The sequence below is a fragment of the Canis lupus genome, chromosome 5, assembly GCF_048164855.1.
Source record: "Canis lupus baileyi chromosome 5, mCanLup2.hap1, whole genome shotgun sequence".
Classification (NCBI taxonomy): Eukaryota; Metazoa; Chordata; class Mammalia; order Carnivora; family Canidae; genus Canis; species Canis lupus.
In genome coordinates this window covers 57,876,615-58,164,972 of record NC_132842.1, presented here as the reverse complement: position 1 = coordinate 58,164,972, position 288,358 = coordinate 57,876,615, and the positions used below count along the sequence as shown (strand labels likewise).

Below are 288,358 nucleotides of genomic sequence, written 5' to 3'. Positions count from 1 at the left end.
TGTTGCGCTTATAAAACCTGTCGATTGTGGAAAGTGCCACATTCAAGTCACCACGTATAAGTGTATTATTATCTAAGTATGTTTTAACTTTGGTGATTAAATGATTGATATACTTGGCAGCTCCCACATTCGGGACATAAAGATTGATGATTGTTAGGTCCTCTTGTTGGATAGATCCTTTAAGTATGATTGATATAGTGTCCCAATTCATCACTTACTGCAGTTTGTGAAGAAATGTAGTATATCTGATCTAAGGATGGCTACCCTGCTTTCTTTGGAGGACCATTGGAATGGTTCGTTTTTCTCCAACCTTTTATTTTCCAGCTGTAGGTTTCCTTATGTCTAAAGTGAGTCTCTTGTAGACAGCAAATAGATGGGTTTTGCTTTTTTATCCAGTCTGAAACCGCAGCTGCACATTTAATGGGGTCATTAAGCCCATTCACGTCCAGAGTTACTATTGAAAGATCTATATTTCGTGTCATCATGATCCCCATTCAGTCCCTGTTTTTGTGCATTGTTCCCTTGGACTTCCTCTATTACAGAATCCCCCTTAGTATTTCTTGCACAGCTGACTTCGTGGTCACATATTCTTTCGGTTTCTGCCTATCTTGGAAGCTCTGAATCTCTCCTTCTATTCTGAATCAGAGCCTTGCTGGATACAGTATTCTTGGCTGCATGTTCTTCTCATGTAGGACCCTGAATATATCCTGCCAGCCCTTTCTGACCTGCCAAGTCTCTGTGGAGGGGTCTGCTCTTATGCTAATACTTCTCCCCATAAAATTTAGAGATTACTTGTCTCTTGCTGCTTTAAGGAAATTCTCTTGATCTTTCGAATTTGCAAGTTTCACTATTAAATATCCAGGTGTAGAGCGGTTTTTATTGATATTGGGGTGGGATCTATCTATTTCCTGCATCTGAATGCCTGTTTCCTTCACCAATTTACGGAAGTTTTCAGCTATGATTTGTTCAATTACATATTCTAGACATCTGTCCCTTTTGGTACCCCCGGAAACACCAGATAAACATAGATTTTTGTTTCTAAGGCTGCTATTTTTTCCCCTTAACCTATCCTCATGATCTTTTAGTCGATTTCTCTTTTTTCCTCAGTTTCCCTCCTTGCCATCAACTTGACTTCTATGTCACTCACCCGTTTAGTTGATTTTTAATTTCGGCCTGATATGATCTAAATTCTGCAGTCATGAAGTCTCTTGAATCCTTCATGCTTTTTTCGAGAGCTACCAGTAGCCTTATAATTGTGCTTCAGAATTGGCTTTCTGACATTGAACTGTAATTCAAATTTTGTAACTCTGCGGGAGAGAGAGCTGTTTCTGATTCTTTTGTGAGGTGAGTTTTTCCTTCTAGTTATTTTACTCAGTGCAAAATGGCCAAAAACAAGTTTTATTGGGAAAATAAAAAAAAGACAGAAGAGAAAGAAGAAAAGAAAAATAAAGAAGAAAAAATAATAAAAAGAAAAAAAGAAAGGAAAGATAAAAGAGAATAGAATAAAAAAAGGGTGGGGGGAAGCAAATCGAAATCAAAAAACAGAAAACAAGGGGGAGTATCCTCTCATTTTCTATCCTGTAAATCCCTCTGCTTCCCCTGAAACTTTCCAGTGCTTCTTGGTCAATAATTTCTTTTTTCCCCTGTCCTTCTAGCTGGTCTTCTGTGGGAGAGGCCTGCTGTGCTGATTTTCGGGTTTTAGCACTTGGGGGAGCTGCTCAGCCCCCTCCCTGGTGAGGGAGGCTCAGTGAAAGATGTTTAACCTCTTTATCCGTTGAGGCCACTGTGAGGTTCAGTGGGGTTGTTTATCCTGTGAGGCCCCAGGAGGAACAACGACAGTAGAGGCGGCCAGCTCTGGAGTCCTGGACTAAGCTCCCGCAGTAGCTATGGAGCTTGCAGTCTGAAGAAGCCTGGATGCTCTGGGGGCACGGGCCGCTGATCTGCCCAGCTCGGGGCCACCCGGCGGCAAGAGTGTCCTTGCTGTCCTGAGGCTTCCTGGCTTCTGCCTGTCCCGGGGGAGGCGCCGGATCTTGGGCTGAGTCCCCGGCGCACTGTGCTCCCAGGCCTGAGCTGTTGGAATCGTGCTACAGGCCGCCCAGCCCCCTCCATGGGGAGCCTCTGCCCGAGCGCATTCTGAGCAGTTCCCAGGGCCACGCAGCCCCCTGCACGGAGCCTCTGCCTGAGCCGCTTCCGAGCTGCGCCCCGGGTCGCGCAGCTCCCTCCCAGCGGAGCCGCTGCCTGAGCCACCTCCAAGCTGTTGTGGGGGCCCCACGGGATGCACGCTGCAGCCCTTTCGGGAGCTCGGCTGCGGAGTGGGGCGCGCTCTCCCTGGGTCGCTGGTGCTCTGTTAGTGTCCCAGGGAGGCTGAGGCCATCCCCGCCCTCCTGGGATCCTGCTCCAACTCCCGGGAAGATTGGTTAAACCCCTGCTTCTCCAGGATGGGGCTTTCCTGTCCTGGGGACACTCGCTATGGCCTTAGCCCAGGTCCTCGCGGGCCCCTCCCACTTGGATGCCTTTTGTTTCTTTATTTCTTCCCCCACCCCGTCTTTCTACCCTGATAGAAGCGTGAACTCTTCTCACTGCAGTATTCCAGCTGTTCTCTCTTTAAATCTCAGGCCGAATTCATAGGTTTTCAGGAGGATTTGAAACTTAGGTAATTTTTGGAGACAGGTGACTTGGGGACCTTACTCTCTGCCATCTTGCCCCTCCTACTCTGTTTTCCGTTTAAAATTGTCTCTAGGCAACGGTATCAGGAGGCTCAATGAGAAAGCCATCTGACATTGGCCACCTGAGCTGCATGGTGATTGGCCACCTGAACCAGGCCCCTCTGAGAGCGTGTGTGATTGGCCAGGGCATGGCGGTGACATCACAGAGGGGCACCCTGATGCACCTGGGTTGATATAAAAGCATGACAACCGAGCAGGTGCCCGTGATGACAGAGATGGCACTTCAGCCACAGATCTCCCTGCTCTCCCTCAGGTTGTCTGCCCTGTTTTCTGCCCATGCCCATGGCAAGCCCCCGGACCACCCTCCTGCCCCAGTCCTCTCACCAAGACTTTGGGGTCCACCTGCATGTTTGCACATCCATTCATCCCCCTCTGTGGTCCTGAGAGTCCTCAAACCCACAGCAGGCGACTCTTGCTCCCATTTCCCACTAAGAGGTTGGCCTGGCTGCTCACGGACATATTCGCAGGTGGACTGTGGGAGCGGGACACCAGGAATCGCTACCATGGGTATTCAGGCAGAGGGCAAATGCCTCTCCGACACCCCTGGGGTCAACCCGGGGCTCAACACAGGAAAGCTGTGAGTCCCTGTCCTGAGGGAACCCAGGGCACTCACTGCTTCTCTGCAGCTCTCCAACCCAGCTCAGTACAGGGCACACGAATGCCCTTAACCTCCACTCCACCCCCATGTGTACAGTGTTTGCAGTGCCTCCAGGCACCCGGCAGAGAAGGGATTGTAGGAAACAAGTATGTCCTGGGACAAGGAGTCACCACATCACTGGACATGGTGGGGGTCATTGGAACACGGGCCCTCAGACCACAAGCTGCCTGCCCCAGCTCAGTAGTGGACAAATGGATGCTCCAGATCCCTGCTGACCAGGCGCCCATTCACCACAAACCCTCGAACACAGCAGGACATGGAGAAATTCAGTCCCCTGAACAGAGCACCTACCAGGATCCCTCAACTGGGAACCCTCTTAACCCTCGTGCCCCCGGGCATGTGAGTCACCCAGACACTGGATCTCTATCAAAATACCATGGACTTTCTTCAGAGAGTTGGAACTACTTATTTTAAGATTTGTGTGGAATCAGAAAAGACCCCGAATAGCCAGGGGAATATTAAAAAGAAATCCACAGCTGGGGGCATCACAATGCCAGATTTCAGGTTGTAATACAAAGCCGTGATCATCAAGACAGTGTGGTACCGGCCCAAAAACAGACACATAGATCAATGGAACAGAATAGAGAATCCAGAAGTGAACCCTCAACTTTTCGGTCAACTAATAACAAAGGAGGAAAAACTCTCCACTGGAAAAAACAGTCTCTTCCATAAATGGTGCTTGGAAAATTGGACATCCACATGCAGAAGAATGCAACTAGACGACTCCCTTGCACCATACACAAGAGAAACTCAAAACGGATGAAAGATCTCAATGTGAGACAAGAGTCCATCAAAATCCCAGTGAGAACACAGGCAACACCCTTTTTGAACTGGCCACATTAACTTCTTGAAGATTCACCGATGAAGGCAACACAAACAAAAGCAAAAATGAACTATTGGGACTTCATCAAGATAAGAAACTTTTGCACATCAAAAGAAACTGTCAACAAAACTAAAAGACAACCTACAGAATGGGAGAAGATATTTGCAAATGACCTATCAGATAAAGGGCTAGTGTCGAAGATCTCTAAAGAACTTGCTGAACTCAAGAGCAAAGAAACAAACAGTCCAATCGTGAAATGGGCAAAGACATGACCAGAAATTTCACAGGAGAAGACACAGTCATGCCCAAAAAGCACGTGAGAAAATCCGCTGCTTCACTTGCCATCAGGGATATACACATCTAAATCACAATTGGATACCACCTCACACCAGGGAGAAGGGTGAAAATGAACAAGACAGGAAACAACAAATGTTGGAATGAATGTGGAGAAAGGGGAATCCTCTTGCACTGTTGGGGGGAATGTGAACTGGTGCAGCCACTCTGGAACACTGAGTTGTGGTTTGTCAAAGAAAGTTAAAAATAGAACTTCCCTAAACCCAGCAATTGCACTGCTGGGGATTCACCCCAAAGATACAGATGCAATGAAAGACCGGAACACCTCCACCCCAATGTTTATTACAGCAATGTCCACAATTGCCAAATTGCGAAAGAAGCCTCGGTGTCCATCGAAAGATGAATGGATAAAGGAGCCGTGGTCTATGTATACAATGGAATATTACTCAGCCATTAGAAACGACGAGTAACCACTATTTGCTTCGATGTGGATGGGACTGGAGAGTGTTATACTGAGAGAAATAAGTCACTGGGAGACAGACAAATATTATACGGTCTCATTCATTTGGGGAATATAAAAAATAGTGAAAGGGAATAAAGGGGAAAGGAGAAAAAATGAGTGAGAAATAATAGAAAGGGAGACAGAATATGAGAGACTCCTAAGTCTGGGAAACGAACTAGGGATGGTAGAAAGAGAGGAGGGCAGGGGGTGGGGGGGAATGGGAGACATGCACTGAGGGGGGCATTTGATGGGATGAGCACTGAGTGTTATTCTATATGTTGGCAAATTGAACACCATTAAAAATAAATTTAAAAAAATAAAAAAAATAGAAGTTGCAGCCATAGTACCAGCTAGTTGGCAATTCCTTGCAGGCTATGACAACGTTCTCCAGCGGGCTCTATATATTCCAAATCAGCTTCTAATATCAATGCTCTTTATCTCATAGCTCACATTCATAGGTTCAGGACTCAAGGACTGGAACTGGAAGTGGTACTGCTCACTATAACTCTTCATGATCTCTTTGCAAAATGTTTACATTCTGTTACCACGATTTTATCTTCTGCTGACATAAAGGTCTCAGTTTCAAGAGAGACACAAAAAAAATCCCAGTGATCTGGAAATTGATACTGCTGCCTGGCCACTTTTCGCTCTTCATGCCTCTGAATCAATAGGCAAGGAAGGACGTTACTATGCTGGCTGCGTGATTAATCCCAAATACCTGGAAGAAATTGGATGAACTCCACAATGGAGGTTATGTAGAGCCTGTGTGAAAATCAGAGGATCACTTAAGACATCTTTTAATATTACCTTCATGTTTTCCTTTTCATTTCCTTCCATGTATTTTTTAATTTATACTTTAATTTCCTGGTCAACCAATTCATTCTTAGCAGGATGATATGGTTTAACCTCCATGTATTTGTGATCTTTCCAAATTTTTTCTTGTAGTTGACCTTAACTTACATATCATTTTGATTGGAAAATACGCATGGTGTACTCTTCATTTTTTGTACTTGTGAAGGTCTCATTTGTGACCTGGTATGTGATCTATTCTAGAGAATGTTTCATATGCACTCAAAAAGACTGTGTACTCTGCTGTTTTAGGATTAAATGTTCTGAATATATTGTTAAGTTCCAAAAACAAAAATAAAAAGAAAAGAAAAGAAAAGAAACGACAAATACCCACCATTTGCTTCGATGTGGATGGATTAGGAGGGTATTATGCTGAGAGAAATAAGTCAATTGCAGAAGGGCAATCATTTTATGGTCTCATTCATTTGGAGAATATAAAAAGTGAAAGGTAATTAATGGAAAACGGGGGAAAATGAGTGAAAATATCAATTGAGGATGACAGAATATGAGAAACTTCTTATTCTGAGAAACTAACGAAAGGGAGGTGCTGGGATCCCTGGGTGGCGCAGTGGTTTAGCGCCTGCCTTTGGCCCAGGGCGCGATCCTGGAGACCCGGGATCGAATCCCACATCGGGCTCCCGGTGCATGGAGCCTGCTACTCCCTCTGCCTGTGTCTCTGCCTCTCTCTCTCTCTCTCTCTCTGTGTAACTATCATAAATTAAAAAAAAAAAAGAAAGGGAGGTGCTTTGGGGGTTATGGTGACTGGAAGTTGGGAGCTGAGGGGGGTCTTTGAAGGGAGGAGCCCAGGGTTTTAAGCTGTATGTTGGCAAATTTAATTCTCATTTAGGAGCCTATGAGAACCTTTCCAACTGGGAAGACTTTTTAAAAGTTTTTTAATTTCTTTTTTATTGATGTTCAATTTGCCAATATATAGAATAAAACCCAGTGCTCACGCTGTCAAGTGCCCACCTCAGTGTCCGTCATCCAGTCACCCATACCCCCCCTCCCCGCCTACCTCCCCTTCCACCACCCGTAGTTCATTTCCCAGAGTTAGGTGTCTTTCATGTTCTGTCTCCCTTTCTGATATTTCACACTCATTTTTCTCCTTTCCCCTTTATTCCCTGTCACTATTTTTTACATTCCCCAAATGAACGAGACCATATAATGTTTGTCCTCCTTCGACTGACTTATGTCATTCAGCATAATACACTCCGGTTCCATCCACGCCTAAGCAAATGGTGGGTATTTGTCGTTTCTAATGGCTGAGTAATATTCCATTGTATACATAAACCACATCTTCGTTATCCATTCATCTTTCGATGGACACCGAGGCTCCTTCCACAGTTTGACTATTATGGACAGTGCTGCTATGAACATAGGGGTGCAGGTGTCCTGGCGTTTCATTGCATCTGTATCTTTGGGGTAAATCCGAGCAGTGCAATTACTGGGTCGTAGGGCAGATCTATTTTTAATTCTTTGAGGAACCTCCACACTGTTTTCCAGAGTGGCTGCACCAGTTCACATTCCCACCAACAGTGCTGGAGGGTTCCCCTTTCTCCACATCCTCTCCAATATTTGTGGCTTCCTGCTTTCTTTTTTCCAGTGCATAGTCTTTACAGCTTTACAGCATTCTCACTGATGTGAGGTGGTATATCATTGTGGTTTTGATTTGTATTTCCATGATGACAAGTGATGCGGAGCATTTGCTCATGTGCTTGTTTGCTTGTTGGCCATGTCTATGTCTTCCTCTGTGAGATTTCTGTTCATGTTTTTGCCTATTTCATGATTGAGTTGTTTGTTTCTTTGCTTTTGAGTTTAATAAGTTCTTTATGGATCTTGGAAACTAACCCTTTATCTGATACGTCATTTGCAAATATCTTCTCCCATTCTATAGGTTGTCTTTGAGTTTTGTTGATGGTATCTTTTGCTTTGCAAAAGCTCCTTATCTTGATGAAGTCCCAATAGTTCATTTTTGCTTTTGTTTCTCTTCCCTTCGTGGATGAATCTTGCAAGAAGTTACTGTGGCCAATTTTTAAAAAGGTGTTGCCTGTGTTCTCCTCTGGGATTTTGGTGGAATTTTGTCTCACATTTAGATCTTTCATCCATTTTGAGTTTTTCTTTGTGTATGGTGTAAGACAATGCTCTAGTTTCATTCTTCTGCATGTGGCTGTCCAATTTGCCCAGCACCATTTTTCGAAGACACTGTCTTTTTTCCAGTGCATAGTCTTTACGGCTTCGTCAAATATTAGTTGACCATAGAGTTGAGGTTCCATTTCTGGGTTCTCTATTCTGCTACATTGATCTATGTGTCTGCTTTCGTGCCAGTACCACACTGTCTTGATGACGACAGCTTTGTAGTACAATGTGATATCTGGCATTGTGATGCCCCCGGCTCTGGTTTTCTTTTTTAATAAATAGACTCCAGTGGGGGAGAGCCCCCAAGAGGAGCCAGGCTAACGCAGGGCAGCAGAGCCTCCAGGACAGGAAAGCCCAGGCCAGGAAAATCAGGAACTTTACCAATCTTCCCGGATGGAAAGGCGCTCACAGGGAACTCCGGCAGGATCCCAGGAGGGGCAGTGGAGCCCCCAGGTTCCCAGGGTGACTAACAGAGGAAGTGGGGAGACTGCGCCAAACACCATGGGCCGAGCTCCGAAAAGGGCTGGAGCGTGAGCCCAGCGGGCCCCAGGAGCAGCTCAGGTGGCGGCTGGGGTAGCGGCTCGGCGAGGAGGGGGATGCGCATCTCTGGGAGAATGATTCCAGTGGTGCAGGCCCCAGGCCAGGGTGCCAGGGGACACAGCCCCTGATCCAGCGATTCCCTTGGGACAGGTGGTGGCCGGGAGGACACAGGACAGCGAGGACGCTCCTGCCGCCGGGCACACCCGAGCTGTGCAGGTCAGTGCCCCCCACACTCGGAGCATCCAGGCTCCTGCGAACTGGGAGATGCAGGACTTACTGCGGGAGCTGACTCCAGGGCTGGAGAGCTGGCCGCCACCAGTGTGGTTGTTACTCCCTATGTCACCTTGTGCCTGAGATGGAACTGGACCCCCAGGGAACATGGGCCTCACAGGATGAAAAGGTCCCACAGAGCTGTGCACCCGGCAGGGAGCGGAGCAGCTCCCCCAGCAGCACACACCTGACAATCAGCAGAGTAGGCCGCTCCCCCAGAAGACCAGCTGGAAGGAAAGGGGAAGAGCAAGTTCTTGACCAAGCAGCGCTGGAAAGATCCAGGGAAAGTCGAGGGACTGACAACACATAGAATCAGAGGAAACCCCTCCTTGTTATTTTTTTAAATTTTGAAATGTTTCTTGTTTTTTGTTGTTTTGTTTGTTTTTGTTTTTGTTTTTTCTTTTCACTCTTCTTTTCTTTATTTCCTTTCTTTTTCCATTGCAACTTGTTTTTTAGGCACTCTGCACTGATCAAAATGACTAGAAGGAAGAACTCACCACAAATGAAACCATGAGATACAGTCCTCTTTCCCACAGAATTACAGAAATTGGGTTACATTTCGATATAAGATTGCCAATTCAGAAGCACTAATATAAAGCTACTGGTGGCTCTGGAAAAAAGCATGAAGGATTCAAGAGACTTCATGACTGCAGAAGTTAGATCTAAACAGGCCGAAATTAAAAATCAATTAAATGAGATGCAATCCAAACTGAAGGTCCTAATGATGAGGTTAATGAGATATAAAATGAGTGAGTGACATAGAAGACAAGTTGATGGCAAGGAGGGACGCTGAGGAAAAAGAGTAAACAAAAGTCCATGAGGAAAGGTTAAGGGAAATAACTGAAAGCCTCAGAAGAAAAAAATCTACGTTTACTGGGGATTCCAGAGGGTACCAAAAGGAACAGAGGACCAGAAAGTGTATTTGAACAAATCATAGCCAAGAACATCCCTAACTTGGGGAAGGAAACAGGCATGTAGAACCTGAAGATAGAGTGATCTGCCCCTAACATCAATAAAAGCCCTTCAACACCCCAATATTTCATGGTGGAACTTCCAAATTCTTAGGATAAAGAGAAGATCCTCAAAGCAGCAGGAGACAAGAGATCCCTAAACTTTATGGGGAGAAGTATTAGGTTAACAGGAGACCTCTCCACAGAGACCTGGAAGGCCAGAAAGGGCTGGCAGGATATAGTCAGGGTCCTAAATAAGAAGAGCTCAATTTGCCAACAAATAGCATATCACCCAGGGCTGATCCCTTCAAGTGCCCCCCTTAGTGACCGTCATCCAGTCACCCCAACCCCCCAAGAACCTCCCTATCCACTATCCCTTGTTCATTTCCCGGAGTTATGACTCTCTCATATGCTGTCATCCTCAATTGATATTTTCACCCATTTTCTCTCCTTTTCCCTTCATTCCCTTTCACTATTTTTCATATTCCCCAAATGAATGAGACCATATAATGATTGCCCTTCTCCCATTGACTTATTTCTTTCAGCATAATAAGCCAGTTCCATCCACATCGAAGCAAATGGGGGGTATTTGTCATTTCTCTTCTTTTCGTTTCTTTTTTTTTTTTTTTTTGAACGTAACAAATATATTCAGAATATTTCATCCTAAAACAGCAGAATACACAGTCCTTTTGAGTGCATATGAAACATTCTCCAGAATAGGTCACACCCAGGTCACAAATCAGCCCTTAACAACTACAAAAAGATTAAGATTATACAATGCATATTTTCCAACCACAATGCCATGAAACTTAAGGTCAACCACAAGAAAAAAATTGGAAATACCACAAATACATGGTGGTTACGGAATATCCTCCTGCTAACAATGAATGGGTTAACAGGGAAAATAAAGTATAAATTAAAAAATACATGGAAGAAATGAAAATGAAAACATGAGGATAATATTAAAGGATATCTTAAGTGAAACCGGTGGGAGGGGGGCAAGACAGCAGAAGAATAGGTTCCCCAAGTCACCTGTCCCCACCAAATTACCTAGATAGCCTTCAAATCATCCTGATAATCTAGGAATTCGGCCTGAGATTAAAAGAGACAACAGCTGGAATGCTACAGTGAGAAGATTTCATGCTTCTATCAAGGTAGGAAGACCGGGTGGGGGAAGAAATAAAGAAACGAAAGGCATCCAAGGGAGAGGGGCCCCGCGAGGACCTGTGCTAAGGAGGAGGAGAGTGCCCCAGGACAGGAGAGCCCCGCCTGGCGAAGCAGGAGTTTCACCAACCTTCCCGGACAGAAAGGGGCTCGCAGGGAGTTAGAGCAGGATACCAGGAGGGGCGGGGATGCCCTCAGGCTCCCTGGGACACTAACGGAGCACCTGTGCCCCAGGGAGAGCTCACCACACCCCCGCAGCCGAGCTCCCTAAAGGGCTGCAGCATGCCCAGTGGGTACCGGGAGCAGCTTAGAGTCGGCTCAGGCGGCGCAGGCGGCGGCTCAGTATGGAGGGGGCTGTGCAACCCTGGGAGCAGCTTGGAGGCGGCAGAGGCAGAAGCTCTGCGTGGAGGGGGCTGCCGGGCCACGGGAGCAGCTCAGAGGTGGCTCGGGCGGCGGCTCCCGTGGAGGGGGCTTCGCGGCATGGAGCGCGAATCCAACAGCGCAGGCCCTGGAGCAGAGGCCGCTCGGGACACAGTCCAGGATCCGGCGCTCCCCCGCGGACAGGCTGAAGCCAGGAGGGCACAGGACAGCAAGGACACTCCTGCCCCGAGCTGAGCAGATCAGCAGCCCCGACCCCGGAGCATCCAGGCCCCTGCAGACTGAGAGCTCCGCAGTTCCTGCAGGAGCTGAACCCGGGGCTCCAGAGCTGGCCACCGCCACTGTTGTTGTTCCTCCTGGGCCCTCACGGGGTAAACAACCCCCACTGAGCCTCACAGTGGCCTCACCGTATAAACAGCTTAACATCTTTCACTGAGCCCTTCACCGGGCAGGGGGCAGAGCAGCTCCCCCAAGTGCTAACACCTGAAAATCAGCACAGCAGCCCCCTCCCCCAGAAGATCAGCTAGAGGGACAGGGGCAAAACAAATTATTGACAAACCAGCACTGGAAAGTTCAAGGGGAAGTCAAGGGATTCACAGTATACAGAATCAGAGGATATAACCCCTTGGTCTTTTTTGTTTGTTTTTTGATTTTTATTTTCTGTTTGCTCCCTGCCCCTTTCTTTTTCTTTTCTTCTCTTTTTTCTTTATTCTCTTTTTTTTCTTCTTTTTTTCTTTTTCCATTTTTTCTTTTCTTTCCTTCTTTCTCTTCTCTCTTTTTCTCCTTTTCCTAATACAACATGTTTTTGGCCACTCTGCACTGAGCAAAATGACTAGAAGGAAAACCTCACCTCAAAAGAAAGGACCAGAAACAGTCCTGGCTCCCACTGAGTTACAAAATTTGGATTACAATTCAATGTCAGAAAGCCAATTCAGAAGCACTATTATAAAGCTACTGGTGGCCCTAGAAAAAAGCATAAAGGACTCAAGAGACTTCATGACTGCAGAATTTAGATCTAATCAGGCAGAAATTAAAAATCAGTTAAATGTGATGCAATAAAACCTAGACCTCCTAACGATGAGGGTTAATGAGGTGGAAGAACGAGTGAGTGATATAGAGGACAAGTTGATGGCAAAGAGGGAAACTGAAGAAAAAAGAGACAAAAAGTTAAAAGATCATGTGGATAGATTAAGAGAAATAAGTGACAGCCTGAGGAAGAAAATTCTACGTTTAATTGGGGTTCCCGAGGGCCCCAATAGGGACAGAGGTCCAGAATATGTATGAACAAATCATAGCTGAAAACTTCCCTAATCTGGGAAGGGAACCAGGCATTCAGATCCAGGAAATAGAGAGATCCCGCCCTAAAGTCAATAAAAACTGTTCAACACCTCGACATTTAATAGTGAAGCTTGCAAATTCTGACGATAAACAGAAGATCATTAAAGCAGCAAGAGACTAGACATCCCTAACTTATATGGGGAGAAATATCAGATTAACAGCAGACACGTCCAGAGAGACCTGGCAGGCCAGAAAGGGCTGGCAGGATATATTCAAGGTCCTAAATGAGAAAAACATGCAGCCAAGAATGCTTTATCCAGCAAGTCTCTCATTCAGAATAGAAGGAGAGAGAAAGAGCTTCCAAGACAGGCAGGAACTGAAAGAATATGTGACCATCTAAACAGCGCTGCAAGAAATTTTAAGGGGGACTTTTAAAATTCCCCTTTAAGAAGAAGTCCAATGGAACAATCCACAAAAACAGGGACTGAATAGGTATCATGATGACACGAAATACAGATCTTTCAATAGTAACTCTGGACGTGAATGGGCTTAATGACCCCATCAAAAGGTGCAGGGTTTCAGACTGGATAAAAAATCAGGACCCATCTAATTGCTGTCTACAAGAGACTCATTTTACCTAAGGACAGCTACAACCTGAAAATAAAAGGTTGGAGAACCATTTACCATTCCAGTGGTCCTCAAAAGAAAAGGAGGGGTAGCCATCCTTATATCGGATAAACTAAAATTTATCCCGAAGACTGTAGTGAGAGATGAAGAGGGACACTATATCATACTTAAAGGATCTATCCAACAAGAGGACTTAACGATCATCAATACATATGCTCCGAATGTGGGAGCTACCAAATATATCAATCAATTAATAACAAAAGTTAAGACATACTTAGATAATAATACACTTATACTTGCTGACTTCAATCTAGCACTTTCTACACTTGAAAGGTATTCTAAGCACAGCATCTCTAAAGAAACAAGAGCTTTAAATGATACACTGGACCAGATGGATTTCACAGATATCTACAAACTATGTCCAAACGCAACTGAATACACATTCTTCTCAAGGCCACATGGAACTTTCTCCAGAATAGACTACATACTGTGTCACAAATCAGGTTTGAACCGATACCGAAAGATTGGGATCGTCCCCTGCGTATTCTCAGACCATAATGCCTTGAAATTAGAACTAAATCACAAGAAGTTGGGAAGGACTTCAAACACATGGAGGTTAAGGACCATCCTGCTAAAAGATGAAAGGGTCAACCAGGAAATTAGGGAAGAATTAAAAAGATTCATGGAAACTAAGGAGAATGAAGATACAACCGTTCAAAATGTTTGGGATACAGCAAAAGCAGTCCTGAGTGGGAAATATATCACAATAGAAGCATCCATCCAAAAACTGAAAGAACTCAAATACAGAAGGTAACCTAACACCTAAAGGAGATAGAGAAAAAACAGCAAATAGATCTGACACCCAGCAGAAGAGAGTTAATAAAGATTCGAGCAGAACTCAATGAAATCGAGACCAGAAGGACTGTGGAACAGATCAACAAATCCAGGAGTTGGTTCTTTGAAAGAATTAATAAGATAGATAAACCATTAGCCAGCCTTATTCAGAAGAAGAGAGAGAAGGCTCAAATTAATAAAATCATGAATGAGAAAGGAGAGATCACTACCAACACCAAGGAAATACAAACAATATGAAAAACATATTATGAACAGCTATATGCCAATAAATTAGGCAATCTAGAAGAAATGGACGCATTTCTCAAAACCAGAAATTACCAAAACTGGAACTGGAAGAAATAGAAAACCTGAACAGGCCAATAACCAGGGAGGAAATTGAAGCAGTCATCAAAAACCCTCCAAGACACAAATTCCAGGGCCGGATGGCTTGCTGGGGAATTCTATCAAATGCTTAAAGAAGAAACCATACCTATTCTACTAAAGCTGTTTGGAAAGATAGAAAGAGATGGAGTACTTCCAAATTCGTTCTGTGAGGCCAGCATCACCTTAATACCAAAACCAGACAAAGACCCCACCATAAAGGAGAATTATAGACCAATATCCCTGATGAACATGGATGCAAAAATTCTCTACAAGGTACTAGCCAATAGGATACAACAATACATTGAGAAGATTATTCACCATGACCAACTAGGATTTATCCCCGGGATACAAGCTGGTTCAACTCTCGTAAAACAATCAATGTGTTTGTCCTTCTCCAATTGACTTATTTCACTCAGCACTTGCTCAGCACTTGCACTTGAGTGAAATAAGTCAATCGGAGAAGGACAAACATTATATGTTCTCATTCATTTGGGGAATATCAATAATAGTGAAAGGGAATAGAAGGGAAGAGAGAAGAAATGGGTAGGAAATATCAGAAAGGGAGACAGAACAAAAAGACTCCTAACTCTGGGAAACGAACTAGGGGGGTCGAAGGGGAGAAGGGCAGGGGGAGGGGGTGAATGGGTGACGGGCACTGAGGGGGGCACTTGATGGGATGAGCACTGGGTGTTATTCTGTATGTTGGCAAATTGAACACCAATAAAAAATAACTTTATTATTAAAAAAAACAATCAATATGATTCATCACATCAGCAAGAGAAAAAACAAGAACCATATGATCATTTCAATAGATGCAGAGAAAGCATTTGACAAAATACAGCATCCATTCCTGATCAAAACTCTTCAGAGTGTAGGGAGAGAGGGAACATTCCTCAACATCTTAAAGCCATCTACGAAAAGCCCACAGCTAATACCATTGTCAATGGGGAAGCACTGGGAGACTTTCCCTTAAGATCAGGAACAAGACAGGGATGTCCACTCTCCCCACTGCTATTCAACATAGTACTAGAAGTCCTAGCCTCAGCAATCAGACAACAAAAAAATGAAGGGCATTCAAATTGACAAGAAGAAGTCAAACTCTATCTATTCATTGATGACATGATACTCTCTAGTGAAAACCCAAAACACTCCACCGCAAGATTGCTAGAACTCATTCAGCAATTTGGCAGTGTGGCAGGATACAAAATCAATGCCCAGAAGTCAGTGGCATTTCTATACATTAACAATCTGAAGAAAGAGAAATTAAGGAGTCAATCCCATTTACAATTGCACCCAAAAGCATCAGGTAGATAGGAATAAACCTAACCAAAGACGTAAAGGATCTATACCCTAAAAACTACACGACACTTCTGTGTCACGGGCCCCGTGAGCAGCTCGAAAGGGCTCGGGCGGCGGCTCCGCGGAGGGGGCTGCACGGCCGGGAGCACGAATCCAACAGCGCTGGCCGGGAGCACAAGGCGCTGAGGACACAGCCCAGGATTCCGCCTACCCCCGGACAGGCAGAGGCCGAGAGGGCCCAGCACAGCAAAGACGCTCCTGCCCCGAGCTGAACAGATCAGCGGCGCCGCCCCTGGAGCATCCAGGCCCCTGAAGACAGAGAGCTCCGTAGTTCCTGCAGGAGCTGACTCCGGGGTTCCAGAGCTGGCCGCCGCCACTGCGGTTGTTCCTCCTGGGGCCTCCCGGGGTAAACAACCCCCACTGAGCCCTGCACCAGGCAGGGGGCAGAGCAGCTCCCCCAAGTGCTAACACCTGAAAATCACCACAACAGGCCCCTCCCCCAGAAGACCAGCTACATGGAAGTCAAGGGACTTAAAGTATACAAAATCAGAAGATACTCCCCGTGTTGTTGTTTTTGCTTTTTGATTTCTGTTTGCCTCCCCCACCCTTCTTTTTTGTTTCTTTCTTTTTCTTTTTTCTTTTTTTCTTTTCTTCCTTTTTTCTTTTTTCTTTTTCTCTTTTCTTTCCTTCTTTCTCTCTTTTTCCAAATACAACTTATTTTTCGCCACTCTGCACTGAGCAAAAGGACTAGAAGGAAAACCTCATCTCAAAAGAAAGAATCAGAAACAGTCCTCTCTCCCACAGAGTTACAAAATCTGGATTAAAATTCAATGTCAGAAAGCCAATTCAGAAGCACTATTATACAGCTACTGGTGGCTCTAGAAAAAAGCATAAAGGACTCAAGAGACTTTATGACTGCAGAATTTAGATCTAATCAGGCAGAAATTAAAAATCAATTGAATGAGATGCAATCCAAACTAGAAGTCCTAATAACGAGGGTTAACAAGGTGGAAGAACGAGTGAGTGACATAGAAGACAAGTTGATGGCAAAGAGGGAAACTGAGGAAAAAAGAGAAAAACAATTAAAAGACCATGAGGATAGATTAAGGGAAATAAGTGAGCCTGAGGAAGAAAAACCTACATTTAATTGGGTTTCCCGGGGGCGCCGAAAGGGACAGAGGGCCAGAATATGTATTTGAACAAATCATAGCTGAAAACTTTCCTAATCTGGGAAGGGAAACAGGCATTCAGATCCAGGAAATAGAGAGAACCACCCCCCCAAAATCAATAAAAACCGTTCAACACCCCGACATTTAATAGTTAAGCTTGCAAATTCGAAAGATAAAGAGAAGATCCTTAAAGCAGCAAGAGACAAGAAATCCCTGACATTTATGGGGAGGACTATTAGGGTAACAGCACACCTCTCCACAGAGACCTGGCAGGCCAGAAAGGGCTGGCAGGATATATTCAGGGTCCTAAATGAGAAGAACATGCAGCCAAGAATACTTTATCCAGCAAGGCTCTCATTCAAAATGGAAGGAGAGATAAAGAGCTTCCAAGACAGGCAGGAACTGAAAGAATATGTGACCTCCAAACCAGCTCTGCAAGAAATTTTAAGGGGGACTCTTAAAATTCCCCTTTAAGAAGAAGTTCAATGGAACAATCCACAAAAACAAGCACTGAATAGATATCATGATGACACTAAACTCATATCTGTCAATAGTAACTCTGAACGTGAATGGGTTTAATGACCCCATCAAAAGGCGCAGGGCTTCAGACTGGATAAAAAAACAGGACCCATCTATTAGCTGTCTACAAGAGACTCATTTTAGACAGAAGGACACCTACAGCCTGCAAATAAAAGGTTGGAGAACCATTTACCGTTCAAATGGTCCTCAAAAGAAAGCAGGAGTAGCCATCCTTACATCAGATAAACTAAAATTTACCCCGGAGACTGGAGTGAGAGATGAAGAGGGATAAAATCTCACACTTAAAGGATCTATCCAACAAGAGGACTTAACAATCCTCAATATATATGCCCCGAATGTGGGAGCTGCCAAATATTTAAACCAATTAATAACCAAAGTGAAGAAATACTTAGATAATAATGCACTTATACTTGGTGACTTCAATCTAGCTCGTTCTACCCTTGATAGGTCTTCTAAGCACAACATTCCAAAGAAACGAGAGCTTTAAATGATACACTGGACCAGATGGATTTCACAGATATCCACAGAACTTTACATCCAAACTCAACTGAATACACATTCTTCTCAAGTGCACATGGAACTTTCTCCAGAATAGACCACATACTGGGTCACAAATAGGGTCTGAACCGATACCAAAATTGGGATCGTCCCCTGCATATTCTCAGACCATAATGCCTTGAAATTAGAACTAAATCACAACAAGAAGTTTGGAAGGACCTCAAACACGTGGAGGTTAAGGACCATCCTGCTAAAAGATGAAAGGGTCAACCAGGAAATTAAGGAAAAATTAAAAAGATTCATGGAAACTAATGAGAATGAAGATACAACCTTTCAAAATCTTTGGGATGCAGCAAAAGCAGTCCTAAGGGGGAAATACATCACAATACAAGCATCCATTAAAAAATTGGAAAGAACTCAAATACAAAGGCTAACCTTACACCTAAAGGAGCTAGAGAAAAAACAGCAGATAAATCCTACACCCAGCAGAAGAAAAGAGTTAATTAAAATTCGAGCAGAACTCAACGAAATCGAGACCAGAAGAATTGGAACAGATCAACAGAACCAGGAGTTGGTTCTTTGAAAGAATTAATAAGGTAGATAAACCATTAGCTAACCTTATTAAAAAGAAGAGAGCGAAGACTCAAGATAATAAAATCATGAATGAGAAAGGAGAGATCACTACCAACACCAAGGAAATACAAACGATTTTAAAAACATATTATGAACAGCTATACGCCAATAAATTAGGCAATCTAGAAGAAATGGACGCATTCCTGGAAAGCCACAAACTACCAAAACTGTAACAGGAAGCAATAGAAAACCTGAACAGGCCAATAACCAGGGAGGAAATTGAAGTAGTCATCAAAAACCTCCCAAGACACAAGAGTCCAGGGCCAGATGCCTTCCCAGGGGAATTCTATCAAATGTTTAAAGAAGAAATCAGAGATACCTGGATGGCGCAGCAGTTTAGCACCTGCCTTTGGCCCAGGGCGCAATCTTGGAGACCCGGGATCGAATCCCACGTCGGGCTCCGGGGGCATGGAGCCTGCTTCTCCCTCTGCCTATGTCTCTGCCTCTCTCTCTGTGTGTGTGTGACTATCATAAATAAATAAAAATTTTTAAAAATCTAAAATCTTTTAAAAAAATAAATAAATAAATAAAATAAAGAAGAAATCATACCTATTCTACTAAAGCTGTTTGGAAAGATAGAAAGAGATAGGGTACTTCCAAATTCATTCTATGAGGCCAGCATCACCTTAATTCCAAAGCCAGACAAAGACCCCACCGAAAAGGAAAATTACAGACCAATATCCCTGATGAACATGGATGAAAAATTCTCAACAAGATACTAGCCAATCGGATCCAACAGTACATTAAGAAAATTATTCACCATGACCAAGTAAGATTCATCCCCGGGACACAAAGCTGGTTCAACACTCATAAAACAATCAATGTGATTCATCATATCAGCAAGAGAAAAAACAAGAACCATATAATCCTCTCATTAGATGCAGAGAAAGCATTTGACAAAATACAGCATCCATTCCTGATCAAAACTCTTCAGAGTGTAGGGATAGAGGGAACATTCCTCAACATCTTAAAAGCCATCTACGAAAAGCCTACAGCAAATATCATTCTCAATGGGGAAGCACTGGGAGCCTTCCTCTAAGATCAGGAACAAGACAGGGATGTCCACTCTCACCACTGCTATTCAACATAGTACTGGAAGTCTAGCCTCAGCAATCAGACAACAAAAAGACATTAAAGGCATTCAAATTGGCAAAGAAGAAGTCAAACTCTCCCTCTTGGCCGATGACATGATACTCTACATGGAAAACCCAAAAGCCTCCACCCCAAGATTGCTAGAACTCATACAGCAATTTGGCAGTGTGGCAGGATACAAAATCAATGCCCAGAAATCAGTCGCATTTCTATACACTAACAATGAGACTGAAGAAAGGGAAATTAAGGAGTCAATCCCATTTACAATTGCACCTAAAAGCATAAGATACCTAGGAATAAACCTAAGAGGTAAAGGATCTATACCCTAAAAACTATAGAAGACTTCTGAAAGAAATTGAGGAAGACACAAAGAGATGGAAAAATATTCCATGCTCATGGATCGGCAGAATTAATATTGTGAAAATGTCAATGTTACCCAGTGCAATTTACATGTTTAATGCAATCCCTATCAAAATACCATGGACTTTCTTCAGAGAGTTAGAACAAATTATTTTAAGATTTGTGTGGAATCAGAAAAGACCCCGAATAGGCAGGGGGATTTTAAAAAAGAAAACCATAGCTGGGGGCATCACAATGCCAGATTTCAGGTTCTACTACAAAGCTGTGGTCATCAAGACAGTGTGGTTCTGGCACAAAAACAGACACATAGATCAATGTATCACTATAGACAATCCAGAAGTGGACCCTGAATTTTATGGTCAACTAATATTCGATAAAGGAGGAAAGACTATCCATTGGAAGAAAGACAGTCTCTTCAATAAATGGTGCTGGGAAAATAGGACATCCACATGCAGAAGAATGAAACTAGACCACTCTCTTTCACCATACACCAAGATAAACTCAAAATGGATGAAAGATCTAAATGTGAGACAAGATTCCATCAAAATCCTAAAGGAGGGGATCCCTGGGTGGTGCAGTGGTTTGGCGCCTGCCTTTGGCCCAGGGCGCGATCCCGGAGACCCTGGATCGAATCCTACATCGGGCTCCCGGTGCATGGAGCCTGCTTCTCCCTCTGCCTATGTCTCTGACTCTCTCTCTCTCTTTCTCTCTCTCTCTCTGTTACTATCATAAATTAAAAAAAAAATTTAAAAATCCTAGAGGAGAACACAGGCAACACCCTTTTTGAACTCAGCCACAGTAACTTATTGCAAGATACATCCACGAAGGCAAAAGAAAGTAAAGCAAAAATGAACTATTGGGACTTCATCAAGATAAGAAGCTTTTGCACAGCAAAGGATACAGTCAACAAAACTAAAAGACAACCTACAAATGGGAGAAGATATTTGCAAATGACGTATCAGATAAACGGCTAGTTTCCAAGATCTATACTTATTAAACTCAACACCAAAGAAACAAACAATCCAATCATGAAATGGGCAAAAGACATGAAGAGAAATCTCACAGAGGAAGACATAGACATGGCCAACATGCACATGAGAAAATGCTCTGCATCACTTGCCATCAGGGAAATACAAATCAAAACCACAATGAGATACCACCTCACACCAGTGAGAATGGGGAAAATTAACAAGGCAGGAAACAATAAATGTTGGAGAGGATGCAGAGAAAGGGGAACCCTCTTACACTGTTGGTGAGAATGTGAACTGGTGCAGCCACTCTGGAAAACTGTGTGGAGGTTCCTCAAAGAGTTAAAAATAGACCTGCCCTACGACCCAGCAATTGCACTGTTGGGGATTTACCCCAAAGATACAGATGCAATGAAACGCCGGGACACCTGCACCCCGATGTTTCTAGCAGCAATGTCCACAATAGCCAAACTGTGGAAGTAGCCTCGGTGTCCATCGAAAGATGAATGGATAAGGAAGATGTGGTTTATGTATACAATGGAATATTACTCAGCCATTAGAAACGACAAATACCCACCATTTGCTTTAAGGTGGATGGAACTGGAGGGTATTATGCTGATTGAAGTAAGTCAGTCAGAGAAGGACAAACAGTGTATGTTCTCATTCATTTGGGGAATATAAATAATAGTGAAAGGGAATAGAAGGGAAGGGAGAAAAAAAAGACTCCTAACTCGGGGAAACGAACTAGGGGTGGTGGAAGGGGAGGAGGGCGGGGGGTGGGGGTGACTGGGTGACGGGCACTGAGGGGGGCACTTGACGGGATGAGCACTGGGTGTTATTCTGTATGTTCATAAATTGAACACCAATAAAAAATTAATTTATTTAAAAAATAATTAAAAATAAAGAAAAAATAATAATAATTTACTATTGGTTCCTGTGCATATTGTTTTCTCAATATTTTTACCCGAGCAGAAGCGTATCAATAGGTCAAGATTGAAAATCGTACAACTGTGACAGTATTTATATTAGCCAGATTGACGGAGGACACAAAACTGAAGATTGTGCTATTTGTCTTCCTGCTCCTCACCTACTTGCTAAGCATCTCAGGCAACTTAGTTATTATTACCCTCACTTTGCTGGACTCACATCTCAAGACCCCTATGTATTTCTTTCTTTGAAATTTTTCTTTCTTAGAAATTTCTTATACGACAGTCTGCATCCCCAAATTGCTTGTAAGCATGGCCACTGGTGATAAAACCATTTCCTTTAACTGTTGTGCAACTCAGTTGCTTTGCCTTCCTTCTTGGAGCATCTGAATGTTACCTCCTGGCTGTCATGTCCTACAATCGTTATGTAGCCATCTGCAAGCCCCTGCATTACACAACCATTATGAGCAGCAAAATCTGTATCCAGCTAGTTCTTAGCTCTTGGATCACTGGTTTCCTCATCATCTTTCCAGGACTCATTTTAGGCTTAAGCCTGGACTTCTGTGATTCCAATGTCATTGATCATTTCTACTGTGACACTGCTCCCCTCCTGCAGATCTCCTGCACAGACAGACACGTGTTGGAAATGATGAGTTTCATCTTAGCTTTGGTGACTCTGCTGGTCACTTTGGCATTAGTAATTCTATCATACACATATATTGCCCTAACAATTTTAAAAATTCCTTCTGCCAACCAGAGAAAAAAGCTTTCTCCACCTGTTCTTCTCACATGATTGTCATCTCCCTCTCATATGGCAGCTGCATCTTTATGTACCTTAAACCCTCAGTCAAACAGAGGATATCCTTGATGAAGGGAGTGGCAGTTCTCAATACTTCTGTTGCTCCACTTTTGAATCCCTTTATTTATACTCTAAGGAAACAGCAGGTGAAGCAAGCATTTTATTTTTCTGTTCCATTGTAAGCTTTCTCAATTTTTAAAAACATTTTTAGGGGATCCCTGGGTGGTGCAGCGGTTTGGCGCCTGCCTTTGGCCCAGGGCGCGATCCTGGAGACCCGGGATCGAATCCCACATTGGGCTCCCTGCATGGAGCCTGCTTCTCCCTCTGCCTATGTCTCTGCCTCTCTGCCTCTCTCTCTCTCTCATAAATTAAAAAATAAAATTAAATTAAAAAAAAAAAAAATGTTAAAAAAACATTTTAAAAAAATATTTTTCTTATTTATTCATGAGAGACACAGAGAGAGGGGCAGAAACACAGGAAGAGAGAGAAGCAGTCTCCCCTTTGGGAGTCTGATTTGAGACTAGATCCCAGGACCCCGGGATCACGCCCTGAGCTGAAAGCAGATGCCCAACCACTGAGACACCCAGGCATCCCAACATTCTCAAATTTGACTCATTTCTTCTCTGCTTCTTCCATTTAAATGTAGCAAATACTTGAAAGATTATTTTAGTCAACTCTATATATTAGTTCATGGAGACTTAATTATTTTTATATCTATGCGGTATATTTTGTTCTTATATTTGATTTTCTGCAAAATCTTGATAAGTTTGAAACAATTATATATCTTCCTTGGGATTTTACTTTTCCTTGGCTTTTATGTCCTGATACACATTCTCTATTGTTTTAAATAAATATATTTAAAAGTGGGAAGTTGAGATTAAAATATCAATATCATCCTTTGTCTTGAGAATTGAAAAAAAACCCACTATGCTAGTGTAATAAAATATTGTATATTATTTTTATTTTACATTTTATGCCATATAAGTAAATAAGTAAATAAATACTGACTCATGTATGTGTACTAAATCAAGTAACTTTGATTAAGAATAAAATGCATCCTGTAGAGAGAGATCACATTTGATGCTTTATCAGCTATTCTTTATTCATCTTGGAACTAACTGTGTTCCTTAAATTCTACATCTATAACATAGCAACAACAAGTTTTTTTTTTTATTTTGAGACATTTTAAGGCTAATTTGAAAGTATAAAATCAGTATTCTCCAGATTAAAAAACAAAATAAAATGAAAACTTGTAGAATAAATTATTCTGATTTTATCTTGTAAAAAAATGCACTTCGGAGAGGTACGATAAGTTACTCTCGTCACATAGCTAGTCAGAGAAACAGAATTCAAATTCATTTCTGCTTGATTCCAGAGGCTATGTCTATCCAGTACCAGCAATCCCCCATCAGTTTGTAGCAAAGACTCGTCTACGTGTATTCTGAAATGATGATGGATTCAGTTTTGGGGTTGAGTGTAGAGATGCAATTAGAGATTCTCATGCTGATTCCATTGCTTGCTAATGTAATTTATTGTAGTGCTTTGTCATTTTATATATGTGATATGCTATTTAAAAATCTGGAAAACTTTGTAATGTAGCAGTTAAGTACTTAGAGGACGCTTCCTACAGTTTTACCATATGGTCTGGTATAGAGTCAAATTGTTTTGAAGTAAATAATTGCTTTTGTATATCCTAAATAATCTCCCTCTCTCTCGCTGTCTCTTCTGACTTTTTCTTTCTCCCTCTCTCTCACATACACACATACACACATACACACCTTTCTCTATTTCAATAAATTTTTCTTTTTTCTTCCATTTCTTCTCTTTTCTTTTTTTCTTTTTTTTCATTATCTTCTTTTGGTAGAATGACTTCTGTAAGTCATATGCGGATCTATAAACCATAGTTAGCTAATCAAGGCTTTGGACTCCATGATTAGTTCAAGACTACACTTCTACTCTGGGCTTTACAAATGATCATATTCTCTCTACAAATAAGAACTCAATTAGTGTTGGGCATGAAACTAAAGTCAGTTCAGTAAAACTCGATGTGATAAAAATTTTGTAAATGTTAGAATATTCTTTTCTGTTATAATTACAGCTATAAAAATAAACCCAGAACTTTCAGGAGTTCATTAAATAGAGCATGTTTACCACTATGAATCTAGGGTAAAGAAAAGCAGAGCCAAGAAATAAACTGAAAGAATATGAATGCCAATAACTTAATTTGATTCTCCGTAACCAATAATAATGAAAGCTCATCCCTTGGAATTTCAGGTGGGACTCATAACTAAGGTGAATCTATCTAATTGTCCTATCTACTAAATGTTCTCTTTACCCCTTGGCCCTTGGTGGGTAGGGCTGTACCTCTTGGCCCTTGGTGGCTTTGTCATCAGGTAGAAAGCAAGAGAAAATGAAAACTAAGAAAACTTTTACTCCCTATTTTTTTGTCTACTACATTTTACTTAATGTTTATGCAAATACCATCAGGCCAGATAGTCCTAGAAATCTGTTTCAGAAAGGGACAATATTTAAGGTGCTAATTTTAGAGCACTTTTAGGTATAGAACAAAATTGAAAGGAAGGTACAGAGATTTCCTATATACCCATGGACCTCATACACACACATACATATGCCTTCCCTATTTACAACCTCCTTCAGCAGAGAGGTATGTTTGTTACAACTGATGAACCTATATTGATACATCATAATTACCCCAAATCCATATTTTGCATTATGGTTCACTCTCAGTGAGTGTTCATTCTATAGATTTGGAAAAAATGTATAATGATTGATAGACATATAAAGGTATAGCTAGGTAGATGATATAGGTTGTTGATAATAATACAGATATTGATGATATATAGACATAAATTCTCTGTGGCCTGCCTACTCATCACTCCCTATCGCTCAGCCACTGAAAACCATTGATTTTACTGTCTTCATTGTTTTTCCTTTTCCAGAATGCCATGTAGTTGGAATCATAAAATTTCAGATTGGTTTTTTCACTTAGTGACGTGCACTTAAGTTTCCTCTGTGTATTTTCATGACTTGATAGCTCATTTATTTTTAGCACTGAATAATATTCTATTTTCTAGAAGTATCATAGATTTGGGGGTCCCTGGGTGGCGCAGCGGTTTGGCGCCTGCCTTTGGCCCAGGGCACGATCCTGGAGACCCGGGATCGAATCCCACGTCGGGCTCCCGGTGCATGGAGCCTGCTTCTCCCTCTGCCTATGTCTCTGCCTCTCTCTCTCTCTCTCTCTCTGACTATCATGAATAAATTTAAAAAAATAAAAAAAAGAAGTATCATAGATTTTATCCATTTACCTACTAACAGGTATCTTAGCTGCTTCTAAGTTTGGGCAATTATGAATAAAGTTGCTATAAAGATCCGTGTGCAGGTTTTTGCATGGACATGTTTTCATCTCATTTGGGTAAATATCAAGATGAGTGATTGCTGGATCGTATGGTAAGAATGTGTTCAATTTTGCAAGAAACCGCCAAACTGTCTTCCAAAGTTGCTAGACCATCTCACATTCTACCAGCAACAGATGAGTGTTCGTTTTTCTCCACATTCTCATCAGCGTTGGGTGTTGTCATGTTCTAGGATTGTGTGTAGTGGTGGTATCTCCTTATTGTTTTAATTTACATTTTCCTGATTACACGTGATGTGGATCATCTTTTTGTGTGCTTATTTGCCATCTCTGTAGTATCTTGGGTGAGGTGTCTGTCAAGATCTTTGGCCCATTTTTTAATATTGTTCTTTTTCAGATTGTTGAATTCTAAGTTTTTGTGTATTTGAGTTGACAATCCTTTTTAGATGTGTTTTCTCAAATCTTGTCTCCCTGTATGTGCCTTGTCTTCTCATTTTCTTGACATTATCTTTTGCAGAGCAGAGGTTTTTAATTTTAATGAAGTCCAGCTTATCCATATTTCTTTCATGGATTATGGTGTTGTATCTAAAAGATCATTACTAAACCCAAAGTCATCTAGATTTTCTCTGTTACTTTTGGAGTTTTAAAGTTTTGCCGTGTACATATAGGTCCACTCTCAATTTTGAGTTCATTTATGTGATGAATGTAAAGCCAGTGTCTAACATAGCATGAGGAAGAATTGAAACCTGTGTTAGCTGTTGTCGCCTCTGAGCTCAGGTGTACTGGTGTCCTATAAAAGCTTGGACATTTTGCCACAGAGCTAAACATTGATAACCAGATTTGGAGTTGGAGAAGATGAAAAAAATCCAGGTGAAAATGGAACAATTACCGACAAAATAAACCCACCCGTCTCCTACCAACAAGGTAAACCAGCAGATAAACACAACCTGTGTGAGCTACCAAATGGCTTCTGCTTTATTCTATTCTCCAAATATCCCAATAATCTCTCTGGTGGTTCACCATAACAGGAAACAAACAGGGAAGGGACATCCTAGAGAAATAGTTCAGCCTAGCCAATTGAAACATTACAACGCCTCCAGGGATATATTGCCAGAGTGCCTAAGGAAACTTTTGAAGTTCACTATCTTGATTTTGGTAATGGTTTCACAGGTATATACAGGTATCAAATCTCAAGTTCTAAACTTTATTGGATACACTTTATTTTGCATAAATTGTTAACTCCATAAAATTGTAAAAATAACTAAACAAACAAGGGAAAATAGAACAGCAATAAAACCTGCAACTCAGCCTGAACTTAACTCAGATTCTATTTGAATAAATAATAAAAAATAAATTTATTATTAAAAAAAAAACAAAAAAAGAATTAAGAGACTCAGTTATTATTCCCTCTTATTATTCTCCTGGATGTCCTAGGGTTCCTCCATCCTGACTAACTTTTTTCCCCCATCTTCTGCAGATTTTCAACTACTTCAACATAATGTTCCTGGATTTTTGATTGGTTGGTTGGTTGATTGATTTACTTTTGTGTTTTAATCCAATCAGTGATTAACAGAATTTTGTCTGTTTGAAAAGCAGTCACCTCTGTCAATAGTGTTCAGCTACATATCATTATGTGATCTGTCTTCTGAAATTGAGCAGCCACCATAATGTGACATAATGTTTTGGATAACTATAATTGACATACACTGATGATGTAGAAAACATATAATCAAGTGAACTAATGAGTCAGTTACTTGTCAATCTAAATAACTAACACAATATCTAACTTACTCACCTGTTAACATCAGCCATGTGTCAGGTACTTAGGTGTTTTTTTCTGATGAAATTATGGCAGGTGTATATGAACTAACAAGTTCTACATTTTCAATCGTCTTTCCCCATGGCTTCCCAGAGCACTGTTTTAGTATTTCTGCTACTTAATAGAATCTGCATCTAATGATGGGTGAGTAAAGAATTCAAGAGTACAAATTTAACTATATGCTTTAATAAAAGTTTGTTAATATCTTTAGTATTCAATTTTCTTCATCTGTACATTGAAAGGATTAAAGTAGAAACATTTATAGCTTCTTTAATTCATTTTTTGGCTTCTTTAAATCTAAAAATTTAAAAATTATAGTATGAGTTTGGCCCATGCTTTCTGAGAAATTAATATGAACAAGCAATGTTCAGAAAATATCAGCTTGTGATGGACATTCTGCCTGAAGAGATCAGATTACAAAAATGTAAAGTTTAGCAAGAAATTTAGAAAGAATATGATTTAAGCTTACAAGATTATTAACACCACAGATACTGTTAATATAGTTTTGTTTTTTGTGTTTTTTTTTTTAATGGGGACATGACCCTTTTTTTTTTTAATTTTTATTTATTTATGATAGTCACAGAGAGAGAAAGAGAGGCAGAGACACAGGCAGAGGGAGAAGCAGGCTCCATGCACCAGGAGCCCGATGTGGGATTCGATCCCGGGTCTCCAGGATCACGCCCTGAGCCAAAGGCAGGCGCCAAACCGCTGCGCCACCCAGGGATCCCTATAGTTTTGTTTCATACGCTTGTTAAAGAGAACCAGAACAATGATTAGGCACATCACTAAATTGTAAGAATTTGCCATAATGATATGTCGCTAATTAACCTAAATTTGAATCATCCCTTTACCTCTTTTCTGGATTCACTCAGAGTTTAATGTGTGTATAAATCATTATTAACGAATTTCCTGTCAATTTGAAAACAAACATGTATTGATTTTCCCTTCATCAGAACTTTCTTTATCTCAAATATTTAGTAGACTAAGTTCTCAATAAGCGAAACACTAAATTTAAATCTGAATAATATAATTTGAAAATAACCAACTTTCTATTAATTCACTAATATATTATTTAAGCTATTATTAACAAACCAAAGTAGATTTCTTCTGGGTGTATATTTGACTATTCAGTTATCAACTGCAACATTTGAACACCATATGGCAGTGAATAAGATAAGCAAAACTCAGTAGCAAAAAGTAAACTATTGGAAGTCATATTCCCAATCTGCCTTTCTCCCAAATCCTTTCCTTAAAAGTGAGGTACAGATAAGGAAAAGTAGCATCAAAATGTTTGAGGATACACACACATATACACACAGGCCTGTAAAATTTTAAGAAATAAAGTGATGGCAAAATAAGCTTCATTAAATAAGCAGTTTTACTGTTTTTGTGTCCTGTTAGGAATATTGATGATAGATAATAGCAAACACTTCAATGTTATAATAATGTACATCTATAATTTTCCAAACATTTATTTGTTATTTATTATTACGAACCTCACTTTCATTTTCCTGAAAACTTCATTATCTTGCTGACCATGTCTTTGAAGGCTATTTTCACTTGCTTTTTCCTTAGGGTATAGATGAAAGGGTTCAACAGAGGGGCAACTGAGGTATTTAAAACAGCCACTCTCTTATTAAAAGTTTCTGCATCCTTAACAGAAGGATTTATGTACATAAAGATACAACTTCCGTAAGAAAGTGAGACCACAATCATGTGACAGGAGCATGTAGAAAAGGCTTTTTTTCTTTGTTGAACAGAAGGGATTCTCAGAATTGTCCTGATTATGTACGTGTAGGAAAGAATCACTAGCACCAAGGTGAAGATGAGGGTAACTGCTGCAAAGATAAACTCCATCACTTCTATGAACTGTGTGTCTGAACAGGACAGATGCAGCAGTATGGTATAGTCACAGCAACAGTGATTGATGACATTGTAGGCACAGAAAGGCAGTTGGAGAGTCATTGTATGTGGCACAATGACAACCAAAAAACCAGAGAACCAGGAACACAGAACAAGCTGAACGCAGTTTCCTGCTCATTACAGTTGTATAATGCAGGGGTTTACAAATGGCAACATAGCAATCATAGAACATGGCAGCTAAAAGATAAAATTCAGTTGCCCCCAGAAGGATGGCAAAAAAATACTTAGTGAAACAACCAGCGAAGGAGATAGTCTTGTCTCCAGTTGCAATATTGACTAGCATTTTGGGAACAAAGACAGAAGTAAAAGATATTTCCAAAACAAAAAAATTCCGGAGAAAGAAATACATAGGAGTCTGAAGGCGATAATCCAAAAGGGTCAGAATGATGATGGTAAAGTTTCCCATGATGTTTAAGACATAAGTTAGCAGCAGAAAAAGGAAAAGCACAGCTTGAAGTTCAGTGTCATTCATCAGTCCAAGAAGAATGAATTCTATCACTGATGTCTGGTTTCCCATCATTAGCGTCAGACAAATAAGACAGAAAATAATAACATGAAGTGATCAACATATTTTCTTATTTTTCTAAATTCAATTAGCCAACATATAGTACATACTCCGTTTCTGATGTAGTATTCAATAATTCATCAGTTGTGTATGACACCCAGTGCTCATCCCATCATGTGTCCTCCTTAATGCCCGTCACCCAGTTACCCTATTCCCCCCACCCTTCTTCCCTCCAGCAATGCTGTTTGTTTCCTATAGTTAAGAGTCTTGTGGTTTTCCTCCCTCTTTGATGACTTCCCATTCAGTTTTCCCTCCCTTACTCTATGGTCCTCTGTGATATTTCTTATATTCCACATATAAGGGATACCATATGGTGTCTTTCTCTGATTGACTTATTTTGTTCGGCATAATACCCTCTAGTTCCATCTGCATTTTATTATTTTACTTTATAATTATCAAAGGTCTTGCTTCTTAAGAACATTTTCAATTGGGCAGCCCCGGTGGCGCAGCGGTTTAGTGCTGCCTTGCAGCGTAGGGCGTGATCCTGGAGGCCTAGGATATACTCCCACGTCAGGCTCTCTGCATGGAGCCTGCTTCTCCCTCTGCCTGTGTCTCTGCCTCTCTCTCTCTCTCTCTGTGTGTCTCTATCAATCAATCAATAAATAATCTTAAAAAAGAGAACATTTTCAATTATTCTCACCATTTTTTTCATTCATTTATGTTTTCCTTCTTAATCTTTGTATTTTGATTTTTCTTTAAGTCATTGGATGTTGTCAGGCCGCCTGGGTGGCTCAGCGGTTAAGCGTCTGCCTTGGGCCCAGGGCGTGATTCTGAGTCCCCCATCGCGCTCCCCATGTGGAGCCTGCTTCTCCCTCTGCCTGTGTCTCTGCCTCTCTCTCTGTGTGTGTCTCTCATGAGTAAATAAAATCCTTTAAAAAAAGTCATTGGATGCTGTCATATGTATGTAGACAAACCTAAAACAACTTTAGAGAGTAGGTTTCATTTGATTAAATAGATTTCTTAAATCAACCTCTTAACTCTCAGTTTCTGGCCAATGGAGTAAAAAATCAAGGTATGAACTACAGGAATAAAACTGAACTTGCAAAAAAAAAAAAAAAAAACTGAACTTGGTTATTTTCTTCTTTTTGCTGTTTTGTATTTTTTATTTCAATGTTCTCATTTTAAATTATAATTCTGTGCACTTACTAAAGCTCTACATTTGGATCGATTTTTCCCTAATTCTTTTATTTAGGATCCTAAAATCTATTTTAGCAAATCTATACAGTTGCTATCTTATTGGACTACAGTATACGGTGTTTGTTTTTTTTTTGTTTTTTTTTTTATTTATGATAGTCACAGAGAGAGAAAGAGAGAGCGAGGCAGAGACACAGGCAGAGGGAGAAGCAGGATCCATGCACCGGGAGCCCGACGCAGGATTCGATCCCGGGTCTCCAGGATCGCGCCCTAGGCCAAAGGCAGGCGCCAAACTGCTGCGCCACCCAGGGATCACCAGTATACGGTTTTTAAAAGGACGCTGAGGAGGGCACCGTCTGATGTCCACTTCAACTGCAGCTCCTTTCCTCCTCCTCCTTTCCTCCTCCTGCGAGAGCCTTTGGGACGAGTTCTCCACCCTGGGGCTGGAAGGGCCCGGCCCCTCGGCCCCCATCCCTGCAGCCCTCCGCGGGGGGTGGGGGGGCAGGTGCTGCCATCTGTTCACCTGAGAGCGGCTGCACGGCTACCCCACACCCCGGCCCAGCTCGGAAGCCGGTCCCAAAGCCACTGCAGCTGCTGTACGGACACCCGGGGCGGGGGGGGGGGGGGGGGCAGCAGGTGTGCAGATGCAGGCAGCTCTCCGAGACAGGGGGGCAGCGCCAGCCAGGCCGAGGGCGAAAGCAGCCTCCTCACCCCTGAGCTCAGTGTGCAGACGGAAATGCACAAGGAAATGGCCACAGGCATCTCAAGTGACAAGGACATAGGCGCCCACACAGCATAAATACCAACTGCTCCCAGAGGATGAGGTTGAAAAATAGCAGCATGGTCGTGGAGGAGGTGGTGCGGGCTGCGGACTGCACCTGTGCCTGTGCCTGTGCCTCGGGCTGGGGGCTGCACCTGTGCCTGTGCCTCAGGCTGGGGGCTGCACCTGCGGCCGATCCTGGGCTGGGGACTAAACCTGCGGCCGGGCCCGGGGCTGGGGGCTGCACCTATACCTGGACCTGTGGCTGGGGGCTGCACCTGTGCCTGAGCCTTGGGGCTAGAGCCTGCACCTGTGGCCAGACCTCGGGGCTGGGGACTGCATGAGCTGTGGTGTTCACTAGAGCCCCCCAGCCCCCACCCGTCAGCCCCGAAATTGTTAATAAAATGTTAGGAATCATACTACTTACCTTTCCTGGCTCATGGCAAGGGCTCAATAAACACTATCACCATTTAATATAGATACATGGATTGATCAGTACTTGGCAAAATTCAAAATATAACTGATGGTACTTTCTGGCTGAACGCAGGTCCCATCAGCAAATTATAGTTCCTTAAATGTCAGCTCAAGCTCAGCTTTTCATAAATTTTATCTAATAATCACAATCACCAATAATTTTGTCTCCTCTTCTTTCTTAAACTTGACCACAGGGAGGAGGGGCAAGATGGCTGAAGAGTAGGGTCCCCAAATCACCTGTCCCCACCAAATTACCTAGATAACCTTCAAATCATCCTGAAAATCTATGAATTCGGCCTGAGATTTAAAGAGAGAACAGCTGGAATGCTACAGTGAGAAGAGTTTGCGCTTCTATCAAGGTAGGAAGACGGGGAAGAAAGAATTAAAGAAATGAAAGGCATCCAAGGGGGAGCGGCCTCGCGAGGAGCCGGGCTAAGGCCGGGGCGAGTGTCCCCAGGACAGGAGAGCCTCGTCCTGGAGAAGCAGGAGCTGCACCAACCTTCCCGGGTGGAAAGGCGCCCGCAGGGAGTTAGAGCAAGACCCCAGGAGGGCGGGGATGCCCTTGGCTCCCTGGGACACTAACGGACACCTGCGCGCCCAGGAGAGTGGGCCATAACCCGCGGCCGTGCTCCCTAAAAGACTGCAGCCCGCTCGGCAGGACCCAGAGCAGCTCGGAGGCGCTCGGGCGCGGCTCTGCGCGGAGGGGGCTGCCCGGCGGAGCTCGAATCCAACAGGGCAGACCCGGGACACAGGGCGCCGGGACAGAGCCCAGGATCCGGCCTCCCCCCGGACAGGCAGAGGCGAGGAGCGCCCAGGACCGCAAGGACGCTCCTGCCCCAAGCTGAGCAGATCAGCAGCCCTGCCCCGGAGCCTCCAGGACCTGCAGATGGACAGCTCCGAAGTTACTGTGGGAGCTGACTCCAGGGCTCCAGAGCTGACCACCGCCACTGGGGTTGTTCCTCCTGGGGCCTCACGGGGTAAACAACCCCCACTGAGCCCTGCACCAGGCAGGGGGCAGAGCAGCTCCCCCAAGTGCTAACACCTGAAAATCAGCAAAACAGGCCCCTCCCCCAGAAGACCAACTAGACGGACAAGTTCCAGGAGAAGTCAAGGGATTTAAGTGTACAGAATCAGAAGATACTCCCCCGTGGTTTGTTTTTGTTGTTGTTGTTGTTGTTTTTTTGTTTTTTGTTTTTTGTTTTGTTTTTGTTTATTTTTTTTTTTTGCTTTTTGATTTCTGTTTGCTTCCCCCACCCTTTTTCTTCCTTTCTTTCTTTTCTTTCTCTTTTTCTTCTCTTTTTACTTCTTTCTTCCTTTTTTCTTTTTTCTTTTTCTCTTTTCTTTCCTTCTTTCTCTCCTCTCTTTTTCTCTTTTTCCAAATACAACTTAATTTTCGCCATTCTGCACTGAGCAAAATGACTAGAAGGAAAACCTCACCTCAGAAGAAAGAATCAGAAACACTCCTCTCTCCCACAGAGTTACAAAATCTGGATTAAAATTCAATGTCAGAAAACCATTCAGAAGCACTATTATACAGCTACTGGTGGCTCTAGAAAAAAGCATAAAGGACTCAAGAGACTTCATGACTGCAGAAGTTAGATCCAATCAGGCAGAAATTAAAAATCAATTGAATGAGATGCAATCCAAACTAGAAGTCCTACCGACGAGGGTTAACGAGGTGGAAGAATAAGTGAGTGACATAGAAGACAAGTTGATGGCAAAGAGGGAAACTGAGGAAAAAAGAGACAAACAATTAAAAGACCATGAGGATAGATTAAGGGAAATAAACGAGAGCCTGAAGAAGAAAAAACTACATTTAATTGGGGTTCCCGAGGGCGCCGAAAGGGACAGAGGGCCAGAATATGTATTTGAACAAATCATAGCTGAAAACTTTCCTAATCTGGGAAGGGAAACAGGCATTCAGATCCAGGAAATAGAGAGATTCCCCCCCTAAAATCAATAAAAACCATTCAACACCTCGACATCTAATAGTTAAGCTTGCAAATTCCAAAGAAAAAGAGAAGATCCTTAAAGCAGCAAGAGACAAGAAATCCCTGACTTTTATGGGAGGACTATTAGGGTAACAGCAGATCTCTCCTCAGAGACCTGGCAGGCCACAAAAACGATGGCAGGATATATTCAGGGTCCTAAATGAGAAAAACATGCAACCAAAAATACTTTAGCCAGCAAGGCTCTCATTCAAAATGGAAGGAGAGATAAAGAGCTTGCAAGACAGGCAGGAACTTAAAGAGTATGTGACCTCCAACCAGCTCTGCAAGAAATTTTAAGGGGGACTCTTAAAATTCCCCTTTAAGAGGAAGTCCAGTGGAACAATCCACAAAAACAAGGACTGAATAGATATCATGATGACACTAAACTCATATCTTTCAATAGTAACTGTGAACGTGAATGGGCTTAATGACCCCATCAAAAGGCACAGGGTATCAGACTGGATAAAAAATCAGGACCCAGGGATCCCTGGGTGGCGCAATGGTTTGGCGCCTGCCTTTGGCCCAGGGCGCGATCCTGGAGACCCAGGATCGAATCCCACGTCGGGCTCCCAGTGCATGGAGCCTGCTTCTCCCTCTGCCTGCGTCTCTGCCTCTCTCTCTCTGTCTCTCTGTGACTATCATAAATAATAAATAAAAATTAAAAAAAAAATCAGGACCCATCTAATTGCTGTCTACAAGAGACTCATTTTAGACAGAAGGATACCTACAGCCTGAAAACAAAGGTTGGAGAACCATTTACCATTCAAATGGTCCTCAAAAGAAATCAGGGGTAGCCATCCTCATATCAGATCAACTAAAATTTACCCCGAAGACTGTAGTGAGAGATGAAGAGGGACACTATCTCATACTTAAAGGATCTACCAACAAGAGGACTTAACAATCCTCAATATACATGCCCCGAATGTGAGAGCTGCCAAATATTTAAGTCAATTAATAACCAAAGTGAAGAAATACTTAGATAATAAAACACTTATACTTGGTGACTTCAATGTAGCTGTTTCTATAAGCGATAGGTCTTCTAAGAACAACAGCTCCAAAGAAACGAGAGCTTTAAATGATACAAAGGACCAGATGGATTTCACAGATATCCACAGAACTTTACATCCAAACTCAACTGAATACACATTCTTCTCAAGTGCACATGGAACTTTCTCCAGAATAGACCACATACTGGGTCACAAATCGGGTCAGAACCGACACCTAAAGATTGGGATCGTCCCCTGCATATTCACAGACCATAATGACTTGAAATTAGAACTAAATCACAACAAGAAGTTTGGAAGGACCTCAAAAACGTGGAGGTTAAGGACCATCCTGCTAAAAGATGAAAGGGTCAACCAGGAACATAAGGAAGAATTAAAAAGATTCATGGAAACTAATGAGAATGAAGATACAACCGTTCAAAATCTTTGGGATGCAGCAAAAGCAGTCCTAAGGGGGAAATACATCGCAATACAAGCATCCATTCAAAAGCTGGAAAGAACTCAAATACAAAAGCTAACCTTACACATAAAGGAGCTAGAGAAAACACAGCAGATAGATGCCACATCCTGCAGAAGAAGAGAGTTAATAAAGATTCGAGCAGAACTCAATGAAATCGAGACCAGAAGAACTGTGGAACAGATCAACAAAACCAGGAGTTGGTTCTTTGAAAGAATTATTAAGATAGATACACCAATAGCCAGTCTTATTAAAAAGAATAGAGAGAAGACTCAAAATAATAAAATCATGAATGAGAAAGGAGAGATCACTACCAACACCAAGGAAATACAAACGATTTTAAAAACATATTATGAACAGCTATACGCCAAAAAATTAGGCAATCTAGAAGAAATGGACGCATTCCTGGAACGCCACAAACTACCAAAACTGGAACAGGAAGAAATAGAAAACCTGAAGAGGCCAATAACCAGGAAGGAAATTGAAACAGTCATCAAAAACCTCCCAAGACACAAACGTCCAGGGCCAGATGGCTTCCCAGGGGAATTCTATCAAACGTTTAAAGAAGAAACCATACCTATTCTACTAAAGCTGTTTGGAAAGATAGAAAGAGATGGAGTACTTCCATATTCGTTGTATGAGGCCAACATCACCTTAATTCCAAAACCAGACAATGACCCCACCAAAAAGGAGAATTACAGACCAATATCCCTGATGAACATGGATGTAAAAATTCTCAACAAGATACTAGCCAATCGGATCCAACAGTACATTAAGAAAATTATTCACCATGACGAAGTAGGATTTATCCCCGGGACACAAGCCTGGTTCAACACCCGTAAAACAATCAATGTGATTCATCATATCGGCAAGAGAAAAACCAAGAACCATATGATCCTCTCATTAGATGCAGAGAAAGCATTTGACAAAATATATCATCCATTCCTGATCAAAACTCTTCAGAGTATAGGGATAGAGGGAACATTCCTCGACATCTTAAAAGCCATCTACAAAAAGCCCACAGCAAATATCATTCTAAATGGGGAAGCACTGGGAGCCTTCCTCTAAGATCAGGAACAAGACAGGAATGTCCACTCTCACCACTGCTATTCAACATAGTACTGGAAGTCCTAGCCTCAGCAATCAGACAACAAAAAGACATTGAAGGCATTCAAATTGGCAAAGAAGAAGTCAAACTCTCCCTCTTCGCCAATGACATGATACTCTACATAGAAAAACCAAAACTCTCTACCCCAAGATCTAAATGTGAGAAAAGAGTCCATCAAAATCCTAGAGGAGAACACAGGCAACACCCTTTTTGAACTCAGCCACAGTAACTTCTTGCAAGATACATCCACGAAGGCAAATAAACAAAAGCAAAAATGAACTACTGGAACTTCATCATGATAAGAAGCTTTTGCACAGCAAAGGATACACTCAACAAAACTAAAAGACAACATACAGAATGGGAGAAGATATTTGCACATGACTTATCAGATAAACGGCTAGTTTCCAAAATCTATAAAGAATTTATTTAACTCAACACCAAAGAAACAAACAATCCAACCATGAAATGGGCAAAAGACATGTAGAGAAATAACATAGAGGAAGACATAGACATGGCCAACATGCGCATGAGAAAATGCTCCGCATCACTGGCCATCAGGGAAATACAAATCAAAACCACAATGAGATACCACCTCACACCAGTGAGAATGGGGAAAATTAACAAGGCAAGCAACCACAAATGTTGGAGAGGATGCGGAGAAAAGGGAACCCTCTTACACTGTTGGTGGGAATGTGAACTGGTGCAGCCACTCTGGAAAACTGTGTGGAGATCCTCAAAGAGTGAAAAATAGATCTGCCCTACGACCCAGCAATTGCACTTCTGGGGATTTACCCCAAAGATACAGATGCAATGAAACGCCAGGACACCTGCACCCCGGTGTTTCTAGCAGCAATGTCCACGATAGCCAAACTGTGGAAGGAGCCTCGGTGTCCATCAAAAGATGGATCGAAAGATGAATAGATAATGAAGATGTGGTCTATGTATACAATGGAATATTACTCAGCCATTAGAAACGACAAATGCCCACCATTTGCTTCAACGTGGATGGAACTGGAAGGTATTATACTGAGTGAAGTAAGTCAATCAGAGGACAAACATTGTATGTTCTCATTCATTTGGGGAATATAAATAATAGTGAAAGGGAATATAAGGGAAGGGAGAAGAAATGTGTGGGAAATATCAGAAAGAGAGACAGAACATAAAGACTCCTACCTCTGGGAAACGAACAAGGGTGGTGGAATGGGAGGAGGGTGGGTGGTAGAGGTGAATGGGTGAAGGGAACTGTGGGGGGCACTTGACGGGATGAGCACTGGGTGTTATTCTGTATGTTGGTAAATTGAACACGAATAAAAAATAAATTTATTATTTAAAAATAAATAAATAAAATTGACCACAGCATAAAACTTGATAATAAAGTCAAATTGTTTTCCAGTTACATCAAGTATGTACGTTTTATCTGTCCAATTTTAACATAAATGAGTTACCCCTTAGAATAAGGTCTCATTTCTCTATATATTTTATACAGAGGCTAGAAAATTGTACAGATTTGGTAAAAATTTAATGTGAAATATTTTTTGACATTTTTAGATTCATACCGCTATTTTAATAAATGCTGTGGTTTTTATGCAAATAAAATTTACAACTAAGCATATGCATAAGCCCCTTAAAATTTTCTTTTAATATTCTTCATCATCAGGCACAGAGATATTAAGGATATCTCTTTATCTTGCTTTTCTCTACTCAGAAAAACCATAAAATTATTTTCATTTTAACAACTGACATATTTTCATATTACACTATGTAATGTTAGTAATAGCTACATATAATATATTCTTTTTTTAATAAATTTGTTTTCTATTGGTGTTCAATTTGCCAACATACAGAATAACACCCAGTGCTCATCCCATCAAGTGCCCCCGTCAGGCCCATCACCAATTCACCCCCACCCCCCACCCTCCTCCCCTTCCACCACGCCTAGTTCGTTTCCCAGAGTTAGGAGTCTTCATGTTCTGTCTCCCTTTCTGATATTTCCCACACATTTCTTCTCCCTTCCTTTATATTCCCTTTCACTATTATTTATATTCCCCAAATGAATGAGAACACACACTGTTTGTCCTTCTCTGATTGACTTATTTCACTCACATAATACCATCCAGTTCCATCCACGTTGAAGCAAATGGTGAGTTTTTGTCGTTTCTAATGGCTGAGTAATATTCCATTGTATACATAAACCACATCTTCTTTATCCATTCATCTTTCGATGGACACCGAGGCTCCTTCCACAGTTTGGCTAATGTGGACATTGCTGCTAGATACATGGGGGTGCAGGTGTCCCGGCATTTCATTGCATGTGAATCTTTGGGGTAAATCCCCAACAGTGCAATTGCTGGGTCGTAGGGCAGGTCTATTTTTAACTCTTTGAGGAACCTCCACACAGTTTTCCAGAGTGGCTCCACCAGTTCACATTCCCACCAACAGTGTAAGAGGGTTCCGTTTTCTCCGCATCCTCTCAAACATTTGTGGCTTCCTGCCTTGTTAATTTTCCCCATTCTCACTGGTGGGAAGTGATATATCATTGTTCCAAATTCATTCTATGAGGCCAACATCACCTTATATCCAAAACCAGACAAAGACCCAAACAAAAAGGAGAATTTTAGACCAATATCCCTGATGAACATGGATGCAAAAATTCTCAACAAGATACTAGCCAATCGGATCCAATAGTATATTAAGAAAATTATTCACCATGACCTAGTAGGATTTATCCCCGGGACACAAGGCTGGTTCAACACTCGTAAAACAATCAATGTGATTCATCATATCGGCAAGAGAAAAACCAAGAACCATATGATCCTCTCATTAGATGCAGAGAAAGCATTTGACAAAATACAGCATCCATTCCTGATCAAAACTCTTCAGAGTGTAGGGATAGAGGGAACATTCCTCAACATCTTAAAAGCCATCTACGAAAAGCCCACAGCAAATATACTACTCAATGGGGAAGCACTGGGAGCCTTTCCCCTAAGATCAGGAACAAGACAGGGATGTCCACTCTCACCATTGCTATTCAACATAGTACTGGAAGTCCTAGCCTCAGCAATCAGACAACAAAAAGACATTAAAGGCATTCAAATTGGCAAAGAAGAAGTCAAACTCTCCCTCTTGGCCGATGACATGATACTCTACATGGAAAACCCAAAAGCCTCCACCCCAAGATTGCTAGAACTCATACAGCAATTTGGTAGCATGGCAGGATACAAAATCAATGCCCAGAAGTCAGTGGCATTTCTATACACTAACAATGAGACTGAAGAAAGAGAAATTAAGGAGTCAATCCCATTTACAATTGCACCCAAAAGCATAAGATACCTAGGAATAAACCTAACCAAAGAGGTAAAGGATCTATACCCTAAAAACTATAGAAGACTTCTGAAAGAAATTGAGGAAGACACAAAGAGATGGAATAATATTCCATGCTCACGGATTGGCAGAATTATACTGTGAAAATGACAATGTTACCCAGTGCAATTTACATGTTTAATGCAATCCCTATCAAAATACCATGGATTTTCTTCAAAGAGTTAGAACAAATTATTTTAAGATTTGTGTGGAATCAGAAAAGACACCGAATAGCCAGGGGAATTTTAAAAATGAAAACCGTATACGGGGGCATCACAATGCCAGATTTCAGGTTGTACTACAAAGCTGTGGTCGTCAAGACAGTGTGGTCCTGGCACAAAAACAGACACATAGATCAATGGAACAGAATCAATGGTCCTAGAAGTGGACCCTGAACTTTATGGTCAACTAATATTCGATAAAGGAGGAAAGACTATCCATTGGAAGAAAGACAGTCTCTTCAGTAAATGGTGCTGGGAAAATTGGACATCCACATGCAGAAGAATGAAACTAGACCACTCTCTTTCACCATACACAAAGATAAACTCAAAATGGATGAAAGATCTAAATGTGAGACAAGATTCCATCAAAATCCTAGAGGAGAACACAGGCAACACCCTTTTTGAACTCAGCCACAGTAACTTATTGCAAGATACACCCACGAAGGCAAAAGAAATAAAAGCAAAAATGAACTGTTGGGACTTCATCAAGATAAGAAGCTTTTGCACAGCAAAAGATGCACTCAACAAAACTAAAAGACAACCTACAGAATGGGAGAAGATATTTGCAAATGACGTATCAGATAAACGGCTAGTTTCCAAGATCTATACTTATTAAACTCAACACCAAAGAAAGAAACAATCCAATCATGAAATGGGCAAAAGACATGAAGAGAAATCTCACAGAGGAAGACATAGACATGGCCAACACACACATGAGAAAATGCTCTGCATCACTTGCCAATAGGGAAATACAAATCACATCTACACAAATCTTCAAATAATTTGTTCTAACTCTCTGAAGAAAGTCCATGGTATTTTGATAGGGATTGCATTAAACATGTAAATTGCACTGGGTAACATCGACATTTTCACAATATTAATTTTGCCAATCCATGAGCATGGAATATTATTCCATCTCTTTGTGTCTTCCTCAATTTCTTTCAGAAGTCTTCTATAGTTTTTAGGGTATAGACCCTTACCTCTTTGGTTAGGTTTATTCCTAGGTATCTTATGCTTTTGGGTGCAATTGTAAATGGGATTGACTCCTTAATTTCTCTTTCTTCAGTCTCATTGTTAGTGTATAGAAATGCCACTGACTTCTGGGCATTGATTTTGTATCCTGCCATGCTACCAAATTGCTGTATGAGTTCTAGCAATCTTGGGGTGGAGGCTTTTGGGTTTTCCATGTAGAGTATCATGTCATCGGCCAAGAGGGAGAGTTTGACTCCTTCTTTGCCAATTTGAATGCCTTTAATGTCTTTTTGTTGTCTGATTGCTGAGGCTAGGACTTCCAGTACTATGTTGAATAGCAATGGTGAGAGTGGACATCCCTGTCTTGTTCCTGATCTTAGGGGAAAGGCTCCCAGTGCTTCCCCATTGAGAATGATATTTGCTGTGGGCTTTTCGTAGATGGCTTTTAAGATGTTGAGGAATGTTCCCTCTATCCCTACACTCTGAAGAGTTTTGATCAGGAATGGATGCTATATTTTGTCAAATGCTTTCTCTGCATCTAATGAGAGGATCATATGGTTCTTGGTTTTTCTCTTGCTGATATGATGAATCACATTGATTGTTTTACGAGTGTTGAACCAGCCTTGTGTCCCGGGGATAAATCCTACTTGGTCATGTGAATAATTTTCTTAATGTACTATTGGATACGATTGGCTAGAATCTTTTTGAGAATTTTTGCATCCATGTTCATCAGGGATATTGGTCTGTAATTCTCCTTTTTGGTGGGGTCTTTGTCTGGTTTTGGAATTAAGGAGATGCTGGCCTCATAAAACGAATATGGAAGTACTCCATCTCTTTCTATCTTTCCAAACAGCTTTAGTAGAATAGGTATGGTTTCTTCTTTAAACGTTTGATAGAATTCCCCTGGGAAGCCATTGGCCCTGGACTTTTGTGTCTTGGGAGGTTTTTGATGACTGCTTCAATTTCCTCCCTGCTTATTGGTCTGTTCAGGTTTTCTATTTCTTCCTGTTCCAGTTTTGGTAGTTTGTGGCTTTCAAGGAATGCGTCCAGTTCTTCTAGATTGCCTAATTTATTGGCGCATAGCTGTTCATATGTTTTTAAAATCGTTTGTATTTCCTTGGTGTTGGCAGTGATCTCTCCTTTCTCATTCATGATTTTATTATTTTGAGTCTTCTCTCTCCTCTTTTTAATAAGGCTGGCTAATGGTGTATCTATCTTATTAATTCTTTCAAAGAACCAACTCCTGGTTTTGTTGATCTGTTCCACGGTTCTTCTGGTTTCGATTTCCTTGAGTTCTGCTTGAATCTTTATTAACTCTCTTCTTCTGCTGGGTGTAGGATCTATTTGCTGTTTTTTCTCTAGCTCCTTTAGGTGTAAGGTTAGCTTTCGTATTTGAGTTCTTTCAGTTTTTGAATGGATGCTTGTATTGCGATGTATTTCCCCCTTAGGACTGCTTTTGCTGCATCCCAAAGATTTCGAATGGTTGTATCTTCATTCTCATTAGTTTCCATGAATCTTTTTAATTCTTCCTTAATTTCCTGGTTGACCCTTTCATCTTTTAGCAGGATGGTCCTTAACCTCCACGTGTTTGAAGTCCTTCCAAACTTCTTGTTGTGATTTAGTTCTAATTTCAAGTCATTATGGTCTGAGAATATGCAGGGGACGATCCCTATCTTTTGGTATCAGTTCTGACCCGATTTGTGACCCAGTATGTGGTCTGTTCTGTAGAAAGCTCCATGTGCACTTGAGAAGAATGTGTATTCAGTTGAGTTTGGATGTAAAGTTCTGTAGATATCTGTGAAATCCATCTGGTCCAGTGTATCATTTAAAGCTCTCTTCTTTGGAGATGTTGTTCTTAGAAGACCTATCGAGGGTAGAAAGTGCTAGATTGAAGTCACCAAATATAAGTGTATTGTTATCTAAGTATATCTTAACTTTGGTTATTAATTCATTTTTATATTTGGCAGCTCCCACTTTGGGGCATATATATTGAGGATTGTTAAGTCCTCTTGTTGGATAGATCCTCTAAGTATAAGATAGTGTCCCTCTTCACCTCTCACTCCAGTCTTCAGGGTAAATTTTAGTTGATCTGATATAAGGATGGTTACCCCTGCTTTCTTTTGAGGACCATTTGAATGGTAAATGGTTCTCCAACCTTTTATTTGCAGGCTGTAGGTGTCCTTCTGCCTAAAATGTGTCTCTTGTAGACAGCAAATAGATGGGTCCTGATTTTTTATCCAATCTGACACCCTGCACCTTTTGACGGGGTCATTAAGCCCGTTCACGTTCAGAGTTACTATTGAAAGATATGAGTTTAGTGCCATCATGATATCTACTCAGTCCTTGTTTTTGTGGATTGTTCCACTGGACTTCTTCTTAAAGGGGAATTTTAAGAGTCCCCCTTAAAATTTCTTGCAGAGCTGGTTTGGAGGCCACATATTCTTTCAGTTCCTGCCTGTCTTGCAAGCTCTTTATCTCTCCTTCCATTTTGAATGAGAGCCTTGCTGGCTAAAGTATTCTTGGTTGCATGCTTTTCTCATTTAGGACCCTGAATATATCCTGCCATCGTTTTCTGGCCTGCCAGGTCTCTGTGGAGAAGTCTGCTGTTACCCTAATAGTCCTCCCCATAAAAGTCAGGGATTTCTTGTCTCTTGCTGCTTTAAGGATCTTCTCTTTATCTTTGGAATTTGCAAGCTTAACTATTAAATGTCGAGGTGTTGAATGGTTTTTATTGATTTTGGGGGGGAATCTCTCTATTTCCTGGATCTGAATGCCTGCTTCCCTTCCCAGATTAGAAAAGTTTTCAGCTATGATTTGTTCAAATAAATATTCTGGCCCTCTGTCCCTTTCGGCTCCTTCGGGAACCCCAATTAAACGTAGATTTTTCTTCCTCAGGCTGTCGTTTATTTCCCTTAATCTATCCTCATGGTCTTTTAATTGTTTGTCTCTTTTTTCCTCAGTTTCCCTCTTTGCCATCAACTTGTCTTCTATGTCACTCACTTATTCTTCCACCTCCTTAACCCTCGTCGTTAGGACTTCTAGTTTGGATTGCATCTCATTCAATTGATTTTTAATTTCTGCCTGATTACATCTAAATTATCCTTTATGCTTTTTTCTAGAGCCACCAGTAGCTGTATAATAGTGCTTCTGAATTGGCTTTCTGACACTGAATTGTAATCCTGAATTTGTAACTCTTTGGGAGAGAGGACTGTTTCTGATTCTTTCTTTTGTGGTGAGGTTTTCCTTCTAGTCATTTTGCTCAGTCAGAGTTGCCAAAAACAAGTTGTATTGGGAAAAGGAGAAAAAGAGAGGAGAGAAAGAAGGAAAGAAAAGAGAGAAAGAAGAAAGGAAAAAGGAAGAAAAAAAGAAAAAAGAGAAGAAAAAGAGAAAGAAAAAGAAAGAAAGGAAAATAAAGGATGGAGGAAACAAACAGAAATCAAAAAGCAAAAAACAAAACAAAACAAAACAAGAATACATGGGGAAGTATCTTCTGATTCTGTACACTTTAAGGCCCTTGACTTCCCTTGGAACTTGTCCGTCTAGCTGGTCTTCTGGGGTAGGGGCCTTTTGTTTGGATTTTTAGGTGTTAGCACTTGGGGGAGCTGCTCTGCCCCCTGCCTGGTGCAGGGCTCAGTGGGGGTTGTTTACCCTGTGAGGCCCCAGGAGGAACAACCGCAGTGGTGGAGCCAGCTCTGGAGCCCTGGATTCAGCCCCCGCAGGAACTCCGGAGCTCTCTGTCTTCAGGGGCCTGGATGCTCCGGGGCCGGTGCCGCTGATTGGCTCAGCTCGGGGCAGGAGCGTCCTTGCTGTCCTGGGCCCTCCTGGCCTCTGTCTGTCCCAGGGGGAGGCGGGATCCTGGGCTGTGTCCCGGACGCCCAGTGCTCCGGGGCCTGCGCTGTTGGATTCACGCTCCCGGCGCGCAGCCCCCTCTGCGGAGCCGCTGCCCGAGCCCCTCCGAGCTGCTCCCGGGTCAATGCGTGTGCGTGTGCTACAATCCTTTAGGGAGCTCTGTGCACTCTCCCCGGCGCGCAGTTGCTCTGTTAGTGTCCCAGGGAGCCTGAGGGCATCCCCGCCCTTCCTGGGGTCCTGCTCTAACTCCCTGCGGGTGCCTTTCCACCCGGGGAAATTGGTGAAGCTCCTGCTTCTCTGGGACCGAGCTTTCCTGTCCTGGGGGCACTCCCCTGGCCTTAGCCCGGCTCCTTGCGGGGCCCCTACCCCTCGAATGCCTTTTGTTTCTTTAATTCTTTTTTCCCCCTGTCTTTCTACAGTGATAGAAGCGCGAACTCTTCTCACTGTAGCATTCCAGCTGTTCTCTCTTTAAATATCAGGCCGAATTCGTAGATTTTCAGGATGATTTGAAAGTTATCTAGGTAACTTGGTGGGGACAGGTGATTTGGGGACCCTACTCTTCTGCCATCTTGCCCCTCCCCCTCTCCCCTAATTTGCAATTTTAAAGCTAAGGCATTTTTCAAGTAATCAATACATTAGAAATTTATACGTCATCTAATTTATAGAATTCAAATCAAACTGCCATATTATGATGCAAGCATAAGATGTTTGTTTTTTTTTTAATTTATTTTTTATTGGTGTTCAATTTACTAACATACAGAATAACCCCCAGTGCCCGTCACCCATTCACTCCCACCCCCCGCCCTCCTCCCCTTCTACCACCCCTAGTTCGTTTCCCAGAGTTAGCAGTCTTTACGTTCTGTCTCCCTTTCTGATGTTTGTTATATAAGACAGAATTATTAATTTCTATGATAGCTTCACATCTAAGTTAATCACTTCAACCTATCCTATTCAAGGTTGAACCTAGTTAAAATCCAAAAATCTAATCCTAGTTCTAGGTCTCAAAATTCAATCCTCTAAAAATAATTATAATACCACTAGCTTGAGTGCCTTCTTAAAAGACTGTGGCATGAAGGAATAAAAACATTTGTATCTACAGGAGTCTCAAAACTAAAAACCTCTTTGTCTAGTTTTTTTTTTTTTTTCTGAATGATCAAAATAACTTCTCCAAATGGAATATCTGGCAATTTATACTGCCAATCTAGTTCAACGAGGCTGTGTAAAAGCACAGTTGCAAGAATTATATTTGTCTATTTTTTGGGTCAACTATCTCCTCAACAACAACAGTTGATTAGCACATATCTGTCAAAATATACTTTGAATCAACATCTTTCCTTTACTTAAAAACCTGAATCTATACTGGAATAATCAGAATGACAGAATGTTTTTTTTAAACATTAATATAAAAGTTGTCTCTGCTATTTTCCTACAGTTGCCCAATGCCCCGTCCTCTATTTTGAAATCCTATTAGTGGGACAGTAGCCAAATATTACCTCAATTCTTATGTTGAAGGTAAAGACAGGGGAAAGACAACTAATGCCTTGTTATAATCAAAAACCGCCAAAACTGTCAGGTGACATGAGGATAAAGGGAAAACAGTTCAAACATTTGGAGAGCTGACCTCCTAAATATTTTTAACACTTCCTGCCTATGCAAGCTAAAAGGAAGATAAAATCCTCAAAAGATCTGGGTTAAAATGATATAAGATTGGGTGCAGGTGGGAGGGGAGGGATTTAGCTTTTCTGACATACTCTTTTCATCTGAGCACAATGCCACAAACTTTAATAAGAGAAGGCAAATACAAAATGACTCAATGTATCAGTGAATAAGGAACAACTGACTGATTACTTCAGCTTTAAAACTCTCTGTTACCAGCGTTCTCTAGAGCCAGGTAAATACCCAGCAAATACAGTTAGTACAGTTGTTAAAATCTGTGACTGAACTTAGGTACAGAAAACAATTAAGTTGCTGTTTAAATCACCATAATTTGCTACTCAATTGGCCTGTAAAATACGTGCGTTTATAGATAGACTATATTGAGAATGATTTTGCAAAGAAAAGTTGAGGATAAAATCCATCTACTACTTATTCTCAATAAGAACTCCAGTTTCCGGTTTGGAACTGTTATTAGTAGTTATTCCACTTTCTTTATCTTTTGGGCGTTTTTGATGCAAACTGTCTTACCCAATTACATGCTTTAAAATTTTCAACTGATAAAAATCTGTACAAGGAAATGATTTAAAAATCACCAAAAAGCCAAAGGACAAGATGTTCAAGACTTTAGACAGTATCTAAGAGAGAATACAATCAGAGAATGGCTACAATCAGGTGGGCAGAGGTCAGAATGGTGGAATTCCTTCCCTGTTGTAATGAATATATGAAAACCACCAGCGGTTTGGTGACTATCACTGGTTACAGTAGTAAAACAGAAGGGGAAAGCCTGGTACAGAAAGCTGACTGGCTCAGAGAAAACCTAAGTGGTGACAAGACCCTAAAGGCACATACAGGTACACATCTTTTATACTGGATGTGATCCACTTACATGGCCCCTGTTGAATCTCTTGGGGACCAACAGTAAAACAAGTTTAGAACTTCATATCTTGAGACATCTCTAGCAAGATGCTGATCCAATGTGGTTCCAAATATCTTCTGTTTTCCTGGCTCACCTGAAGAGGAAAAAACACTACAGAGGATGTGGGAACTGAATTTCTTTATGTAGTTTCTTCTAGAGCAACTGTCTGAAAGTTTTGGCCCAATCCTTTATGAAGACTGGAGATGAGATACTTGAGGGACTAGTGGAAAACAAAATTCAAATGAAAAGGTGGAGTGAGGCATCTAAATGGGGAATATGAGAGCAAAAGATGACCGTCTTAGGTAAATCAGCATTTCTAATCTGTAAGTGGGAGGAGGCAGAGAAAGGAGAGAAAAAGTAGGTACAGATGTTTCTCCCTCAACTCCCTCACCCCAATTGCTACTAAAAATTTCCAAAGTGACTAAACTTATGGACCACAACTAGGGAGTGAATAAGCAAGGTTAATTGGAAAGGTAAACATTTTGTCAAGTCTCCCTCCCCTGGCTATGTGACATTATTAAGCTGCAGAGAGGCCTCTCAGATAATACTTTTTTTCTAAGAACAGATTCTGGTGTAATACAGCTTGAAGCAATAAGAAAGAGAAATATAAACTCAATTTATGCAAAAAGAAGTCACAAGACAATATACCATATTGACAAAGTTTATTTAATTCTGTTTTTCAAAAGGGGAGGGACAGCTTTCATATAATAAGAAATTAGAACAAAAGTAGTTTTTATGTAATAGAAAATATTTTTAAACTAAGCAAAACAAACTGCATGCTTCATCCCCTTAGGAAATATTATCCTCTGGAAAGATAATCTTAAAAAAAACTAATATTAGCAGAAGCAAATCTGATGTACATTACCACACAAAAGCATAAAAATGTAGTCCATAATATTTAGATTCAATCTAGTAACTTTTTTCTTAAAATATTTTACCTAAATATTATATTACAGTTATTCTCGAGCGTTCATGTAATAGCCTAGAACATAAAACAATTTTCTTTCCAAATATCTTCCATTTTAACCAGTTTACTTGAACTATGTCTGGTAAAAATAACAGAATTTTCTGACAAATAGGATTGGAGAACCAATTAGATCCTTACCTGACGTAGGGGTCTGATTTCACTTTATTACTAGGGGTCTGATTTCACTTTATTACTAGGGTGAGTTGTGACTTTGGTTACTGGTTGTTTGAAAATTGATGCGGTTTGTCTCATTGGCAATGTTGTATTCAAGTCTGGTTTACTCGGTGGATATAAGCATGTTTTCATTAATAAATTTTATGTATAAATATAATTTGGTCCATTTTTTATTAATTCATTATCCATTACTTTTAAGTTTTTTTTTAAATTCCAGTTAGTTTACATACAGTGTAGTATTAGTTTCAGGTGTGCAACACAGTGATTCAACACTTCCATATATTACCCAGTGCTCATCACTAGTGCACTGCTTCATCCCCATCATCTATTTAACCCATGCCCGAACCCCCTCCCCTCTGGTGTCCATCAGTTCTCTATAACCAAAGAGTCTGTTTCTTGGTTTGTCTCTTTTTTTCCCCTTTGATTTTTAAGTTTACCTATTTAAATAATCTCTACATCCAATGTGGGGCTCGAACTCACGACCGTGAGATCAAGAATCACATGCTCCTCTGAGCCAGGCAGGCACCTCTGTTTTGTTTCTTAAATTCCACGTATGAGCAAAATCACGTGGATGGAGCTAGAGATTATTGTGCTAAGTGAAATAAGTCAGAGAAATACCATTATCCATTACTTTAAATCATATTATACCAAACTTCTCAAACTCAGCATTATAAATACTCGAAAGGACACTTTTAGCACTTCATTATACAAGACATACAAGAAGTTTTCCTATCATAAAAAGCTTTACTTTTTATAAAAAGTTTTCTGTGTATTTTAAAATGTAAGGAAATTATCTATATGTAATGCATGATTAATTTGATTAGCCAGATATTCAGGACTTTTAAATGAATAAATTATGCTTATGGGTAACACAAAAAGGAGCATTTTCAGAACAATCATCAGGATAGCAATCATCTCAACACTTGAGAATGGAGGAAAATATTGGTATACTTGGCCTTTAAAATGTGAACAACCTGGTCAGCTATTAGGAGGCCAGGTTTACATAAAACCATATAAGTTAAACTTCACTCTCAAATTAAAAGGTAACTAGAGATGGAAGTTCTAACAAATAAGACTCAATTTAAATCTTTTATTTTTTTAAATTTTTAATTAATTTATGATAGTCACACACACAGAGAGAGAGGCAGAGACACAGGCAGAGGGAGAAGCAGGCTCCATGCACCAGGAGCCCAACGTGGGACTCGATCCCGGATTTCCAGAATCACGCCCTGGGCCAAAGGCAGGCGCCAAACCACTGCGCCACCCAGGGATCCCATAAAACTCAATTTAGCAACAAACATATCTTTTAATCACCAGTAAATAAAATCTAAGATGCGTTCTAGTAAAGTCAAAATGTGGCAGAGTTACTATTAAGTTCATTTGTGATGGAGGAGCAGAGGGGCAAGGAAGGAGAAGAAGGACAAAAAGAACAAAATGTGATTTAATCATTGTATATTCTGATGCTGGCAAAAATGTATATATACATAAACAGTCATCTGTATCTGCAACAATATACATCTGGTATTTTTGATACACGCACTTGATAAATCTACAGGAGGGTATTCAATAAACTTTTGTCTTTACAACTATCCCCAGATAAAAATTGTGCTATCAACTTCCAGGCTACAAAAGAATGGTTCTCAAACTTCAGTACACATCAGTACCACCCAGGGGATTTATTAAAACATGATTCCTGGATCCCTGGGTGGCGCAGTGGTTTGGCGCCTGCCTTTGGCCCAGGGCGCGATCCTGGAGACCCGGGATCGAATCCCACGTTGGGCTCCCGGTGCATGGAGCCTGCTTCTCCCTCTGCCTGTGTCTCTGCCTCATTCTCTCTCTCTCTCTGTGACTATCACAAATAAATAAAAATTAAAAAAATAAAATAAAATAAAATAAAATAAAATAAAATAAAACATGATTCCTGGGCCTCAGCCCTAGAGATTCTGATTCAGGAGAGATGAAGTGAGGCCTGGGAACTTGCATTTCTATTAAGGTGGCACATGATGCTGATGCTACTGATCCAGGGACCACCTGGAGAACCACTACTCTATAACAAAGATTGCAAACTTGTTGCAGAAGAACCAAGTTTAACCCATAGGTGTAATTTGTTCAGTTTTTAGTGTATTAAAATGAGCAAACATCTACAAGATCTGGAGATTTCACATAAAATCCATATTCTAGCTTAAAAATTCAAAGATCTAGAAATACTGGACTTGATTGGGCCACAACAGGCCATAATTAATTAGTAACAGCTGCTCACAAGGGTTTCCCTCACCCCACCCTAACTTTCCCAAACCTGAACCCAAAACTGAACCCTAACCCTACCCCTAAACCATAACCCTAATCTGCAAGCTTAACAGTAACCCTTACACTCACACTAAATCCTAATCCTAACCCTAACCCTAACCCTACCCCTAACCCTAATGCTACACCACAAATCTAACCCTAACCCCAACCCAAAGCCTAACAGTAACATTAAGCATAGTTCCATTTGGAACTTAGGTGTGACATGCCATTGTGTTGGATGTATCGTGTTGGTCAAAACCCATCACGAAACACCCCGCGGTGACACAGGGATATTTATGCCACAGGTCATTATCGCTGGGAGCCATTGTGAAGGCTGCGACCCCCAGAGCCCAGAAGGAGGCACCTCGGTCTCATTCAAAATAGAACAGGACACAACTGGATGGTTTAACTACAGAAGATGACCATGGCTGCATCTTGTAGCATTCCCACCCCATTATGCTGCCCCCATTGAAACGAGGCCAGAGGTAAAGTGACCATTGTGATATTACATTGCTGGTACCCAGGCCACTTTCAAGTGGTAACCCCATGCCACATCTCACCCCTTCATGTCAATGCACCATAATTAAAATTGCGCCTCAGACACACAGGCCACCAGCTCACGTGCATTACAAATATCATCCATAGACCCCTGATGATGTCCCTAGGAAGGAGATTCGGCCTCTTCTATCACCATGCAGGGTGGGAACCTGGGGACTATGTGAGAGACACGGTGGGTTAGATACATCACAGATCTGGGACAGCAAGCACAGAAAGAAAGGTCTGAAATCAGCTCCATCTCCAGAAAAGTAGGACCTTCCTCGCATTTTCAGAGAGTTGTGGCTATGGCATTTTTGGCTCCTGAGGTACAGTTAAGGAGATGGCATGGGGTAAGCAGTCATCTGCCAAGAAGGGGCTCTGGATAGGTCTGACAGAAGGGAGGGGCCCAAGGGCTGGAATCTTGAAAAAGTGACATCACTTCCTTGGGGACAAGCGTATAACAGATTTAGAACTCTGGTAACCAGGAAGCTGCATTGAACAATGTCCCTCTTTCCAGCTCACTTAACTGGAGCCGGTCAAGAGAACAAGATGCTCTGTCGCTGTTGCCCTACTTTCAGTGGCTCTGGGCTTAAGAGAGTCCAGACAGAGAGATGTTCATGTCGCTATGGACGTCAGCTCAGCCCTCTTCGCCGAGGCTTCTGGTTATGTGCGGGAGACCTCAACAGGTACTGCAAGGCACCTGGACGAAGCCACTGGAGAGCAGGCCACACTGTAATCTCAGCTGAGGGGGCTCGCACCTCTTTTACCCTCATTGGGTGTGTGTCCATTTGTGTATGTGTAAGAGGGTGTGTTAGTGTGAGACTGTGTGTGTGTGTGTGTGTGTGTGTGTGTAGAGGGGACAGAGGAGAGGAACATGCCCTTCCTGGGCAGAAACCAGCTGCCACGATTGGGAAGCCTGGGACATCTTTGGTGTTCAGACGCCAGGTCATAGCAGGCAAGATGAGAAGGTGAGTGCTGAGGGCCAAGCTCAACTTCAGGTATCTAAGTCATGAGCGCAAGAGTCTCTTTCATCTGGCTTCTCCTTGCCAGATGTCCCTTCAGCTGCCCCTGTGATGTGAAGCAGAGAACACGATTTCTAAAGGAGATGTCCCCTTGTTGTGTTGTGGAGGGAGTACCCTAATGTCTCTTGGCCCTGTTCATACGGGGCACTGTATTTGCAGAGCTGCACCCAGGAGATCTTAGAGGAGATGTTCTGTGGCTTCAACTCTTCTAACTCCCTAGACAATGATCAGGTGCACCAGGCAACAAGGAGCAGTGCTGTTCTCAGGTGAGAATGGGAAGAGGGTTCTCCACTGAGAGATGGCCCCCACACAAACATGGAGAGAAACCTGGAACCCTCCCGTAGTGTTTCCACATGAGTGCTGCACAGGCCCAAACGCAAAGAGACCTGAACCTACACTCCTAACCAGCGGCTACGTCTGAGGTGATAAGACACTGTTCCCCTAGGTTGGAATGGTGCAGAATAGATTTCATGCTTTTGAGGAGTGGGGGTGGTTTGTTTTTTTCACTCAGAGCAATGAGTGTCTTTGCGTTTCACTACCATTTTCCTTATTTCACCCACGTGCCTCAGGTATCCTGTGTAGAATGCAGCTCCACTGTCGTTGCACAACGTCTGCAGGCCTCACAAAAGATCACACTAAAGAGGGTGATTTAAGACAAAAGGAAGGGTGGGATGAAGCCATTCTCTGTGTTTATCTCTAAGGTGTCATGTGCCAGAACACATCAGATCATTGTAGGCCCAAAGGGTCATGTGCTGTGTCCTTAGAGGTCCTCGTAGTACTCCATCAATGGGGCCTTCTGCCACAGTGATTCAGCCATCCAAGGCCCTTGGCAGTTGACATGATGCCATTCTCTTGCCATGTCTGCCGTGCTGCAAGGAGCACCTTGTGTGTCCCCACAGACTGTTTAAGTTGCTTGATCTGCCATAACCTGGAAGCCCAGTTTGGGTGGAAGCCCTCTGATGCCTCTTGACCCAAGTAGCTGGCTCTGTCTTTTGTGTAGAGATCCACACAGGAAATTTTGGATGAGTTGCTCCAAGGGTTCAATTACTCCATCTCCCCCTGAGAAGCACAGGTGCATCAGGCCACTGACTACAAGCATGGCCGGTCTGGGCTGAGAGCAAGACCCATTCATGGTGAAAGTCAGGACCCACAGATGATCAGGGCAAGCCAAGAGCCCTGACTAGAAACAATTGGCTGCCATGGGGCCTGCCAAAGAAGGTGCTCTTCCCTGATCCTTCCTCCATAGTTCAGGAACAGACCAAGGTCCATCAGCTTAGGGGAAATGCCACGCAGCCCATGCTTTGGTCTCTTCTCAGGCCCAATCTGTGGGATCAGAAGCAGCATCTGAGGTGCTAACCCTCTGTGTTCTATCTGCAGTGGGATGTTTACGGATGACTCCATGGAATACTGGTCTCCGTAAAAGCTCTGAGTTGAGAGAAATGCAGGTGTTGCTCAGCTACTGGAATGTGTTGAAGTTGCCAATACTCTGCCCTGCGTGCCAACCAACCAATGGTATTTTGAAGCCTAGAACCTTTTTCTATGTGCGCCCTGAAGTCCTTTGTCCTGCACAACTTCCCGAGGGGATGGGTGTCTCTGGGCTGAGCGCCAGACCCTGTTCTTCCCAGTGGCCCATGGTTTGGAAGCAGACTGCAGTGCCCCTCCTTGTGTCTCCGGTTTGGAAAGGAATCATCCACCCTGACCCCGGGTGAGGCCTGGACCATGCAGATGCTCCACGAAGGCAGAATGGATACTTTTGTACAGTCCCTGCTGTGATCCTTCCAGGAGAGGAGCCTCTCAGAAAACGCAGTCATTTTCTGTGTCTACCAGGTGTTCAGCACAGCCCAAAGGGTTCTGGGCCAGCAGCTCCACAGGTGAGTGACCACCCCATACACAGCACAGGGCCTGAGGCTCGCCTCTACTACCGGCATGTTTTGGGAATGTCACTGCACCTCTCTGAGCTTCCTTTCCCTCCTCTGAGAAGGGCTGTGGAAGAGGATGAACCTCATGGGGCTACTGTGGGCAATCCTGGCAGAAAACATGGCCTAGACTTCTCTGCTGCCTGGCCTGTCGAAAAGGCTGCTGGGCATCTTCCTGTGGAGCAGCTGTCTCTCCCCAGCGAAGAAGCTCTCCACATCAAGCCTCATGGGCCTGTGGCACCCTGGGTGTACAGAAGCACGTGGAAAGCAGGCCATTTTCCTGTTTGCAAAAGACTTTTGGGATTCCATCTAACTGGCCCTGCTCCTTGTCCTTCACGTGCCCAGAGCACAGGTTACTAGGGAAGGCAGAGCAGCTCAAGGTCCACTCAGTAGACGGAAAGTGCTGGTTGGGATTCCTTTCTCCAAGAATAGAGATAAAGTGCCTAGGATTGCAGACACATCTCTAAGCACTAAGATCATTGAAAGAATACAGTCGACACAGTGTCTCGGTCTCAAGTCTAATCAGAGTGTCAGACAGTCAATCACTCGACCTGTCGTAGGCACGCATGTCCACAGTTGGTTAGATGTGGTATCTTCATGGCCGCCGCATGGGATGAATGGATCCACCCACATTTCGACAGCTCAGATGGAGAATAAGATCAAGGAAGGGCACTGGGTGGCTCAGTCAGTCAGGCCCCTGCATTCAGGTCAGGTCATGATCCCAGGGACCTGGCTTTGAGACCTCCATTGGATTCCCTGCTCAGTGGGGAGCCTGTTTGCCCTCTCCCCCTGCAGCTCTCTCTGCTTATTCTCTTTCCCTCTCTCCAAGAATTTAAAAAACATCCTTAAAAGTGTTTGTAAACTATCAAGTAAACCTCGGATTGGTCCTTGGATCCAGAAGGAGAACATTGATGCCTCCACAGAGCAGGTTGGGAGACTACAGGGGTTGTCACTGGGGAGCGACTGTCAGCCCAGGATCACATAGATCTCTTGATTTCCAAAGGGAGGGCTTCATGTTGGGATGTTCTTTTGAAGAGACAAATGAGTCAAAGGGAGCGGCATGTGGGGTCCTTAACCTGGACCCAAACCCTGACTCTAAACAAACCTCACCCCGAACCCGAAACCTAACGCTAACCCGAACCCGAACCCTAACCTTAAACCTAACCCTAACCCGAATCCTAACCTGAATCCTAACCCCAAATGCAACACGAACCCTCACCCAACCCTAACTTTCCCGAACCTGAACCTGAACCCAAAACTGTACCCTAACCCTAACCCTACCCCTACCCCTAACCCTAACCCTTACCCTAACCCTAAGGCCTAACCCTGAGGCCTAACCCTGAGGCCTAACCCTGAGGCCTAAACCTAAACACTAACCCTTAGGCCTAACCCTAACCCTAACCCTAAACCCTAACCCTAACTCTAACTCCTAGGCCTCACCCCTAACCCTAAGCCCTTGGCCTAACCCCTAACCCTAACGTCTAACCCTAAACCCTAACCCTAAGGCCTAACCCTAACCCTTAACGCTGAGGCCTAACCCTAACCTTAACCCTGAGGTCTAAACCTAACCCTAACACCTTACCTTAACCCTAACCCTGACCAGAAGGCCAAACCCCAAACCCTAACCCCTCAGCCTAACCCCTAACCCCAACCCTGAGGCCTAACCCTAACCCATAACCCTGAGGCCTAATCCTGACCCTAACCCTGAGGCCTAACACTAACCCTAACCCCTTACCCTAACCCTAACCCTGAAGCCTAACTCTAACCCTAACCCCAACCCTAACGCTGACCCTGACCCTGACCCTAACTGTAACCGTGACCCTAACCTAACCCTGACCCTAACACTGACCCTGACCCTAACCCTGACGCTGACCCTAACCCTAACTCTAACCCTAACCCTAATGCTGATCCTAACCCTAACCCGACCCTGACCCTAAACCTAACCCTGACCCTGACCTTAACCCTAACCCTGAGGCCTAACCCTAACCCCTAACCCTGAGTCCTAACACTAACCCTAACCCCTAACCCTGAGGCCTAACCCCAAGGCCTAACCCAGAGGCCTAAACGTAAACCGTAAATCTGAGGCCTAACCCTTAGGCCTAACCCTAACACTGACCCCAGACCTAACCCTAACCCTAACCCTAAACCCTAACACTAACCCCTAACCCTAACCCCTAACCCTAACCCTAACCCCTGACCCTCACCCTAACTCCTGACCTTACCTTGACCCTAACCCTAACCCTAATGCTAACCCTAACCCTGACCCAAATCTAACCCCTAACCCTGACCATAAACCTGACCCTAACCCTAAACCTGACCCTAACCCTGACCCTAACCCTGACCCTAAACCTGACCCTGACCCTAACCCTGACCCCTAACCCCTAACCTCTAACCCTATCCCTAACCCTAACCCCACCCCTAACCCTAACCCTAACCCTAACTACCCTAACCCTAACCCTACGTCCCCCTGAAGCCTTCCCGCGGGTCCTAAGTAGGCCGGGTTCCCTTTCAGCGTGGACGCTCCCCCTCATCCCCGGAAGCCCTCTCGCGGGCCCTGTTGAGGCCGGGCCCCTGTCAGCATGGACGCAGCCCCACGTCCTCCCCGAGCCTCCCCAGCGCACCCAGGTTCCCGTCAGTGCAGGCGGACAAGGCTACTGCGCACGCGCCCCCGGGGCGAGGCCTGGGCTCGGGCGCCCCCTGCGGGATGCGCAGGCGCTGCAGGAGGCCGTTTGGGAGGTGGCGTCCCCCGCGCAGGGCCGCCCCCGCCTCCTTCCAGGCTCCAGCGGAGGCGGGTGAGCGGCGGGAACGTCTCCCTGACACCGAGCCCAACCCCCGCTTCCCCAGGAAGCCGCGAGACGCGACGAGACACGTGGACCAAACTCTCACCACGTCCCGCAAAACCCACTCCACCCTCCTCCGCTGCGGGCGGGGCCGCGGGCCGGTGCGGCCGCCCTGGAGACAGCGCGGGGGCTCCTCGGGGAGTTCCCGCTAGAGCCGCCCTGCGACCCGCAGGTGCGCGGCCTGGAGCTCGCTGGGAGATAGAGACGCGGGGAGACGCCGGACACCTGCGCCCCGATGTCCACGGCAGCCACGCTGTGGGTGGAGCCTCGGTGCCCTCCGGCAGAGGATGGATAAAAAGGATGGAGATGGATGGTGGAGAGAGAGAGAGAGAGAGAAAGAGAGAGAGAGAGAGATTGGGATGTCACTCAACTATCAAAGAGAAGGACATCTCGCCGTTTGCGGTGACACGGACAGAACCAGAGGGATCATGTTAAGTGAAATAAGTCAGTCGGGAAAGACAATGACCGTGTGGTGTCATTCACAGGTGGAATTAAAGAAGCAAAGCAGAGGAACATCTGTGAAGGGAAGGAAAGACAAATAAGATGGAAACAGAGACGGAGGGAAAAGAGACTCTTAATCCTAGGAAACACACTGCGGGTCGCTGGAGGGGAGGGGCGGGGGCGGGGTAACGGGGACGGGCGTGAAGGAGGGCACAGGATGTCAGGAGCACTGCTGTTCTCTCCAACTGGTGAATCCCTGAATTCCACCTCTGAAAGTATAATACACTACACTGTTAACTAATTGGGTTTAAATTAAGTTAAAAAAATCCCTTGTATCAGAGCACATGTCCTTCCGGGCTCTCTGTTCTGCTCCTTCAGTTGATGCCGGAACCATCCCCCCGTGGGTCTGGTTTGTTTAAGTAGGCTCCACGCCTCGTCCACGGCCCAGCCCAGGGCTAGAACTCACGACCCCGAGATCAGGACCGGGGGCGAGGTCAGGAGTCGGGTGCTTCACCGACGGAGCCAGCCGGGGCCGAGAACCGCGCTGGTTCATCCTGCATCTCTGTGACATCGATTGAAATAGGAAAGTGCTGCGTCCCGCTCTGTCCTGCTTCTCCAATACTGACTTGCTGTCCGGGGTCATTCGTGGGGGCCGACGGATGTTAGGGTTTTTTTGTTTTTTGTTTTTTTTCCCTATTTCTAAGAACTGCCACCATGATTTTGATAGGAGTGACATTGAAACTGAGAGTGGCTTCAGGAACTGCGGACATTTTCACAAGCTGAGGCTCCGGCCCGATGAGCCCAGGACGGCCTCCCAGAGCCTGGAGGGTCTCAGCGCACAAGTCTCGCGCTCCCTTGGTTCAGTCTAACTACTTTGTTCTCTGTGATGCTCCTGAGAAGGGAGTCACGTCCTTAATTTCCTTCCTGAGGCTCATTGTCGGGACACAGAGAGGCTACTGAGCTCTGTAGGGTCGTTCTGTGTCCCTGAATGCTCCTGAATTCACACCTTAGTTCTAACAGGTTTTGGTGGAGGCTCTCGGGTTTCCTGTTTCTAGTGCCGCGTCTTCAGCAAATAGGGACAGTGTGACGCCCCCCTTCCAGGTGTGGAACCTCTGCTGTTTCCTGTCTGTTGACTACATTAGGACTTCCAGCGCTGAGAGGGGACCTCCTTGGCTTGTTCCTGCTCTTAGGGGAGACGATTTCAGGTTTTCACCCTTGAGGATGATGTCAGCTGCGGGCCTTCCTACACGGCCTTTACTCTGTTGATAGACATTTCCTCAAAACCCACTGTACTTTTTTTTTTTTTTTTTTTTTTTTATGATAGTCACAGAAGAGAGAGAGAGAGAGGCAGAGACACAGGCAGAGGGAGAAGCAGGCTCCATGCAGGGAGCCCAATGTGGGATTCGATCCCGGGTCTCCAGGATCGCACCCTGGGCCAAAGGCAGGCGCCAAACCGCTGCGCCACCCAGGGATCCCCCCACTGTGCTTTTTTATGTTGTATTTTGTCAAATGCTTTTTCTGCAACTCTTGAGGGGATCGTATACTTTTTGTCCTTTCTCTTGTTTTTTGTTTTTAAAGATTTTATTTATATATCCTTGAGAGACACAGAGAGACAGAGAGAGAGAGGCAGAGACACAGGCAGAGGGAGAAGAAGGCTCCATGTAGGGAACCCGATTTGGAACTCGATCCCAGGACTCCAGGATCATGCACTGGGCTGAAGTCAGGCGCTAAAGCGCTGAGCCCCCCGGGGCCGCCCCATGTCCTTTCTCTGGTTAATGGGATGGATCGTGCTGACTGATGGCCAGAGGGGCCGTGGCGGGGAGGTGGGCAACATGGATGAACAATAGTAAAAGCTATAAGCGTCTGGTTCTAAATAAATAAATCCCAGAAATTTAGAAAGTACAGCCTGGCAATAGAGTCAGTACTGTTGTGACAACTTTGTACGGGGACAGTGACGCCGCTTCTCGTGGGGAGAGCTGAGTAAGGCACAGAATTGTCAAGTCATTAGTTGTAGCCCTGAAACTACTGTCACATTGTGTGTCGACTGTACTTCAATAAATATCAAGGAAAAAGGGTTTCTGGTAGGACTCCCGGTGGGTCCGTGAAAGGCATTTACACGGTCGTTACACACACGAAGGCACCTCTGCAGAGGAGATAAAGATGCTCACATGTCTTCATGCTAATTTTTAGAAGATTTACTTGAGAGAGGGTGCGGGGGGGTGGGGGGTGGAGGGAGAGAGGGAACCTGGATCAGACTCCTCACCCACCGGAGCCCAAGCCCCACACGAGGCTCCACGCCACAACCTCAAGATCCTGACTTGAGCCAAACTCAAGAGTCGATGTGGAACCGATTGAACCACCCAGAAGCCCCTCAAATGTTCCTAACTGCAACCCCATGCTGTGAACCCTGGGGGACGGGGACATCTGTGACCCCCAGTCTGCCTTGAAGGGCGGGAGGCCTGCAGGGCCCGAGGATGGGAACTGAGGATGTGGGAGGGTGCCTGCATCCGCTTCCCGCTCGGTGTGGGGACAGGACCCTCCCCCGGGACCCTCGGCCTTCAGGGTGAAGGGCTAAGTGCTGATTGGACCCCGCCTGCCCACAGTGATGATGCAGGACCCCACTGTGGGCGGAACTGTGGTGTCCCCAGGTTCCACCGCTGCCTGGTGCCCACTCTGCGTCCACAGACCTTTGGAGGCACTCGTGCTCCGGATCTGGCTCGCAGCAACCCGACTCTCCTGCTCTCCCCAGTAGCCCAGTACTCCTCTTTGCTCAGTACCCCGGTACTCCCACCTTCCCCAGTACCCCAACCCTCCCACTCTCCCCAGTACCCCAACCCTCCCAATCTCCCCAGTATCCCAGTACTCCCACTCTCCCCAGTACCCCAATACTCCCACTCTCCCCAGTACCCCAACCCTCCCACTCTCCTCAGTACCCCAGTGCATAAAGAGGAGGCGCTCACACAGTGACAGGTCACAGGTGAGTGACAGCTGATTCCTGCTCCCTGCGGGCCACAGTGGGGCCTGTGGGTCCGGGTTGGGGCACAGGCCTCCCGGGCTGGGGTCCACAACACCCCGACCCCCCATGCGATGACCGTGAGTAGCTCCTACAGCCCTTCCACAGCCCCATGGGGTGAGAGCAGCCACCCTGCTGCCCCTGTCCAGGGAAGGAGGCTGCAGTCAGAACTCGGGCAGCTCCCCCGGACCCCCACTCCCCTGTAAGCCCTGTGCTGTGCAGAGACCCAAGCCATGACCTTTGCAGCTTGTCCTAGACGCATGGACCCCGACAGGGGTGACTGACAACCCCCATCCTGCCCTGTGCCCGCTGGGTCCCCCTGGCCCGTGAGCAGGCTTGCTCTTCACGCACTGGAATGTGGAGTCCCTTGTGTTCCCCCAGGCCCCCCTCAGGCTATTCACACATCGCTGCCCTCAGGGTAGGGAGTTTGGTCGCACTCTTGCTGGCATCAGGTTTTAATTTTGATGAAGTCCAGTCCGTCGCTTTCTCCCCTTGGTCATTGTGCTTGTGGAATCTAAGAGAAACCTTTGATCCCCCGGGGCTGGGAGACATCACCCCAAGCATCAGATTGGCAGTTCCCCAGAGCCCCTGTGCTCCTGATACTGGGGTGGGAGCGCTCTGTGATCCCAGCGTGACGGCGTGTCCTGGGACAGTGGCTGGGAAGGTGGACTGTAGGTGGGCAAGGGACAGACAGGCAGCGAGGGCCCGTGTGTGATGCTCCAGCCCAGCCTGTGCCCCTCAGGGCTACGGGGTTGTCTCCGGCTCCAGTCAGACAGAGGGGCACCTGCCCACGGGGAGCACCTGGACGCATGTGTCCTCGGAAGGTTCTCATGCGCCGTCATTCTTGGATGTGTTTGGATTGCAGCACGATGCAGGAGGACCTGGAGACCCTGCTGGCCTTGCAAAGGGCCAATATGGTGGCTCAGTACCATCAGGTGAGGCCCAGAAGGGACCATAGACACTACACACCCACGACAGGGGGGACCATACCTGCAAGAGCAAGTGAGGCTCAAGAGGGGATCAGAGCCAAGGATGAGCCAGGTCAGCCCAGACAAGGACCATAGTCACTAGGAACAAGTGAGACCCTGGGGATTGTCCCGGTGTCAGTAGCAACTAAGGGTCCATCCTGGATCCTAGTCATTGGTAGCTGAGGAGCCCAGTCACCAGGTACAGGTGAGGCCCAGGTGGGGACCACAGTCACCAGGTCCAGATGAAGACCACAGCTACCAGGTCCAGGTGAGCCCAGGTGGGACCAGAGTCACCAGGTTCAGGTGAGGCCAAGGTGGGGACCACAGTCGCAGATCCACATGAGGCTCAGGTGGAGACCAGAGTCACCTAGGTGAAGCCCAGTTGGGGACTAGAGTCACCAGGTCTGGGTGAGGTCCAACTGGGGACCAGTCACCAGGTCCAGGTGAGGGCCAGGTAGGATCAGAGTCATCAGGTCAAGTGAGGCCTAGGTGGGGACCACAGTCACCAGGTCAGGTGAGGTCCAGGTAGGAACCACAGTCACCAGGTCCAGGTGAAGCCCAGTGGAGGACCACAGTCACTGGGTCCAGGTGAGGCCACGGTGGGGATCACAGTCACCAGTTCCAGGTGAGGCCCAGGTGGGGACCAGAGTCACCAGGTTCAAGTGAGGCCAAGGTGGGGACCACAGTTGCAGATCCACATGAGGCCCAGGTGGGGACCAGAGTCACCAAGTCCAAGTGAGGCCCAGGTGGGGACCATAGTCACCAGGTCAGGGGATCCCAGGTAGGGCCCATGGTCACCAGGTCCAGGTGAGAGCCAGGTGGAGACCAGAGTCACCAGGTCCAGGTGAGGCCAAGGTGGGAACCACAGTCACCAGGTCCAGGTGAGGCCCAGGTGGGGACCACAGTCACCAGGTTCCAGTGAGGTCCAGGTGGGGACTACAGTAGCCAGGTCCGGGTGAGGCCCAGGTGGGGACCAGCATCACCAGTTCCAGGTGAGGCCCATGTGTGGACCACCGTCACCAGGTCCGGTTGAGGGCCAGGTAGGGATCAGAGTCACCAGGTCAGGGGAGCCCAGGTAGGGATCAGTCACCAGGTCCGGGTGAGGCCCAGGTGGGGACCACAGTCACCAGGTCAGGTCAGGCCCAGGTGGGGACCACAGTCACCAGGTCAGGTCAGGCCCAGGTGGGGATTGTCACTGATAGAAGCAGGTGAGGCTGTCAGGCTGCGCCCACCAGGCAGACAGGCCCTTCCTCTGGTGCCTGGCTAATCTCAGAGGGTCAGCACTCCCTCAGGATTCAGGGGAGGGAGGACCCCTTCTGCTCCCTCCTGTCCCCATTTCCCTCCTCTGATCAGTCTCCACCACGGAGCCCCCTCTGTTGCAGGCGCACCAAGCAGGGTCTCCGCAGGACCTGTCACTGTGGAAGGTCACCGACCACCAGGGCTTTCTGAAATGAGTCCCCTGGACACCTCTCATCCATCTCAGGGTGGGTGCAGTCCCTTTCAGCAGGGGCTCCTGCAGGTGAGGGGCTCTGGGGCCAGGGCGTGCTCTCCATTGGGGGACGGCCTGGTCTGGGGTGAGTCCGCAGGAGTGCTCTCACCCACACCCCCCAGCCAGGGCCCCCACAGTCCCGAAGGCTTCTACGGGGCTGCAGATAGATGCCAGGGACCAGTCCAGGGCAGGGAGGGAGGGGGAGCCACAGAGGGAGGGCCCCACCAGGCAGGAGGAGGGAAGAGGAGGAGGGGGCTGCCCTGGGTGGGAACTAGGGAGGGGACAGCCCAGTGACCTAGGTCGCAGGGGACTAGGCTGATGGGTCAACAGCCCCATGAGAACCTGACGGAGGCTGGAGACCCCAGGTGGGGCCCCCTCAGCCCTGCTCACAGCCCAGTGGCTGCTGGGATGGCTCAGGGGTGGGTCGTGCTCAGGGGCTCTGACAGGACAGGAGGTGAAATGGGCCAGAGGCAGAGGTGACAGCAGAGAGGGGAGTCAGGGGACAGCAGGGGGACGGCCAGGGGGCAGGGTGAGGCCGGCTGGACGCTGGGCAGTCAGGCCCTGGGGAGGCGGGGGGACCTCAGCGGGACGGTCATGGGGCACCTGGGCCACGCTAACAGCTCTCGGGCTGGTCCATCGAGGAGGGGGGCAGGTCACCCCCTGGGGGCACTGAGGGGTCCCCGCCCAGCCCACCACTGGCAAACACCCTTCTCAGACCCCCCAGAACGCCGCCCCTGCCCGCCCTCAGGCTGCTGGCAGCCCCTGCCCTCCCTGGAGGAGCCCTGCCCTCCCCAGGCCCCTGGGTGCAGATGGGGGGGGGGTGGCTGTGGGGCCGGGGCCTCAGGGCTCTGCGTCTCTTGCCCTCCAGGGACAAGGAGCTGCCCGGCCCCAGCCCCCGCGAGGCCAAGGTGAGAACCCGTCCTGGGCCCCGGGCAGGACTTGGGGGGGGGGGCTGGGGCCAGCTGTCTGCACCCCGTCCCCCAGGACATCCCCGGGCGTCTCCCCAGTCCCCCATCCCAGCGCTGCACGGGCTGCCGGGAATGCACCCCAGACCTGGAGCCGCAGTCCGCAGGGAGCCCTGTGCCTTCCTGGCTCCTCCAGGTCCTGCGGGGGACTGGACGCAGCCCAAGCGCCCACCTCCTGTGGCTGGAGCCTCATCTGTGGCCCCCGCTTGTCCTCTTCCAGAAACTCCACCAGGAGACCCAAGCGTGGACAAATGGATAAAAATGCTCAAGCGATGGGACCACTACCTCCCCAGCGAGAAGGTGGGGTGCTGGGTGCCCCCGAGGGCTCTCCGTCCTGACGGAGCTGGGGGGTCGCCCTCAGTGTCCTCCTGCCCCGTCCTGGGGGAGCCCCCTGCCTGGGGAGAGTCTTCCCAGGATGGCGGTGGGGGAGAGTCAGGTCGGGGCCACTGTCCCTGCTCCTCGTGGGGGACAGAGCCCAGCTCCAAGGAGACCCAGCCTCTCCGCAGACACTGTGGAGCCAAAGCCGGAACCTTCTAGATGCCTCGCGCTCCCTGGGCTCCAAGGGACCTCCCTGGGCCCCTCTCACCAGCACTGCCTTCCTCCCTGCAGCTGAGTCTTCAAGGGGGTCCCGCCCCAGGTGCGGGAACAGGTGTGGCTGCGATTGCTGAAGGTCAACCAGGTTAAGGCCAGGAATGCCGGGAAATACCAGGTGGGGCCCTTCCACTCCCCATGGACCCTCAGTCCCCTCCCCACCAGGGTTGACCCCCTGTCCCCTACCCACCCAGGGCTGACCCCCCATGTCCCTTCCCCACTGGGCTGATCCTCCATGTCCCCGCCCTGTCCAGGGCTGACCCTCGGTCTTCTCCACCACACAGACAGCTGGGCACAGGCCCTCACGCAGGCCCCGCGGGCACGGTGGACACTCCCGCCATCCCCGGCCTCCCAGGGGAAGGAAGGAGGTTCCTGCAGGACACACTCCCATGGTGGCCCCAGGGCTCCCTGCCCAGGACGGCAGCTGCTGACAGGTTGGGGTCTGTGTCCCTGATGCCGGCTCCTCCTCCCGGGGTCTCCCCACAGGAAATGAAGGAGGCGGCCCTGGTCTCCTCCTGGGACATCATGCAAATCAACCTGGACGTCAACCGGACGTTCCGCAGTCACACCATGTTCTGGGACCGCTACGGGGTCAGGTGAGGCTGCTGGGCCAGCAGGGTTCGGGGGCCCGGGGGAGGCCCAGGGGCTTCTGTGCAGGGGACACAGGGTCTCTGAGGCCGGGGGGAGCAACAGCAACAAACAACACACTGCCACATGGTAAGGTGCTGGGGATGACCCCCGTGCCCCCACCCCCGGGGTCTCGGGGATGGGGAGGCCCCAGGATGGGGCCTCCAGGGGTCACCATCTGAGCTAAACCCCAAGGGGGTGAAGGACGGCCCCATGAAGAGCAGGGGGCCGGGGTGGGGGCGTGGGGGGCAGTAAGGGGACCTGGGGGCCAGGGTGCATGGCCGTGGCTGGACAGGGACACATGGACCTGACGAGGGTCGGACAGGTCAGGGTGACACCCACCCTCGGTGCTTTATGTACTTCTGAATTCGGTGCATTTTATTTTAGACAATTTGCAGTTGGTGAGCACACATAGTATGACGACCCCCAGATGCCGCCCCCAGTCCAGGCAGGCCCTGACCTGAGCACACGGGGCCCCAGGGGCAGGGGTCACAGCAAACCCCAGACTGGGGTCGCCTTTATCTGTAGACGTCTCCATGTGCGCCTTAGAGAAGGGGGTGCCCTGTGTCTGCAGGCCCCTACGCCATCCCCCTCAACCACCGCCCCCACGCCATCCCCCTACATCATCCCCCCACACCATCCCCCACACCCCCACACCCCCCACCCCTACACTATCGGTCCCCCACCCCCACTAGGACGCAGTGCAGCTGCCCCCTGTAGGACATGCTCAGCCTCCCCGGCCACCTTGGGGTTCTCTGGACAGCCTGCTCCCATCAGAAGCCTGGGTGTCCCATAGAGTCCCCAGGGGCCGTGGGGAGGGGGGAAGGCAAGGAGCCCCCGACAGGGGGGTGCAGATGGGTGGAGCAGGGGGTGCAGCTCCCTGTGTGCAGCGGGCGAGGGGGTGTGGGAGCCCGGGACCCCAGAGGTGACCTGCAGGGGCGCCAGGGGTGGGGCTGAGGAGCTGCCAGGCAGGGGTGTGCTGGGGCTTCCCGGGGGGCCGCTGGAACCATCTCTCCATGAGAGCTCGGTGCTCCTCCCTGCAGGGAACCTGCTGCCCCCTGGGGCCCCCGCGGCCCTCAGAGCACAGCCAGGTCAGGCTGACCTGTGAACCCCGGCCCAGGGGGAGCCAGCCTCCAGCAGCCCGGGCCCGGGGGCCGCGGAGCCGGGGTGCAGACTCAGGCCTCTGTGCAGGGGGCATCAGGTGGCTCCTGGCAGCGCCGAGGGGGCCGCACCCCATACCCCCCCGTGGGCTCAGATAGTGACCCCAGGGGTTCGCAGACTGTATCGGGGTCACACCTGCACGACGTTCCCTGCTCTCCTCATGGCGGCTCAGACCTGGAGCCCTGAGATGCTCTGGGATGGGCGGGCCCGGGGTCCCCCCCAACAGAGTCCAGTCCAGGGACACCTGGGAAGGCCTGGGAGTGCGCTCAGGGCCACGGATGCCCCGGCTGTGTGGGCTCAGGGTAGGGGCCACGTGGGGCTGGTGGTGTTCCCGGGACACGGGGCCAGGCCAGGGCAGGGAAGGAGAGGCGTCAGAGGCTGTGGGGACCGGGACAGGGGGAGCGCTGTCTCCCAGGGGGCGTGCAGGGGTGCCGCTCCAGGGCTGGAGGGGGCGCTGGCGGCGCTGGGGGAGCCCGGAGCTGCACACCGCACGGAGGCATCGGACACCCCAGGGTGCACATAACCCCCCGGCACACTGCACGTGTGAGGTCGCTGCCAGACCTGACCCCAGAGATCGGCCCCCGCGGAGGGGCCCTGAGGCCGTGGGGCCTGCGGGGCGGGTGTCGGCAACTCAGGGGCCTCACTGGACGGGGGCTGACTGAGCAGAGCCCCCCGCTGTCCCCCCTCCTAGGCAGCGAGCCCTGTTCCACGTGCTGGCGGCCTACTCGGTGTACGACACCGTGAGTGTCCCTGCCCCTGCCTCCTGCCCCGCAGGCGGCCTTGTCCTGAGTGCTGGTGACCAGCGGGACTCACGGTTAGGGCCCCAGCTCCACGGCCCCGAGATGCCGGGGAGGGTCTCTCTCCTCCAGGACGAGCAGGGGGCTGGGTGCAGACCTCCCAGGGGAGGCAGGGCCTGCGTACCCCAGGGCCCCCGTGTGCACCGCGGCCGTCCTAGAACTCGGATCTGGACCCTGACAGATGGGACTACTGATGAGAACCCGGGCGGGGAAGGCTCCCACTCCCCTGAAGGGCACCAGGCCGAGGTGCCCAGGAGGCTGCTCCCTTCCATGGCGCATTCCAGAAGGGCCCCCTGAGGACCCCAGCTCACACACTCCAAGGTCCCGTGGGGTGTCCTGGCCCTGCTCCCCTCGTGGGACCTCCCAGGGGCCACAGTCAGGCCCCCGACCTGCCCTCAGTGGGGGGGTCTCCAGACCTGGTGGGTCCCCTGCAGCCTGGCACAGCTCACAGAGGCCCCTCCTCCTGGTCTGAGGACGGGGGCCCTGGTATGGTGGCTGCAGGGCTCGGTAGTGGGGCCCAGGGTGCTGGCGCCCGAGCTGGTCCGGGTGGCCCTCACCTGCCCCGCCCCGCCCTCTGGGAGCCCCCTCCGGGACCCCCCTCCAGGAACCCGGGCTGTGAGGGAGCCGGGGGAGCCTGACGCCTGCGGGGAGGGCTCAGAGGGGGCTCGGGGTGCACGCCCTCCGTGGGGCTCTGGCTCTTGCAGGAGGTGGGCTACTGCCAGGGCATGAGCAAGATCACGGCCATCCTCCTCACGTTCCTGCCCGAGGAGGACACCTTCTGGGCGCTGGCCCAGCTGATGACCATCGACAGGCACGCCATGCACGGTAGGGGCCTGCCGGGCCGCTGGGCGGGAGGGGAGCTCAGGAGGGCCTCCCTGCAGGCTGCTGCACCGGGGGGCAGGCGGGGACCCCCCAGCCCGCCCCACCACAGGCAAGGGCCCCGCCTCCCCGGTGGCCTCGGGGTCCGGAGCTATGGCCACCCGCCCCACCATCTGCAGGCCAGGCTCGCACTCCCGCTGCTCCCCCAGCCTCCCGCCCGGCTGCCTGCTTGCCCCCCAGGCCTCCCTGCGAGCCCACGGCCACACGGGGCCCAGGGGGCAGCGTCTCCCCCTCCCGGGGACCCCCAGCCTCACTCCCAAGCCCCACAGAGGGCCATGCACACCCATCACCCTCCCCGTGGCCTGCACCCACTGCCCCTCGGGGCTGGGGACCCGCCTGTCCCTGCGGCGGCCCCTGCAGGAGAGAGGGTGCTGGGTCAGCCAGGCCTGGTCCTCAGCCCCCAGCCCACGACCCGCAGGGTCTCTGTGAGGACGAGGGTCCCCGAGCCCCGCCCCCCCAGCCTGGGAGGCAGCCCTGCCCTCTGGGAAGAGCGGGTCCAGTCAGGGCTCCGAGGGCGGTGGGCACACGGGGGTCAGGGCGTGGGGGGAGGCCCCTGTCCCGACACCCCCCACCCCGCCTGGTGCAGGAGGAGGCCCTGATCGTGGGGGCCTGGGGCCTTCTCAGGCTTCTTCATCCCAGGCTTCCAGAAGCTCCTCAGGTTCCAGGCTCATCATGAGCGCGTCCTCGAAAGAGCTGTCCCCGACCTGAAGAAGCACATGGTGAGTGGGAGCTCCTGAGGCTCCGTCCCCAGGGCCCGGGGCAGGGGGTGGGGGGCACGGCCCTCCGAGCTGCCCAGAGTTGGGGTCACGATCCTCCTCTGGGGCCTGGGGGCCCTCGGGGCTGGGTGGGGCCATGGGCCATGCGTCCACCTGGCTCCAGGGGCCGCGGCGTGGGGCCTGAGCACCTCCTGCCCTTCCGCCAGGACGAGGAGCAGATGTCCACCGGAATCTACACCCCGAAGTGGTTTCCCCAATGCTTCCTCAGCCAGGTGAGGCCCCCCGGGACCCCCGCTCCCGGACCTGCCCCCTGCCCCTGGGGAGGGCTCAGCTCACCCCACCCTCCAGACGAGCCAGGCCCCACCCCGGGGCCCTGAGGCTGAGGCTCGCAGCCCAGCCCGTCCTGGAGAAGCCCAGAGGGTCCCTGGAGGAGGTTCCGGGGGGCGGGACGTCTCTGCCTCAGCTCCCCCAGGGGAGGCTGGGTCAGCCTGGGGTGTGGACGGACCCTTGGCCCATTGGGCGGCCAGCCTGGGGTCCTCTCGAGGCGTGGTGTCGTCAAGTGGGGGCAGAGTCTGTGCCCCCAGGGGTGCAGGGGGTGCTGGCCGGGGTCAGAACCCGGAGCGGCCGGGAGCCCTGATCTCACTGGGAGGAGGGCACGCAAAGGGGGGCTGTGGGGCCTCGTCAGAGGCAGCCGGGGGACGGCAGGGGCTGTGGGCAGATGGGAGGCCTAGCCTAGCCCCAGCCGAGCCCCCCAGGGGCCCTGCTCAGGCCGCTCTTCCCACCCCACTGTCCCCTAGACCCCCTTCTCACTCACCCAGAAGCTGCGGGATGTGTATATACTGGATGGGGAGCGGGTGCTCACGGCCATGGCCTACACCATCCTCAAGGTGCACAGGAGTAAGTGAGCCCCTGGGAGCCCAGGTGTGCCGGGGCAGGGGGCAGGGGCAGTGACCCTGTGCTCTGAGCAGCACCCAGACCTGGGGAGGGGGGACGGCGGGGCAGGCGGGTGCAGCGGGGCTCCCTGAGAGGAGCAGCGGGCAGGGGCCACCCTGGCCAGTGCACTGCCACAGCGCTCCTGGGCACAGCGAGACCCCAGCCGCTGCCCTGGGGGCACCGGGGGCCACAGGACGGGGCCCTCTGGGTCTGACTCTCGCCCACCGCCCAGAACGCCTCCTGAAGCTGCCCCTGGAAGGGCTCTGGGAGTTCGTCCGGGACTCTCTGGCCCAGCCCTGGGCCCTGGAGGACGAGGCGGTGCTCAGACACCTTCGGGCCTCCATAACCCAGTTCCGGAGGATGCGGTGTGACCTGCCCCCTCCCCCAGGTGGGCTCAGGGCCCCGGCCCCTCCCTGCTCGGCCTGCTGGGGCTGCCCACAGGGGACAGAGCCCCCGGGGCCCCCGTCCTCAACTCTGGGGCTCTCCTCTTCGGCTCCAGCCTCGGGGACCCCAGGCCAGGGCTGAGCGTGTGGGCACCCAATGCAGGGCCCGGGCACCAGTGTGGGGGGCTGAGCACAGGGTCAGGCCGGGGGGCCACGTGGGAGCCGTGAGGACCCCCGGGGCCCCCAGCGGGGGACACACAGCCTGCTGGAGACGCTGACCCCGTCGGCCTCTTTCCAGCGGGACCTGAGGAATTCCCCACAAGGCCCCTGGGCCTGGAGCTAGTGTCCCTGGCGCCCGGGGCCTCTCCTCCCTTCTCCGGCCTCTGAGACACCGCCCAGGGTGGAGGAGCAGGCCTCCTACTGGGCCCAGCCACCCAGCCTAAGCCGCCTGGACCCCCTCCCGGCCAGGCCATCATCCAACTTCCCCCCCAGCGATGGAACTCCCTCCCCATCCTCCCAGTGCAACAAGAGGGTGCAGGCAGGTGGCCCCCAGACATGGGCTTGAAAACAAAAAATGGGGTCCCCTTCCCTTCGGCACCTACCTGGGCCACCCCAGAGACCCTGCGACGGACCAGGCCTTGGAGCATTCCCGGGACTCCCATCACGGGGTCCCCCCAACCCCCCAGGGATGACGCTGTCGGGCCCAGGACACCCTTCCTGCCCCGCGGCCACTGCAGCTCGTGCCCCTCGCTGGGCAGTGACGGGCACAACCAGGGCAGAGCCAGGGAGGCGCTGAGCCCGCTGCCACGAGGCCCCACACAAGCCCGGGACCCTCTGCCCTCCGCATCCACGGGGCAGCTCGATGCTCGCAGGCCTCGGGGGCAGAGTGTGATGGTGAGTGCGGGGGCCCAGAGGCTCTGGCCCGCTGTCACCATGCCCTGCCTCGTCTCGCTGTCCCTCCCAGAGGGCGGCACCCCCCTCCCCCGCCCCCCCCTCCCCCCCCCCCCCCCCCCCCCCCCCCGCACAGGACACCAGCCCCTGACGCAGAGGGACCTGGGCTGGCCTGGCCCCAGGCTCTGTGGGGGCAGGGGCGACTCAAGCCCCCCCCCAGGCCCAGCACGAAGACTAATGGGATCCAGCCCCCCTGGGCCCTGGCCAGGCCTGGGTTCTGGTCCCGGGCTGAGTGAGCCCTCTCACAGCCGGATGTGGCCTCCTGGGCCCTAGGCGTGCCCCACAGATCCAGGTCGCTGACCTAGGGCAGCCCTGGGGATCCTGGGACACCCCAGGGCAGGGCAGCAGGGGCAGGCCCGTGGGCCCCACCCGCACCCACACCAGGAGGCAGGCTCCTCCATGTGCTGGGGCTCCAGCAGTCAGTCACCTGGCCCCAGGGGCCCGAGGCCGAGGTCCAGCTGCCCTGCGGGGGGACCCAGCACAGGAGCCCATGGGCCGCAGGTCCAGGTCAGCCCTGCTGTCCTCAGAACCGCCTCTCAACGCCCCAACCTCAGGACACGCGCCCCCACCCAGAGTCCGCACAGGCTCCCAGGTGGGGGACTCCAGCACCCACACCCCTGTGGGATTCCCGCTTTCCTCTAAGGACAGGAAGGTCTCCCAGGGGAAGGCACACACCCTCTGCTCTGAGCCCCTGTTTGCTGTTGCAAGTTCAATAAAGTGTTGTGTGAAAATGCATGGCCGGCTTGTTTCTGCATCTCCCGGAGCTCTGTGCATGGGGTGCGGAGGGACCCCCCAGAGAGGAGGAGGGGCACTGCCAAGGCCCCGACCAGCCCCTGCAGGGGCGCCGCCAGGCACACACAGCTGACGTCCCCACGTGCCTTCCAGGGGCGGCCAGACGCCAGGGTCAGGACCCCACAGACTCTACTGCGACTCAGCCTGTGCCTGGGGCCAGGACGGGCCTGGGACAGAGTGACAGCCGGGGAACCTCAGGTCACCAGGGTCTGTGCAAAGCACCCTGGGAGGTCTGTGCTCCCTCTGTTCAGGGGGCCTGGGCTTCCCGGGCTCCGGGGCGCTTCCTCCCCTCTCCGCCCCGTGCGTGTGCGCCTGGGGCACAGAGGGCCCACAGGGCGGTCAGTGTGGCCCTGGAGGGGAAGTCAGGACAGCAGGCCCTTGCAGCTCACACAGCTGGACCACCCTCACCGGGCGGGCTCAGCATGCACACCTGGTGCTGTTGGATCTCTCGCACCAGAGTGTGGAGGGCACCCTGCACGCCCTAGAGAGTAGGGGCTGGGTGAGTGTGGGGCTCGGCCTGGGGGCAGGCAGCGCAGGGGACCGAGGGACCCCAGCCCCGTCCCCACCCCAACTCCCACACACAGGCAGCCCCAGGGCTCCCCCCATGGGCAGCCGGCTCCTCAGGAGCTCCCCCCAGGGTGGCCCCGAGGTCTGGCTCCCTGCTGGAAAGGCATCGGGGAGAAGAGAAGCAGCCAGCGCTTGGCGGGGACCCACTGCCACCCACGGGAATGTGGCCGAGCCGGACCTTCCAGCTCAGCTGACCCTCCGGTGGGACGGCACGGCACGAGGGAGCCCGGGTCGGCCAGGAGAACCCAGTTAGCCGCCCAGCGCCAGCACCAGAAGTGATGGTGTTTCAACCATTTCGGCGTCAGGATGACGCGGCCTGAGGATCAGATGGCGGCACGGCGACAGACACACACACCCCAAACCCAACAAACGTCGGAATCCCCCGATTGTTGTCAGACAGCAGCCAGATGGGTACAGACACGATGCTGGGGTCCCCGGTAGGACACACGGAGGATGCTACAGACCACGGCTGCAGAGGCGCTGGAGGCCCGGGGATGTGCCTGCGGGTGCCGACAGGGAGCACGGGGTGGCGGGAAGCACCCTACAGAGGGGGGCCCCTCCTGGGAAAGGACGCCGGGTCCCCGCAAAGGCTCCGGATGCTGACATCTGTTCTCTCCTTCAGCTTCTGGTTTCCCCCCTATTTTGTTCTTCCTGATTCTCCTTCGGCCTCCACCCTGCATCCGAGCCACTGACCACACGGGCTTCTTTACGACGTTGGGCCCCAAAAGGAGGCCGAGCTCTGGCTCCCAGGATCGGGAAGGATCATCGCCGAGGTTTATGCTGATCCCCCCGAGCTCGTGCCTTCACGGCTCTTCTCTCCTGCAGAACGAGGGGAGGCAGAGGCCTTACAGGGAAGGAAGCCCACTCCCACTCGGGCGGGACCGTCTCTCATGGAGGACGTCATCTGGGCCAAGGAGTGCAAGCGGGGGGATCAAGAACAGGTCGCAGGTTAGACACAGTCCGCTTTGAGGTTTGTCCTGAAGCAAGCACTTACCTTCGATGTCATGCTTCATCAGTTCATCCATTTATTATTTGTTAAAGATTTTATTTTTATGTCCTCTCTACACCCAACATGGAGTTCAAACTCACAATCCTGAGATCAAGGTCCCCCGACCAGGCCGGCCAGGCATCCCAGGGCCATGTTTCTCATCTCTTTGCTGGCTCGCCTACCTCTGCATCCAACTGGGACATTGAGTCCATGACGGGGGAGCTTTAGCTACCTCTGAACCTAGAACGTTCTCACTGTATCCCCATCCTAGAATGACCTTCGCCATTGAATAGCAATTTAAATAAATTGGCAGTCAAATGACTCCTGGTAAAGGAAATGGCCAACTTGTCATGTGTGTGGGCCCCGCTCCCTGGGCTCCCGGGGAGGCTCTGCTTTCTTTAACGTCGATCAAGGTCCCAATGACTCCACCGCACCTCTATGCGGGGGCTGTTTCTGCCCTGACACAGGCAGCACATAGGCTTCAATTAATACTTATCAATCAATCAAAGGGAGCCTGGCCGCTCGGTGTGGTTTGTAAGAACACGCGACTCTTGTTCTTGGGGTGGAGAGTTCAAGCCCCATGTGGGTGTAGAGATGACAGAAAAATAAAATCTTAAAAAGAAAATCAATCAGTTGGTCTGGGGGGGACACAGCCCCGGATCCCACAGGGGCAGGGAGCCAGCTGACGGGTCTACACACAGTATTATAAGCAGCAGAGCACAAAATCAGAACTTTCAGAAGTCTGCTAGAGTGGGGGACATGCCGGCCTTGACGGTGCTTGGGAGGCGAAGTGGGGGGAGGCCCCTGGAGCGACAGGGTGGGCTCAGGATCCCCGGGGTCCCAAGGACGATGGCGCCAATGGTTCCCAGGCCCAGGAGCGGGGACCCCAGCCAAGAGCCGTGGGACTAGGGCCAGCTGTCTGCCCTGTGTGGCCTAAACTGCAAACCCCTGTGCAGTCACGGGGCCCGTCCCTGGGCCAGGCCAGCAAAGGCCAGAAGTGGGAGGAGACCCTCCGGGCAGGAGGAGCACGGGTCTCCTCCAGGGCAGCCCCGAAAACTTGGAGGTTTGAAACTCAGTCACTTGTCTGAGATCAAAAAACAAACAGAAGCCGGGACGCAGGCAGGGTGAACGCAGGGTCTGTAGAAGCGGCGGAGGCCCGGGGCCCAGAGGCTCCTCTGTGGAGGCCCCTGCAGACCGGGGGACGGGATGCTCAGCCCCAGGCCCAGGGGACCCGGCGCCCCCGTCCACATCCCGCCCTCAGCGCCGAGGCTCTGGGGCAGCACAGCCCCGCCCGCGGGAGGCCAGACCCTGCCTCTGACCCGCAGGTGCATCGCTCCCGAGGCAGATGCATCGCCCCTGAGGCAGGTGCATCTCCCCGGAGGCAGGTGCGCACCTGACGTCAGCGCTGAGGCTCGAGGAGCAGCACGGCGCCGCCGGCAGGAGGCCAGACCCCGCTTCTGACCTGCAGGTGCATCGCTCCCGAGGCAGGTGCATCCCCGGAAGCAGGTGCATCGCCCCCGAGGCAGGTGCATCGCCCCGGAGGCAGATGCGCACCTGACGTCGGCGCCGCGGCCCGGCCCCCAGACCCCGCCCCGACCCCTTGCTGCCGCCAGGGGAACGGACCGCAGAGGCCGCAGAGCTCCGGCTCTGCGGGGAGAGCGGGGCTTGCTTTATTTTCATTTATTTTCTTCGATTCTTTTGTTTTAATTGCTTAACTTTCATTTTTCGTATATACCTTATGTATTTCTTATTTTTGTTTATTTTCATTGTACTTTACCTTTTTTCCTCTTGTTTTGGGATCTAGATTCTTTTAACAAGCAGGCCAAAACACACCCAGGATCTAGTTTTGGGGGGTTTTGTTTTTATTATTGTTGTTTTTCTTATATTTTGTTTTTCTTTCTTCTTTCTTTTCTGGACATAATAAGGAGATGGAGAAAATCATCCCCCAAAAAACAACATGAGGTAGTACTCACAGCTAGGCAGTTAATCAATACAGATATAAGTGTTGTGCCCAAGATTGTGAATCCGAGAAACCACCAAGGAGCCAACACCGATGCAAGCGCAGGAGGGTTTATTAGGAAGCTGGAGCTTGGGTCCAAGTATACCCGACACAACAGAGCAGGGACTTGGACCCCGAGGTAGGTTTCAGCTAAGTTTTTTATAGGCTGGTCTAGGGGATCTTCAGAAGGGGTGGAGGAATTTTTCAAGCTCTGTTTACATTTTGATATGGGGCTTTTAAGGGCATTGAGCTCTGTTCTTATTCTAATAGGGGCTTCCTGCCACTGGCTTGGGCTGTTTTTATTCTAATATGGGGCTTTCTAGGACCTTAAGCTGTAAGCCGTTTTCTTCCTGTAAGTGAAGTAACATAAATTTCAGCTCTTATACCCAGGGGACTGGGATGGCTGTACTTGTGCTAACGCTAAACTTGAGGTGGAATGGCCTTGATTTTTCTTGGCCTCCACATAAGTAAGATGTCTGAACTAGAATTTAAAACATTGATTATAAGGATAGTCGCTGGGCTGGAAAAGAACACAGTAGTCACTGTTGTGCCCAAGATTGCAAATCCGAGAAACCACCAAGGAGCCGACACCGATGCAAACACACGAGGGTTTATTTACAAGCTCGAGCTTGGGTCCAAGTATACCGGACACAGCGGAGCAGGGACTTGGACCCCGAGGTGGGTTTCAGCTTAGTTTTTTATAGGCTGGTCTAGGGGATCTTCAGAAGGGGTGGAGGAATTTCTCAAGTTCTGTTTACATTTTGATATGGGGCTTTCAAGAATATTGAGCTCTGTTCTTACTCTAATAGGGGCTTTCTGCCCCTGGCTTGGGCTCTGTTCTTATTCTAATAGGGGCTTTGTAGGACATTAAGCTGTAAGCTGTCTTCTTCCTGTAACTGAAGTAACGTAAATTTCAGCTCTTATTCACAGGGGCCTGGGATGGCTGGACTTGTGCTAACGCTAAACTTGATGTGGAATGGCCTTGATTTTTCTCCACCTCCACAGGGACACCTGGGTGGCTCAGTGGTTGAGCGATTGCCTTCAGCTCAGGGTGTCATCCTGGGGTCCTGGGATCGAGTCCCACATCGGCTCCCCTTGGGGAGCCTGCTTCTCCCTCTGCCTATGTTTCTGCCTCTGCTTCTATCTGTGTATCTCTCATGAATAAATAAATAATTTTTTTTTAAAAAGAAAGAAAGAACAAATACCAACCCTAACAGGTAGAAAACTGCCATTTGGATGAGGGTCAGAGAGGGGGAGCACAAGATAGACAAAAGGCTCCCTGAGCCCAGGCCAATATTCAGCGCCCTCCTGCACATCAGCTTCGAGCCTGAGCTGCACGCTGAGCTTCACCCTCAACTGAGCCCTCCGGGGAAGTCTTCACCGTGGAGGCTGATAGAAGGTTGCGAGCTCCAGGAGCTCCACACCTTAACCCTAACCCTAGTTTGGGTTCTGATCTGAACCAGCTCCAGGGCCTGGCTCTACTTACGGAGGGACTGAGGACACATGCGTGACACCAGAAAGCTCGGGCACCCACCCAGATTGATATGGTGCCATTTAGGAAAGCAGCACAGAGATAGAGCTTGAACAATCTGAAGGGACCTTTGAGACCAGTCCCCTGAGGCTCTAAGTTCAGCACCTCCCTGCACCCAAGCCATGCACCTGAGCCTCACGCTTAGCCTTGTCCTCAACTCAGCCCTCCCGGAAGATTAGCCCAATGCCATCAGATTGGAACATCTGAGCTCCTGGGCCCTAGCCCTAACCCTAGATTGGGTTTGGTCCCGACCCAGGCCCCCAAGCCTGGCTCCAAATTCCAAGGCATTGAGTACACATGAATGACACCAGAAAACTCGCCCATGCACCCAGATGACATTGTGAAATTTGGAATTCCGGCAATTGATTCCAACCTGAAAAATCAGAAGGGCCTCCAAAGCCCAGTAAACACATTCCCTGGCCCCCTGCACATCAGCTCTGAACCTGAGCCTCATGCTGAGCCTTGCCCTCAACTCAGGCCTCCCAGGAGGTCTCCTCATGCAGGCAGATAGGACTATCTGAGCTCCAGAGCCCTAACCCCAGCCCTAATTTGGGCTCTCCCCCAACCACACCCCAAGGCCTGGCTCTGAACTCCAAAGGATGGGGAACTAGTGAGCGACAGCTTAAAGGCTGGTCAACCCCCCAGGCGGAAAAATGCCACCTGGATGAAGGGCAGAGAGGGGGAGCCCAAGACAGACAAGGCCTCCTTGAGCCCAGGCCAATGTTCAGTGCCCCCTGCACATCAGCTGAGAACCTGAGGTTCATGCTGAGCCTCCCCCTCAACTCAGCCCTCCGGGGAGGCAGATAGGATGGACCTTCCAAGCTCCAGGGCCTTAACCCTAACCCTAGTTTGGGTTCTGATCCAAAACAAGTCCCAGGGCCTGGCTCTAAATCCCAAGGGACTGAGGACACTTGAGTAACACCAGAAAGCCCGGCCACCCACCCAGATTGACATGGTGCCATTTGGGAAAGCCGCACAGAGTTAGAACCTTATCTCAACAGTAGGTGGTGTGGAGGTGCCATGGAAATACTATTTACTTAACTGTGAAACAAGGACTCCTTGAATGCAGCTCTCAACTAGCGTCTCCTTAAGAGAGTTAGAACAAATATCCACAGTAGGTGTGGAGGCTCAGTAAAAACGCACTGCAATATCTCTGGGACACAAGCGTTCCTTGAATGCAGCTTTCCACTAGCCTCGTAAGTAAGGGAGCTAGAACCTATCTTAACAGTAAGTGCAGAGACACAGGGAAATGGGCTGTCCTTAACTCAGAAACAAGTGTCCCTTGAATGCAGTTTTCAGCTAGCCTCTCACTTAAGGGTGAGATATATATAGATAAAGAGAAGGAAACAGAGATAGACAAACAGAGAAACTGGATACATACCTACCTATATCAAGTGCTTACCTCAGGGCTGAATTGTTTTACTTCCTATTTTATACCCTGCTGGGTTGAGTTTAATAGAAGAGCATACATTGATTTGGTAATACAAAAATCTTAAATGCATATTTAGATAACGTCATGTGGATATAGACTAATAATGAACTTTTTTTTAATATAATGAACATTTTTTTAATGAGTTGCCCAGTGTTTTATAGAAATACAAGAGCTGTGGCCCTTTGCGTGGCAAGAGGCCTGGGCTGCAGGAGGATGGAGGTGGGGACAGGCTAGAGACCAGCCAGGACCCATTGCAGTAGGTCCAGGAGAAAATGAGGTGTGAATTACATGCACTCTTTCATTGCTAAGGTTTTGCTCCTACTCTTCCCAAAGTGGGGAATCTGCCCTCTTTACCCCATTTCTCTACCTACTGAGATTCTGCTCATCCTTCAAGGCTGAACATTGTTCAGTTCAAATCTTGGTTTCTCTGTAAAGCCTCTGCACTCCCACTGCTTGGTAGAGTTACCTCCACAGTGTTTTCACAGCCCTCTGTTTCTTCAAGAATGGTATTTCTATCTCCCTTGTTCTATCACTAATCATTTATATCTCCCAACCAGACTGTAATAACATTGAAGAGCCATTTCCTACTTTTAAGGAAAAAAACCCTCATAGTCTTAGTGCAAAGCTTTGTATGTTATAGATTCTCAATAAATGTCCATTGAATGAAAATCATTAAAAAACATATATAGAGAGCTTTAAAAAGAACTATAATTTCATTTTTCTCTGTTCATGTCACTTATCAGTTTTTTCCTAATTTTATTATACTTAAACTAAAAAGAATCTGCTCATAATAACCATACCCCTAAATAAATGCTTGTTTTCTCCAACAGTGTAATTTGATGTTATGCATATCAGCTTCGACTTTGTGGGATTTAAAACTCTTGGTCTGGGGGCAGCCCCAGTGGTGCAGCGGTTTAGCGCCGCCTGCAGCCTAGGGCGGGATCCTGGAGACCTGGGATCGAGTCCCACGTCAGACTCCCTTCAAGGAGCCTGCTTCTCCCTCTGCCTGTGTCTCTGCCTCTCTCTCTCTCTCTCTGTGTCTCTATGAATAAATAAATAAATAACTTAAAAAAATAAAAAAAAAATAAAACTCTTGGTCCATAAGACTCACCTAGGGAGTTCACACACACACACACACACATTTTCCCAGAGTCACTTCCACATATTATCATATTTTGGTTCAATTGGTCTGACGTGGCCCTTATTTTTAAAAGTTCCTCAGTTGATGTTAGCTTATAGCCAGGTTGAAGTTTTAGTAGATTGATTTATGCCCCAAGGGCATTTCTTTTGAGATCCTCTACCAAAGAAAGATCAAAGTCTTCACTTAGATTCACTTGGGAACAATCTCACTTGGCCATCTGGCTGACTCCCTGGATCCTCCTCATTTCCACCAAAATTCTAGCAATATATAAACTTCCCTTCACTGCCCACAAAATAAGTAAATAAAATCTTTAAAAAAAAGATTTATTTATTTATTCATGAGAGACATGTTGTGCCCAAGATTGCGAATCCGAGAAACCACCAAGGAGCCGACACAGATGCAAGCGCACAAGGGTTTATTTACAAACTCAAGCTTGGGCCCAAGTATACCAGACACAGTGGAGCAGGGACTTGGACCCCGAAGTGGGTTACAGCTGGGTTTTTTATAGGCTGGTCTAGGGGATTTTCAGAAGGGATGGAAGAATTTCTCAAGTTCTGTTTACATTTTGATATGGGGCTTTCAAGGGCATTGAGCTCTGTTTTCATTCTAATATGGGACTTTCTACCACAGGTGTGGGCTCTGTTGTCTTTCTGATATGGGATTCTCTGCCGAGGGCAATTCTGAGCTGTTGTCTTTCTGATATGGGATTACCTGCCTAGGACATTGAGGACATTCTGCAGTTTTTCCTATAAAGTTCAGCTCTTATTCACAGGGGCCTAAGATGGCTGTACTTGTGCTAATGCTAAACTTGAGGTGGAATGGCCTTGATTTTTCTCGGCCTTCACAAGACACACAGAGAGAGGCAGAGACATAGGCAGAGGGAGAAGCAGGCTCTTCACAGGAGCCTGATGCAGAACTTGATCCCAGATCCCAGGATCACCACCTGAGCCGAAGGCAGCCGCCCAACCGCTGAGCCACCCAGGCTTCCCAATATCAAAGTGAACTTTATTTATTTTTTTAAAAAGATTTTATGGGGATCCCTGGGTGGCGCAGTGGTTTGGCACCTGCCTTTGCCCCAGGGCGTGGTTCTGGAGACCCGGGATCGACTCCCACGTCGGGCTCCCTGCATGGAGCCTGCTTCTCCCTTTGCCTGTGTCTCTGCCTCTCTCTCTCTCTCTGTGACTATCATAAATAAATAAAAAAAATTTTTAAAAATATTTTATTTATTTATTCATGAGAGACACAGAGAGAGAGGCAGAGACACAGGCAGAAAGAGAAGCAAGCACCATGCAGGGATCCCGATGTGGGACTCAATCCCTGCCCTGGGCCGAAGGCAGGCGCTCAACCACTGAGCCACCCAGGAATCCCTCGAAGTAAACTTTAATACTAAAGTTAGTAAACAGGAATATTTTACAATGATAAAACGGTCAGGAAGATATAATAATTATACAGATGTACATATTTACCTAAAACTGAGCCCCAAAAGACATGAAGCAATACTTGACAGACTTGAATGGAGAAATAGGCAATTCAGTGATTATAGTTGGACTTAAAAATGCAACTTTCAATAATGTTTAGAGTGACTAGAAAGAAAGGCAGCAAAGGGGGTGCCTGGGTGGGCTCAGTCAGTTAAGCGTCTGCCTTTGACTCAGGTCATGATCCCAGGGTCCTGGGATTGAGCCCCACATCAGGCTCACTGCTCAGTGGGGAGTCTGCTTCTCCCTCTGCCTGTTCTCTATCTCCCTCTCTTTCTCTCAAAATAATAAATAAAATCTTAAAAAAAAAAAAAAGGCAGCAAGGAAATAGAAGACTTTAACAAGACTATTCACCAACTCATGGACCTCATGGACATATATAGAACAGTCCTCCCCACATCGGCATAATACACGTTTTCTTAAATACACATGAAATAGTCTCTAGGATGGACTTTCTTGTAGGCCATAAAACAAATTGCAATAAACATTAAAAGATTAAAAGCATGCAAAGTATGTTATCTGATAACAGTGGAATGAAATTAGAAATTAATAACATAAATTTGAGAAATTTACAAGTATATGAAAACCAAACAACATGCTCTTAAATAATTAATGGGTCCAGGAAGAAATCCCAATGGAATTTAGAAAGTTTTTTTTTTTAAGATTTTATTTATTTATTCATGAGAGACACACACACACAGAGAGAGAGAGAGAGGCAGAGACACAGGCAGAGGGAGAAGCAGGCTCCATGCAGAAAGCCCAACGTGGGACTCGATCCAGGGTCTCCAGGATCATGACCTGGGCTGAAGGCAGCTGCTAAACTGCTGAGCCACCCAGGGATCCCTTAAAAAGTATTTTGAAGTGAATGAAAACAAAAATACAACATTGCAAACTTACGGGAAGCAACAAAAATAGTGCCAAGAGAGAAGTCTATACCTGTAAAGACCTAGATTAAAAAAAAAAAAAAAAAAGACCTAGATTAATAAAGAAGATTTCAAATCAATAACCTAACTTCCTACTTAAAGAGACTAGAAAAATAAGAGCACACTAAATCCTAAGCATGGACAAATGAAGTAAATAATAAATACTATAGTGTAAACAAGTGAAATTGAAAAAGAAAAATAACAGAGAAGTTCAACAGAGCCAAAAACTGGTTCTTTGAAATGAATGACAAAATTAAAAAGCCTTTAGATAGACTGACCATGACAAAAAGACCCAAATTACTAAAATCAGAAGTAAAAGGGGGTCATTACTATCCATCTTACAGAAATCAAGAGTATAAAGGAACACTATGAGCAAATGTGTGTCAACAAATTAGACAATCTATATGAAAAGGACAAATTCCTAAAAACACATAAATACTCAAAACTGATTCAAGGAAATAGGGGGCACCTGGATGGTTCAGGTGGTTAAGCATCCTACTCTTGGTTTCAGCTCAGGTCATGACTTCATGGGTCATGGGATCAAGCCCCACATCAGGTTCCACAATCAGTGGGGAATCTGCTTGAAAATTCTCTACTTCTGCCTCCCTATCCCTCTCATAAATAAATAAATCTTTAAAAAAAGAAAAGAAAAAGTAGATAATCTAAATAGACTGACAGTTAGTAAAGAGATTTAATTAGTAAACAAAGATACCCACCAAAAAAAGCCCAGGTACACATTGATTCACTGCTAAATTCTATCAAACATTTAAAGAATTAATTTGGCATTTGGCTGTTTCAGACAGTGGAACATGTGACTCTATCTCAGTGGTGTAAGTTCAAGCCCCACGTTGGGTGTAGAGGTTAAAGGAAGGAATGAAGGAAGAAAAGAGGGAAGGAAGGAAGGGGGAAAGGAAGAGAATAAATCCTCAAAGTCTATCAAAAAACAGGAGAGATTACTTTCTAACTTGTTCTATGAGTTCAATATAATATGATAATGAAGATAGGTATCACAAAAAAGAAAACCACAGACCAATATCACTTATGAACATAGGTGCAAAAATCCTCTGCAAACACTGGAAAACTAAATCTCATATCATAAAAAAAGGATTATGCACCATGACCAAGTGGTATTTATCCCCAAGAAAGCAAGGTTGGTTCAACATATGAGAATCAATGTAATACATCATATTAATAGAATAAAGGAAAACCACAGGATCACCTAAATAGAGGAAAACATTTGACAAAATTCAACGCCCTTTCATAATAAAAACACTCAACAAAATAGGATACAAGGAAACTTTCTCATCCTGCTAAAGATCATTCAGGAAAAACCCATAGCTAAAATCATGCTTACTGGTAAAATACTGAAAACATTTTCCCTAAGATTAGAAACAAGAAAGACAAAGACGTCCATTCTCATCACTTCTATTTAACATTGTGTGGGAGGTTCTGGCCCAGCAATTAGGCCAAAGCAAAAAAAAAAAAAAAAAAAAAAAAAGAAGAAGAAGAAGAAGAAAAGAAAGAATCAAGACTGGAAAAGAGGAAGTGAAACTACTTCTGTTTCTGAATCCCAATCCCAAGTTTGCCTGTCACTGAAAAGACAAATTCTCAAGAGACAAGGTTTCATTGGAAAGGAATTTGAGCTTTATTCAGGAGGCCAGCCACCTGGGGAGAAGGCAGAGTCTTGTACCAAAACCAACTGCAAGGTTTCTGCCTTGCCCAGGGGTTCTTAAAAGGGTTTAGGGCAGTTACTCAGCAAAGGGAACGCAGTGGCCTGCAACATGTCTTGATCATGTGCAGACTCCGTGGTGCCAGCTACAGACATTATCTCAGTGCTTGAGGGATGTGTGAGGAGGTACAGTTCCTGTTTTGTGATGCATAGGACTACTTTGTTCTTTCCTCAAAGGAGGGCAAGGTCTACAAGATACACAAAGGAAGGTTAGTAAAATCATTTGTGTGGCCTAAAAAAGAAAAACATTTTGCTAAAAAATTGCTATGCTAATCAGAAAGCCAAGGCAGCCTCAGAGAGGCTTGCTGGCCCCTGGGGCCTGGGAACACTGGGGCCTTCACTCTTCAAGCCCCATGATCCAGAGACTTAGGTCAGCACTTGGGGAGTGCATTAGCCTGAAGCAAGTTAATCCTTAAGATCAGCTCAAGTGCTGTTTGTTACACTCCTATTTGCCTGATGACATGATCTCGTGTGTTGAAAACCCTAAGGAACCCACCAAAAAACTATTAAAGCTGATAAGTTAATTCAAGTAGCAGGATACAGGGTCAATATATGAAAATCAATTGAATTTCTATATACTAGCAATGACCAATCTGAAAATTAAATTAAGAACAATTTCATGTATAGTAGCATCAGAAAAAAACAAAATAGGAATAAATTAACTGAGGAGGTGCAAGACTTACATACTGCAAACAAGACCCAAAAAAAGCAGAGGATTTAAATAAATGAAAGACATCCACTGTTTATATATTGGAAGACATGATATTTTTTTACATGACAATACTACACAAATTGAGCTATAGATTCAATGTGATCTGTATAAGAATCTAATTGCCTTTTTTGCAGAACTGGACAAGCTGATCCTAAAATTCATATGGAAATGCCAAGCGATTTTGAAATGATAGATGTCTATCTATATGAAAAGGGGTAAATAAATCATGGCATTTTCATACAATGGGATAGTACACAGAAATTTTAAAAAAGCTACTTCAACAGTCAACAACACAGTTGATTCTCATACACATAAGGGTGAGCAAAAGAAGCTAGATACAAAACATTTCATAATAGAAGTATACTAATTTCTATTTAGTATAGCAGTTGGGTGGTGTTATCTAGTTGTTCACACTAAAAATTCAATGAACTAACTATACACTGAATACTAGAGACTGTATGCCCTTTACTGTAAATATCAGATCTTAATTTTAAAAAAAAATCAGAAGTTTAAATCCCTTCACTTAGTCATACATGTATGATACTCGTTGTCTCATCTCAGTGTTTTTATTGTATTAATTAGCCTCACTATCTATTCAGAGTCTTAAAGATCATAGCTATGGTGCTTATTTAAAATGTGGATTTTGGGGGGATGCAGTACTAGGTGACGGGCACTAAGGAGGGCACTTGACAGGATGAGCACTGGGTGTCATACTATATGTTGGCAAATTGAATTTAAGTAAAATTTTAAAAAATGGATAAATAAAATGTGGATTTGGGGGACGCCTGAGTGGGTCAGTCAGTCAAGCATCTATCTGACTCTTGATTTCAGTTTAGGTCATAATCTCAGGGTCATGAGATTGAGCCCTGGGTCAGGTTCTGAGCTCAGGATGGAGTCTGCTCGAAATTTTCTCTCCTCCCTTTGCCCATTGCCCTGCTTGTGGAGGCCGAGGAAATTAAGGCCATTCCACCTGAAGTTCAGGGTTAGCCCAAGTACAGCCATCCCAGACCCCTGGGAATAAGAGCTGACCTTTACCTTACTGCAGTTAAGCCCCATGTTAGAATGAGAACAGAGCTCAAGCCAGTGGCAGGAAGCCCCATATCAGAATGAGAACAGAGCTTAATGCCCTTGAAAGCCCCATATCAGAATGTAAACAGAACTTGAGAAATTCCTCCCCCCCTTCTGGAGGTCCCCCCTTGGGGTCCAAGTCCCTGCACTTGGACCCAAGCTGGAGCTTGTTAATAAACCCTTGTGTGTTTGCATCGGTGTCGGCTCCTTGGTGGTTTCTCAGATACGTAATCTTGGGCACAACACTGCTCTGTGCACTCTTTCTCTTTCTCAAAAATAAATAAATACATAAATCTTTTTAAAGAATAATAAAAATAAAAAATAAAATAAGGATTCTTTGGTCCCATCGATACAGGGGAGCTTGGTTATTGTCTCACGCAGTTGAAGAATGAGTTTCATGGACAAAGAAGGGTGAGTAAAGGGATACAAGTTTATTAAGCAAAGAGACAGAGAAAGCTGTCAGAAGTGAGAGAGGTCCCAACAGGGTTGCCCCTGAGGGCTTGTACGGTTGGGCTTTTATTGAAAGCCAACCAGGGAACTTAAATCCTTTTAACCCATCTGTGGATATCAGCGTGGAGTAAGGAATAGTGATAATATCTTTAATGGCTACTTCTTCTTTGGGGTCAGGTTATTCTTTGTTGGTCTCAGATGACTGTCATAAAAAAGGCACCCTCCCTGCCCACACCTAGGGCAGGGTAGCCTGGCTTGTTCCCTTATCTCTGGGTTCCTCACAGCTCAGCATTTTTTGAATTTTTGTGAGCTCGATTTCATGGCCCCTACCTAGCCCTGGCTAGCCCCCTTTGTCCCTAACTCACCATTCTGGATCTCCTGGATTGAAATCTTTAGGGAAGAGACTCAGAACTCTGCATTTTTAGCACGGAAGCTGGAAAAGCTTGGCAGCAGGGAGCGAAGGAGGAGGCCTGCGCCACTCCAAAGGCCTAGTCCACCCCATCCCCCACCCGGCTCTACTCATTTCCACTGTAGCTTTTCAACCCTGGGCCAGGCAGAAAAATTGAGAGACATTGTGTATTGTTTCAGACTTGATGTGGGGGAAGCAGAAGACCTTCGAAGCCTCGGCAGGCAGGCAGGCAGGACGTGCCTTTTGCTGTTGGATGTGTCTTTGGGTTGAAAGTACTCTTCTATTTTGCTCCTTTCCAATATAAAGGAATTCGGGTGTTTTGCTTGTATTTTTTATCCCCCTCTAATCATCCTAGTTGAGCTAGAGTATTCAGAGTTTCATAGGTTTTTGTTGGTTTGATTTTGGGTTTTGAAGTTGCAGTAAAGGATTCTTTGCTTTATGTTTTTCTTAATTACAATATCTACGGCTTCCATATGTAAATCATTATGTGGAAAGCATTTTCCGTCCTAGCATTATCTGCAGGACAGAATTTAGTTGTTAATGGAGTCCCTTGTGCAGGTAGCTGACGTGAAGAAAGCTAATTAATAATGTTGCCACTTTCTACTTTGCAATATTTTTCTAAATCAGTAAAGGAAGCTGGTGGTGGGGGTGTTGAACAGGTGGGTGGGGAGGTGAATGGGGGTGGGGGTGAGATTATAATTCCTGTATCTTTAGCAAACACAAGTGTAAGTACTATATACTGTTTAGTTAGTTAAGTAGAGTGTTTGCATAACAATGTTCTCGGAGTGTGGAATATGCCACAATACCCAAAATAATATGCTAGAAATTTACTTTCATTAAAAACATTCCAATTTATGGATAAAACAAATTGACTCTGGTAGGGCAGTGGGTGAGAATTAAAAGTACAGGAACTCATTTATTTATTTTTTATTTTTTAAAGATTTATTTATTTATTTATTTATTTATTTATTTATTTATGAGAGAGAGAGAGGCAGAGACACAGGAGGAGGGAGAAGCAGGCTCCATGCCGGGAACCCGACGTGGGACTCGATCCCGGGACTCCAGGATCGCGCACTGGGCCAAAGGCAGGCGCCAAACCGCTGAGCCACCCAGGGATCCCCCTCATTTATTTTTTATTTATTTATTATTATTTTTTAAAGATTTTATTTATTTATTCATAGAGACACAGAGAGAGAGGCAGAGACACAGGCAGAGGGAGAAGCAGGCTCCATGCAGAGAGCCTGACGTGGGACTCGATCCAGTGTCTCCAGGATCACGCCCTGGGCTGCAGGCGGCGCTAAACCGCTGAGCCACCTGGGCTGCCCCCTCATTTATTTTTTTAAGATAGCATTGGGATTTTTTTAATAAAGATTTTATTTAATTATATAAGAGAGAAAGAGAGAATGAAGGGGTAGTAGAGGAAGTGACAGAGGGGGAAGCAGACTTCCTGCTGAGCAGGGAGCCCAATGTGGGACTCAATCCCAGGGATCACGACCCGAGCCAAATGCAGAGGCTTAATGGACTGATCCAAACTCTAGGCAAGAATGACCGCATCCAGACCCCTACAGTAGGAGAACTGAGCAAACTATAGCATGGCTTCTAGCAGCCCAGAGCCCTGGAATGATCTGATCCTGCTTAAGTTTCTGTCTGGAACAGCTCATGGCTGCCAAGAGAATTACTATTTGCTCAACCACTGAGCCACACAGGTGTCCCCGTGCTATACATTTCTTAACAAGAAAAAACATTAAATTTTTAATTATAAAAGGATTTTTATGTTCATCATGCAAAATGATAAAAATAACCACAAAATATAAATCACCTATCCAGTGTTCCCACTACCCTGCTTTGCCTCTTTCTAATCCATTTTCCAACTTTTGCCTCTTTCTAATCCATTTTCTAACTTCTATTAACTTTTCAATATATATATCCTTATGATCTATATATTCTCTGAATATATTTGTATGATTAGCATAATTCTAAAAGCAAAAGTAGTACTGTGCTTTTTAAACAGATGTCTTTTCCACTTAATATTTTCCGATATTGGGGGATCCCTGGGTGGCTCAGTGGTTTAGCTCCTGCCTTTGGCCCAGGGTGTGATCCTGGAGTCCCTGGATGGAGTCCTGCGTCAGGCTCCCGGCATGGAGCCTGCTTCTCCCTCTGCCTGTGTCTCTGTCTCTCTCTATCATGAATAAATAAATAAAATATTAAAAAAATATTTTCCGATATTATTAAACATTGTTTAGAAATGCAATTTTAGGGGCTCCTGGATGGCTCAGTGGTTGAGTGTTTGCCTTTGGCTCAGGTTGTGATCCCGGGGCCTGGGATCGAGTTCCACATCGGGTTCCCCCGCAGGGAGCCTGCTTCTCCTTCTGTCTGTGTCTCTGCCTCTCTCTCTCTGTATCTCTCATGAATAAATATATAAAATCTTTTAAAAAATGCAATTTTAAAATGATACAAGATTCTACAGTTGCTATACTGGATGTGCCATCATTTATTTAGCAACTTCTTGGTGGACTTTCCAGCCCTTTACCCACCAGCAATGTTTCCCTATCACAAACAATATTGAAATAGTTGTATAGGCAAATCATTGTGTTTATCCTTAATTAGTTCCTTTGGATAAATTCTGAAGGGTGCATTTACCTTTACTGAACACGCAGCTCCCACAATCTCCCTTTCCTCTCTGGTCACATTTCGGCTTCCCTTGCAAGATCTTCTTATGAAGATTTAGATCTTCAAAATCTAGATCCTGGGGGGTGGGAGTGAATGGGTGACGGGCACTGGGGGTTATTCTGTATGTTGGTAAATTGAACACCAATAAAAAATAAATTAAAAAAAAATCTAGATCCTATTTGATTTTGATTGGGCATTTTAGGAAGCAGCACCATCATCCACCCAATGCTTCAAGCCAAAAACCTTGTGGTCTTACCTGTCTTCTCTAGTACATTGCACATTTTGCCAAGTCCTGTTCACTCTGCTTCTTACCTTTGAGTGTGAGAATTCATTTACTTCTCTTCATCTTCACTATGACCTTTAGACCAGATTGTCATCAGTCTGTATCAGTTCCATAACTGGCTTAACTCCAGTCTTATTTTCTTAGATTCAATTTCCACATTGCAGCCTGAGAATATTTGCTAACATGCAAGTGTAGTCATGTGACTCTGAAATTTAAACTCCTAAAATGGCTCTCCCATTGCTTTTGGGATTGAGTCCATACTCCTTATCATGGCTGACCAGGACTTTTTAAAAGAATAACCTCATTTCTTGACACTCTGCACTTTGCTAAAAGCCTTGGTTGTCTTTTCAGTTCTGCCAGAAACCGTTATTCTACACACCATATCTACATTTCTTGTTGGCTTTGCCCATCCCCTTCATCATATTACCACATCACAGAGTCCATCTAGCACAATGCCTGACATAATAGATGTTTTATTTTTTGTAAAGATTTTATTTATTTGTGAGAGACCCACATAGAGAGAGAGAGAGGCAAAGACACAGGCAGAGGGAGAAGCAGGCTCCATGCAGGGAGCCGGACGTGGGACTCGATCCCGGGTCTCCAGGATTACACCCCGGGCTGAAGGCAGCACTAAACCGCTGAGCCACCTGGGCTACCCATAATAAACGTTTTATTTATTTTTTTATTTATTTTTTTTAAAGATTTTATTTATTTATTCATGATAGTCACACAGAGAGAGAGAGAGAGAGGCAGAGACATAGGCAGAGGGAGAAGCAGGCTCCATGCAGGGAGCCCGATGTGGGATTCGATCCTGGGTCTCCAGGATCGCACCCTGGGCCAAAGGCAGGCGCCAAACCGCTGCGCCACCCAGGGATCCCCATAATAAACGTTTTAAAAGACATGTGTTGAATTAATAGGTGTATAAATACTGGGTGAGAGGATGTTAATACAAATATTTTCTAGAAGGTAGATATATATTAGTTGAGAAGAGGTATAGTTAAGTCTATAGTCTCATGCCTAAGTCTAGAGTAATTCAGAGCAATGGGCAAATTCCTGCTTTACACTGGGGGTCAATTACCTGCTCCAGCATCTTTGGTCAGTTTCTGTGCCTCTCTAAACTTGTTTCCTCATCTCCGGAATGAAGATATAGTGTCTACTTCAAATAGCGTGAGAATTAAGGAAGACAACAAAGGTCAGATATTCAGTACTGCAGGGGAAGAAAGCTTTTCTTCCATTCTAATTTCTTTGGTTGGTCTAATAATTAAGTTATGAGACAGGTGCTCCTGGTTGGCTCAATTGGTGGAGCATGAGACTATTGATCTTGGGGTCATGAGTTCTAGGCCCAAATTGGGGGTAGAGATAACTAAAAAAAAAAATAAATAAAAAAAAATAAATAAAAAATAAATAAAAATAAAAAAATAAATAAACTATCATGGGACAGATTAACAGGAGAAAATCTTAATTAAAACTTACAGGAGGGATCCCTGGGTGGCGCAGTGGTTTGGTGCCTGCCTTTGGCCTAGGGCGCGATCCTGGAGACCCGGGATCGAATCCCACGTCGGGCTCCCGGTGCATGGAGCCTGCTTCTCCCTCTGCCTGTGTCTCTGCCTCTCTCTCTCTCTCTGTGTGACTATCATAAAAAAAAACAAAAAAACAAAAAAACAAAAAAAAAACGTACAGGAGCCCGATTAAGACCTGAGAGTCTCTCCAAAAATCAGGCATTTGAGGTTCACATGCTATCCTGAACTAAAGAGAGGGTAAGGATCTGGGATTTCAAAGGGGAGAAAGATAGTAAGAGCAAATACTTGGTAAACAAATGTTTGCCATGCCATGAAGAGAAGTCTTTCTTATGTTAAAAAAAATTATCTTTGTTATAGCTCTCTTCCTGGTACAGCCTTTCTCAATTTTTTTTTTTTTTTTAATATTTTATTTGGGAGGGAGCAGAGGGAGAGGGAGAAGCAGACTCCCTACTGAGCAGGGAGCCCAATGCAGGGCTTGATCCCAGGACCCTGAGATCATGACCTGAGCCAAAGGCAGACACTTAACCAACTGAGGTGCCCTTTATCTGAATTTCTTTAGATCAGTTAAAGGGGCAGTAAAAAGTTCTTTTTGAGTTTGTTGGGCCTCAATTATCTTTAGCTCCAAATAATCTGCATGCCAAAGTGGCATATTCTGGAATGGCAGGCTCTGAACCCCATCAGTACAGTATCTGGGAAAGAAGTGTTCAATAAATATAATCCAACAATAATGACAATGGAGATTATGATGCATTGCTTCCAGATGGGTGTTCCATTTTGCATGCCATCCTATTATAGCATTTAGCTATTTCAATAAGCCTTCCCAGTTGCTATTAGCAATTAAAAATATTTCCTCTTACTGCCTGCAATAAGATAGGCAAACATTTTGCATTTCTTTAATTAATATCTATTATTAGATATTTGTTACAGTATTTATACATTTTGGCCTTCTTTAAAAACAAAAATGCTTCAAGGGTGCCTGCCTGGCTCAGTTGGAGGAACATGTGATTCTTGATCTCGGGGTCATGAGTTCGAGCCCAACATTTGATGCAGAAATTACTAAAGGAAATAAACTTAAAAAAAAAAAGTTTGAAAGAAGTGCTTCAGGGCCGCCTGGGTGGCTCAGATGGTTAACCATATGCCTTGGGTTCAGGTCATGATCCCAGGGTCCTGGGAGGAAGCTCCTCATCAGGCTCCCTACTCAGCGGGGTGTCTGCCTCTCCCTCTCTCTCTGCTCACCCCCATTCTCTCTCTTTCTCTATTAAATAAATTTAAAAAATCTTTTTAAAAAAGTGCTTCAGTGACATCTTCATAAGCATAACTTTTTTCTTCTTCCTAAGGTTTCCTTCAGATAGGTTTCTAGTAGTATTAGTAGTAGTATTATGGGAACACATTCATATTTTTGACACTTTTGATATGTATCACCAGGTTGCTTTCTATAAAGTACAAACTACATAATCTAATTTTAGGAGCCCTCTCTAAATCCTGATTCTTCTACTTTTTTTTTTTTTTTAAGATTTTATTTATTCATGAGAGACACACACACAAAGAGAGAGAGAGAGAGAGAGAGAGAGGCAGAGACACAGGCAGAGGGAGAAGCAGGCTCCATGCAGGGAGCCCAATGTGGGACTCGATCCAAGGACTCCAGGATCACTTCCTGGGCCCAAGGCAGGCACTAAACCACAGAGCCACCCAGGGATCCCTTCTACTTGTTTTTAGTTAAAAACAAAAAACATAATTTTGCTTTCCCGTGTTTTATGTATATGGTGTGGTGATCAGTTTGGCCACCACCTTGTTTCTAGATGACTATAGCCATTTATCCTTTCCCGTGGTGATATTAGAGACTTCCTGAGGTCATGTGTGAAATGTGTTAAAATCAAATACACTATATAGGATTAAATATAACGGGCACTTGGGTGGCTCAGTTGGTTGAGTGTCGGACTCTTGATTTCGGCTCATGTCATGATGCTGGTGTCATGAGATCAAGGCCAGTGTCAGGCTCCATGCTGCCTGTTTCAGATTCTCTCTTCCCCTCCCACATCTCTAGAAAAATTAATGAAAAAATAAGAGATTCTTTTTACAGTCAAAAATTATCCCCCCCCCACTAACTATTAGGTAGGTAAGTGACAGAGAGCACTGATATCTGCAAAAAATTCAGTTACTTAATACAGCAGCAAAATCAAAGAATAATGACTATATAGTATATACACTAGAGAAGACTGTTTATTTTTATTTTATTTTTAGATCTATCATGGAGGTAGTGTTTGACTTTTAGTTAGGATCGCATTTGTTGGCAAGTAACAGAGAAGAGTTGGAGGTAGGCAGTGTGTGTAATTGGTGTGGCAGCTCCATAAAGTCATCATTGTCCCTGGTTCCTATCTCTTGGTTCTGGGATAGTTACATATGGGTTTCATTCCCATGGTCAGTCAGCTCATGGCTTCAAGGTGGTCAGTTCATGGTTTCAAGGTGGCTACTCTGATCCCAGACTTAAGTCCTCCTTTCAAGCAGGAAGAAGAAAAAAGTACAAATGGCAAAAGGCAAAGGGGTATCTGAATCTTTCTTTCTTTTTTTTTTTTTTTATCAGAAAAGCAGCTTTCTTGGAAGCCATTCCTAATGATTTTTTGCTTACATTCCATTGCCCAAAAATGATCATATAGCCATCTTAGTTGCAAGAGGAGTCTGGAGAGGAAAATAGTTTTAGTTGGGCACATTGTCACCTGAATAACATTGAGTTGGTTGGAGAAAAGGGGGGAACAAATATTGACCTAGGCAATTGTATAGTATCTGCCACAGATGCAAATATGTATGTATGTAGTTTTTCATTACTAACTTGAAAAATCCCATGTTATTTCTCTTAAACTCAAACTAAACTTACCAAATACTTACTCTGTGATTAAACATCTATTTCATATTAGACCAAACCGAATCAGAAGAAACAAGTGTAACTGGGCTTCTCAAACCTGATATTTCTCTTGTTCTTCAGGTTCTTTTTACCTTTTCCCCACCCATGGTGCATAGTATCACTCAGGAATTTTAAATCTGTGGATAAATGTAGTGCCTGACACAGAAAACCCTATCAAACTGCTGCATTAAATCCTGAAATCATTCCTGTGACATATTTTAGGTACCAGGGAAATAAACAGGACATTCTAGGAAATGGGAGTCCCTTTTCTTCTAGCTCAAGGAGGAAAGGTTGCTTTTTCATTTCTCCTTTGCCATGGCTGACATTATTAGCTAACTAATTAACTAATTGGTTAATATTCTAGATCTGGAAGTCCCTGGGCTGCCTCAGTTATTAAAAGCTTCTCACTGTGATTTTATGAATTTCAAATACATGTATTCCACATATTAGATCCTAAATTCTACCCATTTAAAGCTAATAGAGGGTCAAAGATGGTAACAAATCTCTTCTGGGGAATCGTGTTTCTTCCATACACTAAATAAATATAAGTAAAACTTATAATTGTGCTCTAGAACCTGAAAAAAACTTAGATCTAGGAAATAACTGAAACATGAAGTATTTGGTATGTTTGAGTATTTGGTATGTTTTAGGGATTCAAAAGCAAAATCCAATCATATGGCATAGGATTTTGTACACATAAAAGAGATAACATTAGCATGTACTTCAAAGGATGATTATGAGTTAATTTCCACAAAGAAGCTAGTAGAGCACCTTGCCATTTGTTAGCAGTCCAAAACATTAGCCATTATTTTAGCAATTAGAAATTCCTCTTTTCCACTGCAATTTAAGGGCTCTTCTCTGGGTCATTTGTGTCAGCAAACTCCAAAATCCAGTTGTGGCAAGCTTCTCTTAACATGGTTCCACTCTCTTTTTAACATATACTAAAAATGAAATGGAAACTCTTACTGTGTTTCCTTCTGCTTATAACTTTTTTTTTTAATTTTAAAAAATATTTTATTTATTCATGACAGACACAGAAAGAGAGAGCGAGGCAGAGACACAGGCAGAGGGAGAAGCAGGCTCCATGCAGGGAGTCCGACGCGGGACTCAATCCTGGGTCTCCAGGATCTCGCCATGGGCCGAAGGCGGTGCTAAACTGCTGCGCCACCCAGGCTGCCCTCCTTCTGCTTATATCTTTTTTTTTCTTTCATCGAAAATTTCCATGCAGATTTTATTTTTATTTTTTAAATTTGTTTTTTATTGGTGTTCAATTTACCAACATACAGAATAACCCCCAGTGCCCGTCACCCATTTACTCCTACCCCCCAACCCTCCTCCCCTTCTACCACCCCTAGTTCATTTCCCAGAGTTAGGAGTCTTTACGTTCTGTCTCCCTTTCTGATATTTCCCACACATTTCTTTTCCCTTCCCTTATATTCCCTTTCACTATTATTTATATTCCCCAAATGAATGAGAACATATAATGTTTGTCCTTCTTTGATTGACTTATTTCACTCAGCATAATACCCTCCAGTTCCATCCACGTTGAAGCAAATGGTGGGTATTTGTCATTTCTTTTTTTTTTTTTTTTTTTAACTTTTATTTATTTATGATAGTCACAGAGAGAGAGAGAGAGAAGCAGAGACATAGGCAGAGGGAGAAGCAGGCTCCATGCACTGGGAGCCCGATGTGGGATTCGATCCCGGGTCTCCAGGATCGCGCCCTGGGCCAAAGGCAGGCACCAAACCGCTGCGCCACCCAGGGATCCCGTATTTGTCATTTCTAATAGCTGAGTAATATTCCATTGTATACATAAACCACATCTTCTTTATCCACTCCTCTTTCGATGGACACCGAGGCTCCTTCCACAGCTTGGCTATTGTGGCCATTGCTGCTATAAACATCGGGGTGCAGGTGTCCCTGCGCTTCATTGCATCTGTATCTTTGGGGTAAATCCCCAACAGTGCAATTGCTGGGTCGTAGGGCAGGTCTATTTTTAACTCTTTGAGGAACCTCCACATAGTTTTCCAGAGTGGCTGCACCAGTTCACATTCCCACCAATAGTGTAAGAGGATTCCCTTTTCTCCGCATCCTCTCCAACATTTGTGGTTTCCTGCCTTGTTAATTTTCCCCATTCTCACTGGTGTGAGGTGGTATCTCATTGTGGTTTTCATTTGTATTTCCCTGATGGCAAGTGATGCAGAGCATTTTCTCATGTGCATGTTGGCCATGTCTATGTCTTCCTCTGTGAGATTTCTCTTCATGTCTTTTGCCCATTTCATGATTGGATTGTTTGTTTCTTTGGTGTTGAGTTTAATAAGTTCTTTATAGATCTTGGAAACTAGCCCTTTATCTAATGTGTCATTTGCAAATATCTTCTCCCATTCTGTAGGTTGTCTTTTAGTTTTGTTGAGTGTATCCTTTGCTGTGCAAAAGCTTCTTATCTTGATGAAGTCCCAATAGTTCATTTTTGCTTTTGTTTCTTTTGCCTTCTGGCTGTATCTTGCAAGAAGTTACTGTGGCTGAGTTCAAAAAGGGTGTTGCCTGTATTCTTCTCTAGGATTTTTTTTTTTTTAATTTACTATAGGCACGCAGTGAGAGAGAGAGAGAGGCAGAGACACAGGCAGAGGGAGAAGCAGGCTCCATGCACTGGGAGCCCGACGTGGGATTTGATCCCGGGTCTCCAGGATCGCGCCCTGGGCCAAAGGCAGGCGCCAAACCGCTGCGCCACCCAGGGATCCCTTCTCTAGGATTTTGATGGAATCTTGTCTCACAAGATTCTGCTTATAACTTAACAAAATAACAATTAAAGGAAGCATGTATAACAACAAAAGCCAAGACGATAATCGTTTTACATTCCACAAAAGTTTTTGGACAAAAGCCTCAAACCTATTTCAAAATGTTTTGGTAGTGGCTTAAAGCATGTACTATGATAAAGACTTACTATTTGGGATCCCTGGGTGGCGCAGCAGTTTAGCGCTTGGCTTTGGCCCAGGGCGCGATCCTGGAGACCCGGGATTGAATCCCATGTCGCTTCCCGGTACATGGAGCCTGCTTCTCCCTCTGCCTCTCTCTCTGTGTGTGACTATCACAAAAAAAAAAAAAAAAAAAGACTATTTTTTAGTTCTTTGCCCACTAAGGGCTCAATGGATCCTCAAGAGTATAGGTAAATGGACAAGCAAGATTTAATGAATTTCTGCCAGAGGTAAGTAAATGGGTTTTTTTTTTTTTTAATTCCTTAAACACTCAAGGCCACTTGATGTTGCAAGTAAAGAGAATGCAGTCCCAGTGTCCTCATGGGACACTCCTCACCTAAGAGGAGGCAGCATCTCTTCAGTGGGTCTCAGAAGGTAGCATCCTTGCCACAGGAAGAGCTGGGTTTTGCTGCCTGGATGGGGCTGGGGGGGCGCCGCTGTGATTCCAAGCAGTGGCCAGACATTTGGGAGACCCGCTTCCCAGGCACGAGCACCCCCTGACTAAAAGTAGGGCTAAAAGTCAGACAAGACCATGCATTTCAAACATTACAAACAGGTTGCTCTGGCTAGTTTAGCATTGAGGCCTAAGGTTTCAACAACTGCAGCCTCTGGTAGCAAAAAAAAAAAAAAAGAAAAAAAGAAAGGTCTTCCCAAAGCGGCAATTGTTTGGGTTTACCGTGGGGATTCCTACCTACATACAACTCCAGAAATACAAATTTCTAAGTTTTATGAGTTCATTCAACATTTGCTCTGTGTAAAACCCAGCTATATTCAAAATTCCTGCTCAATTAGGTCTAGTTTTTTAAGGTCTAGGACAAATGGTAAATGTCTGGTGTGTAACATTTAAGATTTCTGCTAAATATTATAAATGAAACATGGTTGATGTGAGGTTGTTTCTTAAAAGCAACTGGAGGCAGAAAAACCTATTTGATTACAAAAAAAAAATCCGAGTCTAATAGGTCTCTATCGACAAGTATCCTTTGAAGTATTTATTGAAAGGATAAATAGAAAAAAAAAATGAAAGGATAAATAGCGATCAATAGTTTGATCACTATTAAATTTGTGAAAGATTGGTGTTGTGATTGCTAAGTATTTGCAAGCCGAGCAAGAAATCATTTCAAACCTCCTGGATGCGCGGAAAACAACGCCCCGGCTCCTGGACGGTGAGTTTATTTTCCAGAATTTACGTAAAAGGAAATCTTAGAATTCCCTGCACACTCCATCCTCACATTTCTCAAACGCACCTGAGCCGCGGCAAGCGCCACCTTCGCGGAACCCGCCATTCTTCACATCCCGGAGAGCGCATCTTTGTTCCGAGCGGGGGAAGCGAGCGAAGGGGCTCGGCGGGAGTGGGGCGCGGGGTCGGGCCGGCCCGGGGGCAGGGGGTCCCGGCGGGCGCAGCCCCTCCGCCCAGGCCCCGGCGCGTCCACACGGCCCAGGCCGCTGGAGCGTGGCGGTCACAGCCGCGGGCGCGCTGACGGCCGGGGGGGCGGGGGGGAGCGCGCACCTGCCCGCGGCCGCCCGAGCCGGGGGGGGGGGGGGGGCGGGGGGAGGGCGGCGTCCCCGGCGCGGGGGGGCGGCGCGGCGCGGGCGGGGGGATTCGCGGTGGGCGCGGGCGCGGCGCGGCGCGAGGGCTGAGGCGCGGCGGCGCGAGTGCGTCACGCCGGCGGAGGGCACGGTGGGCTGCGGCCGAGCCGCCGACGAGCAGCCGGGCGGCCGGGGCCCCGGGGACCGAGGCGGCCGCACCCGCCTGGCAGCCGCGAGCGGCGCGGCCCGGACCCGCCGGGGGTCGCCCCCCCGCCCGCCGCGCCCGCCGCGCCCGCTCCATTCATTCCCGTGGCCCCGCCTCCTCGCCCGGCGCCGGCGGCTGCGGAGGCCCGTCCGAGGTGAGTGCGCGGCCCGCCCGCGCGGGGTCTGGGCTGAGGCCGCGGCCGCCGCGCCCGACCCCGCGCCCCCCGCCCCGCCGGCGACGACGCGGGCCTCCCGGAGGCCGAGGCCGCGGCCCCCCCCCGCCCTCCTCCCCGCGGGCGCGCGTCCAGCTGCCGGCGGCCGGCCGGGCCCCCCGAGGGGCGTGCGGCGCTCCCCAGGTGCGCGGCCTCCGCGTCGGCGCCACCATTTTGTGTGAGGGGCCGCGGCGTCGTCCTCGGGGCCGGGATCGCGCGCGCCCGCCCGCGCTCGCCGCCGCCCGGCCTGGGTGCAGCGCCGCCCGGGGAGCGGCCCCGAGACGCTGGGGCTGAGGGGGCTGAGGGGGCTGAGGCGCGCGGGGGCCCGGGGATGCTCGGACCGCGTCCCTCACCTCCGCCTCCGGGGCCGCGCGGGTGCTGAGGGGGACCCCGGCGACGCTGGGACCGCGTCCCTCCCCTCGCCTCCCGGCGCGGCCACCGCGAAGGTGCTGCCCTGGAACGCGCCCCCCCCCCCCCCCCCGGGTCTGACCCCGCGCGGCCCGCTGTGCGGAGGCCTGCGCCCCGGGAGCCCGGGAGCCCGGGAGCCGGGGGGCGGGGAGCGGGGAGCGGGGCCTGGAGCCGGCGCGCTACGCCTCAGGGACCCGCGCTACAGCGGCAGGGACGGTGGCGCATCCTGCTCCCTCGTCGGTCCCGGAGGCCGCTGTGGCTCCGGGAGGCGTCCACCTGCTGCAGGCCCTCTTCCCCCTTTGCCGACCCCGTGCCCCCGCGGGACGACCTGGGAGGGGGCCGGGCCGCCGAAGCGGGCCCTCGAAGCCTGCGGAAGGGACATTTGTAACTGAGAATCACAGCTGCCACAGTTTGTCATTTTCAGGGTTGTTGAGGATCTGGTAATTCCTGTTTTGATGTATCTTCTCGAAACTGTGGCGAAGCGCCTGGTGGATTGAGTGGGCGCCGTTTGCAGCTTACGCGGCGTCGCGGGCTTAGAACCTGGCCCGGTGGTGTTGCATAAGACACACGCTCGGCCTCGGCTGGGCCTCGGAGGGAACTCACCAGGATGGGTCTGGCTTTGAGGTTCCACGGATCGTGTGTTTACGTAGGTGGCCTGGTTGCACCCGAGGTGTGCGGGCTCTGTCTGCAAACCACAGGAGGAAAGATTTTTGGTGCCTCACACGGACCAGATTAACTTCCTGTGTTGAGGGGAGGACAGGGCGTGGAATAGTAAGGGGAGCCCAGGAACGGCCCTTTATGATAAGCCTTACAGCATCAGTCTTGCAGGGTAAGTTTGCGGGTGGCCTAGCAGCCTCCTCTCTTTGAATTTATTTATTTATTTTAAGATTTTATTTATTTATTCATGAGAGACACACACACACACACACACACACACACACACACACACACACACAGAGGCAGAGACACAGGCAGAGGGAGCCCGATGTGGGACTCGATCCCCGGTCTCCAGGATCACGCCCCGGGCTGCAGGCGGCGGCTAAACCCGCTGCGCCATCGGGGCTGCCCCTCTCTTTGAATTTATGATGAAGATTGGTTTAGGGAAATTAGAATATAAGTAGCAATATGAGCCTGCTGCACGAGTGATTGTAATGGCCTAAGATGCTTCACCTGTGGATTTAAGGTTGTGAAAGGTTTCAAATTAGTCTGACTTGACAGTAGTCCGGAATCGTATTAGAATCATTACAGGTGGTATCCTTTTCTAGTAAAGGTACAGTAAAGGGCACAACTCTGATTCGGATAAAACACAGTGTTTTATAATAAGAGTAAAATTTGTCACTCTTATGAAATTGCTCTAAACAGAAATGTCCTGCCTCTCATTAGTGACACGTTCTAGGAGAAGAATCACGGAGGTGAAAGAGACCTTGGAGAGATGAGCCTTGTTGTAGGGAACTTGAGCAAAAGTACAGATTGTCTGCAAGGGGTTGGCGCTATTTTAGGTCCGCGGGGAATAAGATTGATCCTCCCGGCAAGTTCAGCTCCGAGCTACAGTTCTGACACCTTTACATTGATTCTGTTAATACACAGTTTATAGAGGTTCACTAAATTGGTACTATAGTATTTTATTAACTCCGGCTTGGATTAATGTGGTTTGTGATTTTGAGCATCATGTTACCAGTGTTTGGGAAATTGAGAAGGAAAAAAAAAATCCTCTTAATGTTTTTTTTCCATTAGCTCCTATTCCTCCTCCCCCCTTTTTAATTTTAAGGTTTCTTTGGTGGGGTGGTGGGGAGAGCATGGGTGTGGGGAGGGGCAGAGGGAAAGGGACAAGGAGTGTGGAGCCTACCACGGGGCTGGATCTCAGGAACCCTGAGATCATGACTTAAGCTGAGGCCGGATGCTTAACCAACTGAGCCACCCAGGTGCCTGGTGGCCTAGGAGGAGAAATATGGAGGTGAAAGGGAGCTTAGCTTGGACCTGGAGAGGAGATGAGTCTTGTTTTAGGGAACTTTTACTTAGGGAGAGGGAGGAGTTAGGGGAGGGAAAGAGGGAAGGAGAATCTGAAGCCGACTCCCTGCTGAATGGGGAGCCTGAGGTGGGTTCATCTCACCCCTGATCTTGAGATGTGATCTGAGCCAAAATCAAGAGTCTGTCACTCAGCCTACTGGTGCTGTTTTAAAACCTTACGTGTGTTATGTTATGTGCCTAAAAATGCACAGAGATTTACTTTTTAAAGGTAATTAGAATATAAGAGGATTGAATATTCAGGCAGAGGTTCCAAAGGATTTACAAAGGATTCTGTAGAAAGGATTATTGGTTGAACAGGAAATGAAACAAAACTTTCATGTTTCTTCTCGTTTCTAAGATTTTGTGATTCTAAAATGAGAAAGGAATTGCATAATTGCTGTGTTTAAGATGATTTTCTCCTCACACATCATTTGGCTTTTGATCTGTTGTATATTTAACCCTGAAATGAAAGTTCGAAAGTTGTTATGCTTCATAGGTAGTAGGATATTTCACAGTTCTTTCCAACAATTACTCAGAGTTGAATTTATTATGGAAAAGGTGTCCTGGTTTAAAATAATCAGAGAAAAGCTGATAATTTACTAAAGACATCCTAAAATAATTAGGCTCATTCAGTTTCAGGGCTGGTATATGAGACCTTAAGGTTTATCCTCTCTGGAGGAGGGAACCACTCCCTTAGCCCCACCTATTCTTTGTCTGAGAAGGTTGTGACATCACATATTTTTAAAAAATATATACCATTTGTAGGTACTGCTGGCTCCAGTGAGACATTACTTTTAGCCGACACTAAAGATAGCTTTCCTTTAATTCAGCAGACACCGAGTGTCTGTTGTATGTGAAGGGACACAAAACCAAATAAACCTCCCCTTCATGAAGTTTATAGTTAAGTGAATTTTTGTGGATTATTTTTTTTAAAGATTTTTTTTTAGATTTATTCATTTATGAAAGAGAGAGAGAGAGAGAGAGAGACAGAGAGGCAGGCAGAGACACAGGCAGAGGGAAAGGCAGGCTCCGTGCAGGGAGCCTGATGTGGGACTCGGTCTCCGGTCTCCAGGGTCACCCCTGGGCCAAAGGCAGGCGCTAAACTGCTGAGCCACCTCGGGATCCCCAATTTTTGTGGATTAAAATGTTAAAGATTCCTTCAAGTCTATAAACGTACACAGAGTTTTGCAGCTATGATTTGTGCAGTGGAGAGTGGTCAGCTGCTGAAAGGAACTGAGGGAAGGAAACTAAGAAATAGAATTGAGAGAGGGTCCAGGGAAGGAGAGAAATATGGAAATAGCAGAATCATCAGTTGGGTTTGGTCTATTGTAAGGTCAGGAGGGTGAGGGTGAAAATAATCCACTGAATTTGAGAGTTAAGAGGTCAGGGAGGCTTTAAGAAGAGTACTGTCAGCGTAATGACGAGGGGAGAAGCCAATTGAGGACTGACTAGGAGCTTGACTTTTTGTTATACAACAATTGATGAGGAAATAAACTGTAGTATTAAGTAATTTTTTTAATTTTTTTTTTCATTTATTTATGATAGTCACAGAGAGAGAGAGAGAGAGAGAGAGAGAGAGGCAGAGACATAGGCAGAGGGAGAAGCAGGCTCCATGCACCGGGAGCCTGATGTGGGATTCGATCCCGGATCTCCAGGATCGCGCCCTGGGCCAAAGGCAGGCGCTAAACTGCTGCGCCACCCAGGGATCCCGTATTAAGTAATTTTATAGTCTAAAATCGCTCTCTCTCTTTTTTTTTTAAGATTCTATGTTTACTTATTTGAGAGAGAAAGCACAAGCAAGGGGAGCAGCAGAGGGAGAGGGAGAAGCAGGCTGCCCACGGAGCAGGAAGCCGGACTGGGGCCCCATCCCAGGACCCCATCCCAGGACCCCGAGATCATGACCTGAGCCAAAGGCAGATGCTTAACCACCCAGGCACCCCTAGTCTGAAATCTTTTACACGTAAATACCAGTGCTTTCAAGTTTGGGTCAGCCCCCAATTAATACCTGATGAACTGACTCTGATTCTTCACTTAACGGTAGTTACTATTCAGAGGCAGTATAATAATCCACAATTCAAGGCAAATAGACATGGATTTGAAACCTGGCTTTGCTGTTTCTAGCTGCCTTTTAAGATGTTTAATCTCTTTGGGCCCCAGTTTTCTCATCTATAAAAGAGTAGTTATAACAGAGTTTATCTTAAAATGTTGGCAGAGTTAAGTGTGATGATATATCAAAAGGTGAGCTATTAATATTGAGGAAATTAGCATCGTTTTAAGTACCAAGTTCAGTGTTCCTCATGTTTTTCTCCCTTTTGTTACCTTCTCATACCCACCCTGTGTACAATGTAATACTTTGCTTTTCATTTTTAAAATTAATTGTGATCTGCTTGTCAACCAGAGCTTTTGCACTGCATGAAATAAAGTATAAACCCTTTAAACCCTTTGCGGCTTTTGTGGATTCTAGACTAAGAACCTATCTTTTATTTTAGGTTTATTTATTTTTTTAGTGATTTCTACAAAGCATAGGGCTTGAACTCATGATCGTGAGATCAAGAGTTGCACACTCTTCTGACTGAGCCCAGCCAGGTGCCCCAGAACTTACCTTCTAATTTTTTTTTTTTAATTTTTATTTATTTATGATAGTCACAGAGAGAGAGAGAGGCGCAGAGACACAGGCAGAGGGAGAAGCAGGCTCCATGCACCGGGAGCCCGATGTGGGATTCAATCCCGGGTCTCCAGGATCGCGCCCTGGGCCAAAGGCAGGCGCCAAACCGCTGCGCCACCCAGGGATCCCTTACCTTCTAATTTTAAATCTGGTCCTGTTTGTATTATTTATGCTCATGATGGACTATATAGCTAAGTTTAGCAAAAAGCAAGCATGTATTTGAAGTCTTGATATTTGGCTTTGGAAAATAAGATATATCTAAAAGTACTTGAAATTAATTTTAAGGCTGGGGAGACTTTTTTTTCAATGATTTTTAAAATCAGAATTGATTCTTTTTATTTTTATTTTATTATTTTTTTACAGATTGGATTCTTTTATTTATGGTCTTTTTTTTAAATTTATTTTTTTATTGATGTTCAATTTGCCAACATATAGAATAACACCCAGTGCTCATCCCATCAAGTGCCCCGCTCAGTGCCCGTCACCCAGTCACCCCCACCCCCGCCCACCTCCCTTTCTACCGCCCCTAGCTCGTATCAAGGCTGGGGAGACTTATTGATAATATATATATATTTATAAAAAAGAAATTGAAGTGATTCTGAGTAAGTTTTGTTTGGAGAATACTTTTTCTATCTGAGCAGCTTCTCAGAATGGCCAAAAAGGGCATAGTTTTATGAAATGATTTATATGGTTTTACAGTTTGATGTGTAAATGACCACTCAGCTAAAATCTGTGCGCTCTTGATGCTCCTCTCCAGAACTCTGACACTGGCTTGGAGACATTCTTGTCTGTGCGTACGTACTTAGGGCCGAGAGATGTTTCTCCTATCCTGAGTTTGCTCTTTGACTAGCTAGTTGGCTGTGTTTTCATGTGGATGTAATTCATTTGTGGGTAGCATTTGTTTTGGAATGGCCCATTCTTTTTGCCCTTGAGATACATGCAGAATAACTCTCAAGTTTTTATCTGCATATCGACTCTTCACGTATTTGAAGGGCAACTTCCTTGCTTCCTTTACCCAAGGCTTTCCTTCACTAATTTCTCCCAATTCCTGTTCCTCATCTATTGTACCCGTAGTGTCTAGATCCTTTGCCATCCTGGCTGTTTTCCATTGGAGGCATTCCAGTTTTTCAGTGTGATTTTTCTTAAAAAGTTACCCGAGTGGAATCAAAAACTATGGATGCTGTCTGACCCATGAACAGTAAAGGGATGCTTTTCCATCTCTGGATCTGGACAGTCATAACAGTAATAAAGAAGCCCTATTCTAGGGTTATTTTGCTTTAACTTAAAAATTTTGCTCATGGTTCATGTTACAGTCTACTGTCATCTAAAACTTAAGGTCTTATCTCTGTCCTTCAGCAATGAATAACTTAAAAACTGTAATGTAACTTAGTGAATTTCATTTTTTTCTTTAGCTCTGTTTTGTCGTAATTAAAGAAATATTTGGTAGGGATTTTACTTTGACAGTTTTTATGTTTCCCTTTTATTTTACTTTAAATTTTAAAAGGACTTTATTTATTTGAGAGAGAGAGAAAAGAGAATGTGTGGGAGAGAGCAGGAGCAGGTGGGAGAGGGAGAAGCAGGCTCCCCACTGAGCAGGGTACCCAACCGAGGCTGCATCCCAGGGCCCTGGGATCATGCCCTGAGCTGAAGGCAGACACTCAACCAGTGAGCCACCCAGGTACCTCTTATTTTTGAAATTCTGGAAGGTATTTCATAGCATTTATATTTTCTGATGCCTGATTTTTTTTTTTTACTCGTTACTTCCATGTGCCCATTGTGAAATGTGGCTGTACTGACTGCATGACTTGTCCACTATCCTGTTATTCTCAAAGTTTTGCTATTGTTAAGAGTGTTGCTCAGAATATTTTCATTCATGTTTCCTGGAATGTCTGTAGTTGTTTACATGAGCAACATGACACATGAAACCATTATTATTTCTCAAGTATTTGAACCCATTTGCATTCTTACCAGTATGTCTAAATAGTCTTATTGATTCACTACCCGCACTTAATAGATTCCTTAATTTTTGCTTATCCAGTGGGTACAAAGTGGTATTTAGTTGTGGTCCCAATTTGCATTGTCCTGATTATGAATAAAGCAGAGAATCTTTTTTTTTTTTTTTTAAATTTTTATTTATTTATGATAGTCACACAGAGAGAGAGAGAGAGGCAGAGACATAGGCAGAGGGAGAAGCAGGCTCCATGCACCGGGAGCCCGACGTGGGATTCGATCCCGGGTCTCCAGGATCACGCCCTGGGCCAAAGGCAGGCGCTAAACCGCTGCGCCACCCAGGGATCCCAAAGCAGAGAATCTTTATAATAATAAAGTTTGCTTTGTATCGTGTCATAACCATTTAAAAATTCTGAAGACAGTGGACCATAGTTATTAGAACAGGCATTAAAGTCTGAAGAAAAGATTTTACAAGATTTAAAATATCTAACTCCTAAGGAGTGACTACACAATATGTTTGATGTATTCAGTGATACTTGTGTGATGAGATACATCCTGGATTATATTGGCCTTTTGTCTTGACCTGGGAATCTGGGCTCCAGGTTAAATCCCTTGGAGACAGATTGCCTAAATATAGAGCCTGCTTGCCACTTACTAGCTGTGTGATTTTGGGCAACTTACTCAACCTGAGTTTCCTTATTGGGAGACTGCGTGTTAAGAATACCTGCCTCAGGATGCCGGGGTGGCTCAGCGGTTGAGCATCTGCCTTCGATTTAGGTTGTGATCTCCGGATCCTGGGATTGAGTCCCGCATCAGGCTCCCTGGAGGGAGCCTGCTTCTCCATCTATGTCTCTGCCTCTCTCTCTCTCTCTCTCTCTCTCTCTGTCTCTCATGAATAAATAAATAAAATCTTAAAAAAATAAAAAAACGAAGAATATCTGCCTTGTAGAATCATTTGAAGGAATCAGCGAGATAACGTGTAGGGCATCATACCTGGTGCAAAGCAAATAAGCCATAAAGGGTAATTCTGTTGTCATCATTGGAAATCATGTTTGAGTTTTAAAAAATAATTATAAATGAATTTTTGATACTACTCCTTTGTAAATTAAGACTTCTTTTTCCTATCTTTTTTCTTCAAGTAATCAAGTATAAACACATAAGTTATTAGTTAGAAGACACGGCAAATAATTTGACCCAAATGTATTATACTTCCGTGGAGTTCTGAACGTGACAGTATAGACAGATGAAGAAAGATCACATGTTAATGTGTTAAGTATATTAAAAGAAGTATGCACAAGGTATTTCTCAGAGTTTCTCAGTTTGTCTCCCTTCAGTTCTGTTAATCCATCCTATGTACAGCTGTGGGACAGATTATTTGAAAGCATATGCTAGAATGTTTCTTTCCTGCTCAAAATCCTTAAATTGCCTCCTGCATCCCAAGTAAACTCCAGCTCTTTAGTATGGTATTCTTGCACTTTTATGTTCTGTCTTCAGTGGATTTTTCTTGCATTCCTACTAGTATTTCTCTTAATATACTTTATGTCTTTTGGTAAATCCAACTGCTTGCCGTTTTCAGCTTGCTTTCTGGCTTCCATTTAGTGTGCTCCATCTTTTTAGAGCGTTTCCCCCTCTGTCCCTGCCTGTTGAAGTTCCAGGTACTGCTTTTCATCTAGCAGCAAAACCTTACATGTATCATCTGTGGCAGTTCTTCCTCCTAGCACCGTGTGATTTATTTATACAAACTTTTATTCATTCACTCATTCATTTATTTAGTAAATACGTATTGAAGTCAGGTAAGAAGGCTACTACTATTACTTACCTCTTTCTCTGAAGGCTTATTGCCAGTGAGAGATAAGAAAACAAGTTTTCTCAATCTGGGTGAGCAAACCCACCTGTGGTTGCAAGAGATTTGCAAGAACAGGTGTTTGGGGCCATGGATGGAAGTGCAGAGTTGGAGAAGCCTGAAAGGGAAGGAGGTATGGGGAGCCTGCGTTCCGAATCTGTTTTTTTCCAAGTTGGTATTAATCTCTGCCCATAGTGGCAACCCTTGATTATGTTTCTTAGTTGTGTAGTGAAAATATTCGGCAGTGGGGTGGGTCATGGTGATCGTGAATCAGCAGAATATTTCATAAATCGTATGCCAAAATTAAGCACCAAGTTTTGTTTTGTTTTTGCTTTTGTTTTGGGCTAGATGTATTTCCTTTAAAGTGAAAACATCAGACTTTATGGTTCTAAATGAGATAAGCCTCTGTGATACTTTATGTTGAAGATATCTACTACAACATTGCACATATTGTTGAGACTCCTGTTTTTAATAATTGCTTGTGTCCTTGAGTTTTACTGTGCCAAATTCCTGTTAACTTTAATGAAGCACTATAAAATTAGATCTGTTATGGGGTAAAGAAGCCAGGTAAAAGGATTTTGTTTTGAGAGAGACAAAATTTTATGATGTATTCATCTAAATAGTTATTTTGGTTTTGTTTATTTTGTTTTTTTTCCCCCCTGAGTTTGGAAACTGCTTCTGGGAGATCATAAATAGTGTTCAGTAATCTGGGTCATGAAGTACTAGAGTAGCTGGCATCTTCTAGAGGCAAATGTATTCCTTTTTGCACTACAATAGTCAAGTGGAAGCTTCAGTTATAAGCACATTTCTACTTCTTTGCATATGTATCTGAGTAGTGTAAGTAGCTCTCTCTAGATCTTGCTCAAAGTGTATAGATAGTAAGATAACAATTTAGCCTTATGGGTTCTGTTTTGCCTTTCCAAGGTAGACCTCCCCCCACCCCATCACATTCTCGCTCCCTTGCTGATTGGAGGCAGGCAGGTAAACTAAATTTTGTCAGTCAGATGCATCCAAGAGAAAGAGCACTTTTTTTAAAAGTATTTATTTATTCATGAGAGACAGGCAGAGGCAGAAGGGGAAGCAGGCTCCCTGTGGGTACCTGATGCGGGACTCGATCCTGGGACTCCTGGGTCATGCCATGAGCCAAAGGCAAATGCTCGACCACTGAGCCACCCGAGATTGTACTTCCTTGTTTAAATGATGTCTTAGATCTAGGACCATCTTCCTGAATATGAAGAGAGAATTAAATTCTTAGAAACTGTGTAAGACTTCTGATAGGTGTAAGCAGTCTTTAACCATTGCAGGACTCCTAAAATGCTCTACTTTTATTTTATTTTATTTTATTTTATTTTATTTTTTTATTTTATTTTATTTTATTTTATTTTATTTATTTTATTTATTTTATTTATTTTATTTTATTATTTTTTAATGCTCTACTTTTAAACATAGAGTTGTGGTAAAAAGAATAGACATCAGAGCCAGACTGCATGGATTCAAATACTAGTTCTGCCACTTTACCAGAATGTATCCTTGAACAAATTAGCTGATTTTGCTTCCTACTTAAAACAAGCAACAGGCATGAACTCCCCTTCTAACTTCCTGCTCTGTTAGCCTTAAATGTATAGGCAGTCCTCACCCACAAGTGATCAAATCTTTTTTCTTTCTCCGAGAACAGGAGAGGGTTTGTGAGAAGCATGGAGCCAACCTGAGATTTAATGGTTGGAGCAGTTTATTCACTAGTTTTATTCTATCATATTCAGAATCTCAGCTCTAACACTGGAGAAGGATAAAGGTAGGGTTTAGGGTCTTTTGTAGAGCAGGAAGAGTAGAAGAATAAAGGGTAAGATAAAGAGATCATTGAGCTAATGGAATACAGGGACTAGGTTAGTTAGGGAAAAAATGATGTTAGAGAGAAAAGAGAAAATGGAACAATCAGAGAAGAATCAAAATAAGGTTCAGAAACAGGCTTTTTCTGTAAAAGTTTGAGAGCATTACCAATTATGTTGCCTGGATACCTAACCCATTTTCAGTGTTGGAGAAACAATCAGGAGAGGTAGGATCACGACTTGGATCGGTTGAGATAATTGTTGTTTTTTTTTTTTTCCTAAGAACTCTTTCAGCTCTAAAATGTCCATATTTTAAAAATATTCCTCTCCCCCTAAAGTCTCCAAATGATCATAATAATCTATAAGAATCTTGAAAATTTAGGAAACGAATTTATAAAATACATTCTTCGTTTTTAAGAGTGTAGTTAACATCTTTTTTTTTTTTTTTTTTTTTTTAAAGATTTTATTTATCCATGCAGGGAGCCTGACATGGGACTCGATACCCGGTCTCCAGGATCACACCCCGGGCTGCAGGCGGCGCCAAACCGCTGCCCCACCGGGGCTGCCCTGTAGTTGACATCTAATAATTAACCTTTAATAGGGAAAAAAATCACAATATTTTTTTTTTCAATTTTTATTTATTTATGATAGTCATAGAGAGAGAGAGAGAGAGAGAGGCAGAGACACAGGCCGAGGGAGAAGCAGGCTCCATGCACCGGGAGCCCGACGTGGGATTCGATCCCGGGTCTCCAGGATCGCACCCTGGGCCAAAGGCAGGCGCCAAACCGCTGCACCATTCAGGGATCCCAAAAAATCACAATAATAGGAATTTGTTTTCTCATTCTCATATTTTCTTCCTATGAACATTCATTCTTTCAAATAGTTATATGATTTTTCAGGAGAAAGGAGTGGAATTTTTAAAAGATGTATGTGAAAAAGCAGCTGAGCATCTTAAAATTCTTATGTAAGAGGTATTAGTATTGTGTTTTTATACAAGTTAGTCAGGATTAATGAGCAGAACATTTGCTTAATTTATAAATTAATTTGGACACTTTTTACACTTCATTATTCATTCTGCGCAAATTTTTTGATGAGTTAGTTTGCTTAAGGCAACACTAAGCTCTCTCATTCATGTAGAATCTAGTTAGCCCTTTTGGTTTATCTCATGGGTAGAGCTTAAAGTATTTGACAAAATTTGATCTGACAGCTTTACAGTTATGTAACACAGAACAGAAGCTGAAAAACAAAGAAGAAGAAGTGATTTATCATAGCAACCTATATTTCTCTTTAGAGCTTTACCACTTTTCTCTTGCTAAACTGTGGCAGAACCACCATAAGGCTGGTAGTTTACAGTTGTAAGTTCACCAGTATATTTTTTTTTTTAGAAGCCATTACAAACCTTTAGAGGTGAAAAGGTCCTTAGGATTATCCTGTCCAGTTGCATCACATTACCAATGAGAATACAGAAGCTTAAAGAGGGTAAGTAACTTGCCCAGGGTCACTGACTTAGCTAGTGGTCGAGCTGACCCAAGAACCAGGGTTGTGCATAGAATTCCAATTCCAGTTGCTCTTTCTCGTGTAATATGTGAATAGAATATTTAATAACAAGGGAATTATAGCAATATTTTACAAAAGGAGATGTCACATAACCATGACAAATATGATTTTGCATACTGAGTAAAAATAATTATATTGGAAGGTATATTTAATTGTCTGGATTTCTATTATTTTAGCCTCAGTAGTGGTAAGGACATTCTGTTTCCTCATCAATATACAGGGGATAATAGAAATATCTCACTATATTTTTAATGTGGCCATCTCTTAAAAGTCTGATATATGGTCATTTCTCAGTAAATGTTACCTGCTGCTGTTAACTTACTGGTTTATAATAACTTCTAGTTATTTAATCTTCATTTACTTACTTTTAGGTGATTATTTAGCCAATAAAATTGAGCACTAAGAGCAACTAGTAATAAAAGTAATGGATTTAAGAACAGATTTGCAACTCATAAACATTTTAGAAGGGGGATGTGTGTATGTGTGTGTCTCTGGGCCTTTGGAATTAGAGAAATACTTGCTAATTCTTTTCATTTTAACAACTATGATGCTATAGTTGTTTTTAAACCGTATTCATAAATTACAACTTCTTGGCAACATTTCTCTTCCCAGTAATGCTCTTTATGCAAATTTCAAAGTTTTTAAATTGTTGGACTGCAGGAAAACAATTGTTTCATTGTGTGTGTGTGTGTGTGTGTGTGTGTGTGTGTATGTGAATATTCTTTAATAATAAGCCCAGAAGCAATTATTTTTCTGTTTAAAAATGGTCATCTAAATCAATTAAAGAATTAAAGATAATGAATTTCCGTTTTTACACTTTAATTAATTTAGTCATTTTGTAATTAATTGCCTTTGATTTGTAATAGCACCTTCCTTCTGGTATGCATGCCTATACCTGTAGTGCAATATTTTCTAAAATGTGCTGATATAATACTGGTGATTTAGTTGTTTTTTTTTTTTTTTTTTTTTTAAGACTTATTTATTTAGTTAGTTTTTGAGACCACAAGCATGAGCAGGGAGGAGGGGCAGAGGGAGAAGCAGACTTCCCACTGAGCAGGGAGCATGCCCCGGGGCTCAATCCCAGGACCCTGGATCATGACCTGAGCTAGGGGCAGACACTTAAAGGCAGACACTTAACAGACTTGAGCCACCCAGGTACCCCTAGGAGTATTCATATGAACATTTAAATGATGGTAGTTAGAAATTTTAATGCTGACTAGGAAAATGTATAATCTAATGTCACTTTGGTGACTTTATAGTTTAGGGTAAATGTTTCTAAAAAAGTAAACTGAGATTCTGATACCAGCTGCAACATGGATAAACCTTAAAACCATTATGGTAAGTGAAATAAGCCAGACATCAAGGGATAATTGTTGTTGATTCCACTTAAGTTCCTAGAATAGGCAAATTCATAGAGACAGAATAGAATGGTGGTTAGCAGGAGATGGGGGAAGAGGGAATGAGGAATGATTGTTTAGCGGGTACAGAATTTCTGTTTGGGATGGTAAAGAAAAGTCCTGGAAATGGAGACTGATGATGGTGGTACAATAGTATGGATGTGCTTACTGCTAAGAATTGTAAATCTAGAAGTGGTTAAAATGGTAAGTGTTATATGCATGTTTTACCAACTTAAAAAAGAGGAGGGAAGAAAAGAAGATGGAGAGACGTATGTGTGTATTTTTAAAGAAGTGAATTGAGGGGCATTTGACTGGACTGGTTCAATTGGTAGAACATTTGACTCTTGATCTTGGGGTTGTGAGTTCAAAACTTACTTAAAAAAAAAAAGAAAATTAAAAAGAGAAGTGACTTGAGAAACATATTAAATAGTGATATAGGCACTTAACACCCTAGGAAAATGTCCATGGTAGTATGCATTATTGAAGCTTGGACAACACCAGGGTAGAGAACTGATCAATGGTTTAGGGAGACCAACTCCTATTCAGGCTTAATCTGCTGTGGACTAGTGGGTGGGCCTGCATTTCACTCTTACTTGAAGCATATTAGGTAAGAAACCAAGACCTCTCATCTCAGACTGTATACTGCCCTAAAATTATTCTGGGCTCTGCGAAATGGGTTCTTTTTTTTAAAAATTTTTTAAAATTTTTATTTATTTATGGTAGTCACAGAGAGAGAGAGAGAGAGAGAGAGAGGCAGAGACATAGGCAGAGGGAGAAGCAGGCTCCATGCACCGGGAGCCCGACGTGGGATTCAATCCCGGGTCTCCAGGATCGCGCCCTGGGCCAAAGGCGGGCGCCAAACCGCTGCGCCACCCAGGGATCCCCAAAATGGGTTCTTTATTCAGATCACCTACTTTGCCTGTGTAACAGAATTGTCTTCTTTTCAGTAATGTAACAAAAAAAAATGTACTTAAAACATGACATTAGCATTTGAAATCTTTTTACAGTAACAGCAGATGAAAAAGAAAATCACTTATAAGCTTGTTTCTCTGTCAAGACTATTTTTCCTTCTATGTCCATTTTGTATGATTTAGAATGCCATATTTTTGTATGATTTTATAATCAACTGTGCTTTTTTTTAAAAAAAGATTTTATTTATTTGACAGAGAATGAGAGTCAACTGTGCTTTTTATAGACCAAGTTTTGTCAGCAGGGTTTAAACATTATGTTTCATCCTATAGATTATGATTACCGTCAGCAAATGAAATTCTTATTATTTAAAAAAACTTAAAATCTTTTTAGGGCACCTGGGTGAGTCGATTGGACATCCAACTCTTGATTTTGGCTCAGGTCTTGATCTCAGGGTCATGGTATGGCCATGAGTCAGGCTCTGCGCTCAGCGTGGTATCTGCCTGTCCCTCTCCCTCTGCCCCTCCCCCACTTACTCTCTCTTAAATAAATGAAATAAAATCTTAAAAAAAGATTTTTAAGTAATCTCTTCACCTAAGGTGTAGCTTAAACTCACAACCCCAAGATCAAGAGTCACATGCTTCACCTCCTGAGCCAGCGGGGTGCCCCAGCAAATGAAAAAAAAAAATTAAGTAGCCTCCACATCCAGTGTAGAGCCCAGCATGGGGCTTGAACTCACAACCCAGAGATCAAAACCTGAGCTGAGATCAAGGGTCGGATGCTTAACTAACAGCCACCTAGGCATTGCCAGCAACTGAAATTTTTAAATATATTCGTTCATAGCTTGTTGTGGCTGTTAATTTTCAAGAGAGTCTTTTGAGTTGGTTTAAGGGTAATGGTAATCTTTCCTGAGCTTCATGTAGTCAGTGGTATGGTATGGTATATTAAAAATCTCTTGGGATCCCTGGGTGGCGCAGTGGTTTGGCGCCTGCCTTTGGCCCAGGGCGCGATCCTGGAGACCTGGGATCGAATCCCACGTCAGGCTCCCGGTGCATGGAGCCTGCTTCTCCCTCTGCCTGTGTCTCTGCCTCTCTCTCTCTCTCTCTCTGTGACTATCCTAAATAAATAAATAAAATATTAAAAAAAAAAATCTCTTAATGTGTTGCTTGGATATAAAGCTGGGGTCTTCTCTATAAGAGAGTAAAAACAGTTGATACATTCTCTTAACTAGTGCTTCTTTCATCACTACTCACCATTTATCTTGTGTTTTTAGTTTGATCTAAATTTTTTTTAAAAGAATGATTTATTTTAGAGAGAATGAGTGAGAAGAGGGGAGGGGCAGAGGGAGAGAGAGAATTCTGAAGCCGACTCCTCGCTGAGTGCAAAGTCCCACCTAGGGCTTGATCTTAGGACCCTGAGATCATGACCTGAATTCCCACTACTTTAGTTTGCTGTTATACACTGAGTTTGATATAGATGAAAAGAGTTACTCAAACTAAAAAGTAAGCTGCCTTCACAGTAGAGCTGCTATTTTATTTTATTGAGCCTTTCCTTACTCTTACTTACCCAAGCTCCTGGTTGATCTCTCTTGAAACATAAAGGGTTTTTTTTTTTTTTTTTTCCATTTTCGTAAGTTGGCTAGAAGTCTTGTGGTACAGCTTTCATCAGTAGTTTGGCAAATTTTTCTTTCTTTCTGCTTTTATTTAGACATTTATGGTTACTAACAGAGGGGCTGAATTTGTTCTATTTCTAGGTTTTATTTTATTATAATTATTTTTTAAAGATTTTATTTATTAGAGTGGGAGGGAGAGGGAGAGAGAGAGAGAGAGAGACAGAGAGAGAGAGAGAAGAGCAGTGGAAGGGGCAAAGGGAGAGGGAGAAGCAGACTCCTCGCTGAGCAGGGAGCCTCACGTGGGTGTTGATCCCCATCCCAGGAGTCTGGGATTATGACCTGAGCCGAAGGCAGATGCTTAAGCAAGTGAGCCACCCAGGAGCCCCTTTAATTATCTATTTTTCTGTGAAAGAGAGCAAGGGTGACCATGTACAAGTAGGAGGAGGGTCAGAGGGAGAGGGAGAAGCAGACTTCTCAGAGCCCAACGTGGGGTCTGATCCCAGGACCCCAAGATTACGACCTGAGCTGAAGTGAGAGATCCAACCAAGCCACATATACACACAGCATTATTTGAATAAAATTAGGCTCCCAGTCATATGTACACCAAGTTTTAAAGTCCCTAAGACCAATATTTCAGATTATCTCATTATCACCATATCTTCCAAATTCAGAAAACTGTATTTTTAAAAAATATTTTTATTTATTTATTCATGAGAGACACAGAGAGGCAGAGAGAAGCAGGCTCCATGCAGGGAGCCCGACGTGGGACTCGATCCTGGGTCTCCAGGATCATGCCCTGGGCTGAAGGCAGCACTAAACCGCTGAGCCACCCAGGCTACCCCAGAAAACTGTATTTAACTATAACTGTTACCGTGTATGTCCTTTTATGTGTTTGTTATATTTCCACCAGATATTCAATTCCTGTCTAATACTGTTGCTGTGATAAAATGGATTTGAAGGTCATTTCAGAGAAAAGTAACTTTGCTTTTCTCAGTTGCTTTTCTTCTGCCTTTCTTTCCCTTTTTTAATTTTCCTTTATGAAAACTGAAGAGGTTATTGACAAATATAGCTGTTCTTGCTCCCCAGTTTTTATTTTGGGTAAATACAAAATAGGGAATTTTTATTTTATTTAGGTATTTATATATTTTTAAGTAGGCTCTAAGCGCAGTGTGGAGCCAAGCACGGGGCTTGATCTCACAACCCTGAGATCAAGACCTGAGCTGAAGTCGAGTCGGACACTTACTGACTGAGCCACCCAGGCACCCCCCAAATAGGGAATTTTTAAAGCAAAATCATCTATATTGCTTTATATATACTCTTTTAAGAACTAGTAGCTTGGTATTTGATGTAGATTGTAGGTTTTTATTTAACTTTATGATGGACATTTTAAAGAGTACACAAATCAGGATCCTCTCCATGCATCTGATACGTCTCTTAAGTTTCGTTTAACTTACATTAGTGTTCACCTTTTTTTTGTAAAACTCCATACTGTATATTTATTGTAGAAACAGAGTTCTAAATTTGGCTGACCATATACGTAAGGCTTCATTTCACATTTGTCTAATGATTTGGTTAGATTTGGGTCCAGTTTTCTTGTCATATCACATGAGGATGCATAGGAGTTCTCATCCTACTTTTAGTAAGATTGGTTAAGTGTGGATATACATACCTAGCACATATGAATGCATTTATACGTGCCAAAATACTCCTGCCCAAACGCTCATAGCAGCCCACCTGCCCATCAGTAAGAGAATAGGTAAATAAACTGTATTTGGGTATGATGGAATACTACATAGCAATAAAAGGGGACAAATTAACTGGCATCACCAAAACTGCTGCTATTTCTCACAGAAATAACCTTGAATGAAAAGAGTTGACATAATAGAAAGCCTGCTGTATGATTTTAGATATAAGAAGTTCAAAGATGGGTGAAATTGTCTGATTTAACCATACCATAAGACCGATGAAACAATACTACCTTATTAAAAAGTTCTTTTTACCCCTTCTGATTGAGATAGCTCCCCTTAATCCTGTATTCCATTTCCATAGATCTTAGGGTTTATTTCCATATCTTATTATTACATTTGTTTGTGTATTCATGTGCCTGTTACAGAAGTTTTATGGTTTTGTTTTGTTTTGTTTAGGTTTTATTTTTAAGTGACCTCTACACCCAAGGTGGGGGCTCAAACTTGCAACCCTGAGATCAAGAGTTGCATGCTCCACGACTAAGCCACCCGGGTACACTCCGTTCCCCATTAAAAAAAAATTATTCTATTTTTTAATTTATTTTTAAGTAAGTCCTATGATCAACGTGGGGCTTAAAGTCACAACCTCAAAATCAAGAGTCACATGCTCTACCAACTGAGCCAGCCATGAGTCCCTAGAAGTTTTAGACTATGTTTTAATATCTGACAAGTCTTATACCTTTCTCCAGCCATTGCTCTGCCTTTTGAGGATTTTTCTAGTTATTCTTGCTTATTTACCTTTTCAAATTAACTTTATAATTAACTCGTTTTGCTTCAGGAAAAAAAAAAAGCTATTTTCATTAGGATTGCCTTAAATTAATAGATTATTTTAGGGAGAGCTACTATCTTTTTGGTATTGAGGTGTCCTTTCCAAAGAACATGGTTTGTCTTTTCCTAGTTTGTTTACTTTGCTTCTTTCAGGAGTGTTTTAGACTTAAATAGATTTCCTGTTGTTTGTTGTTGTTAAACTTAAGCCTATTTTAATTTTTGCTTTTGTAGATGGGATCTTTTTTTTTTTTTTTTTTTTGTAGATGGGATCTTATTTTCCCTTTTTACTAATTTTTCCATTCATTATTTCCTTTTACTGGTGGTTATTATATATATGAAGTCTTGATGTATGTGTTTAATTTTATATCCTACTATTCAACTACAATTTCCTACTGCTTGGTATAATTTTTCGTAGATTCTTTTGGATTTTTCAATTAAATATGTTATTTGCAAGTAGAAGTAGAGTGAGTCTCTCCCCAAACCCTTACACCTCTCTCGAGTTGTTAAGCCTTTAATTGCTTTCTCTTGTCTAATTGCATTGACTAATACCTATATAATTTTATATAGTAGTAGAGTCTTTATTTTTCTTGGTTGTAGTGGAAGTCTTTTTAAAAAATATTTATTTATTTGAGAGAGTGCAAAAGAGAGGACATGTGCGAGAGCATGAAGTGGAGGGCAAAGGGAGAAGCAAACTCCCCTCTGAGCAGGGAGCCCAGCTGGGGCTTGTCTGTCCCAGGGCCCTGGGATCATGACCTGAGCCAAAGGCAGATGCTTAACCGACAGAGCCACTCAGGCACACCAGTGGGAAAGTCTTTAGTGTGTCCCGACTAGGAAAGTCTTTAGTGTGTCCCAACTAAGATGCTGGCTTTAAAAATGTATATATGTGCACATCCATATATACGAGATGTAACTTACATGCCATAATATTTATCTATCATAACTGTCCAATTCAGCGATTTTTTTTAAAGAAAATTTATAGGATTGTAAAATATTTTTGTTAATCCCAGAAGTTCCCATGTGTCTGTCCTTTTATATAGTGGTTTATATGTTGACAGATATAGGAGGATATACTTAAATGCATATGTATAGAGACACCTGGGTGGCTCAGTGGTTGAGCATCTGTCTCTGGCTCATGTTGTGATCCCGGGGTCCTGGGATGGAATCCCTCATTGGGCTCCCTGCAGGGAGCCTGCTTTTCCCTCTGCCTCTCTCTCTCTGTGTCTCATGAATAAATAAATAAAATCTTCTAAAAAAAATGCATGTGTATATATGCAAATATGTATACCTTAGCCTGTATATTTTTATATTTTAGGAAATTACCCATTGTTTCCTATTTCATTGCTTATTTTTAGTACAAATGAATATTTCAAAGTTTTTTTTATGTATATTTTCATCATCAGGCTCAGATTGTTGTCTGTCTGAGCAAAGGTTTTTTTTTTTTTCTTCTGAGCAAAGGTTTTTTAAAGTGTGGTATTAAAGTAAAAAGTTTTTTCTATGAGTAAAAAGAAGATAACATTTCGTCTTCTAAAATATTTGTCCCATATTGTTTGTTGAAGAGAATGGCATTCCCTGTGGATATGCTGGATAATTGCAGTCATGAGGAACTGGAAAATTCTGCTGAAGATTATATGTCAGATCTAAGGTGTGGGGACCCTGAAAATCCTGAACGTTTTTCTCTTCTCAATATTACGGTAAGGTGTGCGAAGGTGATTTTTGTCAACCTTTTAAGTTGAGTTTATACGTGAAATCAGTATCTTCTTATTATTTTTCATTTAAAAATGTTAATCACCTTTGAAGTTTTCCTCCAAAGACTTGAGTAAAATGGGTAAATATTGGTTGGTTAGTACAGCAGCATGATCAAGTTTTAAAAAGACAGGTTATTGCTTAATATTTATATTTTGCTTTTAAAATTATATGTAAGTTGTTTTGCTAAGACTGGTTATGGCATTTGAGCTAACTAAATTAAGTTTACTTTAGATTTGGAATTTGTGACTTTAGAAATTTTTAATTAAAAAATCAGCAAAACAATTACATATTTTTATGTCACAAATTATCTTTTTTTCTATCCAACTTTCTAATTTATAAGTGTGATGTATTGTGAGGGAAAGATCATTAGCATTCCACTGTGAAATAGATGGTAGGCCAGTTCTGTACACTCTGCTGGCCTCAGAGTTTTCTTCCAGAAAATGATGTTTAAAGGATTCTTTAAAATCTATTCTTCCAAAGCACGAGGATTTAAAAATTTTATTCTTATAAACCGCCAATATTTTATAATTATCTGAATTGTAATATTATCTCTAAATGGGGAATTATGGTCAGATAAATGAAGGTAGAAAAATCTTAAAAGTATCATCTGTGTCTCACAGGGAAAACAAATGTACCTATCTGATGTCTTTGACCATAAAATGAGAGATTTACCCCGTGAGATTGTCTAAATAACAGATGATAAACATAGTTGTTTTTTAATGAGTTTTTGTTCTGTATCATGCCTTTGTTTTTATTCAGATGTGTGGCTAGAGCATAGTAGTAATATTTATTGAAGTAAACTTTAATTTTTTCCCCAAATAACAAGATTCTTGCAAAAGGGAAGTCTGATTACTAATTTTTTTGAGACTAGAAATATTTTCTATGAAATTAAATTATGTAATTTGTATTAATGTAGAGAAAGTTCAATATTTTGGTAGAAGCATGGTGTTTTTGCCCTATGTTTTCTTAACAAACTCTTCACTACTCTAATCAATTGTCTTTTCAGATTCCTATTAGCCTGTCAAATGTAGGCTTTGTACCTCTTTATGGTGGAGATCAGACTGAGAAAATTCTTGCTCTTTTTGCACCTGAGGACTCACTCACAGGTCTCTTTTCTGCTTAATCTTTATCAATTGAGGAAGTTTTCTCCAAACAATAAGATCTTTATTAAAAAGTAGCTACAAAAAAAAAAAAAGTAGCTACTTGAAGGAGCTTAAAAAATTGTTTCAAACTAAATTTCAGAAAATAAAATTTTCACTTGTTTGTAATTTTTTTTTTGTTTTTTTTTTTTTACTTATTTGTAATTAAATGTTTACTGAGTGAAATAAAAATGGTGTAAATGGGGCCACATTGTCTTAAAAGTGTGGGTGTATTTAATAAGGTTATCTGTATAAGCTTTTCCAAATAGTAATATTGCATACTATAAGACTAAAATGTTAATCATTTATTCTGTTTTAGCTGTGGCACTTTACCTTGCTGATCAGTGGTGGGCTATTGATGATATTGTGAAAACATCTGTTCCTTCTAGAGAAGGGCTTAAGCAGGTAACAAGATCCTGTAATTTAAAAGTGTTTCTTCTGAGGCTGTTTTACAGTATGTTTCCCCTAAACATTGATAGTTGATGAAATTATTGAGCACGTCTCCATTTTAGTATAACCAGGTTGTATTAAACCCTTAGAGTTTCAATGTTATGATGAAACTGGTAGTCTGATTGAACTTCCTTAATTTTACGTGGTTCCAAAAAGTATCAAATTTGGGTGAGGAAGAGTGAATACCTTGGGGTTACTTGAAATGTAGTGACCTGAATCGACCTGTTAACTTCTGGTTTTCTTAAAGGGTAGAGAAAAGGCTACTAATGTCTGTGGGTTTGCCTGTATTCTCTGTCTATAGGAGAGACTGACCAGGAAACCTGTCTATCAGAAGGGGCCATTTTACGTGGTCTACTCAAGTGTTCTAAAGAGTGGAGTAGAAGGGAGGTCCTCGGGGGCGTACTACCAAACTTTGTCATTTTTTTTCTGTCCTGGTCATCATTTTATCATTTACTGAGAGGAAGGCATACATAGCTGATATGCTGATCACTTCTGCCTGCCACAGTGCTTGATGGGAGAAACCAGTCTATGAAAGGCAGAGTTCAGAAACAAAGAGCAGGATGTAACACAATGAAAAGTAGTACCCGGAGGTTCAAAAAATTAACTGCACATGTGCACCATGAAGAACAAGCTAAAACAGTGCATATGAAAACGCTTGGGCTATAGTTAATTGGGACTAAAGCCAAGGTAAGAAAAACAGCTAATAAAAAATATGCCTATATAGCAAAGTCCCATTGTCTTAGCAATATCTTCAGCATTCGGATCTGTTAATGTCTGCCAAGTCCCAGTGGAAAGAGAGACGTTAAGGATCTGGAGCAGTTTCAAGGGAGAGGACCCCACATTGCATTCAGTCAGTCTCTTTCTTTAGTTGAATGTCTTGGCTTCTTCAAAGTACAGTTTTTGGTTATAGTCTGCTTAGTATGAAGAAGAATTTTATAGTGGTCAGAGCTGTTCAAGGAAGGAATGGGTTGCCTTGAAAGCTAGTGAGCTTTGTCATTTCTTGTATTTGGTATCTGGCATCCCCTAGTGTGTAGTATGGTTAAGGTAGTTTTGTTGTTGTTGTTTTATTTTTTGAGAGTAGTGTGTATATAGTTAATACTTTTTGTTCTTCATTCGTTTAATTAGAGGGCACTCTTGTTTTTCCTTGAGGAGACTTGAGGAGAAATAGACTTTATGGATAGAACTCTTGTTTTGAGTGGTGAAAAGATGTCTAAGGAAAACCACATCCTTTGATGTCAGAAAGTTGGTGAGGGGGTCCCGGTGACCATGTGGCTCTGCATGTAGGAAGTGAACCTCTGCCTCCATCCTGTGAGTGTCCCATGTTTGTTTTTATCAGACTTTCCTGTGCCACTGTAGGGTCTGTGGGTATGTATGTGGGGTGAAGTGGGTATTCCTTATAGTTAAGACGCCCAAGACATGACTGTTAAATGAACATTTTACCTGGAAAAGATGAGACAGATTCCTTTTCTTTCTTTTTTTTCTTTTTCTTTTTTTTTTTTACAGATTCCTTTTCTAAGAGGATAAATACGGCCTTGCTCATCAAATAAGTTATTGTTCTCAAAGTCTTCGAGGATAATATAACTTTTTTTGGTTCCCCCTGTTCTTTTTTAATTTACTATTGAGGCTAGAATGGGGTGAAAAAGAGTTGAAGCAGTAGAGGTGTTGGGGGCAGCACTTATGGTGGGGGAAACTCTGGATCTGGGCAACTGGAAGAGGAAAGAAAACACTTGAGTGCTAAGGAAGAGATGCTGAGGATTGGTACATTAGAAACTCATTTGCCTGTTTTAGAATTTTGCTGAGAGGCAGTATTCCATGCATAGTATGTGTTTGTAGATATGAACTGTTATTGCTGTGAATGATTCATCTCATCTGTGTGATGGAAGGTTTAAGAAATCATTTTGAGTGTATTTCCAGTGCTTTGAATGCTAGTATGAGTTGTAGAAGCAGGAAGCAAGGTAGATGGCATCTCTGAATGGATGCGTATCATAACTGTTGTGCCTGGTGTCTGACTCTCTTTCCAGGTGAGAACTCTTGGGGAGAGAGTGGTTCTGTATGTTCTGAATCGAATTATTTATAGAAAGCAGGAAATGGAGAGAAATGAGATACCATTCCTGTGTCATAGCAGTACTGATTACGCTAAGATTCTGTGGAAGAAAGGAGAGGCCATTGGTTTTTATTCAGTTAAGCCTACAGGTGAGTCTTTAAAAGTTACTTGAAGTATCTATTATAGAAACCTCCTTTTTAGACCCCAACTATGTCAGTATCCTTTCAAATGACTCTTTAGAGTTTAAATTGAGGTGACTTTACTTAGTATTTCTTGGGAGTGCTTTGAGTCTACCTATCTGTGTACATGAGGCTTGTTAGGAAAGTTTGAAAAACAACAAAAATAAACATTTGACAGAGGGTAGGATTTCTGATTTCTCCATGTATGTACAAAGAGAGTTGTGCATTGAGCCTCATATTTGGCTATCTTGATTCCTTACCATGTCCTTTCCTTCATTTAAAGTAGTTGATTCCTGCTGCTATCACTATTACGGTCTCCTCCTAAAACTGCTATCTACCCGTGGACAAAATGTATTGTCTTTGTCTGCCTCACATAGCTGATTCAGCCTGATTTATCAAAGGCAGGTTTGCTGATTATCATAAAAAACAATATATTTATAGAATTCAGCTAGCTTCGAAATCCTTAATCTTCTAAAGTTTGGGTTTTTGGATCCTAAGATCCAACTAGACCCTGTTCCTAAAAGATGGGTGCAACTTCATCATGCCTTCCCTATTTTCCTGCCATTTCTCCTCTATAGAGGTATTGGAGCCAGAAAGATCTAATGTGCTTGGTCCATGTACACACATTCACCCTACACTTTAAAACCACCAGGTGGTTTTTAAAAAGTTGGCCTTTTCTGTACCTTGAACAAAAGACCTTTCATAGAGAACACTCACATTATTTTCAGCCTTTTTCACAAGTCATGCCTTCCAAATTTATCCCTTTTGGTTTGATCACATCTAAAGATCATACCAAATTCACTGTTGATTTGCAGGACAGTTGTGACTGATGGGTTCATTACATGATCAGGACAACACTTAGGATAAGAATTAGTTCATGTAGTCAGTGAGAAGTTTGCTTTTTCTCAGGAATAAAAAATTGTGATCGGTAGCTTAAACTGGTTTGCTGTTTTATTTTATTTTTTCAAAGATTTTTTTATTTTAGAAGGAGAATGCACAATCGGGAGAGAGGGGCAGAGAGAGAATCTCAAGCAGACTCCCCGATGAGTGCAGAGCCTGATATGGGGCTCAGTCTTAACAACCCTGAGATCATGACCTCAGCCGAAATCAAGAGCTGGATGCTCAACTGACTGAGCCACCCAGGCATCCTAGCTGGTTTGCTGTTTTAATAAATACTTTGGTTCTCCTTAATAGGCTGTTTTATTCTTGTATAAATTTGAGATAGAACCAATTCTTTATGTAACTTGAGAAAAATATCATTACACAAGGACAGAATAATAATGTTGGATGGAAGCATTGCATAAAAGGCATCAGGGTTTTTTTTTTAAGACTTTATTTATTCATGAGACACACAGAGAGAGAGAGAGAGAGAGGGAGAGAGAGAGAGGCAGAGACACCAAGGCAGAGGGAGAAGCAGGCTCCATGCAGGGAGCCTGATGTGGGACTCTGTCCTGGGTCTCCAGGATCATACCCTGGGCTGAAGATGGCGCTAAATTGCTGGGCCACCTGGGGATCCCCGGCATTAGGGTTTTTAAAAATGTTTAATAACTTTGGGGTTAGGGTATATTTTGATTACTTTATGCTTTATTTTATACAAGGTTATTCCTATGGCAGTTGGGAGATTTTTTTTTTTTTTTTAAGCTTCTCATACTGCCTGTAGGAAAGTTCTTACTTGAAACTAGCTCATAAAACATTTAGAGCACATACTAGTTTATACTAACTTATTTAGAGCTTAAAAGTACACAGTTAAAGGGCATAATATTCCTTTTTCAGTTTTCTAATCAGTACTTGATTCCAAGAGTGTGCCTCTTTTTCTTTTATGTGCTTTTGTGGCTCCTTCTCTCCTTTACAACCTGACCTCTATTTTTGCTTGTTGTGGAAATTAACTAAATTTTATATCCTTGAGCTTTCAAATGCTACTTGTCTACCACTTTTAGCATTTCCATACTTCTCTACTAATTGGATTACCTCCTTACTATTTATTTTAGTTCTTTCCCTTTTTTTTTCTTAAAGATTTTATTTATTTATTTATTCATGAGAGACAGAGAGAGACAGAGAGAGAGAGAGGCAGAGACACAGGCAGAGGGAGATGCAGGCTCCATGCAGGGAGCCTGATGTGGGACTCGATCCCGGGTCTCCAGGATCACGCCCTGGGCTGAAGGCGGCACTAAACCGCTGAGCCACCCCGGCTACCTAGTTCTTTCCCTCTTTAAGCTCTGGCTGTCATCTACCAGATAAAAGTGGACTTGGGTGTGCTTATACAAGGCTTTGCATTAATAACCATTTTTTTTAAAGATTTTATTTATTCATGAGAGACACAGAGAGAGAGGCAGAGACACAGGCAGAGGGAGAGGCAGGCTCTATGCAGGGAGCCCGATGTGGGACTCAATCCCCGTACTTGGAATTATGCCCTGAGCCAAAGGCAGACACTCAACTGCTGAGCCACCCAGGCGTCCTGACTTAGTAACCGTTTAATTCAGTCTGGAAGTATTCTTTTTAAAGGAAACTCATATGTACAACATTTTGGAAAAACTGTCCAAAACAAATACTTAAACACTTTGTGATAGATATATTGCTAATATACCTATCAGGAAAAAAACCTGTACCATTAGCAAAAAGATTAAATCTTGATTAAACAAATTTGTAGCCTTATATCGCTTATGTTTATGATTTTTAAATTAAATAGCAAATCATTATATTGGGACATTTGTTGGGTTATAAAAATAGTTTTGATATATAAGAGGAGACTGTATATGAAGTCAAATCCTATTACAGTACAATGAAATTTAAGAAACTATATAAATTCTTTTTAGCCTGAAATAGAGAGTTTACTGTGGGGGACTTAGAGTTTATTTGTGTGTTTTTTGGGTTACATAGATGTCAGATTATTAAAAACCATTCTTTTCAGTATATTGTTATGCAAAATCTAGCATATAACTAAGGGAGCTCAGAGAATTGAATAACATTATAACAAGGTTTTCAGTCCCTTCTGTGGTTATTAATAAGCACTTTTGTCTTAAAAAAAAAATAGGAGTAGGGGATGCCTGGGTGGCTTAGCGGTTAAGGGTCTGTCTGCCTTCAGTTCAGGGTGTGATCCTGGAGTCCTGGGATCAAGTCCCACATCAGGCTCCCTACATGAAGCCTGCATCTCCCTCTGCCTGTGTCTGCCTCTCTCTCTCTCTGTGTCTCTCATGAATAAATAAGTGAAACCTTAAAAAAAAAAAAAAAGGGGGAATAGGATTAATGCTGAACCTTGTCTCCTTCTCATATTAAGTAATATTCATGGATTCATAAACCATAAAAAAATGAGTAAGCTCCTTTTATTTTATAGATATACATTTAATGAAATTTTGTTTTTTGCCTAATAATTAGTTTTCCCAGTGTATAATACACTTGTGTTTTGATCCATCGGGTACTAATGTTAATGATAATGATATTCCAAAATTTCTTTTGGTTTGATAATTAGAACCCTATGGTCACAAGAAGTTTAAAAAATATTTATGTAGGGGTATGTTTTTGCAGTGAACAACAGCTGGATAATAAGTATGTAATCCAAGTATAAAAATATGTTACATCAGGATAACCTTTTGTAGAAAAAATACAATAGAAGTTCAAGAAAAAGGAACATGGTAACATTTTTGAGTGTTAAGGATTGCTTAGTTCAGTAGTCAAGGAATAGATAGATGTTCAATGAATGTTTGATGAAGGTTATTAAATTTTGACCCTAAATACTTTCTAGGGTCCATGTGATACATTTAGAAGAGTGATGTAATTTTATCTTTAATATTACTTGTTAATTGAAAAGGGAAAAAGAGTAAATTTACATAAAGCATCATGGCAGACACCATGTTAACTAATAGATCATGGTTAATATCACCAGAAATAAGACCTAGCAATACCATGGACTTCTGATCTATCAGGTACTGAGAAGGGCAAAACATCATTTCTTGTTTGCTCAAGACACATAACCTTAATTTTATAATGAGAGGATGTTAGACAAAGCCAAACTGAAGGTTGTTCTAGAAAATAACTGATCAGTAATCTCTAAAGTGTCAAAATCATGAAAGACAAGAAAGATGGAGTAATTATCAAAGACCAGAATTAAAGAGATATTACAGTAAATCGAGTATGGAATCCTGGATTGGATTCTAAAACAGAAAAAAGGCATTAGTGGCAAAACTGGTGAATTTTGAATAAGATTGCTAGTCAATAGTATCTTGCAAGTATTCATTTCCTGTTTTTTTTTTTTTTAAATATTTTTAATTTTTATTTATTTATGATAGTCACACAGAGAGAGAGAGGCAGAGACACAGGCAGAGGGAGAAGCAGGCTCCATGCACCGGGAGCCCGATGTGGGATTCGATCCCGGGTCTCCAGGATCGCGCCCTGGGCCAAAGGCAGGCGCCAAACCGCTGCACCACCCAGGGATCCCCATTTCCTGGTTTTGATGATAATACTTTGATGTTGTAAGATGTTAACATTAGGGAAGCTGGATGAAGGGTATATGAGACTGTATATTTTTGTGACTTTTCTATATGTCTATAATTTTATAATAGTTTCTTAAAAGTTAATATTGATAATATGCCAGAAATTCCATCCTTGAAATTATTGAAATTTAAGGTGAAATTTTTAGATGTTACCAGAGATGTGTGAATACAGGGTATTCCCAAATTATTTAGAGGTTACAACATGAGCAAAAATGTTTCCTTTGAGGAATTTGAATTGGTCAAGAGAGAAAAATTCCATAAATACCAATATAAGTTGTTTGCCTAGGAAAGGTCCCAGTCAGATCACCCTTCCATGAAGTTCATTGTTGGCAGTCGCCGCCATGCACGCAGAACATTTAATCAGCTTTTAAATGTCTCATTCATAACAATGAACAAACAGCTTAGTTAGGGAAAGCCGCTGGTATGAATTATGGAGACCAGAACAAAAGAGAATTAAAGCAATTTGGAAGAGGCAATGAAAAACAAGACTTAATTTTGGAATGTAAGAGTAGTCCTTACACTGATGAAATGAGGACGAGATTCATTAAAAGAATGTAGAGCTCTTGGAAATTCACAATTCAATGTATGGAAGATAAAGTTTAGGAAATTCATCATAAAGAAGAGCAACAAAAACCAAACCCTAAATGATGGAAAATATGTAAGAAAATTACAGGAATGGCCTGAATAATAGATGTTTTATGAGAGAACAAAGAAACCAGAGGGGAAGAAGTTATCAATGAAAATTCGAGAAAAATTCTCAGAACTATAGAACATGCATTTCTACATTAAAATGGCCCATTGAGCATCTGTCAGAATGGATTGGGATAGATTATTATGAAATTTCAGAAATCTGGGATAGAGAGAAGACTTTTTAAGTCTCCAGAGAATGAGAGAAGTATTTGTACAGAGGATCAAGAATCAGAATGACTAGATTCCTCCATGTGAGTCCTGCACCCTGGAAGTGAAATGATGCCCGCAGGGCACTAAGGAAGTGTGGTTCTGTGGAACTGGGACTGGAGTGGACGAATGTATGTAAGAGCTAAATTCTCATCTGCTCTACTGGGAAGGCGGTTGCTGATGCCTAAAATGGAAACAATTGAGAAAAGTAGTGAGTTGTTTAGAGATATGGAAGTAAATACCAGAAAGATCAGTTAAACAATTTCAAAGTGGTCGTTTATAGGGATCAGAAAGCGTCTGTGTGTGGATCATAGAGAAATGAAGTTCAGTCACATGGGGGAGGTGTGGGTTTTGACAAAAGTCAGTGTAATTTATTTATTTATTTGTGATTTTTATTATTTTATTTCTAAGTAATCTCCACATCCAACGTGGGGCTTGAACTCATAACCTCAAGATTAAGAGTTGAATGCTCCACTGAGTCAGCCAGGTGTCTCAGAAATCAGTGTAATTTTAAAATGTAGATATATCAGTCAAAACTTTTATATAAAGTGAGTGTGTTTATGAATATTGGTGTGAGGATATAAGTTACTGGAAACAGCCTGAGATAACCAAATATAACTGTGGAGGGAGTCTGACAGCAGAAGGTGCTGTCTGCTGAGAAGTGCTCATTGACTTCCTGACAGTTAAAAAGGAAATGTTAATCTACTGGGGGATAAGTGAAAGGGGAAAGTTAGCTGAGGCTGCCAACTGTTCACCAAATATTTGTGCTTAATCTTCTATATTCTAGTCACTGGCCAGTAGCTACCCAGTCAGGGATTCTGTTTTCCACTCACTTTCACAGCTAAATGGGGCTGTGTGACTAGTTGTTCCTAAAATCATGAAAAATAGTATGTTTGATGTTGGATCAAAGTGGTTAAGATTCATTCTTTTTCTTCATCTGTCTGCTGAATGCAAAGGATTTTGAAGACCTGGGGGATGGGAAACCACAAGATGGAAGGAACCTGAGTGCCTGTTACTTTGGTGTCCCCCAGTGAACATGTTTCCAGTATTTCTGTGCTTGTGTAGTCTGCTTGTATTGGGCTGGGCCTGTGACATGGTTTACGAGTAGAATGCAGCACAAGTGACACTGTGCTAAACCTTAGGAAAGCATGGAAGTTTGCACTTTGGTGCAGTTAGAAGCTAAGTTACCCTGTAAGAAATATGACTACTTCAAGGCTGCCGTGTGGTGAGGAAGCCCAGACAGCTGCGGTCAGGAGAACTGAGGTTCCCAGTGGCGAGCCCGGCTGCGCTTCCGGTCAGCAGCCAATACAAACTACCTAACAGGAGTGAAGCCATTTGGACGTTTGGCTGTTCCAGTTACCCATATGATACCACATGAAAGTTGTGATAAAAAATGAAAGATTTTGTTTTCAACCAGTACATTTTGGGATGGTTTGTTGAGCAAAAACAGGTAACTGAAACAGTTCTTGGATGACTGTACATTCACTGTGCAGGAACACCTATGTGGGACTGTTAGGAAGAAAGTATTATTTATTTATTTATTTATTTATTTGGAGTATTTTCTTATGTTAAGCTTTTCGTATTGGTTTGCTAATGACAGCTGATGTGACTGTAACTGATTTAGAAAGCATCAAGACTGTGGTGAGAATACTTGTCTGATGGTATATGACGAGACCTCATGTAGCTATAATCACATTATTTGTTTAGAATTCACCTTATGTATGTGTTCTATGGGGACCGCCAAATGTTGTTGCCTCTGTGAGGCGTTAGACCAATATTTATTGATGGTGAGGGAAGACCTATTTCTGGTGGACAGTGAAGAAATGGTGATTCCACAAGGGGAGAAAGTCACTCAAGTGTGACAGAGTTATCTGTTCTTGAATTTGAATAGATCCTGAATGGTCCTGTGAAAAAAAATTTTTTTTCCTGTGAAAATTTTATTTTGAAACATGCTATGTAGATAGAGAAGGAAGAACAGAAGAAAGTGAGCAGGAGAAAGAGCAAGAAGGAGAAATGGAGAGTTAGTAATAAAAATTGTGTAGACTCACCTCAGGGAGCTTCAATTTTAGAGGAGTTGGCAATAAATCAGGTAGACAATGCTATAAAGAAAACTGAAGTAGGTAAGAGTAGAATTTGGGGGTATGTGTGTGTGGGGTACTGTTTTATATAGAAATGTCAGGGTAAGGGTCTCTGAGGGAAGTTAGGGGTGATGGGATATGTGAAGCTTGGGGAGAAGAGATTTTGAGGCAAAGCACTGCAATGCAGAAGCCCTGAGGCAGAAGCAAGTTCAGGGTGTTTCAGAAAGAACAACAGAGGGAGTGTGTGATATGGAGATGCAGAGGGGCAGGGCCGTATCCTGAATGGTGTTCTAGGACTAGGAAAGAGTTTGAATTTATTCTTTGGGTAATGAGAATTCACTGAAGGGTTTTGAACATGGGTGTTAACACAATCTGATTTGCCTTTAAAACCGGTAACTAACTCTCTTTTAACTAACAAAACCAGGAGAGGGTGCGTGCAGGTATTGAGTTTAGTTAGTTAAGAGACTTTTGCAGGTAAGAGGTGATGGTGGCTTAGACAAGGGAGATACAGATAGAAGTAATCGTATTTGAGATAAATTATGAAGCTACTGAGGCAGGACTTCTGATGGATTGTACATGAGCTATGTAGGAAATGAGTCAAGGATGAATTCTCGACTTTTTGCTGTAAGCAGCTGGGTGAGTAGTGATGAGATTTAGGTCCACTAAGGGAAGATCAGGTTGGTTGAGAATCTGTGAAAAATCTGATTATAAATGGTTTAATAGAATCACATGTATAAATTTGTTTTGTTATATTTAAAAATTTTTTAAATGTTTTGAAGATTTAGCGAGAACACTTTGAAAGAGTGAGTGAGTGCATACATGGGGGCAGGGGCCAAGGGAGGGAGGGGAATCCCAGGCAGACTCCCCATTTAGTGCCGATTAGTGCCGAGCTCAATGCAGGACTCAATCTCACCACCCTGAGATCATGGCCTGAGCTGTAACCAAGAGTTGGCTACTAACCTGACTGAGCCACCCAGGTGCCCCTGTTCTTTTTAAAATTTTAATGGCTTTTGGAAGTAGTATTTACATTTCATACTATTCACCCATGTAAATTATACAATTTGATTTTTTTTTTTAGAGTCACCAAATTGTACGACTGTCATCATAACCAATTTTAGATCACTGTGATCATCCCCAAAAGGAAACCATATACTCATTGGCAATCACTTTCAGCTCTCAGCACCTGGCTCTAGGCAACCAGAAACTTGCCTCTATAGATTTCTGTCTCTGTAGATTTGTCTTTTCTGGACATACAGATAGAATCATACATATTATATATAATCAGACACAGTAGTTTCTTTGCCTTAGAGTACTATTTTCAAATTTCATCCATGTTACAGCATGTCATTACCACTTCATTCCTTTCTTGGCCAAATAACATGCCTTTTATGACGTACCAATATTGTCTTTCATCATTTGTTGGACTTTGGAATTGTTTCTACTTTCTGACTGTTATGAATAAGGCTGCTGTGAACATTGGTGTACAGGTTTTTGTGTAGATATGTTTTTATTTCTCTTGAGTATACATCAAAGAGTGGAGTTGCAGGGTCATATAGTAACTCTTAATTTTAGCCTTTAGAGGGGCCACCAAATGATTTTCCAAAGTGACTGCACCATTTTTCATTCCCATATCAGCAATGTGCAGTTTCTCCACATCCTTACCAGCACTTGTTTTTGTTTATCTTTTTGATTTTAGGACAGTATAGTAGATGTGAAGTGTCAGGGCATTGTCATTTTCAGTTGCATTTCCTTAATGGCTAAGGATGTGGAACATCTTTTCATGTAGTATTGACCATTTATATGTCTCCTTTTAAAATGTCTATTTAGATCCTTTGCCTTTTTTTTTTTTTTTTTTTGGTCAGTAAATCTTACCCATTTTTAAATTGGTTTGTCTTTTTTTTTTTTTACTCCCCTCCCCACTTTATTGTAACTGACATTAAAAAATTGCCCATATTTAAAATTTACAATTTGTTGTATTTTATATATGTTTATAGCTGTGAAATTATTACCATAATCAAAATAATAAACATACCCATTATCCCCCCAAATTTGTGTTTCTTTGTAACCATCCCTCCTCCCACTATGAATTGCCAAGCAAACACTTATCTGCCGTCTATTATTATAGATTAGCTTGCTTTTTCTGGAATTTTTTTTTTTTTTTTTTTTTTTTAATTTTTTTTATTTATTTATGATAGTCACACAGAGAGAGAGAGAGAGGCAGACACAGGCAGAGGGAGAAGCAGGCTCCATGCACCGGGAGCCCGACGTGGGATTCGATCCCGGGTCTCCAGGATCACGCCCTGGGCCAAAGGCAGGCGCCAAACCGCTGCGCCACCCAGGGATCCCTTTTTCTGGAATTTTATGATCATTTCAGTATATATATTTTTGTGTTAGCCTGGGTTCTTTCACTCATTGTAGTTATTTCAAGATTCACGTATCATAAAATTCACTCTATTATAAAGTGATTTTTTTGCATATTTAGAAAGTTGTACAAGCATCAGCATAAATTCCAAAACATTTTCATCACCTCAAAAAGAATCCCTGTGACCATTAGCAGTCACTTATTTCCCTTACCCCATGATCCCTAGGAACCACTAATCTACTATGTTCTGTCTGGATTATTTATCTTTAAAGATAAATCTTTATCTTTTTTTTCTTCTAATGTTTACTTTAATGGTTTAGGAACAGGTAACAAAAGATCTACTCTTGACAAAGTTTTAAGTGTAGAATACAGTATTGTCAACTATAGGAATAATGTTACAGAATATCCATAGAATTTACTAATCTTGCATTAATGAAGCTTTAATTGAAATTCCCATTGATTGGCAACTTCCCATTTCCATCTCCCCTGCCCTTGGTGACCATGGTTCTGTTCTGTGCTTCTTTGAGTTTGACTATTTTAGATAACTTAAATAGTTGGAGTCATATAGTATTTGTTATATAGTATTCTGTGGCTGACTTATTTTACTTAGCATGTCTTCATCATCCATGTTGTCATGTATCACAAGATTTATTTTTTAAAAGACTGAATATTATTCTATTGTATGTATATACCACAATTTTCTTTATTCATCCATCAGTAGACATTTAGGTTGTCATAACCTCTTGGATATTGTGAATAGTGTTGCAGTGAACACTGATTGCTGAGGTCTGGGATCCTGATTTCAATTCTTGGATACCCAGAAGTGGGACTGCTGGATGATACGGTAGTTCTATTTTTTAGTTTTTGAGGAACTTCTAAACCGTTTTCCATAGTGGCTATACCATTTTGTATTCCCATCAACAATGTACAAGGGTTCCAATTTTCCATATTCTCACTAACAATTGTTGTCTTTGGGTTTTTGGTTTGTTTTGTTTTGGTGGTAGTCATCCTTACAGGTGTGAAGGCATCCTTTGTTGCTTTGACTTATATATCCTCACTGATGGGTGACATTGAACAGTTTTTTACATACCTGTTGGCCATTTGTATGTCTTCTTTGAAAAAATAAGTATTTAAATCCGTTGCCCATTCTAAGATTGGATTTTGTTATTTTATTATTGAGTTATAAACATTCTTTATATATTTTAGATACAAGTCTCTTACTGGACATATAATTTGGAAATATTTTCTCCTATTTTGTGGGTTGTCTTCTCACTATCTTGATGGTGTCCTTTGAAGCACAGAATATTAAAATTTTGATGAAATCCAATTTTTTTTTCTTGCTTTTGGTATTTATGTATGAAAGCTCTGTCTAATCCAAGGTGATAAACGTTTACTGCTATGTTTCCTTCCAAGAATTTTATAGCTTTAGGTCTTACATTTAGATTGATCATCCATTGGCAGTTAATCTGTGTATATGGTATGAGGAAAGGAGTCCAACTTTTTATTTATTTATTTTTTTTTGCCGAGGTGAATATCTTGTTGCCTCAGAACTATTCAATGAAAAGACTGTTCTTTTTCCATAGAATTGCCTTGGAACCCCTGCCAGAATCAGTTAACCATGAATACCAGGTTTTGTTTCTGGACTCTTGGTTCTTCTCCATTAATTTTTGTGTCTATTCTTGTGCCAGTACCATACTGTCTTGATTAGTGGAGCTTTGTAAGCTTTAAGATGGTAAATACAAGTCCTCCAACTTTTTCTTCATGATTGTTTTGGCTTTTTGAGGGCGTTCGCATTTCTTTATGAATTTTAGGATCACCTTGTCAATTTCTGTAAAAAGATTTAGCTGAGAATTTTGATTCTTTAGGTCAATTTGTGGAACATATTGACATCTAAAGTATTAAGTCTTCTGATTCATGAACATGGATGTCTTTCCATTTATTTAGATGTTCTTAAATTTCTTTGAACAAAAAAAAAATTTCTTTGAACAGTATTTGTAGTTTTAGTATGTATACAAGCTTTGCATTTCTTAAACTTAACTGTAAGAATTTTATTATTTGTTAATGCTGTGATAAATGGAATTTTCTTTTTTTCCTAAAGATTTTATTTATTTCAGACAGAGTGCACGTGAGTGGGAGGGGAAAAAGAGAATCTCAAGCAGACTTTGTGCTGAACATGGAACCCGATGTGGGGCTTGATCTCATGACCTGAGCCAAAATCAGGATTCAGATGTTCAACTGACTGAGCCACTCAATCGCCCCTGGAATTGTTTTCCTTAATTTCATCTCCAAATTGTTCACTGCTGGGGCACCTGAATGGCTCAATCGGTTAAGCATCTCCCTCTGCCGCTTCCCCTGCTTGTGCTCTTTCTCTCTCAAATAAATAAAAATCTTTTTAAAAAATTGTTCATTGGTGGTGTATAGAAATACGATTGGTTTTTGTATATTGATCTTGCATCCTGCAACCTTGTTGAACTGCTAAACTTTTATCAGTTTTAATAATTTTTCAGTGAATTCCTTAAGATTTTCTCTATATAAAATTATGTCATTGATAAATGTAGTTTTACTTCTTTCTTTTTAGTCTGGCTGCCCTTTATCTCCTTTCTTGCCTAGTTAGAACCTCTAGTACAGTGTTAAATAGAAGCAGTGACAGTGAACAGTTTTGTTTTGTTCCTGATCTTAGGAGGAATCATCCAGTCTTTCACCATTAAGTGTGCTGTTAGTTGTGGGTTTTTTGTAGGTCCCTTTATCAGGTTTAGGACATTGAGAATTTTTATCATGAAAGGTGTTGGATTTTGTCAAATGTTTTTTCTCTATTCAACTAATCGTGTGATTTTTGTTACATTTATATGGGCTTTTCCATTCTTTTTTTTTTTTTTTTTTTTTTAAGATTTCATTTATTTATTCATGAGAGACAGAGGCAGAGACATAGGCAGAGGGAGAAGCAGGCTCCATGCAGGTAGCCCGATGTAGGACTCAATCTGAGAACTCCAGGATCATGCCCTGAGCCAAAGGCAGACGCTCAACTGCTGAGCCACCCAGGTGTCCCTTGGGCTTTTCCATTCTTGATCTTGGAAAAGTTTCATGCATTATGGAAATTAAAAATTTAGATCAATGGTTGAAGCCTTAGGAGAAGGTGAGATTTCTCAGAATATATAGAAGAATGTGGCCAAAGATGGAATTTTGAGGATTATAAGTATTCAGCCTAATATGTGCAATGCTAAATTCAATTATAGCTAATAAATTTAATGAAAACTTCATCTAAATTAGATTGTGGTTTTGCTTTACTAGGTAATTGTATTATTGTTTACAGCTGTTGATGGGTCTGAAGACTGGTAACATGGGAAGTTTTTCTGCTCTTTATTTGATATTGTATACTGATAGAACTTTTTTTTTTAAGATTTTATTTATTCATGAGGGACACAGACAGAGAGAGAGGCAGAGACACAGGCAGAGGGAGAAACAGGCTCCATGCGGGAGCCTGACATGGGACTCGATCCTGGGTCTTCAGGATCATGCCCTGGGCCAAAGGCGGGCGCTCAACTGCTGAGCCACCCAGGGATCCCCTGATAGAACATTTACAAAGTATAGTTGCCCCTTGAACAACACAGGTTTGAACTCCATGGGTCTACTATATGTGGGTTTTATTTTCCAATAAAAACAGTATAGTACTATAAACATATTTTTTCTTATGGCTTTTCAAAAATGTTTTTGAAGATTTTATTTATTAGAGCATGAGTCGGGGGAGGAGCAAAGGAGGTGGAAGGAGGGACAAGCTCAGAGTGTGGAGGCTGACACAGGGCTTGATCCCAGGATCCTGAGATCATGACCTGAGCTGAAACCAAGAGTAGGATGCTTAAATGACTGAGCCTTCCCAGGTGAACCTCTTATGACTTTTTAAATAACATTTTATTTTCTCTAGCCTACTGTATGATGAGAATAACAGTATATGATACATAAACAGCAACAAAAAAATGTGTTGTTTGGTATCAGTAAGTCTTCCAGTCAATAGTAGGCTATTAGTAGTTAAGTTTTTGTGGAGTCAGAAGTTATATGTGGATTTTCAGCTGCTCAGGGGGTCAGTGCCCCCAATTCCCAAGTTGTTCAAGGGTAAGTGTATATAACTTTTTAAGTAAAGGAAGAGAATCAGCATCATTTTTTGCAATGAATATGTACATGACAAATGAATAATAGAAGAACTTTAAACCTTATGAATACTACTAGTTCCATAAATTTACCATTTTAACAATATAAGACTCTGGAATTTACCTCTTCTCTGTTAGAAGAAATGCTTGTGTGAAAACAAAAATAATCAATTTGTGGAAAATTTCCTTCATATAATTACTATACTTTTGTAAGGAACCTGAAGTGTGTACAATATAAAGCAACCATAGTAAATCATCAGACTCTATATTGAGAATTAGAACTAGATAGTGCTTTCACTTCTCATTTTTGCTTTGTCCTTTGAACTATTAGTGCTTATAAAGTAATGTCTCTTGATTTTTGTCATCACTACTAGCAGTTATGAAAGGAACTCTGATTTCAAGGCATTAAAAAATAATTAGGGTCATAGTAACATGTTGGTGAAACTGTTAGACTCTTACAAGTAATTTGTTTATATATTTCAGTTTTATTGAGTAAAATTGACAAAAGTGATACATATTTAGGGTGTACAACTTGGTGATTTGATATGTGTGTACATTGTGAAATACTCACCAAAATCAAGCTAATTGACAGATACTGCTGCACATAGTTACCATTTTCTCTCTCTCTCTCTTTCTCTCGATTTTTGTAGTGATAACATTATCTACTTTTTAAAAATCAAATTTCAAGTATATAGCATTGGTAACTATATCCATTATATAAGACCTTTTAACTGAATGTCACCAGTTAGGATCTAAGCAGTAAGAATTACCTGTTCTAAGCTTAAATTAGTTGATGGTCTTGGAAACTATTGCTGAAAGTTGCTGAAATTCTCCAATTTCATCAAAAACAATTCAAATTATTTGGTTCAACTAAAAAAGATCTTGTCATATTGACCAATTCATCAAATGATATGATTGGTGAAAGTTAATTTGTGAGATGTTTGTTACCTGAAATTTTATGTCTTCCTTAAACTACATTATTAGAATTACCTGAAATCATATGAATGATCTGAGGACAGGTTTTTAAAATTTGTTTTAATAGGTTTAATAGGTTTTTAAATTTGTTTTAATAGGTTTTTTAATTTGAGGCATAAAAAGAATAGAATATTGACTGATAATTATGAACTATCTCTCAAATTAATAGAGAGAGGGATGCCCCACCATGATGTCTACAACCTATATACTGTCTTAAAATGTGTTAAAATGTGTTAAATAACACATCTAATTGGAGGGTCAGAACACAAATCAGGTGTCCTTAAAAAGACAAATCGCTATAGCTGTGTAATAGACATATTTAGTTACATTATTTCTTCTGTTTAACCTTAAGCGTACAGGATATTTTAAAAAATACATTCACAGCAAAAAGATTGCTGACTTAGCCATTTCTAAGACACATGTTTGTTTCCATTTAGTCCTAATCTGTAGTCCTTAAAAATCTGGAGAACCAATACATTTCTTTGCCATCATGGAGTAGATAAAAATGAAAGTGTACTCTCTAGTAAAAAGGGAGAAGATGGATGTTCAGGTACTAAAGTTATAATGAGATACTTCATGCATTATATGCTATATACAGTCATCAGATACTCTTCCAGTTTTAAAATGTAATAGTTGATGAGTTTTAAAGTTGTACAAGTCTGTAGGCAGTGATGCATACATATTCTAGTATATAGTTCATAATATGGTAATAGTGATTTGTATTAGATGATACTGTTGATAAACATAAAATACATAGCTTTTCTCATTATCACATGTATACATTGTGATGTAATAGCACCTGGGAAGTATTTTCTGTTGTGAAATTGGTACATTTCTTTAACACTCTTAATGTAGGAAAAAAACTAACCATTTTTAGTTTTTTTAACTAAAAATTTTAAGTCATGAAAAAAAAATTCTAACTCACGTTATTTAAACATAGATACATATATGGCCTTTTTAATGTGAAAAATTGTTGGGTTTCTGTTCTTATGACTGCAGGAAGCATATGTGCCTCATTTCTTACCCAAAGCTACCAACTGCCAGTTCTTGATACAATGTTTGTAAGAAAGAAATACCGAGGCAAAGATTTTGGACTTCATATGCTGGAGGACTTTGTTGATTCCTTTACAGAAGATGCACTTGGCTTGCGGTATCCTCTCTCCTCTCTCATGTACACAGGTAAATTAAGTTAAAACATTTATTAAACTTGTCTCCACGTCACTTCCTGAGTTGTTTCTGCAGAATATTGTAAATGTGCATGTGTCATTGTTAACTAAATTTGAATTCTTTGGGTCTGTAGGGCTTCATTTTGCAAATGTGTCCTTATCTCATGTATATGGCTTTTTGGAGGTGTGGTGGGTTTTTTTAAAAAGTTGAAATATAATTCACATGCCATAAAATTCACTCTATTAAAGGGTATAATTCAGCGGTTTTTACTATATTCATAGCTGTGCAACAACCAGAACCACTATCTAATATTTCATAAAATATGTGTATTGTATATATTGTATGTATATGTATATATAGTATATTTCATAAAATATAATTTACCATTGATTTTAGTCTAGTTGGAGATGTTTATTTCCACTGAAAATATATTTTTGTTCTAAGTTTGCTCCCTCATTTTAATATCAGAAATCCAGAAGACAAGAACAGGCATGGCATGTCAATCTTGAATTGTAATTGCTGGGTAGACCCCTACATGAGAATGGAATGACCCCTGTGTACATCTGGATTATCTGAAAATGACCTTTTCCTTAAAGTCTAATTATGGCTTTATTGAATTTGGGAAGGAATGTAAACACACTCACTGTAGGCAGAATCTCTGAATACTTACTCTTCTGGGTGCCTGAGTGACTCCGTTGGGCAGCTGCCTTTGATCAGGTCATGATCTCAGAGTCCTGGGATTGAGCCCCACGTCGGGCCTCCTGCTCAGTGGGGAATCTGTTTCTCTGCCCCTCCCCACTGCTTCTGCTGTCTCTCAAATAAATAAATAAAATTAAAAAAAAAAAACAAAACCTCTTTTCTAATTCTAATGATAAGTTGAATACCAAATGAATTACAGGTGCATGTCTATTTTTGGATAAAGTCTAAGTGAGTTTTAATGCCATTTATCCTTTAGGTAGGAGATTGCCTGATAATGTTTTATTGATCTCACTTGTATCATTTTGTGAGTAACACTCTTTGAAGTGTGAAAATAAAGGAATATACTGAAAATAGAAAATATTAGACTATGTGCGATCTCCATTTTCTGTTTCTTGCTCTTCCTGTTTTGTACAATGCTTATTATATTTGAAGAACTTGGATTTCCATTTGGTTTTCTCTTTCAACTTAGTTCGTAGTTCCTTGAGGCTGCTAGATGTCTACTATTCTTTGATGACCTTATCTCTCTGTGGCTTTCATGAATAAATAAATAAAATCTTTTTTTTTTTTTAAGATTTATTTATTTATGATAGACAGAGAGAGAGAGGCAGAGACACAGGAGGAGGGAGAAGCAGGCTCCATGCCAGGAGCCCAACGTGGGACTCGATCCCGGGACTCCAGGATCGCGCCCTGGGCCAAAGGCAGGTGCCAAATCGCTGAGCCACCCAGGGATCCCCAAATAAATAAAATCTTTAAAAAAAAACAAAAAAACAAATTACAATGAGATAACCACCTTATACCTGTCAGAATGGCTAAAATAAAAAACTCAAGAAATAAGTGTTGGCAAGGGTGTGGAGAAAAACCAACCCACTTGCACTGTTTGTGGCAGTGCAAACTAGTGCAGACACTGTGTAAAACCATATGGAGTTTCCTCAAAAAATTAAAAATAGAACTACCCTGGGCACATGGCTGAAAGAAAAAAAAAAACTAAATAGCACTTTATAGAGTTTATGGACATAGGTCTGAGTTTGAAACTGTGGACAGGAAGGATATACACCAACTTCAGGAACACAGTTATCTCTGGGGAGAAAAGGAGAAAGGCGAATGGGATTAGGGAGGGGTCCAAAGGGAACATCAACAGTATCTACAATGTTTTATTTAATTCTCCTTAAATGAAAACAATATGGCAAAACTTTAATATTGTTACTCTGGTTAATAGAGACATTGACATTAGGATACTATTCTCTCATTTTCTCCCCCTGTATGTATAAATATATAAAACAGGTTTCTCATGTTTTTTAGTTTTAGTTTCCATACCTATAAAAGGAGAAGTTGAGGGGTGCCTGGGTGGCTCGTTCAGTTACGTGTCTGCCTTCTCAGGTCGTGATCCCAGGATTCTGGGATCGAGCCCTGCATTTGGCTCCTGCTTGGCCAGAGGCTTGCTTCACTTTCACTGCCTGCCCCTCCCTCTGCTTATTCTCTGTCTCTGTCAAATAAATGAATAAAATCTTTTTTTTTTTCCTAAAGGAAGAAGCTGGAGAAAAGCACAGTAGGCCACATTGAGTTGTCTGAATTTAATGACTAAAATAGGAGAGAATGCCTTACATAATTAGTATGAGGTCCAAAAGAAGCATTTTAGAAAAAGTGACTAGAGTTGAAGCTCCCAATCCAGATTTGTCTAGCCCACAAGAAGGAACATTTATCAGCTAAGCAGCATTAACTATTCTTTTTTCTTTTCTTAAGATTTTATTTATTTATTCCTGAGAGACAAAGAGAGAGAGGCAGAGAAACAGGCAGAAGGAGAAGCAGGCTCCATACAGGGAGCCCGATGTGGGACTTGATCCCGGAACCCCAGGATCATGTCCTGAGCCAAAGGCAGACACTCAACCGCTGAGCCACCCAGGAGCCTCAGTATTAGCTGTTCCTTAAAAAGTTTTGAGTATTTCTACATACAGCATTAGGACACTCTTACAATAAAATTCTTTTTAAAAAATATTTTATTTATTTAATAAATAAAGAGAAGGAAAGCATGAGCAGGGGGAGGGGCGGGGGGGGGGGAAGCAGAGTCTCCCCTGAGCAGGAAGCCCAACATATGGGGCTTGATCCCAGGACCCACCTGAGCTGAAGACTGAGCTACCCAGGCACCCTGGGTAGTTCTATTTTTAAAGATTTTATCTTTAAGTAATCTCTACACCCAGTGGGGGGCTCAGACACATAACCCCAAGATCAGGAGTTGTATGCTCTACTGACTGAGCCAGCCAGATGTACCTAGTTTGCTTTATTATTTTTTTAATTTTTAAGTTTTTTGGGGGCTATAATATATATAATATTTATCATTTAAACTATTTGTAGATGTGCAGTTCAGTGGCGTTAGTCACATTCACTCTCTGTCTTTATTTGCCTATTCTAGGTACCTCATAGAAGTGGAATCATATAATATTGGTTTTTCTATGTGTGTCTTACTGCACCTAGCATAGGATTTAAGGACCATCCGTGTTGTAGCATATATCAAAATTTTCCTGGTGTGCCTGAGTGGCTCAGGTGGTTAAGTGGTTGACTTTTAAAAAATTTTTTTAATTTTTTATTTTTTAAGATTTATTTATTTGAGAGACAGTGAGAGAGCTCATGCATAGAAAGGAAGGAGGAGCAGAGCAAAGGGGAGAAAGAAACACAAGCTGACTGCCCTGAGCACGGAGCCTTACGTGGGGCTTAATCTCACCTCTGAGACCAGGACCTAAGCCAGAACCAAGAGTCAGACACTCAGCTGACTCTGCCACCCAGGCACCCCACGGTTGATTTTGGCTTCAGTCATGATCTCAGGGCCCTGGGATCAAGCACTATGACTGGATCCATGCTCAGTGGGAAGTGGGCTTGAGAATTCTCTCTCCCTCTCCCCCCGCCCCTGCTTAAGTGCACGCGCATGCGTGTGCTCTCTCTCTCTCTCAAATAAACCTTTAAAAATTTTTCATTCCTTTATATGGCTGAGTATATTTTTACTCTGTGTATATGTCACATTTCATTCATTCATCTTTTGACAGACTGTTGGTTGTTTCTACCTTTTGGCTACTGTGGAGAATGCTGCTGTGGACATTGGTATACAGATAACTGTTTGAGTCTCTGCTTTCTGTTCTTTTGGATATATAGCTGAGAATAGAATTGCTAAGTTATATGGTAATTCTGTGTTTTAACATTTAAAAAAATATTTTATTTATTTATTTATGAGAGACACACACAGACAGGCAGAGATACAGGCAGAGGGAGAAGCAGGCTCTCTGTGGGGAACCGGATGTGGGACTCGATCCTGGGACCCCGGGGTCACGACCTGAGCCCAAGGCAGATGCTCAACCACTGAGCCACCCAGGTGCCCCTGTGTTTTAACTTTTTGAAGAATTACCAAACTATTTTCCACAGAGGCTGCATGTGTTTTAAAGATTTTTAAATTTATTCATGAGAGACAGAGAGGCAGAAACACCGGCAGAGGGAGAAGCAGGCTCCATGCTGGGACTCCAGGATGAGGCCCTGGGGCGAAGGTGGTGCTAAACTGCTGAGCCACCTGGGCTGCCCGTGTTTAATGTGTTTTTAAACTTTATATAAATGACATTTTTGCATTTACTAACTTATTTTTTTACTGATCTTTTTTACAGATTTTTTCATTGTTGATATATAGCTGAAATCTGTTGTAACGGCTGTGTGGTATTTTATATACTTTTAAAGTTAATGTATGTATTTCTTAATGATGGGCTCTTAGGTTGAACTCCTCACCCCGGTTTAAAAACGGCCCTGTGGGATCCCTGGGTGGCGCAGTGGTTTGGCGCCTGCCTTTGGCCCAGGGCGCGATCCTGGAGACCCAGGATCGAATCCCACATCAGGCTCCCGGTGCATGGAGCCTGCTTCTCCCTCTGCCTGTGTCTCTGCCTCTCTCTCTCTCTGTGACTATCATAAATAAATAAAAATTAAAAAAAAAATAAATAAAAACGGCCCTGTAATGAATATTATAGAAGTCATCTCATGCATATGTATAAATCATTAGGGTATATACCCAGCAGTAGAATTGTAGCATACGTTGTGTCTTTGCATAATTATTCTCACACCAGGAGAATGTGGGAGTTTCCATTTTCTTTATTCTTTGGATGCTTGGGTTATTGGGTGTTTGTGAAAAGGTATCTAGTTGTTTCATCTTGCATTTCCTTGGCAGCTAGTGAGGTTTGCCATCTTTACCTTTATTAAGTGACCTTTCAAGTTTCATTACCTGTAAATTTCTTTTTTTATAGTATCTGCCAGCTTGTTTTGGGGATTGTTTTGTCTTTCTAATTCAATTTTAGAACTTTTTTTTTTTTTTTAATTTTTATTTATTTATGATAGTCACAGAGAGAGAGAGAGGCGCAGAGACACAGGCAGAGGGAGAAGCAGGCTCCATGCACCGGGAGCCCGATGTGGGATTCGATCCCGGGTCTCCAGGATCACGCCCTGGGCCAAAGGCAGGCGCCAAACCGCTGCGCCACCCAGGGATCCCCAATTTTAGAACTTTTTTTAAAGAAAGTTCTCTTGCACAGTTCCTGATTGAAAGTTTTAAACTTTAACAAGTTTATCATAATATTTCATTATGGATGGTGATTTTTGTATCTTTCTTCATGAGAAGTGATTTAGCACCCTTATGTCCAGGAGATATTATCTTATTTGCTTTTCTTAGTAGGTTTTGGAATCCATCTAGAATTTAATTTTATTAATGGTATTGATATGAGGTCTGGATCTGACTTTATTTTTTCTTTCTTTTTTTTTTTTTTTTAAGATTTTATTTATTTATTCATAGACACAGAGAGAATGGCAGAGACACAGGCAGAGGGAGAGGGAGAAGCAGGCTCCATGCAGGGAGCCCGATGTGGGACTCGATCCCAGGTCTCCAGGATCACACCCCAGGCTGCAGGCGGCGCCAAACCGCTGTGCCACCGGGGCTGCCCTGACTTTATTTTCTTGTATATGGATTTTTGTTCTAGCATTATGGTTTTGATAGTTTACCCCCTACCCCGAGATATAATGCCTCCTCTGTTGTTTGCCAGGTTTTTAGTGTATAAGTGCTGCTTTCCTGTTGGGATTTTTTTTTCCCCTTAATTTTTCTTTTTCCTTTTCTTCCATGTCCTTTCTTAACCCTTTATTCTTTCATTTTGAATTTGGGATCAAGTTTTGACAAGTTCTCTTACAAAACAAACTTGTTGGGAATTGCCAATTAATTGGTGAGAATGGGTAGTTTTATACTCATTGAATCTAATAATCGTTTTATTCTAATTTTACGTCCCTCAGTAATATTTAGTAATTTTTAAAGGTAAAGCACATCTTCTATTAGGATTTTTAATTGTTTGGTCATATTAAAGTTTTCATAAATGAGACTGTAATTGAGTTGCATTGGTGTTATGCTAGTCCCATTAAGTGAGTTGGGCAGCTAACTTTCTGTCTTCTTTCTGTTTTCCAAAAAAGTTGATATTTGGGATTTCTAGAAAATTGTAAATGTATTTTTCAGCTTGCAAGCAGTACTTTGAAAAGTATCCAGGAGACCATGAACTCCTTTGGGAGGTTGAAGGTGTTGGACACTGGTACCAGCGAATACCAGTCACCAGAGCATTGCAGAGAGAAACACTTAAAATTACAGGTAATAATTACAGGTTTCAAGATTGAACACATGTCCAGCTTAAAGAGCAGTGCCTTTTAATGTTTGTGTCACTTAGCCCAGAGTTGTTTTTTTTTTTTAATTTTTTTTTTATTTATTTATGATAGTCACAGAGAGAGGGAGAGAAAGAGAGACAGGCAGAGGGAGAAGCAGGCTCCATGCACCGGGAGCCCGATGTGGGATTCGATCCCAGGTCTCCAGGATCGTGCCCTGGGCCAAAGGCAGGCGCCAAACTGCTGCGCCACCCAGGGATCCCCCAGAGTTGTTATATTGTAGTGTGACCTCTATAGTAACAGACATTCTTTTTTAAAGTTTGAATTTTTGTTGTGTATTAACATGAGTCACTAATAATAAGAAGACCTAGAATTATAGTAGCCCAGCAGAATCTAACATTTCGGTAGGAATTGGTGGGTGAAAAGGAAACAGATACTGAATCAGCATAGAATAGGCATCAGGGAATCAAAGAGTTGTTCCTGGTCTCACGCATCTTTCCTCAAACTCACTAAATACAGATAACTAGTACTTTTATAATTACGGGGTTTCATTATAAGATACTGGTGAAGGAGATTTTATTCCACACCTAGATTTTTAACACTCTTCTGTTCAGGATGCTATTCAGGGCTTTTGTGAAAATCAGTACAAACCATGTTATAATTAAAATGAAATACTGATTGGCTTACAATTTTTTAAAATTCTTCTATACACAGCAGTTTCTCAAAATGAAGCTAAAAGATCTATGTCTGGAGAATATGGTCTTGCATCTGTTCCAGAATATGAAGAAGAAACTGAAGACAATCAGTCTAGTGAGATGCAGCTAACTGTAGGTACACTGTATGTTTATTGTAGGAAATAATAATTTTTCTATTTCTTTATATTCAGCTGATACTTAATTTGTAAATCTTACAGTTCATTCATCAAAGTTACGTAATTTTAAAATTTTTACTGTGTTAGTTTTCTTGGTATCCCCTGTTAATTGCTTACTAAGGACTTTATTTGGAAAAAAAATTGGAATTTCACAAAATAATATAAAAGAAAATAAAAATCTGTAATCCCACTAACGTAAATACAGCAACTGTTAACATTTTTGTGTTTGTATTTAATATGTTATAAAACGTGCATATATTTTTGTTTTCTGTCATGCTTGTTTTTCCTCCATTAACATGATATTATAAGAATTTTCCATGGTATTACTGTTTTAAAACATGATTGTTAAATAGCAGCATACTATTTTCTATTGTTTGTAAATTCCATTGTTTATTTCTTTGACATATTAAGGTTTTTGCATATGTAAGTGACCCAGCAGTGAACACATTTATACATACATCTTTTTGCCTATGTAATTCTTTTCTTGCATTGATAAATTTCTAGGAGTGAAATTAATAGTAGGTCAAAGGTTATGAAGTTACTGTGGGAAGTTTGAGTCTATTTGCTAAGTCTTTGTAGAATATAATTCATTTTGAAAGTACTAGGTAAACCTTTCCAGGGACAAGCGCTTTGGGGAATTATTTGTGTCTCTTATTCCTTCCGTAATTAGCATGAGTGTTGACTCAACTTTTTTGAAACATTTTTAAGGATAACATAAATCACACAATTACATAAGGAGTTAGATTTTTTGTTTTTATTTTTTCTACATTTGGAAATTGAAATTAAATGATAAGCCTGCATTCGATTATATATGGTCCAAATTCTTCAGATATATTCAGATTTATTCAGCATTGGTTAGACAGCGTAATATCAGGGCACGTAGAAAAAGACCTCTTCCTATATATGTGGTGAGAGCAATAACTTACCTTAATAATAAGCCAAATAATTTTAAATGGTTGGGTAAAGGTCATAAGGTTGGCAGCATAAATTCAACTTTCTTTTGTTTTAGAAATTCATAGTCTTCAGATTACTTTAAGATTTTAATTCAAGGAAAATATTTCTCACATTAAACTATTTTATCTCTTTATTGCTAAACAAATGGGGAAGTGGTCTTGTTTGCTTATTTTAACAACTTTTTTTTTAGCTTGTTGAGGTATATAATTGACAAAAATTGTATATATTTAAGGTGTACAGCTTGATTTTTTTTTTTCAACTTGATATTTTGACTGTGAATTAATCACTACATAATTTCTTCTTTAGGTGATGGTGGTATTTCTACTTGCTTTTTCTTGTTTTGTGGCATAGAACGTTACATGCACTTGTTTTATGCTCTTTGTAACCTTTTTAAAATTTTTATTTGTGTGTTAACCTTCTAGTTGAACTACAGACTTATTGAAGATAGGATTTTTGTCTTACCTGTCACAGTTTATCCTTGTTTGTGTCCTGTCAGTAGACCTTCTTAAAGTCTCTGTGCCTACTATATGGTAGGGTGACATTAAGTATGTGATGAATGAATGAATTGTAGTTTATATAATAAAGTAGATACTGTGGCAAGCACTGAATATGCAAAGATATGGTTCTTACAAGCCTGGGAGAAATAGATAGTCCATTATTGGAAACAGATAAGAAGACTACAGGATTACAGTTGTCTTAATAGAGCACATAGCAAGCGATTGAAGGTACATAGCAGAGTATGCATAACTCTACCCAAGGATTGGAATAGGTGAAGTAGCAACCAAGCTGACTTTCATAGGGCATTTGTGAGTTACATAACAAAGGTTAGGGTATTCCAGAGTCTAGCATGAGGGGAAAAAAAAACCCCAAAACAGGTGTGATAGAAAATGGAACATTTGGTATGTAAAAGGTATTTAGTTTTGAAGAGGTTGAGAGTCTGTATTCTAGGCAATGATAAACTTTTAAAGGTTTTTTTTTTTCTTAAAAGATTTTATTTATTTATTCATGAGAGACACAGAGAGAGAAAGAGACAGTCAGAGGGAGATAGCAGGCTCCATGCAGGGAGCCCGACGTGGGACTCAATCCCAGGTCTCCAGGATCACGCCCTGGGCCGAAGGCAGGCGCTAAACCACCGAGCCACCCAGGCTGCCCCAGGTTTTGTTTTTTTTAAAGCAAAGAGTAGTACAGTTTGTGATTTGGAAGCATCTCTGTCATCAGGTTGCAGATTACAGAGCATGTGATTGGAGTGAGGGATACCAGAGATGAGGCTCTTGGGATAATTCACATTAAAGATGATAAAGGCCTGAACTAAAGCATTAGTAATACAAAGGAGGGGCAGTGTTGAGAGATTTTTTTTCGGAGTTAGAATTGAGAGGCTTTGCAGTTCACTGAGTGCAGGTTAAGAAGAAGTCATTACTGACTCACAGGTTTTTGGCCAGAATGGCTAACTGAATGGTCATTGCCATTAATTAAGATAGGAATAATATTGGGAATAGATAAGAGTTCAGCTTGAAACAGGTTGGTTGTGAAATTGGATGGAGCATCCACATTTCATTGGAAAAAGAGCTTTGGAAATCAAGAAAGAAGTTGGGGAGATTAAATGGTATATCTGGATTTGTCAGCAAATAGATGTTGAAGTAAAGGTAGTAGATAAAATTACACAGGGAGAGCATATGGACAGAGAAGAGGAGAGTAGCTGAGGATGGGACACTAGGAACCTCCAGTGAGTCACACGGTAACATATTAGATGGCTTGGTGAGGGCTCAGCCTCAAGATAAACAGGCTGTAACATAGCCTTTTAATTTCTTAAGTTTCCTTAATTGATGAGTAGTGAATATAAAAAGTACTGTTTGAAAAATGTTTCACAAGATTGTCTTTGACATCGACTTAAGTAGATTCACAGGGAGAAAAAATGTTCTAAAACTTCTGGTTTTAATCTGTATTTCTATTTTAGATTGACTCTCTAAAAGATGCCTTTGCAAGCACTTCTGAAGGTAAGAAACTCAGCTAATCTACCAGTATTTGAGATGCTTAGAATTTAGAGTTGGGAGATGTCCCTTAAAGTAAGTGAAGACTTATCCTGCTCTAAGATCTAGAGGGGAGTTATAATGCTACTACCACTGCCACTGGTCTTGCCGTGTGAACAAAGTAAGCTATCATACCTCTCTCTTCCTCATTTTATTATCTGTAAAATAGGGAGAGTGATGTCTTCCTTGTTTATTTCCCAAGATTACTGGGGGGAGGGAATATAAATGAAGATGAAAATATACATTGCAGAGCTCAGGGCAATATGGAAATGTGAGGAATGAAAACACAAAGTTATTTCATAATTTTGAAAAAAGACATTGTTTCATGGCCTGATGTAAGTTTGAGAAAGACGTGTAATTGTGGGAATATATGTAAGCTAGCATAGTTCTTACATTTCTGTGTATTGTAACAGGTAATCCTTTCAGGACATACAGAATTAATTATATAGTTCTGCTGTCTTTTTCTCAGGTCAAGATAAGACACCAGTTTCCACTCGTACTCGAAGTAGTCATCTAAAGCGGCCAAAGATTGGGAAGAGGTTTCAAGATTCTGAATTTAGTAGTTCTCAGGGAGAAGATGAAAAGACGCTCCAGGCTTTACCTACAGCTTCAATAAACAAGTAAAGTTATTTATTTTATTCTCATTATTTTGTTATTCTTATTTTCATATTCTTTAAAGGTTTTATTTAATTGAGAAAGAGAGAGAGAGAGACATAGCACAAGCAGAAGAAGGGGCAGGGGCAGAGGGAGAGGGAGAAGCAGAATCCTCACTGAGCATGGAGCCCCACGCAGGGCTCAATCCCAGGACCCTGAAATCATGACCTGAGCTGAAGGCAGACGCTTAACTGACTGAGCCACCCAAGCGCCCCTTCTTATTTTCATATATTAGTATTTAGTATTTAAGGTGGAGGCTATTATTATATTGTTTGTGTAGCAAATCACCTTCGTGTAAAAGTTTGTATTTCAGTTCTTCGGTAGGATTACTGATTGCACTCACTTTGACATATTATGGGGAGAAGTTGCTAGTAAGAGAGTAAAATCACGATTTAATCTCTCATGTCTGAAAATCCAAGAGAATATTCTAGTGATTATCCTGAGGTTTGGGGATCCCTGGATGGCTCAGTGGTTTAGTGACTGCCTTTAGCCCAGGGCGTGATCCTGGAGTCCCAGGATTGAGTCCCGCCTCAGGCTCCCTGCATGAGCCTGCTTCTCCCTCTGCCTGTGTCTCTGCTTCTCTCTCTCTCTCTCTCTCTCTCTTTCTCTTTGAAAAAAAAAATGCTAAAGTTTAGTCAGTTTTTAAAAAACCCTAAGTTTTTATTTTATAACTGATTCATTTACTGGGTTATTGGCTCTGACACAAATTAGCAATAACTGTAAGTGGTTCAGTCATCTCCAATAACTGTAAGTGGTTCAGTCATCTCCTCTAGGAACTTAATAGCCAGGTGCATCAACAGAACATTTGGGTCAAAAAACCTTTATCCTCTATCTTCCTTGGAATCTTAAAGAAAGCAAGATTTCAAATTCTACTGTAAAACTATTTTATCCTTATAGTCCTACCAGCTGTTCTGGACTTAAACCATTCATAGGTTTGCCATTTTATTTGTGAAATTATTTTACTCAAGTAGAAGATTCTGTTGCTATGCTAATTTCATTATGTAAATTTTAAATTAGAATAATTGAGTAATTATGTTAATGCTTTATATTAGTGGAAAATTCATGTTAAAGGCAAATATAACTATTGTTTTTTTTTTAAGATTTTATTTATTTATTAGACACACACACACACACACACACACACACACACACACAGACAGAGGCAGAGAGAGAAGCAGGCTCCACGCAGGGAGCCTGACATGGAACTCTATCCTGGGTCTCCAGGATCATGCTCCGGGCTGAAGGCAACGCTAAACCGCTAAGCCACCAGGGCTGCCCAAAGGCAAATCTAACTAAATATTTAAATCTAGTAATTTGTGAAAAGATAAGAGGTTAGATAAGCATAGTTTTCTTACTGTGTAACATTTCAATGTAATACCCTTTTTAGAAGGGAATTTCACAGTGCATTTTCTCTTGAACATCCCAGAATTATTTTGGAATTTTGCTTTTCCTAAATAGAACAGTGACAGTAAAACTAAATGGTTGACTCCTTACTCACCTGTTAGGAAGAACAAAATTTCCTCTTTGCTTTTGAAAAATTTGCTGCATAGTGGTTTCTAATTCAATATATAGGGTGGCTTGTGATGGTACAAAACAGTGTAGATGCAGAGGAGAGATTTGATTGAATCTAATTGAGGGGATAGAGAGATTGGGCATTCGGACCAGGGCTTGAAAGATAATTTGAAACTCGATGAGCATAGTTGAGAGAGATGTTCTAGGCCAAGGGTCCACAAACTATGGTCTGTAGATCAAATCTGACCCACTACCTATTGTTATAAATAAGACTTTAATGTAACACTTCCATGTTCATTAGTTTACATGTTTGAATGTTTGCTTTTGCATTACAGTGGCAAAGCTGTGTAGTTGTTCAGAGACCATGTAGCCCATAAAACCTAAAAGAAAAGATTGTTGACTTCTGATGTATAACAGAATTGTCCAGAAAACTTAATGTGATGATGAAAATATGCTTTATCTGCCTTGTCCAAAATGGCCCTACCTAGTATGCCCATTGAGCACTTAAAGTGTGGCCAGTGCAACTTAGGAACTGAATTTTAAATTTCATTTTATTTAATTAATGTAAATCATGACGTGTTGTGGCTACTGCTTTGCACCATGCAGATCTAGAATACAGGAATAGCATGAGCAAAGGCAAAAAGCTAATAAGGATAACTGATTTATAATGTAAATGTTACCATCTAGTAGGAAATAAAAATATGAGAGTCTGGGTCCCAGGCCATTAGGTACTGTAGCAGCATGAATGACTCCTTGAAGTACTTGGTGATATGATGAGCAAGAAGACCTCCTTTGCCTGGTGGGTGTGGCACAGCAAAATAACTCATGCAGGGGAAGCAAGTAGCCATACTGTGAGCAGCACTATGAGGAGGTACCATGTGTCAAGAGTCCCCAAGGAATTAGGCCCTCAGTCTATTAGCCTGCATGAAGAACTGAATGCTGCCAACAACTGCATGAGTGAGAGCTTTGACGGGGTGATTGGAGAGGGGAACACTTCCAGTCAGGCCTTCAGATGAGACTGCATCCCCAATAGGCGGCTTGATTGCAACTCTATGAGGTCTTGAGCCAGAGATACCCAGCTAGACCACACCTAGATTCCTAATTCAAAGAAACAAGATGTTTCAGGTGTTAAAAAATATATAACTAGGGACCCCTGGATGTCCCTCAACTCAGCAGTTGAGCATCTGCCTTTGGCCCAGGGTGTGATCCCTGTCCGGGGATCAAGTCCTGTGTCAGGCCTGCTTCTCCCTCTGTCTCTCTGCCTCTCTGCCTCTCTCTCTCTCATGGATAAATAGATGGATAAAATCTTAAAAAAAAATATGTCTATCAATCGACTGATAGATTAAGATACATATATATATGAGGGTCTAGTCATGTTAGGCTTTGTAAGAAGGTACACTTTTTCCCTTAAGCCATAGAGAACCAAAGAATTTTCTGAGCCGGACTGTCACAGGTAGAAATGGGTGTATTATAAACAGAGCTCTGACAGCTTTACTAAAGAATGTACATACTGCAGGTATAGAGATGAGTTGGAACAAAGTTATGGTGGTCCAGAGAGAATTGGGGCCTGAGGGAGGGCCATGAAAATGGGAACAGAAAATTAGGGATATGTTTGAAAGGCATTTTGGAGGTAGAACAAAACTATATCATTTATTGTCCAAACTGATATTTTTGAGAATGAAAGGGGCATTATTAATGATTGTGCCAAAGCTGGGACAAAATTATGAAGGTGGACTGTCTTCATGTAAATTGGGATGTGTGTTCATTTAATAGAATGAGAGCCAATGAGGTATGGATAGAGTAAAAGAAGAATCTAGCTTACGTGATTGAGGGCATGGGGTGGTGTTACTACTCAGACTGGAGAATAAGGTAGGAAAGAGGACAAGTTTGTGAGAGGAGGAGATTGGTTTTGGACCTGTTAGATTGGTTAGTTGTTGACTACAGAACATTTGGTTGATTCTCTAAAGTGTTACTTTATTCATCCTTAATAAAACAAGTAAGAGTGGTTTTCTTTTCTAGATTGGAATCTACTGCACGCACATCAGAGAGCTCAGAAGAATTCCTGGAAGAAGAACCTGAACAAAGTGTGATTGAATTTGAGGATGAAAGTAGTGATAAGGATGCTCGGCCTGCACCAGAAGCCCAGCCACGCCTGGAAAAGCAAGATGGTGAAAAGGTACGAGATCTCACTTCTTAAATAAAGTGAATGAACGTAGACTAAATTTTAACTTTTGTAATCATGTATTGTTAAAAAATATGATATATTTTAGAGTTGTAGTAGAATTGTGTTTAATGCTAAAAAGCATATGTCTAATACTAAGCAAGGTCAGGTACTCAAGTTGGGGAGAGGATAAAGTTACAAGTATTTCTTGTATCAAACTGAATTTTTAAAAGTTTGAATTACAGTAAAGGTAAAGTTGAAGATGTTTAGTTAGTAAGATCCCTCTGTACATTTAAAATACAGATTAATTTGAGAGAGTAAACATACTTAAGTGACACAAATTATATGACCACAGGGTCTGTCTTGTAGAATCAGTTAGAATTGCTGTAAGGTCTTGTCTGATGGCTGTAGCTCCTCAAGTATTTATCCTTAACCTTCTTTTTTCATTTTCTTTACCATTTTCTATTTTTCTCTTCTTTTCCCTAAGTGTCTTCTATCTTTGGCTCTCTAGAGATTCCTTATTTCTTTTTATAGGTGCTTACATTTCTTTAAAAGTCTTTTACCTGGGGATCCCTGGGTGGCTCAGTGGTTTGGCACTTGCCTTTGGCCCAGGGCGCGATCCTGGGGTCCTGGGATCCAGTCCCGCGTCGGGCTCCTGGCGTGGAGTCTGCTTCTCCCTCCTCCCGTGTGTCTGCCTCTCTCTCTCTATGTGTCTGTCATGAATAAATAAATGGATAAATCTTTAAAAAAAAAAAAAAAGTCTTTTACCTGTTTGCCAAGTCAGCCAGCATCCAAACAAGTGAAACTACATTACCAATTTTATTTTCTTAACTTACTCCAGTTTGATCCTGCTTTCTCTGTTGCATGAAACTGTATTTGTAAATGCATTTTTTTCTTGTCTTGTAAAAAATGTGGACACTTAAGCACATCTTTAAAAGAGATTTATGTGCACCCAGATGTTTAAAGGAATATATATTTGTGTTATTTTCTCTTTTAAAAACTGAAGACTATGCTGTATGTGCTTCATGTAATAGGTGTCATTTGTCCAGCGATACATTGAGCACATGCTCTCGTAGGTCAGCATTGACACTTGAGTTCCAGTGGTTTCCTTACCCGCACTGACCATTGTGTCTTCCTTAATACTCTCTAGGCCCCTGTAATGTAGGCTTTACAACATCATTGTTTTGTTTTTTTTTTTTACTTTATTTATTTATTCATAGAGACACAGAGAGAGAGACAGAGAACACAGAGAGAGAAGCAGGCAGGCACCATGCAGAGAGCCTGACATGGGACTGGATCCCGGGACTCCAGGATCACGCCCTGGGCTGCAGGTGGCGCTAAACCACTGCGCCACTGGGGCTGCCCAACACCATTGTATTTTGGTTTCTTGGTTTTCCTATCTCTGAAGTTCTGTCTTGGTTTTATTTATTATTTGACTATTGTGCTTCTTCCTTTTTTCCCCTTTATTTGTGGACATTCTAGAAAACTCAGTTCTTGGCTTTCTGCTCTTGGTTCATGTCTTCTCTATGAAAATGCATCCAGTTGGATGGTTGAACTCTCAATTCTGTGGGGTGACCAATAACTCTAGACTTTGAATATTGATTCAGTCTATAATGCCACAGTATTACTTGTCTTCTGAATATTCTATGTAGACAGATGTCTTCTATCATCTTAAATTCAACATAATCTATTCTAATCTATTCTTTCTTATCACTTCTGTATTGAGCCTTTTTTTCCTGTGTGTGTTTTTGTTTTTTAATCTTCCATTCTTGGGATCCCTGGGTGGCTCAGTGGTTTAGTGCCTGCTTTTGGCCCAGGGCATGATCCTGGAGCCCCGGGATCAAATCCCACATCAGACTCCCTGCATGGAGCCTGCTTCTCCCTCTGCCTGTGTCTCTGCCTCTCTCTCTCTCTGTGTCTCTCATGAATAAATAAATAAAATCTTAAAAAAAAAAAAAAAAAAAAAGAAGATAGAGCCTCATCATTAAAAAAAAAAAAATAATAATCTTCCATTCTTTTCCCAAACCTAAAACTTAAAGAAACCAGGTTTCTCTCTTCTGTTGCTTCTTACATTTAGTTAGTTACCAACATTCTGAGTTTTTTAAGCTTTTGCTTGATTATATCATTTTCTTCCTTTCAACATTTTTTCCTACCCTAGTTGATCATTTTATGAGCTTTCTTATAATTACCTTCTGTGTGCAGTCTATTCTTTGCATACTGTCTGGCAAGATAAATTTTTTTAGTCCTTGATTTCAGTATCCCTACGACTTTAGGGATCCTACATAATCTGGACAAACCTGTTACTGAGCTCTTGAGTTGAGTTGCATCATTATTTAATTTTTATAATGGTAATAAAATGCCCTCTATCAGAATGTCACTAAGACTCATTAGAACTATTAAACATTAAATAGAAGTATTTTACATTGATAAATGTTGGCAGAAGAGTTTCAGAAATGCAAAGTTTGTGTTATCACTTCACTGATATTTCTATATTTAGTGTGATATAAGGAGTAAGATTGTTCAAAAAAATGACCCAAAGTTGACTGGATAGGGAGCTGACTGAGATTGGGGGCTTTCTTCTTACAGTAAGAAGCTGTATCCAAACTCAGCTTCCCACAAGACTGGTAGTGCCGCTGCTTCCCCCTGGCACGGTAACCCCTAACTTCCCATGGTCCCCAAAGATTCCAAGTGCTGATTAGCTAGTGTCCTGTAAAGAGCTGGCTGGCATCAAATCTACAGTATCTGGGGCCTTTTTATTACCGAAAAGGTTCCACTCTTGATGGCTGTATAAGAAAGAACAAGAAGGGGGCAGGGTTTCTTCCCTGCATCTCTGACCTGTACTTCGTCTGCAAAGCATCATGGTCTCTCTGTTGTCTGCATGAGAACAGAGGGAGTTTGGGTTTCTTGTGGGTTCTTTTTTTTTTACTGACCCCGCCTGAAAAGTTTCCTCTTTCCCTCAGTAGGACTATTTGGGAGACTGTATCTTGAGTCCTGCTGTATGACAGGTAGAGACTGAGAGTGGACCCCTGGCAAGACCGATAAGTTAGTCTATCATTGTGTCCTGACTTCTTTCCCCCCAATGATGCAGGACTCTGAATTAGAGCCTATGAATGGTGAGATAATGGATGATACTCTTAAAGCCTCACTTATAACTGAAGAGGAGGACTCTGCCAGTGAAGTTTTAGATGAAGAAATGAAATTGCAGTCTCTTAATTCCAGTGAAGACTCTACTGCTTTTGTTCCACTGGTGGTAGAACCTTCAAAACCCCCTGAAACTGTTGCACAGGACAAGGTAAGAGGGAAGTAACTTAATTTTTTCTAGTCCAGCTGTTCCAGTGTCGGTGAAACGGAAGCGGTATTGTGGTTTGTATATTTTCCTCCACCTTGATGTATATAGTCCTTCAGGAAGATTAGTTATATGTTAATTATTATGCTAAATTAGGTATTTTCAGAAAATACAATCAGTAATAGTCCATAAATTCAAATCTTTCTAACCTTATCCACATATCTGATTGCTGATAGAGTATTTTAAGAGAAATTTCATTTTTACTTTCAAATATTCCAACCTAAGACTAAAAAACTATTGTATAGTGTTATCTTATTAGTGTCTCAAATAAATAAATGAATAATATTTCCATTGTCCTTACATATCATCTAATGAAATTATAGTCAAACTTAGTGGATTGGCCCAGTGTCAAACTCCACAAAGGGCTCTTGATTCTGGCTCCAGTAATACCAAGAAACTAGAAACTTGATTTGAAGAAACTTGATAAGTTTAAAATGTTCTAAGTACTTTTTGAGATAAAATGATTACTTTCATTGTATCTTCAAAGCAAGAAGCAGATTATCACGTAAGACAGTTGTGAAATAAGACTTGTATTCAGACTAAGTACACCTAATTAACAAAAGCTATGCGTACTGAATTCTTGACAACGCAGTTCATTGTCATTGCGTATTAGTGTGTGATTTATGTAAGAATTGTACTGCAAAAGTTTGTTCACCGGGTTCTTTATTTTTAGACCTCACATGTAACTGACTCAGAAATGTTGCTAGATGAAGGCCCATCTGATGAAAAAGGGCACACTGAAGAGAAACTGCCGCTGGTTTCAAGAAAGAAAGCACATTTTGGGAGTTCAGACAATGCTGCTACTATCCCAAATGAAGAACGATCCGACAGTGGTTTTCCAAACTCTGTGATAGCGGAATTTTCTGAGGAATCAATCTCTGAAAATTTATCACCCAACACTACTTCTTCATTGGAAGACCAGGGTGAGGAGGGGGTACCTGAGTCCCAGGAAACATCTACAGCTCTTCCTCAGAGCTCTCTGATAGAGGTTGAACTTGAAGATGTGCCGTTTTCACAGAATGCGGGACAGAAGAATCAGTCAGAGGAGCAGTCTGAAGCATCTTCTGAGCAACTGGATCAGTTTGCACAGGCAACAGAAAAAACTGTGGACAGCAGCTCAGAGGAAATAGAAGTGGAAGTACCTGTGGTAGACAGGCGGAATTTAAGAAGAAAGGCCAAAGGGCATAAAGGACCTGCTAAGAAGAAAGCCAAGCTGACATGAATGAAGAAGATACGCAGATGATAAACCCTCTTCTTTGTAAAATAATTGTTGTTTTTAAAATATGGCAATTAATAAATGGCATGGGGCACAGGGCAAAAATTCCAAAATTCCACTTTGAACTTATTTATGATACCAGTTTTCCCTTCCCCCTTAGGACCTAAGATTCACCATTCTTTTTAATTTTTCAGGCTGTTCAGTGTAAATACAATTTTTTATTTTTATTAACCATGGAAACCAGATCATACTATATTTTCTTTAGCAATTGGAGACATCTGACCATTAATATTTCAGGAAATTTAAATTAAACTGAAAGTAGTAGGCTTTCCGTTACTTGTAAGGATCACAGAAATCTTTTATACTATGGATTTTAATAGTAAACTTGGTGAGGGTTCTAGAAGTTTTATCTCAAAGATCAAAACTAATCATTTTTTTAAATGTAGGCATGTCTAAACAAAAATGTCAGTAAATGAAAATGTACTTCAACTAAACGAGAGCACAAATACAGAAATTTATGGTGAAAGGTTTATGAAGGTGGTATATCGGCTTCTTAATTAGTTGTATAGATGCAGTTTCTTCTCTGACTTTAGTGTCTGAGGAAAGGTATAAAATCTGGTTCCACCTCAGTCTTTTAACGTCTAATATTTATAGTACTGCTAGGGATTTAACTCTGGTGTGTGGGCACTAATATAATCATAGAAAATTTCATTTGAAGCGGGGGACGATACTTTTGTCCTCATGTAATTAACGTGTACTTCAGAAGTGTGAGAAACCTTCCTAAGGCTTCTCCTTAATCCTGCCACTGCCTTTACTCTAGAATCGTCTGTTCTTCTCAGCTTTCATCCACTTCCCTAACTCAGAGTGATTCCTGCCGAGAGATCTGCCTGCCTGTCTGCCGGCTTCTGGATGGGTTTGGACTGTGCCCCACTATCTTAGATCTAGATGGCAGGAACAGCTGAATGAGCTGAGATTGCATTGGAGGCCTTGCTTGTTGCTTTGGTCTTGCTCACTCTTAGTTTGCTCTGTGACGACAGGGTTACAAGCTAGCCTGTGTGTATACATTGTGGTATGACAGCAAAGGCCTTTGCCTAGTAAAACTTAAAAAACAAATTCTCTTGTTAATTTTTACATAATTTATCTGAAAATGAATAAAATGGTTATTCTTAGAATCCAGAGAGAATCTTAAAACAGTCTTACTCTTTGGAAGTATTGTGTGTGCTCAGATTTGCAGTTAACTCATAGAATGCTTTGGCACCATGTGGATTGTTTTTAAAACCACTTGGTCCTTAAATAAAAACACATTGTGACTTTGTGTCATTATTTGAGGTGCTCACGAGGACTGATGTCAAAGGTTTATCCAGTCTGCAGTCCGGTGATGTCATTAAATTTTATTTTGGAATGTTGATGTTTTAGGTCTAATGAGCTAAGTTAAAATGTGAAACAGACAAAACAGTAAACCCTCCTATTCATGTAAAATTTTGAATACTTGTATCCCTTACATTTCCCTTAATTGTCAGAGACAAGCCAGATGATTTCACCCCAAATGAAAATTAAAGCACTTTGGCCATTTGTTCTCTCAACAAATGCTAATTAATTGAAAAAATAAGTATGACTGGTACTAGGACTAGTATATCTGTCACATGTTTATGCTATTTTATAGATTTTGTGAGAAACTTTACTACCACAATTAGGGAAATAAAGATACGAAGATTTAGTAAATTCTTAACTTTTCCATTTTTAATTTCTCAAAATAGATTTAAAAACCTAACAGTTTACTTTTTTTACTTGGATTGCTCTCTTGAGAATACTTTAAAAGGGTGTAGTTTTAAGATTGAGCTCACTGACAACTATTGATATCTGAATATAGTTGCGGAGTTCACAGAACATGGTTATTCTTATATAACGGGACTAAACAGTATAAACTCATACTTGTTAAACTTGTTTGGTTTATTCTTAAACAGCAAGAGCATTTTAAGCAGTTTCAGTACTTTTTGCTTAGCATTCAAGAAAACTTTTATTGCATATCATCTCTGACTGAAAATGTTATTTTGGGGGTTTGTAGATGGTAGAGAAAGCTAGGTAGCATAGAAAAACCTTACTTCTGTGTTCAGTAACACGTTCATGTTCAGTATGAGTTCTATACTCAGTAAGTGTAGAATTTATAACAAAACTTCTCCATAAGGAATCTAAATAAAACTAATCAGATACTTAGTTTTTACAAGGCATTAGAAAAACTCAAAAATTACAGAGGACTGAAATCTGATTTCAGCCAGTCTGGTTGTTGAGTGTCTTGTCAACATTCTATATAGTCCTTTGTGAACTTTTTTCTTGTTTAGATGTTTTATTTCTGGAAAAGGATTTCACTTCAGTTTGTGTAAATACATGTATATTTCCTTGTGTAATATAAAACATAGAGATTAGCAGAGTTTTAGTTCCTTCAAGTTTAAATTATCCAATTGCTAGACATCACAGAAATATATTTAAGAATTTATTATAAAGCTCCTCTGCACCTTTTAAAGGTGAGAGGATCTATTATGATTTTTTATAAAATCAAATAGCATGACAATGTCAGTCTTCTACTTAAAATGTCTGTATTCATGATGTTTCCATTCACAGCAGAGAATAAAACGGCAAGGATCACACTGGTGATTAATGGTTCACTTTTAGCTGACCAGAACACTACCTAAAACATTGTTTCCGTGACTTGAGAAATCATCTTGAAGGTTTAGGATTACATCAAATCGAGTCTTTCCCTAGTATCTAAATATCTGCTCTAACGTACTGCTTTCCCTTTAGGGATTACCGTCTAAGGTTTGGTCACACCAGCAAACTGATACAGATCTTAATGTAAATACAGAATTTATACTAACATTACTCATCTGTGTAACAGCATTTTAGAAATTTCTGCCTTGTATAATCTGGTGTTTTTAAGGTGTTATCCAGTCTTTCATGGGTGTGATTAGTTACAAATGTTATGCTTTTGTTGGCATACTTACTATCAAGATTTCTTTGTACAAGATAATTTGCTTATTTTGGGTTCTAAAAAATAAGCAGACTGAGTTTTGTAGGATTGTGCTTACCTTTAGTCTATTTTTTTTTTCACCTTCCAAATCTGTCATTCACACATTCCCCACTTCTATTAGTGGCAAAATCAGTTGTTAAAATCTAATTGTGAGAAAGGTCCAGCTTCTGTCATCCTGAAGTAATTGTATCATATTGGATAGTCATTCCCAAGGAACTAGCCTTTCTTTTCCTAAGTGTGTATGTGTTCTAAAACTTCTCTGTTTACAGAACTTAGAAAAGATGTTACATTATTCAGAATAGCAAGTCTTACTGAAGTACTCAAGTTTGTTTTCTTGGTAGTTTTTTTTAAGTTTAAAAGTAGTATGTTTTGTGATTGTTTCTTGGCCTGTGTTTTGATATTCTTTCCCTTTTCCCTATTTTAATAGACAAAGATGTGTTTAGATATTGAATTTGTTTAAACATTAAATGATTTTGTTAAAGGCACAATTAATCACATTGGTTGTACTTTCAAGACAGACTTTAAAAATAAACAGAATTTAAAACCATTAACGTGATCATAGATTAATGTAATACTATGGACACCTTAAAGCTCAAAGCCACAAACATAATTCAGATCACAAAAGTGCTTTGACCAAGCTTACACACCTAAAACATGGCCTTTTTTTTTTTTTTTAATTTTTTTTTTTTTTATTTATGATAGTCACACAGAGAGAGAGAGAGAGAGAGAGAGAGAGAGAGAGAGAGAGGCAGAAACACAGGCAGAGGGAGAAGCAGGCTCCATGCACTGGGAGCCCGACGTGGGATTCGATCCCGGGTCTCCAGGATCACGCCCTGGGCCAAAGGCAGGCGCCAAACCGCTGCGCCACCCAGGGATCCCGGCCTTTTTTTTATATTACTGAAGTAACTGCCAACAAATTTCTCTTTAAGGGTATCAGTGCAGTTTTTTTTTTTCTTAAATGGTTTTACCTGGCATTACTTAAGTTTGTGACCATTCCAAAAATGTGAAAGCATAAACATTTTGGTGCATTTTTCTCCATATATTTGGAGTAGAAAATACAGTTCCAGGTAGGTATTACTATACATGATGGAGAGAAAAATGTTTAAAATATAAGTTCACTGACTTATGAATAGAGGTGAAAAGATTTATCTAAACCCTTCTGAACTCTTAGTGTAGTGTGCCTTCTTTCTCCTGTAATTTGGTATAAATACTTTCTAAATGAACGCTACCGTGTGTTTATTAATCTTAAGAAATGTAGCATTAAGAAAAATGAGGTGGAAGAGACTTCAGGTAAGGTCTCAGAAATGACCATTTTGTAGTCTTTAAGTGTGCACTGACCTTCATGATAAGAGGATAAAAGAGGATTTCAACTACACTGTGTTTTCCAGGAACAAAAGGTCTGCATTGCTGAGTCCACTTCTTAATGCAGATCTGGACCAAGAGTTTTTTTTTTTTTTTTTTTAATATTTTATCCATCTATTGGAGAGAGAGAGCGAGCGTGCGCACACACAAGCAAGGGGAAAGAGAGGGAGAAGCAGGCTCCTCACTGAGCAGGGAACTGGACGCAAGGCTCCATCCCAGGATCCTGGGATCACAACCCCAGCCGAAGGCAGACGCCTAACTGAGCCACCCAGGTGCCCTGGGCCAAGATATTAACTATGATTGTTTTTCTAAATTATTCAAATTCATGAACATCTAAATGCTAAAAAGACTCAAAAATAAAGACCACTTATTTTAATAAATGTCTATTTCAACTTTTTTATAGTAGAATAAATGTCTTGATGACTGTAGATATGTAAGGCTGTTTGGTAGCATCCAGAACCACAACAATAATGGTCTTCCTGACAGGTGTGTAGTCTTCAGTAATTATAAGGGATTACTCGTCTGAAACTGCTGTTAAACCAGCAAGACTGCATTTATGCATCCATCATTTTCAGGATTGTTGGTAACCTGGGCATATTTTCCTGAAAAAAACAAAATGGGAAAAAGAGGGATATTAATACTAATAAAAATGAACTTTGCCCAAAATATTTCTATTACCACTTTTAAGAAAGAAAAAAGTGATAGTAGGATCAATGAGATTTTACTCAAACCAGTTCCGGAAACAATTTTCATATACTGTTTTTACACTTTTTACAAATGGTGGTCTGCTCCATTCTGTTAGTGCATTGTATCAACAAGCCTCTGGATTGACCTGAGCATTGCTGCTTTTCCACATACTTTTTTTTTTTTTAAATTTATTTATGATAGAGAGAGAGAGAGAGAGAGGGGCAGAGACATAGGCAGAGGGAGAAGCAGGCTCCATGCACCGGGAGCCCGACGTGGGATTCGATCCTGGGTCTCCAGGATCGCGCCCTGGGCCAAAGGCAGGCACTAAACCGCTGTGCCACCCAGGGATCCCTTCCACATACTTTTCTTACTAGAAAATGCAACAAGTTTTAATTAGGTTAAATTAATTTGAAACTTATTTTAAAGTTGAGGTCAGCCAATATGAAGTATGAATGACTCAAAGATTCAAGAAGCTGGAAGGTATTCTTTAATTTCAGAGAACATTAAAGTTTCAAAATACCTGGACACTAAAAGCAGAAAACTAAGAAAACTAAGGGAAGAATTAAAATTGCTGCATGACACCTATTTTTAATTACTGAAATAGTGTGGCGATGTGTTTAATATAGGTCTCCCTTCCTCTGCTCATGGTTAATATATTGTATTTTCTTCCAATGTATTTTGGTTATAACTTATTCCATCTGCTTCCCTCCTAATGAATGCCTTTTGAAACAGTCCTAAATCTAACAATAAAGTACACTTTATAGAACTGAAACCAATAATCTAAGTTAAAAAGAATCACATTCACTACTTTGTCTACAAAAAGTATTCTTCCTAAAGATTTAAACCTGATTTACATTATTTTAACTTAATCTAGCTCTTCTGCATTAAAATTTGCTGTGTGCTTTCTATCAACTTGAAAAATTTTAATCTTAGGATTGTTGAACAGCAGCAGCTCCGTATTCAAAAGTTTACTTACCCCAAATAACTTTGCCTCCTTGTGTCACAAGGCCCAACTCACTCACGTTCACTTCAATGACAGTACCTTTGGTAATAACACCCAAAGTTGTATATAGTGGGGATGAGGGATTCTTTTTTACACCGAGTATTGGCAGGCAAAAGGTGGCTTTCAATTCAGGATGTGTTACATGGGCCTTTTTGAAACGTAAGCCCTAGTAAGTCAAACACAAAAATATTATACGAGTCTAAAATGTTAACAACGATGAGCTTCTTCCTTTTTGATTTTCCAATTGTCTTCCAAGTCAAAAATCCCCCCATGGATGAACAATGTCAAATATTAAGGCATCAAACTAAATACTTAAAATTCTACACATTAAAAACCTGATAAATACATGAGAGAAAACCCTTAACACATACTCCTTAAGTTTTTACCACAGCATGTTGCCTTGCATCGTGCTCAGATTTATCCTGTTACCTATGTTTCCTGAGGACTTGCTGCATGCCAGGCACTATGGTGGAGCATACAAATAGCTCATTCAAGCATATTAACCTTACAGCTCCCCCCCCCCGCCCCCTTTTTTGAATGATAAGCTAAAGATTGGCAGGTGAAATGACTGGTTCCTGGGTTGAACGGTGTGGTGTGTGTGGATGGAATTAAATTATCCTGACCTCAAGGCTCTCTAGACCTCAGCTGTTTTACATGATGAAAAAGGAGGGTGGACTGTCAGCTTTTCACTAATGAGAATACTGGTCAGAGACTGGAGAGAGCCCAGAGAGGTCTGTTAATCACCTGGAATCACCCCAGTCACCTACATCTGACCTTGTGGAGTGTAACACTTCAGAAGCCACAACACTTTACAGTCTCTTAACTGATTCTTGCCTGTTTGGGAGAATAAAGGGTAATGATACTTAAGTTCTTAGTAACGGACTCATTCATGAGATGTACCTGCCTGGCTACAGAAAGCCTGTAACAGCTTATTAGTATATTTCCTCCCTACAGAACTGATAAAGTTACCAAACTATATTTAGAAGATTATGAGTATGAAATCAACACAGAGCAGTTCATGATACAATCCAGGGATGGCTGAAAACAGACAGTCAACACTCATACTGTGTCTCCTGCAACTACTCAAAGTCTGCGGAGAAAAACAGCCATAGACAATATGTAAATAGAAGGGCACGGCCAGGTTCCAACAGAATCTTAATTATACAAACAGGCTGTTGGCCAACATTTTAATCCATTAAGAATTATTCAAAGTGAAAGCTAAGGTAACACGGCCAACCTTCCTCTGACTTTTTCTAAGCAAGTTGGAGATCCACTGAGGGGAGCAATTCAGTCAGTTTAAAAGGATTCTGGAAAAGTAGATAGTTGAACCTAGAACACAGGTTTGAACGGCACAGATCCACTCACATGCAGATGTTTTCAATAAATACAGTACTACAGATCTATTTTCTCTTATGATTTGAATACTTTTCTCTTGCTTTAAGAATATATGATACACATAACATACAAGTATATATTAGTTGATCATTTAGATTATCAGTAAGGCTATAGGCAACAGTAGGCTGTTTAGTTTTGGGGGAGTCAAAGTTTTATGTGGATTTTACATCTTTGCAGGGGGTGGGCACCCACTGTTCAATGGTCAACCAAATGTTCAGTTACATTTGGGAAAGGGGAGGAGAATGGTTTTGACCATCACTGTTGTCTACAGAAATTAAAGTTCCACTTTTATATTAAATTCTTTTTCCAATGACTACATACTGAATGTTTTCAAAAGCATTAAGATAATTTTCTTATTAAATGGGAATTGCTTCTTGAAAAAGCAGTCCTACCCGTTTTCTAACTGTTCTCAGAACAAGTATCAGCATATAGATAACCTGTGGAATGAGTACAATGACCTCACATGGAAAATGAAGATACTAATATGACATATTTAAAAATCAGGATTCACCAGCACTGTCTGTAATAATTATTTTTCATCTCCTGTCTTACAAAGATGAAGACAAGATTCTTGACGGTAGTGGAAAACTGTTAAGCCATCCCTATCAATAACTTAAAAAAAAAAAAAAAAAACTAAAAATGTCTTTCAATCTTTTTTCACAGGAAATTGTATTTTATATAACATAACAAATATTTAATCCATCCCACTCTAGCAAGGGACTTACCATTGGCCTAATGAATCTTTCGTATTTAGGTGGTTTTCTAGTAAAGCCATCTCCAACAAAGCAGACTTTAGTGACCATCCTCTTCCATGCTTTCTTTTTTCTCTTTCCTGTTCGAATGACTTTTAATACTTCTGTTTCTCCCTGAGCACGAACTTTGGGTAAAGGAACTTCCCACTTTCCCTAAAAATAGACCACAGTCAAAATTTATATTAGTAAAAGGCAATGAGAACAAAAAATTAAGTATGTTTTAGTGTACAAAATAGTGGATTCACTTTTTTCCTAAATCAAGATTTTGACTCCAATGTTTTCTAGAGGTCTGCACGGTCTCTTCAAAAGCCCCAAATTAATTGGAATTAATTAAGCTTCTTATCATGGATACATTAAATGGTTTGTGGGGCACCTAGGTGGCTCAGTTGGTTAACACAACTATCTGCCTTTGGCTCGGGTCATGGTCCTGGGGTCCTGAGATCAAGACTGGCCATCTTGGTCTCTGCTCAGTGGGGAGCCTCCTTCTCCCTTTCCCTCTGCCTGCTGCTCCCTCTACTTGTCCCTTGGCTCTGTTAATAAATAAAATCTTAAAAAATAAATAAATAAAATAGTCTGCTTAAGCTAAAGATCTCAATGCCTTGTTATGGATGAAAAATGCCACCTGTAATAAGGCAGTGATTTCTCGAAACAGTGTATGTGCTTACCACTAGATGGTTAGTAGTGTCAAAACACCTCTTAATGTATCTCTGTTTTTAAAAAAAAATGTATCTCTGTATCCACCTTGAGTGGCCTTTTAGATCACATTACCAGTGAGACAAAATCATTGCCATATACTTTGAACCTCTGCAGAACGAAAATTCTATGAAAAAACTGAAGCAATACAGATTCTAAAAGCAATTCTATCACACTCCATTAATATATGACCATGCAGAATGATTTACAACCAACTGGACTTCACTCTTTTTATCTGTAAAGTGAAGAGGAGTTAAGTGGACAACCTCTAACATTTCTCAATTTACACCATTCTAACTTTAGATAGCGCACACCAAAATATAAGCAGTGTGATCAAAAAAAATTCATTCATTCATTATTTATTTACTTATGAATGACACACAGAGAGAGAGGCCGGCTCCTTGCAGGAAGCCTGATGCAGGACTCGATCCCCGGACCCCAGGATCACGCCCTGGGCCCACGGCAGACACTCAACCACTGAGCCACCCAGGTATCTGGTTGTGTGATTTTTAAAATCAAATTAGGATCTGTTGCTACCCGGATTTGTCAATTTATCTACAGATGTTTATAAACAGTATTTATGCCGTTTTCTGATTTCTGCACTTTAAACTGACACTAAGCATAATACACAAAATGTATTACATAATACACAAAACGGACACTAAGCATATTAAACAAAAATGCTAAATTTGTACTTAAGTTAAATCAGTTAAAGGGTTTTCCACTATTCTACTTTTTAACAAATTTTACCAACATAGGCCAACAGATAGAAGCAGTTGTATCTTTCTCCATAGGAGCACAGCATTAGGAAGTGTCACGTATAGGAAGCTGTTAAAATACTGAATTTAAGATTCATGCCTAACTTTTTAGATACTTTTTTAACACTAAAAGTGTCTGCTATTTTAATAACTTTAAAAACCTGTTAAATGCTAACATGTTCTCTTAATGAGAAAGCATGTTTTATTACTCAAATATTTATTTATTTTTAAAGATTTTATTTATTTATTCACGAGAGAGACAAAGAAAGACAGAGGGAGAGGCAGAGACACAGGCAGAGGGAGAAGCAGGCTCCATGCAGGGAACCCGACACGGGACTCAATCCTGGGTCTCCAGGATCACGCCCTGGGCTGAAGGCGGCGCTAAACCACTGAGCCACCCAGGCTGCCTGCCTATTACTCGAATATTTAATACAAAATGAACTTTACAAAGACTTTGTGTCTAAATAATGGAAAGAGTAGCTGGACTTCATCATGTTTCCAATTAAACTGAAGAAAGTAACTAGTATTAAATTTTAGTAATTCTCCTGAACAAAAAAGAAATAAAAGACTTCAATTTTTATCTCTTACCGCTTTCTCTTTTCGCTTTTGTTTAATCATATTGGAAAGTACTTTAGCTCGGGACTGCCCCTCCCTGTCCAGTAGATATGCAGGTACTGCTCCCTGTGGAGTCTTTTCATCATTCTTTTGTTTGGTGTTTCTCTTTTCATGCATCTTGATACTGACAAGAAGGAAAAATATTCAAGATCATTAGTTTTAAAAACTATTACTCAAAACATGTTAGCTTGTTAAAGAACTCAGCACTTACGTCTTTTTCATTTGTATTTTCTCAGCATGGCGCTGTTTATGGTAGAGCTTAGCTTTCAGACCAATCATCTTTTTTGCTTTTTTTGAACGTTCATGAGCCTCTCGACCTTCTTTCTTTCTCTTTTTCTCATGGTAATCCAAACGATAGCCATAGCGCTTCCGGTGTAACTCAATATATTCATTTTGTGGCTAAAACGAAAGAAACATTAATTTAAAAAATTGACAGAACTAAACTAAAAGAATTTTCTGAGCACCATCTAAAGTACAGAAGGCCTTAAGTCACCCCAATGTTCCCTAGCTTAAGTAACTCTCGTGCTATTAAGCCCACGTCCATGACACGCGCCCAGTACATTCGGTCCTGGATGGTATCAGACGCGAGGATTTACGTCTGCAAGAATCTCAAGGAAAGTCACCATTCGTTGAGGGGATCTGTCCAAAATCAGCTGGACCACAGAGGACGGCCTCATTCCAGGGTCTCTTTTCCCCTCGGGAACACCAGCAATCTGGTTTTTCAATGACATCATCATCATTATTCATAGTTTTTTTTTTTATTCATAGTTTTTATCAGAGAAATCTCTCAGCTTTATCGAAGTACAATCCACATATGATGAGATGTGCTAAGAGGCGTACAGTCTTACACTCCGACAAACTACCCAGCTTTGTGACCGCCAATCGGATAGAGAACATTCCATCACCTCAGAAAACCTCGCCGTACTCTGGGGACAGTGTGGTCCACCTCGCACCTGCAGGTATCCCTCTAGCCTTCCCCCTCCGGGAAGGACCTGAAGCGGCACCTACAGCACGGAGCCTCTGGTGTCTGCTTTCACTTACGGCTCCTCCTCCGACGGCCTCCACTGAGGGCTCCTCGGACGACGGCCTCCACTTACGGCTCCTCCGACGCCTCCACGGAGGGCTCCTCGGACGACCGCCTCCACTTACGGCTCCTCGGACGGCCGCCTCCACTTACGGCTCCTCAGATTCCCACCCGTGTCAGGACCCGGACCCTTTCCACCGCCAGACAGCGGTCCACGCGGGAACGTGTCACCCCCGACCCTCTGACCGGCTCACGGATATGTGGGCTGTTTCCCGTCTTTAGCGAATGAAACCGGAAGCCTCGTGTGGCCACACGCCACGCCGTCCTCACAAGTGGCCTTGAAGCGCCTGTTTTTACTTGAGGCGCCACTTTTACTCGGAATATGTGGTCACAGCCCGCTTGGATTTAAAGAACGCAAAAAATAAACTGCCGAGGCCAAGCCGCCCCAGCGCGGAACAATGCCGGGTGCCACCTGACCGCCGTGGCCGTGGCCGCCCGGGCAGAAGCCGGGAGAGAAGCCAGCGCAGCGCCGCTCCGCAGACCAGGCGGCGGCCGGAAGAGCGCGCGTGGCGGGCGGCCTGGCTGGAAGCTCGCTCCGCATAGGTGAGCGGCCGCGGAGCCCGGGACCTCACACCGCGGCGCCGGCAGCCGTCCCGGTCTGCGTCCCGTCCCTCCCCTCCCCTCGCGTCCCCAGGGCCCCGAACTGCCCCCTCACCATGGTGACGGCCGCCGGGCCGCCGCGAGCAGCCGCCGGGCGCCAAGAGGCTCTCTAGCTTCGGGCTCCCGGCCCGCGAGCTCGCTCCGCGCCGGCCGCGACGGAAAGAGACGGCCCCGCGCCCACCGACTCCGGGGGAAGCGCGCCAGGCGCGCCACGTTGGTTCCGGGCCCGCATTCTCCGCGTTCGGCCTGGAGGACGGAAGGTGCCGGCAGGCGGCGTTTGAGCGTGGCACTCCCGGAAGTGGCGGGCGCGGCGGCCGGAAGCGGCGGCTCCAGGGCCCTGGGTCCTGCGGGTGGCGGGGCGTTCGGGCAGGTGGCGTGTCCCGGCGGGAGGAAGCCGGCCTCCGAGCGACCTGGTGCCGGGTGGGTACCGGGACCCGCCGCCCGCGGGCACCGGACGACGGCCAGCCGGGGCGGGAGCGGGGACGGGGACACGGTCAGCGGGAGGGGCGGGGGACGACGAGTGCCCGAGGCCGCGGCCGTCCCGAGTCTTCGTGCCCGGAGTGGAGGCACCTCGGTGGGTCTGCGGTGTGAGGCTCTTCACGCCCCATCTTCTAGGGCGATTTCTTTTTTTTTTTTTTTTTTTTTGGGGGGGGGGGGTATTTTCTTTAAGACCCGAATGCGAACCAGCATGTTCAGGCGCAGTGAAGTCCGTGATGTCGCTTCCTAGAACTCCAGCGGGTTTTGCTTCCCCCACCGCCTGACGTCTTTGCTTAAACGTCATTTAAGTATCACTTAAGGGGCCTTGCCTGCAGCTCCCACCCGGTTCCGCTTTCCTGCCTGATTCTCCGCCAAGTGTTTAATTTCTTCTGTTTATCGCCGGTCTCCACTGGCCAGGATAGACACGGCCTGAGGCAGGGATGTCTTTCGTTTCAGCTTTCAACACGTTTACTAGGAGGCAGTGATAGGACAGAGTAACGACGAATTCTTGTTGAGTAAGTGAACTTAGTTCTTTTTTTTAAGTTTTTATTTATTTACTCATGAGAGACACGGAGGCAGAGACGCAGGCGGGGGAGAAGCAGGCTCCACGCAGGAGCCCGACGCGGGACTCGATCCCGGGACCCCGGGCTCACGCCCTGGGCCGGGGCCGAGGCTGACGCTCCGCCGCTGAGCCCCCGGGCGCCCCCGAACTTAGCTCTCCTACTGACCCGGGAATGACCCGGGAATGTGATAGGTGGAAAGAAAGGTGCAGAGACTTTACGTGATTGACCCGAGGTCACAGAAGACTTGGGACCCCAGCAAGTCTTCTGTAAACTAGTCAGGTCTTTGCCCACTTGACATTTCTGTTATGAGAAGTGTATGGGAAGCTTTAAAAAGAGGCGTAAGACACACGTAAAAAGTGCGTACCGTAGACATATGCTTCAGTGGGTTTTCGGACTCTGACCACACAGATAAGCAGCCCCTGAGTCCAGAAATTACATTAACCCGCGCCCCCCCCGGGAGCCTTCCTCCTGCCTCTTCCCAGTCACTGCCATTCCCGTGAAAATACCATCCTGACTTGTAACATAACGGATTAGCTTTTCCTGTTTTGTATTTTATATAATTGGAATCGTACAGTGTGAACTCTTTGTGTTGGCTTCGCTCGCTTAATATTGTGAGATTTATCCTTCTTGTTTTCCTGTTATAGTTCTTTCAGCTTAAGGAGAATTTTAGTAGCTGTTAAGTTGTGAACTCATCAGTATGATTTTTTCCATTTATGATTCTCAAATCCACTCATGCCCTTTTTTGCCATCTGATCCAGGAATAGAAAGTAAGTTCTAAAGGTTAGGCAGTAGACCTATTTTGATTTGTGTAAAATAGAGGCGGCATACTGGTTGGCTGTTTATCTTATTTTCAGCGGTGATTGCCAGCTAAAAATGGCCTAAGCAGATCAACGTCAAACTTTTTTAGAAAAATTGACTTCCTATATACCTGGCAAGTAGATACCCACTCTACATTTTGGCAATCAGAAGCATGAAGTGTATTCCTCTGATTGGATGAAACTTTAGATAGTATTTATTGCTATAGGTGAGATTATAAGTGAGAAATCAGGAGGATGTGAGACGATGCTTTTTATTGATTGTGTATGGTTAAGCCAAGCTTATTTGTTTTACAGAAGAGGAACAGGTATAGTAAGAGCTTTGTAAAAATTACTATGAATGAAGCCATTTGCTATTGTGATATGCAGGAGACAGACTAGAGTTTTTAAAGCTAACGGTATTCTCAAGGTTGGGAATCATGTGTTACTCATTTTTACATTTTCTAATAACCAGCTTCTTGCATTGCTCCAATAAATTTTTATGGTAGTGTAACTTGTTGCTAATAACGTAGGATGGGTATTACCTGTTTTTTTTCCCTCATTATTGCTCTTTTACCATCAGGTGTTAGAGCATTTAATGAGTACTATATTAGGCCTTAAGGAGGTCTGGACCTTTTATAGCATAACTTACTTGATGGCACCAGTGGTAGGCAGCTATTTTTATTGAAAATCATTGATCCATGGGGAAGAAGAAAATCACTGGAGGGCCCTAATCAACTTAATAGGTGAAGAAATGAAGCATTTTGCTGGGCAGTGCTAGAAAAAGATCCCTCCTTTTGGAGAGCTCACAATAAAGGAGAGCTTGTAAATACTCTATTTGTCACAAGTAGATGTAAGGTCCAAGCCTTATGGAAACAGGAAATTGGGAAAAGCTTTCAAGCGGGGCCTTGAAGATCTAATAGTAATTGAAAAGGTATGGGGGGGCAGGGTCTTGAGGATTCTAGGACTGCTTTCAGGCAGTGGCTGTGTTACATACTAAGGTGAGAAGGCACCGGAGTATAATGTTTCTGGGGGAATTTTGGCAAGAGCTCCCTGATACAGAGTAGGGAATAGGAGAGTATAAGGCTGTGACAGTAGTTGGGGATAGATTTTGTTGTATTAGAAACCTTTAAATGTTTTTGAGTAGGTAAATGACGAGAGGAGGTTCTTTATTTGAAGGATATGGAATAAAGCAGTATTTCCCACTTCAGTGATTTGAATACTACTTTTAAGACTGGTTATATCTGAATGTCACCTGTGTTATTTACTTAATTTTCCTCAAATTCACATTTTAAAGTAAAAAAAAATTACCTTCTTAAGCATAAGTATCTGCAAAATGGGTCCTGTTGGCTAGTTTTTCTAATATTTATCTAGTAAACCGTTTTTGTTTTTCTATAACCTAAAATAATCATGGGCATTCACTTGGAGGAAACAAGATGTTGGAATAAGCTTTCAAAATTTAATCTGTAGGAATCCTTCACACTCTTAAAAATGATTTAGAACTCTAAAGAGTATTGTTTATTATATTCAACTAGTTAAGAATTAAAACCTTACAATACTTTAGAAATTCACTTAAACTTAATCCACTAAATCTTAATATAAGTAATATAGATGTATGAGAAATATCTATTATTTCCAAAGCAAAAATAACTTAGTTTGAGGAAAGTTTTACATTGCCTTACAATTTTGCAAGTTTCTTCAGTGTTGGGCATAATAGAAAATAGCTGGCATCTCCTCTCACTTTCTGTATTTGTTACTATGTGTGTATGATTTTTATTTTTGGTTGAACTATCTGATGAAAATTCAGCCTCATTATACATAGGTCATATAGGTGATTGGGGAAGGGAAGAGTATTTTAAGTCTTTTCAGACAATTGTAGATGACCTTAGATGCTCTACCAGCCTTTGACAAGTGGTAGTTGCTTAGTTGCAATGTGGAGTCAAACCTTATTAGGGAGTTTATTTGTATTTGCTAGTGTTAAAACCTGTGGTTCTACATTGAATGGATCGAACATGCATGAGTGTTGTAAGTATCCTGAACTTTGGCACTGGAAGTCAATGGGTTCAAGATATATTTAAGAAAATCAAAAGGATTTGGTGACTTCTTAAATGAGGGTTAGTGAGGAGTGCCTGGGTGGCTCAGTGGGTTAATCAGTCTGCTCTTGATTTTAGCTCAGGTCATGATCTCAAAGTGGTGACGTTAAGCCCTGCCTACATCGGTCTCCTTGCTGAGCATGGAACCTGCATAAGATTCTCCCTCCCCTCCCCCTTCACTCTTTATGCTCTCGCTAAAAAAATAAATGAGAGTTAGTGTGGCTGTTTTGAGACAAAAAGGAAGAGATTTAGGAGTAAAAATAATGAATTTTTTTAAAAGATTTCACCTTTTTTTTTTTTTTTTTGGTAAGGAATCTCCACTCCCAGCGTGGAGCTCAAAGTCCCAACCCCAAGGTAAAGAGTTACACACTCCACCAACTGAGCCAGCCAGGTGCCCCAAAGTAAAGAGTTTGGACATGGCTTCTATTGTAACATGGCACACAGGGTCTCCCTGCTGTCTGCTTCCAACCAGTCTCAGGTGCTTCCATGAACTTTTCATAGCTTTGATAATGTACTTGAAACGTAGTTAATATTCAGGGAATGTTTTTAAACTAAAGATACTTAGTTTTATAATTCCTGAAGAGGACTTCATTTTCTATATTTTTTACTTATTTATGGTAGAAAAATCAGAATATACAGATAAACCAGTAAGACTGCCAATGAGAATTTACTGACTTAACATGTAGATGCTTACCTTCCTATACTAAATTTTGTATAATTACATAAATACATTGTAATTGGGGCGCCTAGGTAGCTCTGCCTATGTGCCTCTCTGTGTTTCTCATTGGATAAATAAAATCTAAAAACAAAAACAAAAACAAAAAAACCATTGTAATTGCTGTGGTAAGTTTCTTTAATTTCTGTCTTTTTCCAGAATATGTTCATATCTTTTTTTTTTAACATGTTCATATCTTGAAGAATTAAAGCATGTTGAAAAAAATATTTTAATTTGAGAACCATTTCTCATATTTTTCAGAATTTTTGTTTTCTGAATGATGCACTGAGTTTTTGATAGCTAAAAATATTGTACCTACTTTATAAAATAGAATTTTACCGTATATATTACATATGCCTTGCTTTGTGTATGTCTTACATATAATACATAAACTTAGTTTTAAAATCTTATTTCTTTTTCAGAGAATAGCAGTTTAGAGGGTCAACATGTTGTCCAACTTGAGGAAGTTTGGAGTAAATAATAAGAAAATACCCATCCTGAACATTAATGTAAGCGTTTCTTATAAAATTAAATGTACTTCAGCAACTTCAGTTACTTTACTTCCCAAAATGCCTAATGTACTCTTAAACTAGCATATCTTTATTTTCATCAGTTTTTCTTAACAGGGAGAAACTGTGACCAAGAATCAGCACACCTTATTACTAGTCTGTAAATTTATCTTGTTACTTTAAAATTCCCTCTGTAGCATTTTAAAGATTATCCATTTGTATATTCCATTTTGAGGTCATTAGTGTGGCCCGAGGGAGGAGTTAACACAAGTTTTCTTTGGTGTTTTCATTGCTGATGCTTTTAGACTGCACATCTGTGACAGGTAGCTACGGTCTTGGCCTGGTTATTATGCAGTGGAAATTGAAATAGCTTTGAGTCTCTACTCTTGAAATATTTCCTTAGGATAATAGTGTTTTATTTCTAAAAATCTGGTAACTAATGTACAAGTAATACAGAAAACACAGGAATGCATTCCAAGATATCAAAAAGGGCATGTTGTGACAACCCAGAATTATTATATATACTAAGTGTAACAATTCTAAATGTATTGGTGGGGTGGTGATGGTGGAAATAAATGTATTCCAGTCATAATGTGTATATCTAATGGTCTGGGGATAAATAGGGATGGAGAATATTCAACCTCTGTGTGGAAACACTGGGAGAAGATACCTCAGGAATTTTTTTGAAATGCCAGATCCTAGTTCTTCCAACTTCTTCCCCCTCAGATATTTTTAAAGTTTCCCAGGTGATTCTAAGGTGTAGCCACTATAATAAATCCTGAGTTCTGGGACCCCCACCAGCTCTTAGCACTTATAGAGGAGAATCAAGGAGTAGCCAGTGTGAGAGATTACGTTTAACTTTTCTGGTTCTCTGGAAATTTCAGGATTCTGGTGTTCAAACCGTAGCTCTCAGACTCCCCTGGAGGTTGGGGTGCCTGCGTGGTATAGTCGGTTGAGCATCATACTCTTGTTTCTGCTCAGGTCTTGATCTCTGGGTCGTGAGCTTGAGCCCTATCTCAGCCTCTGCACTCCATGCAGAGTCTGCTTGGGACTCTGCCTCTCTCTCTTAAATAAATCAGTCTTTAAAAACATCACCTGGAGGACTTGTTGAACCACAGCTTGTTCAGTACACTTGAAGCTAATATAGCATTATGTTAATTTTACTTCAAGTTTTAAAAGGAACTCCACAGGGATCCCTGGGTGGCGCAGCGGTTTGGCGCATGCCTTTGGCCCAGGGCGCGATCCTGGAGACCCGGGATCGAATCCCACATCGGGCTCCCGGTGCATGGAGCCTGCTTCTCCCTCGGCCTGTGTCTCTGCCTCTCTCTCTCTCTCTCTCTGTGACTATCATAAATAAATAAAAATTGAAAAAAAAATAAAAGGAACTCCACAGACTGTTTGCCTCTATCCTCGAGTTCTTGATTCTCTTGTCTGGAGTAAGTCCAGAGAATTTGTGTTCCCCGTGTTGATAATGCTGCATATCTCAGAGAACCACCTTCTAAACTCAGGTCAAAATACCATGTCAGTATTAGTTTTATTTTATTTTATTTTATTTATTTTATTTTATTTTATTTTATTTTATTTTATTTTATTTTATTTTATTTATTTTAGACCTATTTATTTATTTATGATAGACACAGTGAGAAGGAGAGAGAGAGAGATAGAGACACAGGAGGAGGGCGAAGCAGGCTCCATGCCGGGAGCCCAATGTGGGACTCGTGGGACTCGATCCCTGGACTCCAGGATCACTCCCTGGGCCAAAGGCAGGCACCAAACCACTGAGCCACCTAGGGATCCCCATTAGTTTTATTTTTGTTATTTCCTGTAGTTTAGTTTTGGGTTGTCACGTTTTAAAGGAGCTGGAGTTAAATTGGGACTACTTTGAGGAGATTCAAGAGTACTTTGTTCTCTGACAAAGCATAGTTAGATGTTAAAAGTACTCTAAGAAGTCATGCTAAAATAAAATTAATGTCAAGTTTCTTTTTCTCCTCACTAGAATATGCCTTGCTCTAAAATAAGAGCAATTTTGAAAAGATTAAAGCCGTATGTGCCTCCTGGAAGAAATTACAGTTCTTTACCAGGTACAAATTTTGATTATTCTCACTGTACTTAAGCTGCTTTTTTGCTTTCTCTTGTTGGCAAACATTCCTTTATTAAGGGTCTCCATTTTGAAAATAGTTCTTTTTACTTCTTGGCTCTTTTCTTGACATTATTAGGAGTTGGAAGTATTCTGATAGATGCCAGGAGGGAGTAACAGTAGGTGTGTACTTCTCACCTACTGGCTGTCCAAATGAGCTAAACAAAGAGAAGTGTTGCTGGCTTTAGCAGCTGCCTCAGAAGTTTAGAGGGCTGTCTACTTGTAGAGTGCTCTTGCTGCAAAATACTGTTTGTCTAGTTCGTTTCCGGTTTTTATACAAAAGTATTTTCTGTCAATAGAGGTTTGCCTAAATAATTTATTTTGAAAGTTCTTAAGAGTAGTTGGTTAAATATTTATCTGGGACAGTTTGTATTAGGTAAAATGGTTATTAAAAGCTTGATGCTTGAAGAACTAATTCTGAATGGTCCTCCTGGGTTTGAAGTAAGCTAGCACATGGGAGACTTGAAACTGGTTTCCTTATGTGGCTGTTCTCATTACCATCTTTTTCATGTGAGAATCATAGAGTAAAAATACTGATTAGCTGTGTGAGTTGTAATAGTATGTGAATTGAATGGCCTGCATTACTGGTTTGTATCTGCATTTCTATATTTTGTCATGCAGATTTATCTATAGCCATGCAGATCACCTGTAAGTCTTAAAACTGCCATGAGGTTTTCAAAATACAGTAGAACTGTTCTTATTAGAGAAATTTTGCAGAACTGATTTAAATAGTAGGAAGGTATACTTAAAATTAAAAGTGTAACTGCATTTTTGCTTTAATATTATTAATAAAATACATGATAAGCACTGAGTAGATTATTAAGGGCTTTTTGTATTCCAGAAATACTACTTGACCTTTTAAAAGTATTAGATTGTTATAGCTCCTGTTCAGTGATTTCTCTCAGGCCATCTTTAAAGGTACTGTGTGCTTGGAATTACTGAGGGAAGATAGAATTCAAATTGTACAAAAATTCATTATTATCTGATATGGGGATCACTCTTTAACTCTTCAAGCCTTTACAGTGTAGGTTTATAGGACTGTGCATTTTATATTTCTTTGTTTCACTAGCTGTGGCCTTAAGATTATTGCTATGAATATTCTAATTCTACATCTGTTACTATGTCTATTACAGAATTATAGAGGGTGGCAAATATTGGGGTAAATTTATATTTTTCTAAAAATATGATCTAGAAATTGACTTTTAAAAACTTTATCTTGTTCATTGTCTTTTCTTTCTTTCTTTCTTTCTTTCTTTCTTTCTTTCTTTCTTTCTTTCTTTCTTTCTTTCTTTCTTTCTTTCTTTCTTCCTTCCTTCCTTCCTTCCTTCCTTCCTTCCTTCCTTCCTTCCTTCCTTTCTTCTTTCTTCTTTCTTCTTTCTTTTTTTCCATTGCCTTTTCTTTACAAAGTACAGGGAAATAATTTTTAGGTAAATGAGTGTTTTATTGAGCTTGGAATTTTCTTTAATTGGAGTTATAGTATTTGCGTAAAATTACTTCTTTGATGTGTAAATTAAAGGGAAAAATTTTAAACTTTTATATATATAACCGTCTTTCCATTAGGTTTAGTTGGAAATGATATCAAATCTCTTCATTCTATCATCAGTCCTCCCATAGCTAAGTAAGTACTATTATTGATATACTCTTTTCTGTATACTGCTTAAAAAGTTAAGAGTTTCTGTCATAGGCTTAATTTAGCATTGTTAATTCAGCTTTCTGCCCTAGCTAATTATAAATCATAGTTAATTATAGATAAGTGTTGGTATGTATCTTAAAAGCTATTTTTTGCTCAATTCAATACTAAGTATTTTTAATGCAGTAACAGCATTAGAAATAAAAGCAGCATAGAAATAAAAGATTTGTAAGATAGTTCGCTCTTTTGTTAGCTGTTTTGTCAGAATAATTTGGTAGGGATATGTTTTCTGTTTATCTGGGTTTTATGCCTTATAAAAATTCCTGAAATATTAACCAGCTTTGAAATTTGTATTGCACAGACATTTTGGTTTTACATTTTTAGTAACGTCCATCTTGTACTATGTGCTTCATTTTCCTACTGTTTTAACAGAATCCGTAATATTGGAATTATGGCTCATATTGATGCAGGCAAAACGACCACGACAGAAAGAATATTGTACTATTCTGGATACACAAGATCACTGGGAGGTTAGAATGGATTCCTCCTCTTCCCAACCCCCATTAGCAAACACATCATTGGAAAATATTTTGATTAAGAAGTCAACCTAGAGATCGTGAGTATGGCACGGAAGCAATGATGATCTAAACCACAACACAAAGATAAGGTAGTTGTGACATCCACTAAAGAGTCTTCTTAGGTTCAACTAAACATTCAGATTCACAGGATTATTTTGGGCCATAGTTCACCCTGGTCTACTCAGAAGGCTATTAGGACAGGAACCATAGTTTCCCAGTACACCGGTGATAGAGGTTTGTTTCCGCACTTCAAGTCCACATAGCTTCTGGGAGCTATCCATCTTTGGCTCCCTAAAAGTGATAGTTTACTTAAACGTAATAAGATTCACAGGAAACAATGTGGCTTACCATCCTCATGTCCCTTAGGAATAGATACCTTTTGTTCTAGCTCCGTGGGCTATCTTGAGGTTTACTACAAAGGACATGTCCTATCCCACTCCGAACCGTAAAGCTATGTATCTCCATCAGCTATTTACAGTTCACATAAAGCTCTTCCCAGTTCAGATGTAGCTTACCAATCACAAATTATTTTTTCTATGTGATATGTTGCCTTGCAATATAGTTGACATACTTGTGTTTTCTGGCTTCTAGAAGAAAAGAACCAGAAAGTTAACCAAAGGTCAAATTCTCCTGTAGAAGAAAGTCTTGTTAATCCAACCTGCAGTAGTAGTAGTATTTACCTGTTTTTATTTTTTAATTGTGTCAAAAACTGTGGTTCTTGACCAGTTGTGCACATTTGAATTCCCGTGTAGTTGTGTTTTTTTTTTTTTTTTTTAAGATTTTATTTATTCATGAGAGAGAGATTGAGAGAGAGAGAGGCAGAGATACAGGCAGAGGGAGAAGCAGGCTCCATACAGGGAGCCCGACTTGGGACTCTATCCCGGGTCTCCAGGATCAGGCCCTGGGCTGAAAGTGGCACTAAACTACTGAGGCACCGGGCTGCCCTGTTTATTTTGTTTTTAAATGACAGTGCCCTAGCTCTATTCTGGAGATTAAGATTCAGCAAGTATGTAGTGTGGCCTAGTGTCTGTATTTTTTTTTTTTTTTAAACATTTTATTTATTCATGAGGGACACAGGGAGAGAGAGAGAGAGAGGCAGAGACACAGGCAGAGGGAGAAGCAGGCACCACGCAGGGAGCCTGACGTGGGACTCGATCCCAGGTCTCCAGGATCACATCCTGGGCTGAAGACGGCACTAAACTGCTGGGCCACGGGGGCTGCCCCTGGTGTATTTTTGTGTCCTATATTTTGAAACTGTTTATCTCCTACACATTTATGATTGTTGTCTCTGATAAACCCACTTTTTTTTATCATTATGAAATGCCTCTCTTTATCTCTGGTAAAATACTTTGTTTTGAAATTTGAAATGTCAAGGTCATGATGTCTTTATTACCAGAAGTGGAAATAAATATCTTTTTCAAAAGCTCCACAGAAATTTTGAAATGCATTCTATTGGGAACCATTTCTCTAGACCCTTGAAATTGGTTGAAACTTCACATAGAATGTTCATAAGAACATTCATGGTGATAGTTTCCAAAACATGAACACATGCTTTTTTCATAAAATTACTGCTATGTTAATGGGGCTCTAACAGCAAAACATGGAACATTATCAGGCTTCCTTTGTCGTGACACAAATATGATCTTAATTCTTCCCTCACATCCCAGCTGATATCCCTGAAGCAAGGGTCCAGATGAGGTGGCACAAGTAATGTTCAAGTTACCTTTTTTTTAACTGTGTTAAAAAAACATGTAACATTTACCATATTAACCATTTGTAAGTGCACGTTTAAGTAGTGTTATATATATTTATACTGTTGGCAACCAGTCTTCAGAACTTTTTAATCTTGTGTAACCCATCCTAAACCCATTAAATAATAACTCCACATATTTTCCTCTGCCCAGCTCCTGGAAACTACCATTCCACTCTTTCTGTTAATTTGATACCTCATGTAAGTGGGATCGTAGAGTGTCTTTTTGTGACTGGCTTATTTAATATGTAGCCCCATGTCCTTAGGGTTTGTTTTTACAGCTCTGCTTCTACAACAGCTCTGTATGTTATGCTGTGCTCACCATGAGTGTAGCTACCATCTGACACCACACAACACTATTACAACGCCATCAACTATAGTCTATATGCTGTACCTTTCATCACCAGCACTTATTTATTCCGTAACCAGAAGTCTTCCAGTCCCCTTAACTCATTTGCCATCCTCCTATCTTCCTTGCCTCTGGCAGCTGTCAGTTCTCATGGTATTTATGGGTCTGCTTCTGCTTTTTGTTTGTTTTAGATTCCACATATAAGTGAAATCATATGGTATTTGTCTGTCTTGGTATGATTTATTTTACTTAGCCTGATACCCTCTAGTTCCATCTGTGTTTAGATGGAAAGATCTCATTATTCTTTGTGGCTGAAAGCCACAAATAGCCATACTATTCCTGTGTGTGTGTGTGTGTGTGTGTGTGTGTGTGTGTACACACCACATCTTTATTCATTTATCTATTGTTGGACTCTTAGATTGCTTCCATATCTTGGCTGTTGTAAATAATGCTGCAATAAACGTAGGGGTGCATGTTTCCCTTTCAGTTAGTGTTTTTGTATTTTGAGGGTAAATACCCAGTAGTGTGATTACTGGGTTGTTAGGGTAGTTCTATTTTTAGCTTTTTGAGGAACCTCCCAACTGTTTTCCACAGTAGCTCCACCAGTTTGTACTGCCACCAATAGTGTAAGAGGATTCCTTTTTTTCCACATCTTTGCCAACACTTGTTTTCATGTGTTTTTGAGCCCAGCCATTCTGACAGATGTGAGGCAGTAGCTCATTGTGGTTGTGATTTGTATTTCCCTGATGAAGAGTGATTTTGAGCATCTTTTTATGCATCTGTTGGTCATCTGTATGTCCTCTTTGGAGAAACATCTGTTCACATCTTCTACCCATCTTTTAATTGGATTGTTTTTGGGTGTTGTATCAATTCTTAGATATATTTTTGGATACTAATCCAGCATTGAATATGTCATTTGCAAATATCTTCTCCTATTCAATACGTTGTGTTTTAGTTTTGTTGTTTCCTTTGCTACACAGAACATTTTATTTCAATGTAGTCCCAATAGTTTATTATTGCTTTTATTTCCCTTTCCTCAGGAGATATATTTAGAAGGATGTTGCTAAAACTTAGGTTAAAGAAATTACCTCCTGTGTTCTCTTTCAGGATTTGTATGGTTTCAGGTCTCACATTTAGGTCTTTATTCTGTTTGAGATTATTTTTGTGTATGGTGATAGAAACTGGTCTGGTTTCGTTCTTTGTATGTGGTTGTCCAGTTTTCCCAACATGATATATTGAAGAGACTTTTCCTCATTGGATAATCATTCCTCCTTTGTCAAATGCTAAGTTTTATATTATATTTATATAATATTTATATATTTGGTTTTGTTTTATTCCATTGATCTATGTGTCTATTTTTACGCCAAGTACCATACTTTTTATTACTACAGCTTTGTAATATAACTTGAAATCTGGAATTGTGATACCTCCAGTTTTACTTTTCTTTTTCAAGATTGCTTTGGCTATTTAGGGTTTTTTGAGTTCCATAAAAATTTTAGGATTATTTGTTCTAGTTCTGTGAAAAATGTTGATATTTTGATAGGAATTGCATTAAATATGTAGATCACTTTAGGCATTTTGGACATTTTAACAGTATTCTTGAGCATGGAGTATCTTTCCATTTCTTTGTGTCATTTTGAATTTCTTTCATCAGCGTTTTATAGTTTTTATTTTTTTTAGTTTTTATTTTTATTTTTTTTTAAAGATTTTATTTATTCATGAGAGACAGAGAGAGGCAGAGACACAGACAGAGGGAGAAGCAGGCTCCGTGCAGGGAGCCCGACATGGGACTCGATCCAGGGTCTCCAGGATCACGCCCTGGGCTGAAGATGGCCCCAAACCGCTGAGCCACCCGGGCTGCCCCGTTTTATAGTTTTTAGAGTACAAGTCTTTCATGTCTTTGGTTAAGTTTATTTGATGGTATTTTATTTTTGGTGCAATTATAAGTTGTAAATGGGATTGTTTTCTTAATTTTTGCTGCTGCTCTACTATTAGTTTGTAAGAATGCAATAGATTTTTGAACATTGATTTTGTATCCTATGACCTGACTTTGTGGTGGAGTCTTTAGGGTTTTGTTTTGTTTCATTTTTAAATTTTATTTATTTATTTTTAAAGATTTTATTTCTATTCATGAGAGAGACACACACACACACAGAGAGAGAGAGAGAGAGAGAGGTAGAGACACAGGCAGAGGGAGAAGCAGGCTTCATGCAGGGAGCCGGATGTGGGACTTGATCCCAGGACTCCAGGATCACACCCTGGACCAAAGGCAGGTGCTAAACCACTGAGCCACCCAGGGATCCTGTTTGATTTTTTTAAATTTAAATTTAATTTGCCAACATACAGTGTAATACCTAGTGCTCATCCCATCAGGTGCCCAACTCTGTGCTTAGGGTTTTTTTATGTATAGTGTCATGTCAAATGCAAGTAATGACAGTTTGACTTATTCCTTACCAATTTAGTTGCCTTTTGTTTCTTTATGTTGTCTGATTGCTGCGGCTAGGACTTCTAGTACTATGTTGAATAAAAGGGGTGATAGTAGATACATCTGTCGTGTTCCTGTCCTTAGTGGGGAAACTCTCAGTTTTTATCTATTATGTAAAATGTTGGCTGTGGATTTTTCATATAAGGCCTTTTATTATGTGAGGTATATTTCCTCTAGACCTACCTTGTTGAACATTTTTTTTTTTTTTTTTTTTTATTCATGATAGACATAGAGAGAGAGAGGCAGAGACACAGGCAGAGGGATAAGCAGGCTCCATGCCGGGAGCCCGACGTGGGACTCGATCCCGAGACTCCAGGATCGCGCCCTGGGCCAAAGGCAGGCGCCAAACCGCTGAGCCACCCAGGGATCCCTTGTTGAACATTTTTATCATGAATGGATGTTGTACTTTGTCAAATGCTTATTTTGCATCTGTTGAAATGATTATATAGGGATCCCTGGGTGGCGCAGCGGTTTGGCGCCTGCCTTTGGCCCAGGGCGCGATCCTGGAGACCCGGGATCGAGTCCCACGTCGGGCTCCCGGTGCATGGAGCCTGCTTCTCCCTCTATGTCTCTGCCTCTCTCTCTCTCTCTCTGTGTGACTATCATAAATAAATAAAATTAAAAAAAAAAAAAAAGAAATGATTATATAGTTTTTATCTTTTATTGATGTGAGATATCATGTTAATTGTTTTACAGATATTCAATCACTGTTGTAGCCTAGGAATGTATGATTTTTTTAATACATTGGATTAATACAATTGGATTTTTATTTAAAGATTTATTTATTTATTCATTCAGAGAGAGCGAAGAGAGAGGCAGAGACATAGGCAGAGGGAGAAGCAGGTTCCATGCAGGAAGCCCGATGTGGGACTCGATCCTGGGTCTCCAGGATCACACCCCGGGCTGCAGGTGGCACTAAACCGCTGCGCCACTGGGGCTGCCCCAATTGGATTTTTTTAAGACATTGGATTCAGGGATCCCTGGGTGGCGCAGCGGTTTGGCGCCTGTCTTTGGCCCAGGGCGCGATCCTGGAGACCCGGGATCGAATCCCACATCGGGCTCCCGGTGCATGGAGCCTGCTTTTCCCTCTGCCTATGTCTCTGCCTCTCTCTCTCTCTCTCTCTCTCCCCCTGTGACTATCATAAATAAATAAAAATTAAAAAAAAAATACATTGGATTCAGTTTGCTAGTATCTTGTTGAGGGTTTTACATATATATTCATGAGAGAGATTGGCCTGTAGTTCTCTTTTTTGGCAGTGTCTTTACTGGTTTTGGTATCAGGATGATACTGGCTTCATAGAATAAAATTGAAAGTTTTCCTTACTCTTATATTTTTTGGAACAGTTTGAGAAGAATAAGTATTACCTTTATAAATGTTTGGTAGAATTTGCCTGTGAAGCGGTCTGGTCCTGGACGTCTGTTTTTTGAGTTTTTTAATTACTGATTCAATTTTATTGCCAGTAACTGGTCTGTTCAAATTTTCTATTTCTTCCTGCTTTAGTTTTGGGAGATAATATGTTTCTATGAATCCATCCATTTCTTATGAATTGTCCAATTTGTTGGCATATAGGTTTTCATAATATTCTGTAAAGTTTGTATTTTTATGGTATTGGTATTTCTCTTCTTTGATTAATGATTTTATTTGGGTCCTCTTTTTTTTAATGAGTCTTGCAAGAGGTTTATCAATTTTGAACTTTTCAGAGAACCAGTTCCTGGTTTCGTTGGTCTGTTCTATTTTTTTTTTTTTTTTAGTTTACGTATCATATTTGGTCTAATCTGTATTATTTCCTTCCTTTTGCTGGGTTTGGGCTTCATGTGTTCTTTTTCTTGCTCCTTTAAATGTAAGTTTAAGTTGTTTTGAGATTTTTTTTTTTCTTGAGGTAGGCCTATATTGCTATAAACTTTCCTCTTAAAACCACTTTTGATGCATCCCAGAGTTTTGGATTGTTGTGTTTTCATTTTCATTTGTTTCCATGTAATTTTTAATTTCTCAGTTGACCCATTCATTGTTTAGAAGTGTGTTATTTAACCTTCATATATCTGCTCTTTCCAGATTTTTTTCTTGTAGTTGATTTCTAGTTCATGGTGTTGTGATCAGGGAAGATTAGTGATATACCTTTGATTTTTATAATTTTATAATTTGTTGAGACTTGTTTTGGCCTAATATGTGATCTTCTCAGTAGGACAGTATTCTTTGTGCACTTCAAAAGAATGTATATTCTGTTATTTTAGGATGAAATTTCTGAATGTGTCTGTTAAATACATCTGGTCCAGTTTGGCATTCAAAGTCCTTGTTTCCTTGTGTATTTTCTCTTTGAATGATCTGTCTCTTGATGCAAGTGGTGCGTTACAATCTGCTCCTATTACTATATTATTATCAATTAGTTCCTTTAAGTTTGTTATTAAGTGTTTAATGTATTTGGATGCTCCCATGTTGAGTGCATAAATATTTTGTGATTATTATATTCTCTTGCTATGGAATGTATCCTTTATTATTATATAGTGTTCTTTTTTGTTTCTTGTTATAGACTTTGTTTTAAAGTCTGTTTTGTCTTATACAAATATTGCTGCTCCAGTTTTCTTTTGACATCCATTTGCATGATAAATGTTTCTCCGTCCCTTCACTTTCTTTTAAAATTTAAACCCATTCTTTACTCCTCTCCCCGCAACATCTTAGGTATATGGACTGAATTTTACAGAAATAATTATTTTTAATACTTTTGTGTTTTTTACCTTTTATACTTTCACTGTGGTCTTTGCGAGTCCCCTGTTATATTTCTAATAGGGCTAATTTAGTGGTCTTGAACTCCCTTAGATTTTGTTAGGCTGAGAAACTCTCTCTCCTTCTGTTCCAAATGATAGCCTTGCTGGATAGAGTATTCTTGGCTGCAAATATTTCTCCTTTCAGCACTTTGAATATATCATGCCACTTCTTTATGGCCTGCAAAGTTTCCACTCAAAGGCTGCTGATAGCCTCATAAGGTTTTCTTTGTATGTAACTGTCTTTTCTCTTTAAAGTGCTTTTTTTATCACTATTTTTTCTGTTCTAATTCTTAATGTGTCTTGGCGTGAACCTCCTTGCATTGAATTTGTTGGGAGTCTCTGTGCCTCTTGAATCTGGATCTCTGTTTCCTGCCCCACATTTGGGATGTTTTCAGCTATTTTTTCTTCAGATACATTTTCTGCCCCCCTTTCTCTACTTCTGGGATCACTATAATGCGAATGTTGTTATACTTGATTGAGTCACTGAGTTCTCTAAGTCTATTTCTGTTATGCATTGTTCCTCTCTCATCTGTTCAGCTTATTTGCTTTCCATTACTCTGTCCTCCAGGTCACTAGTAAGTTCCTGTTTTTTATAGCCTACTGTTTATTCCATCTATCATATTTTTAACTTCATTTATTGAGTTCTTTATGTCTGATAATATTATTTTATTTCTTTGCTAAGGATCACACCGATAATGTCCACTCTTCTCAAGTTCAGTGAATATCTTTATGATCATTACTTTTTACTTATTTTTTAAATGATCATTACTTTAAATTCTCTGTCAGGTATACTAACTTCTTTTTCACTTGTATCTCCAGTTGTGATTTTGTCAAGTTCTTTCCTTTGGGTCACATTCCTCTGTCTCCTCATTTTGTCTATCTCTGTGTTCTTTTTCTGTGTGGTAGGAAAGTCAGTTAAAATCTCATGCTCTTTAAAGTAGTGGCTTCATGAAGGAGAGGTTCTGTATCTCCCTGCAGCACAGTGTTTCCTGTTCAGCAGAATGTGACACTTCAATGGAGTCCCCTCTGTGTGTTTCTTGCATCCTACTATTTTGCTTTCCTTTTCATTTTAGACTTCTGCACAGACTCTCCCTGTTGGGAGCTGTACTTGCTTTCTCTGGGTGTTAGTGAGACCCAGGCAGACTGGCTATGAGGAGGCATGACCATAGAAAGGCTAGGGGGCGGGTACAGCATTGCTTTCAAAATTTGTGGAGTCACTAGTCCTAGGTCCAGATCCCCTACATTGTGGTGGTAGCCATTTGTGCAGCACATGTTAGCAGCCTGGCACAAGGCACATGTCTGAGGTCACAGCAAGGGGCACGTGGGTCTGTGTGCATGGTGGCTGGGGGCCTGTGGCAGTTGGGCAGGGCACACGTGTCTTCACAAAGTCTGCACCAAGCTGCTAGGCCTGGCCACATCCCCCCAGAGTGCAGTGGTGGCACAGTAGGCAGAGGCATCGACTAGGTGGGGCACGCAGAATGCTGAAAAAATTTGCCTTGAGTCCAGGGATGACAGACTTAGAGTGGGCGAGTCCTGGGGAGAACTCATGGTCATGGTGCATTGCTCACAAGTTAGTAGGAAGTGTCTGTGCAGCACTCTCCTGGCAGGTGGCTCTGTGTTAATGCCGAGGAATAGGGGAGGAAAATGCCACCTGCCAGCTCCTTTGTTCCCAGGGAAGTTCCCCAATCTGCCCTGAAATCCAAATAAATGGATCTCCTTCCCCTTGTGCCATCTGTTGCTTCTATGTTGCCTTTTGTGCAGACTCTTACCTCTTAAAGGGCAGGGACCTGGCTATCGCCCATCCTCCTTGCTCATCTAGTGCTGAGTCAGCTGACCTTCAGAGCTCCAGACTCCAAGTCTGCTGGTTATACTAACTCATGGAATTCAGCCCTTCTGGTTTCTAGGCCAGATTGTACAGGGATTTATTTTCCCTGGTGCTTTCTCTTCTTCTCTCCCTCCTGCGGGCACCTCTCCACCACCTTTCTGCTTTCCCTAACCTCTCCCATGCTGGCTACTTCTCTGCATCGGGCTGTGGAGTTTGTTCTGCTAGTCTTCAGATTGCTCTCCAGTTAATGGACGTGTATGTGAGTGATAACCTAGTGGTAAACGTGGACTGGGGTGGGTGTAGGGTCCTCCTACTCTGTCATCTTGTACTCCCTCCTCCTACAGATGTTTAAAAAACTGTTTAGAACTTTTGGTTAGCTACTTGGTTATTGTTTCATTAATGGTGCTTGTTTGCTTGGTTATGTTGTGAATAACGATGTAATTCTTTAACATAGATATTTGGAGGTCCTGACAAATCCATATTTCTTGCTGTTTCTCCCTTTTTTGGTACATTATACATTTATATGCACGTTTACATACATAAACAGTGGTGAACCTGGCTAGGATTTCAGAGGTTTAATGCTGACATAAGTAGTGGTAGTATAAGGCCATGATAATTTGGGTTTTGAATTTTGAATGATAAAGATGAGCTCATTTTCATTACTTCTATATAAGTTTAATCAGAATACAATGTTTATAATTCAAGAATTTTAATGCAGAATAATTTGACCTTTTGTGTAGTCAAAATGAACTTTATCCATGGCTTTGTACTGTAGAAATTCTACCAAGATTTTATTTTCATTTGTACAAATAAATGCCTTTGGGGGGAACATTTAATGAAAAGGGTTTGAAAAGGAGAATTTAACTTTGGAGGAATTTTTTCTCTACCTTGTTCCATGTACCTGCCATTTACTTACTCATTTCATTCTTAGAGCAACCCTGCAAGGTTGCCTTTATTCATATTTTACAAACTAGGTTAAGTAACTTGTTTAAGATAATAGAGTAGTAATGGTAAAGTTGGGACTTAAATCTAGGTCTGTCTGGGCCCTTTCATTGCCCTGTCAAGGAATCAGCCATGAGGAACATAAAGGATAATGAAAGGTAAACTAGGGGGAAAAAAATGAAAGGAATATCAAGTTCAGTAAAATTAAAGTATTTAAACAAATTTTATCTTAATTATTACAGAAAAATTATTTTTTATGGAAAAATTACTAATTTTGCTGGAAAAGCTTTTTCTGGAATAAGGACTTATTTAATCTAAGGGCCATAAATATTAAACCAAATTTTTTTTTTAAACCAAATATTTTATAAACAGTCTTAAAGCAAATTAAAATGTCAGGTAGAAGGGCACCTGGATGGCTCACTGATTAAAAATCCTACTCTTGATTTCAGCCCAGGGTCATGATCATAGGATCCTGGGATCAAGCTCTGCTCAGGTGGTGACTGCCTGGGATTCTCTCTTTCCCTCTGCCTGTCCCTCCACCCCTGCTCACACTCCACACTGTTTCAGAGTATCTCTCTTTCTCTCTCTGCAAAAAAATAAATAAACTGTCTAGTAGATATCATACCACAGTGAAATATATTTGGTATCAAGCTTAACTGTGTTGTCTTTTTCTTTGTTAGATGTTGATGATGGAGACACGGTGACAGATTTTATGGCTCAAGAGCGAGAAAGAGGCATTACCATTCAATCTGCTGCTGTTACATTTGATTGGAAGGGGTATAGAGTCAATCTAATTGATACTCCAGGTATGGTACTGTTCTAGCAATGCAGAGATGCTACATTATTGGAGGTTTTTGTTGTGGATGTGTTTTCTTTTAAATTGTGACAAAACATATATATTGGGGTACCTGGGTGGTTCAGACAGTTAAGTGTCTGCCTTTGGCTTATGTCATAATCTCTGGGTCCTGGGATCGAACCCCAAGTCAGGCTTCCTGCTCAGCAGGATGTTCCTCCCCCCCGCCAACCCATTCCCCCTACTCGTTCCCTCTCTCTCTCAAATAAATAAATCTTTAAAATATATATGTAAGGTAAAACTTACCATCCTAACCATTTTTAAGTGTACAGTTCAGTAGTTAAGTATATTTACATTGTTGTAAAACTGATCTCCAGAAGTACTTCATCTTTCAGGTCTGAAACTATGTATCTACTATACAACTACTCTTGTTTGTCCCCACCTCCTGTCCCTTGTAACTAACTACCTGTCTACCTTTTTTTATCTAGGAGATTAATACTTCATATAAGTAGAATCATGCAGTATTTGTCCTTTTGTGATTGGCTTTTTTTGTTTAGCATGAAGTCCTTCAGAATCCATCTGTGTTGTAATATATGAAGATTTCCTTCATTTTTTAAGGCTGCATAACATTCCATTTTACCTATGTAACATATTTGTATATATACAAAACTTTATACCATTCATCCATTGATGGACATTTGGGTTGTTTCCACCTTTTGGCTATTGTGAAAAGTGTTGCTATGAACATAGTTTGCAAATATTTCTTTGACTCCTTTTTCAGTTCTTTTGAATATATACCCAAAAGTAGGATTGCTGGATCATGCTTTTTTAAAGATTAAGTGTATGTTTCTCATCTTTTTCTTAGGTCATGTGGACTTTACCTTGGAAGTTGAGCGCTGCCTTAGAGTGTTGGATGGTGCAGTAGCTGTGTTTGATGCTTCTGCTGGTGTAGAGGTAAAAATACTGCCAAAGTAAAATGAAGCTACAATAACGTGATTATCTTTTTTTAAAGTAGAATGTATCAGATTTAATTAACTATAACCTGATAGAAGTTTATATAAATCAAATTATGGTGAAAGAATTGGAATTTAATATTGTAGTATGATCTATATGTGATCTCAGATGTTTCATAGTAAGAGGAAAGTTTCTTTTCTGTAGGAAATAGGAAAGTTGTGGTGAGAACTATGACGGGCTTGAGGTTCTTCTACCTTACTTTCGAGCTAACTAGTTAATCTGCCACAGTTTTATGACATGGTGGCAGAAGACAAAAGACTCTTGAGTCAGAGACAAAGAACTTTATTAGTCACAGAAATAGCAATGAAATAGCAATAGCCAGAGTATCAATATTATCTTGCATTAGTTCCCTAAGCCCCAGTTCCACAGGATGACCCAAAGGGAGCCAAGTGATAGCTGCACATACAGGGGAACCCTGTGGTTGGAAAACACATATATTTTATAATGGGCAGTAAACCTACTTGCTGTTTGCTCTGGAGACAGATATTATCTTCCAGGGTTACAAGCAAAATCGACCTTTCAATCCAGAGGGAGACACTGTCTCTGTATTGCTAAGCTGTTGATTATATCAACATCTTTTAAAAACATAGTCCAGAACAAAGGCATTCACTGCCTCTCTTAACAAAATATGTAGAAAGGTTAAAAACCAATGAAGAATTATCTCCCAACAGTTAATACGTATTAAATTCTTGAATGAATCTTAAAAATGGATTTATAATAAATTATACTGGGGTTATTTACACACTTTTTAGCTGATACCTATCTCCATTTTTCTTATAATCTCAAGATTGGCTCCATGTTGAATATAGAATCATCTTCAGCTCTTCTAGTTGAATATAGAATCATCTTCAGCTCTTCTAATTTTAAAGTTTTACTAAAAATGATACCTTAATTAAGTGATCACAATTAACATAACTCCAAATGATACAAACTGACACCATGGGCTTCCTGATAGGATGCACTAAGAAGGACACAACTTTACCAATGTTATATTCCTGACACACTGCTTGGCCCCAATCTGATCATGAGAAGACAGATGAATTTAAATTGAAAGACATTCTGTAAAACAACTGGATGGGGCTTTTCAGAAATTGAAAAAAAAAAAAAGTAAGTGCAAGGAAGGTGAATGATTGGGAGTAAAAAGTTGAGGTACTGTTTTGTTTTAAATGATTCTAAAGATAAAAGAAGGGGTGCTTGGGTACCTCAGTTGGTTAAGCATCTGCCTTTGGCTCAGGTCATGATCTCAGGGTCCTGGGATTGAGTCCTGCATTGGGCTCCCTACTCCTTGGGGAGTCTGCTTCTCCCTTTTCCTCTGCCCTTCTCTACCCCCACCCCACCCCCACACTTGTGTTTTCTCTAAAATGAGTAAATAAAATCTTTTTTAAAAATAGAGATACCGGGGATCCCTGGGTGGCTCAGCGGTTTAGCGCCTGCCTTTAGCCCAGGGCACGATCCTGGAGACTCGGTATCAAGTCCCACGTCGGGCTCCCTGCATGGAGCCTGCTTCTCTCTCCTCCTGGCCTGTCTCTCTGTTTATCATAAATAAATAAACCTTAAAAGAAAAAAGAATTTGCTTTAAAAAAAAAAAAGCAAAAACAAACAAAAAAACCAAAAAAAAAATAGAGATACAAGAAAACTAAATGTAATATGATCTTTTGGATCCTGGATCCAAAACCAGAAAGTTAAAAAGGACATCATTAGGAAAACCAGAAAAATTTTAATTTGGCCTATATGTTATTAGAAAAAAGTATTGTGTCAGCTTAAATTTTTCTGAATGTGATGATTGAAAATTATTATGTAGGGGAATATCCCTATTTTTAGAAAATACAGGCTGGAGTATTTAGGATCAAAATGTCATGATACGTGCATCTTAATCTAGTGGTTCACCTTCCACCCACACATACACGTATATTGTTAGTTTGGGTACTTTGTGCGGTAGATGCCAAGATAGGGTTAGATATATAGAAGATTTACTGGGGGAAATGCTTGTGTAGAATAAAGAAGAGAAAAGAGCAATGGGAGAGAAGAGTCACACCACAGGGCAGATCTGACATCTGTCCATTAGGAGACCATAAAAGAAGGTTTGGGTAGGAAGAGGCTCAGATTACAGTGCAGTTCCCAAAAGGGTTTGGTGAAATTGATGGGGAATCCTCAAGCCAAAATCACCTGTTGGAGAAGTCCCACGTGTCTTTTTTTTTTTTTTTTTTTTAAGTTCCACATGTCTTAAAGGAATAGCTTACATTAGCGTTTCTGCTGTACTCAGCCATTAGCTGGGCTTTGGGAGACCATGCTGTCAGTTAATTATGCTCTTTGTTGTAGATCGAAATGGCACACTCCCATAGTCACTCATGTAATGTGTGTATATGTACATATTTTAAAAAAAGGCAAGTGTGGCAAAGTGTTCATATGTGGTGAATCTAGATGAAGGGTACAAAGATGTTTATTGTATTATTCTTTCACCATTTTTTATAGGCTTGACATTTTTCTTAATGTAAAATTATTGGGGGAAATAATACAGTTATTGAAAGCCTGACCCTGAGGTCTGAGGTTGATTATGCATTGTTATTTCCATTTCTTTCTGAATCACTTCATTTCCTAATGGTTGTGTTCCTTCTGTCATTATGACTCTTGTAAATTTCATAGTCATTGACAGATGGCATTTACAAGATTGAAAATGTTGGAATAGAAAGTTTCTGAATTTGTGACACAGAAACCACTTATTTGCTACAACGGTAGGTGGACTTTTAGCTAGCAGGTGTTGATGGGAGTTTTTGTTTATTTTTTAGTATCTTTTCTTAGAAAATGTATAGTGTACCTTTCCCCACCTCACCATACACAACTATTAACTTGGAGTGCATCTAGTGTTAAGCTACATCTGTATAACTTCTAGAAGAAAAGTAACATTTGTTTACAAGCTTAGGGATAGGTTAACAGTTTTTAATGACACAAAGCATAAAAAACACAGAAGAAAAGTTGATTCATTGGAACTTACCAAAATTACATCTTATTAAAATGAAAAAAATTAAAAAATTAAAAGACAGGTTATAGGCTATGAGAAAATTTGTCATGTTATATAAGTATTGTATGAATGTTAAATTTCCAGAGTGCTTTAACACTACTGAGTATGTAGGAAAATATCATTGTTTTAGGAAGTATGTGCTGAAATTTTCACAGTACATGGGTATAATAAAGGACTTGTATCCAGGATATCTGAAGAACTACAAATGAGTGATAAAAACTAACAACCCAAGAAAAAAAAATGGACAAAGGACTTCAGTGGATAGTTCACCAAGGAAGATATATGAATGGTCCAATGAGCACATGAAAAGATGGTCAGTCTCACTGGTTGTCAGGGAAATGCAAATTAAAATTACAAAGAGACAATTCATACCCACAGGAATGGCTAAAATTAAGAAGAATAATGATGGCAAATATTGGTTGAGGTGGAACAACTCACTGTTCCACTGTAGGTGGAACAACTCCTATACAGTGTTGGTGGGACTATAAAATATTAATTATACCTTAGAAGATTAGCAGATTGTTTTTTTTTTTTTTAAAGATTTTATTTATTTATTTGACAGAGATACCACAAGGGAGAACAAGCATGAGTAGTGGGGAAGGGCAGAGGGAGAGGGAGAAGCAGGCTCCTCACTGAGCAGGGAGCCAGACACAGGGCTCATGGGATCATGACCTAAGCCAAAGGCAGATGCTTAACTGACTGAGCTACTGAGGCACCTTGGTAGTTTCTTATAAAGTGAAATTTGCACATGTCCTTCGACTCCGCACTTGAAACTCCTACATCTTTATCCAATAGAATGAGAACATTTGTCCTCTAAAGACTTGTTCAAAATGTTTATAGTAGCTAAATTCGTAATAGCCCTAAACTAGAAATAATCTAAGTGCTCATCCACAAGCAGATAGGAAAACCAGCTGGCACATTTATACAAAGGAATTTAGCCAAAAAAAATAAAGAAGAGAGAAAGAAAAAATGAACCGGTATACCCAACAATATAAATGAGTATCAGAAACTTTATGTTGAGCAAAAAAAAGCCGTTATTTATGAGATTCAAAACAAGGGAGAATGAATCTGTGGTGACAAATATAAGAACAGATTGTTATTGGGGGATAGAGCTTAAGAAAACTTATGTTCCATATTTTGATTGGGATAGCTATACTATACTTATCAGAACTCACTGTACACTTAAGATGAGTGTTTTTATTCTATATAAATTTTAGTTAATAAATTATAAAGTGGCTTCTATTTTAGCTAATGTCATTACATTAGTCTTTTTATGCTGTTTCAGGGCTTTGGGATCCACTAGGCACAGATACTGTAATAGACTGGAACTATTGAAATATATTTTTAAAAAGTAGAATCAAAAGGAGTGAAATAGAAAAGTATATGAAAATTGCTACTTAGAAGTACAGTTACTGGGGACACTTGGGTGGCTCAGTGGTTGATCTTCTGCCTGTGTCTCTGCCTCTCTGTCTTTCATGAATAAATAAAATCTTAAAAAAAAATACAGTTACTGGCTTTTTTTTCTTCTTTAAATCCTCTTTAGTTTACAACAACATTCACACATTCACAAATACATGTTTTTATTACAATAGCATTTTTGTAGTACGCTCCTATTCTTTTAATGACACAACAACTATATGAATTAAGACAAAAGTCCATATTTCACAGGTCAGCAAGCTTAGGAGTTCAGTATTATTTGATCTGTACTAAGTAAGGTGAAACCAGACAAAAATTACATTTTTAAATTTTAAGGCATCTTTCCATGACTCTCCGTACCTTCCAGATGTATTGTTCTCTTTGTGTAGCAACCTAAATCACCCAAATTAGTATTCTTAGTTTGAAGTTTGCTCTTCATCAGACTTCATTACATTCTTAGCTTTGTTAGCCTACTAGCAGCAGAGTGACTGCCTCTAGAAGTGTGAATGCAACAGGACTAATTCTGTGCTAGAACAGAGCCCAATTCCATGTTATAATAGTTTCTTAGATCTGTTTGTTCCGTACATAGTAACAGTTATTTTTGTCTAGTATGAGTATTTCTTCCTTTTTCTTTGCTTTAGGCACAAACTCTCACAGTATGGAGGCAAGCTGATAAACACAAGGTACCTCGAATCTGTTTTTTAAACAAAATGGACAAAACTGGAGCAAGGTATTGTAAGTGTTGTGTTTTCACTTATTAAAGTAGAAATATACTTCGAGCTTTAGTGGACTATAACTTAAATTTACAAACAGCTGTTTCCTGTAGAGTATAAATATTCCATGGAATCTCAGTTCAATCCCATTTTTAAAAAGTTTCAAAGCAGGTAGTTCGTAGCTTGAATAGCAGTGTGGGATTAATAGAGAGCTGACAGGTGATGAATCATGATTCTAACGCAGAGAGGCTGTATCCTATTTTCTAGAATCCTGACAGTGATATCTTGCTGATTCCACTGGTTCTGTCTAGGGCAGTATTATATAATCACTGTTTTGCTGAAGGCTATGGTGCTTCTCATCATTGCTAAAGGTAGAGGATAGATGATTGTTTCCTGTCCTCTGATTTTCCTTAGTTACTGGCTAATGGGCTCTCCCTTGGCAACTGGGAGAGAATATAGATGTTTTAAGACCTGCATATAGGGCAAAAAGGTTAATCCTGAGATGTGGTGGTAATGCTCAGACTCACAGGATGCTAATCCAAAATGGATAAATGGTTCTGAGGAAATGAGAATTCAGAGAATCAAGAATATTAAGAATTTTGGGGAAATGTGATGAGAGAGATCTAGGGTGTCTGGGTGGCTTACATGGTTAAGTGTGTGCTTTTGGCTCAGGTCATGATCTCCACGTCCTAAGATCGAGCTCCACGTTGGGCTCCCAACTCAGTGGGGAGTCTGATTCTCTTTCTCCCTCTGCCTCTCCCCCAGCTCACGTTTTCTCTCTCTGTATCTTTGTGTCTTTAATGAATTAAAAAAAAAAAAAAAGATCCTGGTCTGTGATACGAGAGTGGCAAAAACAAAGCATAAACTATCCTTCTCCTAAAACCACGTAGTATGCTATCTAATTATCTACAGTAATTCTAAAACTGATAACGTGATACTAAGAATGCCTAAGATAAAGGTATAGAAAAATTAGGCTGCCTTTTGGAAAAAAGGTAGCTGTTTGTGATAGCAAGTTGTTGGAAAGAATCATGGACTTGTAATCACGAATCATGCATTTGAATCTCCTAATTGCAATTTATTATCAGTGACCTTAATCAGTTTATTGAATCTTAATTTCAGAGTATAAGTGAAGCTTACAGTAGTACCCTGGATACCTGTGTGGCAGGATTACAGTAAATACTCAAGCACTCTTATCTGAAATTGACATTGAAAGTTTTTTCAACATATTGTTCTATGGAAAACTGTTAAGTGATGAACCTGAGAGACAGTACAAAGGGTTCTAATTTTAGAGAACATTCTTAAACCTGTTCTAAGAATCTTAATGTTTTTGTTTTTGTGTTTTTAAAGATTTTATTTTTATTTATTCATGAGAGATAGAGGAAGGCAGAGACACAGGCAGAGGGAGAAGCAGGCTCCATGCAAGGAGCCGGACATGGGACTGGATTCTGGGTCTCCAGGATCACACCTCGGGCTGAAAGTGGCACTAAACTGTGGAGCCACCTGGGGTGCCCGAATCTTAATGTTTTTAACTCTAGTTATTTTGCTTTCTGCAGTTTTAAGTATGCAGTTGAAAGCATCAGAGAGAAGTTGAAGGCAAAGCCTTTGCTTTTACAGGTTGGTTGATAAATATTTGGTTGATTAATAGCAACTCCAGGGGCACTTGGGTGGCGTGGTTGGTTAAGTGTCTAACTCTTGATTTCGGCTTAGGTCATGATCTCGGGGTCGTAGGATCATGTGTGGAGCCTGCTTAAGGTTCTTTCTCCCTCGCCCTCTGCCTCTCTGCCTCTCCCTCTGTGCTGGCACATGCTGCCTGTGCTCACTTGCTCGCTTTCTCAAAAAAAAAAAAAAAAAAAAAAAAAAACCACAACTCTACATTTCCTTATCAGCTTGTTTTATTGCAACTGACATATTTCTAAAACTATCTCACATCTTTTTTGAAAGAAGTTGGCATAAAAATAAAGACTGTGGTAATAATGATAATAGACAGTTGGGGGAAAGTAGAGAAAGATCAGTTTTATCAGCACCAGTGCAATTCTAATTGAGTGGTCATTTAACGAAGTTAATCTCTGATTTGCAGTTACCACTTGGTGAAGGCAAAGCTTTTGAAGGAGTTGTAGATGTTGTAAGTAAAGAAAAACTTGTTTGGAATCGTAAATCAGAGGATGGAAAAGACTTTGAGAGGAAACCTCTCTTGGAAATGAGTGATGCTAAACTGTTGAAGGAGACAACGGAAGCAAGGAATGCCTTAATTGAACAGGTGAAATACTTTTATTTGTATACATATTTAGAAACTTTAGAAATATTTCATATATTGTGAAATTTTATATAAAATTGCATATGGGATATGAAGTATACTGAATAATAGAATGAACACCCACATTTGCACCATTCCAGGTTAAGAAATAGAATATTAGCAATACTCTTGAATCTCTGTGTGCCATTTACTATCTCTCTCTCTCTTTTCCACTAATCATTTACACCTGTCTCCACCAGTATCCTGACTAGTGTTTTTCTTTCATTGCTTTGCTTTTTACTTTACTACAAATGGATATATTCATGAAGGACTTAATTTTCCATGTTTTTCAACTTTTCATAAATGAAATGATGTTGTTTGTACTCTATAACATTTTGTTGCAGATTCATTCCTGTTATGTGTGATTATGCTTCATTTGCAATCTTTCACAGTGTTCAAGAAGTAATATACCACAACTTACTGTCTGTTCTTCTGTGGATAGACTTTGAGGTTATGTATTTTTTGCTGTTTCAAATAGTATTGTGAACATCTTTGTAGGTATCTCCTTGTGCACACGTGAAAGAATTTGTTTAGGATCACACCTGGGAATGGAATTACTGAGTCAAAAGTTATGTCCATCTTTTACTGTATCAAAAGTCACATTAACTTAGAAAATTTTAAAATCATTAATTTTATATTTAATAAAGAACTCTGGACCTCATCCACCCTCAAGGTTTTTTTTTTTTTTTTCTTTTTTTAAGATTTTATTTGAGAGAGACAGTGAAGTACGACAGGGGGAGGGGCAGAGGGAAAGGGAGAAAAAGACTCTCTGCTGATCAGGGACTCCCTCATCACCACCCCCTCCATGACTTAGGGCTCAATACCAGGACCCTGAGATCATGACCTAAGCTGAAGGCATATGCTTAATGGACTGAGCTATCCAGGTGCCCTCACCCTCAAATTTTAATGGAAAATACTAAGATTCTTTTTTTTTTTTTCTTTTTTTTTTTTTTTATTGGTGTTCAATTTACTAACATACAGAATAACACCCAGTGCCCGTCACCCATTCACTCCCACCCCCCGCCCTCCTCCCCTTCCACCACCCCCAGTTCGTTTCCCAGAGTTAGCAGTCTTTACATTCTGTCTCCCTTTCTGATATTTCCCACACATTTCTTCTCCCTTCCCTTATTTTCCCTTTCACTATTATTTATATTCCCCAAATGAATGAGAACATATAATGTTTGTCCTTCTCCGACTGACTTACTTCACTCAGCATAATACCCTCCAGTTCCATCCACGTTGAAGCAAATGGTGGGTATTTGTCATTTCTAATAGCTGAGTAATATTCCATTGTATACATAAACCACATCTTCTTTATCCATTCATCTTTCGTTGGACACCGAGGCTCCTTCCACAGTTTGGCTATCGTGGCCATTGCTGCTAGAAACATCGGGGTGCAGGTGTCCCGGCGTTTCATTGCATTTGTATCTTTGGGGTAAATCCCCAACAGTGCAATTGCTGGGTCGTAGGGCAGGTATATTTTTAACTGTTTGAGGAACCTCCACACAGTTTTCCAGAGTGGCTGCACCAGTTCACATTCCCACCAACAGTGTAGGAGGGTTCCCTTTTCTCCGCATCCTCTCCAACATTTGTTGTTTCCTGCCTTGTTAATTTTCCCCATTCTCACTGGTGTGAGGTGGTATCTCATTGTAGTTTTGATTTGTATTTCCCTGATGGCAAGTGATGCAGAGCATTTTCTCATATGCATGTTGGCCATGTCTATGTCTTCCTCTGTGAGATTTCTGTTCATGTCTTTTGCCCATTTCATGATTGGATTGTTTGTTTCTTTGGTGTTGAGTTTAATAAGTTCTTTATAGATCTTGGAAACTAGCCCTTTATCTGATATGTCATTTGCAAATATCTTCTCCCATTCTGTAGGTTGTCTTTGAGTTTTGTTGACTGTATCCTTTGCTGTGCAAAAGTTTCTTATCTTGATGAAGTCCCAATAGTTCATTTTTGCTTTTGTTTCTTTTGCCTTTGTGGATGTATCTTGCAAGAAGTTACTATGGCCGAGTTCAAAAAGGGTGTTGCCTGTGTTCTTCTCTAGGATTTTGATGGAATCTTGTCTCACATTTAGATCTTTCATCCATTTTGAGTTTATCTTTGTGTATGGTGAAAGAGAGTGGTCTAGTTTCATTCTTCTGCATGTGGATGTCCAATTTTCCCAGCACCATTTATTGAAGAGACTGTCTTTCTTCCAATGGATAGTCTTTCCTCCTTTATCGAATATTAGTTGCCCATAAAGTTCAGGGTCCACTTCTGGATTCTCTATTCTGTTCCACTGATCTATGTGTCTGTTTTTGTGCCAGTACCACACTGTCTTGATGACCACAGCTTTGTAGTACAACCTGAAATCTGGCATTGTGATGCCCCCAGATATGGTTTTCTTTTTTAAAATTCCCCTGGCTATTCGGGGTCTTTTCTGATTCCACACAAATCTTAAAATAATTTGTTCTAACTCTCTGAAGAAAGTCCATGGTATTTTGATAGGGATTGCATTAAACGTGTATATTGCCCTGGGTAACATTGACATTTTCACAATATTAATTCTGCCAATCCATGAGCATGGAATATTTTTCCATCTCTTTGTGTCTTCCTCAATTTCTTTCAGAAGTGTTCTATAGTTTTGAGGGTATAGATCCTTTACATCTTTGGTGAGGTTTATTCCTAGGTATCTTATGCTTTTGGGTGCAATTGTAAATGGGATTGACTCCTTAATTTCTCTTTCTTCAGTCTCATTGTTAGTGTATAGAAATGCCACTGACTTCTGGGCATTGATTTTGTATCCTGCCACGCTACCGAATTGCTGTATGAGTTCTAGCAATCTTGGGGTGGAGACTTTTGGGTTTTCTATGTAGAGTATCATGTCATCGGCGAAGAGAGAGAGTTTGACTTCTTCTTTGCCAATTCGAATGCCTTTAATGTCTTTTTGTTGTCTGATTGCTGAGGCTAGGACTTCCAGTACTATGTTGAATAGCAGTGGTGAGAGTGGACATCCCTGTCTTGTTCCTGATCTTAGGGGAAAGGCTCCCAGTGCTTCCCCATTGAGAATGATATTTGCTGTGGGCTTTTCATAGATGGCTTTTAAGATGTCGAGGAATGTTCCCTCTATCCCTACACTCTGAAGAGTTTTAATCAGGAATGGATGCTGTATTTTGTCAAATGCTTTCTCTGCATCCAATGAGAGGATCATATGGTTCTTGGTTTTTCTCTTGCTGATATGATGAATCACATTGATTGTTTTACGGGTGTTGAACCAGCCTTGTGTCCCAGGGATAAATCCTACTTGGTCATGGTGAATAATTTTCTTAATGTACTGTTGGATCCTATTGGCCAGTATCTTGTTGAGAATTTTTGCATCCATGTTCATCAGGGATATTGGTCTGTAATTCTCCTTTTTGGCGGGGTCTTTGTCTGGCTTTGGAATTAAGGTGATGCTGGCTTCATAGAACGAATTTGGAAGTACTCCATCTCTTTCTATCTTTCCAAACAGCTTTAGGAGAATAGGTATGATTTCTTCTTTAAACGTTTGATAAAATTCTCCTGGGAAGCCATCTGGCCCTGGACTCTTGTGTCTTGGGAGGTTTTTGATGACTGCTTCAATTTCCTCCCTGGTTATTGGCCTGTTCAGGTTTTCTATTTCTTCCTGTTCCAGTTTTGGTAGTTTGTGGCTTTCCAGGAATGCATCCATTTCTTCTAGATTGCCTAATTTATTGGCGTATAGCTGTTCATAATATGTTTTTAAAATCGTTTGTATTTCCTTGGTGTTGGTAGTGATCTCTCCTTTCTCATTCATGATTTTATTAATTTGAGTCTTCTCTCTCTTCTTTTTAATAAGGCTGGCTAATGGTTTATCTATCTTATTAATTCTTTCAAAGAACCAACTCCTGGTTCTGTTGATCTGTTCCACAGTTCTTCTGGTCTCGATTTCGTTGAGTTCTGCTCGAATCTTTATTAACTCCCTTCTTCTCTTGGGTGTAGGATCTATTTGCTGTTTTTTCTCTAGCTCCTTTATGTGTAAGGTTAGCTTTTGTATTTGAGTTCTTTCCAGTTTTTGAATGGATGCTTGTATTGCGATGAGAAAATACTAAGATTCTTAATACTTATAATATTTATATAGTACTGTTGGTATATATAGATTAATAAGTAAAACATGCCTTAAACTCTCTGAATCTTCTGGTAGAGAAAAATATTGGAGTCCAAACCATTTGATTGATTGACTGATTGATTGATTCATTCATTCATTCAATTTATATATTTTTAAAGATTTATTTATTCATTCATTCAGAGAGAGCAATAGAGAGGCAGAGACACAGGCAGAGGGAGAAGCAGGCTCCATGCAGGAAGCCCGATGTGGGACTCGATCCCGGGTCTCCAGGATCACACCCTGGGCTGCAGGCGGCGCTAAACGGCTGCGCCACCGGGGCTGCCTGATTTTTTTTTTTTTTTTAGTTCTAAATTAAACTGTTCAGAATAGATCCTCACACCATTTCATTCATCTTTTGTATGAATTTATTTTTTGAAGTAATTTTCCATTATCCTACATAATAATCATTAAATTTATCATTAACAGGATGTCAATTGTTGTTACTTTTATTATTGGGTAACAGTTACTGAGGACCTATGATGATCTAGCTTAAGTGTTTTACATTATAATTTAATCCTTAAATAAGTTGTTACACAGCTAAAAAGTAGCAGAGCTGGAGTCTAAACCCAGGACTGTCTGCATTTGGAGGTAGAGCTCTTAGCCACTTTGCTAAACCACTTCTCTAATTTGGGAGGCCATAAACATAATGAAAGTGGAATTCACATTTATTAATAAATGGGTACATAGTTGGTTCCCCTTTGAGGTTTTCTTTGTTGTCTGTGCATGTCTTAGAACATGATGGTATAGAATGAAAATAAAATTTGAGACTATACAAAATAATAACGTGCTAATTACAAGGAATATATATGTAGGTATACAATTAGAATTTAAGACCACATTACACCCATTAGGATATCTCCTGTGAAACCTCCAAATCAGAAGAGTGCTGGCAAGGATATGGAGAAACTGTAGCCTTTGTGTACTGTTGGGAGGAATGAAAATGAGGCAGCCACTGTGGGAAATGGGTGGGTGGGTGGGGGGGTTACTCAGAAAACCAGAAAATAGAATTACCATATGATTTAGCAGTTTTACTTCTGGATGTATAGCCAAAAGAACTGGAAGCAGGGTCTTGAAGAGATAATTGCATATCCTTATGCATAGCAGCCTTATTCATAATGGCCAGAAGGTGGAAGCAACCCAAGTGTTCATCAACAAGATGAGTGGATAAAATGTGGTATATACATATAATGGAATACTATTCAGCCTTAAAGAGGAAGGCTGTTGATACATAGTACAATGTGGATGAACCTTGATGAAATTATGCTAATTGAAATAAGCCAATCACAAAAACAAATACTGTAGTGATTCCACTTTTATATGAGGTATTTACGGTAGTCACATTAATAGAGACAGAAGTTAGAATCATAGTTGCCAAGGGTTAAGAGAGTGGAGGTTGAGGAGGAATTTGTTGCATGGATCAGATTTTTTGGTTTTGTGGATTGGAAAAGTTCCAGAGTTTAGTTTTACAACAATGTGAATATATTTAACACTATTCAGCTGTTCAGTTAGAAATGGTTAAGATGGTAAATTTTATGTAATGTTTATGTTATATTTTACCACAATTAATTTTTTTTAGAGAGTAAAATTAATGTGGACTAGAATCAACTTCCTGTGTTCTGGAGGTGAATAGTGATAATTACTGTATACTTATGTATGTCCTAGAAAGAGGATTTGGTTATTTAATCCTTGTCCTATGAGGTAGGTACTAGTATTATCTGCATGCATAACCAAGGTAAAGAGGGATGATGTAACCTGACCTAAGATTTTGAACAAGTTAGTAAGTAGTGGAGCTACTCCAGAAGCTGTGTTTAACCATCATATCTGCTGCTTTTCAGTAGAATGATTAGTTATGTTTCTACAGTAGTTAGCAGTTAGAAGTGTGTTTTTCTCCCTCAAGTTTGAATGTTTTGCTCCCTTGTACTTTCACAAACTTTTGAAACTTTTATTAAAGTTATTGTCAGCTGAATTCTATTTCATACAGGCAGATGATTAAGAACATGAATTAGATAATTGCATTTTTATTGCTGAAATGATGCCTTTGATCCCTACCCCACCCCCAACTTAAATCTGTTCCCTCAGTGCAGGATTACAATAAGATGAGTTATTTTAATTGGAGTGCCTTAGGAGATGTGAACATTTATAATGTGAAAGGACTACCAGGTGAAACTTTATGAACTAAGACTTCCAAATTTATCTAAAAACAGCAATCCATCATATATATTATCACTGATGGTAAATTTTGTATCTTCTTTTGAGCACTCTGAGTAGATAGCACTTTATTGACATACTTTATCTGGCTATTGCTTCCATGAATAATATAAGGAACTCATAATAGCCTATCTTCAGCTTTTAATCCCTTTTCCTTTCCTTTGAAAGAAGCAGTATTTGTCTCCTGAGCAGATGTGGAGAGTTCCTTGACCTGGATAAGATAGATCATGTAGCTGTCTTGAAATATTTGGATAATGCACATTTATGGTATTTGGACTTAACAGCTGTGACAATAAAAGTAAGTTACAGAACTAAAACCTTTTTTTATAGGTTGCAGATTTGGATGATGAATTTGCTGACTTGGTTTTAGGAGAATTTAGTGAAAATTTTGATTTGCTACCAGCTGAAAAGGTAAATTTTATTCATTTGCTTTGAAATTTTATTAATCAGATGTGGTATGATTTTTGTCTCATGTGTCTTGTTTTTTTCAACTTTGCATAGCATTAGAAAGCATTAGGAGAAAAAAAGCATTAGGAGAACTTTAAGGTAAAGTCACTATTAATACAAGTACTTAAATAATGATGATGATTTGCTTTTGTCATATATACTTTACAAAATCAGAAATTGAATCTTTACTGCTGTTGAGTCAGCATAAGCTAAATGTTCCTTTGCAGCATTTTCATTGAGATCATTTTTCTAAGTAGCTAAGGTAAATTACAGGTAGAAATTTTGTATTGAAAATTTGTTTTATAGACTGCTGCAAGTGATTATTTTTCTCATTTTTTCTAAATATGATTTAATTTTTCTTGGAAGCTCATTACAGGTCTTTAATTTTTTGTTTTCTTTTCAAATACATTAAGCCAGACAATAGCCATGTTAAATAGTGGTAGTCATTGAATTAGGACAGATTTCTTCAAGGCATTTCTGTTATTTTCTGCCAGGAACCTTACCCCACAAATTTGGCAAACTTAATTTTTAGTTTTCTTTGTGAAACAAGAGTTACACAGTTAAAGTTGATTTTTGTTTTGTTTTGTTTTTTAAGTAAACTCTGTGACCAATGGAGGGTTGAACTTAGGAGCCTGAGGTCAGGCCCTGAATGCTCCACCAGCTGAGTCAGCCAGGGACCCCCTGCAAGTTACATGTTTTTAGGTGGTGGTATGTGTAATGGGGACCAGGATGAGCCCAGCAAAATTACTTACTTTTCACAAAAGGAATTAGGAAAAACATGAGTCTCTAGATTAATTTTGAGACCTTGAAGTTAGAAACAGAAAAAAGTATTTTTCTTTTGAATGCCTTAATTACAGAAATTATTTTTTGTTCAATGTTTAATTTTTTTATTTTTTTTTAAATTTATTTATGATAGTCACAGAGAGAGAGAGAGAGAGAGAGAGAGAGAGAGAGGCAGAGACATAGGCAGAGGGAGAAGCAGGCTCCATGTACCGGGAGCCCGATGTGGGATTCGATCCCGGATCTCCGGGATCGCTCCCTGGGCCAAAGGCAGGCGCCAAACTGCTGCGCCACCCAGGGATCCCCTTGTTCAATGTTTAAATGTTAGGTGTGATGTTTATTGTGCCTTATAGTTGCATAACATGATTTCTGTTTTCAAAAGCTTATAATCTGAGATAGAATTGACCCACCATGTCTCTTATCAATAACTTGCAAGCGCACCCAAGTTTTTCTAGGTTTTTGAGGTCTTTCAAATTTGATTTCCACTTTGATTTTTCATTTTTCTTTGGATTTGATTGGATGTGGGTCTGATTCCTTTGAACAATTATAATTCATAGTTACATTTTTAATTTCTGGTCAGTTCCTCTATTAGACTATAAATGCTAAATCAGAAGTATATTCAAGAAATATTTTTAGGGGATCCCTGGGTGTCGCAGCGGTTTGGCGCCTGCCTTTGGCCCAGGGCGTGATCCTGGAGACCCGGGATCGAGTCCCACGTTGGGCTCCCGGTGCATGGAGCCTGCTTCTCCCTCTGCCTATGTCTCTGCGTCTCTCTCTCTCTCTCTCGCTCTCTCTGTGTGACTATCATAAATAAATAAAAATTAAAAAAAAGAAATATTTTTAAACCTACTTATTCGAAGTAATTTTTCTAGCTTCTGGGGATTTAGCAGTGTTTTTATGGGACTCGTTATAATGCTTATATGGATTTTGTATTCTAGTGGGTGGGGAGACAGACAATAAACCATAAATACATATCCAAGATACCAAATAGTGATTAATGTTATAAAGAAAAGTAAAGAATAATAAAGCCAGAAAGAACAATGGAAGTGTGCTAAGTAGTTCTGTTTTGCATAGTTGTTGGGGAGGTCATCTAATTCTGAGTTACTTTGGTCGAGGCCAGTATACCGCACACAGAATACTTCTATCTCTGCCTTATAGCTACAGACTGCAATACACAGAGTAACCCTGGCTCAGACAGCAGTGCCTGTGCTTTGTGGAAGTGCCCTGAAAAACAAAGGGGTCCAGCCCTTGTTAGATGCTATTACTATGTACTTGCCTTCACCCGAAGAGCGCAACTATGAATTTTTGTAAGTATGCACGTGTTAAATTAAAATCTTACATCCTTGAAAAAACAGGCAGATAGGTCTTGTTTCACAAAGAGTAGTTGAATCATCATTTTTGAATAACATTGGCAAAGAATAAATTATAAATAATACAGAACTCTATGTTACTTGAAAGGGACATTTGTCATTATCTCTTGTAACCTGCTATGTTTACAGATAGAGGTAGAATATGTGGCTTTTTTGCTGTATAAAAGTAGAAGTGTTTACTAAGCTGTCTTATTTTTTTTACAAAACAGTATGGGGGGATGTTTGATAAATATTCTGTAACTATGTTTATACTAGATTTCAAGCTTTTTAATAAGCTCAAAATACTTTGTGGCTATAAAGAAAGGTCATCGTTTTACTTTTGTTGCTAACAGCTTTGTACTTAGTGATAAATCCTCTAAAATCTGCGTGAGCATTGTACAAAATGGCAGTTAGAAATGGGCTTTAATCCTTTAAGTAGAACATGGATCACTTTACATGTCTCTCAATTGGAGAAGCATTAATGGTAAAGTGATTATGAGCTTGGACTGTATGCTGTCTGGATTTAAATTCCAGGTCTTCCAAGTTATTTAACCTCTTACCTGTAAAATGGCAGAGAATATAACATATACAATAATATTTAATAGAAGTGTCTCACCTACTTTGAGTCATGGGCTCCTTTGAAACTGAGGAGAACAGGGAGCTTTTCCTTAGAAAAATGTGCCTGTTTGTAAAATTTGGTAATTTCATAAGGATTCGGGTTTTCTGAAACTTACTAATGCACACTAATTTAAGGACATCAATCTGTGAGAATCTTGGTCGTGTAAACAAGTTCAAGTTTATAGTGTAGATTTCTGTGGTTATGCAACTGGAGAGAAAGTGGGAAGGAGTGAAAGTAGTAATTGGAAAGTACCTACCTTATATGTATACCGTGTGCAGGCTTTTGTGAGTAGTAGTATGATGTCCCTAGGTATATTTTCTGAGGAATTAACTCTATGCATTGGAATTATTTGCAAGTAGAGGTAATATTTGTGAAAGGATCTATTATTTTAGTTTTGAGGAATAATTTAGTCCAGTGGAGGAAGGGAATTGTAGTCAGTACTGACATTATTTAATCAGTCTGAGTAGCTAAACTAGAAGATAAGAGGGAGGACATTAAGGTTAGGTTTGTACAATGATTCTGATATGATCTTCATAGAAACATGAGAAGTGTATTTTAAAGGCTTTTCTGTAATGTCTTAATTTATAGGCAGTGGTATAAGGGTGACTTATGTGCCCTGTCATTTAAAGTTCTTCATGACAAGCAGCGAGGACCACTGGTGTTTATGCGCATTTACTCTGGCACGATAAAACCCCAGTCGGCCATCTATAATATTAATGGAAACTGCACGTAAGTAGCAGCTTAGGTTATTTTGTAAAATTGTACTCATTTCTTTAAAAATTCTTTTACTAATATGAGTGATGATTTTTACAGGGAGAGAATAAGCCGTCTTCTTTTGCCATTTGCTGACCAACATATAGAAATCCCTTCACTGACCGCTGGTAATATTGCTTTGACAGTTGGCCTTAAACATGTAAGTGACCAGATGGTTTCTCCAGGAAATACTAACTTAAATGCTTAGTTGAAAGCAGATATTTTGATGTAACAAAACCCCACAATCCAAATAGCATCAGTAGGGGGATAATGAATATTGTAGGCCTAGTCATCAATGTGGCTGAATTTCATAATAGAAGGAAAGAAGATTACAGAAGACTATAAACAGTATGGAGTATATTCACATGAAGTTCAACTTCGAGTAAAATAATATACTATTCATGGTTACATACCTGTGTTATAAGTTTAATAAATATTTTGTTACTGGGTTTTCTCCTGTTTTGATCACTGCTGACAGTTTAACCTCATAACTGATCCAGATAATAACTGAAGATATTTTGCTAATGAAGGAAGGCTCCTTCCTGAGAAGAATCCTTCCTGAGGGCAAGGATTTTAGTGTCTTTTCTTTATCTTTAGTCCCTAGATCAGTGCATCACACATAGTAGGCAGTTCATAACTTTCGTCAGGTAAATGGATGAAAATAGTTGATGTATGTGTTTTTGCTAGGTTAAAACTATAAAGACATTTCATTTATATATGGATTAAATTGAATACATTTTCTCATTAAACTTTTGTATATTTGGCATTTAGGATAAACATTGTTACTTTGAACATTTTTTAATCTCTTAATGATTAATTGATGGATTCAAGATCTCTTAGTATAAAATTTCAACAGTCCAGGGCACTTGGTGGCTCAGTCAGTTAAGCATCTGCCTTTGGCTTGGGGTCATGATCCTATGGTCCTGTGATCAAGTTCCACATTGGGCTCCCTGCTTAGTGGGGAGTCTGCTTTTCCTTCTCCCCTTATCCCTTCCGCTTTCTCACGCTGTTTCTCACAAATAAATAAAAATCTTTAAAAAAAATTAATAAAATTACCACAGTCCAAATATTGGACTTTCAGCATTGAAAATATCCTCTGTCTACCCAAAGGCAGGAGCTCCATGTACATATTTGGAGTTACACAAATACATTTGAACTATTGCTTCAGTAGGAATATCTATTTTTTTTTAAGATTTTATTTATTTATTCATATAGAAAGAGAGAGAGAGAGAGAGAGGCAGAGATAGGCAGAGGGAGAAGCAGGCTCCATGCAGGGAGCCTGATGTGGGACTCGATCCCGGGTCTTCAGGATCACACCCCAGGCTATAGGCGGTGCTAAATTGCTGCGCCACTGGGGCTGCCCGGGAATATCTTTACAGAGAAGGAAACTGGCACCCAACTTTATAATATTTAAGTTTAAAAGTGAAATTACAGTTTTATTTATTTATTTATTTATTTATTTATTTATTTTTGAAATTACAGTTTTAAAAAATAACGAGTCTATTAAGAAGCTATCAATTTTGCATAGAAAATTCTGGTTTATTGCTTATTTTAGTTAATAGATTTTCTGTAAAAGAGCAAAAAATTTTTTATATTTTTTAAAGATTTTATTTTTTTATTTATTTATGAGAGACACAAAGAGAGAGGCAGAGACGTAGGCAGAGGGAGAAGCAGGCTCCATGCAGGGAGTCCAATGTGGAACTTGATCCCAGGACCCCAGGATCATGACCTGAGCTGAAGGCAGACGCTCAACCGCTGAGCCACCCAGGCGTCCCCAAAATAATTTTTTATTGGTGGGAAAACTCTAGAATGGACTTCTAGTAGAACTAGCTTATTTTGCCCTGATTGAAAATTTAGGAAGGTACATTTGTTTTACCAGATGAATTTTGGATATGGGGGGGGGGGGGGTCTGTGTGTGTGTGTGTGTGTCTGTGTGTGTGTGAGAGAGAGAGAGAGAGAGAATGTTTTATTGTTAGGATTTATTATAGCAGCATTTTGGATAGAATTTTTACTCAAATTTACCTATGCAAAGTTACAGCGAGTTTTATGAATTTGTCTCTGTTTTAAGTTCTGTTGAAAGTGTCACATGAAAATTTTTCCTGTTTGGTGAATCTTGGTGGAAGCTGAGTGCTTGCCAAGAGCTTTTTTTTTTTTTTCCAAGGCATCTTGTTTGCTTACAGACAGCCACTGGAGACACCATTGCCTCATCCAAGTCCAGTGCATTAGCTGCAGCTCGTCGAGCCGAAAGGGAAGGAGAAAAGAAGCATAGGCAAAACAGTGAGGCAGAGAGACTTTTATTGGCTGGGGTGGAGATTCCAGAACCTGTTTTCTTCTGTACCATAGAGCCTCCATCAGTGGCTAAGCAGCCAGGTACAAATAGTTTTGATGTATTAATTAGTGCTCTGATAATTTAGATAGAAATAGTTATGTTATATCCTCAAAAGGTTTCTTACATGATTGAGTTCAATTTTATCAGAATTTATGGATAAGTATTACTTGTGATTAGTCTCATTTATTATTTAAGATGCTTTGATTTTTACAAACTTATTTATTTTCTTAGATATTGGCCATTTTTTGCATATCCTGTTTTTCCTTACTCTTGTTCTTGTGGTACTGTCTGTGGCATTATAAGTAACCAGCGTCGGGACTGCCTTTCCAGTTATATTAATAGACAGTTACCAATTTATAACTGATTCATTTTCTCATCACCATTTATAAAATACTCCTTTTCCTTTCTTCCTCACCCAACCTTTAGAACTCAGTGAAGATATTACATACTCTGGTTAAAGTTGTTTGACCTTTTTGAGTGTTGTGTACTTCATTCTTTAGCCTGTTTCCTCAGAAATCTTCAATGGCTCCTCATTATTTACAGCACAAATTCAGACTCCTTAATATGGTATATAAATATGATTTCAGCTGTATTATTTCCACTTAGCTTTGGCTACATATTACAGAAGCCCCCCAAATAACAGATATTTTAATGAAAAGTTTATTTCTCTCCCTTGTAAAATATGACTTGAGTTGGTAGCCCAGGGTCAGAGGGTGGCTCTACCAGGTCACTAGGCACCCAGCCTCCAGTTTTTCCGCCTTGACTCTGAGTGCATAGCTCCAGTCCTTAGTTACAGCACAATGGCTACTAGAGCCTTTGGCATCACAGAGTAGTTCCTGACGGAGGAATGGAGTAAGGAGGAAGAAGATGTGTTCCTTTTAAGATTCCTTCTTGAGTACTGAGGACGAAAGAAAGGGGAAGATCCTTAGCCAAATTAGGGGTTCTAGTTCCTCACCTGTGGAACTGGAGTTCACATGAAAGAAGTCTGAGTACTGGTCTAGGACAGCCCCCTAAATACTGGAGGAAGCTAAGTCTCTGCTTCTCTAGTTGGCAAAGAAATCGCAATTAAGCTAAAACAAGTGTAGCAGCAGTTTTCTTGTCACCTTAAAATGCCATGAGGTCAACTAAGTGTAGTCTTGACTCCAGTGGAGGAGGATCAGACTGCCCATTTACATTAGACCCCAAACAAGATATCTGAGTTTTTAAAAATATGTTTGAAAGTCACTTCAAACATAATGTGAGCACATGAATTCAAATTGTGGGATTGAGGTTAAATTATACCGGCCAACTTTAAATTTCCTGCCTCAGCTTTAACTCCTTGAGGAGAAGTTTGGTGTCCAAACTAAGTCTCCAGGCATTAGCTTAGAGGTCCCAAGCCCCACTGGGCAGGGGATGTCCTAGAGTCCTCCTTAGACTTCTTTCAAACAGATCTCCACATTCTTTTTTCTGGCCCTCCATTGTATTTAACCCATAATCGTGTTTTTAGCACTTGACACCCTGTTTTCATCTCAATACACTCCTGAAGGATAGATTTATAAGTGTTTTTGAATGAATTTATTTATAATAAATTTTCTGTGTTTTCATTCCAAAAGCTACAGTGTCATAAGCTTGCTTTCTTTCTTTGAAAATCTGAAGATAAGATACTATCTAAAATAATGCCCCTTAACTTTAACGTATATAATACATCTCTTGGAATTCTTGTTAAGTGCAGACTCTGATTCAGTCTGGAACCTGAGATTTGTATTTCTAACAGGCTCCCGGTGATGCCGGTGTTGCTGGTCCTTGGACCCGACTAGAGGATGTCAGGAGTCTAGAAGAGCACGATGCAATAGAAATACAATATCCACTTTAACCTAAAATTGTCTTAGAGCCACATAAAAAAAAAGTTAAACTGGCAAAATTAATTTTGATAATGTATTTTATTTAACTCAGTTTATCAAAAACAGTACCATTTCAACATGTAATCAACATAAATTAATGAGATATTTTACTTTCTTTTCATATTAAGTCTTTGAAACCTAGTGTGTATTTTATACATAGAGCACATGTCAGTTTGTACTGGTAATATCCTAATGAGTCGGCTATTGACTACTACTTGGACAGTGCATGTCCAGAAGTTTGTATTCCTGCTTTATGTCCCTAAAACCACTTTAAATGTGTGGCTGATGAGGTTGGTTCTTTAATCCATTGCTCAACTCTTCAGCCACATTTTATGTCTGTGAAACTTCTAACATCTCTTGTAAAGAGGGACAATACATTTAACAGTTAGTTGATTGTATTTAAATGTCATATGACTTCAGAGCCCATATTTAATGTAAATAGTCTTATTTCCTCTTTGGGTGCGATAATTCAGCATAGAATGATCATATTAGCATTTCTTTCTTCAGTTTAATTTAGTTTCCTTTTGTCAGTTTCTCAATATTGCTTCTGTTTCTGAAGGCATTTTGCTCTTTTGTCAGCTCCTAGATTGATCTATGGTTACTGTCCAAATTAAAACTCTTCAGTGGCTTCCCAGTGTCAATACAGACTCTTCACCTCAGCTTATGAAACCTTATGTGATATGATTCCTGGCACACCTTCACCACCTCATCTGATGCTGCTCCCCCTTTTACCCACTAATATCCAGCTACTCTGGCTATATCTTGTTATTTTTCCTTTAGCAGTCTGTGTCTGGTATTCTTTTTCTTCAGGATTTTTTGTGCCCTCATTTAAGTTATCTTGGAGAGGCCTTTTGCAAATCATTCATTCTCAGATAACCTCCTATCACTATCTTACTATCTTCTTTTGTTCTCTATAAAGCATTTATAACCATTTGAATTCTTTTTTTTCAAAGTTTGTTTGCTAGTTCATTCTTTCCCCCTTTAATACTTATTTTACATTATTTAAAAAATGAATTGTAGAGATAACAGTTACCGTTTATGCTCTAGATTTGGATTATGCATTGAAATGCCTTCAGCGTGAAGATCCCAGTTTGAAAGTGAAGCTAGATCCTGACTCTGGACAGGTACACATTTTATTAATTAATCCCAGAAATCCTTCAATAATAGCATTTGTGTGTGTGTATGTTTGTGTGTTTAAATGCATAGATCTAAAAGAGCTTGATTTGGGCCTCTGAAAGAAAAAATTTCTCTCATAATACAAATTTCTGATGAGAACATTGACTGTCAAGCTGTTAGTTTCTCAATACAATTACTTACACTTCACTTTTGTAAACCACTCTTTATCATTTCAGCTTTCCAGAAGACAACCTTTTGTGAAATTTTGAAATAAGGTTCAGCCCCAAGACAAAGCCTTGAGCCTTTAATGCTAAGGCTTATAGACTCAGCATACAAAAGGGAGGGTGCACAGGTGCTTTTAATGTCACTGTGGGGGAGCAGTGACTGCTTACACCCTAACAGAGTGGGAGGAAGTAAAGCTAAAGTAGGTGGTATGAAGTTTGTGTATGTTATATTACAGTAGAAGGACACATGTTCCATTCTTCATCTTTTAAGAAGGCTGGGTAAATTGTATATAAAATTTTAGAGAAAGTTTCTTTAAAAGATTATACATTTGTCTTTACAGATAAATTGATTTAGTTAATCTGAAAAACCGAGATATTTTATTTCCTAAATGCCAGCTAAATGAGGTAGTGATTTATTAATACTGTAGGATAAAACAAGCAGTTAAAATGAACTTTTTATTTGAAAGAATTTTCATTTAAAAAATGCCAATATTGGGACACTGGGTTGCTTAGCAGTTGAGTGTCTGCCTTTGGCTCAGGGTGGGATCGAGTCCCACATTGGGCTCCCTGCAGGGAGCCTGCTCTCCCTCTGCCTGTGTCTCTGCCTCTCTGTGTCTCTCATGAATAAAGCAATAAAAATAATTAAAAAGTTAAAAATGCCAATATATATATTTTTAATAGCAAATAACACACAAGGATACAAAGTACAAAATTAAAGTTTCCCTTTTTTTTTCATTGTCTTTTACACAGGTGACCACTGAAAATGTGAATAACTTTTCACACTACCAGATGTCTTATGTTTTAAAGCACAATATGTTTTTGCCATATATATTCATATATATATATGATATATACACACACAAATATTCTAACAAGTCATTCTATTTGTATTCTACAACTTATTTTTCACAAATAATCCAATTCTATAACTTTATATTAAAGTACAAAAATTTTACACAAAATAATCCTCTCCTCTTTCTTTTGTTCCTTACATTTATAGTTCTAGTGTAGCAAAAATATAAAATTAGAACCAGCCAAAGGAAGAGACAAATAGGGCAAAATCTGGGAGGATGCTAAATGCATATCTTCATTCATCTTCAGGGATGTGTTAACCCCCCCCCCCCCTTTTTTTTAAATTTTATTTATTTATTCATGAGAGACAGAAAGAGAGAGAGAGAGGCAGAGACACAGGCAGAGGGAGAAGCAGGCTCCATGCAGGGAGCTGGATGCGGGACTCGATCCCAGGTCTCCAGGATCAGGCCCTGGACTGAAGGTGGCGCTAAACCGCTGGGCCACCCAGGCTGCCCAACCCTTTTTTTAAAGAGTATTGCCAACCAGGGAGGCTCACCCCAGCCCTGTTCAGAGTTCTTACTAAGGCTTGATACACACTGCTAATGTGGTTGACCTGTAGTTACTAGTAAATCCTCTAAGTTGAGACTACACTACCTTTACTCTCCAGGTTAGAACTGATAGGGGCTGTTTCAAAGCCTACATCATAAATCTGGTGGGCGTAGCCTCCAGACAAGCAAAGACACTTTTGTCGGGCAGCATCCTGGCCTAGAGATAATGTACCTGAGAGAGTAGCTGAGAGAAAGGACCATATCTCTCTTTGGGTGAGGTTAATTCTACACTACATAGGTGGCATAGGAGTTAGATTGAGCAGCTATGGGTCCCTTGCACTACACTGTTTCTCATACACAAAGATATTCTTAAGGAATAACCATTGTTCTACAGAAATTTTCTAAAAAGCATGTCTTAATTGGTTTTGATAGAGATTTGACTTGTTCTAACAAAGGCCCTAAATATAACGCTGGTTCAAAGAAGATAAAAGTCAGTTTCTTTGTTGAATAAAGGTCCAAGCTAGCCTGAAAGATTTGACTGCTCACAAAACTGTAAGGTGCCCAGGGTGATTGGAAAATGCCCATGTTGTTGGGAATGTTTGGGGAAAAGGTTATCCTATCCTCCAGTTAACAAGATGCTGCCCTCATCTGCATTGCTCAAGGCAGTTTCCTACATCTTTAGTAAGAAAAGGACTTGGGACGCCTGGGTGGCCTAGCAGTTGAGCGTCTGCCTTTGGCCCAGCGGTATGATCCTGGGGGTCCTGGGATGGAGTCCCTCATCAAGCCTGCTTCTCCCTCTGCCTACGTCTCTGCTTCTCTCTCTGTGTCTCTCATGAATAAATGAATAAAAACTTTAAAAAAAGAAAAGAAAAGAGCTTTATTATTTCTTTAAAGGGATAGCCAGAGGTTGCCTGCATCAGTTATACTCATGTCGCATTGACTAGAACCAAGTTATATGGTTGGGGAGTATAGTACTAGCTAGATCCTACTTGCCTGATTAAGCTACCATGTAATAAGGACAGAATAGCACCAATTCACTTTTTATTTTTATTTTTTAATTTTTTTTTTTTTTTTAATTTTTATTTATTTATGATAGTCACAGAGAGAGAGAGAGAGAGGCAGAGACACAGGCAGAGGGAGAAGCAGGCTCCATGCACTGGGAGCCTGATGTGGGATTCGATCCTGGGTCTCCAGGATCGCGCCCTGGGCCAAAGGCAGGCGCCAAACCGCTGCGCCACCCAGGGATCCCTATTTTTTAATTTTTTAAAAAGATTTTGTTTATTCATGAGAGACAGAGGCAGAGACAGGTAGAGGGAGAAGCAGGCTCCATGCAGGGAGCCTGATGTGTGGGACTCGATCCTAGGTTTCCAGGATTACGCCCTGGGCCGAAGTCGGCGCTAAACTGCTGAGTACCCAGGCTCCCCCCAATTCACTTTTTAATTTTTTTGTTTCTTTTTTTAACTGAGATTTATGCCCAACATGGGACTTGAACTCACAACTCTGAGATCAAGAGTTGCATGCTCTATTGACTAAGCCAGCCAGGTACCCAGCAATTAATTCCCTTTTAATTGACTTCTTCCACTCAGAAAAGTTAAACTGTTTTGAGGAGGAGCCAAAAAAATTTGCAAAGAAACTTAGTTTCTAATTATCAAAAAATAGCATTGATATCATACCTTTATATAGTATTCTATGATAAACATAATTTTTTGATTTTGGTTTTATTTTCTTTCTCTTTTAACCAGACCATCCTATGTGGTATGGGGGAGTTACATATTGAGATTATTCATGACCGAATCAAGAGGGAATATGGACTGGAAACCTATTTAGGGCCTCTCCAGGTAGCATACCGAGAAACCATCCTAAATGTAGTTCATGCCACAGGTAAAAAATAAAACATTTAGACTTTGCTATTTCTCTCTCTCTCTCTCTCTCTCTCTCTCTGTCTCTGTCTCTGTCTCCGTCTTTCCAGGATCTGTTTTCTGAAAGCAGGGTTCACATTCACTAGTATCTTGCATCCTTGGGGATAGGTTTTATATGTTTTCTTGTTTTTTTAGGATTTTGTTCTGCTTTGTTTTAACCCAGCTCTCTTCCTTTACCACTCATTACATCAAGCAAATGATAAGCCTCATCAAAGAAGTACGCTTTTCAGTGGTGGTCTTGGGGTAGAATAAGCCCTTGGTGCAGGTGGCTCATGCTAATACTCAATACCAGAATGAGTATAAGAACTTGAAGTCCCTGTGTTATTTTTACTCTACCACTAGAGTGGAAAATAATATCATCTGTTGCTGGTGATGTTCTTGAGAAAGTACAGTTTTATATTTCTGTCCCAAAATTTAAGAATTCTTGTTTTTTCTGTATATGGTAGTTTCAGTTTGGTTTTCTTAAGCACAGAAACATGACAGTCATGCTTGCTCATCCCCCAAGGAGTAAACCTGGATAGATTTCTGGGGGGGAAAAAAAAAGATACTAAGGATAACTAGGAAAAAAAAAGGATAACTAGATGGAAGTCAGTGATTTATTAGGAAAAAAAAAAAAAGGCTGGGTGGTTACTTCTCAGTAAAACTTGAAAAATTAAACAAGCAGAATGTAGGAGCAAATGATCTGAGGATTTCTGTTTTTGGATTTTTTATTTGGAAAAACTAAAATGCTGGAAAAATATAAATCTTTAGTTTTTAAAATTTTCTCAGTGTGTACAAGTTGGGGATTTGGAGGCAGAGAGAGAGAACTTTTTTTTAAAATTTTTTTTTTTGAGTTCAATTTGCCAACATATAGCATAACACCCAGTGCTCATCCCACCAAATGCCCCCCTCAGTGCCCATCACCCAGTCACCCCAACCCCCTGCCCACCTCTGCTTCCACTACCCCTTGTTTATTTCCCAGAATTAGGTGTCTGTCATGTTTTGTCACCCTCACTGCTATTTTCACTCATTTTTGAGAGAGAGAGAATCTTAAGCAGACTCCACGAGCAGCACAAAGTCCGACGCACAGCTTGATCTCATGATTCTGAGATCATGACCTGACCCAAAATCAAGAGTCAGCTGCTTAGCCTACTAAGCCACCTATATGCCCCTAAATAACATCTTTTAATTAATGTCTGAACTGGTTAGAACATGATAGAAGTTTCCAGAAGTCAGAAAGGAAGCTGGAGCAGGAATCTCAGAAAAGAAGTCTGCACCAAAGCTACTGGCTATTCTGGAGGTATCTGTAGTAGTTATCTCTTACCTAATACTTGAAGGTCACGTGATCATGCAAATAATGAACTACTAGGAGAGTCTCCATAAAAGAAGAGGACAAGGAAACTTGTTTATATCTGGGGGCAAGAGTCAAAATTTCTAAGAATTTGTAATCATTGGCTTCTGATAGGGTTTTTAGTCTAAATTCATAAGAACCAGGTTTTGGAAGAAAAACTCTAGAGAAGAATTTAGTATAAAGTGCTAATGGAGGGGCAGCCCGGGTGGCTCAGCGTTTTAGTGCCTCCTCAACCCAGGGCCTGATCTTGGAGACCTGGGAGACCCGAGATCGAGTCCCACGTCAGGCTCCCTGCATGGAGCCTGCTTCTCCTTCTGCCTGTGTCTCTGCCTCTCTCTCTCTCCCTCTGTGTCTGTCATGAATAAATAAATAAAATCTTTAAAAAAAAAAAAAGTGCTAATGGAGGGCAGCCTTGGGTGGCTTAGCGGTTTAGTACCACGTTGGCCCAGGGCGTGATCCTGTAGACCTGGGATCGAGTCCTGTGTTGGGGTCCCTGCATGGAACCTGCTTCTTTCTCTGCCTGTGTCTCTGCCTCTCTCTCTCTCTCTCCTCTCTGTCTCTCTGTCTCTCTCATAAATAAATAAAATCTTTAAAAAATAATAAAGTGCTAATGGAAAAAACAGAGATAAATGTATCTTTAACCCATTCTGCAAAGAAAATCCCACAGATAAAGGAGTATTAATTTACAATTCAAAAAATATTTTAAAATTACAATATCATGAGAAAAGGCAGTGAGCATAAAAGCAGTAGAAACATCAGTCAGAACAGTTAAGGCTTCTCATATTGGAATTATTGGATGCAGAATATAAAAGAAGGATATTTATTTTTGAAGAAATAAAAGATAAAACCTATTAGGAACAAGAGACCATTGGAATAAGCAATAGAACGTTATGGTGTATTAAAAAGAAAGGAAATGCTCAATATCGGTGGGGACAGGTCATAAGCATACAGGAACCAACTTGAAGAGGCTCTACTGGCCATATTTGAATGAACTAGAATAGCATTTAAGTCTAATAGGTATAGGCCATTGAGACAAAGTAGGGATTCGTGAGTCCCCTACTAACAATAGATAAACAAATGGGAAAGAAGAGGGGATTCTTCCTTAGAGTGGAATGCCAACTGCTGACTCTTAGATGCTAAGACAGGAGGGTTGGAGTGGGAAAATAGTCATTTTGTAGTTACTGTGATTGTTTAATATTGGGTATCTTGTTGAGGAGCACCATATCTTTGCATAGTCTTTGAAGTGTCTCCGCACAGAGTGCTTATTAGTTGCAAGGTAAAAAAAACCACTAAGTAGATGCTGTAGTAATATGATGCATCACTAATGAGGGGCAGGTTGGCATTGTGTACATCCACAAAATTTTTAAAAGTTAAAAGTTACAACAAAAGTTAAAAGACCAAGTTAAATGGACAACCATAGTATTCATTGATAAGAAGACTAAATATTGTGAAGCCACCAAGTTTACCCAAAGAAGTGTATCAGACATGAGTATATATTATAAAACCACAGTGGTTATGATACTAATTAAGCTAGAAACAGACAAATAGACCATTGGAACACACCAGAAAACCTAGAAGCAGACTACTACATATTTGGAAATTTAATTTATGCCAGAGTGTTATTACAGTCGGCAAAGGATGGATTGACTATTCAATAAATGGGCCTGTGATAATTATCCATATGGAAAGAGATTTAATTAGATTCCTACCCCATGCCATAACCAAAAATCACTTCCAACTGAATCAGAAAACTTAAACGTGGGGGTGCCTGGCTGGCTCAGCCAATAAAGTGTATGACTCTTGAGTTCAGGATTGTGAATTTGAGCCCCACATCAGGTGTAGAGATTATTTAAGAAGTAAAATATTTTAAAAACCTAAACATGAAAGAAGAATTGCAAATTTTCCTTATATAGCACAAAAGTATAAAGAAAAAGAAATGCTAATATATGAAAAACAGCAAACCCCAAAATTTTATGAAAGGCAGACCTTCAAATTTTGAAAGTAAGTACAGAATTATCTTACTAACCAGGTTAGGGTAGGACTTCCATAACACCAGAAGTTGAAACTCTGAACCCATCTATATGCTGCCTACAAGAGGCTCATTTCAGACAGACACCTGCAGATTGAAAGTGAATGGAGGGTCCCAGGTGGCTCAGTCAAGTGTCTGCTTTGGTGCCTTTGGCTCAGGCATGATCCCAGAGTTCTGGGATCAAGCCCTGCATTGGGCTCCCTAGTCAGCGGGGAGCCTGCTTCTCCCTCTGCCCTTCCCACCCGCTTGTTCTCTCTCTCTCTCTCTCTCTCTCTCTCTCAATAAACAAAAAAACAAATAAAATCTTAAAAAAATGTGAAGCAAAAGAAGTTGCAGGGTACATAATAGAATAGCAAATTCAAAACAACAGAGTGAACTGTATTGTTGAGGAATGCATGCATATGTGGTATGACTGGAAAATCAGGGATGATTGTATCATGATAGTGGTTGCTTTGGAAGGCTTGTAGGTTTCTGGTAATGGTCTATTTCTGAGTAGTCCTAGGTTTCATAAATATTCCCTTTATTTTTAGCTTATGCATATATTTATATATTTTTAAGTAAAAAATATTTCATAATATAGAAATAAGCTTAAAAAGGAATTATAAAGAGGAATTGTAGGTTATAATTCTTAGTTTGAATTTGGGCTATGTGTCGTTCTGTTACACAGTCCCTCACGTAAATACAGCATAGTTTTGGTGACAACTATAGGTTGTTAGCAAATGAGAGATACTTTAAAAAAAAGTCACTAGTTTTGAGAAAAATCATAATGCATAAAACATTACTGGAAGAGGGGACCCCTGGGTTGCTCAGTGGTTTAGAGGCTTGTCTTTGTCCCGGGGCGTGATCCTGGAGTCCCGGGATCGAGTCCCGCATCAGGCTCCATGCATGGAGCCTGCTTCTCCCTCTGCCTGTGTTTCTGTCTCTCTGTCTCTGTGTCTTGTGAATGAATAAATGAAATCTTAAAAAAACATTACTGGAAGAATATGGAATTTAGCAGTTTGTGGGGTGAGAGGGTTAAAAAAGCCTTTTAATTTTCATTCGATAACCTTTTGTACTCTAAATGTTTTACTGTTAAATAACAGTTTTGCAATTAAAAGAATTTCAGTCATGTAAGATATTTCAGAAAGTTTAAATGTGTCATCTGCATATCAAAACTCTGAGATCTTCTTCCATAACACATCTTAACACTGAAGTAACATTAATGAGTGATTCATAGCTGGCTTTTAACATTGGTAAAGACGGAAGCAAATGTTTTCTTGGTAGAACTTTTTACTCTTACCTGTTCATATTGTATTTAGTGCCACTGTAATGTTTTCTCCCATTTTATCTTCTTTAAGACCTTGAACTTGTTGATGGTAATTTTGTGAGTTGTGGCACCTTGATATCTTTTCTGGAACAAATCTGTGAGGTACTATAATCCATTTATTTATAGATACCTTAGATAGAACTTTAGGAGACAAACGACATCTTGTGACTGTAGAACTGGAAGTAAAACCAAATGAAACGTGCTGTGTTACGCCAGTCCTCAAGTATGCTGGATGTGTTAGTGAAGACCTTCCAAAGGCCTCCCAAGAGGCCATTGAAAATGGAATTCACAGTGCGTGCCTCCAAGGTAAGATACTCAAAGAAGAGTAAGCTTTAGTATCACAATCAACCCCTGAGTCGCTCCTAGTATTCTAGATTATTTCAGTCTTTCTTTCTAGCGTTGATAGTGTTTTCTTCTTCCCATTATATGTATGTTACACCCTTTCCATTGTCCCACAGTCCTTGGATATTCTGTTCTGGGTGGGGTTTTTTTTGGTTTTGTTTGATTGTTTTTTCCCCAGTCTTCACTTTGCTTTTCACTTTTAGAGGTTTCTATGGATACAGTTTCTAACTCAGCACTTTGTTCAGCTGTATCCAGTCTACTTAAAAGCCCATCAAAAACATTCTTCATTTATTTTACTGTTTTTTATTTCAAGCATTTGTTTTGGTTCTTTCTTAGGACTTCTCTCTCTCTCTGCTTCAATTGCCCATCTCTCTGTTCTGCATGTGGTCTACCTTGTTCAAGTCCGTAGTAAATCATGTGACATGATCCTTCCAATATCTTTACCATGTCTGGTTCTGATGTTTGTTCTGTATTCATATTGTGCTTTTGCTTTTTAATATGCCTTGTAATTTTTTCTTGGTGGCCAGAAATGATGTATTGTTTAAAAGGAACTGCTGTAAACACACCTTTAGTAATGTGGAGGTAGTGTAGGGGAAGGGAAGCATTCTCTAATTCTAGGATTAGGACTCAGTCTTACAGTGAGCCCATGCCTCAGGACTGGGAACTGCACGCGTTTCCCCCAACCCCACGCCCCCACCCCTACCCTGGTTGGATAGGATGGATAGGATGGCTACGGTAGACTGGAGTTTGGTACTTCACCCAAGTCAGTTAGGTCCTGCTGATGCCCCTGCTGGTTAGGCTCTAGTTAACTAGTTCCTGACAGCAAGCCTTTGTAAGAACAGAGTGCTCTGGAGTATTTCAGTGATTTCCTTTCCCTTCTGTCGGCAGCTTAAGGAGCTTTTTCTCTGACACTTTTGGTAAGAATCTGCTTGAGCTCCTGGAGGTAAATCTCACTGAGTTGTGGGGGTCCCCTTATGATTTATGACTGGGTGCCCCTGGAGTTTTTAACTCCTAAACTTGTCCACACTGAGCTTCCAGCAGTTCATCAATTATAGTTGAGGTTTTCCTACCCTGGCAGTGGTTCCTGGGCTAGTGAGCCTCTACTCCAGGAAGCTGTGACTTCTGTGTTTACTTGCCTTTCGAGTTTTTTGGGGCAGTGGTTTTGTCCTTTGTTGTCTCTCTTATGGATTCCAGAAGAGTTGATTTTTCAGTCTGTTCTGCTTCTTTCTTGCTGGAACAGAGTAACAACTTCTAAACTGCCTACGTGAACTGGAAACCAGAAGTCCCCTCCCTGTCTTTACTGCTCTTTGCATACTGAGTGCTAACCCAGTTGTTTTTTCCCCTTGCCTAGGACCGTTGCTTGGATCCCCAATTCAAGATGTGGCAATTACTTTACATTCCCTGATAATCCATCCTGGTACCTCCACAACTATGATTTCCGCCTGTGTCTCAAGATGCGTACAAAAGGTATAGAACTGTCCTGTGTTATCCTTTTTGCTTTACGGTGACTCTCCTGACAGCGGTGCACCATTGCTCCACAGGCAGTTGTGCTTCGCATGGCCTTAAACTTGTATTGTTGCTTTTTGAGCCTTAGAGTCAATAAGAGTTTTTTTTACCTTAGAGAGTCTTTGATTTCTTAATCACCAGGGTTATTTTTGAAAGAGGAACTAGGAAATTACTCTTTAACGTGATGGCCAGGAAATATCTTATGATTTTGACAAAGAGGCAGGTTTCCTTAACTGGCATTTCTGGTTTCCCCATCCCAGACACACAGGTGTTAGAGGTAAGCTTGGTGGTTTGAGTAGGGGATGTTTTGGGGGTCACCTGGGCCCAAGATGAACTATAAAGGACATTAAAGATGTAATGTTGGTTCCAATTCTGGAGTTCCTGTTTGAGTAAGATTACCTTAGTCAAGGATCATTGAAATCAGAGAAGTCTCATTGAAAAAAAAATTCAGGATAAGCACCTAACCTTATGAAAGTATCAAGCAATCTGGTCTTCTTGGAATGTTTACCTCCCTACATGTCCTTGAGCATCTTGCCTCAGTAAGCTACCAGAGCTGAATTAAGCTAAATGGTGACTCCATGCATTCCTCTCAGAGTGGGAAGACTATAGTTTTGTAGGTGACTGATGTGCATTAAAACACTTGCTTTTTAAAACAATTTTCTAAAATTTTAGACTGTGTTTGAGACTTCATTTTCTATAGCTCATTTGAATCCACAATTATAAAAAGTTGATGTAAATACCCTAAGTCCCTGACCTAGGAAGGTGGAATTCATTCGTTTATTTATTTATTTATTTATTTATTTATTTATGAAGGTGGAATTTAATGTCTTTCTCTCTTTTTTAAAAAAGATCTTATTTTTTTTATTTGAGAGAGAATGCAAGAATGAGCAAGGGGGAGGAACAGAGGGAGAGGGAGAAGCCGACTCCCCGCTGAGCAGGGAGTCCAGTGTGGGACTTGATTCCACAACCCTGGGATCATGACCTGAGCTGAAGGCAGATGCTTCACTAACTGACCCACCAAGGTGCCCTTAATGTTTCTGTGTGTTCAGGTGTGTAGTGTTTTTTTTTTTAAGATTTTGTTTATTTATTCATAAGAGACACAGAGAGGGGCAGAGACATAGCAGAGGGAGAAGCAGGCTCCGTGCAGGGAGCCTGACGTTGGACTCGATCCCAGGACCCCAGGGTCACGCCCTGAGCCAAAGGCAAACGGTTAACTGATGAGCCACCCAGGCGTTCCCATTCTCCCCCCGCCCCTTTTATTTTAGAGTAGGCTCTATGCCCAGTGTGGAGATCAAGTTCTGAGCTGAGTACCAGAATCTGACATTCAATTGACTGAGCCACCCAAGCACCCCTCAAGTCCATACTTCCTAAGATTTTTTTTATTTAAAAAAACTGTAGGGGATCCCTGGGTGGCACAGCAGTTTGGCGCCTGCCTTTGGCCCAGGGCGTGATCCTGGAGACCTGGGATCGAATCCCGCATCAGGCTCCCGGTGCATGGAGCCTGCTTCTCCCTCTGCCTATGTCTCTGCCTCTCTCTCTTTCTCTCTCTATCATAAATAAATAAAAATTAAAAAAATAAAAATAAAAAAGCTGTACATTCTAAAAGCATTATTTAAATATTGTTTGCTTGGGAGCACCTGGTGGCTCAGTCGGTTGAGTGTCTGCCTTTGGTTCAGGTCATGATCTCAGGGTGCTGAGATCAAGCCCCGTATCGGGCTCCCTGCTCATCAGGGAGTTTGCTGCTCTCTCCCTCTCCCTCTGCCCCTTCCTACTGCTTGTTCTTTCTTTCTCAAATAAATCTTTATTTTCTTTAAATTTTTATTTATTTATGAGAGAGAGAGAGAGAGAGAGGGGCAGAGACACAGGCAGAGGGAGAAGCAGGCTCCATGCACCGGGAACCCGACGTGGGATTCGATCCCGGGTCTCCAGGATTGTGCCCTGGGCCAAAGGCAGGCGCTAAACCGCTGCGCCACCCAGGGATCCCTGGAATACAGGAGGAACTAGTAGGGAGGAGACAGTCCGGGACAGAGAAGGGCCTGGGTCTGAACGAGCTTATTGGCAATGGGAATGGAAATCTTACAGCTACTTGGGGAAAGGAAAGTCAGAGATGCACGTCCAGGTGAACTGAAGATTATGAAGTCATCCACAGAGTAGGAAAGCACACAGTAATGTTTGTGAAGGGAAATGATGAGGTCATCTTGGGTTGCTCTGTGACATTTGGACACTGTCGCAAAGCAGGCCAGTGGTGTAAAGGCCGGAGCACTCAGACCGTAGTCTGTGGAGTATAAAGGTTTTTGAGGAAGCTACATAGATGTTTTTGAAACTTAAAAGTATGGTTTTGCCAAGAGAAAGAATGTGAAGAGGCAGCTGAGGACAGATGCTGTGTATCTTAGTAACACAGCATTCAGTCCTTTCCTTGTTGCAGTGCTTTTCCTTTTAATTCTTATCTTGTTCCACTCCGTTTTGTGCCAAAAGATATTTCGTGAAGTGGCAACAAAGCTCTGGATAAGAATTGCAAAAAGAGAGGATTTATAGTTGTTTGCTGATTGATGGTCATTATTTTTAGTATTATTTTCATTCAAGGACTGTTAGATGTATTTTCTATAGTCGAGCCCTTTCAGTTGGCTAGATTTTAAAGCTATGAAGAACTGAACTGATTGTTTTACTATGTGTGTTTTGAAATTTTGATAGAGAATATACTCTTGGTTTTACTCATGCGTCCCATTTTTTTAAAAAAAGATTTTATTTATTTATTCATGAGAGACAGAGAGGCAGAGACCCAGGCAGAGGGAGAAGCAGGCTCCATGCAGGGAGCCTGATGTGGGACTTGATCCCACGTCTCCAGGATCACACCCTAGGCCGAAGGCAGACGCTAAACTGCTGAGCCACCCGGGCTGCCCATGTATCCCATTTTTAATGGTTGGGTGAAGGGCAGGAAAGGAGGTGGTGACAAATCAGGGACGAAAGGGTTCAAGGCCCCAGAACCTTTACTTAACAATACAAGCAGTGATCATGCCCCCTCTAAGGCCTTAGTATTAAGAAGTGAGGGGTGGGTGGTAGAGCGGGAACAGAACGATGAACAGCTAACCGTAAAGGTGAGGGCACATTCTAGAGCCCCAGCTCCCGTATTTAGTTGCCATTGCTTAGTCTCAGTTTATAACATCCCACCTAATAACCAGAGGCTTAGAATTTATAGGAAATGGTTTTGTTACTGTTGAACTCTGGCAGGCTCCAGCAGTAAGGCAGCTTTTAAAATCAGACCCACTGATACTTATGGTCTTTGGAGTGTCCTCCAAAACCCATTACCCAGTTTGTCTGATGTAGCGATAGTCTGAGAGACTGTCTCTCCTGGGGACCCTAATGCCTTCATTTTATCTAGTAACTACTTGCCCTGTGTGCCTCAGTGGCTTTTTTCAGTTTATACATTATTTATGTGCTTTTTCTTCTTGCCTTTGTTGAGAATGTTTGTGTAGTACATTTCTTGATTTGCCCTGACACAGACTATGAGTGGAAAGGGAAAACCATTTTCTTTCATTTTATCTCTGGCCATGTGTTCATAGGTGCTCTATATAACCAAGCTTTACTAAGCACCCCCTGGCCATGTACCTGGTTTATTATCTTTGTAGACAGTGAAAGCAGGCTTATTATGTCTTGTTGCTAGAGCTCTAGGCTTACAAGGACAGGCAAAATTTGTGTTCAAGTGGTTATGAATCTAATGGGAATTTGATTTCTAATTTTAGGAAGGGAGTTTAACACTCTATTAACTTCTTTAGGCTCTGAAGAAAGCTGATAAGCAAGTGTTAGAGCCCCTGATGAATCTCGAGGTGACGGTGCCTGGAGATTACCTCAGCCCTGTGCTAGCAGATCTGGCACAAAGAAGAGGGACCATTCAGGAAATCCAGACTCGTCAGGAAAACAAAATTGTTATTGGATTTGTGCCTTTAGCAGAAATTATGGTAGGTACTCAACGACTGTGAAGTATATATTCTTTTTAATACTGGGGATATTTATGCTGAAAAGTAGACAATCGGGGCTTTAATTTATAGGAGGCAGGTTAGTTAGGTCTTTGGATTTAAATCGTTAAGGAAATCCAAGGGGTAACATCAGCTTGGTGGGATCATTTCCATTCTCCTCAAAGATTGAGCTATATCAAATTGTGGCGCCAGCCTAAATGGCCATTTTTCCCCCTTCCCAGCACTTACCTTACGGAGTGTGGAGACCAGGGAATACACCTGAAGCTTACCCACACTAGATACCTGCCCTCCACAGTATCTCCCTATCAAATAGTTCCTGCCACAGTGGTTAAGCCTCCTGGTTAAATTTGACAACGGTCTTAAATTTTATTTTGATTAGGGTTATTCAACTGTGCTTCGAACGCTTACATCGGGCTCAGCTACTTTTGCCTTAGAACTATCTAATTATCAAGCTATGAATCCTCAAGACCAATCTATACTGCTCAGCCGGCGAAGTGGCTTGACCCAAGTGCTTTAGGTCTTTGGAGAGACACTCGAGAGCACCTACCTACTGCATTTTCTTAAGAAGAATTTTTATTGTTTTACTAAACTGACAGGGGCACTGGAGCTGCACATTCTGCTCTGTATAATAAACTTGGATGTTGAAAGTTATGTACATGAACTGTATTATGTATAAAGTTATTACTATGGAATATGTTCAGTGTCACCATGATATTTTTTTTGAGCTTCTTTAACAAGATGCCAGTCTTCTAAATGTAATATATAATGAGGTAGAGGTTCAATCTTTAAAAAGATATTTTATTTGAAAACTATACGAAATTTTAATTTCCATGATTTCATAATCAAGTTGATTGTAGCGTTTTCTTCTTTGTTTAGGCTCATTTTTTTGTTTTGTATTCAGTGGTTACAATATCCAGTATAAAGAGGTTCTGCAGCTATTCCCCGGCTAGAACAGATAAAGTATGAATTAGGTTTTAGATTGATGTTATGATTGATGTTATAGTTTAAATCAGAATCACTAGCTGTAGCATTCATTAATGAAAAAAGACTGTTAAAGTGGTCAAGATGGAATTAAAAATTACACCAAGGTCAATATCAGGGCACTCAGGTTATGATAGGGTTGTGGCACCAAGCCCCTCATCGGGCTCCCTGCTTCTCCCTCACTCTTTCTCAAATCAAGTATCTCTTTTCCATATAGGAATAATTACGTTTCCTACAGAAATTACTGATTAATTATAAACTGGAAACTGTTAGAGGCTATACATTTCTATTTATAGAGGAAAAAAAAATCACCCTGGACTTCGTGTCCTTGCTTTGACAAGGTCTTACCTGACCATTCTGCAGCGGTGAACTGTCAGTCTGTTGTAGGCATCCTCTAGGTCTTTGACGTCGCTGTGACTCCACAGTCTCTCACCAATAGCACTTGCCCGGGGCCTGAAAGGTAAACCAACATGTCCACCAAAGCAATTTAAATGCATGTTTTCTTAAGTATCTAAAGTATATGCTTGGGGATATTTCTAGTGCTTCACCACTTGGATGGAGAAGAAGAAAAATAAGGCACTTTAATTTTTAATTCACACATTACCACTTAAATTCCATACCATAATCTTGGAGTGAGGTTAGTTGCATCCACATATTCTCCCCACAGACAAGCTTCTCCACCCATGACAAGTTTTTTCTGTTCTGGAGAACCTACATTAAAATCATTGAATTGGTATGAATGAAATAAGCTGCTCAAAGCTTTTACACAGAGGCAATAACTGATTTCTCATTCTACCTTTATTGTAGGCCAACACTTCTGGGGTCCACAGAACCATGGGAGGTATTCATGGCTTTTCACACAAAAAGGGTAGAAAACTTTATCCCCACAGTGCTTGTTAGCATATTTTTACTTTATTTCAATTTTATGAAAACTTAATCGGGTACTTGTGACAATTAACTCCTGTGATGCACCTTCTGATTCTCAGAAAATACCTTCTGCAGAAAGGTCAATTCCTAACAGACCTACAGTTTTGAAGTATTTTTTAACACTAAAATCCTTCTTCTTGAAGGAAATTTTGTGAAATCTGGTGTAGAAAGCTGGACAAAGCAGAGCTGGTCTTAAGGACAGGGATCTGAGAGCCTAAGGCTCCACCACTCTGTTCCTCTTACTGTCGCCTCCTCGAAGGATGCCTAACTCCTCAGGATCCAAAAACGACACAGCCCGAAACCCATGGAAGTAGACTATAGCCTTGCTTCAGTGTCTTACAGTGGAAAGGCCCATTGAAGGAGATACAAGGTTAATGCAATCCAGAGTCTTTGAACTGTAGGGTGAGTAACAATGCTCATTGGTGGAAAGAGATACTTTTACAAGGTTTAAAATGAACAGGGCCTTCTCTTTTTCTTAAGAAACCAAGAATCAAACATAAAAGTGAGGATAGTGAGTTGGTAATATCCTAGTGGTAAATTAAGGAAGAAAACTAGCCAATCAACGTAATGATGGGTATGTCACTTACCACTAAAATCAAGAGGGTCCACTTTATAGTAACCTTTCCAGTCTTGTCCATAACTAATCCAATCTAAGTACCAAGGAGCAGAAAGGATGACAGGGAAGCCAGCGGCTGTGACTTGAGCTTGTTCCTCACTATACGATTGAAATTTCCATACTTGAACAATCGTGCCTGGCTGAAGCTATTAAAGTTACAAAGGATATGTACGATTAGGGCCAACAATTACAAATGAAAGTTGAAGCCATCGTAGTTATTAGGAAAGTAACCACCTAAGATTCTTGGAAAAAAAAAAAAATTTTCCCCTTCTGAGTTAGTACTAAACACAATGGTTGTAGGGACTTGAAATTAGAAGTTTCATCAACCCTAAGGTTGGAGATTTCACCTCTGCCTATACAGGACACCAGTTAGGTATAATGGACTAAGGCTTTCTTCCCATCTGTACACTGCTGTTATCCTTACTTGGAAGATGTCGCTAACCCTTCTCTAAGGGTAATAGCGTAACTAGATTTGAAACGGTCAGTTACCCAAAGGAAAGTAAAAAGCGTGTTTGTTGACAATTTAAAACTACCTTTGTAGCTATAAAGACTCCTTCATTCTTGTTTGTTCTGCCCTTGTGAAAAAAGAATTTACTTCAAAGTACTCTGATTTGTGACATAATGTGATGGTGGGGGGAGGAACGTGGGAGAGGGTGGAAGGGAGAGATGTAAAGGTGGCACTAATCTCAGTCTACAGAAAGTTTAAAAGGTAAGCTAACTTCCCTGTAATGTTGAGGACAACTTTGCTTCCTTCCAAGATGTTAATAAGTCTCTCTTATTATCAGAATCAAAAGCAGTCTTCATACTTCTCACCTTCACATGATCATCAAAAACTTCTTGCCAGACTATGGCTCCCTTGTTTACAGTTGAAGCAATATCCAAAACCCTACCGTTGGGGGGGAAAAAAGTTATTTCAGAGCATGAGCTTAACAATGTTTAAAGTTTTCTATAAAGGATTGTCATGTTGGCAGGCCTTTCACTGCAGCACAGCTTTATAGCAGAACCTGAAGTTGGGGTTCCTTCTTTCAAGCACATGGTGCAGAATGTCACACAGCAGAGGACTTAAAAATCATGTGCTGAAGGAATGGGCCAATAATTAGCACGTCCCAAAGTGGGGAAGACATGGCAACTCACAGCGTAGTATATAAACCACAATCTCTGGTAATTTCATGGCTATCTTAGAAGAAACTGATTTAGCCTGTGATGTCAACTACGTAACATTCAACGATTGCTGACAATTCAAAAATACTTCCTGGTATTTAGACAATGCCAATTATTCTGCAGGATTAGAAAATTAGAATGTACCACACAAAGAGCAAAACAGGAAAAGGCTGGAATCTGAGCTGCCTTGATTCAAGAGTTGGCAAACGATAGCCCACAGCCTGATTTTGTATGGCTTATCAGCGAGGAATGGTTTTCACACTTGTAAATATTGTTTAAAAAACAAGAATGGGGCCCACGAAGCCTATGAAAGATTTTACTCTCTGGGCCTTTAACGAAAAAGCTTACTGATTACTAATCTAGAGCAGTGCCCAGTTTCGGCAATGATCAAGACATCCTATCTCACGCTTTCCAGCATGGGAGCCAGTAGCCTCATCCAGCTGTTGAACACATGAAATGTGGCTGATCTAAGTCCCTGAATTACAGCCCGTGCAGCTGCGCCTATCCTACTGGACATCACAGGAAGTAAAAGAAATGTTCCTGGAGTTGACCAAAGGGAACGAATTCTACAGGTTGGACGGTGATAAAGACTTCACAGGGAAGCCAGGGCTTCGCACTGAAATCTCTGAGCAGCTGAGCGCTACCCTCCGACACTTCCTGCAAGCCTTAGTCATCATTGCATTGCTTCAAAGAAAGCCGTGGATACTATTTTCTTTTGATGATTTTTCACTGACACTGTGTATAACAAAGTATAACAGTATCTACACTTTGACAAGGAGTGGAGAGAAAACGAAACAACTACTACAGCTAAAAGTTTTACAAAAGGCACAGATCAAATAAAATAGAAGTTGGCTTACAAAAACTTACTTCTGAACATAGAAAGATTCTAGTTTTTTATAATCTTCACCAAAGCCCTTCCACTTCATGAAATCTCTGATTTCTGGATTGGACTCCCTTCAACAAAAACAGTGATTACAATTGCATTAGAATTTGATAAACCCAGTCTCTGTCAAGCAGCACACATCCCTACCTTTATTTGTGCAAATTTAAAACTTAAAGTTTTGAGCCTAAAAACTTTATTATGAGGGATGCCTGAGTGGCTCAGTTGGTTAAGCATCTGCCTTCCGCTCAGGTCTGGATCTCAGGGTCCTGGGATTGAGTTCCACATTGAGCTCCTTGCTCACAGGGAACCTGCTTCTCCCTCTCTTCCCTGCTCACGCTCGCTTTCTCAAATCAATAATCTTAAAAGAGAATAACTTCTTTATGGGTTATCCTAGTTTGCTATTTCATGCCTCTCTTCTCCATCTAAGGCTATTGGCAAAGAGCATTTTTACTTCTTTTTAATTCTCCCCCGCTTAATCATCGCCCTTCACTGTAGTCTTCAATCTCCACTGTCTCTCACATCTTGATTCTCCTTCCTAAAAGCTTGTACTCTCGAGTTATCTTACTAACTTAAAACCTTGCAAGCAGAGATCTTTCCCCACATCTTCCCTTTTCATGTGGAGACCTCAAATACCTACTTCAAATGCAATGGTTAAAAAAATAAGGATTTTAAAGAACTGTCATACCAACATTTAAATTCCACTTCGTCTCCTCCCAAGTGAATGAACTGATCTGGAAACACTGCACTAACTTCTTTGAAAAGCTGAGACAGGAAGGAGTAAGTTGAATTCAGAATAGGGTTTATGGGTCCAAAGGTCTCAGACTGCTTATGTCCATTGTAACATGGAGTCAGGAGGTTTTTCTGACCTAGAAGAAGTAGTATTTTAATCACGAAGACAAGGCTTTGCACATGATTATACTATTTTATTTTTAAGCTGTGAGTTTATACAGAAAAAAATAAGCACATTTACTAGGAGTTACCTTGGTAAATTCCTCCAAGTAAGATGATGGAACTGATTCTTGAGTTCTATCCCCTGTGCCTGTTTCCTTTTCCATCATTCTATTTTATCTACTTCAAATATCTCAAATATTAATAACTCCCAAATCTCCAGCTCACCCAAACCCTTTTTCTTGAGCTTCAATCTGTATTTCAGATTCCCTGCTCGACACTCTTTTTTTATTTTTTATTTTTAAATTTACCTATTTTTTTTTTTTGACACTTTTAGATACTCCAGCTGCACTTCAAATGCCGTCTAACAAAAGCTAAATTCTCTGTTGAGTAAGTTCCTAGGGTAGCTGCTCCTGCTCCTTCCCTGGAACTTTCCGTCCTTCTCCACACAGCTGGTCAGTTGCCAAGTTCCATGGACCACACACCCAGAATGTCTCTCAGTTCCGTACATTATTTTCCATTCCCATTATCGCCATTCTGGTCTAGGACTTCAGGTTCTTTCCACTTCCAGTCTGTTACCTCTTCCTCACATAGGTTTTCCCGGAGTGTGGTTCCCATCATGTGATGATTCTCCTCTAACTTTCACTTGTTTCCATGTGTCCTGATGGAGCCCACCTTCCTCACCCAAGGCCCCCCCTCCCTCTACATGTATTTCATCAGATTTATCTCCCATGTCTGCCCTCAGTATTATCTGAATGAATATAAAGCTAGCATTTATAATTGTTATTTAACCCTCAACAAAATACATGACAGTTACTACATTTTAGATATGGGGAAACTGAGATGAGACATTCTTTAACATGCTCAGGGCCATTCAGGTTATAAAAGGCAGAAACAGGATTCAAAGCCAGGTTCTGTGGCTCCAGTGCCAGTTCCTAACCACCCTCTAGTGCTTACTATTTGCTGCGCTTACACTCCAACTTCTGCCTTTCCTCATGATATTCCCTTTACCAGAAACATAAATGTATTTTTTAATCCCTCAAAAGCATTTTAAGTGTCCTTCTCATCCATGAAACCATTTCTTAAAATCACTTAGCATGTTCTACTTGTAATTCTTCCTCTAGCCCTTGTTGTCATACTTTAGGCAGCGCCTAGCTTAAAGTACCTTGCTCACAATAATTATTCAATTCCATCTGTCAACAGTGCTACTTTTGTGCAAACCACACTTATGAACAAAATGAATAAACACCAGCTCATAAAAGATGGAGGACCTCAGGTACTCATTCTTTGCAACTTGCAGACACTCCTTACCTTTTCCCCAAGACTGTGTATGTCCAGGGCTGTCAAATTCTGGTATGACTCGAATCCCTCGTAATCGGGCATATTCAATTACTGTATGGACGTCAGTTGGTGTATAAACGTGAGACAAAGAATAGCTTCCCTATAAAAGCCATATTTATTAAAATATATGGGGTGGATCTGTCCAGGATACTCTCAACAGTTGTATTTGCACAATGATACCGGAACAAGTCATTTTTCTAGTATCACAATGTATTAAATAGTCCTATGTGATGTTGGAGGAGTCAGTTTTAAAATTTTTTCTTTAATCCCCACATTTTATTTACTTATTCATTCATTCAAGCCCAGTGGCGCAGTGGTTTGGCGCCGCCTGCAGCCTGGGGCGTGATCCTGGAGACCCGGGATCAAGTCCCACGTCGGGCTCCCTGCATGGAGCCCGCTTCTCCCCGCTGCCTGGGTCTCTGCCTCTCTCTTTCTCTGTGCCTCTATGAATAAATAAATAAAATCTTAAAAAAAACACTTAATCATTCATGCATTCATGAGAGTAAGCTCTGTGCCCAGTGTGGGCTCAAACTCATGCACTCAAGAGTCCCATGCTCTACTGACTGAGCCAGCCAGGCACCTGGAGGACTCATTTAAACTATTTACCATATCTTATCAGTAGGCTCAGCACACTGTGGGTTATTTCTGGATTTACTAATGGAACTATCTCTACTAGCTCCTCTTGTTTCAGGAACATTTACCGTCATGCTATTTCAACCTCGTAACCATACAACAAAAGAGAAATAAAATGTTTGACTTCCAAAGTCAAATCTGTGAAAACTGAATACACTGCCTTGTCCGTTTTAGAATGAAAATTCACACACTATGACAGAGTTGGGCTGTCACCTTTCAAAGTCATTTTAATTATTATCAGCTTTAAAAATTCCCTCAGACATGCTCTGATAAGTGGCTTTTTTTTAAAAAAATCATTTCTCTCAATCCCTTTATAATGAGTATGGGTTGTGACTAAAGATAAAGGTCAATTAAAGGTGTTACTGTAGCACCTTTAAGATATAAATAAATATTACATACAATTTATAAGCTATATCTTAAGTTATACATAAATATAAATGCTCAACTCCTAAAAAGTAGTATTGTCCCATGCACCCCATCAAATTTATATCCAAGCAAGATCAGATCTACTTACTTAGAGTAAATATTAGAGATAGAAGAACACGTTAACGGACAGTATGGAAATGTCATCGGCAAAACTCAGACTTTGGGAACTAGACAAATGATTTAGTTTAACAAAAATAACAAATTATCAAGAAAAAAAAAAAAAGATGGGCAGGGAGGACACCCATAGATCAAAAGACAATTAATGGACATATTAACTGACCACAGTATATGTAACTCATTTGCATCCTATTGCAAATAAAATTTTTTTCATTAAGAAAAGGTAAAGGCACTTGGGGAAATGTAAATAACTGTTGGCTAGCTAGATTGTTAATTTCTCAGCTGCAATAATATGGGGTTTTTGTTTTAACAAAAACATACCTTTTTTTACAAATGAGATATGGTGTGTGGGATTTCCTTAAAAGTAATGGTGGCAAGGGAGGATGAGTACAGGTGATACAAGATTGGCCAAGTACTGATTACTGAAGTTATGTGGCAAGAACATGGAAGTCATTATCTACTTCTGCATATGTGTGAGATTTTGTGTAATAAAAAGCAAGTGCAAACAGGAGTACTACTAACATTTCAACCTATACTACATAACACTGGAGAAAGCGTGGGAATTGTGACCAGAGGACAACACACAGAGTCCCTTCCTAACTGCAACTCTGGATGGGAAGGTCAGTTACCAAGCAAGATGACACCAAGGCTTGCTCCCACCTCCAAGGGTTTCATAATAGACTTAATTTGAACACTTATGAGACAGCCATTATTTTCTAAGGAGCTCTCATCTCTAAAATTCTCTATGTAGTTTTTCAGAGAGAAAACATCGTTTACAGAATCTAGTACAACTGCAGACTACGTGATAAAAATACTCAACCCTACATTAGTTATATGTGCTTCAGGTCTCTTACATTAAGTTTTTTAAAGTTATTTGTGTAACTACTAGAGATTATTTTCATTCATAATAACAATTATAGTAAGTTTTATGGATGGATCTAAATTGGTAAGCCACGGCCTACTAAAAAAGCTTTTAAACCACAAACATGTAACTTTTATACTTTAATTCTATCCATAAGTAAGACTTAAGCTAAAAACTTCCAAAGAAACCATACAAACATTTTTGTAGACAGAGTACAATAACATGAATTACTCACTTTGTTGCTTAACTCAGGAAAAGTGACACTCTGATAAGGGAAAGACTGGTCATCGACTATGTGCCAGTGGAGAACATTAAACTTATTAAAAGCCATGGCATCCTGCAAGCAAACATATATAAAAAATTATATATCACAGATACGATACCCATACAATTTCAATTTACTTACCTGTATTCAGGATTGTTTCCAGTGTGTCTACTTCCTTTTAAATTCTTTTCAGCAAAGCAAGAATGCAAAAGAAATTTCAATTATCTTTTTTTTTTTTTTAAGATTTTATTTATTTGAGGGAGAGAGAGAGCATGAGTGGAAGGCAGAGGGAAAGGGAGGAGACTCCCCGCTGAGCAGGGCGCCCAGTGCTGGGCTCGATCCCAGGACACGGAGATCATGACCTAAGCAGAAGGTAGACATGTAACCAACTGAGCCACCGACGTGCCCCAAGTTACTTATCTGTACTTCATGCGGCATATCACTTTTCAAAAAGCCTATTCAGCATTTGTATTTAATTCTAAACAGGGAGCTAGAGCTTTGTTCTGTGAGAAGGTAGCATTCTTGTACATTCCAAATATTTCAGGGTTGGCCAAGAATGGAAAGGAGTTCTTGGCTGCTATCATATTTGGGAATGGAGCAGGGGAAACAATGGAGGTATTGAAGCACCAGGATTTATAATCCCTACAGAAAAAGTCATTTACATAATTCAACACAATTCTAAGATTTGAGTGCCATCCCTTCCTTTAGAAATTAAAGAAACCTGGTAAAAACGCAATATTCCCAGAAATTTGGGGGGGAAATCATTATTAAATTTTATGTGTATTCTGGAGGAATAAACAATGTTAATATTTATATAAAATATAAGCAGACTACTTGAAAAAGATAAAAACTTAACCCTTCTCCTTCATCAGGGCTTAAAGGATTTGCTGATGCATTTGGGACATAGTTTACCTAACAAGGGAATTATGCAAAGAAGTAGACGTTTTTTATTGAATAGTGACAGGATTTTTACCATCAGAGGAGTGAGTTCCTCAGTAAAGACCAGGGGCTTGCAAACTTTTTTCATAAAGGGCCCAACAGTACATATCTTGGTTTTGTGCATTTTTTGGTTACTGTCACAATTGATCCTGCAGTTGTAGAGCAAGACAAAGTATAAACCAATGGACGTGGCTGTATTCCAGTAGAACTTCATTAGCAAAGACAGGTGACAGACTGGATTTGGCCCTTGGGCTGTAGTTTGCCATCCCCTAATATGGATAAGATATAGAATTAGACCTAGAGATGTAGGAGTCAGATAGAAGATAGGGTAGTAAGATTCCCAAGTTCACCTCGTCCCACTGACACGCCAAGGTAACAGCTGCACGTGGACAGCCAACACTGAAGACGGCCACAACAGACCTTCCACGGGTGATCCCAGAGGGAAGGCCACATGAAACAGGAGTGGAGAAGGGGTCGGGAACATAAGCCCTGGTGAGACCTAACCACAAGCAGGAGGGACTCATGCAGAGACATGAAACCCCACACCAGGCACCCCAGATACTGGGGACCTGAACCAGGAAGAGGAGTCTAACATCTGGTTTGGAAACCAGTGGGACTTTAAAAACCAATGGGCTTACTCTAAGAGCCAGAGGGCAATAGGAAGCGAAGTTCTGCCCTTAAAGAACAAGCATGATAAGCAACTATGGACACAGCACCAAAGTCGCAGTTTGGAAAGAGCCTGGGGTGGACCGAAGGAGATTTATTTACTAATCTCAGAACAGGGCAGAGATCTTCAGGAGACTTCTCCAAGAAGCTAAGTGCTGGCAGGCACCGTTTCTCTCTCTCTCCTTCCCCAGCCTAGACAGCTGAACACTAACACTTCACCCATCTTGCTAACACCATATGCCCTGCCCCATTCAACCCACCAGCCTTAGCAGGTGTCCCTCCAAAGTGACTCCTGCCATGCGGAGAGGAGGAGGATACCCCATATCCCAGCACACCTGCAGTTTGCACAGCTGAGCCTGTCAGCTGGCTTGACAGATAAAGTCCTGTTGGTCGGTGTTCCTGCAACTGCGGCGGAGAGGCTAACTCCAGACAACTAGTCTGACTGCTGCTCCCCCCACCTATTAGCCCACCATGGACCCCGGCCCTTCAGCAGTATAGGGACCAAACCCTGAGTGTGTACTCCGAGCAGGCACGGTGGTTTATGGGCTAACGGCAATGTCCTAATGGCAAACGCAGCCCAAGCACAACAGTAGGGTGCATGTGGCCTCCAAAGACCTGCCTCGAGCAGCTGGTTTGAGGAAACAGGAGTGCTGCGCTACAGGGCATCAAAGGACCTCTTCTACACAAGGCCACTATTTTCAAGACCAGGAGACACAGCCGATCTCCCTAATCCATAGAAACAGAGAGGCAGAATGAGAAGATAGAAATAGGTCCCAAATGAACAAGACAAAAATCAAAGTAAGAGTTCAATGAAACAGAGAAAAACAATACACCTGATAAAGAATTCAAAGTAATGGTCATACCTAAAACTAATATTATACTGTATGTTAACTAACTAGAATTTATAGAAAATAAATGGTCATAAAGATACTCCCTGAACTTGAGAAAAGAGTAGAGAAGCTCAGACTATCAACAAAGAAGGAATAAAGAATTCAGTAAATGAAAATTTTAAGAACCACACATACTAGAGGGAACAGGTTAGAAGATGCATAAGAACAGATCAGCGATCTGTAAGACACAATAACTGAAAGCAACCACAATGAACAGCAATGAAAAAAATAGAATAGTTTAGGGGGACTCAGTGACATCAACTGTAACAATATTTACATTAGAGGAATCCTAAGAGAAGAGAGAGAAGAAAGCAAAAAACTTATTTGAAGAAATAGCTAAAAACTTAGCTAATCTGGGGCAGTAAATAAACACCCATATCCAGGAAACACAAAGAGGTCCACTTCAAGACACATAATAACTAAAACAACAAATGCTGGGGCACCTGGGTTGCTCAGTTGGTTAAGCATCCCACTCTTGATTTGGGCTCAGGTCATGATCTTAGGGTCGTGGGATTGAGCCCCGTGTTGGGGTCCACACTCAATGCAGAGCCTACCTGAGATTCTCTCTTCCTTTCCCTCTGTCCCTGCCCCACTCCCTGCTCCAAATAAATAAGTAAGTAAGTAAATAAATAAATAACCAGCAAGCATAATGAGAGGGCGTTTTAGAGCCACAACAGACAACAGTTACACACAAGGGAAATCCTATAAGGCTGTCAGCTGATTTTACAGCAGAAACTTTGCTGGCCAGAGGGAGCAGAATGATACATTCAAAGTGCTGAAAGCAAAAACCTGGCAACCAAGAAAGCCTATCATTCAGAAAAGGCGTTCCCCAGGCAAAAAAAAGTTCAAAGATTTCACCACCATTTAACTGGCCTTAAAAGAAATGTCAAAGAGAACTCTTTAAGTGGAAAGGTAAGGCAATAAATAGAAGAAAATCATGAAAGAAAAAAATTTCATAGGTAAAAGCAAACACAATAAAAATAGCAGATTACTTATAATGCCAGTATGGACGTTAAACCACCTAGTAGTAAATTCCAATCTACAAAAATCAGTGAAGGGATACACATACAAAAAAGACGTAGAATATGACATGATATATATAAAACACGGAGAGTGGGTTAAAATTTAGTGCTTTTGGAATACGTTTGAACTTAAGCAACCATCAACTTAATATAGACTGCTATATACGTAAGATGGTAAGCACCAAACACTTGTAATAGACACACCAAAAATGAAGAGAAAGGAATCTAAGCATAACACTAAACAAAGGCATCAACCACAAAAAGCAAAGGAAGAAAGCAACAGACAAAAACTACAAAAACAACCAGAAAAGAATAAACAAAATGGCTATAAGTACATACCTATCAATAATTACTTTAAATATAAGTAGACTAAATGCTCCAATTAAAAGACACAGGTGGGATCCTTGGGTGGCACAGCGGTTTGGCGCCTGCCTTTGGACCAGGGCACGATCCTGGAGACCCGGGGTCGAGTCCCACATTGGGCTCCCGGTGCATGGAGCCTGCTTCTCCCTCTGCCTGTGTCTCTGCCTCTCTCTCTCTCTGTGTGCCTATCATAAATAAATAAAAATTAAAAAAAAAAAAAAGACACAGGTGACTGGATAATAAGCAAGACCCATCTACATGCTGTCTACAAGAGACTAACTTCAGACCTAAAAGAACAGATAGACTGAAAGTGAAGGGCTGGAAAACATATATCATACAAATGGAAGAGAAAGAAAAACCCAGGTAGCAATACTTGCATGAGACAAAAGAGACTTCAAAACAAACTCTGTATCAAGAAAGAAACAAACAAAAAAGGTGCTATATAATGAAGAAGGGAAAAATTCAACAAAAGGCTGTCGCAACTGTAAACATCTATGCACCCAACACAGGAGCACCTAAATACATTAAGCAATTAACACAGACAGAAAAATTGACAAAACTACAATACTAGTAGGAGACTTTCACACCTCACTTACATCAATAGATAGATTGATCATCCAGACAAAAATCAAGAAGAAAACAGTGGCTTTGAATGACATATTACACTACATGGAGGACCTTACAGATACATACAGAACAGTCCATCCAAAAATAACAATATACATTCTTCTCAAGTGCACAAGGAACATCCTCCAGGATCATATGAGGCCACAAAACAAGTCTCAATATATCAAGATTGAAATCCTATCAAGCATCTTCTCTGACCACAAAGGTATGAAACCAGAAATTACAAGAAAAGACCTGGAAAGAACACAAATACATGGAATCTAAACAACATAACATGCTACTGAACAACCAAGAAATCAAAGAGGAAATAAGAATACATGGAGACAAATTAAAATGAAAACACGACAGTCCAAAATCTTTAGGATACAGCAAAAGCTATTCTAAAGGAGAGGTTTATAGCAGTATAGGACTATCTCAAGTTACAAGAAAAATCTCAAATAAATAATCTTCCACCTAAAAGAGCTAGAAGAACAAAGTGCAAAGCTAACAGAAGGCAAGAAGTAATAAAGATTAGAGCAAAAATAAATGAAATAGACAGTAAAAGAAGTATATAGAAAAGATGAAGCTAAGACCTGATTCTTTGAAAAGATAAAATTGATGAACCTCTTAGCCACACTCATCAAGAAAAACAGAGAGGACTCAATAGGTATGAAGGAGGAAGAACCCCCACCACAGAAATACAAAGGATTATATTATTATAAAACATTATATGCCAGTAAATTGGACAATATACAAGGAATGAGTAAATTTCTGGGAACATCATCTTCCAAAACTGAACCAGAAGAAATAGAAAATCTGAACTGATGGATTGCTAGTAATGGAACTGAATCCGTAATCAACGACCAACAAATCCAAGTCCAGGGACCAGATGACCTCACAAGTAAATTCTACTAACCAGTCTTCTCAAATTATTCCAAAAAATAAAAAAAGGAAAACTTCCAAAGTCATTCTATGAGGCTGGCATTACCCTGATACCACAACCAGTCAAAGACACTACAAAAAAGCTACAGTCCACTATCTCTAATGAACATACATGTAAAAATCCCCAACAAAGTATCAGTAAATCAAATGCAAAAAATACATTAAAAATCACTCATTATGATCAAGTAGGATTTATTACAGGGATGCAAGATGGTTCAATATTCACAAATCAATCACTTTCTTAACAAGAGAAAGGATGAAACCCATGTGACTATCTCCACAGATGCAGAAAAAGCATTTGACAAAATACAATATCCAATCATGATAAAAACTCTCAACAAGGTGGGTATAGAGGGAACACACCTCAACATAATAAAAGCCATATATGAAAAATGCACAACTAGCATCATCCTTAATGGTGGAAAACTGAGAGAGCTCTTCCTCAAAGGTCAGGAGCAAGACAAGGATGCCCACTCTCCCCACTTTTATTCAACAAGGTATAGGAGATCCCAGCTGCTGCAAGCGGACAATAAAAGACATCCAAATTGGTAAGGAAGAAGTAAAACTCACAGCTTGCAGATGACATGATATTTATATGTCCACCATAGGCTCCACCAAAAAACAAAGTTGCAGGATAGGAAGTTAATGTACAGAAATCTGTTGCATTTCTATACACTAATAATGAAATGGCAGAAAGGGAAAAAACAACCCCACTTAACAACAGCTTCAAAAAGAATAAAATAACCTAGAAATAACCAATGAGGGGGGAAAAAAGGCCTATATTCTGAAAACTATAAAGTATTGATGAAGGAAATTGAGGACAACATGAGCAAGTGGCAAGATAGCCCAGGCTCACAGACTGCAAGAATTCGTACCGTTAAAATGTCCACACTACAGAAAGCAATTTACAGAATCAGTTCAATCCCCATCAAAATACCAAAAGCATTTTTCACAGAAGTAAAACATTAATTCTAGAATCTGTACGGAACCACAAGAGTCCCTGAAGAGCCAAAATAATCTTGAGAAAGGCCAAAGCTGGTAGTATCACAATCCCAGATTTCAAAATATACTACAAAGCTGTAGGGATCGCACCATGATACTGGCACAAAAGCAGACACGAATCTGTGGAAAAGAGCAGACAGCCCAGAAACAGGTCAATTAGTCTATGGAGGAGGAGGCAGAGGCAGGAACATACAACGGGGAAAAGACAATCTTCAATGAATGGTGTTGGGACAGCTGGGCCCCCCCACATGCAAAAGAATGAAACTGGATCACATTCTTATGCCATACACAAATAATAAACTCAAAATGGATTAAAAACCTACGTGGGAGACCTGAAGCCATAAAAATCCTGGAAAAAAAACATGGGCAGTAATCTGTTTGGCCTCAGCATGAGCAACATCTTGCTGGATATGACTCACTGGGCAAGGGAAACAAAAACAAAACTACTGGGCCTACACCAGAATTAAAAGCTTTTGCACAGTGAAGGGAGCCACCGACAAAACAAAAAGGTGAGCTGCTGAATGGGAAAAGATACTTGCAAATAATATATCCCATAACAGGTTAATATCCAAAATATATAAAGTTATACAACAGCAAAAACCCCCCAATAATCCAATTAAAAATGGGCAGAGGACCTGAAGAGATATTTTTCCAAAGAAGATCTGCATATGGCCGATAGACACACGAAGAGGTGCTCAACATCATTCCTCAGGGAAATGCAAATCAGAACTACAATGAGGTATCAGCTGACACTCTTCAGAATGGCTAAGATAAAAAAGACAAGAAATAACAAGGGTTGGATATGGAACATGAGGAGAAAAAGAAGAAACCCTTGTCCCTTGCTACTAGCCATGTACACCGGTGCTGTCACTGTGGGATGGGGAGTGTCCTCAAAAAATCAAAAACAGAATTACCATATGATCCAGTAATGCCACTAGTGGTTTCCCCGAAGAAAACAAAAACACTCATTTGAAAACCCCTCTGCAGCCTTCGGTGTTTGTCCCGCGTTGCTCGCAGCGGCCGGGCCACGGAAGCAGCCAGCGTCCGCGGCGGGACGAGTGGATGAACAAGATGTAGCACGTGCTTATATGCAGTCACACAGCGGAAAATCAGCTGCGGAAAAGCATGAGATTTTGCCCTTTGCAACAACACGGAAGGGCCCAGAAGGTAAGAGGCCAAGAGAAGCAGGTCGGAGAGTGACGAGTGCCCACGACTGCCCTTCTGCGCCGAATCCCCACAACAAAACCAGTGAACAAAGAACCTGCAAGACAGCAGCCCCTGAACCCGGAGGACGCCTGGGAGTCCAAGCAGCTAGAGGAGACAGAGACACACAGACTTAGGCCTTGACACGTGGACGACGCGGAGCCCACAGCGCAGCAGGGAGGGAGGTCGAGGCCGGAACAGCCGCGGGTGACAGGGTGACAGGGTGACAAGCGGCGGGAAGGACGGCAGCGGCGCTGCTGGAGCCACAGGCTGTGCCCGGGAGCTGCCAGGCCGCTGCACACTAGTTAATAGCTCAATAATAGTGACAGGAACAAACGGAGCTCGGGTGTTAGAAAAGGCAAATGTGTGCGTGTGTTCGTGGAGGTGCAGTGGGGTCCCTGCTGTGGCCTGCGCGCCGGGGGCGGGGGGGGGGGCAGGCAGGGGTCCCCGCGGCCCAGGTTTCAGGCCCCCGCCTCTCGCACCGCTGCATGGGTTCCTGGGAGAAGAGTGGCTCCAGGACCGGGAAAGAGAGACGATGGGTGCGGAAGGTCACGGGCCGAGAGCACCTCCCGAGAATGCGGCGCGAGGCCCGACCTGGGCGGCGGCGGCACAAGCTGCCAACAGGGCCAGGAGCGGCCCGCAGCCCTCGGTAAAGGCCCCGAGCACCTACTGATGAAAACGCGGACCTCGAGCGAGGCTCCACCTCACAGGAAAATGCCTTTGGACGCGGCACCTCCCTTTCGGGGAACCCAGCCCCTGGCGGCCGCCCCAGCGCTAAGTGGCCAGGCAGGACCCCGGGGGGATGCTAAGGCCAGCGGAGGAACGCGGCCTGAAGAACAAGCTTCCGTCATCTCAAAATACCACCTGCAAGACACCGACTTTTTTTTTTTTTTTAAATTTTTTTTTAACTTTTATTTATTTATGATAGTCACAGAGAGAGAGAGAGGCAGAGACACAGGCAGAGGGAGAAGCAGGCTCCATGCACCGGGAGCCCGACGTGGGACTCGATCCCGGGTCTCCAGGATCGTGCCCCGGGCCAAAGGCAGGCGCCAAACCGCTGCGCCACCCAGGGATCCCACACCGACTTTTTTTTTTATTAACAAATACGAAATACATTTTGGGGGACTTTTTTTTTTTTTTTTTTTTAAGATTTTATGTGAGAGGGAGCAGGCACGAACCAAGGGAGGGGCAGAGGGAGAGGGACAAGGAGACTCCTCACTGAGCAGGGGCCCGACATGGGGCTCAATCCCAGAAGCCCGGGATCCAGACCTGAGCCTAAGGCAGACCCTTACCGACTGAGCCCCTGGGGCCCCAATCCAAGATACTTTTAAGTTGACTTCACAGTGAGAAACCTGGCGGATGACCTGTGTCAACATCCTGGCTGTTAACATTACCGGTGATGGAATAAAGAAGGTGCCACCTGCCGTGGAGAGAACATGGCATCACTTTTGTCTTATTCCTGCCAGAATGTGTGACCTGAATCTACTCATGTAAAAACACAGGCTGAAGTGCATTCTACAAAGTGACTGAGCTAAACTCTTCAAAAATGTCATGGTTTTGAAAGACAAGGGAGATAAATAGTACCAAACTGTAGGTGCTAAAGAGACATGACAAACTCAACACCTGATCCCAGATTAGACACTGAATTTACAAAGGACCTGATTAGAACAACTGATCAAAGAATGAGGTCTGTAGATGACAGCATGATCATTTAGATTAAATAAAAATCTAAAAAAAAATAAATAAAAAATAAAAGAAAATGTTTAAAAAATATATTTTTCCTACTTTTTTTTTTCTTTAAAAGATTTTATTTATTTATTCATGAGAGACACAGAGAGAGAGGCAGAGACACAGGCAAAGGGAGAAGCAGGCTCCCTGCAGGGAGCCCGATGCAGGACTCAATCCTAGGACCCCAGGGTCACGCCCTGAGCCGAAGGCAGACACTCAACCACTGAGCCCCTCAGATGCCCCTGACATTTTTTTTTTTTAAGTAATCTCTACACCCAGTGTGGGGCTCAAACCCACAACTCTGAGATCAGGAGCCCCATGCTCTACCAACTGAGCCAGCCACTCACCCTGAAAAAGTATATTAAGAGAAAATTTGGGAGGTTATTTTTATATTTATATCCTTGTTCTGGAGTCCTTTCTTAGCTCACTTCCCAAGACAAAAAATAATAAAAGGTTAGATTGAAAGATTATACTACATATAAAACTATTTACTTCTACAGAAAAAGACACTATAGTTTAAAAAACACATCTGGTGGGCAGCCTGGGTGGCTCAGCAGTTTAGCACCGCCTTCGGTTCAGGGTGTGACCCCGGGTCCCGGGATGGAGTCCCACATCGGGTCCCCACATGGAGCCTGCTTCTCCCTCTGCCTGTATCTCTGCCTCTCTCTCTCTCTCTCTGTCTCTCATGAATAAATAAATAAAATCTTAAAAAAAAAAATCTGGAAAACTTCACAAGAATATACAAGGGATAAGCATATATAAACAAACACCGAAGTATCACTGATACATATATAAACAAATATAACATTAAAGAGCTCTTATATCAACAAGGAATCAATATTCCAGAAGAAAAAAAATGGACACTGAAAATATATTTGCAGCTTACAATATTAAAAACACAAGTATCTAATAAGAGAGGCTTATATTCACTAAAATATCACAGAAGTGAAAATTAAAACACAGAGATATTAGATGAACAAACAATATGGCAAAAGTGTGCCCCCGTTGGCCACGCATCCACTTGCACGACCTCTCTAAAAGGCAATCTTTTTTTTTTTTAATTTATTTTTTATTGGTGTTCAATTTACTAACATACAGAATAACCCCCAGTGCCCGTCACCCATTCACTCCCACCCCCCGCCCTCCTCCCCTTCTACCACCCCTAGTTCGTTTCCCAGAGTTAGCAGTCTTTACGTTCTGTCTCCCTTTCTGATATTTCCCACACATCTAAAAGGCACTCCGATCATATGTAACAATTTAAAATCTCCCCGAAAATAAAGTGTGTCCATTTTTAAGCCCGGAAATTGACTTGCAAGAATTTATATTTGGGAAATAATCCTGGTGAATATGCAAATGTTAGAATACTTACTCTACAGGACTGTTTGTGATAAATTAACCTAGGTGTCCATCAGCATGAGAATGGTTAAATTCACATCATGGTATATAAAATATAATAATCAACTGTTTAAAAAGATGATACAGGGGATCCCTGGGTAGCGCAGCGGTTTGGTGCCTGCCTCTGGCCCAGGGCGCGATCCTGGAGACCCGAGATCAAATCCCACATCGGGCTCCCAGTGCATGGAGTCTGCTTCTCCCTCTGCCTATGTCTCTCTGCCTCTCTCTCTATCATAAATAAATAAAAATTTTAAAAAAATTTAAAAAAAAAGATGATACAGACCTTACATATTTTTTCATAAAAACATGGCCATAACAAGTTTTTTTGAGGTAGAAAAAATGCAATTCCATTCAAGGTTTTTAAAAAGCCATGTCCTATGTGTTAATATATTACATTTTTAAGTGTAAGAGGAGATAAATGGGACACCGAAATTTATGTCAACCTTTGGTAAAAGCAATTATGGGATTACTACCTATTTTATGCCACATATTTGTTGAAACTTTTTACACCAAGCATTTATTTCTTTCACAAAAGTAACAATAATGTCTTTTGGAGAAAAAAAATTTAGGATATTCATGCAAATGTAAAAATCACTTTCTAATAATACGGTGCGTTCATAAGCGATCAAGGGAAGACGCAGAAGAACATGGGAGGAGAACTTGCCCATGTGGCGACGGGGCGCACGAACCACTAAGGAGCAGACAGGAAGAAACAGTTCCTGGGAGCCTCACCCCCAACTCCCACCATCGGAAAAGTCCATGCTCCTTTGGAACCTCTCCCTAGGTACGGGCAGCGCCCAGCCTCCTTTCTACGCCACTTCAAATAAATTAAGTGGCAGTCCCAATATTTAACACTGACTTTCTCAGTGGAGGAAACAGCCCTTCCAGAGCTCAGTGCCCAAGTACAGGACCGGCAATCGCCCCGTTCCCACCCATACAGCAGCGTCAGTAACCCACGCACAGTAACACCATGAAAGGACGAAGCTTCAGAACAGAAAACGGGTGACATAAAATAATCACCTACCAGGGTTTCAAGAATACTCTTAATGGGCAGGAAATGTCTAGCTGTATCAATTAAAATTCCCCTGTGCGGAAACCTTGGAGAATCAATAATGTTGCACTCGTTGATGGTAAACTAGAAAACAAAATAAAACTAACTTTAGAATTTTCTCTTGACTTGAGCTTAGTTAAGAGGCCTACATTTATGCAAGCACTGGATAAAAGACTTAGAACAAGTAGGAAATTTACATTTACCAGAGAAGTTAAACATCTGGAAAGAAGAAATGCAATAAACAACTAAAGACTTTACATTTTTTTACAGTAATACATCTATCCAACAATTTAGTAACATAATAATCATACTTACAGTCCCATAAGAATCTTGATAAATTAACTGGCTAAAGGTCTCTAAACCTAGGGAGAGTAAAATTTATAGTTTATTGCCTTAATTTATATATGAGATTGAGTCAATAAAAGTTGCATTATACTAACATACACTCATAATGAGAAAAGGCAAATAAAACTAAAAATAATGTTAGACCTACACCTTCTAACATATTTTCTAAAATCAAAGCTCAGCTTTTTAAAAACATCCCTGTTGCTTTTGTTTCATTAAAACGTTTTACCGTCACTGTACCCACACACTGAGTTTTGTTTGAATGATAAACACAAAACAAATAGCGATTTAATACAACAAAACACCACTTACCAAGGAAATGTATGGCATTATAAAAAAGAATTTTTATGATAAAATATAGCAAAACTTCAGAGGTCACAGAAAGTTAACAGAGGGGAGACGGTCCCAAGCCACCATGAAGCTATAAATAAGAGCCCAAGTAAACGCCTACGATGTTTTGCTCACAGCTGCAGACTCTGTCCCGGGCATTTTTCACTTAAGTGGATTGTTTCCTTAATACACTACATTACGGGCCAGTTCCTCCAACTGCCCTTGACTTTTCCATGATTTTTGTCCCTAAAGATTTTCATTTTTAATTGATCTCCACACCCTGGGCCTGGAGCCCACAACCCGAGATCCAGAGTCGCGGGAGCAGCCGGGCCTTTACCCTTGTCGCCCCTCGAGGCAGCCTGGGGGTCAGGAGGGAGGGAGGAGCCCTAAGTGACACCGCGGGAACAGAAAGACCATGAGAGACAGCTGAGCGATTAAGGCAACAGGTGTGACGCCCTCCTGGGACCGAGAGGGGAAGACGCCGGAGGGAAGCTCTGCTCACTGGGCCCGGGAGGCCGGGTCGCTGGTCACAGCCGCCCCCACCCCCCGCGGGGTCCAGGGCTGCCCCCCATGCGGGCGAGTGCCACGGGACATTTAAGGAAGCAACACCAGCTCTTCTCAGACTTTTCCAAAAAAACAGAGGAGGAGACAAGAGTTTCGAACTCCTTTTACAAGCCCAGCGTTACCCTGAAGGCAACCAGAGGGGAGGAGAGAGCCGCCGGCCCGCCTCCCCAGGAACAGAAATTCAGGAATCCTCAGCCAAGGGCCCCCGTGTTCGCGCCCGGCCCGCAGCAGACCCAGGCCGCCGGTGTTCGAGGACCCGAACCTGGTCCGTTCACATTAAGGAAGAGTCTCCTCCTTTTTTAAAGCCCTACTGCTTGGAAGTCTCTTCGAATTAGAGGAAGAGAAAGCAGCTTCTGAACAGTGGAAGGAAATGTGCCAACACCCAAAGTCTGACCCAGCTCTGAAATCCAGAAGGGGCCTCTGGGGTTTCCTCCCACCCTTTGCCTCCAGCCCCTCAGGGAGCGGCTCTGCTCCCCGCGCCTGGGCTGCGCTCACGTCTGCGAGCCCCGGGGACCAACCCCCCCCCCCCACCCCGGGTTTGTGGCCAAGGCTCTCCCAGTCCCCTCACAAGACTCTCAGGATCAAGTGATTCCTGGCCCAGAAACCAAAGCAGAATCACCCATTCTCCAAGGGGTCCCGATGAAAACCGGTAGCAAAAGCAGGACCGAGCCCAGGAGGCCCCTGGAGGAGCCGAGCAGCTCAGGCCCCGCGTCCCTCCCAGGGCCGCCCGCGGGAACCGTGGCCGCTGCGTGGAGGCGGGCCTTACAGGCGATGTTCTCAGTCTGTTTCTGTGCTTCTGCCCTGGCAGGTTCAGGAATCAATTCGGGCCTTTTGTTTGTGAAAACTAAGTCCGTTTCTTAGGGGGAGACCGCGCTCGCGAGGCAGCCAGCCAGGCCGCACCCCGCACGAGGTCACTCGCAGCGGCCGGGAAGGCCCTGTGGACACACAGCCAAGGGGCCAGCGACCTCCGCTCGTGGACGAACGCGCCTCCGCGTCCCCTGCGAGGCCTAAGGATCTCTCCCCATTCCGTGGAAGTCATTTTGGGAATACCCGACACCCCCTGCAGAGGGGCCGAGGAAGCAAACTCCTGCTGTGCTTGATTTTCCAAAGCACCAAATGGAAACAAATCTTTACTCGAAAACGACAATCGGACTACACAGAACTTACCTCGCAATGCTCCCCACACTCTGTTGGCCTTGAGGAAAGCCACCGGTGCTTTCACAACCAAACTATCTGCATGAGGGGAGAAGGTGGTTAATCCTTCAGTGACACGCGATGTATTTAAGCACAGACTCGTCTCGGGACCATCCCCGCCCCCCACTGCAGGCCCTCCCTCGGCCGCCGTACTCTCTAGGGACGCCCGTGGGCTCCTGAGGCCCAGTCCCCGCTGTCCCCAGGCGGCCTCCAGCCAGCAGGGGCGCAGGTCAACAATCCCCAGCCCCGCTTCCCTCCATGACCCTCGGCAGAGAGCTTCCTACTTTGGCTATGGTTCCTTGGTTGGGTTTTTTTTTTTTTTTTTTTTTAAAGATTTTATTTATTCATGAGACACAGAAGCAGAGGGAGAAGCAGACTCCGCGCAGGGAGCCCAACTCAGGACGCAATCCCGGGACCCGAGATCACAGCCTGGGCCGACGGCAGGCACCGAGCCCCCCGGGGATCCCCCGTGCTATGGTTTCAGATCAACGGTGCAAGCGCCCCCCCCCACCCCCGCCGGAACCCCTGTTGAGCATGGAGCCTACACGTTCCCCCCCACCCCCCAGGACACACCTGCCACCTCACCTGAGCTACACTCAGCTTCGTGCCCCTCAACAGACTAGTGCACGCCCATCTCCTCCGGCTCCCGGCTGCTTGGGGGGGGGGGGGAACACGGGGCAACGCTTCAGGGCCTTGAATGCCACTTGGCTGGGCTGTGCCGTCCCCGAGACCCCGGGGAGGCCCGGAGGGGACCGGCCATAGAGTAGGGAAGGCCCCGCTACGGGCTGGGGCCGCCCTTGCCCTCCGGCTCGGCTCCCAGGGCACCCGGCAGCGCCTACCAGAAGCGGGTTCCACCGACGGCCAGGAAGCATGCGACCTCCCGGGTGACAGCCTCTGACGAGGCGGCCTTCCCTGGGGAGGGGCGCAGAGGGCGCTCGCGGCCGGGCTAGCAGGCCTGCTCCTCGGCTGTGGCCTAATCCCGCCTCCTCTCCGTCTCCATCAAGTTCTCGGCCACCAGACTCACTGGCCGCTGTTTCACAACAGTTTTTAATGCACATGGTTTTGGGGTCTCTCAGAAATAGTGCGACATGGTCACCCACAAGTCACCTAAAAGCCACTAACATGTGTGTTCTCCGGGCTAAACACTTCCGGTAGCTGACGGCCGATCGTAACAAGGGTCCTGATTCAACTCAATGCAAAACCCCCAGACAGAGCAGGTAAAAGGACACTGTGTCCTGTACGTACAGACACCTAAGCTGTAGAATTTCAAGTTTTATTTCAAAACCAAGTTACTGGTGTCAACGACGACCTCCGTGATGTGGGGTGGGAGTGGCACCCCTGACCTCAGTTACCCCGCTCTGTGCTCTACTGTGACTACTGTAACTCTGTGCTGTAACTGTAACTACTCTGTGTTTAGGACCGGACACACAAATAGCATCAAGACAGGATTCTTCAAAAATAAAACAGGTAAGGCTAAAATGGCCTGAGATGCCCACTCACCTCCCTTTACTTTCATCAGAAGACACTTCTCAGACCTCCCCCTGCGCACTGACACACGGACGTGCAACGACCGCAGTACTGCCCCGTGTGTGGACACACTAACGGCAGCAACTCCTGCACGGGGCCTCTGTGCACCTCAGGCTCTCCAAGCTCGCTCTCTCACTCTGCGCCTTCATTCCTCACTGTTCCACAGGAGTCCTCAGCACCAGCTCACGAAGTCTACCCAGTCATCCCTGGACCGATGAACCCGTAGTTTTGTTCAGGGCTCTTCACTCCCAAGCAAGCTGCATCGAACATCCTCGTTACATGCAATTAATTCTCCGCAGCAGAAACTAGTCCACTTCTGGGTCCCAGGGCATAATAATTTCATTTTAATATGTGATGCTGTAGCACCTGTCACTTCCTTCAACATTTTCTCACACTCCGGAACCACAGTTGATATTTGCATCTGTGTTCATTTTATCAACTAGTTCAAAACTTGACTAGTTTATGAGAAATGAGAAAATTTCACAACCAGCTTGTCCTAAGAAGCCTCCCTTTCAGAATAAAGAAGTTTGCAAAGCCAAATTGATGACAAGCTATAACCCTCCAGTTTCAAAACACTACCATTTTCTGGAATTTACAATAGGTCATCAGTATTGCTAACAGCAGAGATTCCTTAGGGAGTGAATGACCACTTCCGTCTCAATTCAGATTACAAAACCTAATTCGTGAAGGGTCTGAGTGCTGCCAACTGAAATCACATGTCACATGGTGTCGGAAAATCTTGTTTCTCTATGAACAGCTAGAGAATTGAAGAGAAATGTACTTATTCTTCTGAGATGTATTATGAAATCTGATCTCGGGGCACCGGGGGGCTCAGCGGTGGAGCGTCTGTCTTCGGCCCAGGGTGTAACCCCAGGGTCCCGGGATCGAGTCCTGCATCGGGCTCCCTGCAGGGGCCTGCTTCTCCCTCTGCCTGGGTCTCTGCGTCTCATGAATAAATAAATTAAATCTTTAAAAAAAAAAAAGAAAGAAAGAAACCTGATCTCTACGCAAAGGATGAAGAGATACACTCAACCATCTGTTAAGCAGTCTGAGGACACAGGAGTGGCCCCTCTCTTACCCCCTATCTTTCCGCCCTGCCCACAGTCTGCTCTGTGCGTACTGATCTAGCACCTACGGCCTCGCGTGGCTTCCCTTGCCTCCTTGCTGTAGTTCCATATTCTTCCTAGTCAGGAGGCCCAGGAAAAAGGCCCGCCCAATTATTTCCTTCCTGCACAATTTGGGAAAGGCCCGAACGTCTTAGGCAACAAAAGGATCCTATAGGTAAATGTTGACTGTATTATAAAATGAAATAGCCCCGCCCCACTCCCCGTTCTGCATTATCTTTGTATCAAATTAGATTATAAATAGAGATCATGGATATAAGCATAGATTTATCTTCAAAATAAAAAAATTACTAGATGTCCAAAAATAAGGGATTAGCCAATTAAGTCCTTGCACTAAAAATGATGTCACAGAAAAATATTTAATACATGTTTATGACGTTAGGCCAAAGAGCAGAATACAAAAGCCACATGAGCAGAATTACCCCATTCTCGTGTCCCTTTTATAGGTTTATACTTAAATCTATGTATAATATTTAAACGTATCTACAGAAACAACACAGCCAAGGCGACGGTCATTAACTAAGCACTGGGGTTATGAACGATTTCTTTCCTCCTCTTCACTTACTGCACTTAAAGATTTTCTACAATGACTAGGTCTTACTTTTATCATCAAACTTTAATGATAATTTTAAAACTAAAACTTCTTAACTCATTGACCACGAACTCAGAATAGTTCATGCCACGGAACCTATTTGGGGCACGTAAGGCCAGAACGAGCAGCTCCCAACACGCTGCACTCACGCTGCACAGGTACTCACAGGACTCATCTGAAGTGACGTTGGGGTAAAGATCACACTCCGAGTCAAGGACAATGGAGACGAGAAGTTGCTTTAACTCCACCGCACTGTTACGTTTAGCAGGGCCACGCTGTGACTTGTCCAAATTAAAAATATAGCCATGGTATCTGTGTGAGAAATAAATTCAAACAAACTTTTAAAGTACTGTAACCACATTTTCGATGCATATGTGGCCGTGGACCCTGCAGCTGACCCCTCCAATCCCTGCTACCCAGACCTGGTCCAATGACAGGCTCTCACTCCAACTGCACATTGGATTTTCTGGGGGAGCTTTCTGAAAATAGGGCTGTCCAGACCGTCTCGGAATCTCTGAGAGTGGGATACAGGCACGGGAACTTGAGAAGTTATGCCCACACTTCCAAGTGCCTCGTATGAAGTTGCTGTTAAGAACCAGTAATGGCAATCCCAACCCTCTTGGGTACCTAAGCCGATGATCACCAGCAGGAGGTGGGCCATCAGGGGTGCTGGGGGCAGAGGTTTCCCACACCAAGTGAGCCACAAGAGCCCCACTCTTCAGTATGTGACACCTGGACTGGTGGCAGCCACACTAAAAATGGCAGAGATGGCAAGAGCATGGATTTCCTAACGATACTGCTGAGCCACCTGAGCCACCGAGGCAACTAAAACCCTCTCTGATTTTGGACTTCCTCAAGTATGAGATAAGAGCTGTTCTTGCTTAAGCTTGATTCAGTCACAGTTCCTGTTATCTTCCCCAAAAAGCTAATATATAACCACCACTCCCCCCTCCAAGAGGTCATCAGCCCACAGAATTCTCAACAGGGCCTTGAAAATTTACCCAAGCACCCCAACAATTCAGCGATCTTAATTTTCTCCTGAATCTGCCAAAGTTTTCCCACGGGAAGGGCTCTCAGCCCCTTCATCCTTTCCACTCTCGCTGGTTAACTTCCATACGCTTCCAGACTCATTGGAACTTTCCTACTTCTCCTTACTTTTCTGGAAACACACAATATGTTCTTACACATAAGTAGCATACACAACCTCTCTGGCTTATCAAAATCTATTTAAAATGTTATTTAAAGAATTACTTTGAAGCTTTATTTGGTCTTCTGATACTTTCAAATGTTGTTTTAATTTCCCCTTTCTCTGGTATGTGGGTACCAGACAGAAAATTAAGATCACTGAACTGCTGGGGCGCCTGGGTGGCTCAGTTAAGCATCCACCTTGGGCTCGGGTCGTGGTCCCAGGGGTCTGGGACGGAGACCCACGTTGGACTCTGCTCAGCAGGGAGTCTATTTCTCCCTCTCCTGTCACTCCACCTGCTAGGTGTGCACACACACTCTATCAAATGAATAAAATCTTGAAAAAAAAAAATAGATCACTAATTATAAACTCAGAAATGGCTAAGAAGGTAAACTTTATCGTCTATATTTACCACAGTGAAGCACATTAAAATAAACAAACAAACAAACAAGGAAATTAAAGTTGCCAGCAGTTCTGAGATCTGACTTAGGTGCTGGCTTGTCCCAAATAAGGAAAACCTTCGTCCTGGGTATTAAAACTTCTAACCGAAAACTCAAAGGGTTCTAAAGCAGTGGTGTCCAGGGGTTAATTTTGCCTTTCAGGAGCTGAGGGAATGGAGCTATTCATTGTAAAAAAAAAAAAAAAAAAAAAAAGATGTATGAGTGATGGATCCTGCTCTACAAGTTGAGGAAGCTGTCACGCACCAGAGCAAACTCTCTGCTTGCAAAATGCATAGTATTTGAAAGCAGGGTCTGTGATGTAGGCTGGGCCCTTCGAAGACAGGAGCCTCTGACCTACCTAGGGCCTGGACTGTGTGCTCCCCAGCACCTAGTGCCTTGGGACATCCCTGTCATCCCTGCAGTCCACACCCACACTGACCCCTCTAAGTTCCTGGAATGCTCGCCCGAATACCTTCACTTCCTAGGCGTCCGGGCTGATGCTTTATAACCTGCTTCCTAACAATGTAGGGTATGATTAGCAACAGCTGCCTCACACACCAGGCACGAATTAGCCAAATTTCAGCTAATCACCCGCGCTGCCTCAAAATGCCAAGCCTTGTTTTTAAACCATCTCACAGCTGACTCGAGCCTCGGGCATCACACCATCAACTTGTCTCCCACGCCTTCTTGCCACACTCCTCATCGTTTTAAGCATATTCCTGAGTCCTTGTTTAACGGACGGTATGGCACAGAAGGAAAATACAATTTTACAGACCGAGTCCCAATGCAAATGTGTTCACCCTGTTTGCCTCTTAAAAAGATTTCCTAGCCCCGACCTTCCTTCCTGATGACCTTTCTCCTCAGTATCCCGAGGCAACCAGCCGGCTTGGTTTTACTACTTCACCCCGAGTCTGGCCATTGGATGGGGTTTAGCAGATTCAGTCCCAAAGGCTCATTGAAGCACGAGTCTAAGGTGGCCGTGTCCAGTGCAAAAGTGAAGGCGAGAAATAAGCCATGCAGGGTCTCTGCACCCCGACCTCACGTTCCAGGCCTATCTGGGCCAGCAGGTTCCTCTGGTTTCGCTTTTTTCTTTCCCCACCAGTTGCCTTCTGTCCTGCAGGGAAAACCACGCCGCAGTGTGCGCTGGAAGGAGGCGCAACCTGGGGGAGCAAGGGCAGCTCGGGGAGCCCGGGGGCCTCCGCGGGGTCCGGGCTGCGGGGGGCGACGCGGCTGCGAGAGGGGCCGCGGGGCGGGGGCCCGAGCTCGGCCAGGGCGCCGCACGGAGACCGACGGTTCCTTGGAGGGATTTCGGGGTGCGGGGCCCAGCCGGGCGCGGGGTCCCGGGGGCGCGGCTCTCCCCAGACCTCCTCCGGCGGCCCCCGAGCCCCCGGCGCCCAGGAGGCCCCTCCGAGCCCCCCCACCCGGCCCGGCCGGGCCCCGGAGCGCTCACCGCCGGAAGGCTTCCTGCAGGAGGGCGCACGACGGGCCGGCGCTGGACCCGGGGTCGTGGGAGACGGAGAAGTTCTCGCGGGACACGTGCAGGGCGCGCGGGGTCGTCCGCACCGACAGCGGCAGAGGCCACAGCGCCGGGCCCGACGCGGCGGCGGAGCGAGGGGACAGCGCCGCCAGCAGCGCCAGGAGCCCCAGCCCGCGGGGCCCCATGGCCGCCCGGATGCGCGCGCTCGCTCGGTCCGTCCGTCGGTCGGTCCGTCCGTCGGTCGGTCGGTCGGCGCAGGTGCGCGCAGCCCGGGACCAGACCTCCGGCCCGAGCCCGGGGAGGAAGCGCCGGCGCCAGGGCGGAGGGGTCAGCTGACAGCGCGCGCCCCGCCCGGGCCTGCCCCGCGGCTGCTGGGCCCGCCCCCCGCCCCGCCCCCCGCCCCGCGCCCCGCCCCGCCCCGCCCCCGCCCCGCCCGCCAGGCCCCGCCCCCGCCCCAGGCCCCGCCCCAGGCCCCGCCCCCGCCGCCGCCCCGGCCCTGCTCCGGCTCCCAGCCCCGCACCCAGCCCCGCCCCCTCCGCCCCGGCCCCGCCCATGCTCCCGACCCAGGCCCCGGTGCCGCCCCGGCCCTGCTCCTGCTCCCAGCCCCGCCCCCGCCCCGCCCTCTCCGCCCAGTCCCCGCCCCCAGCCGAGCTCGGGGCCCGCCCCCGGCCCAAGCCCCGCCCCAAGCCCCGCCCCCGCCAGGCCCAGGCCCAGGCCCAGGCCCCGGCCCAGGCCCAGGCCCCGCCGCCACCGCCCCTGTCCCGTCCCCTGATCCAAGCCCCGCCGCCTGGTCCAAGCCCCGCCCCCGGTCCAAGCTCCGCCCCGCCACAGCCGGCCTCGGGCCCCGCCCCCGGGCCAAGCCCAGGCCCCGCCCCCGATGCCCGGCCCCGCTTCCGCCGCAGCCAGCCTGGGGCTGGGGGGGCGCCCACGCAGGGGGTCGGTGGCTCCGCAGCGCAGGCCGTCCTCCACCCAGCTCAGCCCGAACTGAAACCTCCCGGCGGACCACCCCCCGCCCCGGGCAGAGTTCGCGACAGGGGGCAGGTTAAAAGAGGCTGTGGGCCGAGGACGCCTGAAGCGCTTGCAGGACACCAGGGACCCAGGTAATTAGGCAGTTGATATAAAGAGGCAATAGGTTTTAACCAAGGATTAATAGTATTGCCAGACTGTCATTTTCAAGAAAACTAAAAACAGGACAATTACAAAAGAGAACAAAAATATGTCGAATACTTTATTGGCCTTATTAGACTATTAAATAAGTCTGGTTCAAAGACCATTTAATAGAGCAAAGTTTAAGGACGCAAACTAGCTCTACAACTAGGAAGTGTGCTGCAATGACTCAGCCATCATCATCTGACCAAACGTGGAAACCCCCGTCCTACAAAAAAAAAAAAAAAAAAAGGAAGAAAGAAAGATTCCGTTTATAATGAATTCCTAAGAACAACTTAAATACTTATTGTGGCAGACCCCTCTAAATATTTGGAGATAAAATAGCAGACCTACAAGCAAGCAGAAACAATGTCACCAGACCCCGTGAGGATCAGATGTCCCCTCTCCCCCCTTCCTCTCTCCTCTCCATATATGCCTCTATTTTTCAACTCAGTCTTTCTCCCTGTTGGCTTCATTGTCAGACAGGCCTCGTGATAGCCCTTTTCATGGGTAGCAGGAACAACCTGTCCAGGAAGCTTAGGTCCTCCACTCATCCCTGTCATTCCTGATAAAGGATCCCAGTTGAAAAGCTCAATTTCACACCCACCCCTAAGGCAGACTGAGTGAAGTCACATGACCCACATGGAATGGAGGATGCTGATATTCCCCAAATTAAAAAGAAAACTACAGGGACACTTGGGTGGCTGAGCGGTTGAGCATCTGCCTTCGGCTCAGGTCATGATTCCTGGGGCCTGGAATCGAGTCCTGCATCAGTTCCCGGCAGGGAGCTTGCTTCTCCCTCTGCCTCTCCTGAATAGATAAATAATCTGAAAAACAAAACAAAAGAACTCCAGTCCCAAAACGGCATCACTTACGTTAAAGCCCTGAGTCAGTAAACCAAGACTTAATACCTAATCTAAATATGATTTCGACCCCCCAGGAATATAACCTTTAACCGGTCACCATGGGCTTTCCCAGTCAACATTAGGAAACTTAACTGATAGACCCCATACACTCCTAAGGAAGGCAACCTTGCCTAACCAATGTATTCCTTGCTAATAAATGCTTTCCATTTTTTTAAAATGCCCTCTCTTGCTTTTAAAAACATTTCTCTTATTTAGCTCAGCAGAGCTCCCTTCTACTTGCTGGATGGGAATGCTGTCTGATTCATGAATCGCTGAATAAAGCCAATTAGATCTTAAAATTTACTCAGTTGAATTTTGTTTTTTTTAACAGGGTGGTCTGTTACCAGAAGAAAGAGAAAGGGATGCTAGACAGGCCCAAACTGCATATCTACTACAGTAAGGATTCTCAAAATTTTGGCGAAGAGCTGTAAGAAAAGACTTCAAAGAAACTTTATGGGACGTGCTTAAAATATACTTCTTCCATAAGACCAAGCATCAGTGGCACACTATTTTTCCCTTTTTTATAATTAATATCAATTTAATTTGCAGTATCCACCTTCACTGCCACTTTTTACTGTTAATTGAAGGCTAACAGCATAATTTATCCAAGATTTAATCTCCAATTCATATTGTTGCAATTACCATATCCTTAATGACAACTTTACCTTGTGTATTAGCTGTCTCTTGCTGCAACAAATTACTGCAAAACATAGCTTAAGACAGGAACAAATAGGGCAGCCAGGGTGGCTCAGCGGTTTGGCGCCTCCTTCAGCCCAGGGTGTGATTCTGGAGACCCGGGATCGAGTCCCGCGTCGGGCTCCCTGCATGGAGCCTGCTTCTCCCTCTGCCTACATCTCCGTCTCTCTCTCTCTGTGTCTCTCATGAATAAATAAATAAAATCTTAAAAAAAAAAAACAGCTACAAATGATAAGATGATAAACATCTCACCATTTCTGTGAATCAGGAATTCAGGAGTTTTGCTGCGTGATTCTGGCTCAGTCTCTCATGAGATTGCAATCATCCGAAGACATTTTTCTAAGGCGTGGCTAATGCCAAAGATGTGAGTCTAAGCTGGCTGACGCGGTCGTCGGCAAGAGACCCAAGTGACTTGCTGGCTGTTGGCTGAAGGCCTCAGTTACTTGCCACGTGAGTCTCTCCATGGGTTTATTGTGCTGCTGGCCTCCCCCAGACCAAGTGATCCAAAAGAGAACAAGAGCAAAGAGGAAGCTACGACACCTTTCCATGGCTTCGTCTTGTAGGTGACACTTCCGCAACATTCACGCTCACAGACATGTGTTGCTAACGACAGTCACATCCATGGGGAGAGAGGTTAGGCTACACTTTTTGAAGGGAGGAGTCTACTCCCTGACCACAAATTACTTCTATTCCTTCCACATATAAAATATATTCCCTTCCTCCCAAGAAACCCCAAAGTCTCATCCTTTTAGAACATTAGCTTGAAATCCAGAATGCTGGCATCTAAGTTAGTTCTAAGTATGGATGAGTCTCCTAAATGTATCCTTAAAATCCTTTAGTACAGTTTCTCTTGAACTACAGAACTCTCTTGAATAAATAAATAATCTGAGACAAGTACACTTGTAAAATACTATGGTGCAAAAGATCTGGGATAACCAGTATGGACAGTTCTGTTCAAAAGAGGGAAAATGAGAAGCACCAAGGGGTCTATAGCAATTCCCAAAACCAGCCAGGCAAATTTTGGAGGTTCCTTGATTAGGATTCGAAGCCTGGAAATAATTCTCCAGGTCTCTTGACTCCACTCTCTGGCTTTGGGTTCTACCTTCTGAGTCACAGTTTCTTGTTCACGGTAGTACATATTTGCAACCGACTAGCCCTCCCACCTGTGGAACTTCGGAGTCCAAGGACGTCTTTTCTCCTGGCACTGCCCCTATTTCTCAGTTCAGACTGGAGGCATTTCTGCTGATGTATTTCTGTTAAAAACCATTGATTCCCTGTGAATCTGACTAAGGCTTATGCCATTACACAAAAGCTATGCCCACCAATTTTTTTAAGGTACGCACTTCTCTACTTTGGGCTTCTGCTGAGAATGGCATCCTTGGAAACCCTATTGTCTTATTGAAACATACCTTTAAAATATTTAGATGTCAGGCATCCCTTAAAATATTTAGATGACCGGTACGCCTGGGTGGCTTAGCAGTTGAGCGTCTGCCTTCGGCTCAGGGCGTGGTCCCAGGATCCAGGATGGAGTCCCACATCGGGCTCTCCTTGCGGGGAGGCTGCTTCTCCCTCTGCCTATGTCTCTGCCTCTATCTACAATAAATAAATAAATAAATAAAATCTTTATATATATATTTATATGTGTATATATATATGATATATGTATATGAGAGAGAGCATGAGCAGAGGGAGGGGCAGAGGGAGAGGGAGAAGCAGACTCCCAGCTGAGCAGGAAGCCCAATGCAGGGCTGGATCCCAGTACCCTGAGGTCATGACCTGAGCCAAAGGCAGATGCTTAACCCACTGAGCCACCCAAATGCCCCTGAAAATTTGGAAATTATAAAAAACGATTGTCTTGGCAGCGAGATGTTTACCAGTCCTTCCTTTCCTTTATCTTGTTCCTTTTACATTTCAGTACAGCAGAAAGATGGAGGCACCTTGAATACTCTAGCTGGAAATCTTCGTTAGTAGGCACATCTTCCTGTAGGCCAGTGCGTTGCTGGCTTCCTGCCAGGGTGACAAGGATCACATCATCTCCAGGCTCCAGCAAGAGTTTCTTCGCTCTCCTTAGTGTAACCGAGCCTCCTCAGGTCTATATCCTTCTACTAACAGTCTTTTGAAGGCAGGTCATGATTTCACTAATACTGTCTTCAAAATCATTCCAGCTTTTGTCCCCTGCCTGAGTCCAAGAGCACTCCTGCATTTTAGGTGTGCGTTATGGCTGCACCTGACTTCCAGGGATCAAAATAGTTGTTTTTAACCTATTGCTGTCTGACACATTAACAACACTTAAAAGATGTATACAAACACAATTTTGATAGATGGTGCCAAGTTTCTTTCCAAAATAGGTAACAGTGTAGGAGAATATCCATTTCCCCACAACTTCATATCACAATGTTGTTAATCTTTCCCAATTTGAAAACATGTTTTAATTTGTGCTTCCTTGATTACTCATGAAGTTGAATAAAATGACCATTTTATATATTCTTCCAGTAAGAGCTTTTTTCATATCCCTTGGGTTTTCTTTCTTTAATGATTTGTGTGAATGTTTTAAAAATTATGGACAGTAATCTCTACTGTATATTGCAAAAATGTTCTACCAGTCCCTCCATTTTCTTTTGTCTTTATGTGACATTTTGTCTTAAAGTGGTTTTAACTATTTTTGAGCTCTTATTTTTCAGGCAGCCTGGGTGGCTTAACAATTTAGTGCCACCTTCAGCTCAGGTCATGATCCTGGGGTCCTGGGATTGAGTCCCGTGTCAAACTCCCTGCATGGAGCCTGCTTCTCCCTCTGTCTGTGTCTCTGTGTCTCTCTCTCTCTCTCTGTCTCTCATGAATAAATAAATAAAATCGTAAAAAAAAAAAAAAAGATTGAGCTCTTATTTTTCAATTTTCTTTTTATGGCTTTAAGACTTGTCTTGATTAGAATTCAAAGATGATACAAATTCTCCTATTTTCTTCTAATGCTTCTACAGTTTCCTTTTTGAAGTATATACTTTTCTCCAACTGATGTTTACTTTTGTGCATAGTTGAGGTAAGGCTGTAAATTTTTTCCCACCCTGATGGATAGCCAGTTGTCAAAATGCCATTTATTGAATAGGCCATTCTTTCTTCACTGATTTAAAACACTTTCTATGCTTTATTTTAAATTTTCATAGAGATATGTAATTCTAAGGATCTCTGTTCTGTTGGCCTATGTATCTTTTCCTGGTCCAAGTGCTACGCTATCAATGTTATAATATTTAAAATCACTATAATTTTGAATAGTGCTTTGATATCTCGAAGGACGTACACAAACACTGTTCTTATTTCTAAAATTTTTGGGCATTTTAAAATCATATGTCCTTCCGCATTAACTTAAAGACCTGATTGCTGAAATAAAAAAGACTTGATTGCCAACGTTCAGAAAAGTTGTCGAATATTATTAGAATGGCATAGATTCTGTATATGAACTGGGGAAGAACTGTCATCACTGAGTCTGCTCACTTAGAAATAATTCCCTTAATTTATAAAGTTTTTATGCTTGTCACCAAAGTCTCATAGATGACTTTACATGGACTTTCTTATTTCTTAGGCATGTTCCTAGATCTTTCATTTTTTTGTTGATTATAGAATTCCTCCCCCTGTCCACCCCAGAAATGACAAAAGAATGAAGTAGAGCTTTAGGCCATTGGCCTGGAAAGATCTTTCCACTGACTACTTATACCACCAGCTTCATTTCCACCTCAACCAGCGTGAAAACATTTGCTCAAATCTTTGTAAAATATAAACTAGGTCATGCTACTTCCTTCCTCAAAACATATCAACGGCTCGTTTCCTCCTGCCCAAAGAACAAAATACAATGTTCCTTCCGGTGATTCACACAGTGGCACAGGATCTGTCTGCCCAGCTCTCTGATCACAGCACTTCCTCCGTGGATGACCCTGCTCCGGACGCTCTGACCTTCGGTGACTTCCATTCCTTGAGCTTTAAAGCCTCTCTCCCAGCCTGACCTAAGACGTTAGCAAAATGGGGAAGAGAAACAGAACTAGCACAGCCTCTTATATCCTGGGCCGAGCATATTTGCATGTACCGCTTGACAGAGACATTCTCTTCGACTCAACTTGGGTCAAGCCTTTCTGAGCCCTCTTCCTGACCAGCAGAGCCCAGTCCCAGCAAAACTCTTACTGAGTCTGTTCCTCAAGTCTCCCCCCAGCTTCCATACCCCATCACCTTGGCCTCCTCTAACAACAACCCTCTTAGGCCGTCTAGCAAACATCTGCCCTACTGCAGAGGTTTCCTTTCAGTAACTTTCCATCCACTGACATCCCCCAGCCCAACTCCGCTCATTGGCTATAAACCCCCAGCTGTCTTTGTTGTATTCAGAGTTGATCCCAATCCCCCCCCCCCTTTTTTTTTAATTTTAAGTAGGCTTCATGCCCATTGTGGGACTTGAACTCAACGTCCCTGAGATCAAGAGTCGCATGTTCTATCCACTGAACCAGCCAGGCACCCCCTCTTGGTAGTCTTAACACCTATTGTGATGGTCTTGAATTAAATCTTCCTTCCTTTTTTAAAAAAGATATTATTTATTTATTCATGAGAGAGGCAGAGACTCAGGCAGAGGGAGCAGGCTCCCTGCAGGGAGCCCGATGCGGGACTCGATCCCGGGACCCCGGGGTCACGCCCTGAGCCAAAGGCAGATGCTCAACCACTGAGCCACCCAGGCGTCCCTTCCTTCCCATTTTAACAGATGCCAGAAAAATTCTTTCTTTAAAACAAGCTTATTTAGATACTATTTGTGGATCGATGAGCCGTGGGGACTGAGGGGGAAAGAGGCATTCGGGAAATTTATATTTCTCACTCAGCCTGGAGGGCAATTTATTCGTCATTCAAGGCTTAGTTTGTGAGGAGCAGGATCCACTCCAGGCTGCCATAGCAGCATCAGCCACAGGGTGTCGGGCACAGGCTATGAACTCAGGAGTGTGACTCACTCAGGCCTGTGAGAGCCCACAGCCACTTGCGGCTGAACTCCCTCGGGCGACTGCTCCTGCGGGACTAGAAAGCCGGGCGCCTTGTGCAGAAGCCTGTGCTACAGCTGTAGCCTGGAGTCGCACTGGCTCAGCTCCCAGCGGTGCCAGGAAAGGGGTTCCTGGGGCGCCGTCTCTGTCACTTAGTCACTTGTGATTTCAGTTTGGTCAGCACGTGGACCTCAGAGCAAGGGGAGTCCCCAGCTTCCCTGCTGCAGGCGCCCCACTTACTGGAGGGTCACAGCAGGCACTGCGCATCGCAGAAGACCTGCCTTAGCAGTAGTTTCCACTGACTGAAGGAAATTCAAAGAGGACTTTCACTTTTGTGAAAAAAAAAAAAAAAAAAGGCAGCGGGGGGTGGGGGGCACCTCCTTCCCAGGACCACACTCAGCATCTGAGCCTCAGGCCGCCCGGCCTTTGGACCGCCACCGAGCCCCCGCGCTTGGTCTCCACGTGTCATTAGTGACGAGTGTCTTCTGGTATCAGAAAAGCTAAAAGAGGTTATTTTGGGGGTCTGGGAAAGCTCAGCATTTTTTCCACGTGAGTTAAGGATCATCGCTTCTTGGCTTCATGCCACCTGGGCCTGTGACAGTGTTGACGGGAGCCCTCTGCCTTCAGGCCAGGAAAGGCCTGTGCGGGGCTGGAGCGGTGGTGCGGGGTGGGAGGGTAAGGCGCCCCCAGAAGCTGATGCACTTGACTGAGGGGGACAGACAGCCTGGCCTGGGCAGCCCCCGCCCCCGAGGAAGCAGGACGGCTCCGACCCTGGCCCTGTATGGCCCCCCGACGGCACTTCTCGGCTCTCCACGCACAGCCTTGGTCCTGAAGCATGTGGGGTTAGGGCGCCGCGACCCTGGGAACGGGCCTGAGCCGGGTCTGGCCTGTGAATGTGGCCCTGGCGCTCCCGCTCTGGCCACAGCAGGCGTCCGGGCCTGGTCAGCCCCTCCAGCCCAGCATGTGACCTGGGGGGTCCCGGGATCGAGTTCCACGTCAGGCTCCCTGCATGGAGCCTGCTTCTCCCTCTGCCTGGGTCTGTGCCTCTCTCTCTGGGTCTCTCATGAATAAATAAATAAAAATCTAAAAAAAAAAGAAAGGTGCACTGGTTGGATGAGGGAGCTGTGGCTCTCGGAGAGCCACCCCATCTGAACAAGGGGTGCAGCCTAAGTGGCCCACGGGTACACCACGGGCAGGGGGACGAAGACCTGGTCACCGCACCTGACAGTTCACGACATCATGAGGCCAGAGAGGGTGAGGGTGCGGGCCGTGGCCCGAGAGCAAGCAGCACATCCGCGGGGACAGCTGAAAGAGCTCAGATCGCAGCGTCCCCAGGAGCAAAGTGCACGAGGGCCTGGGTGAGAAGAGAGGCAGGGACAATATAGTCAGGGAGTGGCCACTGCCTGGGCCTTCCGAGGTGCCGGACTCCACTCGAGAGGAAAATACGTTCCTCGTATCTGTGGAGGAAGCCCCAGCACCCGACTGTAGAGAGACAGAGTCTGAGGACCAGGAAGCAGCTCTGATATCCAGGGGTCACAACCTCCTCGTGCACCAGGCTCACCTTGGGAGTCGGCGGTTGAGCTTCAGCCCAGATCCATTTTCTTTAAAGATTACTTATATATTTATTTGACAGAGATGGGAAGAGCGAGCACAGGAGGGGAGCAGCAGAGGCAGAGGGAGAAGCAGGCTCCCGGCTGAGCGGGATCAGGCCCCATCCCGGGAGCCCGGGGTCATGACCTGAGCCGAAGGCAGCTGCTCAACCACGGAGCCACCCAGGCGCCCCTGCCCAGATCTGTCCAGTGAGAACTAGCAGGAGTAAGGCAAGGTGACTTTTCTTTACAAGTTTATAGAGTGTAAGTGACATATAATAAACCGCGTATACGTATTTAAAGTATACAGTTTGGTAGGTTTTATCTGTATGACAGCGAAGCCATCACCACATCAAGATAACGAACTGATCCATCACCCCCAAATGTCTCCTCTAGTCCTTTTGCGCTCCCTTCCTCCTCCCTCCCCTCCCCACTCAGCTCGCCCACCCCACCCAGACGACGACAGCTGATCAGCTCCCTATCACCACGGATCGGTTGGAATTGTCTAGAATATCATAGAAATAAAGCCACACAGTTTGTCCTCTTCTTTGATCTTACTGTTTTCACTCAGCATAATTATTTTGAGATTCGTGTGGCGTGTGTCCCTCTTCATTCCCATGAACTGCTGAGTCATACTCCACCGGATACACCACAAATGGCTTTTCCCCTTCACCAGGTGATGGACCTTTGGGTCGCTTCTAGTCCTCCAGAGATTTGGCGGAGGTGAGGTCACATCTGGGTAGGATGAACCAGAAGACAGGGAGTCTACCAGCCTGGAGCACTTTGGTGGGGATGCTCTTGTGGCACCCTCATCCCTGCTTACAGCTGGCGTTTTGTCATTGGTGTGGCCGCACGGCCTTGGGCCTGAAGGACAGCAAGTCGATGTCTTCCACAGTCACACACCCCTATAGCAGCCCCCGGGGTAGTTCCTTGTTGACCTGGGCTCCAGCCCATCACACTTTGCGGCCCCTGCTACTTTCCCATCCTTCTCCCTCGTCCCCTATATCCCTCATCTCCAGCCAAGCCCAGATATCTGCTTTCCATTCTCTGATGAGGCCTTGACCTGCCCCCTGGCCCTGTTCATGCTCAGATGGCACTGTGTGGCCTGGAAGGCCTGCCCCTGGGTGGCCACCCCGTGCTGCGCCCCTGTGGCCTGGCTCCACTCGCCAGCACTCTCCAGCACTGAGTGCGCTGCCGCTCGGCCGATGGGACAGGCCAACAACAGTGAGCTCTGGCCTCGCATGTTAGACGTGAGAATGTGACAGGGCTGGAGAAGGCGTCACAGGGCAGGGCAGAGAAGGATGGTCGATAAATGGCATAGGAACAGTTGGTGAGGTTGGCTAAGGAGCTTATGGACAAATGTTCAACCCTATTTGCTGTGTTCAAATACGTGTACAATTAAAAACAGAATGAGATGAGACACCATCCTTTATAGACTAAATTACTCAAGACTAAAGATGGTTAGAACACTTCATGGGTTACGCTTCGGTCAACTGCCCATGACTTGTGTGTCTGTGTCTCCGTGGGTGCTGTGCCCACAGCTAGCGGCTCCTGGGGGCTAAGGTGCCATCCTTTGAAAAGCCCTGCTTTTCCCAGAATCTTTACGCACAGTCTCTCAAACCCTTAGGACCACCTTCCAAGATGCGGAGGGCTCGGCTCATTTTACAGATCAGGAAAGTGCAGCTCAGAGGGGCACAGCTGGGAGGCTCGAGGGCCAGGGTTAGGGCCCCATCTGGCCTAACACACGCACATTCTCCTCCCACCGGGGTAGGCTCCTCTCTGAAGTGCTCTCAGCTGGTAGGGGCCCCCCCGCTGGCTCGATGGCTTGCTGGCTCAGGCAGGAGAGCATGTGACTCCTGATCTTGGGGTCACGAGGGCGGGCCCCACTCTGGGTGCAGAGACTACCTAAACAAATAGACAAACATTAAGAAAAGACACTCTTAGCTGGTAAAGAAGGTGGCAGCCTCTGCTGTTGAAGCCTGAATCTGAAAGAACTGCTTCCTCCCTCCCCCGTAATGCCCCTTCTAGAAGAAAGATGAAGAGGTTATAAAGAAGAGATCAGAGTGAAGTCTGAGAAGTAAAAAGCAGAATTCAAAATCAAAGACAAAGTGTGCAGAGAAAACAAAAGTAGGTGCTGGAAGAGACTCACTGCTGCTGCTCAGGAGACGACCCGGCCCCCCAAGCGCCCCCACAACTGATCCGGGTCTCCATTAGGGACTCTGCCCCCAGCCCAGCCTCACAGAGGCTGGTTTACAGCCGCATATCAAAGAGCCAGGCTCCACCCTTTGGTGGAGCAACAGAACAGGTGTCTGTGCTCTGGGAACCTTCGACCCTGACCAATCTGTCCTTCTTAGATGGTGGATGCCATAAACTGGGGATGATTCAGCTTACCATTATCCAGCATAAACTGTGTGATACATGTGGAAACAGCCTTTGAGGACCCGTAATCAGAAATTCACACTTTGAGGCATGAGAAGTGAGTCCCCGAAGGACCCTAACCAAGAAGATACACCCCGGGACTACACATTCAATTATTGTCTTTGAAATTTAATGACAAAAGTGCAGTTGACCAGCATAAGGAATGACCGGAGTGGGGCACCTGGGAGGCTCAGCGGTTTAGCGCCACCTTCCGCCCAGGGCGTGACCCTGGAGACCCAGGATCGAGTCCCACATCGGGCTCCCTGCGTGGAGCCTGCTTCTCCCTCTGCCTGGGTCTCTGCCTCTCTCTCTCTGTGTCTCTCATGAATAAATAAAATCCTAAAAGTAAGTAAATAAATAAATAAATAAATAAATAAATAAATAAATAAATAAAATAAAATAAAGGAATGCCTGGAGCGGTTTCTCATTGGTGGAATACAGAACTGGCATCCAAGGCTGACTGGAAAGGCTGAGCAAGGACGGGAGTCCGCAGGCCCAGCCTGGCTCCGCCGGAGCAGCGCGGCTCAGGCTCGCACGGCCTGTGCTCTCCTGGTGGTCGTGCACTGAGCTCCCTGACCCAGCCAGGAATCTGGTTAATCCTGATGGAAAAACCTCCTTCCTTCCCGGAGTGAGCCTCTCAGGCAGAAAGCTGGTTGGAATGCGGGAGTGCCCGAGGAGGGGACCTTGCCCAGCTCAGCAGAGCGGACTCGGGTCATCTTCATCCTGCATGTTAGGGAACAGGGGCACACGCTGCACAATCTGCTCTGGGAATCCTTTTCATCGTAATAAAACGAGGCTGTCAGGCGGAGGACCGGCATATGCGGAGGCTACACGGTCCTCTCCCTGTATCCTGCCAAGTCAAGCACCGAGGCCCCAGCACGTAGGACCGAACACGCGTGAGCTACCTAACACTTGCTGTAGACACGGGGACTTGAATCGGTTTGCAACGTGGCCCTTTAGCCTGAGAATACATCTCCACGATGCCCCGAGGGCTTTCTCCTGCCTCTGAGTGTGAAGGGAAGGCCGGGATGCTACCTTCAGAGGTGTGACGCTAGAAGGGTTCCACTCCCTTGGAATCCCTGCTTGGATTGACAGATGGGGAGAATGGGCCACAGTTTGGTGCCTTCTAATTAGCTGCAGTGACTATGGCTGCCAGGCCCCCCTCCACTAATGCCCCAAGGCTAGTGTGTGCGTGTGTGTGTGTGCACACACACACGCGTGCGTGCGCACACGCGCGATGGAGACTTGTTGGTGAAAAGGTGGGGGAAGTGACACCTGCTCCTGTTGAACCTGATCCTGTTGAGCACAAGACCTCCAACTGGTCCAACTGAGAATTTTGCTGCACATGGACGATGAGAAACCAGGCTCTGGTCACAGCCAACCCGGGCCAGTCTCGGGATCACTGCCAACTTGACCTACTATTATGGAAATTGCTCCAATTACACGCATAATATCTGCATGTGAAATGACAACTAAGTGAGAGGCGATTTTTGCAAATGAAGCTGGGTGTTTCTAAAAGAGGGTATTTTGCCCTTTGTTGGGATTACTTGTGCCCGGATAAGATGACAGCCCTCTTCAAACAGCGCCTTGTGGCCTGTCATAAATTACTTGTCCCTGAACCGCTTCCTATGGCTTGCAGACGAGCCCTCTGAAATAAATGGGCTTCAATCACTAGTTTCAACAATTCTCCTGTCTCCAAGTAATAAAACATCTGGAAAATTGGGCTAAATGGATAAAACAGTTCTCTGTAATAAGAATCTGGCATCCTTACAAGTCTGTATAATGCATTTTTTTTATGACCAGATGTCCTTCTATGTTATGAAGAACAGAGGCATGTTTAGTCATGCTTTTTATTACATTTAAAATGCAAGGTATATTTTCGTAGATCTCTGGAGAAATGCTATCCCATTGATTGGGAATTGTCGATGTGTTGGTTTACAAACTTGAAAAGTAAGTGGACGGCTCAGAAAATTGCAGGTATAACTTAAGCAGTCACTAAACTGGACACTCACAGAGAACTGGCTTCAGAAAAAGAATTCGGTCTATAAATTTTCCTTCGCTCCTAGTGGATGTGTTCCACAGAGTCTTTGATCTTGCAGTCGTTTATGCTCTTATGTGTCTTCTGTAATATTTACAGCTTTATGAAGAAATGATTTCGTCAAACTTGCTATTCACTCTTCCCAATTTCTCATTAAGAAAGCTTAGCTGGTAACCCACCTGTGTAGTCTCGATTTTATAGTCCTTTGTGCGGCTCCAACAAGATGCTTTAAACATGTGTGGAGGGGGAGGGGAGCAGGGCTATCTAGAACACTTCTCTGGGCTGCCGTCCCACAAATCTCGCGAACCAACAACCAACACCACGCACCACACACACTCACAGCAGCTATTTTAGAAAGTGAGGAAAACACAGAAAGGTATAAGAAGAAAACCAAGGAATTATCCGTGACTATATCTAGTATCACCACTGCTCACACACGTACTTTATAATTTTTGTCACTACGAACACCACTAACACTTTCCCCCTTTTATTAAATATCTTTTGATGGAGAGATCCTTTTTTTATCGAACTAGTTCATTCTGAGACATTTACATTTTTCAGAAATTGTCATTTCCATAAATAATCTATGACAGGTCCCTGGATGTGAAAACCTCTCTATAGCTCAGGTTCTTTCCTAGAAGTTGAATTACTGGAGCGGAGCGAGCGTATGGGCTCCTATCTCCACGGCTGTGTTCTGTGCGCCGTTCCCGGTGTTCGCTGGCTCCACCCGGCCCAGGACCAGTGACCAGTGACCGAGGCCGGCTCTGCCTCCTCTGGGCGTCCCCGGTGCGATCCCGGTTTAATCCTCGCCCCTCGGCTTGGATGAGGAGCTGGAAATTTCGGTTTGTTTGGCCAGGTTCTCTTCCCTCTCTCCCCTCTTGTCTCGATGCTTTAAACTTCTTTTTCTCTGTATCTTTTCCTTTGAGGAATCTTCTCTTTCTTAGCTTTTAGGCGTTGCCAGCTCGAAATCAGATTCTAGCTCTTAGGCTTTTCTTAAATGTGGGGTTTTCCCGTTTTCTAAGGTCTCACCTTCCCGGGCTGCCCGTTTGACCAGAGCGCCTTGGGCGCTGCTCGAGGTCGGGCCCGACTTGTCCTTTGCCAGAGGTCGGCGGCTTGTGTCGCTGCCACGTGCTCAGGATCCCGTTGTAAAATAATCCATCTTTTAAGATTTAAGTGGAGGTTGTGGTATTTCTGTGTCTTGGTCTTTTAAAAACGGATTTGCGCTCACGCTGGCCAGTCCCCCCATGTGTGAGTTTTCCCTCGTGCATCTGCACCGCCCGAGGCGGGACCCCTCTATTGTCACGGACGGAGGCCGCGGCTCCTGACTTCGAAGCCCTCGTCCCCACAGCCCGGTCTGGACACGCCTGCTCTCAGTTGTGCTTCTCCGTTGCCCAGGAAGTTCCGACACAAACCGCCTCTGTGCTGCGGGCCTCGGAGGCCTTAAGCCTAAGAGAAGCGGAGGGCGCACGGCCCCGGGCAGCTCGTCCCCGGACAGTGGATTCCGAGTCTGCAACAGACGCTCCTGTGAGGCTGTGGGCCTCAGTTTACCCATTTGTAAACTGGCAGAGACGCACCAGCTTGCGGCATGTCTTTTAAAAAGTACTTGTTTTGTTAGATATTGAGGAGTTAAAGACAAAAGTGGGTGGGGGGCCAGGGTGGGAAATTACTTATTTCCCGGGCTCCCCGACTTAGCCAGCTTTCCCCCTTAGCGGGAAAGTGAGGTTTGCTTCTAACCCAGGACCAAAATCCTTCAGAAAAGGTGAAATATAGGTGGTTAATAAATCGCTGGAAAGATGTACCAATCTCAGTGGTCATCGAAGATATGTAAATTGATCTAATAATGAGACATGACCTTTTACCAGCAAGTAAATATTTTTTAAAATGCCTACCCGGCGCGGCGAGGGCGGGCTGTACAGGCGCCTGGGGCGCCCAGGCTGGCACCACAGCTTGGGAGGCAGCTTTGCAGTCAGGCACCTCAAAGCTTTGTTTCTTTTAGAGCAGCAGCTCCACCTGTGATAATGCAGCCTGGAAAAGTAGATGTAGCAGATGGAGAAGGAATTCGTACCTGAGGATGTTCATGAGACAATGAAGGATTGAGGAAAAACGCGCCATTAGGAGGACTCGTCAGCCGGGTAGATTTTACGAAGGCCAAACTCTTGAAGATTTTTGCCTGAAGGACACTAACAAGGTAATCCGGAAGCAAACGGGAAAAGCATTTCTTTACTGGTAATAAGTAAATCGTAGTATGCAACCATAAAAAAGGACAATAAGAGTAACAATATCCTGAGAAAATATGCACGTTACAATGGCAGGTAAAAAAAAAAGTGCAAAATAAATCGTCCAAGCGGTGGAATGCTCGAGTCAAAATAGCGTGAAGGTGCAAAGACTGAACGAGAAGCTCACGGGGCGGAAGGCGCGGCAAGCACCGCGGTGAGCGACACTCGTGCGTATTTGGGAGCCGCTGAGAACAGGCCTTAAAAGTGTTCCTCACAAGGAAAAAACTATGTAACTCTGCGTGGGGACCGGTACAGTGACCGGTACTAGACTCTCGATGCTGAGCGCTTTGCAACTCATACAAACATCAAATCGTACGCTGGAAACATGACGTTACGCGTCAACTATGTTTCATTTAAAAAATTACTTTAAATTCATGGTAGTTTTCTTTGGGGTGTGGAGGATTTTTTTTCCCCCTTTTTCTCTACTTTTCTACGTATTGTAACTTTCTGCGATGGACACCTGCACAATCAGCTGAGAGTAAACCTACTTTTCAAACGAATATTTGCTCTTTGAACTAAAACATGGTTTTGGAAGTCACACCTGTTGTGTCACCATCACCACATTGTCACAAGGTCAGGACGTGATGGCGAAGTCCTGCTATGCCCCAGGGTGCTTGGGCGCACGGACGACCGTGGGGCAGCTCCCCGGGTCGCCCTGGAGCTTGGGGGTCGCGTGGCTCCTTCCTGGAGAAAGCCCCGCAGTCTGTGAAACGGCCTTTCCTTCCAGAACGTGAATGAGTTTTCCTGTGACTTTAGACCTGCAGGTGCTGAAGTTCCTTTAGAATCAGGTTCAAAAGTCAAAGCTGCGGGAGGCAAGACTTCGGGGGGGGGGAGGAGGCCGCACTGGGTGGTGGCCACGGGCCCTGGCCCTGGCTCTGCTTGTCCTGCTGCGTGTCCTGCTGTCGCCCCTCTGCGGGGACCCTGGGCTTGGGCGCGGGCCTCTCGGGGGCTTCCAGGGCGCGGCGGGCGTGGTGCGTGGAGTGGGGCGCTGGCAGCCGGGCGGGGCCACTGCGGTGGTGGACCACGGACAAAGACCACGGACACGGACAAGGACCATGGACACGGATACGGACCGTGGACACGGATCTTGGACACGGACCGCAGACATGGACATGGACCACGGACATGGACATGGACCACGGACACAGACATGGACCTTGGACATGGACCGCGGACACGGACCACGGACACGGACCATGGACACAGACATGGACAAGGACCACGGACAAGGACCATGGACACGGACAAGGACCACAGACAAGGACCATGGACGAGGACCACGGACAAGGACCACGGACAAGGACCACGGACAAGGACCACGGACACGGACCACGGACACGGACCGCGGCCATGGACCATGGACACGGACCACGGACACGGACCGCGGACACGGACCACAGACATGGACCATGGACACAGACCATGGACCACGGACACGGGCCACGGACACAGACACGGACCACGGACATGGACCAGGGACACAGACCACGGACCACGGACACGGGCCACGGACACAGACACGGACCACGGACTGACAGACCACGGACATGGCCTCCAGGGGCTCAGGCTAAGGGGCCGGGGGGTGGGGCTGAGCAGAAAACGCATTTCTTTTTCTTACTATTTTAAAGATTTTACTTCTTTACCCAGGAGACACAGAGAGAGAGGCAGAGAGCCAGGCAGAGGGAGAAGCAGGCTCCATGCAGGGAGCCCGACGCGGGACTGGATCTGGGGACCCGGGGTCACACCCTGGGCTGCAGTTGGACGCTCCCCCGCGGAGCCACCAGGTGCCCCAAGACATCTTCTTAGGACGGTCTTTAGCTCCGTGGCTGCCCTCGGCTGCCGCGGGGAAGGGGGCACCCGGGGCGGCCCCCTTACAGCCTTTCAGGCCCGGGGCAGCCGCGGGCCGGGCTTCCAGCGTTAGCGGTGCGGCGGCTGGTGTCGCTGGTCGTGTGGCCCAGGCGGCAGGGCGGTCGCGCAGCTCCAGGTCTGGCCTGAGCTGGACCTAGCCTCATCCATCTCTTTTGACCGAAGGGCCAAACATTTTCCAGAAGCCTCCTCGCAGGCGCGCTTCTTCGGGTCATGGCTGGGGAGGAGTCGCAAGGCTGCGCTGCCCGCAGGCCCTGGAGTCCCCTCGGACGCGCATGGAGCGGCAGCCCCCCCACCCCGTGACCTTGTGGCCTGCCTCTTCTCCCCTCGCTCCCTGCTTCCCGGGGTGCAGCCCCCCTGCCCCCCTCCCCGCCCCTCCAGCCCCCTCCCTCCCGGCCCCCTCCCACCCCCTCCCACCCCCTCCCCTCGGCCCCTCCTTTCCCGCCGTGGATAAGGTCCTGGTGTCGAGTTGACTTCGGAGCCGTGATACTAAACCCCCGTGTTCGTCACACCTTTCGGGGTTAAATTCCCTTATTCTCCCCGAGACGCGACTGTGTGGGTCGCCGGTGGCAGAGCAGCGCTAGTTCCTGCTGGAAGCCCCCGTCGAGGTCGGGACGGATGTCGGGGGAAGCCCGGGCACCCCTGGGCCGCCGTAGGGTGGCAGCGACCCCCGCGCCCTCTCCCCTCGGCAGTCGCCCTCGGGTGCCCCTTCTCTGTGCCTTTCCTCGCCTCGCCCTCGTTCTTTCTGCTTCCTTGGCCCCAGCCGCCCGGGACCTGGTGGCTGATCTCATGATCCTGCAAGGTCAGCGCCACCCGAGGCCCCTCCGTCCTCCCCTCCATCACCCCTCTGTCCCCCCTCTGTTCTCCCCTCCATCCTCCCCTCCGCCCTCCCCTCCGCCCTCCCCTCCGTCCACCTCTCCGTCCTCCTCTCTGTCCACATCTCCGTGCCCCCTTCGTCCTTCCCTCCGCCCTCCCCTTTGTCCTCCCCTGCGGCCGGAAATCATTCTGAAATTCAGTATTTTAAAAGTCTCTTGGGACCTAACGACACAAAGATGAGTACGTACCAATGACACGTTTTTCTCCCGTTTTAAAAGTCTGTTCCGGCTCTGAACGTTTTTAAATAGAACACAAAGAAGTATCAGGATGGAAGGCAAGCTAGACGGAGCAGGGCGGGCGCAGGCGCCCAGCTGGCTGAGCCCCGACTTAGGGCTCAGGTCGTGGTCCCGGGGTCGTGGGATCGAGCCTCACGCCGCTCGTGGTCGCGGGTGTCCGCCCGAGACTGTCTCTCCCTGCCCTCCGCCGCTCCGCTCCGCTCTCGCACTTTCTCAAGAAACAACCTTTGAAAGTAGGTAAATACACGAGTGGAGCAAGGAGCCGCACCGTCCGCAGGCGCCTCGCGTGGGGGCTGCTCCGGGCGCCCCGGCGCGGGGGGGGGGGTGCTGAGGGCGCGGTCCCCAGGGACGTCTTCACCTCCCTCTCCGTCCTCACCGCCGCCCTCCGTCTGGCTAATGCCCCGCGGCAGCCGTCTACACCCGCGGAAAACTGCTGGGTGCACAGGCTCAGCCGCCGGGAGAGGGCGCAGTGCAGACTCGGCGCAAGGAAGAGCCGCGTGGCGCGCGGGGTGCGAGGGCCCCAGAGGCTCGGGCCTCCATGTCCTCCACGCGAGGTGGGCGGCCTGCGGGCGTCGGGGGCCGTCGGGGGGCACGTGTCCGCAGCCCGCGGTCGGGGCCTCCAGGACGTCTCTGAAAGCCGGACCTGCCATCAGCCACCGCGGCGTTGGGGCCCCCGGGCTGCAGACTCAGGGGGTGAAGGCCTAGGGGATTGCGGGGGCGCGCGCTGCTGGCGTCGGAGCTCGGCCAGGAGCGCAGGACCCTGCGTGCGGCACCCGGGACAGCTCGGCAGGGACGTCTCCAGGGACAGCTCGGCTGGGGACGGTCTTCAGGGACAGCTTGGCTGGGAACGGTCTCCAGGGACAGCTCGGCCGGGGACGGTCTCCAGGGACAGCTTGGCCAAAGACGATCTCCAGGGACAGCTTGGCTGGGGGACGGTCTCCAGGGACAGCTCTGCCAGGGACGGTATCCAGGGGATGGTCTCTAGGGACAGCTCAGCTGGGGGACAGTCTCCAGGGACAGCTCGACAGGGGACGGTCTCCAGGGGACGGTCTCCAAGGACAGCTCGGCCGGGGATGGACTCCTGGGACAGCTTGGCTGGAGGACGGTCTCCAGGGACAGCTCACCCAGGGATGGTCTCCAGGGACAGCTTGTCCAGGGACCATCTCCACCTCCTGAGGTGCGGAGATGCCAGCCCCGAGGAGCACGGCAGAGACTTGCCCGCGTGTCACAAGGAGCACAGTGTCCACGGAGGGGAGGACTTCCCGCCCCAGCCCCGGTCTGCAGAGTTTGCTCTGTTCACTGAGTGCTTCCTGAGCTTCCTGAGCCTGAGCGGGCTGAGGACGCAGCAGAGAGCGAAGGGGACAAAATCGCTCCCCTCGTGGAGCTTGCTTCCCCATGGAAGACGCGAGTGGTATGTGGACGCACAACGCAGGAGGAAGCAGGAGGAAGGGGGGGGACACAGGACGGCGAGCGCTCATCTCAGGCCACCCGGAGATGCCCGAGGAGACTCTGACCACGAGGAGGGCCCGTCACCTGGCATCCACGGACAGCGTTCCAGGAGACCAGGAGGTGCAAAGTGCCTGTGGCCGGGGCTGACCGAGGTCGCCAGAGTGGCCAAGCAGGGGCCACACCAGGTGAAGGGCCCCTGGGCTGCGGAAGGAGGTGGAGCCGCTGCAGGGGGACCACTGCCCGCGGGTGGACGGGCCGCACCTCCGGCGGCTCCTGGTGGCTCCCCCCTGAGCAGGGGTCACCCTGAGCCATAGGGCGGGTGACAGGCTCACAGACTGGCCCTGGCAGGGACGGGCGTGACCCTGGGGAGTCACGGGCTGCAGCCCAGGGCCTTGTCCTGCTCCTCCAGGAGGCCGCCCGCGGGAAGCGCAAGGCTCCTTGGAGCTGACTTGGGTGTCATCTGAGTGTGACATTGGGGAGCCCCGCCCCAGGTGGCCCAGCCTCGCCGCCCTTGTGGTTCTGTGCAGTGTCCGTGAGGTGCTTGAGCAGCTATTTTATAGCCTTTTTCTATCAACTCAAAATATTTTCTTTTCCCTTGAACAATTAAAAACACCCCTTGGTTTCACTTCAGAATGTTTATGCAGCAGGTGACCTCAGCTGGAGGCTCAAATTTGCTGTTTCCAGCCCTGTGATCGCAGGCAAGTCACCTGATCTTTTTAAGCTCACGTACTCTTACCTGTAAGCGGCGGTCATTTAAAAAAAATTCTTATGAAGAGTCTCAAAAACGAAATGATACTCTGTGTATAAAAAATACTGTTTTGACTGATTGCTGTTTTTGGGTGGCCAATTTGGATGCTAACATGTGCTCACCAAATATATATGGAATAATTCAGTAATTAACGTGAATGATTATAGACCGTGTCAACTTAGTGCTGCGTAAATGTCACAAATGTGGGCTCATTTGGCCAGAGGAGACAAATGTGTGCCTCAGGGTGCAGTAAACTTTATTGAATTGCTAGAAATCTCTTTCCTGTCCTACACGAGTCAAGAGAGGCACAGCAAGTGCTGCTTCTCTTTTATATTTCACACTATGCCATCTGGAGAATTAATTTCCCTTATTGATAGTAAAAATAAATTCTCCCAAACTGTAACTTAGGTATCAGTGATATATAATCAATGGTTTGATTGATGATGTATCAATTATAAATTCATATAATCAATGAACTTATAATCAATGATCTTTGAAGTTACAACTTAAACATCAATTACATGTATATATGTTCATTATCTCTCTCTGTATATGAACAGGTTCTGGAAAATAACAGAGAGAAGCAAGAATAATCATTGGTTCAAAATTAACTTTGTCTCTGGGTCTCCCATAAGACCGATGAGCACCGATCTGTACCTCTGAAACCAATAATACATTATATGTAAATTAATTGAATTTAAGTAAAATTTAAAAAATTTTTTTAGACTGGCTTTGTTGTGAAAATATTTTGCCCCCTTAAATATAGTGAACTCTGATTTTTTTCATCACTTAAGTTATTTGCATTTAATAATAGGGCAGTAAGTGTGTGAAGTAGCATTAAGAATGACAGCGGGGAACCCTGGGTGGTGCAGCGGTTTAGCGCCTGCCTTTGGCCCAGGGCGTGACCCTGGAGACCTGGGATTGAGTCCCACGTCAGGCTCCCGGTGCATGGAGCCTGCTTCTCCCTCTGCCTCTCTCTCTCTCTCTCTCTCTCTGTGTGACTATCATAAATAAGTAAAAATTAAAAAAAAAAAAAAAAAGAATGACAGCGGACGAGTTCTAACTGGCTCTGCCGCACGGTAACGAACACAGGGTTTTACAGACTCTGAGAGATCGATGGTCAGCAGAGTAGGACTCTCCTCAAAGTCTAAAAACAAAAGTTCAATAATGTAATAGTACGTCTGTCCTTGTCTGAATGTTGGTTTGAACATTTTTTTTTAAGAGTTTATTTACTGATTCATGAGACCCAGAGAGAGGCAGAGACCCAGGCAGAGGGAGAAGCAGGCTCCATGCAGGGAGCCCAACGAGGGACTCGATCCCGGGACCCTGGGGTCACAGCCTGAGCCGAAGGCAGATGCTCAACCAGTGTGTCCCCCAAATTTATTTATTTATTTTACATTTTTTAATCCAATTAAGTAACATATAAAATACTATTAGTTTCAGAGGTGGAGGTTAGTGATCCATCAGTCTGCTATCACACCCAGTGCTCATCCCATCAAGTGCCCTCCTTCATGCCATCACCCAGTTACCCTGTCCCCCATCCCTGCTCCCCTTTCAGTGACCCTCAGTTTGTTTCCTAGAGGTAAGAGTCTCTTATGGTTTGTCTCATCTTGATTTTGTCTTGTTTTATTTTTCCCTCCCTTCCCTTATGATCCTGTTTTGTTTCTTAAATTCCACATGAGTGAGATCATATGATAATTGTCTTTCTCTGATCGACTTATTTCACTCAGCATAATACCCTCTAGGTCCATCTGTGTTGTTGCAAATGGCAAGATTTCCTTTTCTGACGGCCGAGTAGTGTTCCCGGGAGCGTGTGTATGTAGCACATCTCCACCCATCATCTGTTGACGGACATCTGGGCTCTTTCCACAGTCTGGCTGTCGTGGACATGGCTGCTGTGAACACTGGGGTGCAGGTGCCCCCCTCTGGATCACTATGTTTGTATCTTTGGGGAGAAAAGCCCTTTCTCAATGTAAAAAAATTTGCAGAATGTCCTCAAGCATGAGAGCTGCTGTAATTTCAGCATCCACCGACTGAGGAAAGACATGAAGGCAAGAAGCTAGTCTGTTTTCAGGAGGTGCATACGTCTCGCACACTTAGATTTGCTGATCAGTAGGCCCACAAACTAGAGAGAGCACGGGTCCTGAAGAAGGAAGTCGGGGCTCCAGAGTCTGCCATTTACCAAGTGTGGGCTCCTGGAGAAGTTAAACTGTGCTGTCACTCCTGTTTCCTCATGAACAAAGTGGGGCTAATGATAGTACGTAACACCCAGGACGACGAGCGCATTCACCCACTCCGTAAGCCACGTGTGGTTGTAAGTGGACATTAATTATTGTTTATAGATGCTCCACGTATGTGTATGATCTATGGACATAAAAGTGAGCATTAGTTTAATATCCGTGTAGACTCCTTACTCCAGGGTTAAGTATTAAACCAGGCAAAATGATTTCGGGTTAGACTATTTAGGGAATTCCTAGCCTGTCTGGCATGAGGGGAATATTACACCGAGCTGGTGAAGACTCTGCCTGTCGGACCGCAGGCCCCGTGGGACGCCTTGTGCTGGCACGTTCAGGTTAACAACCCACCACTTGCCGTGGAGCTTTCCCACCAGGGAGATGGGAAACCCAGCTCTGGGTTTCCATTGCCAAGTCTCATCGTCATTTCTAGCACCAAAGAATACAGACCAGTCAATCACCAGGGAGCAGAAATGCATGACCTCACCTCACCTTTGGGTGATTTAGTACTTCTTACGTTGAGAGGAAAAGCACGGCGACGCTGATTAGTCCACAACGGGAATGCCCGTGCTGCCAAGGAGACCCGAGCGATTGCGAGCACGCGTTGCTCGCGGGCTGGTGATGCTTCCTGTGTGGAGGTCTGCAGGAAGTTTCTACTGGTTCACACTCTGAATGTGGTCCTATTTCTTGAGGCATCCATGAAACTCTGATTACACAAAATATTGTGAAAATGGGGTTTTCCAGATAAGGTAAGGCAACCGTCTGAGTTTAGCCCAAGTTGAAAATGGATTTTCAAAGCTTCGTTAGACTTTCTTGCCTTAGCAAGTACAGCAATGAGTGTATTTCGGATATTTCTTTGTGAGATAGTTGAAAGAGTCATTCATTCATTTGTTAAACCATTCATTTATTCTTTCCACAAATATCTATTGTCTTACTACTGACTTCTGGGCTAGGGGTACTCACATGGCGCTGAAAGGACAGAGAAGGTCTAAGCGTCTGACGGAGGCCAGCAGAACCCGCGTTCAGACTGCAGCACCACCACGTAGCAACCATGGGATCCCGGGCAACTTCCTTCTTCTAACTCAGTTTCTCATCCGGGAAGTGGGGCCCAAGAACTCTAATATTAGCTTGCCAAAGACATTTGAAGATTATAAAGCATAAAACACTCTAAAAACTGCGGTTCTCTATGAATGGTTGTTGTATGTGATGACTGAGAATCCTGCCCGGCTGTATGAAAATCATCGTAAATGGCCCAAACCATTACATCGTCTTAAGGGATGAAGTCATTTCTATGTGGACTCTATCTTGTATTAATGGCTCTTGTGGGGAAGAAAACTATCTGGCTCAATTCCTTCCTTTTACAAATTAGAAAACCAAGGCCTCAAGAGGTGGACGGGTCTGCTCAAGGACTCTGTTAACAGATAAACTGAGGCATGTTAAAAATTTCAAGAGTTTTGGGACACCTGGGTGGCTCAGTGGTTGAGCATTTGCCTTCAGCTCAGGGCGTGACCCCGGGGCCCCGAGATCGAGTCCTCCATTGGGTTCCCCTGCAGGGAGCGTGCTTCTCCTTCTGCCTGTGTCTCTCTCTATTTCTCTCTGTATCTCATGAATAAATAAATACTATCCTTTTTTTAAAAAGTAAAACAATTTCAAGAGTTTATTTGGGCAAAAGTTGATTCAAACTGGGCAGCATCCAATCTCACTGATGGGAAAAAACCAGCTGTAAGAGACACTGTACAAAAAACAAAAGGCTTTCATAGACAAAAGGGACCAGGGATCAGGAAAATCCTATTAAGCAAAAAGCAGGATGGTTATTGCAAAGTTATTTTCCTTTAGGGGATGGCAGGTCTCTCTCAGGGAGATGACCTGGCTAGTGCTCGTCAGGAGATTCCTGATGGTTTCAGATTCCATTTCTGGGAGACTTGAAACTCTAAGTAAGTTAGGTCTTGGTTTGGTGACATGCAGTTTAACATAAGCAACTTCCTTCTGGGCCCGTTGTTTTGAACAACTCCCAGAGCTGGCACCAGAGCTCGGTAGGTCGTGTTCCTCCAACCTGGTCTTACAGCTCAGATTGTGTCTCAGACCTGTGGAACCTCAGGATGATACTAGCTGATGAGTAACAGCAGCCTGGCTGCCGAAATTGGGCTGTAGCTTCTCTCCACTTGAACCTGTCTTCAAGGAAGAATAAAGTTATTGTCCCTTCAATCCATTTCTAAGAACTGTTGATTTTATCTTCCTATTTGAGTGAGTCAGGCAGCATTTTGGGCCTCATTATCCCTGCCCTCCAATGTCATCCATGGTTATATTATATGGATAAAGGGTGCTGCAGATATAATCAAGGTCACTAACCAGCTGGCCTTAAGATAGGGAGATTATCTTGTATTATCCAGGTGGGTCTAGAGTAATCACAGGAGCCCCTAAAAGCAGAAAAGGAAGCCAGAAGAGGGCATCAGGTACATGTAGCAAAAGGCAAAGTTGAGACGCCAAGCACGAGAGGGGTTCCCTGTACCATCATTGGTGTGAATCTGAGGGGGGTCGAGTCAAGGAAATGGGGATCACAGAGCTCCCACCTCAAGGAACCGAACTCTGTCAACAACCTGAAATGCATCTGCAAGTGGAATCCTCCTCAGAGCCTCTAGAGGAGCCCCCAGACCCCGAGCCCAGACCTCAGCCTTGGGAGGCCCTGAGCAGAGAACCCAGTTGAGCTGCTCTTTGCTGGGACTTCTGACCTAGTGTGAGATACTCCATGGGTATCGCTTTACAATTTCTTTCTTTTATTTTTGTTACTGACTTTAAAATATTTCTAATATTAGGGGCACCTGGGGTGCTCATCGGTTGAGCATCTGCCTTTGGCTCAGGATGTGACCCCGGGTTCCTGGGACCGAGTCCCATGTCGGGCTCCCTGCATGGAACCTTCTCCCTTTGCCCGTGCCTCCGCCTCTCTCTCTCTGTACCTCTGATAAAATCTTAAATATATATATATTTCTAATGTTACTTGAAGTAGTGAATACAGATGGATACACAAATACTACAGAAAGATGAGAGGAAGGGCAGCCGTCCCCTGTTCAGTAAGCCCTCCCAGCGTGCCCGCCATGCAGAGACAGCCGCGTGGGGCAGTTGTTCTAGTCCACATCTGTCAGTACCATCCCTAAATTACTGCTTTTAAAAAAATATTAGATATTACTGATTGTTATGTAGGTGGGTATCGTTTACTTTTTAAAGAAAACTCCAACAAGGACATCTTTTCTTTTGTTTAGAATTTTTGCTTTAAAAGTTCAGGATAAGAAAAATGTTTTATTTATCGTTCTAGTGACTTGGCTTCTACGTGATTGAGATCTTACTGTGCTGGGCTTCTTCGAGGCCTGAAAAACACCATCACATGCTCCAGGAGGCTCCAGACCTCCTCACTGACGATATCCCTCCCATCTGCGAACTGTTGTGCAACACGAAGATTTCAAACTTTCGCATAATCTGTGTATCTTGGGTTTTCACCCATCATGTCATGGTTGCTGCATGCAGCCAAGGGATTAAATACTTCCTTTATTTTCCATTGCATTTTCTCCCGAATCCTTCCAGGAGGACACCCGGAGCTCCCCCAGACGTTTGGACTGCAGACGCTGCGGCGGGCAGAAGATGAGACGCCGACATTTGGAGTTGAATCATGGCCGGGGAAACAGTGCTTCATTCCACGGTTAAGAAACTACGTCTGCACTAAACTTAAAAGGGAAAACCGGATTAGGACATGATTTTGCTTGGTTTTGCTTGAGCTGATGCGCAAGGTCCAGTGGGTATAGCGTGCCCGGATGAAAGGGTGATCCGGTGCGGCACTTCAACTATGGGTAGAGGCTAAAAATTGATTAAGAGGAACCCACATGATTTTAATCAGTTGATTTCAGCTTCTCACTTGTCACACCTTGATCAGACCGGTCAACACAAAGCAAACCAACCAAGTGATTCGTTTCCTCTTCTCTTGTAAATAGTCTGCTTGGGGGCCGGGTGCCCAGAGCGGGCCTTCCGGGGATGGGACAACAGAGGCCTAGTCAATCAGGGACACCGAGGAGGCAGCGGGGGTCAGGGCTGGGGACTCAGCTCTGGTGGGTGCGAACCGCTTTGGGTTCCCGCTTCAGACCTTCAGTCTTTTAGGGTTGCTGTGGGATCAAGGCGACGGCCGCCCGCCGGGAGGACTAGATAAACGGCAGGTCTCCTGTCACCCTTATCGCTGCGAGAGCATCCCTGCCGCACGGGGCCCTGCACGGAGAACGCAGCGAGGATGCTCCCCGCAGGCCCAGGGCGCCGGCGCGTTCTGCGCACGCACCACGCTCCTCTTCTTCCACATGTTGGGACTTAAAACAACAATAACAAAAAAACCCTTTTTACTTAAAAAACAGCCCACTTCACTGAAGTGTGATTGACCTACAGAAAGCCTACGCATTTTACACATGCGACTTGGTGAGTCTGGGTAAGCGCTCGAGGGACCCACGGCCACATGGCGGCACAAGCGGAGCCCTCGGCTGCAGGTCCCCCTCCTTCCTCCTCTATTATCCCCGCGACACTACCGCCCGCAGCGGCCACGGGGCATGCGCGACCCTCGTCCCCTGGGCTCGGTCCTCGCACGCGGTGTCCCCCGGGCGTCGTTCCCAGCGCGGCCAGCAGGGGGCGCTGCGGGGTCACTCACCCTGCGCTGTGGCCGCGGAGCTACAAGCTGGGGTCCCCGGGGCGTCGTTCCCAGCGCGGCCGGCAGGGGGCGCTGCGGGATCACCCTGCGCGGTGCCGCCGAGCTACAAGCTCCGACTCCTCCTGGCTGCTGGGGCCGCAGGGGAACAACCGACAGGAAACAGGAACAACCTTTTGTCTGCAGCGGGACACACACAAAAACTTGATACTGGACAAACTTTAGGCATTTTTGAGATCCTGCAAAATCGTGTATGGGATTTGAAAAAACACAGCAAGCGCAACAGAGAGCATGCGTTCTTTGAAACCGACCGGGGATTTTTCTGCAAGCACCATCTGAAAAATCAAAGTGCAACTTGGTGCTCGCTTTAGGCATCACGCGGGACCCCGAAAAGCCAAGAGATGGGCGCCCGGTGTCGAGGAGCTGGGGTCCCCGTGACCTCCCGGGCACTCAAGTCTCTGCTGGGAGCAGAGGTGTGAGGCCTTTCCCTTGGCCAGTGTCATTAGGAGCCACTTTGCTGTTTTTTTTTTTTTAAACAGGTCAGCTTTTAATGAGGCAATAATGGCTTTATTTATAATCCTTGGGTGAAAAATGGCAATTGGAGACGACGTTTCACCACCCAGGCGGTCCGCACCCCAGACTGGCACCTGCTAGGGTGACAGAAATTGAGCTCCGTTTTGGCCGGCAGATGTTCTTTCCCCTACTGCTCTCGAGTTTCTCTGTGTGTGATTTCTTTCCTTGGCTTCAGAGTCGGAACGACACATTCAAAATGCAAATACAAGGACGTGGACGGCAGGCCAGGCCCACAAAGTGTAAAATCACCGTGTGGGCTGAAAGCCTAGTGCGAGTGGAGGATGCCGCGGCCCCGGTACCAACAGGACGCCTGTAAATGAGTATCTGCTGCACAGCCCGATGCAACCACTAACTTCTCAAGATCACTGTGGGCGTGTAAACTGATTTGTGATTGTTTGAAGGTCCATTTCCTTCCGATATTTAAATATCTTCAGGTAGCCTCAGGTAAGGGAATAGTGAGTCTTTCAGCTCGTTTGTGTACTCAGGTGTATGTGAGTTCTTCAAAGTCACGAAGGGAACCAGTGGTGGGAGCTCTGGCGTCTGTCTGCTTTCATCCTTTCTTCATGCTGGTCATGTTAACTTGCAGCTTCTTGGGGTTTTTTTTCTTCTTCCAGACTCCTGTCCCAGCTGAACT

General features: G+C 43.1%; 5 protein-coding genes, 3 long non-coding RNA genes and 2 pseudogenes across 36 annotated transcripts in view; 5 read left to right on the top strand and 5 right to left on the bottom strand.

The window, feature by feature from the left end:
• Positions 1-3,110, bottom strand: part of LOC140633794 (uncharacterized) — a 7,421-nt gene extending 4,311 nt beyond the window's left edge. Inside the window, exon 1 of the long non-coding RNA XR_012031385.1 lies at positions 1,148-3,110. This is a non-coding gene — a long non-coding RNA (uncharacterized lncRNA). The remainder of the gene's footprint in view (positions 1-1,147) is intronic.
• Positions 3,111-3,507: 397 nt separating this feature from the next.
• On the top strand, positions 3,508-22,879 carry LOC140634483 (olfactory receptor 6C74-like; annotated as a pseudogene).
• A 6,513-nt stretch (positions 22,880-29,392) lies between these two features.
• On the bottom strand, positions 29,393-30,329 carry LOC140633002 (olfactory receptor 2AP1-like; annotated as a pseudogene).
• A 22,394-nt stretch (positions 30,330-52,723) lies between these two features.
• LOC140633793 (USP6 N-terminal-like protein) lies at positions 52,724-71,978 on the top strand. Of its 11 annotated transcripts, XR_012031382.1 has the most exons (14): positions 52,724-52,929; positions 53,425-53,531; positions 54,643-54,970; positions 55,093-55,136; positions 61,148-61,243; positions 61,393-61,439; positions 62,218-62,410; positions 63,826-63,962; positions 64,801-64,840; positions 65,118-65,197; positions 65,507-65,606; positions 65,975-66,084; positions 67,968-68,016; positions 68,255-68,803. XR_012031382.1 is itself a non-coding variant. In XM_072826842.1 (12 exons), the coding sequence occupies exons 2-11, from the start codon at positions 53,489-53,491 to the stop codon at positions 65,563-65,565; spliced, it is 1,032 nt and encodes a 343-aa protein (XP_072682943.1). In that variant the 5' UTR covers positions 52,724-52,929; positions 53,425-53,488; the 3' UTR covers positions 65,566-65,606; positions 65,773-65,957. The 11 variants fall into 11 exon arrangements, 7 of the variants coding, with proteins under 7 accessions (XP_072682943.1, XP_072682942.1, XP_072682945.1 ...); XR_012031384.1 differs by having other exon boundaries at positions 62,341-62,410; positions 67,968-68,803; XR_012031383.1 differs by having other exon boundaries at positions 63,826-63,927; positions 67,968-68,803.
• Positions 71,979-84,404: 12,426 nt separating this feature from the next.
• Positions 84,405-98,937, bottom strand: LOC140633792 (uncharacterized). 3 transcript variants are annotated; one of them, XR_012031380.1, is made up of 6 exons: positions 98,743-98,937; positions 97,836-97,999; positions 97,468-97,608; positions 91,578-91,734; positions 89,792-89,897; positions 84,405-84,700 (listed from the first exon to the last, which is right to left on the bottom strand). It is a non-coding gene; the product is annotated as an uncharacterized lncRNA (long non-coding RNA). The 3 variants fall into 3 exon arrangements; XR_012031378.1 differs by lacking the exon at positions 97,836-97,999; XR_012031379.1 differs by lacking the exons at positions 97,468-97,608; positions 97,836-97,999 and having other exon boundaries at positions 98,743-98,935.
• On the top strand, positions 97,707-162,458 carry FAM169A (family with sequence similarity 169 member A). 9 transcript variants are annotated; one of them, XM_072826827.1, is made up of 14 exons: positions 99,323-99,384; positions 111,526-111,619; positions 119,685-119,819; positions 120,881-120,980; positions 121,333-121,418; positions 123,485-123,656; positions 139,627-139,806; positions 146,006-146,134; positions 146,860-146,972; positions 149,925-149,964; positions 150,467-150,617; positions 154,183-154,339; positions 157,413-157,616; positions 158,344-162,458. In XM_072826827.1, exons 3-14 carry the CDS (start codon positions 119,688-119,690, stop codon positions 158,890-158,892), a joined length of 2,013 nt encoding a protein of 670 aa, XP_072682928.1. In that variant the 5' UTR covers positions 99,323-99,384; positions 111,526-111,619; positions 119,685-119,687; the 3' UTR covers positions 158,893-162,458. The 9 variants fall into 9 exon arrangements, with proteins under 9 accessions (XP_072682932.1, XP_072682930.1, XP_072682928.1 ...); XM_072826828.1 differs by lacking the exon at positions 99,323-99,384 and adding an exon at positions 100,242-100,678; XM_072826831.1 differs by lacking the exons at positions 99,323-99,384; positions 111,526-111,619 and adding an exon at positions 97,707-97,728.
• A 1,172-nt stretch (positions 162,459-163,630) lies between these two features.
• On the bottom strand, positions 163,631-171,155 carry NSA2 (NSA2 ribosome biogenesis factor). Of its 3 annotated transcripts, none has more exons than XM_072826838.1 (6): positions 170,916-171,155; positions 169,388-169,575; positions 169,150-169,300; positions 167,084-167,263; positions 164,937-165,129; positions 163,631-163,875 (listed from the first exon to the last, which is right to left on the bottom strand). In XM_072826838.1, exons 1-6 carry the CDS (start codon positions 170,916-170,918, stop codon positions 163,808-163,810), a joined length of 783 nt encoding a protein of 260 aa, XP_072682939.1. In that variant the 5' UTR covers positions 170,919-171,155; the 3' UTR covers positions 163,631-163,807. The 3 variants fall into 3 exon arrangements, with proteins under 3 accessions (XP_072682939.1, XP_072682938.1, XP_072682940.1); XM_072826837.1 differs by lacking the exon at positions 170,916-171,155 and adding an exon at positions 169,800-169,931; XM_072826839.1 differs by lacking the exons at positions 164,937-165,129; positions 170,916-171,155 and adding an exon at positions 169,800-169,931.
• On the top strand, positions 170,325-231,988 carry GFM2 (GTP dependent ribosome recycling factor mitochondrial 2). Of its 7 annotated transcripts, none has more exons than XM_072826821.1 (22): positions 170,325-170,803; positions 171,794-171,852; positions 175,925-176,011; positions 178,008-178,092; positions 179,709-179,766; positions 180,211-180,308; positions 191,151-191,276; positions 192,129-192,217; positions 197,354-197,442; positions 198,979-199,039; positions 199,503-199,682; positions 206,404-206,484; positions 208,459-208,607; positions 209,857-209,997; positions 210,082-210,181; positions 212,202-212,391; positions 215,278-215,354; positions 218,653-218,791; positions 223,621-223,800; positions 225,188-225,303; positions 229,116-229,298; positions 229,696-229,967. In XM_072826821.1, the coding sequence occupies exons 3-22, from the start codon at positions 175,949-175,951 to the stop codon at positions 229,831-229,833; spliced, it is 2,343 nt and encodes a 780-aa protein (XP_072682922.1). In that variant the 5' UTR covers positions 170,325-170,803; positions 171,794-171,852; positions 175,925-175,948; the 3' UTR covers positions 229,834-229,967. The 7 variants fall into 7 exon arrangements, 6 of the variants coding, with proteins under 6 accessions (XP_072682922.1, XP_072682920.1, XP_072682921.1 ...); XM_072826820.1 differs by lacking the exon at positions 170,325-170,803 and adding an exon at positions 171,143-171,280; XM_072826819.1 differs by lacking the exons at positions 170,325-170,803; positions 171,794-171,852 and adding an exon at positions 171,130-171,280.
• Positions 230,094-259,368, bottom strand: HEXB (hexosaminidase subunit beta). The gene is made up of 14 exons (XM_072826836.1): positions 258,976-259,368; positions 256,066-256,211; positions 252,630-252,695; positions 250,539-250,585; positions 250,197-250,307; positions 238,387-238,488; positions 236,084-236,213; positions 234,570-234,750; positions 233,869-233,955; positions 232,654-232,726; positions 231,812-231,986; positions 230,918-231,008; positions 230,646-230,750; positions 230,094-230,262 (listed from the first exon to the last, which is right to left on the bottom strand). The coding sequence occupies exons 1-14, from the start codon at positions 259,185-259,187 to the stop codon at positions 230,214-230,216; spliced, it is 1,575 nt and encodes a 524-aa protein (XP_072682937.1). The 5' UTR covers positions 259,188-259,368; the 3' UTR covers positions 230,094-230,213.
• A 27,887-nt stretch (positions 259,369-287,255) lies between these two features.
• The window catches only part of LOC140633000 (uncharacterized), a 2,540-nt gene continuing 1,437 nt past the window's right edge, over positions 287,256-288,358 (top strand). The window contains exon 1 of the long non-coding RNA XR_012030634.1: positions 287,256-288,168. This is a non-coding gene — a long non-coding RNA (uncharacterized lncRNA). The remainder of the gene's footprint in view (positions 288,169-288,358) is intronic.

Coding starts and splice junctions, on each gene's coding strand:
- HEXB (XM_072826836.1), bottom strand. CDS start 259,187: ATGGGGCCCCGCGGGCTGGGGCTCCTGGCGCTGCTGGCGGCGCTGTCC. Junction 233,956..234,569: donor GAAGTGGAATTTAAATGTTG/GTATGACAGTTC, acceptor TTTTTGTTGAAG/GGAGTCCAATCCAGAAATCA. Junction 230,751..230,917: donor AACCTCACTCCAAGATTATG/GTATGGAATTTA, acceptor TTTACCTTTCAG/GCCCCGGGCAAGTGCTATTG.
- NSA2 (XM_072826837.1), bottom strand. CDS start 169,916: ATGATGATGATGTCATTGAAAAACCAGATTGCTGGTGTTCCCGAGGGG. Junction 167,264..169,149: donor AAAAGCGAAAAGAGAAAGCG/GTAAGAGATAAA, acceptor GTCTATTTTTAG/GGAAAGTGGGAAGTTCCTTT. Junction 163,876..164,936: donor AGGAGGCAAAGTTATTTGGG/GTAAGTAAACTT, acceptor TGTTTTTTTCAG/GAAAATATGCCCAGGTTACC.
- GFM2 (XM_072826821.1), top strand. CDS start 175,949: ATGTTGTCCAACTTGAGGAAGTTTGGAGTAAATAATAAGAAAATACCC. Junction 197,443..198,978: donor ATGGACAAAACTGGAGCAAG/GTATTGTAAGTG, acceptor TGCTTTCTGCAG/TTTTAAGTATGCAGTTGAAA. Junction 223,801..225,187: donor TCACAGTGCGTGCCTCCAAG/GTAAGATACTCA, acceptor CCCCTTGCCTAG/GACCGTTGCTTGGATCCCCA.
- LOC140633793 (XM_072826841.1), top strand. CDS start 53,489: ATGATCAGGTGCACCAGGCAACAAGGAGCAGTGCTGTTCTCAG. Junction 61,440..62,217: donor CACACAGTGACAGGTCACAG/GTGAGTGACAGC, acceptor TGTGCCCCTCAG/GGCTACGGGGTTGTCTCCGG. Junction 65,198..65,506: donor ACTACCTCCCCAGCGAGAAG/GTGGGGTGCTGG, acceptor TCCTCCCTGCAG/CTGAGTCTTCAAGGGGGTCC.
- FAM169A (XM_072826831.1), top strand. CDS start 119,688: ATGGCATTCCCTGTGGATATGCTGGATAATTGCAGTCATGAGGAACTG. Junction 120,981..121,332: donor ACCTGAGGACTCACTCACAG/GTCTCTTTTCTG, acceptor ATTCTGTTTTAG/CTGTGGCACTTTACCTTGCT. Junction 123,657..139,626: donor TTATTCAGTTAAGCCTACAG/GTGAGTCTTTAA, acceptor TTATGACTGCAG/GAAGCATATGTGCCTCATTT.